The sequence below is a fragment of the Chiloscyllium plagiosum genome, unplaced genomic scaffold (genome assembly GCF_037043375.1).
Source record: "Chiloscyllium plagiosum isolate Xiang-an unplaced genomic scaffold, Cpla_swu_hap1 HiC_scaffold_35, whole genome shotgun sequence".
Classification (NCBI taxonomy): Eukaryota; Metazoa; Chordata; class Chondrichthyes; order Orectolobiformes; family Hemiscylliidae; genus Chiloscyllium; species Chiloscyllium plagiosum.
Genome location: NW_028270173.1, coordinates 49,507,010 through 49,795,367, shown reverse-complemented (window position 1 = coordinate 49,795,367; position 288,358 = coordinate 49,507,010). Strand labels below are relative to the sequence as shown.

Genomic DNA, 288,358 nt, shown 5'->3' with positions numbered 1-288,358 from the left:
CTGTCAGACTAATCCCCCTCCCCTCCTGACCCTGTCCCACCGTCCCAGACACTGTTAAACACTGTCAGACTAATTCCCCTCCCCTCCTGACCCTGTCCCACCCTCCCAGACACTGTTAATCCCTGTCAGACTAATTCCCCTCCCCTCCTGACACTGTCCCACCCTCCCAGTCACGGTTGAACCCTGTCAGACTAATTCCCCTCCCCTCCTGACCCTGTCCCACCCTCCCTGACACTGTTAAACCCTGTCAGACTAATCCCCCTCCCCTCCTGACCCTGTCCCACCCTCCCAGACACTGTTAAACACTGTTGGACTAATTCCCCTCCCCTCCTGACCCTGTCCCACCCTCCCAGACACTGTTAAACCCTGTCAGACTAATCCCCCTCCCCTCCTGACGCTGTCCCACCCTCCCAGTCACTGTTAAACCCTATCAGACTAACTCCCCTCCCCTCCCCACCCTGAAGTGATTGCCTCGTGTCTGTCCATTCCTGACCTTGTGGGTTTCCTGGCCCCCCGTACAGGACATTCCCGGAGCCTCATTGCAGAATAACAGGATTCTCCTGTTCCAGTGTGAACATGGACATCATTGGCCATCCTTCCATATCACAGCAGACACACAGAATTACAACTCATTGTTCACACTCAATTCCTTCAGGACTGAGGTCAATTTTTCTGGGAATGTGTTTCCACAGATTGAGCAGTGGATCCCAGATCCCCAGGTTTGGATCCTGCTTCTTCAAGTGAGACCTTCTCAAGTCGTGTTTCCATCCCGTCTCAGAAATGTGAGCAGTGTCACCGTCAGAGGGATCTTCACAGATGGTTCCTCCCTCACACTTTCTCATCCTCACTGTCTTCAGTCGGTCACTGATTTACCTGAAATGAAGCAACATCCCGAGGCAACTCAGAGGCAATTTTTATATTGAAGGAATTGATTTTGCATCTGACATTAACAAATTTCAAATGTTATGTAAATCTCTGTACATAAATATCAGTTTTACATATTCTAATTCTTAAATAAATATATAAATATTATAAATCTGAGTTATTGGTGAATACTAAAATCTATCACTACTTATCACCATTGTTTAACTACAATCACCAATATGTGTCATTTGTAATCATTAAAAGTTATTTATTGACTTATTAATTTTGATTTTTTATTAATATTTCACAAGAACGATTCTATTCATTTACACAGCAGCAGCTTGTGGCTCTTGGAACCAGCAGATGCTGAGCTTCAATTCAATGTGAACTGGGGGAGTTAAGACCATATCCATCTGCCTCTATTGTAAAATCCAAGTCCCAGATGATAACTCCATACCCATCAACACAATAAGGGAAAGTCCATTCCCAGAGAGTGGGAACACACAAGTGTGAGGGAATGGAGATTGTGTCAGAACCTGATGGAGATTCTGGACATCGCTTCCATTCCATCGATATTCCCTGAGGATGTGAGTGTGTGTGGTGGGTTTGATCAACATCAGACTTGTACTAAAGGACATAGCTGCGAGACTGGGTCTGCAGCAGGTAGTGAGGGAACCAACAAGAGGGAAAAACATACTTGATTCCATCTTTCCAATCTGCCAGCTGCAGGTACAAATGTCCATGACAGTCTCAGTGAGAGTGACCATCGCACTGTCCTTGTGGAGGCAAAGTCCCACTGTCACATTGGGAATAGCCTCCATCATATTGTGTGGCACTATCACTGTGTTAAATGGAACAGACTTGGATCAGATCTAGCAGCTCAAGCCTGGGTATCCACGAGGCACTGTGGGCTACCAACAGCAGCAGAATCATACTCCAGCACAATCTGTAACCTCATGGCCTGGCATAGCCCCCACTGAACCATTAGCACCAAGCCAGGGAATTAACCCTGGTTCAATGGGGAGTGCAGGAGGGCATGCCAGGAGCAGCACCAGGCATACCTGAAGATGAGGTGTCAACCTGGTGAAGCCACCAAACAGGATGACTTGCATGTCACATAACATAAGCTGCAAGTGATAGACAGAGCTAAGCGATCCCACAACCAACAGATCCGATCTCAGCTCTGCAGTCCTGCCACATCCAGCCAACTCACTGGAGGCTCCACAAATATTCCCACTCTCACTGATGAAACAGCCCATTACCTCAGTGTGAAAGATAGGCCTGAAGGTTTCACAGCAATCTTCAGTCAGAAGTGTCATCTCAGCCTCCTCCAGTGGTCCCCAGCATTACAGATACCAGTCTTCAGCCAATTCAATTCACTCCATGTGATATCAAGAAACAGTTGAAGACACTGGGTACTACAAAGGATTCAGGCCCTGACAACATTCAGGCAATAGTACTGAAGGCTTGTGCTCGAGAACTTGCCACTCCCCTATCCAAACTGTTCCAGTCCAGTTACAACACTGGCATCTACCCACCAATGTAGAAAATTGCCCAGGTATATCTTAGACACAAAAAGCAGGACAAACCCAATCTGCCCCATCAGTCTCCTCTCGATCATCAGTAAAGTGATGGAAGGTGTCATTAACAGTGCGATCAAGCAGCACCTGCTCAGCAATAGCCTGCTCAGTGACGCCCAGTTTGGGCTCTGCCAGGGCCACTCAGCTCCTGACCTCAATACAGCCTTGGTTCGAACATGGACAAAAGAGCTGAATTCCAGAGGGGAGGTGGGAGTGACAGCCCCTGACATCAAGGCTGCACTCAACCGAGTGTGGCATCATGGAACTCGAGCAGAACTGGAATCAATGGATATTGGGGGAAAACTCTCCAGTGGATAGAGTCACACCTGACACATAGGAAGGTGGTCTTGGTTGTTGGAGGTCAGTCATCTCAGCTCCAGGAAAGCTCTGCAGGAGTCCCTCAGCGTGGTGGCCTAGGCCCAACCGTCTTCAGCTGCTTCATCAATGACCTTCCCTCCATCATAAGGTCAGAAATAGGGATGCTTGCCAGTGATTGCACAATGTTCAGCACTATTTGCAACTCCTCAGACACTGAAGCAGTCCATGTTCAAATGCAACAAGATCTGGACAATATCCAGGCTTGGGCTGACAAGAGGCAAGTAACATTTGCGCCACACAAATGCCAAGTTATAACCATCACCAACAATAGACAATCTCACCACCACCCCTTGTCATTCAATGGTGTTACCATCACTGAATCCACCCACTGTCAACAGCCTGCGAGTTATCATTGATCAGAAACTCAACTGGTCTCACCACATAAATGCAGTGTCTACAAGAGCAGGTCAGAGGCTAGAGATACTGCAGCAAGTAACTTGTCTCCTTATTTCCCAAAGCCTGTCCACCAACTACAAGACACAGGTCAGGAGTGTGATGGAATACTCCCTGCTTGCCTGGATGAGTACAGCCATCTCAACACTGAAGAAGCTTGATACCATCCAGGACCTAGCAACCCAACTGATTGGCACTGTATCCACCAACATCCAGTCCCACCACCACTGACACTCAGTTACAGCAGTGTTTGCTATCTACAGAATTTCATCAAAGATCCTTAAACAGTGCCTTCCAAACCCACAACCACCTCCATCTGGAAGGTCAAGGTCAGCAGATATATGGGAACACCACCACCTTCATGTTCCCCTCCAAGCCACTCACCATCCTGACTCGGAAATATGTCACCATCCCTTCACTGTTGCTGGTCAAAATCCTGGATTTCCTTCCCTAATGGCATTGTGGCTCAACCCACAGGAGGTAGACTGCAGCAGTTCAAGAAGGCAGATCACCACCACCTTCTCAAGGGCAACTAGGGACGGGTAATAAATGCTGGCCAGTCAGAGACACCCACATCCCACAAAAACAGAATCAATACAAAAACTGGGGGAGGTGTGATACATGGTTATTGTCTCTGGAGGAGGAATCCCGTGACCAAAGTATCATTCCAGAATGAGAAGCCTCTTTCTCCTCCAGGGAGTTGTTCAATGTTCACACCTGGATGTGACAGGACAGCAGAGCTTCGATCTTATCTATCGGTTGTGGAATCACTAAGTTCTGACTCTACTCCCTCTGCTGTTTACTGCACGATCAGTCCTGATCTGTCACTTCACTGACCAACACCATCACTTACAAGTTCCCCTCCAAGCCACTCACCATCCTGACTTGGAAATATATTGCACTTGGTTCACTGTCACTGGGTCAAAATCCTGGAATTCCCTCCCACCACCACATGAGCTGCTGCTGTTCAGGAAGGAAGCTCACCCCCACCTTCTCAAGGACCGTTAGGGACGGGAAATAAATTCCAGCAGCCAGTGATTCCCATGTCTCTCCAGTAAATAAAAAAGACATCACTTTTCATCTCTCCTTGGTCCTGCTCCTGTGATCCCTCCCACATTCCTCATTGAACCGGGGTTGGTCCCCTGGCTTGGTGGTAATGAGAGACTGGGGGTTGGGGTGAGCCATGAGGTTACAGTTTGTATTGGATGGCAGTTCTGCTGGTGTTGATGACCCACAGTACCTCATGGACACACAGTCTTCATCTGCTCGATCTGTTCACATCCCACAGGAGGGGCTTGGGGGTGTGCCATGAGGTTTAATGGGGAAATGTGTTCTCACAAGATGGTTATTGGTAGGAGCAGGGTGCAGTGAACGTGCTGTAAACCGCCCCCCCCCCCCCACACTGGGTTGTCTGTACCTGACTCTCGACATCAATCCCCCCCTCTCCCCCCACACTGGGATCTCTGTACCTGATTCTCACCATCAATCCCCCCACCCCCCACACACTGGGCTCTCTGTACCTGACCCTCACCATCAACTCCCCCCCCCCCACCAACCCTCACACTGGGATCTCTGTACCTGATTCTCAACATCAATTCCCCCCCCCCCCCGGGTTCTCTGTACCTGACTCTCACCATCAATCCCCCCCCACCCGGGTTCTCTGTACCTGTACCAACCGGATTCACTGTAATTAAAAGTTTCAATCAATTCTGAAATAAATCCTTTTCACAATAGCCCACAGGCCAACCTGACTCTCTGTAATTAATCCACTCCATGTTCCCTCACATTAAACTCTCTGTCAGGTTTAGCTCATTGACCATTGACTGGGTGATGAATCTCTCTCATTGTAACTGTGTCCTCCTGTTCTGAATCTCTCGGTTTAGTTTAAAACCAATCTCAGATTTCTCATTTCCAGACTGTTTAATGTTTTATAAATCCCATCAGGTGCTTCCTTTCCTGGTAGAATAGCCCAATTCTCTTTGCCACATGACCCAGAACCTTGACCCTGGGGGTGAGCCTGGGTGTTTCTCTCTCTGCACTCCCCCCTTCCACACTCCCCCCTCCCAGGGTCTGAGTGTCTCCCCTGTGACTGTGTTCTGAATTAGACTCAGTACCAGGAAGAACACCAGGGTCCATGGGATTCCCAGCCAGCCCAGGGTTAGCAGTGACTGATACTGACCTGTGACCCATGACCCAGAGTGGCACCACGGCTCAGTGGTTAACACTTCTGCCTCACAGCACCAGGGACCTGAGGTTGATTCCAGCCTTGGGCGACAGTCTGTGTGGAGTTTCCCTGAGTCTGCATGGGGTTCCTCCGGGTGCTCCAGTTTCCTGCCGCAGTCGAACAGGTGCACCTTGGGTGGATTGGCCATGCTCAATTGCCCAGTGTCCAGGGTTTATTTTTTGGCTAACATGTGCAGGGATGTGTATGTTGGGTGGATTTGCTGGAGGGATTCTATAATTCATGAATGGCCTTTCATCTCCAAGTTCCCAGAGACAGAATGGAAAGCTGAATTCTGTACTCATCAGGAGAGACTCAGGAAAAACACAGGGAGGGAAAGGAAAGGATCAGCAGCATTCTGGTAATACATTGTCCCTATTCCAATCAGGGACTGGGAATTAAACACTGAGGGGAAACAGCTTCTATTTATAAACTGGAAAAACCGATAATACAACAATCTTTGGAGACTGCATCCTATTTGTTGAGAAATTTGATCCATTGTTTGATGTGAAGCTGCAGAAGCAGAAAAATGGAACAAGTGCTAAGTGATGACCCGGTCCCAGTGACGGGGAAGCTCCAGCACAGCCAGGCTGAGGTTCAGGCTCTGAGTCAGTAAGGCTGGGGCTGAGAAGAGGCCTCCCCCACCAGCTCAATGAGCATCTGGACAGCACTAGGACCCTGGGATCCCCCTCTCACAGTAAACAGATGGCTCAGTCCTTCCAACTGGGGGAGGTGACGGTACATTGGGATAGTCCCTGGGGCATAGAGTCATAGAGATGTACAGCACAGAAACAGACCCTGCAGTCCAACTTCTCCATGTATCTGACATTGTACCTATTACCCGTGTGTGTACATCTTTCTACAGTCCTGAGTGAGCTGTGTATGGGTGCACACTGAACACTCTATGTGTATCTGCCTATCTCCCTTCCCTTATCCCGGTTCCGTTACTTCACTATCAGCCTCTTCTCGGCCACTTTGTGTTATTGCCTGTCCTGAAGTCTGCATTGGAGGATGGTCACCGGGAGATCTGAAGCTGAATGTCCCTGCCCGCTGAAGTGTTCCCCACCTGGGAGGGAGCACACGCCTGCCTGGTGATGACTGAGCTGTTTCCCTGAGGGTAACTCAACCTGTCTGAGTGTGACCATCCTGGGAACTGGTGACAGGAATCTGTTCATCTCTTTATTGGGTATTTTACTGAGACTGGGACCAATCATTGACTCTCTGCTTCTGCAGCTTGAAGTTCAGGAAATGATCTGCAGCTCAGCATTGACATGGAGTGGCGGGGGAGAAGGTGGTTTGTTCTTATAGACTCTAACAGCAGTTGATCCCATTCCCTCACCCTGAATGTTTTATTCCCAATCCCTGATGGGAATAGGGAGAGTGGATTCCCAGAATGTTGCTGATCCTTCTCTCCATCTCCCTGTGTTTTTCCCGGGTCTCTCCCGGTAAGTACAGAATTCAGCTTTCCATTCTCTCTCTCTCTCTCTCTCTGTGTCTGGGGTGAATGTGAATCTCTTGGGGAGAGTTTGAAATGGGGGATGTTTGATCAGCCGCCTGTTATACAGCCAGCCTGATCTTTTACACATTGAAGGCAGCACAGTCTGGGAGACTCTGATGGGATTTGTGTCCAGGTCTCCTGACAGCAGGATGTAGACACCCTGAGATCAGAGAAGCTCCGAGCAAATGGGAAATGGTTCCAATGGAGAATTTTAATTTTCACATCGATTGGGAGAAGCCAGATAGCTTCATCATTCCTGGTCTCAAGTCTTGTAACACTGCGGGGGGGAGAAGGATACTCCATGTTTAACCCAGCCCAGGCTCAGCTGTGATGCCCTCATGGTTGAATAGGCCGGGTTATCTCAGACACCAACATCCTACTGGCCGTGTATAAAGGGCTGATTAAAAAGCTCAGTGAAGGACAGTGAGGATCCTGCTCTGGATTGTCCATCCCCCTGTTTGACAGAGAGACTGTTCACACAGTGACTGTCCCCCACGGTCTCACACTTCATCCTCCCAAAATATTCCTGTTTCTCTTCATTTCAATCGGATTCACTCACCCCATATCTTTCCTGGTTATGGATAAACCTGCCCTCGGATTATCCTGAATTCCTCACTCCAGATGGACCATGGGCAGGAGAGTTCCTTCAATATTTTTCTTCCATTTATGCCAGATTCCTGTTCCAGGTTAGTGATTTTCTGTTTAATATCCAATCACTGGATTGTGTTCCAGCCTCTCCCTGTGTCCACACTGACTCCATCGAGTATCTGAGTGACCCTGATTCTGTGTTTACTCCCTGTTCTGAGAGGCTGCAGCAGCTAATTCTGACCCAGTTGAATCTGATTCTGTTGATTATATCAGACAGGATTCTGACAGTGTTATAATTTGGTGGGCTATTGGAGATTGTCACTGTGTGGATGGGCCTCACTTTGACCAGCTAGAAGTGTGTGCAATTGTTTTCAGCCTGACCTTTACAGATATAACATGTGGAAAGTGATTTTGAGGACACTCTCTCACATTGTGATGTCCCTGATGTCTGTGAGGTGATTCTGGTTTTGTGGCCCAGGTACATTAATATGATGTTTATGTTGGTGTTGAGTAACTTCCTGCTTTCATTGTTTGTTTTACAGAGACTAATGTATACAGTGGAATGTATACAATTGTTTCTGGAATTAATGACTTTCCTGAGGTTACAAGCACTGCAACAGTCAATGGAGTTATAATAGCTTCTTATGACAGTAAAACCAATCAGAACATCCCCAGGCAGCAGTTCATGGCAGAATTCTTCAATGTGAATTTCTGGGATTATGTCACAGAGATAGTGAACAGACATGCAAACATGGCAAGGGAAACAATGAGTGCAATAATGAAGAGGACAAACCAGACATCTGGTAAGATGTGACTGATTGAATTTCCCTGTTGGTTTTTCCCTTTCATCATAATACTTCATTCATTCCCCAACACTGACAATTTGGCCCCAGGACTGGGAGAGACATGATAGGCCTCCCCTATTTCTGTGAGCCTTTTCCACTCCTAGTGCACCACCAGCATTCACCCCACCTCTTCATATCTTTTGAGGGAAAATAGGGAAACAGTGTGGTCAAAATGTTTTACATAGGTTTAATAAAGCATCTTAGATTTTATAGTCCATTCCTCTGTTTGCAAAACCCATTGAAATCTCAGCTTTCAGTGTGACCCACCTTCCAATCATTGCTTTCTCAGATGTTAGACTTTATCTGTGAGAGTCTGAATCACGAAGCAGATTCAGGTAACCTTTAATGTGATCGATAGCTTCAGTTACAGCATTGCAAAAAGGCACACAAAAAGCTTCAGAATGTCTGAACTTATACAGTTTAAGCTTAGAGTATGCACCCCCTCCAACTCCTCATCAAATATCAATGACTCAAATCTCTTCTCTGAATGTAAAGACTGTATGTGTCTGAATAGCATCATCACCTGTACATGCCCCAAAGATTTCTTTGAATAAAATAGATTTTTGAAATTAAAAAATAAATTAACCATGGGCAGCCAGCAGCCATTTTGTGCCGCTCAGTCCTGGGAGCCCTGACACCAGACAATGACACACAACTTGGTTCTTCCTGTTATGTGAGTATCTCTGTTTCTTCAAACCTGGCCCTATGCAGTAACACCTTACAGGCACCTCGAAAGTAGAAATGTCACTGCAGCATATCACAGGGTAGGAAAGGATTGCAGATGCTGGAAATCTGAAATTTAAACAGAAAATGCTGGAAATTCAAAGCTGGCCAGACTGCATCCGCCAAGAGAGAAAGAGAGTCGATCAAGGGTTGTGTAAAGATTTGTAGCTCGGGTGCCGGTTGCCGTGGTTATGGGTATGTTCACCGAGCTGAGAAGTTGATGTGCAGATGTTTTGTCCCCTGTCTAGGTGACATCTTCAGTGTTTCGGAGCCTCCTGTGAAGTGCTTCTGTACTGTGTCCTCTGGAATGTATTTGGTTCCATTCCTGCTGCTTCCGGTTGCTGGTTCTGGTTGTTCGTTGGAGTGGCCGGTATATTGGGTCTAGGTCACTGCGTTTCTTAATCGAGTCCGTGGATGAGTGCCAAGCTTCTAGAAATTCTCTGGCTGTCCTCTGTTTAGTTTGTCCTACGATCGTTGTGCGAGTTTCCCTTCTTGAGATTCTTACACGATTGATGCAACTGCAATACGCCAACTTCTGTGAACAGCCACAACTTATTTAAGCAAGTACAAGCTTTTTGGAGAATCACTTAACACTGTTCATGATGCTTGCAGAGCATGTCAAGTGAGGGTCACTGAATAAGGGAACAGTCCTCTCTTTATACACAGTCAGTCATGCTTGTGAGACACAACCCCCTGTCACTCTGCCATAGTCAAATGCCCAGGAACAGGCATTGTATATGCCACCAAAAACATTTAAAGTGATTGTTTTGAGAAATAATGTGTGATTAGATTATTCCTTATTTTTCTACTGCCATCTGCAATAGTTGAGCATTTGTAGAGTCTGATGAGATTGTCACACCTTGCCTGCAAGACAGACAAACAACACCCCCAACAACCTCCCAGAGTCATTTAGCATTTAATTTCTGACATGTGAGGAGAACAAATTAACCATTTAACATCTTAGTTGTGTCAACAAGTTGAATTGGTGGTCTTTGTCATCTCTACCAGGGACAGCTGGTTGTGGTGTTGAGTGGTTAGTTGGTGTTCATGGATACAGATTGCTAGTTGTCTGCCTATTTGTCCTATATAGTGTTTCATGCAGTCTTCGTATGGAATCTCACCCAGATAACTGTCGTGTTGTCTTCTCTGCTGTTGGTTAGTCATTTGGTTTTGGAGTGCCGTTCTCTTTCTGTGTGTCGCAAAAGAACTCCAACAAAAACTGAACCATCTTCTCAGTGGATCCAAACACTCCATACAATCATCACAGGGATTCCTAGACAACATCAAGAACATAAACAGAGGTAAGGATGAAGCAACGGTCTCATTCGATGGAACAACACTGTTCACTTCAATTGACAAAACTCTCGCCAGAGAGACAATAACCAACCTCCAGGACAAACAGAACAGGCGACACGACAGGGAACCTCCCAACAAGGACTGCAGAGTCACACTACTAGACCTGTGCTTGAGGACACACTTCCCATTCAACAACCAAATACATGAACAGATCAATGGGACACCTATGGGCTCACCCATCTCCAGGCTCAGAGCACAAGCAGTGATGCAGAAACTGGAACAAACAGCCCTCCCATAAATCCAACCCAAACTCTGAATCAGATACATGGATGACATTTTTGTAGTTATTAAGAGAACAGATATAGAGAACACATACTATATTATTGACTCTGGTCATAGGGATCAGATTTACGAGAGGGGAAGAAACCAACAGCCAACTCCCATTCCTGGATGTGACAGTAGAAAGACCACAGAGCGGTGAATGTACCACAACAGTGTACAGAAAAGCCACGCACATGGACCACGTCCTGAACTACAACAGCAACCACCCAAACACACACAAGAGAAGTTGCATGAGGACCCTGTTCAAAAGGGCTACAACACACTGCAGCTCTCCCGGCCTACGAAAGGAAGAAGAAGAACACCTCTACAGAGTCTTCACCAAGAAGGGATACTCTCGCAACTTCATCTGCAGATGCCTAACAGGCAAACAATACAACCAAGACATGCCACAACCCAACACACAAACCGTTCTACCCTTATATAAAAACGTCTCAGACTGACAGCCAGATTTCTCCACCCACTGGGATCCATGACTGTCCATAAACTGACAGGCACGCTCGGACATCACTCACCAGGACAAACGACCCCATGCCCATCATGTGCTAGACTTACGCAATTTACAGGATTCCATACGAAGACTGTATGAAACACTCTCTAGGACAAACAGGCAGACAACTAGCAATCCACATCCATGAACACCAACTAATCACTCAACCCCATGACCAGCTGTCCCTGATAGCCACACACAGCAACGACAAAGACCACAAATTCAACTGAGTCAACACAACGATCAGAGTCTAAAACCAAACAGAGGACAACCAGAGAATTTCTATGTCATGGCACTCATCCACAAACTCGATCACCAAGCACAGTGACCTAGACCTACAACGAACAACCTGAAGCAGCAGGAATGGAACCAAATAAATTCCAGAGGACACAGTACTGCAGCACTTCACAGGAGGCTCCGAAACACTGAAGATGTCACCTAGACAGGGGACAAAATGTCTGCACATCAACTTCCCAGCTCAGGGAACATACCCACTGTTAGAAACGAAAATCGCTTCTCAATAATCGCTCTAGACAAATTCAGGAAAACAAAGTTTTATTAACAAGTCAAGTCTGCAGAGTCGGGCACCCTTAAAGAAAAAGGCGCGCAGAGGCTTACAAAGTTCTCGTTTAAATACAGTATAAGCTCCTCCCCTCTATAGCTCCAAAGAGCCACGAGGTTCACATTTTAAAAGAAATCATTATTTTAAAGTCTGTAACAAATGTCTCCAGAGTCTCTAGAGTTGTTGTTTTTCTCACCCCGTAGTCTCATTAGTCAAAGACCTATTCTTCTTTGTCTGTCTAGGGTCTTATCAGCAGATGTTTTCTGCATTAATTTGTAACTGATGTCTTCTCGAGTCGTTTCGCTATCCTCAGTCTTATCAGCCAAGGTCTCATTCTTCCCTGTCTGTGTTCATCAATCAATTGCAGCTTGAATTGTTAGACACTATTCTACTTTTAAATATATAAAATGTTAAAATGTTCTAAAGGAAACACAAGCTTTGTCTTTTCTGTGGTTTCTAAAGGAAACACAAGCTTTGTCTTTTCTGTGGTTCAGGCACATCTTAAAGTTCAAACCAAAATCACTTCTCACAATTCCACCCTTTTCTTTCTTTAAGATGTGCCTGACCAAGATAAACCCCCCTTTTCAAGGGCCCGGGAAATCCTAGGTCTTTCGCAGTAACATCACTTTAAGTTCCCGCGTCCCATGTTGTGGAACCACCACTGCCTGGAGTCGGGAAATATTTTTCTGAATTAAAAACTGAATACAGGGAGTTAGGCAGGGTAATACGAGAAGAAGAATCATGCCTCCCCCAACCACCAGCAACGCCGTGCGCCACCAGCTACCACCTAGGAGACCATCCCACCATCCGATGCCACTAAGAGGACGCCAAGATTGTACTGGCACATGGGCCAATCTCCGAATTTCATCGGAAATTTTCAAAACCGCTTTACCATTATCGTCAATTTCTAGACAGCAGTTTGTCAGGTTAAATTTCCCGCACACACCCCCCACATACAGGAGTAAACTGATCAATATCCCCACCAATACAGTCCAAGTAGAGTTCATTATTACTGTCTTTTCAGTTTTACCGACAACGGCTTGTCCCCTTGCTCGCATGTCCAGGTGCTTTCTTCTTCAGGCGGAACAGGCCCCTTTATCCTTGATGCGTGGACCCACCCTTTTTCTTTCGTTCGAACAGCTGCCTCAGTTGTTAACAGAACCAGGAACGGTCCTTCCCACCGCGGCTGGAGCTTTTCGGCCTTCCAGGTCTTAACAAGTATCCAATCTCCGGGCTCTACCTTATGCAGGAGGAAGTCGAGCGGCGGAGTCTGAGCCAGGAGACCTTTCCTTCGGAGTTCTGCAAAAGAACGGGATAAGGCCAGTAAATAGGTTCGGATAAATACATCCCCCCCTTGTAGAGTGGGACATCCATCAACCTTACTCCAATACGGTAATCCGAAGAGCATTTCATAGGGGGAAACCCCGACATCTCGGCGAGGTGCCGTACGTATCCTCATTAGGGCAATGGGCAGGCACTTTGGCCAAGGTAACTTAGTTTCTAACATCAGCTTAGTCAATTGGGTCTTGAGCGTGCCATTCATTCTCTCAACTCGACCCGAACTCTGAGGATGCCAGGGTGTGTGGAATTTCCATTGGATGCCCAGGGCATTACAGATCAAATGGTGTAGCTTAGAAATAAAATGCGTCCCGCAATCGGAGTCAATAGATTCCATTATGCCATATCTCGGGATTATGTTCTCTAACAACAGTCGGGCCACGGTTGGTGCATCGTCTTTGGCAGTTGGGAAAGCCTCTACCCAGTGAGTGAAATGGTCTACTATTACTAGCAGATATTTCCATCTCTGTACTGGGGGTAATTCTGTAAAGTCAACTTGGATCCTCTGAAATGGCCTAATCACTAGGGGCTGACCACCAGCTGGCATAGAACGCATGGTTTTCTGATTAATACGCCGACAAGTGGGGCATCCGACTACCTCTTGTTGGGCTAATGTGTATATCCCCCTGCATACATAGTCTCTCAGGATTGTGTCACACATGGCTTGCACCCCCCAGTGGGTCTGATGGTGTAATCGGTGCAGAATACCCCGGGTGATCTGTTTGTTCAGTACTTGTCTCCCATCAGGAACCGTCCACTTCCCGTTAGTATCTAGCCGGGCACCCAATTGATCCATTTTATCAATCTCCCCCTGGGTGAAGACGGGTTGTTTAGCGAGGCCCTCCCTCAACGGTATTAACGTTAACAATTGGATGGATTTTTCGACCGCTGCCCGCTTGGCTTCCTCGTCTGCCAGCCGGTTTCCCACCGCTTCCGGTGTCGACCCCTTCTAGTGACCGGGTACATGGACTACTGCAAGTTCCGTAGGTAACGCCAGGGCTTCCAACGTTAGGCTGATCATTTGTTCGTGAGCTAATTCCTTTCCCCGGGAAGTTATCAATCCTCGCTCTTTCCAGATTTTCCCGAAAGTATGAACGACTCCGTATGCATACTTTGAGTCAGTATATATGGTCCCCACTTTCCCTTCCAACAGCTTCAGGGCCCTCTGGAGGGCGTACAACTCACAGGATTGGGCTGACCACTTCCCGGGCAGTCGTCCAGACTCAATCGTCCGTTTCGTTGCACCATCTGTAACAGCATAGCCACTGTATCGTACTCCACTGATGCACCGGGAGGACCCGTCGATATACAGTTCCTGTCCCTCACCCAGCGGGGCTTCTTGCAGGTCCTCTCGGCTTTTGGTCTGCAAGTCCACAAATTCCACACAATCATGCTCCTGTTCCCCGTCTGCAGGACGTCCGTACAGAAACTGGGCTGGGTTGCAACTGAGATCTTTTGCAAAATTGAGATCGTTCCCGGTCATCAAAATCGTCTCATACTTTAGGATGCGAGAGTCTGTTAACCAGCGGTGAGCCTTCTGAGCCAGTATGGCACTAACCGAATGTGGGGAGTATACTGTGATCCTTCCTCCAAAGGTAAGTTTTCGGGCCTCTTCTACTAACATTGCCGTAGCTGCCACTGCCTGTATACAGGTCGGCCATCCACGTGACACAGGGTCTAACATTTTTGACAAAAATGCAACCGGCTGTCGTTTCCCTGCCCGCAGCTGAGTGAGCACACCCTGGGCAATTCCGCCGGCGCTATTAACATATAACTGGAACGGTTCCTTCAGGGTGGGTAAAGCCAATACCGGAGCTCGAATCAGTTTATTTTTAATAATATTAAATCGCTGCTCCTCCTCATCTGACCAGTCCACCTTTTGTCCTTCTTGTCCCAGTTTGTCGTACAAAAATTTTACTAAAGTGGTGTAACTTTCAATCCATATCCGGCAATACCCTACTAGTCCCAGGAATTGCCTGACTTCCTTCTTCGTCCTGGGTATTGGCATACCCGTAATTCCTGATATTCGTTCTGGCGTGATACGACGGTGCCCCTTACTGACTTGATGGCCCAGATATCTTACTTCTCGCTCCACAAACTGGAGTTTTGTCCTGGAGACGCGTAGACCCTGTTTCCCCAGGAAGTTCAACAGGGCAACGGTGTCTGCTCGTACCTCCTCGTCTCTTGGTCCTGAGAGTAAGAGATCATCGACATATTGGAGCAATTGATTCTCCGCGTTACACTGAAATCCTTCTAAGATCTGCTCCAGTATTTGTCCAAACAAATTGGGTGACTCCGTGAATCCCTGCGGCAAGATCGTCCATCTTAACTGTCGCTTTCGTCCTGTGAAGGGATTCTCCCATTCAAAGGCAAAAAGGTTCCGACTTTCTTCGTCAAGGGGGCAACTCCAAAAAGCATCCTTCAGACCTATTACGCTGAACCATTCATGTTCGGGGGGAATTTTACTCATTAACGTGTAGGGATTAGGTACCACTGGGTATCTAGCCTGGACTACTTCATTCAACCCCCGCAGGTCTTGCACCAGCCTATATGTCCCGTTCGGCTTCCTCACAGGGAGTATTGGAGTATTGAAAGGGGACATGCATTCCTCCAGTAGTCCATCTGTGATTAATCTTTCTATCACAGGTTGTAACCCCTCCCGTCCTTCCATAGCAATCGGGTATTGTTTCCTTCTTACCGGGCCTCTTCCTGGTAACATGGTGATTTGGAGAGGTTTGATGTTTAGACCCCCTCTGTTCCCCTCTCGGTACCAAACTTCCGGGTCTATTTGTTGATCATCTTCTTCGGTGAGGGCGAACAACCTTACCACCATTTCCCCGTTACTTGGTACCGTTCCGATCCCTAGTTTGACCTGCAAGTCTCTTCCTAACAAATTAAATCCCGCCGATGGCAGTAGAAGGAGGTCTCGTTTAGTAGTTCTGTTTTCATACCCAATTTCCACGTCCTCTACCACTGGGACTTGTAATTTCTGTCCTCCAATTCCAGATACCCCCATAACTTTTCCTCCTGCTCGGGTGCCGGGGGGTATTTGGATTATACTTGATCTTTAGGCTCCCGAGTCCACCATAAATGTGATCTCCGATCCTTGGGGCCCTACTTTCAAGTTTACCAGGGGTTCCTGTCGATAGTCCTTTTGCCCCAAGGGTAGGAACCCCCGACCTCCCTAATCTTCCTCCATCAGGGCGTACGACCTCACCTCCCGCTTGTAGCTGGAGCACTCCCGTTTAAAATGTCCCTCTTCATTACAATAGTAACATCTGAGTGTCCTCTTCGTTTCCCTGTCGCGGTCTCGCGTTCCTCCACTCTTCCTTTGTTCCGGCCATGGTTCTCTTTTCCTCTGCTCTTGCCACGACTCTCCCCGTTCCTGTTTCTGCCACGGCTCTCCCTTTTCCTTTCTTCCAGCTGTCATTTGTTGCACCGTTTGCATCATTATCTTTGTCGCCTTCCTTTGCTTCTCATCGTCCCTTCTCACAAACACCTTTTGCGCCTCTCGTAGTAATTCACTTAAAGATTTACTATCCCAATCATCCATTTTCTCTAACTTCTTTCGTATGTCCTGCCAGGCCTTTGATACAAACTCTACCCGTATGAGTTGTTGCCCCACGTCCGTCTCAGGGTCCACCCCAGCAAACTGCTGCACATTCTTCCTAATCCTGTCTAGGAAGTCCGTAGGGGTTTCCTCCGGGTTTTGATGATTACCAAAGGCCTTGGTAAAATTGTGCCCCTTTGGGGCTGCGTGTCTTATTCCTTTTATCCAATATTCCCGCATGTCTCTCATGTTGCGCCGTCCTCCCTCCGTGTTCTTATCCCACTCGGGGTCGGTGAGGGGAAACTTCTGCTCCCCTCCTTCTCCCCCCTCTCTCTCCCAGACCAAGAGCGCAGCTTGTCGTATCATCTGACGCTCCTGGCTAGAGAACAATGTTTTCATGATGGAACACATCTCTTCCCACGTGTAAGTATTCGGACCCAGGAACTGATCCAATTGTTCAGCAAGTCCCATGGGGTCCTCTAGTAGACCCTTCATCTCCCTCCTGAAATTCCGTACTTCAGTACTCGTCAAGGGAACGTTCACATATCCCGTCCTTCCTTCCTTGTCCCCCATGGGCACTTCCCGGAGTGGATTCATTCTTGCAATCGAGACAGGGTTTTGTCTGTGACCCTTTTCAGCTTGAGATCTGGTCTGTACCCCTGAGGTAGTTTGTGATTCCTCCCCATCTTCTTCCCCTTCCCCTGAATCGTCGTCACCCGAAGGAACATTCTGTGGGGCAGACGGGGTCACGTAGGGCGACGGTAAGTGATCTAAAGGGTCCCATTCTTTCTGCCCTTTCGAGTCTTTATTAGTTACCTGCATTTGACAAGATATCGTAACCGGCAGCCAACAAAGGGCATAATCACTTTCTTCCAGATTAACATCAGGTTTTGAATTGACATATAAAATGAGGGCTTGCCGGACCCAGTCTTCGTCAGTACCGAATCTAGGCCACCACACTGAGTCGCCCTGAATAGGTTTCTGGGACCACTTTTGACAGTATTTTACCATCTTCCTTTTAGATTTTCCCTTTCTTCCAGCCTGATCCCAATTATTTAGCATTCTCCCTAACGGACTATCGTCAGGTACCCCGGGGTATGTGTCATTGTCCCTGTTTAAGCCTACCTTTCCCTTAATCACCTTAGATCCCTTATTTCCCATTTCCGAGGACTTCGTATTTTTCCCATGATAATCTATCACAATGTAGCCAATTCCCAGACCTTCAGTCCCGTGATCGCCCAGGTTCCTTTGCAGGCACCCCCGGTCTTTGGATTCCTGTGTCCTACGTCTCTGTGACACAAATCACAGGCACCCCGTAGGTACACGTTCCTCCTCAAACACGGTCTCTGCAAAATCCCTCACAGGCGAGCCCCGGCCTCCAGATTCCTGAGTCCCACGTCTCTGTAGAAAAAAAAATCCACAGGCACCCCGTAGGTACCCAGTCCTCCGGAAACACGGTCCCCGCAAGTTTTGTCTTACCTGGGTTCGGTGCACCGAAATTACTCGATCGTTAACCGTCCCCACTGCCTCGGGTACACCCCTCCTTTGTTTTCCTGAGCCTCCCGGATATCACTCGCTCAAGCCGCGCGGGGCGACAAGCAAGGAATCAGGGACTGCTGAACTCAGCAGGGTGCACCTTCTCCGATATCCTTCCTCAACTCCCCTTGCGGCCGGAGTGTTGATCCCGGATGACGAGCCCCCAAGTTGTTAGAAACGAAAATCGCTTCTCAATAATCGCTCTAGACAAATTCAGGAAAACAAAGTTTTATTAACAAGTCAAGTCTGCAGAGTCGGGCACCCTTAAAGAAAAGGCGCGCTGAGGCTTACAAAGTCTCCATTATTTATAGGACAAGTCCCTCCTCTCCTTGGCTCCAACAAGCCATGAGGTTCACATTCTTAAAAACATCATTATTTTTATCACAAAGTCTGCAACAAAAGGCTCCAGAGTCTCCAAAGTTTGTTGTTTTTCTCACCCTGTAGTCTTATCAGTCAAAAGCTTTAATCTTGAAACAGATGTCTCAAGTCGTACTCCCATCCTGGAGTCTTATCAGCGAAGGACTCATCCTTCTCTGCTGTGTGAATGGCTTCATTAATCAAGAGCCTGCTTGCTTTTACTATAGCTCACAAATTGTCAGCATTCTGCACAATTTAAACTACTCTACTTTTGAGTATATAAAATGGTTGTTAGAAAAGAAACAAAGGTTTTGTCTTTTATTATAGATCAGTCTGTGGTCCAGGCACATCTTAAAGTTTAAACCGAAATTACCTCTTACAGTAATGAATTACATCACACTTCAGCATTCCTAGAGATTAAGAAACTTGCTTTTTAAAAACAAACTTAATTTTAGTGGTTCTTTCCAATGAGTGACAGGCAGGTACTGAGCCTGAGTTATATTGTTCCTTGTAACATTTCCACATTCCACATGTGACACAGTGTGAGCCAGAGGTATGCATTTATGAAGTGTGTCATACTGATGAAGATCAGGAGTTGGTTTACGATTGAGTGAATGGGAATCTGGTGAGATGGGTGTGATCCTCCAGGAATGGGCAGCTTGTTGGGTCTCAATGTCTGTTCATACATAAGGTTGGGGGGAGGGAGACATTGCTCTTTCCCAATATTACAGAATGGGCAATGTGAATCCAACAGGCAGTGTGAGAGGACAGTGAGAAGCTCTGTAGGAAATATCTGAGAGATAAAGCAGTGGAGATGATCAAATCCATACCCCAGCACTGACCCCTGGATCACCCCATTCAGTCCACCCGCCAGCACTGACCCCTGGGTCACTCCACTCAGTCTATCCCCTAGATCACCCCACTCAGTCCGTCTCCCAGTGCTGACCCCTGGATCACCCCACTCAGTCCGACTCCAGCACTAACCTCCTGATATCATTCATTACTGGAGTATAATTTCCAATTCTATTTGATACTAGATTACCCTTCCCTCAGATCAGGCAAGTTGTCATTTATTTGCAAAAAATTTAATACTATTTTCTGTTTGATCACCGATGGGAATTCACACGTTTCAATGGATAACAATTGTTGAAATCACTGATGACGGCGATATTAAGAGATCGATGCGACTTGGATTTTATGGAAAGGATTACCTCAGCTTCGATCAAGATAGAATGAGATGGATCACAACCAATCACAATGCAGTGAAGACTAAAGAGAAATGGGATTCTGATTAATTCTGGAACAAATATTGGGAAACACATCTAGGGCAAGGGTTTGTTCGGGATTTAAAGAGATATTTGCAAGCTGGAAAGCAGTATTTTGGAAGGAAAGGTGTGTATTTCAGTTTTGTTCCATGTTCTGATCTAACCTCACTGATCTATGAAACTGCTCTCCCATTCCATTCAGTGTCTGTCTATTGTTTGTGTTTTCACCCTTTTCCCATCACAGTTCAGCCTGAAGTGTTCATCTCCAGGAGGGAGCCCAATGGTCAGGACAAGCCACTCACTCTCTCCTGCCTGGTCACTGGGTTTGATCCTGTAGACGTCGAGGTGACCTGGCTAAGGAATGGAGAGGTCATGTCTGAGACCCAATCCTCGGGGGTTCGACCGAACCACGATGGGACCCATCAGATCCAGAAAGAGATTGAGATCAATGCTGGGGATGAGGATCAATACTCCTGTCACATTGACCACAGCAGCCTGGCAGAGGCCCAGCTCTATCAGTGGGGTAAGGAACTGGAGTCTGTGTGTCTGTGTGTATCCATGCAATTTTTTTTACAATGCATAAACTTTTAAAATTTATGAAAATCCTTTGATAGCTCTTTCTCAGATTGACCTTAGATTTTCTTGGACTCACACTTCCTCGGATTGGGTAAAATGATAGTGGGTGGAATTCCCTCTTTTAGTGAGGAGGGGAGGTGATGACGTGGTGGTATTATCACGAGACTATTAATCCAGAGACCTGAGTAACATCCTGGTGACCTGAGTTTGTATTCTATTTGTTAGATGGTGGAAGTTGATTTGAATGAAAATCTGGAATTAAGAGTCTAATAATGACAATGAAACCATTGTTGTGTAAACCTGTTTGGTTCATGAATTCCCTTTTGGGTGGAAATCAGCCGTTCTCACCTCCATGTGACTCCAGTCATACAGCAGTGTGGGTAACTCTCAACTGCCCTCTGACCAATTAGGATTGATTTATAAATGCTAGACCAGCCAGTAACACTGCTGTTTATGATTTATAGAAATTACGTAAAGTTGAATGTTAGAGGGTTGATCAGTAAGTTCTCAGATGATATGAAATGAGTGTGGTGGGACATAGTGAGGAGGATAGCCTTCGATTACAGGAAGAGATAGATGTTCTGGTCAGGTGGGCTGATCAGTGCCAAATGGAATTCACTCTGGATAAGGCGAAGGTGATGCCCTGGGGCAGGACAACCACAGCAAGGGAATACATGATGGATCCTGGGAAGTATTTGCCGCGTGTATCCCCCTTAAAATTTTCACCTCTCACCTTGAATATGTGACCTCTCATTATTGAATCCTTCAGACTGGGAAAAAGCTTATTCCTATCCACCCTGTGTATACCCTTCATGATTTTGTAGACCTCAATCAGGTCCCCCCTCAATCTCCTTTTTTTCTAATGAAAATAAACCTAACCTACTCAACCTTTCTTCATAGCTAGCACCTTCCATACCTGGCAACATCCTTGGAAATTGTCTCTGCACCCTTTCCAAAGCGTCCATATCCTTTTGATAATGTGGCGACCAGAACTGTGCACAGTATTCTAAATGCGGCCGAACCAATGTCTTGTACAAATTTTACATGACCTGCCAGCTCTTATACTCAATACCCCGTCCAATGAAGGCAAGCATATTATATGCCTTCTTGACCACTCTATCCACCTGTCCAGCCACCTTCAGGGTACAATGGACCGATACATCCAGATCTCTCTGCCCAACAACTTCCATTCCCAAGGCTCTTCCATTTACGGTATAGTTCGCTCTAGAATTAGACTTCCCAAAATGCATCACCTCACATTTGCCTGGATTGAACTCTATCTGCCACTTCTCCGCCCAACTCTCCAGTCTATCCATATTCTCCTGTATTCTTTGACAGTCTCTGTGCTTTCTGCTACCTCACCAAACTTCATATCTTCTGCAAACTTACTGATCAGACCAACTCTGCCCTCTTCCAGATCATTTATGTATATCACAAACAACAGTGACCCCAACACTGACCCCTGTGGAACACCACTGGTCACCTTTCTCCATTTGGAGAAACTCCCTTCAACTACTACTCCCTGTCTCCTGTTGCTCAACCAGTTCTTTATCCACCTAGCTAGAACACCCTGCACACCATGTGACTTCACTTTCTCCATTAGTTTACTACGTGGGAACCCTATCAAATAACTTACTAAAGTTCATGTGTATGACATCTACAGCCCTTCCTTCATCTATCAACTTGGTCACTTCCTCAAAGAACTCTATTAAGTTGGTAAGGCACGATCTCCCCCACACAAAACCATGTGGCCTATCACTGATAAGCCCATTCTTTACTAAATATAAATGGATTTTATCCTTCAGTACCTTCTCCAGCAAGTTTCCCACCACTGACTTCAGGCTCACTGGTCTGTAGTTACCCGGAATATCCCTACTATCCTCCTTGTACAGGGGGACAACATGAGCAACCCTCCAGTCCTCTGGCAGCTCACCTGTGTTTAAGGACGGTACAAAGATATCTATCAGGGTCCCAGCTATTTCCTCTCTCGCCTCCCTCAGCAACCTGAGTTAGATCCCATCCAGTCCTGGAGATTTGTCCACCTTAATATCCTTCAGCCTACCCAGCATATCTTGCCTCTTTATGTCAACGTGATCCAGAGTAAACAAACTTCTCTCTCTAATCTCATGTCCCTCTCCTCAGTGAACACTGATGCAAAGTAATCATTGAGAATCTCACCCATTTTCTCAGGTTCGACACACAACCTTCCTTCCTTATCCTTTAGTGGACCAACCCTTTCTCTAGTTACCCTCTTGCTTCTTATATATGAATAAAAGGCTTTGGGATTCTCCTTATTTCATGACCCCTTTTAGCCCGCTTGATTCCTCATTTAAGATTGTTCCGACTCTCCCGATATTCCTCCAAGACCCGTTCTGTTCTAAGCTGCCTGGACCTTATGTACACTTCCCTTTTCCTCTTGGCTAGTTGCATGATTTCTCCGATTATCCACGGTTCATGAATCTTGCCTTTCCTATCCCTTGTTTTCAAAAGGACATGCTTATCCTGCACTATCTTTAACCTGTCTTTGAAAGCCTCCCACTTCTCAAATGTGGACTTCCCTTCAAATAGCTGTGTCCAATCCACATTTCCCAGCTCCTGCCTAATTTTGATGTAATTGGCCTTGGCTCAGTTTAGTACTCTTCCCTTAGGACCACTCTCATCTTTGTCCATGAGTATTCTAAAACTTACATAATTGTGGTCACTATTCCCAAAGAAAACCTCCCACTGCAACGTCTACCACCTGGCCTGGTTCATTCCCCAACACCAGATCCAATATAGCCGCTTCCCTTGTTGGAATATTGACATACTGCTCCAGAAAACTTTCCTGGATGCTCCTTACAAAATCTGCTCCATCCAGACCTCTGACACTAAGTGTATTCCAGTCAATGTTGGGGAAATTAAAATCTCCCATCATCACCACCTTGTTGCCTTTACATCTTTCCATAATCTGTTCACCTATTTGTTCTTCTACTTCTCTCTCACTGTTGGGAGGCCTGTAGTACAGCCCCAACAATGTAACTGAGCCCTTCTTATTTCTCCGCCCCACCCATAATGCCTCACTACCCAAGCCCTCTGTAGTGTCCTCCTTTAGCACAGCCGTGGTATCATCCCTGACCATCAATGCAACTCCTCCACCCACCTTTTACTTCCCTCCCTGTCCTGTCTGAAGCATCTATATCCTGGAACATTTAGTTGCCAATCATGCCCTTCCTTCAACCAAGTCTCTGTGATCTCAATAACGCCATACTCCCAGGCACCAATCCAAGCCCTAAGTCCATCTGCCTTACTCACACTGCATTAAAGTATCTGCACTTCAGGCCACCCAGTTCTTTTGCATTCATCTGCTGTCTGCCTACTCTTCCCCTTGGTAATGCTAACTTCATGATCCTTATAGTCTCCAGTGTCCACCTCGCTGTCTACTAGTCTTCTCTTCTGGTTCCCAGCCCCCTGTCGCATTAGTTTAAACCCTCCCCAACAGCAGTAGCAAAAACTCCCCCAAGGACATTAGTTCCAGTCTGGTTCAGATGTAGACCGACAATTTGTAATTGTCCCATCTTCCCCAGAACCGGTCCCAATGTCCCACAGATCTGAACCCCTCCCTCCTACACCATCCCTCAAGCCACATGTTCATCCTGCCTATTCTTTCATTTCTACCCTGGCTAACATGTGGCAGTGGTATTAATCCCGAGATCACTACCTTTGAGGTCCTCCACTTTAACTTCTCTCCGAGCTCCCTGAATTCTGCTTTCAGGACCTCATTTCAATTTTTTATTTATATTGTTGGTGCCTATATGGGAGTCTCGTTTTCAGCCACAGAACCGCTTATCTATTCGCCTTACAATAGAATCCCCTGTGACTATGGCCCTACAAGTCTTTTTCCCGCCCTTCTGAACAGCAGTGCCTGCCACGGTGCCATGATCCTGGCAACTGCTGCCCTCCCCTGGTGAGCCATCTCCCCCAGCAGTATCCAAAGCGGTATACCTGCCTTGGAGGGAGATGACCGCAGGGGACAGCTGCACTGCCTTCCTGCTCTTTTTCTGCCTTTTGGTCACCCATTCACTGTCTCCCTCAGCATTTCTAACCTGCGGTGTGACCATATCACTAAACGTGCTGTCCACGACCTCCTCAGCTTCTCGGCTGCCCCACAGTGAGTCCATCCGCAGCTCCAGAGCCATCAAACGGTCAAACAAGAGCTGCAGCTGGACACACTTCTTCCAAGTGTAAGAGTCAGGGACGTCAGCCACGTTCCTGAGCTCCCACATTCAAGCAAGAGGCACATGCCACGGGTCTGAGGTCCCCTGCCATTGTAAGCCTTAGCTTTATATCAACTAACTAAAACCAAACAATGCACTTAAATATATGAAAGAAACGAAAGTAAAAGAAAGCCTTACCTTACAGAGTCCTTTTCTTCTGGTTAGAGTGGTGGGGGGGCGGGAGGGAGATACTACACGTGTCGTATCTCGGGTTTAGCCGCTGCCCAAATTTATACTAAGTCCTTATCTTCCCGGCAACCACCTAGTCTCCACCAATACCTCTGCTCTGTCTCCCGCTACTCTCAGACAGGAAAAGGCCTCAGGCTTCGAAGGTAAGAACTTATACTGTTCTCTTACTTTCCCAGCAACCTCCTGGTCTCCAACATCACCTCCATGCTGTCTCCCACTGCTCCCGGACAGGAAGAAAAAGAGAAAAAAATGGGTCTGGGTAGATACTCTTCGGGGGGTCTGTGTGGACCTGTTGGGCTGTAGGGCCTGTTTCCACACTATCGGGAATCTAATGTAATCAAAAAGAAATTACAGGCACGATGTGTCATCAAGATGGCGGTGGAGTATAGCTCCACGTCTCCTCTGAATGCTTTTCCATTTTTTTGGTCTTTCTGTTTGTACTCACCTCTTTTCCTGAGCTTGGACAGCATCAGCAGCAGCAAAGTATCCCAGTGTGGACTCGACTGGGCCGAGTGTGGACCTTGTGATGTTGGTAAGTGAGCCTTGCTTACTTACTTTACCAGGGCCGAGCATGGGGAGCTGGCATCGGAATTGGCAGCTGCTACCCAGCAGGTGCTATGTTGGTAGGGTAGGCACAGCAGCAAAAGGTGGCACCTGAGGATCAGTAACTTCGTCATTGGTTGGACCCAGCTCTAGTGATGGAGATACAGTGGTGGGAGGGCCTCATAGTGACATTGGTGAGGTTGGCCAAATGGTGAGAGATGCGACTCTGATGTTGGTGGATCCGGTGCAGGTGGCAGCAAGGCGGTGGCAGAGGAGAATTGGCCCAGATATACAGGATGGTGCCTGAAGAGTGGCAGTTTCAGCGTTGGTTGGGTCCAGTGTAGAGAGTGGGTGAGGCAGTGGGAGAGGGATCGTGGTGCAGCATCATCGATGATCAGGACTCATGGACTCCCTTGAAGCTTTAACTCTCATTTTTTTGGTTTTTTAAAAATAGAATCCCAACAGTGTCGAAACAGGTGCTATGGCCCAACAAGTTTACACTGATCCTCCGAGGAATATCCCACCTGAACCCATTCCCCATTACTCTACATTTACCCCTGACTAATGCACCTCACCCACATTCCTGAACACAATAGGCAATTTAGCATGGCCACTTTACCTGACCTGCACATCTTTGAATTGGGGGAGGAAACCCATGCAGACAAGGGGAGTATGTGCAAACTCCACACAGACAGTCGCCCAAGGCTGGAATCGAACCTGGATGCCTGGCACTGGGAGGCAGCAGTGCTAACCACTGAGCCACTGTGCCGTCCCCTTGTTCTTAAAACTAATCAAAATGGTGTCAGATTGTGGTGACAGTGAAAAATCTTCTCACTGTATCTTACTGTTTTCTCACTGTAAAATACACATAACAATGAAATCATTCGTTCATTCACGTGGTCGGACTAGAGAGGGTGCAGAGGAGATTTACCAGGATATGCCTGGTCTGGAGAGTTTCCGTTATGAAGAGAGATGAGACAGACTGGGATTGTTTTACATACGGCAGAGGAGATCGAAGTGGGAGGGGATATGATTGTGATGTATAAAATCATGGGGAGCACAGATAAGGCAGAGAGGAAGAAACATTTCCCCTTTGAGTTGGAGAGATCAATGAACAGGGCCAATAGATTTTATATAAGTCTGAGAACATCCACATTAAATCTGAGAACGTTCCGAGGAGCGGTGAGGAAAAGTGGGTCGTGGGAATCTGGAACTCACTGTGTGTTTGGATGTTGAAGCAGAAACCCTCATTAGCATTTAAGGAGCATTTAGATGTGCCCTTGTGATTCCAAGGCTAACAAGGCTATGGCCAAGTGCTTGAAAATGGGATTAGAACAGTTTGTTGGTTGTTGTTAACATGATGTGCTGAAGGGTGTCTCTCTCTGTGCTGCAGACATCTCTGTCTCTGTGACCCCCACATCCCAGGAGCAGATTAATGAGGTTAATGTGACCAGTGCTTATCATTCACTCTACTGAATCTCCACTATACCCACCTCCAAGAACAGTCTGTCTGATGTGAGGTTTGATGTTCAGGACACAATGTCATTCTCTGGATAGAGTCTAACCGAAGATGCACTTTGTCACTTTATATTGTAACCCCCTTGAGTTAAAGGCCAACACTCTATTAACTTTGTGTTTTTTAATGGAACATGCATGAGATTTTTATGATGTTTCTACATGGCCTTGCTAAATGTACTATATTTAACATCTTATAATCTCACAACAGCAGGAAAGGGTTCAGATTTGTCTTCCTCAGATCTAAAGTGGATGATTGCACACTTCCCCACATTGGATAAAACTGAAGCAGATGGAATTCACTCATTTACTCTGTTACTGTCCCTTCAGTCCGTCTCTCAATCTAGCACCTTCTGTAAACATGGATATTATCCCCCTAGATTGGGACAACACATTCTTTACACCCCCTTCAATAAGATCTTTAGGGACTTTAGGAGAGTGAACCTGGGTGACGGTCAAACCAATGTTAACCCAACCCCATCAAGTCCCAACGGATAAGTTCTTTTCAATTGTCTCGAATCGACATGAATTGGGAACGGATCCAGGAACAGAGATAATCCTGATGTTATTCAAATGTATTTCAGAAGTCCTGAAAAACAGTGCAGGATATGCTCATCTTGGAATTGTGATTGGATTAGTCGCTGCAATGGCTGCAAGATTCGGAATGATCATCTGGAAAAAGCCCTGGAGAGGTAAGAATCAGAGAGAGGGGAATGTAGAACTGAGGGGACAGAGTGAGTGTGGGGGAATCTCCTGTACTGGGAGTACAGGGCACTGTGGGGAATGGAACTGAATAAACCCCCACACACACATACACACGTATACACACGTCCTGTCCCCTGTCTGACTTTCCTTCAGGTGATCGGCCCAGTCCAGGGCTAATATTGATCATTAAACCCTTCACACACTCTCACCTCCTCACTGACTGAGTATCAATGGAATGGTAGAGATCGCCAGCATCTCCATAAAAGGTGAGGATGGAAAGGAATGTGGGAACTAGGATTTCTTACAGAACCTCAATTCCCACACACTGTATTGTTATCCTTTGAGAATGGATTATTCCCCATTCTAATGGACATTTATTTTGTTTCTGCAGATTCCCCAAGTGAGACCTACACAACAGCTCCCAGTAAGTGACTGAGAGGACAGAGTGTTGGGAATGATGGAGCGGGATTTGCAAGTACAGAGTTACATTCCACTGAGTGTTACTCAGGCTGACACATGTGCCACCTTCCTCACTCTGAAGACCCTCAAACCCTCGTCTCTTATCCCACTTTTTTCTCATTTTCACACCTTCCCCACCCCCCATTCGTCTCCATCCAATTCTTTGCTCTTTCATCTGTTATCCCCATCCGTCACCATTCAGTTCCTGTTCCCTCAGGCCCCAGTGTCCCACTGCCTCACCCTTCACTTCCCCATCCCCCACACTGCACTCCCTAAACCCCACCATCTACTCTCTCCCTCCAATCCCTCTTCCTCCACTCCCTTTGTGCTGTGCTCTCTGAGTCTGGTTTGTTAATGCTGAGGGGAATTGAATCCTGGGTCCTGTGACTGAGCGACAATAACTCAAAATGGTCAAGTTTATATTTTGCTCCGTTTCTCACAGTCTGTTTTTATTTTCTCAGCTTCTGATATCTCTGTTCCAGCTCCTTCATGATTTGTTGAGTGACATTTTAACGGAGCTCCAGTGATGTTTAACATTTTCACTCTGCTCCTGACCCTGTCCCACACTCCCTGACACTGTTAAACCCTGTCAGACTAATTCCCCTCCCCTCCTGACCCTGTCCCACCCTTCCCAGACACTGTTAAACCCTGTCAGACTAATTCCCCTCCCCTCCTGACCCTGTCCCACCCTTCCCAGACACTGTTAATCCCTGTCAGACTAATTCCCCTCCCCTCCCCACCCTGAAGTGATTGCCTTGTGTCTGTCCATTCCTGACCTTGTGGGTTTCCTGGGCCCCACTACAGGTCATTCCCGGAGCCTCATTCCGGAATAATGGGATTCTCCTGTTCCAGTATGAACATGGACATCATTGTCTATCCTTCCTTATCACAGCAGACACACAGAATTACAGCTCATTGTTCACACCCAATTCTTTCAGGACTGAGATCAATTTTCCGGGAATGTATTTCTACAGGTTAAGCAGTGGATCCCAGGTCTGCAAGTTTGGATCCTGATCCCTCAAGCGAGACCTTCTCAAGTCGTGTTTCCATCCCGTCTCAGAAATGTGAGCAGTGTCACCGTCAGAGGGATCTTCACAGATGTTTCCTCCCTCACAGATTCTCATCTTCACTGTCTTCAGTGGGTCAGTGATTGACCAGAAATAAGGCAACATCCTGAGGGAACTTAGGGGCAGTTTTTATATTGTAGGAAATTGATTTTGCATCTGACGTTAACAAATTTCAAATGTTATGTAAATCTCTGTACATAAATGTCAGTTTTACAAATTCTAATTCTGAGATAAATATCTACAGAAATTTTATAAATCTGATTTATTGTTGAATACTAAAATCTGTCACAACTTATCACCATTTGTTTAACTACAATCTCCAATGTGTGTCATTTGTAATCACTAGAAGTTATTTGTGAACTTATTGATTTTGATGTTTTTATTAATGATTTCACAAGAACGATTCTATTCATTTACACAGCAGCAGCTTGTGGCTCTTGGAACCAGCAGGTGTTGAGCTTCAATTCAATGTGAACTGGGGGAGTGAAGACCATCCAAGTCCCCAACAAGCCTTCCCCAAACTAACCAGGAAGCTCAAAGTGAGGTTTGTTCAATGTGTGTTAAGAACTGGATGGTTGAAAATGTCTGTAAGTCTGTAGTTTTGGAACAAAATAAAATGTACCACACCCCAGAAGATATCGCATTTTCACTTAATGTCTGGCCCAGGCTGCTGGGGGGGGTGGGGGGGAAGAGTGAAAATCTACCTTTTCCTCCAAACAAACACCCATGCACACACCCTCTCACACTCAGACACATACTTGACCATACTTGAGGAAAGGGGCAGGCTCACCAGCTGAATGACCCACACAATCCTTGAGATATTAACAGGAGAGAATTGTAAAGTGACCCCTGACCTGTCCACTCTCCAGGAATGGGATTTTAGCTTCAAGTCTATCCTCCAATTGGACATGTTAATGATTATACTGAGGCAATAACTTTTGATAAAAAAAATCATTGCACCTGATCAATCCTGTCAGAATCTTTTAAACTATGTCAGCTATATTTTGGTACAATGTAATTCTCGTTTGAAAAATGATACAGTGCTTGAATAATGAGAATGTAAGAAACGTGAATAAAATGAAAATGGATTTTATTCCTGACACTCTGTTCCCTCAGTCACTTCCTGCAAGTCTGTGTCACACTTATTCCATCTGCAGGAACAAAATCCCCGTCAGTTTGAATGATGTTCTGGTTCCAGCTGACGGTCACCAAGGACAGTCCAATCCTGGAATGAAACCTGGATTCGAGGTGGAATATTTGTAGATGGGGTTACCATGCAGGTTAGTCACTGAAACATATTCACACGAGGCTGCTGATGTTCTTTTACAAAGGGAGTCTATGTTGACACAAGAAAGGAAAAGAAACAACCAAAGCTGTGTATTTTATATATAGTATATATCCGCAGTCAGAAAGGTCTTTGTGCAAATAAGAAAACAGATTCAATCTGTTCCACAGCACGGTTACAGATATTCACTAAAAGGTCAACTCTGTCAGTTTTTATTTTACCGACTCTCCCTTATCCTTGGAATGCTGAGACAGATTAATGACTCCTTCCCAAATCTGCTGGAATGAACCTTTCACAATTCGGATCGTTTCAATCTTTCCAGTTCCAACAACTGACTTTGATCCAAACTCTCCCGGTTGAGAAGTTCCAGAAACTGCAGCCCTCTGGCTCGGGTCTCTGGTTATCCTGAATTGAACTGAAAATATCAATTTCTCGCAAGGAGAAAACTGTTCTCACCCCTGAACTGAGACCTTTAACCTTCTGTTCTGAAGTCAAAACGAAACTATTGACCTTTCTCTCTTTTCCCGGTTTGGCATTAACTCAGCAGTGTCAACTCTTAACTCATTCACACCCAAGGGATTCTGTTTGGTTGCTAGATGAGAATAATAACAAGCTTTTGTAGAATTGATACACAGAGATCACTGTTTTAAATGACTTTCTGACCTCTTTAAAATGATCACCTTTACAAAGTGACCAATATCCATCTGCCTCTATTGTAAAATCCAAATGATAACTCCATACCTGTCAACACAATCAGGGAAAGTCCATTCCCAGAGAGTGGGAACACACAAGTGTGAGGGAATGGAGATTGTGTCAGAACCTGATGGAGATTCTGGACATCACTTCCATTCCATCGATATTCCCTGAGGATGTGAGTGTGTGTGGTGGGTTTGATACCAACATCAGACTTGTACTAAAGGACATAGCTGCTAGACTGGGTCTGCAGCAGGTGGTGAGGGAACCAACAAGAGGGAAATACATACTTGATTCCATCTTTCCAATCTGCCAGCTGCAGGTACAAATGTCCATGACAGTCTCAGTGAGAGTGACCATCGCACTGTCCTTGTGGAGGCAAAGTCCCACTGTCACATTGGGAATAACCTCCATCGTATTGTGTGGTACTATCACTGTGTTAAATGGAACAGACTTGGATCAGATCTAGCAGCTCAAGGCTGGGCATCCATGAGGCACTGTGGGCCACCAACAGCAGCAGAACCATACTCCAGCACAATCTGTAACCTCATGGCCTGGCATAGCCCCCACTGAACCATTAACACCAAGCCAGGGGATTAACCCTGGTTCAATGGGGAGTGTAGGACGGCATGCCAGGAGCAGCACCAGGCATACCTGAAGATGAGGTGCCAACCTGGTGAAGCCACCAAACAGGATGACTTGCATGTCACATAACATAAGCAGCAAGTGATAGACAGAGCTAAGCGATCCCACAACCTAAGCTCTGCAGTCCTGCCACATCCAGCCAACTCACTGGAGGCTCCACAAATATTCCCACTCTCACTGATGAAACAGCCCATGACATCAGTGTGAAAGATAGGCCTGAAGGTTTCATAGCAATCTTCAGTCAGAAGTGTCATCTCAGCCTCCTCCAGTGGTCCCCAGCATTACAGATACCAGTCTTCAGTCAATTCAATTCACTCCACGTGATATCAAGAAACAGTTGAAGACACTGGGTACTGCAAAGGCTTCAGGCCCTGATAACATTCAGGCAATAGTACTGAAGGCTTGTGCTCGAGAACTTGCCACTCCCCTATCCAAACTGTTCCAGTCCAGTTACAACACTGGCATCTACCCAACAATGTAGAAAAATCCCAGAATATATTTCCTGTGACACCTCAGTTGTTGGGTTTTCAACTGGTTTTCCAAACACAGTAGGTATTACTCCCAGCCGTGGTCCAGCTGCCTCCTTTCCAAGGATAAACTGTACTCCTATTGACCCTCCACCACTTTTCACCAGACTCTCCAACCTCACTTTGAATTTGAATGCAACATATTACCATCTCTTCTGTCAATACAGTAGTCTCCCCCGTACCCAGCGGGGATATGTTTCAGGACCTATCCGCGGAAGCTTGAAACAGCAGATAGGAGCGAGCCCATTCATTTACATGGGAAACTTACCTTCCCGGTAGCCTCCTGGTTCCGGAACATTCCCTTTCATGTGTTCGGGTGGCAGTAACCGAAACCACGGAAACCAGTTCCATGGATACTGGGGTTGCCTCTGTCCTCCTTTTGAATGACATATTCCCTCATTCCTCAGCATCAAAGATTAATGTTTCCTGTTTCCCTGCTCCTCCTCCTGCACAGGAATGTTCTTTAAAGAGATCTGGCCCTTTCTTCTCAACCAACCCCTGACCAGGCTGTACATTCCTACTGCAGCTTTTTAGCTTCCACTGTGATCGATCTCCTTTACTGCTTTAACAAACCTCACTGGCTTCTCCTGTTTTACCACATCCTTCTTCCCAGTGCTTTTCCTAAACCACCAACATTGCAACTCATGTCTCCTTCCTTATGACAGTGAAAATGCCTGAGTTTTTTTTATTTCTCTTCCCCCTTCTTGGGTTTCCTTTTTAACTTGTGGTAAATTGTCGTTATTATCTTCAACCCTTTCCTTTACCACCTGAGGATATCTCTTTGCCCAAATTCTGTCCCTCAAGATTAGATTAGATTAGATTACTTACAGTGTGGAAACAGGCCCTTCGGCCCAACAAGTCCACACCGCCCCGCCGAAGCGCAACCCACCCATACCCCTACATCTACCCCTTACCTAACATAACAGATTGAAATAATCATTGGCCAATTCTGCTGCTAACCTTGTATTTTTAACTCCGAGCCCTTCCATATGGGTTCATGGTGGTTTGTTCTTCCAGACTCCCCTTCCTCCTAGTCACTGATTGGAACAGGGACAGCTGGTTCACCCCACTCTCCAGGATGTAGAAACCCCGAGATCAGAGAAGCTCCAAGCAAATGGGAAACTATTGAAATGGACAATTTTAATTTTGTCAATTGGGAGAAGTCAAACAGCTTCATCATTCCTGGTCTAAAGTCTTGTAAACACTGCGGGGAGGAGAAGGATACTCCATGTTTAACCCAGCCCAGGCTCAGCTGTGATGAAGCCCTTGAAAAGGATGGTTTTCTCTTCAATTTCCACAGCCTAAGAAAACTAGACGGAGCAATTTGGAAGCTTGGCCGGTGTTTATTCATGCATATGCAAATGTGATTCCCTTTCCTGTTGGGAAAAATTGATCTCTTCAAGCTGTTACCAATCAGGGACAATATGCCACTTTTCACACGGACCTTACATTATTCAAATACATCAATGAATTTTAATCCATTCATACAATCCCAGTCAGGTTCCATCTCTGATGTTTGAATCTTAACACCAGGGTACTGCCCAGGAACTGGGATAGGCTGGGCTGGGGAAAGGTAAACAGATGGCTAACTCCTCTGTCTTTAATCCTGTTTTAATGGGACATCTAACCTCATGGACTGGAACATCCTATCTCTTTACTGCCCCTGGGGAAGGTCTTAGGCCGGCAATACTGGATTTCCCATGGGAAAGGAGTCATTTTCTCTGGGCCGAGCATCATTTCATGCATTACGATCCACTGCATTAACACCCACACTGGGCTCTCTGTACATTACACACTCCATTAACGCCCACACTGGCCTCCCTGTACCCCACTCCATTAACCCCCAAACTGGGCTCCCTGTACATGACCCACTCCATTAACACACACACTGGACTCCCTGTACATGACCCACTCCATTACCCTCACACTGGACTCTCTGTACATGACCCACTCCATTAACCCCCACACTGGACTCTCTGTACATGACCCACTCCATTAACCCCACACTGGGCTCCCTGGACAAAAAACATAGGACATTACATTACAGCGCAGTACAGGCCCTTTGGCCCTCGATTTTGCGCTGATCTGTCATACCAATCTGAAGCCCATCTAACCTACACTACTCCATGTACATCCATATGCTTGTCCAATGACAACTTCAATGTACTTAAAGTTGCGAATCTACTACCGTTGCAAGCAAAACATTCCATACCCTTACTACTCTCTGAGTAAAGAAACTACCTCTGACATCTGTCCTATATCTATCACCCCTCAATTTAAAGCTATGCCCCCTCATGCTCGCCATCCCCATACTTGGAAAAAGGCTCTACCTGTCTACCCTATCTACCCCTCTGATTATCTTATATGTCTCTATTAAGTCACCTCCGAACCTTCTTCTCTCCAATGAAAACAGCCTCAAGTCCCTCAGCCATTCCTCGAAAGACCTTCCCTCCATACCAGGCAACATCCTAGTAAATCTCCTCTGCACCCTTTCCAAAGCTTCCACATCCTTCTTATAATGCAGCGACCAGAACTGTACACAATACTCCAAGTATGGCCGCACCAGAGTATTGTACAGCTGTAGCATAACCTCATGGTTCTGGAACTCGATCCCTCTATTAATAAAAACTAAAACACTGTATGCCTTCTTCACAACCCTGTCAACCTAGGTGGCAACTTTCAAGGATCTGTGTACCTGGACATCGAGATCTCTCTGCTCATCTACACTACCAACAATCTTATCATTAGCCCAGTACTTTGCATTCTGGTTACTCCAAGCAAAGTGAATCACCTCACACTTGCCTGCATTAGGCTCTATTTGCCATCTCTCAGCCCAGCTTGCAGCTTATCAATGTCTCTCTGTAACCTACAACATCCTTCGTCACTATCCACAACTCCACCGACCTCGCTGTACATGACCCAATCCATTTACCCCCATACATGGCTCTCTGGAACATGACCCACTCCATTAACCCCCACACTGGGCTCTCTGTACATGACCCACTCCATTAACCCCCACACTGGGCTCTCTGTACATGACCCACTCCATTAACCCCCACACTGGGCTCTCTGTACATGACCCACTCCATTAACCTCCACACTGGGCTCTCTGTACATGATCAACTTCATTAACCCCCACACTGGGCTCTCTGTACATGATCCACTCCATTAACCCCCACACTGGGCTCTCTGTACATGACCCACTCCATTAACCTCCACACTGGGCTCTCTGTACATGATCAACTTCATTAACCCCCACACTGGGCTCTCTGTACATGACCCACCCCATTAATCGAGGAGAAAGTGAGGTCTGCAGATGCTGGAGATCAAAATTGAAACTTTATTGCTGGAACAGCACAGCAGGTCAGGCAGCATCCAGGGAACAGGAGATTCAACGTTTCGGGCACAGGCCCTTCTTCAGGAATGAGCAGAGAGTGTTCAGCAGGAGAAGATAAAAGGTAGGGAGGAGGGACTTGGAGGAGGGGCGTTGGAAATGTGATAGGTGGAAAGAGGTCAAGGTGAGGGTGATAGGTCGGAGTAGGATGGAGGCGGAGAGGTCAAGAAGAAGACTGCAGGTCAGGAAGGCGGTGCCGGGCTGGAGGGATTCGGCTGAGACAAGGTGGGGGGAGGGGGGATGAAGAAACTGGTGAAGTCCAAGTTCATCCCCTGTGGTTGGAGGGTTCCCAGTCGGAAGATAAGACGCTCCTCCTCCGACCGTCGCGTTGTTGTGGTTTGGCGGTGGATGAGTCCAATGACCTGCATATCCTCGGTGGAGTGGGAGGGGGAGTTGAAATGCTGTGCTACAGGGTGGTTGGGTTGGTTCGTCCGGGTGGCCCAGAGGTGCCCATTAATCCCCACACTGGGCTCCCTGTACATGATCCACTCCATTAACCCCACACTGGGCTCCCTGGACAAAGAACATAGAACATTACATTACAGCATAGTACAGGCCCTTCGGCCCTCGATGTTGCGCCGACCTGTCATACCAATCTGAAGCCCATCTAACCTACACTATTCCATGTACATCCATATGCTTGTCCAATGACAACTTAAATGTACTTAAAGTTGGCGAATCTACTACCGTTGCAGGCAATGCATTCCATACCCTTACTACTCTCTGAGTAAAGAAACTACCTCTAACATCTGTCCTATATCTATCACCCCTCAATTTAAAGCTATGCCCCCTCGTGCTCGCCGTCCCCATACTTGGAAAAAGGCTCTACCTGTCCACCCTATTAAACCTTCCGATTATCTTATATGTCTCTATTAGATTAGATTAGATTACTTACAGTGTGGAAACAGGCCCTTCGACACAACAAGTCCACACCGACCTGCCGAAGCGCAACCCACCCATTCCCCTACATTTACCCCTTTACCTAACACTACGGGCAATTTAGCATGGCCAATTCACCTGACCTGCACATCTATTTTTTGGACTGTGGGAGGAAACTGGAGCACCCGGAGGAAACCCACGCAAACACGGGGAGAATGTGCAAACTCCACCAGTCAGTCACCTGAGTCGGGAATTGAACCTGGGTCTCTGGCGCTGTGAGGCAGCAGTGCTAACCACTGTGCCACCGTACCGCCCACTGCCACCATGCCGCCCACCTCTCAACCTCCTTCTCTCTAACGAAAACAGCCTCAAGTCCCTCAGCCTTTCCTCATAAGACCTTCCCTCCATACCAGGCAACATCCTAGTAAATCTCCTCTGCACCCATTCCAAAGCTTCCACATCCTTCTTATAATGCAGCGACCAAAACTGTATACAATACTCCAAGTACAGCTACACTAGTGTTTTGTACAGCTGTAGCATAACCTCATGGTTCCAGAACTCGATCCCTCTATTAATAAAAACTAAAACACTGTATGCCTTCTGAACAACCTTGTCAACCTGAGTGGAAACTTTCAAGGATCTCTGTACCTGGACACAGAAATCTCTGCTCATCTACACTACCAAGAATCTCACCATTAGCCCAGTACTTTGCATTCTGGTTACTCCGACCAAAATGAATCACACTTGCCTGCATTAGGCTCCATTCACTATCTCTCAGCCCAGCTCTGCAGCTTATCTATGTCTCTCTGTAACCTACAACATCCTTCGTCACTATCCACAACTCCATCGATCTCGCTGTACATGACCCACTCCATTTACACCCATACATGTCTCTCTTGAACAGGATCCCCTCCATTACCCCTGACACTGGGATCTCTGAATATGACACCCTCCATTAACACCCACACTGGGCTCTCTGTACATGACCCACTCCATTAACCCCGACACTGGGCTCTCTGTATATGATCCACACCATTAACCCCGACACTGGGCTCTCTGTATATGATCCACACCATTAACCCCCCCCCCCCCCCCCTCCCCCGCCAACTGGGCTCTCTGTACATGACCCACTCTATTAACCCCCACACTGGGCTCTCTGTACATGACCCACTCCATTAACCCCACACTGGGCTCCCTGGACATAGAACTAGAACATTACATTACAGCGCAGGACAGGCCCTTCGGCCCTCGATGTTGCGCTGACCTGTCATTCCAATCTGAAGCCCATCTAACCTATACTATTCCATGTACATCCATATGCTTGTCCAATGACAACTTAAATGTACTTAAAGTTGGCGAATCTACTACCGTTGCAGGCAAAACATTCCATACCCTTACTACTCTCTGAGTAAAGAAACTACCTCTGACATCTGTCCTATATCTATCACCCCTCAATTTAAAGCTACTCCCCCCCCCACCCCGTGCTCGCTGTCCCCATACTTGGAAAAACGCTCTCCCTGTCCACCCCATCTAACCTTCTGATTATCTTATATGTCTCTATTAAGTCATCTCTCAACCTCCTTCTCTCTAACGAAAACAGCCTCAAGTCCCTCAGCCTTTCCTCATAAGACCATCCCTCCATAGCAGGCAACATCCGAGTAAATCTCCTCTGCACCCATTCCAAAGCTTCCACATCTATCTTATAATACGGTGACCAGAACTGTACACAATACTCCAAGTGCGGCCTCACCAGAGTTTTGTACAGCTGTAGCATAACCTCATGGTTCCGGAATCGATCCCTCTATTAATAAAAGCTAAAACACTGTATGCCTTCTTAACAACCCTGTCAATCTGGGTGGAAACTTTCAAGGATCTGTGTACCTGGACACCGAGATCTCTCTGCTCACCTACATTACCAAGAATCTTATCATTAGCCCAGTACTTTGCATTCTGGTTACTCCGACCAAAGTGAATCACCTCACACTTGCCCGCATTAGGCTCTATTCACTATCTCTCAGCCCAGCTCTGCAGCTTATCTATGTCTCTCTGTAACCTACAACATCCTTCGTCACTATCCACAACTCCATTGAGCTCGCAGTACATGACCCACTCCATTTACACCCATACATGTCTCTCTTGAACAGGATCCCCTCCATTACCCCTGACACTGGGATCTCTGAATATGACACCCTCCATTAACACCCACACTGGGCTCTCTGTACATGACCCACTCCATTAATGCCCACACTGGGCTCTCTGTACATGACCCACTCCATTAACCCCCCCCCTCCCCCGCCAACTGGGCTCTCTGTACATGACCCACTCCATTAACACCCACACTGGGCTCTCTGTACATGACCCACTCCATTAACACCCACACTGGGCTCTCTGTACATGATCCACACCATTAACCCCCCCCCTCCCCCGCCAACTGGGCTCTCTGTACATGACCCACTCCATTAATGCCCACACTGGGCTCTCTGTACATGACCCACTCTATTAACCCCCACACTGGGCTCTCTGTACATGATCCACACCATTAACCCCCACACTGGGCTCTCTGTACATGACCCATCCCATCAACCCCCCACACTGGGCTCTCTGTACATGACCCACTCCATTAACCCCCATACATGTCTCTCTTGAACATGATCCCCTCCATTACCCCTGACACTGGGATCTCTGAATATGACACCCTCCATTAACACCCACACTGGGCTCTCTGTACATGACCCACTCCATTAATGCCCACACTGGGCTCTCTGTACATGACCCACTCCATTAACCCCGACACTGGGCTCTCTGGAAATGATCCACACCATTAACCCTCCCCCTCCCCCGCCAACTGGGCTCTCTGTACATGACCCACTCTATTAACCCCCACACTGGGCTCTCTGACAATGACCCACTCCATTAACCCCCACACTGGGCTCTCTGTACATGACCCATCCCATCAACCCCCACACTGGGCTCTCTGTACATGACCCACTCCATTAACCCCCACACTGGGCTCTCTGTACATGACCCACTCCATTAACCCCCACACTGGGCTGTCTGTACATGACCCATCCCATCAACCCCCACACTGGGCTCTCTGTACATGACCCACTCCATTAACCCTCACACTGGGTTCCCTGTACATGACCCACTCCATTAACCCCCACACTGGGTTCCCTGTACATGACCAACACCATTAACCCCACACTGGGCTCGCTGTACATGACCCACTCCATTAACCCCCACACTGGGCTCTCTGTACATGACCCACTCCATTAACCCCCACACTGGGCTCTCTGTACATGACCCACTCCATTAACCCCCACACTGGGCTCTCTGTACATGACCCACTCCATTAACCCTCACACTGGGTTCCCTGTACATGACCCACTCCATTAACCCCCACACTGGGCTCTCTGTACATGACCCATCCCATCAACCCCCACACTGGGTTCCCTGTACATGACCCACTCCATTAACCCCCACACTGGGCTCTCTGTACATGACCCACTCCATTAACCCCCACACTGGGCTTCCTGTACATGACCCACTCCATTAACCCTCACACTGGGTGCCCTGTACATGACCCACTCCATTAACCCCCACACTGGGTTCCCTGTACATGACCCACACCATTAACCCCCACACTGGGCTCTCTGTACACGACTCACTCCATTAACCCCCACACTGGATTCCCTGTACATGACCCACTCCATTAACCCCCACACTGGGCTCTCTGTACATAACCCACTCCATTAACCCTCACACTGGGTTCCCTGTACATGACCCACTCCATTAACCCCCACACTGGGTTCCCTGTACATGACGCACACCATTAACCCCCACACTGGGCTCTCTGTACATGACCCACTCCATTTACCCCCACACTGGGCTCTCTGTACATGACCCACTCCATTAACCCCCACACTCGGTTCCCTGTACATGACCCACCCCATTAACCCCCACACTGGGCTCTCTGTACATGACCCACTCCATTAACCCTCACACTGGGTTCTCTGTACATGACCCACTCCATTAACCCTGACACTGGGCTCTCTGTAAATGATCCACACCATTAACCCCCCCCCCCTCCCCCGCCAACTGGGCTCTCTGTACATGACCCACTCCATTAACACCCACACTGGGCTCTCTGTACATGACCCACTCTATTAACCCCCACACTGGGCTCTCTGACAATGACCCACTCTATTAACCCCCACACTGGGCTCTCTGTACATGACCCATCCCATCAACCCCCACAGTGGGCTCTCTGTACATGACCCACTCCATTAACCCCCACACTGGGCTTCCTGTACATGACCCAATCCATTAACCCCCACACTGGGCTCTCTGTACATGACCCATCCCATCAACCCCCACACTGGGCTCTCTGTACATGACCCACTCCATTAACCCCCACACTGGGCTCTCTGTACATGACCCACTCCATTAACCCCCACACTGGGCTTCCTGTACATGACCCAATCCATTAACCCCCACACTGGGCTCTCTGTACATGACCCATCCCATCAACCCCCACACTGGGCTCTCTGTACATGACCCACTCCATTAACCCCCACACTGGGCTCTCTGTACATGACCCACTCCATTAACCCCCACACTGGGCTCTCTGTACATGACCCATCCCATCAACCCCCACACTGGGCTCTCTGTACATGACCCACTCCATTAACCCCCACACTGGGTTCCCTGTACATGACCCACACCATTAACCCCCACACTGGGCTCTCTGTACATGACTCACTCCATTAACCCCCACACTGGGTTCCCTGTACATGACCCACTCCATTAACCCCCACACTGGGCTCTCTGTACATAACCCACTCCATTAACCCTCACACCGGGTTCCCTGTACATGACCCACTCCATTAACCCCCACACTGGGTTCCCTGTACATGACCCACACCATTAACCCCCACACTGGGCTCTCTGTACATGACCCACTCCATTTACCCCCACACTGGGCTCTCTGTACATGACCCACTCCATTAACCTGCGAACATCTGCCCCCAGTCAGCTTTTGAAAGTTCCTGCCTCATACCATCAAACTTAGCCTTCCTCCAATTTAGAACTTCAACCTTTAGGTCAGGTCTATCTTTTTCCATCGCTATTTTAAAACTAATAGAATTATGGCTGCTGGCCCCAAAGTGCTCCCCCACTGATACCTCAGTCACTTTTACCTTAATTCCCAAGACTCAGTCAAGTTTTCCTCCTTCTCTAGTAGGTACATCCACATACTGAATCATAAAATTTTCTTGTACACAAATTCCTCTCCATCTAAACGCTTAACACGATGGCAATCCCAGTCCATGTTTGGAAAGTTGAAATCCCCTTCCATAACCACCCGATTATTCTTACAGATAACTGAAATCTCCTTCCAAACTTGTTTCTCATTTTTCCACTAACTATTAAGGCATCTACAATCCCAGAAAGGTGATCATCCCTTTCTTATTTCTCAGTTCCACCCAAATAACTCACCTTGATGTACTCCCAGAAATATCCTCCTTCAGTTATACTATCCCTTTTCAAAAATGCTGCTCCCCTTCCTCTCTTGCCCACCCCCCACCGACCCCACCGCTTGCAATCCTTCTCTGACATTTGTATCCTGGAACATTAAGCAACCAGGCCTGATCATCCCTGAGCCACATTTCTGTAATTGCTATGATATCCCAGTCCCATGTTCCCAGCCATGCCCTGAGTTCATTTGCCTTCTCTATTCGGCCTCTTGCATTGAAGTAAATGCAGTTTAATTTATCACTGCTATCTTGTTGCCTGCTATGTTCCTTCCTGCCCCAGCTGTTTGACTAACTCCCTTTCCCAACTGTACCAGTCTCGGCTTGATCACTTTTCTCAATATCTCCCTGGGTGCGCCCCATCCCTCCACCTTACTCATTTAAATCCTCCTGAGCAGCTCTAGCAAATCTCCCTGCCAGTATATTAGTCCCCTTCCAATTTAGATGCAATCTATCCTTCTTGGACAGGTCACTTCTACCTCAGAAGAGATTCCAATGATCCAAAAATGTGAATCCCTCTCCCATATACCAGCTCCTCAGCCACGTATTCATCTGCTCTATCCTCCTATTTCTACCCTCACTAGCTCGCAGCACCAGGAGTAATCAAGATATTACTACCCTCGAGGACCTCCTTTTTAAATCTCTGCCTAACTCTCTATATTCTCCATTCTGAATCTCATCCTTTTCCCTTCTTATGTCGTTGGTTCCAACATGTACAATGACCTCCTGCTTGTCCCTCTCCCCTTTTGAGAACATTCTTCACTCTGTCTGAGATATCCTTGATCCTGAGACCAGGGAGTTAACACACCATTCTGATTTTTCACGGCTGGTCACAGAAACGTCGTCTGTGCCTCTGAACAGAGAGTGTCGTGACACAATCAATTGATTGGAACCTGACTCACCCCTCATTACATGAGAGCCAGTCTTGATACCAGAAACTTGGCTGTTCCTGTTACATTCACCTGAGACTCCATCACCCCTTACATTTTCCAAAACAACATACTTGTTTGAAATGGGAATAGCCACAGGAGACTCCTGCACTTCGTGCCTAACTCTCCTACCTTTCCTGGAGGTAAACCATCTATCTGACCGTATCTGCAGCTTTTCTGCCTTTCAGTAACTGCCATCCATCACACCCCATTGCTCTAGCAAATTCCTCATTGCCTCCAACTGTAGCTCCAACCGATCCATGTGATTCAATAGGATTCGCAACCAAACACATTTCCTGCAAACATAATCATCAGTAACATGAAAACACTTCCTAACCTCCCACATCCGACAGGAAGAGCATATCACTCTACTAAAGGCCATCACTGCTCCTTCACAATCTACAGATCCAGAAAATATCACCGTCTTATTGCGCTGGAAAGCAATGCTCCAGGCCAACTGGGAATGTTTGGTTTATATTTCTAAACATTTAATCAAGAGACAGGTTTCAATTAAACAAATAATCAAAAAAGAATTTACTGTATTCAGTTCTGCAGACTTCCAGCAAGGTTATACATTAAAAATTATGAATGTACCTGTTCCTGTGCTGGTTCCTCCAAGGTCAGCTGTGAATTTCGCTGTTTGCTAACTTTCCAAGACACACTCTGATATCCACAGATACGTGAACTCTTTGTCTGCCTTTCCTCCTTTTAAAAGTGCTGTTGTTTTGACATTTCTTTTCTCCAAAGTTCCAAAACAATGCAACAGCATATACAACAGTAATTGCTGCTCCTGGAATTTGAGAAAATCACCCGAATACCTAAAATACCTCAAAAAAAAAGCAGCTCTTCCAGACACAATTTTTTTTCCTGTCCTCGATCTTGGATTGCCCAGAACAGACCAGATCCTTCTCAACTCTTCCTCTATATAAACCCATCCTGATGCCTTTTAAATACTGTCATTGTACCAGTCTCTACCACTTCCTCTGGCAGCTCATTCCATATTTGCACCACCCTCTGTGTGAAAAAGTTGCCTCTTAGATCGCTTTGAAATCTTTTCCCTCTCACTTTTAACGTATTCCCTTTCGTTTTGGACTGCCCTATCGTGGGAAAAAGAATTTGGCTATTCACCTTATCCATGCCCCTCATGATTTTATAAACTTCTATAAGGTCACCCCTCAGCCTCCAACGCTCGAGGGAAAATAGCCCCAGTCTATTCAGTCACTCACTACAGCTCCAAAACTTGTAAATCTTTTCTGAACCCTTTCACATTTCCTAAGCAGGAAGTCAAGAATTTAACATAGCATTCGAAAACTGGCTGAATCAATGTCCTGTATGAGTGCAACATGATATCCCAACTCCTGTACTCAATCCACTGACCCATAAAGGCAAGGAGACCAAACACCTTCTTCACTATCCTGTCAATCTGTAACTCCACCTTCAGGAACAATGACTCTACACCCCAAGGTCTGTTTGTTTGGCAACACTCCCCAGCACCCTACCATTAACTGTACAAGTGCAACTGTGATTTACCCAAAATGCAACAACTTTTATTTAAAGTAAACTCCTCAGCCCTGTTTTGGTGTCATCTGCAAATGAACCATTACTGACCATTCCTCCTATCTGCACATCCAAATCATTTATAAAACTGACAGAAGATGGACACAGGTAGTGAGTAACTTAAAGAGATTGATTCTCATCTCCATTCAGCCAGGCTCAGGGGAAGAGATTGCACAGCCCCACGTAGGGAGAGGGTCCTTGTAAATAACACACAGAGTCCGATCATGGGCCAGAGCCTGTGGGAGGCTGACAGAGTGGTCACAGACAGACATGGACTACATCCCCCAGAATGCAGCCTGTGATTGAAACAAATGACCAGAAGGACTGGGCCTGTCGTTCCAGGACAGTGGAAATGTGAGCGCTGGAATTCTGACCCGGATCGGAGAGCATATTGCTTATTTGCTCCAGGTTGAGGTGTGAGACAGCAGTTGGAGAAAGGGGCAGTGCTGCCTGAGTCTGGGACCCTCTGACAGCACAGGCCCTGGGGATTAGCATCGTGTGTAACCCCCTCTCCCTGGGCCTGGTACAGGATAATTTGACCGGATTGTTTCTCTGGTTAAATAATTTGTTAATTATCTATGTCTGTTTGATCACTGACAGGAATTCACACTTTTCAACAGATAACTACTGTTGAGGTCAGTGATGACGGCAGCATTAAGAAATCAATGAGATTTGGATTTGACGGAAAGGATTTTATCAGTTTAGAACCAGACACAATGAGATGGATCACATCCAATCCCATTGCAGTGATGACTAAAGAGAAATGGGATTCTGATGAATCCTGGAACAACTACTGGAAAAGAAATCTGGAAGAACTCACTGTTGAATATTTAAACAGATATCTGGAAGCAGGAAAGAATTATTTCAAAAGGAAAAGTATGTATTTCAGTTTTGCTCCATGTTCTGATCTAACCTCACTGATCTATGAAACCGCTCTCCCATTCCATTCAGTGTCTGTCTGTTGTTTGTGGTTTCACCCTTTCCCATCACAGTTCAGCCTGAAGTGTTCATCTCCAGGAGGGAGCCCAATGGTCAGGACAAGCCGCTCACTCTCTCCTGCCTGGTCACTGGGTTTGATCCTGTAGACATCGAGGTGACCTGGTTAAGGAATGGAGAGGTCATGTCTGAGACCCAATCCTCGGGGGTTCGACCGAACCACGATGGGACCCATCAGATCCAGAAAGAGATTGAGATCAATGTTGGGGATGAGGATCAATACTCCTGTCACATTGACCACAGCAGCCTGGCAGAGGCCCAGCTCTATCAGTGGGGTAAGTGACAGATGAAACCATTTAGAGGACACTTTTTCACTTCCTTGTTTGCAACTACCCACCTTGTTCTCTGCGTTGATATGTCATGTTGGTCTCACTGAGTTAAAGATTTCAATTCTAAGTTTGAAAGGGTCACCGAATCCCAAGCTTCCAGAGCCTTTAGGGGATTCCAGATTCCTAAAGACCTGTGAAGTACTCGTCGATTTTACTCCGGAATAATCTCACCAGAATTACAAGCCGATTCCCTTGTATTCCAGGCTTCAGCACAAGTCATGGGCCCAGATTGTCCAGCAGCCAGACACCCTGCGAGAGGAGGGTGTGGACACGTCAGAATTCCTGACTCACGGAATGGGATTGGTCCAGGAAGTTTCAACTTCCAATGGACAATTACCTCAATCCGGAACCATCTGGAAAGATCTCAGGTTCTGAGGTTAGGGATTAGAAGCTTCTTTAACTCCTAGTGTGATGATGCTGTCACTTTAAAAGGTTGTTGGTGTCCTAGTTTTTGTTTGGAAGAGAGGTTGTAAGGCAGAGGCACCAAACATGCTGCTGGTGATGACTGAGGTAAACCAGTTGTGAGGCCTTGGGGTTTTATTTTAAGTTGGAACAATAGAAGCAGTCTGAATGGGCGTGGCCAGCTCTCACAGATCCAGATTTCTTAGTTTGGTTTTTTTCAGTTGCATCAAAAGCCTTTGGGGTCTCAAAAGAGTTGGCAGCTTCAGTGAGTGTCACCTGGCTACTACTCTCTGCATTTATTTCTTGATATTGTTTCCTCTGGGACTGGAGAACTGCATGTAAGAATCTGTGTCTGAATTTACCTTTTTGCCAAGGTGTTTATGGGATGTAACAATTGGAACAGTTAATTAATAATAAGTACTGTATTCGGTTACATTTTTCAATTGTTAAGTTATTCAAAATTCCTTTTTTGTTTTTATTTTAATGACAGCGTTTAAATAAATTGTGTTTTGCTTAACATTGAGTTGTTTGAACACTTGCATTGTATCTGGAACACTGCACTTCCCATCCAGTTTTAAAATAAGAAGCAGTTCAGATCTAGGCTACCTTCTTCAGATATTTTGAGGGGGCCTGATCTGGTCCCTAACAGACTGAGAAAACCGACCATCTCCAAAAGTACTGCTGATCCCTCCATTCACACACAGACGAGGATATCTGGTCAGTGTGGGCAAGTTGGACTGAACACACACACTTGTTGTGTGACTCTTTTAATCTTTGACATCATCCCCTCAAACCTATGACCTGATATTCTGCAACCAACACTTGACCTCTCCCCAGCACCAACACCAGCTCACCGCCTCCAGACGTCTGTCAGACTCGCAGTGCATCACCCTGGACAGACAACTGGGACACAACACAGATCTCTACAACTGGATCCCTAACAAGGCCCCCTCACCAGCCCACTGTGGCACCCAAACCCCATTCCATTGGTACTCAACATCCCCAACACTCACCAGTGAGTTCCCAAACTGCCCCTTGCCCAACCATTGAGGAAGTGCCTTCTGGGTACCTAACTACACCCCTCCAACCATTCACTCACTCCTTCACCTCACCCAAGGCCGATCTACCCCACCAGCACTAGTAAGGACAGGACACAGAGATATTGGGGAGAATGGGAACTGAACTGTCTGGGGAGGTAACCCCCAGGACAGGTACAACACGATGTTTATACCCCTATCAATGGGATCCTTGGTGACTTCACTGGAGAGTGAAATCGGGAGAGGGTCAAACCCGCATTTCAACCAATCCCAACAGCTCGGAGGGTTATAATTGTTCCCAATAAACACAGGGTTAGAAATAAATCCAGGAACATAGAGAATCCTGATATATTTCCAATGTGTTTCAGAAAATCTGAAAAGCAATTGGCTGCATTCCCAACTTGGAAGTCTCATTGCATCAATGGTCATACTATTGGCTGTTATTGTCGGGATAGTCGGAATAATCATCTGGAAATGGTCACGGAGAGGTAAGAATCAGAGAGAGGGGAATGTGGAACTGAGGGGACTGGGTGAGTGTGGGGGGATCTCCAGTACTGGGAGTACAGGGCACTGTGGGGAATGGAACTGATTGAATTCCCACACACAGATACACTCGTATAAACACGTCTCGTTCCCTGTCTGATCTTCCTTTACGTGATCAGCCCAGACCAGGTCTAATATTGATCATTATACCCACTGCACCCAATCAGATCCTCACTGACTGAATATTAATGGAATGGAAGGGATTTTCTGCACCTCCATAAAGTGTAAGGATGGACGGGAGTGTGGGAATGAGGATTTCTGACACAATCCCTGTAAAACCTTCCTTCCTGCCTTGTTTGGGCACCATCACCTTGATAAACTTTGAAGATCTCTCTCCCTTAATGAGTTTGTGCAGTTTTGGATGACTTATTACTTTGGTTTGACCCTCGGCGTGTGACTCTGATACCGATCATGTTATTCCAGGCATTTGGTTTGTCTCCAGTACCACCGTATTTTTAATGTTTTGGAATGATCTCTCTGCCCCATTTAGTGGGATTCTGGGTCATCCCTTCTCTTGTTATCCAGCTGTTGACACTTTCCTCCCACCATCTGACATTTGTGATCACCTGCAGAGACTCCACTCACCCCATTTGGATGATCTTTTGATCTCTCTGCCCATTGATCTCCCTGCTGATAAATTCGGTGTCTGTGAGCTTCTCTCTCACTTCACCTGAGGAAGGGGCTACGCTCAGAAAGCTTGTGATTTCAAACAAACCTGATGGACTGTAACTTGGGGCCGTGTGTGATTTCTGACTGTGTTCACACGAGTCCAATACCAACACCCCCACATCAATCTCCATCCCCTCACACTTGTTGTGTTCTCACTCTCTGAGAATGGATTATTTCCCATCCTAATGGACATTTATTTTGTTTCTGCAGGTTCACCAAATGGGACCTACACAACAGCTCCCAGTAAGTGACTGAGGGGACAGAGTTTTGGGAATGATGGAGAAGGTAATGGGAGGTGTAGAGTAGATTCCCTACAGTGTGGAAACAGGTCCTTCAGCCCAACAAGTCCATACCGACCCTCCAAAGAGTAACCCACCCAGACCCATCCCGCAACCCTATAGTTACCCCTGACTAACACACCTAACACTATGGGCAATGTAACATGGCCAATTCACCTGACCTGCACACCTTTGGATTGTGGGTAGAAACCGGAGCACCCGGAGGAAACCCACACAGACACAGGGAGAATGTGCAAACTCCGCACAGTAACCCGAGGTGGGAATTGTACCCGGGTCCCTGGTGCTGTGAAGCAACAGTGCTAACCACTGAGCCACCGTGCTGCCCCTATGAGAGTGTAGAGTTATATTTGCCAGGGTGTTGCTCAGGGTGATGGGTCCGTCTCCTCACCATGCTGTTTCTCAGCCAACACTCTCTTATCGTCCTGTTTCTCTACTCCATGTCCCCAGTGTCTCTCCTTCGAATTGTCACCCTCCATTCTCTTCCCCCACTGCCCCTCCCTCCACTCACTCACCCTTAATTCCCACTGGGGGGGGCTCGGAGAGTCTGGTTAGTTAGTGCTGAGGGCGATTAAATCCTGGGTCCAGTGAGTGATAGAGAATATCTCACACTGTCTCATTTTATATTTGATATAACTTCTCACATTCTGTTTTTATTTTCTCAGCTTCTGATATCTCTGGTGCAGCTTCTTCATGATTCAGTAAGTGACATGTCAACTTTTCTCTGACTGAAATTTATTCAGATTTATATTCTCTAGATTTATTTGTAGCATTTTCACATCCCTCCTGACCCTGTCGCACCCTCCCAGACACTGTTAAACCCTGTCAGACTAATTCCCCTCCCCTCCTGACCCTGCCCCACTCTCCCAGTCACTGTTAAACCCTGTCAGACTAATTCCCCTCACCTCCCCGACCCTGTCCCATCCTCCCAGACACTGTTAAACCCTGTCAGACTAATTCCCCTCCCCTCCTGTCCCTGTCCCACCCTCCCAGACACTGTTAAACCCTGTCAGACTAATTCCCCTCCCCTCCTGACCCTGTCACACCCTCCCAGACACTGTTAAACCCTGTCAGACCAATTCCCCTCCCCTCCTGACCCTGTCCCCTTCTCCCAGACACTGTTAGACTCTGTCAGACTAATTCTCCTCCCCTCCTGACCCTGTCCCACTCTCCCAGTCACTGTTAAACCCTGTCAGACTAATTCCCCTCACCTCCCCGACCCTGTCCCATCCTCCCAGACACTGTTAAACCCTGTCAGACTAATTCCCCTCCCCTCCTGACCCTGTCCCACCCTCCCAGACACTGTTAAACCCTGTCAGACTAATTCCCCTCCCCTCCTGTCCCTGTCCCACCCTCCCAGACACTGTTAAACCCTGTCAGACTAATTCCCCTCCCCTCCTGACCCTGTCACACCCTCCCAGACACTGTTAAACCCTGTCAGACCAATTCCCCTCCCCTCCTGACCCTGTCCCCCTCTCCCAGACACTGTTAGACTCTGTCAGACTAATTCTCCTCCCCTCCTGACCCTGTCCCACTCTCCCAGTCACTGTTAAACCCTGTCAGACTAATTCCCCTCACCTCCCCGACCCTGTCCCATCCTCCCAGACACTGTTAAACCCTGTCAGACTAATTCCCCTCCCCTCCTGTCCCTGTCCCACCCTCCCAGACACTGTTAAACCCTGTCAGACTAATCCCCCTCCTCTCCTGACCCTGTCCCACCCTCCCAGGCACTGTTAAACCCTGTCAGACTAATATCCCTCCTCTCCTGACCCTGTCCCACCCTCCCAGTCACTGTTAAACCCTGTCAGACTAATTCCCCTCCCCTCCTGACCCTGTCCCACCCTCCCAGACACTGTTAAACCCTGTCAGACTAATTCCCCTCCCCTCCTGACCCTGTCCCACTCTCCCAGACACTGTTAAACTCTGTCAGACTAATTCCCCACACCTCCTGACCCTGTCCCATGCTCCCTGACACTGTCAAACCCTGTCAGACTAATTCCCCTCCCCTCCTGCACCTGACCCACCGACCGAGTCACTGGTAAACTCTGTCAGATTAATTCCCCTCCCCTCCCCACCCTGAAGTGATTGCCTTGTGTCTGTCCATTCCTGACCTTGTGTGTTTCCTGGGCCCCACTGCAGGACATTCCCGGAGCCTCAATGCTGAATAAAAGGATTCTCCTGTTCGAGTGTGAACATGGACATCATTGTCTATCCTTCCATATCACAGCAGACACACAGAATTACAGCTCATTGTTCACACTCAATTCCTTCAGGACTGAGATCAATTTTTCTGGGAATGTGTTTCCACAGATTGAGCAGTGGATCCCAGATCCTCAGGTTTGGATCCTGATTCTTCAAGTGGGACGTTTTCAAGTCGTGTTTCCATCCCGTCTCAGAAATGTGAGCAGTGTCACCGTCAGAGGGATCTTCACAGATGGTTCCTCCCTCACACTTTCTCATCCTCACTGTCTTCAGTGGGTCACTGATTTACCTGAAATGAAGCAACATCCCGAGGCAACTCAGAGGCAATTTTTATATTGAAGGAATTGATTTTGCATCTGACGTTAACAAATTTCAAATGTTATGTAAATCTCTGTACATAAATATCAGTTTTACATATTCTAGTTCTGAAATAAATATATAAATATTATAAATCTGAGTTATTGTTGAATACTAAAATCTATCACTACTTATCACCATTGTTTAACTACAATCACCAATATGTGTCATTTGTAATCATTAAATGTTATTTATTGACTTATTAATTTTGATGTTTTTATTAATATTTCACAAGAACGATTCTATTCATTTACACAGCAGCAGCTTGTGGCTCTTGGAACCAGCAGATACTGAGCTTCAATTCAATGTGAACTGGGGGAGTTAAGACCATATCCATCTGCCTCGATTGTAAAATCCAATTCCCAGATGATAACTCCATACCCGTCAACACAATCAGGGAAAGTCCATTCCCAGAGAGTGGGAACACACAAGTGTGAGGGAATGGAGATTGTGTCAGAACCTGATGTAGATTCTGGACATCGCTTCCATTCCATCGATATTCCCTGAGGATGTGAGTGTGTGTGGTGGGTTTGATCAACATCAGACTTGTACTAAAGGACATAGCTGCTAGACTGGGTCTGCAGCAGGTGGTGAGGGAACCAACAAGAGGGAAAAACATACTTGATTCCATCTTTCCAATCTGGCAGCTGCAGGTACAAATGTCCATGACAGTATCAGTGAGAGTGACCATCGCACTGTCCTTGTGGAGGCAAAGTCCCACTGTCACATTGGGAATAACCTCCATCGTATTGTTTAGATTAGATTACTTACAGTGTGGAAACAGGCCCTTCGGCCCAACAAGTCCACACCGACCCGCCGAAGCGTAACCCACCCAGACCCATTCCCCTATATTTACCCCTTCATCTAACACTACGGGCAATTTAGCATGGCCAATTTGCCTAACCTGCACATTTTTTGGATTGTGGGAGGAAACCGGAGCACCCGGAGGAAACCCACGCAGACACGGGGAGAACGTGCAAACTCCACACAGTCTGTCGCCTGAGGTGGGAATTGAACCCGGGTCTCTGACGCTGTGAGGCAAAAGTGCTAACCACTGTGCCACCATGCCGCCCACAAAGTATTGTGTGGTACTATCACTGTGTTAAATGGAACAGACTTGGATCAGATCTAGCAGCTCAAACCTGGGTATCCATGAGGCACTATGGGCCATCAACAGCAGCAGAACCATACTCCAGCACAATCTGTAAGCTCATGGCCTGGCATAACCCCCACTGAACCATTAGCACCAAGCCAGGGGATTAACCCTGGTTCAATGGGGAGTGTAGGAGGGCATGTCAGGAGCAGGACCAGGCATACCTGAAGATGAGGTGTCAACCTGGTGAAGCCACCAAACAGGACGAGTTGCAAGTCACATAACATAAGCAACAAGTGATAGACAGAGCTAAGCGATCCCACAACCTAAGCTCTGCAGTCCTGCCACATCCAGCCAACTCACTGGAGGCTCCCTAAATATTCCCATTCTCACTGATGAAACAGCCCATTACACCAGTGTGAAAGATAGGCCTGAAGGTTTCACAGCAATCTTCAGTCAGAAGTGTCATCTCAGCCTCCTCCAGTGGTCCCCAGCATTACAGATACCAGTCTTCAGCCAATTCAATATCCACGTGATATCAAGAAACAGTTGAAGACACTGGGTACTGCAAAGGCTTCAGGCCCTGACAACATTCAGGCAATAGTACTGAAGGCTTGTGCTCGAGAACTTGCCACTCCCCTATCCAAACTGTTCCAGTCCAGTTACAACACTGGCATCTACCCAACAATGTAGAAAATTGCCCAGGTATATCTTAGACACAAAAAGCAGGACAAACCCAATCTGCCCCATCAGTCTCCTCTCGATCATCAGTAAAGTGATGGAAGGTGTCATTAACAGTGCTATCAAGCAGCACCTGCTCAGCAATAACCTGCTCAGTGACGCCCAGTTTGGGCTCTGCCAGGGTCACTCAGCTCCTGACCTCAATACAGCCTTGGTTTGAACATGGACAAAAGAGCTGAATTCCAGAGGGGAGGTGGGAGTGACAGCCCTTGACATCAAGGCTACATTCGACTGAGTGTGGCATCATGGAACTCGAGCAGAACTGGAACCAATGGGCATTGGGGGAAAACTCTCCAGTGGATAGAGTCATACCTGACACATAGGAAGGTGGTCTTGGTTGTTGGAGGTCAGTCATCTCAGCTCCAGGAAAGCTCTGCAGGAGTCCCTCAGGGTAATGTCCTAGGCCCAACCGTCTTCAGCTGCTTCATCAATGACCTTCCCTCCATCATAAGGTCAGAAATAGGGATGCTTGCCAGTGATTGCACAATGTTCAGCACCATTTGCAACTCCTCAGACACTGAAGCAGTCCATGTTCAAATGCAACAAGGTCTGGACAATATCCAGGCTTGGGCTGACAAGTGGCAAGTAACATTTGCGCCACACAAATGCCAAGTTATAACCATCACCAACAAGAGACAATCCCACCACCACCCCTTGGCATTCAATGGTGTTACCATCACTGAATCCCCCCACTGTCAACAGCCTGTGAGTTATCATTGATCAGAAACTCAACTGGCCTCACCACATAAATGTAGTGGCTACAAGAGCAGGTCAGAGGCTAGGGATACTGCAGCAAGTAACCCATCTCCTGATTTCCCAAAGCCTGTCCACCAACTACAAGACACAGGTCAGGAGTGTGATGGAATACTCCCTGCTTGCCTGGATGAGTACAGCCATCTCAACACTGAAGAAGCTTGATACCATCCAGGACCTAGCAACCCAACTGATTGGCACTGTATCCACCAACATCCAGTCCCTCCACCACTGACACTCAGTTACAGCAGTGTTTGCTATCTAAGGAAATTCATCAAAGATCCTTAAACAGTGCCTTCCAAACCCACAACCACCTCCATCTGGAAGGTCAAGGTCAGCAGATATATGGGAACACCACCACCTTCATGTTCCCCTCCAAGCCACTCACCATCCTGACTCGGAAATATATCACCATCCCTTCACTGTTGCTGGCCAAAATCCTGGATTTCCCTCGCTCATGGCATTGTGGCTCAACCCACAGGAGGTAGACTGCAGCAGTTCAAGAAGGCAGATCACCACCACCTTCTCAAGGGCAACTAGGGACAGGTAATAAATGCTGGCCAGTCAGAGACACCCACATCCCACACAAACAGAATCAATACAAAAACTGGGGGAGGTGTGATACATGGTTATTGTCTCTGGAGGAGGAATCCCGTGACCAAAGTATCATTCCAGAATGAGAAGCCTCTTTCTCCTCCAGGGAGTTGTTCAATGTTCACACCTGGATGTGACAGGACAGCAGAGCTTCGATCTTATCTATCGGTTGTGGAAACACTAAGTTCTGACTCTACTCCCTCTGCTGTTTACTGCACGATCAGTCCTGATCTGTCACTTCACTGACCAACACCATCACTTACAAGTTCCCCTCCAAGCCACTCACCATCCTGACTTGGAAGTATATTGCACTTGGTTCACTGTCACTGGGTCAAAATCCTGGAATTCCCTCCCACCACCACATGAACTGCTGCTGTTCAGGAAGGTAGCTCACCCCCACCTTCTCAAGGACCGTTAGGGACGGGAAATAAATTCCAGCAGCCAGTGATTTCCACGTCTCTCCAGTGAATAAAAAAGACATAATTTTTCAGCTCTGCTTGGTCCTGCTCCTGTGATCCCTCCCACATTCCTCATTGAACCGGGGTTGGTCCCCTGGCTTGGTGGTACTGAGAGACTGGGGGTTGGGTTGAGCCATGAGGTTACAGTTTGTATTGGATGGCAGTTCTGCTGGTGTTGATGACCCACAGTACCTCATGGACACACAGTCTTCATCTGCTCGACCTGTTCACATCCCACAGGAGGGGAGGGGCTTGGGGGTGTGCCATGAGGTTTAATGGTGAAATGTGTTCCCATATGATGGTTATTGGTAGGAGCAGGGTGCAGTGAATGGGCTGTAACCACCCGGCCCCCACTGGGTTCTCTGTACCTGACCCTCACCATCAATCCCCCTCCCCTCTCACACTGGGTTCTCTGTACCTGACTCTCACCATCAATCCCCACCCCCCCTACCCTGCAGATATATGGGAACACCACCACCTTCATGTTCCCCTCCAAACCACTCACCAACCTGACTTGGAAATATATTGCCATTACTTCACTGTCGGTGGGGGGGAGCCTGGGTGTTTCTCTCTCTGCAGTTCCCCCTTCCACACTCCCCTCCCCCAGGGTCTGAGTGTCTCCCCTGTGACTGTGTCCTGAATTAGACTCAGTACCTGGAAGAACACTAGGGTCCATGGGATTCCCAGCCAGCCCAGGGTTAGCAGTGACTGATACTGACCTGTGACCCATGACCCAGGGGGACACCATGCCTCAGTGGTTAGCACTTCTGCCTCACAGCACGAGGGACCTGAGTTTGATTCCAGCCTTGGGTGACTGTCTGTGTGTAGTTTCCCTGAGTCTGCCTGGGGTTCCTCCGGGTGCTCCAGTTTCCTGCCACAGTCGAACAGGTGCACCTTGGGTGGATTGGCCATGCTCAATTGCCCACAATGTCCAGGGATGTGCATGTGTATTATCTATGGAACATGCAGGGTTACGGGATGGAATAGAGTGGTGGGTCTGGGTAGGAAAGTCTTGAGAGGGTCGGTGTTGACTCAATGGGCTGAATAGCCTGTTTCCACACTGTCGGGATTCTATAATTCATGAATGGCCTTTAATTTCCCAGTTCCCAGAGACAGAATGGAAAGCTGAATTCTGTACTCATCGGGAGAGACTCAGGAAAAACACAGGGAGGTAAAGGAAAGGATCACAACATTCTGGGAATACACTGTCCCTATTCCAATCAGGGACTGGGAATTAAACACTCTGAGGGGAAACAGCTTCTGTTTACAAACTGGAAAAACCAGTAATACAACAATCTTTGGAAACAGCACCCTATTTGTTGAGAAATTTGATCCATTGTTTGATGTGAAGCTGCAGAAACAGAAAAATGGAACAAGTGCTAAGTGATGACCCGGTCCCAGTGACGGGGAAGCTCCAGCACAGCCAGGCTGAGGTTCAGGCTCTGAGCCAGTAAGGCTGGGGCTGAGAAGAGGCCTCCCCCACCAGCTCTGGAGAATCAAGACAGCACTAGGACCCTGGGGTACCCCTCTCACAGTAAACATATGGCTCACTCCTTCCAACTGGGGGAGGTGACGGTACATCGGGATTGTCCCTGGAGCAGGAATCCAGCAACCCAAGTGGAGCCTCCTCCTCCTACATTGAGTTGTTGAATGATCATGACTGGATGTGGTAGGACAGCAGATCTGATCTGTTGGTTGTGGAATCACTGAGCTCTGTCTCTGCTGCTCCTGTTGTTTCTGCACACCTCGGCCTGTTCTGTAGCTTCACCGAGGAACACCATCATCTGCAAGTTCCCTCAAAGCCACTCACCATCCTGACCATCCATTCCTTCACTGTCACTGGCTCCAAATCTTGGAATTCCCTCCCTCCCTAATGACATTGTGGGTCTGCCTCCAGCACATGGAATGCTCCATGAGGATCACTGGGGAGATGGGTTCTCCCATGACTGCAGGGAACCAGCTGAATCTCCATGCTGGATTCTCTGTACCAGACTCTCACCATCAACTCCCATACTGGATCCTCTGGGACTAAACGTCCCACACCACTCTCTGTCATTAATCCACTCCATGAAGACTCCACACCACACTCTTCCTTTCTCTCTCTGCACACCCCTCCCTCCCCCAGGGTCTGAGTGTCTCCCCTGTGACTGTGTCCTGAATTAGACTCAGTACCAGGAAGAACACCAGGGTCCATGGGATTCCCAGCCAGCCGAGGGTTAGCAGTGACTGATACTGACCTGTGACCCATGAATGGCCTTAACTCTCCCAGGTCGCATTGAACTGACCCTCAACAACTGCTGATACGAGGACCCACAAGCTGCTGAGTGAAAATCTCGTGAAATTATTAGCAATGAATTCAATCAACAACGAACAATTATTTATTGATGACTGACTACAATTATCAGCATTTACAGTCAGTTTAATGATATAAATAGGAAAAGATTGTTTTCTCATTTGCATATTTGCTTTGTAAAAATTGTAAAAAAAAATTCCGTATTGGATCCAATTTACATGACACAAAGTGCAAAGTCAGTCACATTCTTTCAGTGCAGTCTGTGGCTCTCTGAGCTGCCTCACTACATTTATAATTGTCGGTTATATTTTACAATATACACATCACGTTAATCAGACAGCTCCCTCAAGGGGCTTTATAAGGTCATCAATCTCTTCCTGTAATGAGGTGGGAGGGCTGCAGACAAAGACCTTGCTTCATTCAGCATCTATGGGACTTGAAATCCCTTTACATGAAATGCCCCATTCTGGGTTTCACATATTATTGGTAAATGAGGTTTGGCTCTGAAAGGGTTAATGCTGAGGAGTACATTAAGCACTGCCCAATATGATGATGTCACATGGACTTGGATGAAGGGATCAGCTGTGGATGTTGAAGGGGTGAGACCCAGCATGGATATCTCCCTCATCGTCTGTAAAACAATGTCCCCCTCACTCCCCAACGCCAGTGTATCCTGGACCGAGCTGTTACCATGAAGTAAACTCAGTCCTGTTTAAAACAAGAGCCTGTGGTTTTCCTCAACTAACCACTTGACCAACCAGGTCCTGGAGATTCCAACCAGGAAAGAGGATGTTCACATTTAATCTCTCAGATGGAACTGGAGGAGCTGTGGGGAGGATCCATCTTACCCTACGTGTCTGAAAAGTCAATGGTTCATGGTGTCAATCCCTTCAAACAGCCGTGGAAGTGTTCTTGAAGAGCTCGAGGTTAATGAGGTCTGGGTACCACTCTGTGGTAGACTGGAATTTTACCTTCCTAACATCTCCATCATTGCACAATGAAGGACCAACGCCATCCAGATAATGAACCATCACTGGATATCTTGATCTAACACTGTATCTATATCTGTATGTGTATGTCCATCAGTATGTTGTGTCTGGATGCAAACAGATGTCTCTGCCTTTGTACTTATCCCCATCCGTGTATATCTTTCTACACTCCTGAGTGAGCTGTGTATGAGTGCACACTGACATATCTAACACTGACCGATATCTGTCCATCTCCCTTTCATTATCTGCCTTTTCTCTCTCACTCTGTGCAATCCACCTACTGACAGGATCCTGCTCTCTGTCTGTGAAATGTGGATCATGTATTCAGACCACATTTTGACCTGGAATCACTTTCCCCTGAGCTACCTCACACTGCCAATGGGGATCAGGCGGTTAACAAGATCCTGACACTAAAATCCATCTAAACGCTGAGCTGCCAGCTATCGATGCTCTGACCATGAATCACGGTGACAATGTTCAGCTCATGTGGTTCCAGTGTCTGAGGATCCAATCCTGAAGATGGTCTTATTGGGTAAGTTCAGAGTGAACAGTAAGATTATAATGTCTGTTTCAAAGTGACTCTGACACAAAGCAACACAGATGTCTGTAATTGGGAACAAGTTGTTGAAGATGAGAAAGGGTGAGGGAAACCAGCCCTGAAGATCCCTTCGACTGTGAGAGCCATCACCTTGCTGACACTGGATGGAGCCACTCCTGGGGAAAGTCTCACCTGAAGAATCAGGATTCTGACCTGGTGGATCTGGGATCCACAATTCAATTTGTGGAAGCACATTCCCAAGAAAAATCTATATCAATCATTTGATAAAAAACGGTTATAGAGTCATAGAGACATACAGCACAGAAACAGACAGTTCGGTCCAACACATCCAAGCTGACCAGTTATCTTGACATCATCCAGTCCCACTTGCCAGCACCTGGCCCATATCCCTCCAAACCCTTCCTGTTCATTTAACCTTCCTGATGCCTTTTAAATGCAATTGTGCCAGTCTCCACTACTTCCTCTGGCAGCTCATTCCATACACGTAACATACTCCATGTGAAAACGTTGCACTTGAGATCTCTTTTATATCTTTCCCCTCTCACCCTAAACCTATGCCCTCTAGTTCCAGACTCCTCCAGCCCATGTCTATTTATCCTATCCATGCCCCTTATAATTTTGTAAACCTCTATAAGGTCACCCCTCAGCCTCCGACGCTCCAGGGAAAACAGCCCCAGCCTGTTCAGCCTCTCCCTATAGCTCAAGTCCTCCAACCCTGGTACATCCTTATGCATCTTTTCTGAAGCCTTTCAAGTTTCACAACATCTTTCTGAAAGAATTGCATGCAATATTGCAAAAGTGCCCTAACCAATGTCCTGTACAGCTGCAACATGATCTCCCAACTCCTGTACTCAATATTCTGACCAATAAAGAAAAGCATACCAAACGCCTTCTTTACTATCCTATCTACCTGTAACTCTACTTTCAAGAAGCTATGAACCTGCACTCCAAGGTCTCTTTGTTCAGCAACACTCCCTGGGACCTTACCATTAAGTGTATACGTCCTGCTAAGTTTTGCTTTCCCAAAATGCAGCACCTCACATTTTCTGAATTAAACTCCTCAGCCCTCTTTTTGTCGACTGTATGGAAAGCTCCCCATTACCCTTTCCTTTCACAGCTTATGGGGCCATCTGCCCAATGATATGCCGGAAGAACATGACTTGGATTTTTGTGAACTCACTGTTCACCAGGTTTAGCACCAAGCACGCCTTCGGAAGTTGATTAAATAATTCTGAGAGATACTCCAAATGATCCTTCCACGTGTGTCTGAAAATGACAAGATCAACCAAGTACACCACACAATCGAACAATCCCAAAATAGCCTTCTTCGTTAGTCTTCAAAATATGGCATTTTCCGTGTCAAAAGACATCACTTTGAACTGGTAAAGGCTGCTCGCTGTCATATAAGCCACAATTGCCTTCACTCTTTCAGTTAAAGTCACCTGCCAGTATCCTCTGAGTAGTTCAAGCTGAGAAATGTAAGTTGCTTGTCCCACCTTCTCAATGTAATCTTTCAATGTTGGCATAGGGTACAAAGCAGGTTCCATCACTGCGTTGTATTTTTGATAGTCCACACAAAATTGTTGGGTACCATCTGGTTTTGGGACCATCACTGTGCGTGAGCTCCATTCACTGCAACTCATTCAATTATGTCATCGCTGAGCATGTTTTCAAACTCTTTTGGAACTTTTAGCAATTTCAAAATATTAAGTCTACAAGAATGTTTCTTCATTGGAAAAGCATTTCCCACATTTCCACCATGAGCAATTACTTGACTACTTCCCGGCTTATTCCCACATACAGCTATATCTTTATGTGATTGCAATCAGACTTTCAGTACAGTTTGATTTTCCTCTGGATGGGAACTCAGTAATTTAGTGCAAGTTTCTTCATTGTCCAATTTAATTTGAGGAAAATCAAATTCAGACTTATTTGGATTTGGGTCTTCCCTCTGAGTTGTAACAAGTATCCATTCTCATCTCACTTTTCTTCCTTCTCAAACACTTTCTGAGCAAATTCCCACCCTGTTTCCTTTCTACCTGACGTTCTTATCAAATAATTCCCCTCACTCAATTTCCTTTTGATTCTATAAAGCCAACTAACCCTTACCTTTTAATGTTCACCTCCCACTGACAGTAACACGATCCCCTTATCCCCATTAGCAAAACTACACATGTCTGAGCACCTGTTTGCTTCCTGAATCACCACGTGGTGTGCTGGGTTTACACACTGTCCAGCCAACTCACCCACTCTATTTAATTTCTCCCTAATATTTATTATGTTGTCCTAATACTTAGTCTCTTCAATGTTGACTCTTCAATATTTCCTTAATTAATTTAAATGGTCCCCCCACCTCATGTCCGAATACAAATTCAAATTTAGCTGATTTATTAGGTATATCCCAAATTGAAAAAAATGTACAAATACAATTTTGTTCTCCCAGTTGTGATGACACTGTGGCATTAAGTGATGGATTTTACCCTGGTTTTTATTTGAAGAGAGATTTTAAGGCAGAGGTACTGAGCAGTCCAGCTGAGCCGTGAGAGTAAACAGCTTGTGAGGCCTTGGGGTTTTTATAAGTTGGAATAATAGAAGCAGCCTGAATGATCCTGTGGGGTCAGGCTCCCACAGAACCAGGATTTTTTTATACCTTTCAACAGTTGCTGTTGGGTTTTGAAGACGTGGAATCTATTTGTCCCTCTCTCAGTTACAGCCAAAAGCTGGGGGTTCTCTTCCTGTTATTGCAGTTGGATGTGAGACAGTCTGTTTTCTGAATTTACAATTTGCCAAGAATATATTTATGGGATATTACTCTATTGGAACAGTTAATTACTAATAGTTATTGCTTCAATTATTCTGTTATGTTTTTAATAGAGTTGTTATTTTGTTGTATTTTGACTACAGTGGGTGAATAAAGTGTGTTCTGCTTTAAATCCGGTAGATGGACCAATCAAATTGCATCTGGAATGCAGCATCTCATGTTGAGCTTTAAAATAAGAAAACGTTAGTGTTCAGACTATCTTCTGAATATTTTGAGGGGATTTGGTCTGGTTCATAACACAATCCCCTGGATTTTCTTGACTGTCTGCCCTCAAGATAGTGTTGAAATGCGGGTGTTCCCCAACAGGAAACCCTGGATGGATCAGGACATACAGAACCTGCTAAAAACCAGGTGTGAGGCCTCACATCAGGAGACCCACTCAAATATAAGGAATCCAGGTGTGACCTTCACAGAGCCATGAAGACAGCCAAGGATCAAAACTGATCCAAACTCGAGACCCAGACAGACACCCGGCAACTATGGCAAAGGCTGAATGACATCACAGGCTTGAAAAAGAGACAGTGCAAGATAGCAGACGATGACACATCCCTCCCAGATCGTCTCAACACCTTCTATGCTTACTTTGAGCAGACCTCTGGTGGAGAGGTAACACCTATTCCAACAAGTCCTGATGAACCTCTCCCAACCGTCGCTGCATCAGAGGTCAGGTCAGTTTTCCTGCGTGTGAATCCAAGCAAAGTAATGGGACCAGAGTACCAGGCCGTGCACTCAGATCATGCGCAGATCAACTGGTAGAGGTCTTCTCGGACATCTACAACCTCTCTCGGCTCCCCACTGCTCTTGACCCACTCCAATTTGCCCATTGGACCAACAGATCCACGTCAGATGCCATGTCACTTGCCCTTCACTCGTCCCTAGAACATCTTGACTCCAAGAACAGCTACATAAGAATCCTACTCATTGACTACAGTTCAGCCTTCAACACTATTATCCCCTTGAGACTGATGACTAAACTTACTGATATTGGACTAATCCCCACTCTCTGCAACTGGATCCTTAGTTCCCTGTCCCACAGGCCACACTCAGTGAAGACTGGGGACAATATTTCATCCTCACTAACACTCAACACTGGAGGCCCCCAGGGGTGCGTACTCAGTCCCCTACTGTACTCACTGTATACCCATGACTGTGTCACCAAATACCAGACTAATGCCATTTACAAGTTCGCTGATGACACCACCACAGTCGATCGAATCTCAGATGGCAATGAACAGTCTACAGACGGGAGGTGGAAGACCTGGAAAAACGGTGCACTGAGAACAACCTAACTCTCAATGCCAGCAAAACCAAGGAACTCATTATTGACTTTCGGTGGGATGTTACTCCTGCCCCCCTGCACAGAGGTGGAACGAGTGGAGAGTGTCAAGCTCCTGGGAGTGGTCATCCACAACAAGCTTTCTTGGACTCTTCATGTGGACACACTGGTGGCAAAGGCCCAGCAATGTCTCTTCTTCCTCAGGCAGCTGAGGGAATTTGGCATGACGCTCTGCCAACGTTTATAGGTGTGCCATCGAGAGCATTCTGTCTGGATGTATCACAACCTGGTATGGCAACTGTACCATTCAAGATCGGAGACGGTTACAGAGAGTGGTGAACTTGGCCCAGACAATCACAAAGGCCAACCTCCCATCTATAGAATCCATCTACCAGGCCCGCTGTCAAGGAAAGGCCGCCAGCATTCTCAAAGCTCCATCCCACCCTGGCAATGTTTTTCTTTCACCTCTACCATCAGGGAGAAGGTACAGAAGTCTGAACACATTCACCAGCTGGTTTCAAAACCGTTTCTACCCGACTGCTGTTAGAATACTGAATGGACTCACAAACTCTTAACATTCGCCTGTACCTGTGTTTTTGTTTTAGCCGCTGTTTACCTATTATTTACTATTTCTGCTATTTAAGTCTGTGATCTGCCTGTATTGCTCGCAAGACAAAATTTTTCACTGTGCCTCGGTACATGTAACAATAAATTCAATTCAATTTAAAGTTTGAATGCTCCCCCATTTCTGGATGGTACACAATTGATTTAAATTATTTAGATGCCTGAGCTCTTCATAATTTCCTTGAATAACTTTGATGTAAAATTTGATCCTTGTTCCAATTGCATTTCTACAGGTTGTCTGTAATGAGGGAAAAATACTGAGTAATTCTTCTCCACTCCTTTCAGCCATGCTATCTCATTCTGGAATGGCCTCTGGAAATCTCAGAGACACATCCATTATCGTCAACAAATATTGATCCCCACTTTTTGTTTTAGGGTTGGGTCTGATGCAAATAATTAAAACTTTTGTAAATGATTCATCAAATGCTGGAATAGGTATTAAGGGTGTTGGTTTGATCAATAAATGAGTTTTCCAATTATCTGACATGCCTGACATGTCTGGCAAAATGCAACAACATTTTGAAGGGCTTTTGCCAGAACCATGGATTTTCCTGCTCCACGGATGCGGCCTGACCTGCTGTGCTTTTCCAGCACCACTGTAACCTTGCCTCTGATCTCCAGCATCTGCAGTCCTCACTTTCACCGAACATCTTTCTGCAGTCCAGGCCAATAAAAATAAACTTCTATTTTCCTTACTTCCAAATGACCTCCTACTGGTTACTCTCATGGTGCTACCCACAACACCTCCTTTATATCACACACCAGTAATACAACTTGATGAGCTTCTGCCCATTTTTCACCCACTTGAATATGTGATGGTCTCCATTTCCTCATCAACATTTCATTTTTAAGAGAGTGACATTGTGGGACAGGCGCAGATTCACCTTTTCGGTAAAACTGTATTATCTTTCCACCTTTCTGTTGTAATTTCGCTAACATCTCTGAGCTAGAAAACGTATGCTTTGTTCTTGCTTTTTCTCAACAAATTGAACAAATATAGTTTCTGATAATTGAATTTTAACTTGCTTATCTTTTCTCTTCGTTCTCTCCTTCTGTTCAACCTGTGGCTTTGTGACCTTGTTATCACACATTCAGGAATAATTCCAGAATGAACTGTTCTGGAACCGAGAATTTCTCTGTTACTCCATCCACCACTTTTCATCAGACCCTCTAACTTCACCTTACATGAAAGAACACTATGTTTCTCACCATGGACTCCATGTATTCTAGCAATACTTTTTCTGATTACACATCTCTGTATCTCTCCCTAGCAAAGATTGACTTGCTCCCATATCTCTAAAAATCTTAATTTCTTTTCCTACCCGTCTTGGTAAACATGAGGAAACTTTCCTCGCACAAGTGCTGCAAAGTTGAAGAGAGTACTTGTGGATTGGAAGGTAGAAAGCTAGAATTTGGTATTTGTAAAAGGCTAGGGGTGGATGGGGGAAAGCATTGCTTGGTCCCTTTAAAAATCTAGTGCTTTTTCTATGTTTAGAGATTTAAAATGGATGTCTGTGAACAGCAGCTTGAAGGTTTACAAATCCACAGAGAGCACCCAAATTGAAACATTATATTGAAAGGCTATACAGTTAGCAGGCTAAACACCAGTTATTTTTTCAAGACAACAGGCTTTTGAATTTAGCCAATTAATTTGAGCAGCGACTTCGATACCAAAAATCTATTAAATTTAAGGCTGATGATTTTAACAACAGAAGACCAATCCTATTGTGTGAAATATTGATATGTCATCAAGGAGATGAAGGTAGGGGGCAGTTGGATAAAGACCCCAGAGCTAACTGCCCTCCAGCAGAGCCAATGGCCCTCAGCTCTTAAGAGAGAATCACTGGCTCTCACAGCCTCATCTATGTCTTAGAGAAAGTGCCATTAAAATAAAAATGGTACCAGTGGTACAGCTAGTTAATATTCCTGACAGAAGAATTGTTGGAGAAGGCATAGAACATTCCAGAAGGCACGTAACATGGATGTAATTTTGAGAGACTAAATATTTTTATGTATAAGTGGGACTGTTCTTTATTGGAACAGCATACCATTAGAATCTTGCTGTAATTGGGAATAGTTAGAAGTTAATCGGGATTAATTCTGCTTGTTAATAGTTTAGTTAATTTGTTCACTGTTCGAGTGAGATAAATAGATGGTAACGAATTGATTTTAAAGTGAGTGTCAGGGATTTATTTTATTGAACCGCTTGAAGTTGCTGAGGTACACCACTCTGCACACCCCCTTTTACAGATTATGAGGTGAGGTGTTCCTCTTTGGGGATGAGGGGGGTGGGAGGGGGGTGGAGTCAACCTCCACTTTATAACACAAGGAAATTCTTCGCAGTTTTAACTCTCTGCTCTTCATCATGAGTTGCCAATACTTCACAAAGTGAATTCTTGAACTCCAACAAAGTAGTCTCTCCAAGACTGTGATATGTGTCTGATTTATTTTCATGGCCTTATCCACTTCTCAATGTTACTTTGTTTGATTTTTTTCAAACTTTGACCAAGTTCTTCCGTTAGATTTTGAAATTGTTTTCTTTCAGCTTCTGGTACAAGTTCATATGAACATGAGACGGCTGTTTTTAGAATCATGGATTCATAGACTCCCTACAGTATGGGGACAGGCCATTTGGCCCAACAAGTCCACCCGACCCACCGAAGGGTATCCCACAAAGACCCCACACCCTGTGTCCTGCCAATGGGAGAAAGGTCAGTTTTCCCTGTGTCTGTTTCACAGCGAGTAACTCAACCTGTCTGTGTCTGATCTCCCTGGGAACTGGTGACAGAAATCTGTTCACCTCTTTATTGGGTTTTTTACTGAGACTGGGACTGAGACTGGTTCGGCAACTTCAAGTTCAGCAAATGATCAAATTACTTTGTCGATCGGGAAATGGCATTATGGGTAGGAAGGAATGTTTATTTTGTTAATTTTTCAGTTTGTGAACAGCAGATATTTTCCAATCACTTTTTATTCCCAATCCCTGACTGGAATAGGGAGAGTGGATTCCCAGAATGTTGCTGATCCTTTTCTCCGTCTCCCTGTGTTTTTCCTGGGTCTCTCCCGGTAAGTACAGAATTCAGCTTTCCATTCTCTCTCTCTCTCTCTCTCTGTGTCTGGGGTGAATGTGAATCTCTTGGTGAGAGTTTGAAATGGGGGATATTTGATCAGCCGCCTGTTATACACATTGAAGGCAGCACAGTCTGGAAGACTCTGATGGGATTTGTGTCCAGGTTCGTAATCTAAAAGCTTCTTAACAGTGCAAGGTTTGTGAAAGTTTGCAGCTCAGGTTGAGATTTAGGGTGTAGGTTTGCTCACTGAGCTGTAGGTTTGATATCCTGACGTTTCATTACCTGGCTCGGTAACATCATCAGTGGCGACCTCCAAGTGAAGCGAAGCTGTTGTCTCCTGCTTTCTATTTATATGTTTGTCCTGGATAGGGTTCCTGGGATTTGTGGTGATGCAGTAAACTAGGTTGGAAGAGAGACAGGTGAATCTCTGTCTCACCTGGAAGGACAGTTTGTGGCCCTGGATTGAGGTGAGGGGTGTGTTGAGCAGGTTTTGCATTTCTTCTGGTTGCACAGGGAGGTATCTGAGGGTTCGGGGGGGTTTGGTGGGGAGAGTGGTGCAAAGCAAGGAGTGTCAGAGGGAATGGTCCTTGTGGAAAACAGAGAGGGTTGGGGAGGGGAAGATGTTCTTTGGGAAGGGGAAGATGTTCTTGGTGGTGGGGTCTAGTTGGAGTTGGCAGAAGTGTTTAAGGGTGATGTGCTGGATGTGGAGACTGGTGGGATGGTAGGTGAGGACAGGGGGGACCACCCCCTTTATCTGCAGCTCCCCCCATACCCACCCCAAGTCCTGAAGAAGGGTTGTCCCCAAAATGATGAGTTCTCCACCTCCTGATGCTACCTGGCTTGCTGTGTTCTTCCAGCCTCCTGCCTCTCTGGTTTGGATTCCCAGCACCTGCAGTTTTTTTGTCTGTCAATAATAAAATGTGAGCTGTGGTGTGGATGGCCCTCAGTTTGAAATGTGTAAAAACAGTGTATTTTTATTGTGATTTTTAATATTGTGGACTGAAATGGGAAAGCCCTGTTTTCCAGCAGGGATTTACAAGGATGGCTGCATGTTTTGGAAGTAAGGAATTCGATACCTTTTGTGAACCCTGTTTGTGTAGCTGTTGGTTTCAGCTGAAATATCTCCACCAAGGCTGGTATCCTGTCACCAAGTCACATGTTCATAAGATCGAGGAGCAGAATTAGGCCATTCGGCCCATCAAGTCTGCTCTGCCATTCCATCATGGCTGTTCTGCTCCTCACCCCCATTTTCCTGCCTTCTCTCCATATCCCTTCACCCCATTACCAATTAAACATCTGTCTCACTCCTCCTTAAATTTACTCACTGTCCCAGCATCCACCGCACTTTGGGGGAATGAATCCCACCGATTCACAACCCTTTGGGAGAAGTCGCTTTTCCCCAACTCTGTTTGAAATTTGCTCCCTCTCATCCTACAACCTCCCGTCCGAGGATGCCCCACAAGGGGAAGCATCCATTCCCCATCCATTTTATCCATGACTTTTATCATCCTGACAACCTCAATTTGATCTCCCCTCATTCTTCGAAACTCCAGACAGTATCGGCCTACACTGGTCAATCTCTCTTCATGTGACAAACCCCTCATCTCTGGGATCAATCTCATGAACCCTCTTGGGAACTGCCTCCAATGCCATTACATCTTTCCTCAAATAAGGGAACCAAAGCTGTGCACAATACTCCAGGTGCGGTCTCACTAATGCCTTGTATAGCTGCAACAATACGGCCTTCCCTTTATATTCTATTCCCTGAGCTGGGAAAGACAACATTCCATTCACTTGCTTTACTATCTGCTGGACCTGCATGCGAGTTTTCTGTACCTCATGAATGAGGACACCCACCTCCCTCTGTACCTCAGCATCACAAGTCTCTGCCCATGTAGATAAAAGGTCACCTTCCCATTGCTCGACCCCAATGCATGACCTCACACGTATCCAGGTTAAACTCCATCTGCCACATTTTGGCTGACTCCCCTACCCTATCTGTTGTAAGGTTCCTGTTTCCTCGTTGCAATTTACCGTCCTGCCTATTTTTGGCAACCTTCCCTATATCCAAGTCGTGAACGTAGATTGTCAGTAACTGGGGCCCAAGGACCAAACCCTGTGGCACTCCACTCGTAACCTTTTGCCATCCGGAAAAAAACCCTATTTATCCCGACTCTCTGTCTTCTGTCCATTAGCCAGTCATCTGCCCAAGATAATAAATTACCCATAATCCCATATTATCCTTTTGTGCGGCACCTCATCAAATACCTGCCAAAAGTCCAGATACATTACACCTAAAGGATCCCCATTATCTACTTTGCTTCTCACATCTTCAAAGCCATCTAGCAAATTAGTCAAACATGATTTGCCCTTCATAAACCCATACTGACTCTGATGGACTGCATTCTGACTTGCCACCTGTCCTGATATTGCTTCCTTAATAATTGATTCCATCAACAGATATTAAACTAACTGGTCTATAATTTTTGAATAAGATTAGTATTTTTCCAATCCATGGGAGCTTTTCCTGTGTCGAGGGAATTTTGGAATATTGTAATGAATGGATCCAATATCTCCACCATCACTTCCTTTAATTCCCTCGGCTCTTGGCCATCTGGACCGGGGGACTTGTCTGCCCTCAATCCTAATAGTTTGCTGAGTACCTTTTCCTGATCAATGCTGATTGTTTTACGTTCTCCCCTTTCTATTGCCACTGACTCGAACCAATAAGAATGGTCCTTCACTGTGAAAACTGGGGCAAAGCATTGCTTTGGCATCTCTGCCATTTCAGTTGTCCCCACAATTAACTCTCCAGTTTCACCTTCCAAGGGACCAACATTCACATCAGCGGCTCTCTTCCCTTTTGTATACTTATAGAAGCCTTTGCTCTCCTTTTTTGATATTTTGTGCCAATTTTCTTTCTTCATTTACCTTAGCTCCTGTTATTAATTTTTTGGTATCCCTTTGCTTATGTTTGATAGTTTCCCAAGCTTCCAGCCTGCCACTGGCTTTTGCAATATGGTAGACCTTCATTTTTGACTTTATATTGTCCTTGACCTCCTTTTTTAGCTATGGAAGGTTTTGACCTTCTACCCCCTGCCCTCCACCCCACACGCCCCCCCCCCTCCCCCCACCAACCCCCCAACGCCTTACCACCTTTCTTACTCACTGGGATATATTTTAGTTGTGAGGAATTTTACTAGCCCCTTAAACAACTGCCACTGCTCATCCACTCTCTTATCTTTTAGCCTTCCTGCCCAATCTACTCGAGCCAAATCTGTTCCCATGCCTCTCTCATTTCCTATGTTTAATTCCAGAACACTAGTGTGGGACTCCACTTTCACCCCCCAAACTGGAATCACCCTTTATTTACAGTTACATAGCACATGACAGTGACTCAGCTAGCACGGAGCCAGCTCCTCGAGTGGACAGAACCCCTGACCCTCCTGTTTATATCTGTCAGCTGGGGCTTCCTGATTGGATGAGGTTAACAGCCACAATCAGGGAACTCATATTCGATGAGATAAACCTGAGTGATATCATATAGATCAGTACACCAGTAAACTGGGGCTGAGGGGTGGTTTAAAGTGAAGCTGATTGGTTTGTGGCCTCATAGCCGGTTGTAATGACAGGGCTCCTCTGCCCGCCAACAGCAAGGTGATTGGTTGTCAGGGAACTGAACAGCTCAGGGTTGACAGCAAAATTGTATTGTATTTATTGTCATGTGTACCGAGGCACAGTGGAAAGCTTTGTCTTGTGAGCAATACAGGCAGATCACAGAGTTAAGTAGCATAGATAAGCAAATAATAATTAAAACAGCAGCAAAACAAAAACACAGGTACAGGCAAATGCTCCGCGTTTGTGAGTCCATTCAGTATTCTAGCAACAGTCGGGTCGAAATGGTTTCAAAACCAGCTGGTGAATGTATTCAGGCTTCTGTACCTTCTCCCTGATGGCAGAGGGTATACAAAAACATTGCCAGGGTGGGATGGATCTTTGAGAATGCTGGTGGCCTTTCCTTGACAGTGGGCCTGGTAGATGGATTCTAAAGATGGGAGGTTGACCTTTGTGATTGTCCGGGCTGAGTTCACCACTCACTGTAACCGTCTCCGATTTTGAATCGTACAGTTGCCATACCAGGTAGTGATACATCCAGATATAATGCTCTCGATGGCGCACCTATAAAAGTTGGCAGAGCATCATGCCAAATTCCCTCAGCTGCCTGAGGAAGAAGAGACGTTGTTGGGCCTTTGTCACCAGTGCATCCATGTGAAGAGTTCAAGAAAGCTTGTTGTGGATGACCACTCCCAGGAGCTTGACACTCTCCACTCGTTCCAGCTCTGTGCTGTTAATGTGTAGGGGGGCATGAGTAACATCCCACCGAAAGTCAATAATGAGTTCCTTGGTTTTGCCGGCATTGAGAGAGCTTGGTTATTCTCAGTGCACCATTTTTCCAGGTCTTTCATCTGTAGTCTCTATCGTCGCTATCTGAGATTCGACCGACTGTGGTGGTGTCATCAGCGAACTTGTAAATGACATTAGTCTGGTATTTGGTGACGCAGTCATGGGTATACAGTGAGTAGTGTAGGGGACTGAGTACGCACCCCTGGGGGGCTCCAGAATTAAGTGTTAGTGAGGATGAAATATTGTCCCCAATCTTCACTGATTATAGCCTGTGGGTCAGGAAACAGGTCAGGTTCAGAGAGTGGGGCTCAGTCTGAGATCACAAAGTTTAGTCATCAGTCTTGAGGGGATAATAGTGTTTTAATTTTTTTTTTAAATTACATCCTCAAGTGCATTTTAACAAACGGCCCAGATAAGGTATTGAAGGTGTAAACTCCCTGTGTGAGAATGTCTGTGCCACAATGGTCAGAATGATTCAAATCTAAAAACGGATTTACAGACTCTTACATGGATTCATGCAGTTTTTGAGCAAAGTACAATGTAATTCTGCAAGTACAAATTCACCCACAACTTATATGTGTATGTGTACATGTGGGTGTGCGTGTGTGTATGTTATGTGTGTGTAGGAGTGTCTGTGTGTGCCCGTCTGTGTGTGTGTGTGCCTGCCTGCCTGTCTGTGTGTGTGTGTGTGTGTGTGTTAGGTGTGTGTAGGAGTGTTCGTGTGTGTCCGTCTGTGTGTGTGTGTATGTTATGTGTGTGTAGGAGTGTCTGTGTGTGTCCGTCTGTGTGTGTATGTGTATGTAGGAATGTCTGTGTGTGTCCGTCTGTGTGTGTGTGTGTATGTGTATGTAGGAATGTCTGTGTGTGTCCGTCTGTGTGTGTGTGTGTGTGTATGTGTATGTAGGAATGTCTGTGTGTGTCCGTCTGTGTGTGCGTGTGTGTATGTGTGTGTATGTGTGTCCGTCTGTGTGTGAGACATAACAAACAATCCAGGTCTTTTTCAATATATGGTTTCAGTTATATCACACTGTAAACTTTTGCTGTAAATTCTGTGTCCTACAATCTTATTCTCCACAATCACCTGATGAAGTAGCAGCTCTCCGAAAATTAGTGCTTCCAAATAAACCGATTGGACTGGAACCTGGTGTTGTGTGATTTTTAACTTTGTCCACCCCAGTCCAACACCAGTGCCTCCCAATTAATGAAGCAAACCCCAGTTCGAATACCGAATGAAATGATGTGGCACAGCTCCTGTTTAAATGACAGGGATAAATGAAGCGAAATTGGACATTTTTAACATCCAATGGCAGAACTAGGAAATATCAACCAAATCATTGAGTAAACTTCCTCGTCTCTTGCTTTCTCCCAACAATCTCTCTCTCTTCCTTCCCGCTGTTCTCTCTCTCTCTCTTTCCCCTCCCCAGTGTCTCTCTCTCTCTTTCTTTCTGTTCCTCCTGAGTCTCTCCACCTCCTCCCAGCTCTTATCCCCTCCCTACCCTCAGCCTCTTTCCCATCCCCTCCCCAATCTTTAATCCAACCTTCCCCAGAGTCTCATTTCCCTCCCTGGTCTCAACCCCTACCCCCCGCTCCCCATCCCAGTTTCTTTCTGTCCTGTGTAATCTCTCTCTCTCCCCCTCCTTCACAGTCTTTATCCCCTCATCAGTCCCTTTGCTCCTCCCAATCCCTTTCCCTCCCCTGCAATATCTTTGCCTTCTACGCCTGTCTCTTGCCCTTCTTGATCTGTAACCCCACCCATTCTATTCCTCCAGGTCCCAGTCTCTTTTGTCCTCATCCCAATGCTCTCTCTTCACCTCTGACCTTCCTTATCTCATTTCCAAACCCTCCACATTCTCTCCTCACTCCTCAGTGTCCCTCCTCCATGCTGTACAGTCTCTCTTCCTTATTTCCCAGTTCCTTCCCAGTGTCTCTCTCTCCCCCATCCCCAGTATTTATTTTCCAATGCTAGTCTCCATCCCACCCCAATCTCTGTCCTTCCCCAGTTTCCGTCCCTCCCCTGTCTCCATCCCTCCCCAGTCTGGCTCTCCTTATCCCCCATGTCTCTCTTCCTCCCCCCCACCAGCCACATTCTGTCTTGTTTGCTAGTTCCTCTCCCTCCCAGTTTCCCTTCCAGTGCTTGTTCTGCAGTTTGATAACCAGCTCCTCGAACTGTTTATATTACAGAGACTAACTCACGAACTATAAAATATACAATTGTCTCAGGAGAACAAGATTTCCCTGAAGTCACTGTTGTTGCAATGGTCAACGGAATACAAACAGGTTACTTTGACAGTGATACCCGTCGCTGTGTCCCCAGGCAGCAGTTCCTGGCTGATTCACTCAGTGTGAAATTCTGGGACGATGCTACAGATCAGGCGATCACACACACCAGGCTGGCAAAGGGGAATCTGAAATCGATCATGAAAAGGACAAACCAGACTTCAGGTAAAATCTCACCGTCAATTGTCCACATTATCCCCCAGGTCACTCCACTTGGTCCATCTCCCAGCACTGACCCCTGGGTCTGTCCACTCAGTCCATCTCCCAGCACTGACCCCTAGGTCACTCCACTCAGTCCATCCCCCAGCACTGACCCCTGGGTCACTCCACTCAGTCCTTCCCCCAGCACTGATCCCTGGGTCACTCCACTCAGTCCATCCCCCAGCACTGACCCCTGGGTCACTCCACTCAGTCCTTCCCCCAGCACTGACCCCTGGGTCACTCCACTCAGTCCATCCCCCAGCACTGACCTTGGAATGTAAAGTGAAATGAGGACTGTCAACTAATTCTGCAACTTTACCTTGAGATTGGAACCCTTTTCCCTCTGATCAGACTGTGACCCTCATCCCCTATTTCCATCTGATATTTGATCCCCTTTCCCTCTGATCAGACAGTGTGTGATTATCTATTATTTATTGATGATTGATCCCTGTCTGGTCACTGACAGGAATTCACACTCTCCAATGGATACATTCTGTTGAGGTCAGTGAAGATGGCTCTGTGAAGAGATCGATGAGATTTGGATTTGATGGAAAGGACCACATTAGTTTAGAGCCAGACAGAATGAGATGGGTTGCCGCAAATCACTTTGCAGTGATCAATAAAGAGAAATGGAATGCGGATCAATCCTGGAACTACTATTGGGAATCATATCTGCAAAAAACATCTGTTGAACATTTAAACAGATATCTGGAAGTTGGAAAGGATTATTTCACAAGGAAAGGTATGTATTTCAGTTCTGTTCCATGTTCTGATCTAACCTCACTGATCTATGAAACCGCTCTTCCATTCCATTCAGTGTCTGTCTGTTGTTTGTGGTTTCACCCTTTCCCATCACAGTTCAGCCTGAAGTGTTCATCTCCAGGAGGGAGCCCAATGGTCAGGACAAGCCGCTCACTCTCTCCTGCCTGGTCACTGGGTTTGATCCTGCAGACATCGAGGTGACCTGGCTAAGGAATGGAAAGGTCATGTCTGAGACACGTTCCTCGGGGATACGACCGAACCAAGATGGGACCCATCAGATCCAGAAAGAGATTGAGATCAATGCTGGGGATGAGGATCAATACTCCTGTCACATTGAACACAGCAGCCTGGCAGAGGGCAAGCTCTATCAGTGGGGTAAGGGACTGGAGAGTGTGTCTGTGTCTGTGTGTCTGTGTCTGTGTGTCTGTGTCTGTGTGTCTGTGTCTGTGTGTCTGTGTCTGTGTGTCTGTGTCTGTGTGTCTGTGTCTGTGTGTGTGTGTGTGTGTATATACATGTGACAGATGAAACTATTTAGAGGACACTTTTTCACTTCCTTGTTTGCAACTACCCACCTTGTTCTCTGCGTTGATATGTCATGTTGGTCTCAATTGTGTTAAAGATTTCAATTCTAAGTTTGAAAGGGTCTCCGAATCCCAAACTTCCAGCACCTTTTGGGGATTCCAGATTCCCACAGCCCTGTTATTGGTGAAGTTCTCATCGATTTCACTCCAGAATAATCTCACCAGAATTACAAGAAGATTTGCTTGTATTCCAGGCTTCAGCACCAGACATGGGCCCAGATTGTCCAGCAGCCAGATAGTCAGAGACTGGACACACCTGGAGAGAGGAGGGTCTGGACCCCTCAGAATTCCTGACTCACTGAATGGGATTTGTCTGGGAAGTTTCAAACCGTATCCGGAACCCTCTGGAAAGATCTCAGGTTCTGAGGTTAGGGATTGGAAGCTTCTTTAACTCCTAGTGTGATGATGCTGCCACTTTAAAAGGTTGTTGGTGTCCTAGTTTTTGTTTTGAAGAGAGGTTGTAAGGCAGAGGCACCAAACTCGCTGCTGATGATGACTGAGGTAAACAAGTTGTGAGGCCTTGGAGTTTTTATTTAAGCTGGAACAATAGAAGCAGTCTGAATGGGCGTGGCCAGCTCTCACAGATCCAGATTTCTTAGTTTGGTTTTTTTCAGTTACGTCAGAAGCCTTTGGGGTCTCAAAAGAGGTGGCAGCTTCAGTGAATGTCACCTGGCTTCTACTGTCTGCATTTTTTTCTTGATATTGTTTCCTCCTGGATTGGAGAACTGCATGTAAGAATCTGTGTCTGAATTTACCTTTTTGCCAAGGTGTTTATAGGATGTTACAATATTGCAACAGTTAATTAATAATAGGTACTATGTTCAGTTACATTTTTCAATTGTTAAGTTATTCAAACTTCCTTTTTCTTTTGTTTGTATTTTAATTACAGCGTTTAAATAAATTGTGTTTTGCTTAACATTGAGTTGTTTGAACACTTGCATTGCATCTGGAACACTGCACTTCCCATCCAGTTTTAAAATAAGAAGCAGTTCAGATCTAGACTACCTTCTTCAGATATTTTGAGGGGGCCTGGTGTGGTCCCTAACACCATAGAGCTGGAAAACCGACCATCTCCAAACGTACTGCTGATCCCTCCATTCACACACTGACGAGGGTATCTAGTCAGCGTGGGCAAGTTGGACTGAACATACACACTTGTTGTGTGACTCTTTAACTCTTTGACTCCATCCCCTCAAAATACATGACCTGACATTCTGCAACCAACACTTGACCTCTCCCCAGCACCAACACCAGCTCACCGCCTCCAGACGTCTGTCAGACTCGCAGTGCATCACCCTGGACAGACAACTGGGACACAACACAGAACTTCACAACTGGATCCCTAACAAGGCCCCCTCACCAGCCCACTGTGGCACCCAAACCCCATTCCATTGGTACTCAACATCCCCAACACTCACCAGTGAGTTCCCAAACTGCCCCTTGCCCAACCACTGAGGAAGTGCCTTTCTGGGAGACCGAACTAGACCCCTCCAACCATTCACTCACTCCTTCACCTCACCCAAGGCCGATCTACCCCACCAGCACTAGTAAGGACAGGACACAGAGATATTGGGGAGAATGGGAACTGAACTGTCTGGGGAGGTAACCCCCAGGACAGGTACAACACGATGTTTATACCCCTATCAATGGGATCCTTGGTGACTTCACTGGAGAGTGAAATTGGGAGAGGGTCAAACCAGCATTTCAACCAATCCCAACAATTCCCAACAGCTCGGAGCAGTTATAATTGTTCCCAATCAACACAGGGTTAGAAATAAATCCAGGAACAGAGAGAATCCTGATATATTTCCAATGTGTTTCAGAAAATCTGAAAAGCAATTGGCTGCATTCCCAACTTGGAAGTCTCATTGCATCAATGGTCATTCTATTGGCTGTTATTGTCGGGATAGTCAGAACAATCATCTGGAAATGGTCACGGAGAGGTAAGAATCAGAGAAAGGAGAACGTAGAACTGAGGGGACAGAGTGAGTGGGGGGGGAGTCTCCAGTACTGGGAGTACAGGGCACTGTGGGGAATGGAACTGATTGAATTCCCACACACAGATACACACGTATAAACACGTCTCGTTCCCTGTCTGATCTTCCTTTATGTGATCAGCCCAGACCAGGTCTAATATTGATCATTAGACCCACTGCACCCAATCAGACCCTCACTGACTGAATATTAATGGAATGGAAGGGGTTTTCTGCATCTCCATAAAGTGTAAGGATGGACGGGAGTGTGGGAATGAGGATTTCTGACACAATCCCTGTAAAACCTTCCTTCCTGCCTTGTTTGGGCACCATCACCTTGATAAATTTTGAAGCTCTCTCTCCCTTAATGAGTTTGTGCAGTTTTGGATGACTTGTTACTTTGGTTTGACCCTCGGCGTGTGACTCTGATACCGATCATGTTATTCCAGGCATTTGGTTTGTCTCCAGTCCCACCGTATTTTTAATGTTTTGGAATGATCTCTCTGCCCCATTTAATGGGATTCTGGATCATCCCTTCTCTTGTTATCCAGCTGTTGACACTTTCCTCCCACCATCTGACATTTGTGATCACCTGCAGAGACTCCACTCACCCCATTTGGATGATCTTTTGATCTCTCTGCCCATTGATCTCCCTGCTGATAAATTCGGTGTCTGTGAGCTTCTCTCTCACTTCACCTGAGGAAGGGGCTACGCTCAGAAAGCTTGTGATTTCAAACAAACCTGTTGGACTGTAACTTGGGGCCGTGTGTGATTTCTGACTGTGTTCACACGAGTCCAATACCAACACCCCCACATCAATCTCCATCCCCTCACACTTGTTGTGTTCTCACTCTCTGAGAATGGATTATTCCCCATCCTAATGGACATTTATTTTGTTTCTGCAGGTTCACCAAATGGGACCTACACAACAGCTCCCAGTAAGTGGCTGAGGGGACAGAGTGTTGGGAATGATGGATAAGGTAATGGGAGGTGTAGAGTAGATTCCCTACAGTGTGGAAACAGGCCCTTCAGCCCAACAAGTCCATACCGACCCTCCAAAGAGTAACCCACCCAGACCCATTCCCCTACCCTATATTTACCCCTGACTAACACACCTAACACGATGGGCAATGTAACATGGCCAATTCACCTGACCTGCACATCTTTGGATTGTGGGCAGAAACTGGAGCACCCGGAGGAAACCCACACAGACACGGGGAGAGTGTGCAAACTCCGCACAGTCACCCGAGGTGGGAATTGTACCCGGGTCCCTGGTGCTGTGCGGCAACAGTGCTAACCACTGAGCCACCGTGCTGCCCCTATTAGAGTGTAGAGTTATATTTGCCAGGGTGTTGCTCAGGGTGATGGGTCCGTCTCCTCACAATGCTGTTTCTCAGCCAACACTCGCTTATCGTCCTGTTTCTCGACTCCATGTCCCCAGTGTCTCTCCTTCGAATTGTCACCCTCCATTCTCTTCCCCCACTGCCCCTCCCTCCACTCACTCACCCTTAATTCCCACTGGGGGGGGGGCTCGGAGAGTCTGGTTAGTTAGTGCTGAGGGCGATTAAATCCTGGGTCCAGTGAGTGGTAGAGAATATCTCACACTGTCTCATTTTATATTTGATATAACTTCTCACATTCTGTTTTTATTTTCTCAGCTTCTGATATCTCTGGTGCAGCTTCTTCATGATTCAGTAAGTGACATGTCAACTTTTCTCTGACTGAAATTTATTCAGATTAATATTCTCTAGATTTATTTGTAGCATTTTCACATCCCTCCTGACCCTGTCCCACCCTCCCAGACACTGTTAAACCCTGTCAGACTAATTCCCCTCCCCTCCTGACCCTGTCCCACCCTCCCAGTCACTGTTAAACCCTGTCAGACTAATTCCCCTCCCCTCCTGACCCTGTCCCACCCTCCCAGTCACTGTTAAACCCTGTCAGACTAATTCTCCTCCCCGCCTGACCCTGTCCCACCCTCCCAGACACTGTTAGACCCTGTCGGACTAATTCCCCTCCCCTCCTGACCCTGTCGCACCCTCCCAGACACTGTTAGACCCTGTCGGACTAATTCCCCTCCCCTCCTGACCCTGTCGCACCCTCCCAGACAATGTTAGACCCTGTCAGACTAATTCCCCTCCCCTCCTGACGCTGTCCCACCCTCCCAGACACTGTTAGACCCTGTCAGATTAATCCCCCTCCCCTCCTGACTCTGTCGCACCCTCCCAGACACTGTTAAACCCTGTCAGATTAATTCCCCTCCCCTCCTGACCCTGTCGCACCCTCCCAGACACTGTTAAACCCTGTCAGACTAATTCCCCTCCCCTCCTGACCCTGTCGCACCCTCCCAGACACTGTTAAACCCTGTCAGATTAATCCCCCTCCCCTCCTGACCCTGTCGCACCCTCCCAGACACTGTTAAACCCTGTCAGATTAATCCCCCTCCCCTCCTGACCCTGTCGCACCCTCCCAGACACTGTTAAACCCTGTCAGATTAATTCCCTTCCCCTCCTGACCCTGTCCCACCCTCCCAGACACTGTTAAACCCTGTCAGATTAATCCCCCTCCCCTCCTGACCCTGTCCCACCCTCCAAGACACTGTTAAACCATGTCAGACTAATTCCCCTCCCCTCCTGACTCTGTCCCACCCTCCCAAACACTGTTAAACCCTGTCAGTCTAGTTCCCCTCCCCTCCTGACACTGTTCCACCCTCCCAGACACTGTTAAACCCTGTCAGAATAATTCCTTCCCCTCCTGACCCTGTCCAACCCTCCCAGACACTGTTAAATGCTATCAGACTAATCCCACTCCCCTCCTGACCCTGTCCCACCCTCCCAGACACTGTTAATCCCTGTCAGACTAATCCCCCTCCCCTCCAAACCCTGTCCCACCCTCCCAGTCACTGTTAAACCCTGTCAGACTAATTCCACTCCCCTCCTGACCCTGTCACACCCTCCCAGACACTGTTAAACCTTGTCAGACTAATCCCCCACCCCTCCTGACCCTGTCCCACCCTCCCAGACACTGTTAAATGCTATCAGACTAATCCCACTCCCCTCCTGACCCTGTCCCACCCTCCCAGACACAGTTAATCCCTGTCAGACTAATTCCCCTCCCCTCCTGACCCTGTACTACCCTCCCAGACACTGTTAATCCCTGTCAGACTCATTCCCCTCCCGACCCTGTCCCACCCTCCCAGACACTGTTAAATGCTATCAGACTAATCCCACTCCCCTCCTGACCCTGTCCCACCCTCGCAGACACAGTTAATCCCTGTCAGACTAATTCCCCTCCCCTCCTGACCCTGTCCCACCCTCCCAGACACTGTTAAATGCTATCAGACTAATCCCACTCCCCTCCTGACCCTGTCCCACCCTCCCAGACACAGTTAAACCCTGTCAGACTAATTCCCCTCCCCTCCTGACCCTCTCCCACACTCCTAGTCACTGTTAAACCCTGTCAGACTAATTCCCCTCCCTTCCTGACCTGTCCCACCCTCCCAGACACTGTTAAATCCTGTCAGACTAATTCCCCTCCCCTCCTGACCTGTCCCACCCTCCAGAAACTGTTAAACCCTGTCAGACTAATTCCCCTCCCCTCCTGACCTGTCCCACCCTCCCAGACACTGTTAAACCCTGTCAGACTAATTCCCCTCCCCTCCTGACCCTGTTCCATCCTCCCAGACACTGTTAAACCCTGTCAGACTAACTCCCCTCCCCTCCTGACCCTGTCCCATCCTCCCAGACACTGTTAAACCCTGTCAGACTAACTCCCCTCCCCTCCTGACCCTGTCCCACCCTCCCAGACACTGTTAAACGCTATCAGACTAATCCCCCTCACCTCCTGACCCTGTCCCACCCTCCTATTCACTGTTAAACCCTTTCAGACTAATTCCCCTCCCCTCCTGACCTGTCCCACCCTCCCAGACACTGTTAAATCCTGTCAGACTAATTCCCCTCCCCTCCTGACCTGTCTCACCCTCCCAGACACTGTTAAACCATGTCAGACTAATTCCCCTCCCCTCCTGACCCTGTCCCATCCTCCCAGACACTGTTAAACCCTGTCAGACTAACTCCCCTCCCCTCCTGACCCTGTCCTACCCTCCCAGACACTGTTATACCCTGTCAGACTAATTCCCCTCCCCTCCTGACCCTGTCCCGCACTCTCAGTCGCTGTTAAACCCTGTCAGACTAATTCCCCTCCCCTCCTGACCCTGTCCCACCCTCCCAGACACTGTTAAACCCTGTCAGACTAATTCCCCTCCCCTCCTGACCCTGCCCCACCCTCCCAGACACTGTTAAACCCTGTCAGACTAATTCCCCTCCCCTCCTGACCCTGTCCCACACTTCCAGTCGCTGTTAAACCCTGTCAGACTAATTCCCCTCCCCTCCTGATCTGTCCCACCCTCCCAGTCACTGTTGAACCCTGTCAGACTAATTCCCCTCCCCTCCTGACCCTGTCCCACCCTCCCAGACACTGTTAAACCCTGTCAGACTAATCCCCCTCCCCTCCTGACCCTGTCCCACCCTCCCAGACACTGTTAATCTCTGTCAGACTAATTCCCCTCCCCTCCTGACACTGTCCCACCCTCCCAGTCACTGTTGAACCTGTCAGACTAATTCCCCTCCCCTCCTGACCCTGTTCCACCCTCCCTGACACTGTTAAACCCTGTCAGACTAATCCCCCTCCCCTCCTGACCCTGTCCCACCGTCCCAGACACTGTTAAACACTGTCAGACTAATTCCCCTCCCCTCCTGACCCTGTCCCACCCTCCCAGACACTGTTAATCCCTGTCAGACTAATTCCCCTCCCCTCCTGACACTGTCCCACCCTCCCAGTCACGGTTGAACCCTGTCAGACTAATTCCCCTCCCCTCCTGACCCTGTCCCACCCTCCCTGACACTGTTAAACCCTGTCAGACTAATCCCCCTCCCCTCCTGACCCTGTCCCACCCTCCCAGACACTGTTAAACACTGTTGGACTAATTCCCCTCCCCTCCTGACCCTGTCCCACCCTCCCAGACACTGTTAAACCCTGTCAGACTAATCCCCCTCCCCTCCTGACGCTGTCCCACCCTCCCAGTCACTGTTAAACCCTATCAGACTAACTCCCCTCCCCTCCCCACCCTGAAGTGATTGCCTCGTGTCTGTCCATTCCTGACCTTGTGGGTTTCCTGGCCCCCCGTACAGGACATTCCCGGAGCCTCATTGCAGAATAACAGGATTCTCCTGTTCCAGTGTGAACATGGACATCATTGGCCATCCTTCCATATCACAGCAGACACACAGAATTACAACTCATTGTTCACACTCAATTCCTTCAGGACTGAGGTCAATTTTTCTGGGAATGTGTTTCCACAGATTGAGCAGTGGATCCCAGATCCCCAGGTTTGGATCCTGCTTCTTCAAGTGAGACCTTCTCAAGTCGTGTTTCCATCCCGTCTCAGAAATGTGAGCAGTGTCACCGTCAGAGGGATCTTCACAGATGGTTCCTCCCTCACACTTTCTCATCCTCACTGTCTTCAGTCGGTCACTGATTTACCTGAAATGAAGCAACATCCCGAGGCAACTCAGAGGCAATTTTTATATTGAAGGAATTGATTTTGCATCTGACATTAACAAATTTCAAATGTTATGTAAATCTCTGTACATAAATATCAGTTTTACATATTCTAATTCTTAAATAAATATATAAATATTATAAATCTGAGTTATTGGTGAATACTAAAATCTATCACTACTTATCACCATTGTTTAACTACAATCACCAATATGTGTCATTTGTAATCATTAAAAGTTATTTATTGACTTATTAATTTTGATTTTTTATTAATATTTCACAAGAACGATTCTATTCATTTACACAGCAGCAGCTTGTGGCTCTTGGAACCAGCAGATGCTGAGCTTCAATTCAATGTGAACTGGGGGAGTTAAGACCATATCCATCTGCCTCTATTGTAAAATCCAAGTCCCAGATGATAACTCCATACCCATCAACACAATAAGGGAAAGTCCATTCCCAGAGAGTGGGAACACACAAGTGTGAGGGAATGGAGATTGTGTCAGAACCTGATGGAGATTCTGGACATCGCTTCCATTCCATCGATATTCCCTGAGGATGTGAGTGTGTGTGGTGGGTTTGATCAACATCAGACTTGTACTAAAGGACATAGCTGCGAGACTGGGTCTGCAGCAGGTAGTGAGGGAACCAACAAGAGGGAAAAACATACTTGATTCCATCTTTCCAATCTGCCAGCTGCAGGTACAAATGTCCATGACAGTCTCAGTGAGAGTGACCATCGCACTGTCCTTGTGGAGGCAAAGTCCCACTGTCACATTGGGAATAGCCTCCATCATATTGTGTGGCACTATCACTGTGTTAAATGGAACAGACTTGGATCAGATCTAGCAGCTCAAGCCTGGGTATCCACGAGGCACTGTGGGCTACCAACAGCAGCAGAATCATACTCCAGCACAATCTGTAACCTCATGGCCTGGCATAGCCCCCACTGAACCATTAGCACCAAGCCAGGGAATTAACCCTGGTTCAATGGGGAGTGCAGGAGGGCATGCCAGGAGCAGCACCAGGCATACCTGAAGATGAGGTGTCAACCTGGTGAAGCCACCAAACAGGATGACTTGCATGTCACATAACATAAGCTGCAAGTGATAGACAGAGCTAAGCGATCCCACAACCAACAGATCCGATCTCAGCTCTGCAGTCCTGCCACATCCAGCCAACTCACTGGAGGCTCCACAAATATTCCCACTCTCACTGATGAAACAGCCCATTACCTCAGTGTGAAAGATAGGCCTGAAGGTTTCACAGCAATCTTCAGTCAGAAGTGTCATCTCAGCCTCCTCCAGTGGTCCCCAGCATTACAGATACCAGTCTTCAGCCAATTCAATTCACTCCATGTGATATCAAGAAACAGTTGAAGACACTGGGTACTACAAAGGATTCAGGCCCTGACAACATTCAGGCAATAGTACTGAAGGCTTGTGCTCGAGAACTTGCCACTCCCCTATCCAAACTGTTCCAGTCCAGTTACAACACTGGCATCTACCCACCAATGTAGAAAATTGCCCAGGTATATCTTAGACACAAAAAGCAGGACAAACCCAATCTGCCCCATCAGTCTCCTCTCGATCATCAGTAAAGTGATGGAAGGTGTCATTAACAGTGCGATCAAGCAGCACCTGCTCAGCAATAGCCTGCTCAGTGACGCCCAGTTTGGGCTCTGCCAGGGCCACTCAGCTCCTGACCTCAATACAGCCTTGGTTCGAACATGGACAAAAGAGCTGAATTCCAGAGGGGAGGTGGGAGTGACAGCCCCTGACATCAAGGCTGCACTCAACCGAGTGTGGCATCATGGAACTCGAGCAGAACTGGAATCAATGGATATTGGGGGAAAACTCTCCAGTGGATAGAGTCACACCTGACACATAGGAAGGTGGTCTTGGTTGTTGGAGGTCAGTCATCTCAGCTCCAGGAAAGCTCTGCAGGAGTCCCTCAGCGTGGTGGCCTAGGCCCAACCGTCTTCAGCTGCTTCATCAATGACCTTCCCTCCATCATAAGGTCAGAAATAGGGATGCTTGCCAGTGATTGCACAATGTTCAGCACTATTTGCAACTCCTCAGACACTGAAGCAGTCCATGTTCAAATGCAACAAGATCTGGACAATATCCAGGCTTGGGCTGACAAGAGGCAAGTAACATTTGCGCCACACAAATGCCAAGTTATAACCATCACCAACAATAGACAATCTCACCACCACCCCTTGTCATTCAATGGTGTTACCATCACTGAATCCACCCACTGTCAACAGCCTGCGAGTTATCATTGATCAGAAACTCAACTGGTCTCACCACATAAATGCAGTGTCTACAAGAGCAGGTCAGAGGCTAGAGATACTGCAGCAAGTAACTTGTCTCCTTATTTCCCAAAGCCTGTCCACCAACTACAAGACACAGGTCAGGAGTGTGATGGAATACTCCCTGCTTGCCTGGATGAGTACAGCCATCTCAACACTGAAGAAGCTTGATACCATCCAGGACCTAGCAACCCAACTGATTGGCACTGTATCCACCAACATCCAGTCCCACCACCACTGACACTCAGTTACAGCAGTGTTTGCTATCTACAGAATTTCATCAAAGATCCTTAAACAGTGCCTTCCAAACCCACAACCACCTCCATCTGGAAGGTCAAGGTCAGCAGATATATGGGAACACCACCACCTTCATGTTCCCCTCCAAGCCACTCACCATCCTGACTCGGAAATATGTCACCATCCCTTCACTGTTGCTGGTCAAAATCCTGGATTTCCTTCCCTAATGGCATTGTGGCTCAACCCACAGGAGGTAGACTGCAGCAGTTCAAGAAGGCAGATCACCACCACCTTCTCAAGGGCAACTAGGGACGGGTAATAAATGCTGGCCAGTCAGAGACACCCACATCCCACAAAAACAGAATCAATACAAAAACTGGGGGAGGTGTGATACATGGTTATTGTCTCTGGAGGAGGAATCCCGTGACCAAAGTATCATTCCAGAATGAGAAGCCTCTTTCTCCTCCAGGGAGTTGTTCAATGTTCACACCTGGATGTGACAGGACAGCAGAGCTTCGATCTTATCTATCGGTTGTGGAATCACTAAGTTCTGACTCTACTCCCTCTGCTGTTTACTGCACGATCAGTCCTGATCTGTCACTTCACTGACCAACACCATCACTTACAAGTTCCCCTCCAAGCCACTCACCATCCTGACTTGGAAATATATTGCACTTGGTTCACTGTCACTGGGTCAAAATCCTGGAATTCCCTCCCACCACCACATGAGCTGCTGCTGTTCAGGAAGGAAGCTCACCCCCACCTTCTCAAGGACCGTTAGGGACGGGAAATAAATTCCAGCAGCCAGTGATTCCCATGTCTCTCCAGTAAATAAAAAAGACATCACTTTTCATCTCTCCTTGGTCCTGCTCCTGTGATCCCTCCCACATTCCTCATTGAACCGGGGTTGGTCCCCTGGCTTGGTGGTAATGAGAGACTGGGGGTTGGGGTGAGCCATGAGGTTACAGTTTGTATTGGATGGCAGTTCTGCTGGTGTTGATGACCCACAGTACCTCATGGACACACAGTCTTCATCTGCTCGATCTGTTCACATCCCACAGGAGGGGCTTGGGGGTGTGCCATGAGGTTTAATGGGGAAATGTGTTCTCACAAGATGGTTATTGGTAGGAGCAGGGTGCAGTGAACGTGCTGTAAACCGCCCCCCCCCCCCCACACTGGGTTGTCTGTACCTGACTCTCGACATCAATCCCCCCCTCTCCCCCCACACTGGGATCTCTGTACCTGATTCTCACCATCAATCCCCCCACCCCCCACACACTGGGCTCTCTGTACCTGACCCTCACCATCAACTCCCCCCCCCCCACCAACCCTCACACTGGGATCTCTGTACCTGATTCTCAACATCAATTCCCCCCCCCCCCCGGGTTCTCTGTACCTGACTCTCACCATCAATCCCCCCCCACCCGGGTTCTCTGTACCTGTACCAACCGGATTCACTGTAATTAAAAGTTTCAATCAATTCTGAAATAAATCCTTTTCACAATAGCCCACAGGCCAACCTGACTCTCTGTAATTAATCCACTCCATGTTCCCTCACATTAAACTCTCTGTCAGGTTTAGCTCATTGACCATTGACTGGGTGATGAATCTCTCTCATTGTAACTGTGTCCTCCTGTTCTGAATCTCTCGGTTTAGTTTAAAACCAATCTCAGATTTCTCATTTCCAGACTGTTTAATGTTTTATAAATCCCATCAGGTGCTTCCTTTCCTGGTAGAATAGCCCAATTCTCTTTGCCACATGACCCAGAACCTTGACCCTGGGGGTGAGCCTGGGTGTTTCTCTCTCTGCACTCCCCCCTTCCACACTCCCCCCTCCCAGGGTCTGAGTGTCTCCCCTGTGACTGTGTTCTGAATTAGACTCAGTACCAGGAAGAACACCAGGGTCCATGGGATTCCCAGCCAGCCCAGGGTTAGCAGTGACTGATACTGACCTGTGACCCATGACCCAGAGTGGCACCACGGCTCAGTGGTTAACACTTCTGCCTCACAGCACCAGGGACCTGAGGTTGATTCCAGCCTTGGGCGACAGTCTGTGTGGAGTTTCCCTGAGTCTGCATGGGGTTCCTCCGGGTGCTCCAGTTTCCTGCCGCAGTCGAACAGGTGCACCCTGGGTGGATTGGCCATGCTCAATTGCCCAGTGTCCAGGGTTTATTTTTTGGCTAACATGTGCAGGGATGTGTATGTTGGGTGGATTTGCTGGAGGGATTCTATAATTCATGAATGGCCTTTCATCTCCAAGTTCCCAGAGACAGAATGGAAAGCTGAATTCTGTACTCATCAGGAGAGACTCAGGAAAAACACAGGGAGGGAAAGGAAAGGATCAGCAGCATTCTGGTAATACATTGTCCCTATTCCAATCAGGGACTGGGAATTAAACACTGAGGGGAAACAGCTTCTATTTATAAACTGGAAAAACCGATAATACAACAATCTTTGGAGACTGCATCCTATTTGTTGAGAAATTTGATCCATTGTTTGATGTGAAGCTGCAGAAGCAGAAAAATGGAACAAGTGCTAAGTGATGACCCGGTCCCAGTGACGGGGAAGCTCCAGCACAGCCAGGCTGAGGTTCAGGCTCTGAGTCAGTAAGGCTGGGGCTGAGAAGAGGCCTCCCCCACCAGCTCAATGAGCATCTGGACAGCACTAGGACCCTGGGATCCCCCTCTCACAGTAAACAGATGGCTCAGTCCTTCCAACTGGGGGAGGTGACGGTACATTGGGATAGTCCCTGGGGCATAGAGTCATAGAGATGTACAGCACAGAAACAGACCCTGCAGTCCAACTTCTCCATGTATCTGACATTGTACCTATTACCCGTGTGTGTACATCTTTCTACAGTCCTGAGTGAGCTGTGTATGGGTGCACACTGAACACTCTATGTGTATCTGCCTATCTCCCTTCCCTTATCCCGGTTCCGTTACTTCACTATCAGCCTCTTCTCGGCCACTTTGTGTTATTGCCTGTCCTGAAGTCTGCATTGGAGGATGGTCACCGGGAGATCTGAAGCTGAATGTCCCTGCCCGCTGAAGTGTTCCCCACCTGGGAGGGAGCACACGCCTGCCTGGTGATGACTGAGCTGTTTCCCTGAGGGTAACTCAACCTGTCTGAGTGTGACCATCCTGGGAACTGGTGACAGGAATCTGTTCATCTCTTTATTGGGTATTTTACTGAGACTGGGACCAATCATTGACTCTCTGCTTCTGCAGCTTGAAGTTCAGGAAATGATCTGCAGCTCAGCATTGACATGGAGTGGCGGGGGAGAAGGTGGTTTGTTCTTATAGACTCTAACAGCAGTTGATCCCATTCCCTCACCCTGAATGTTTTATTCCCAATCCCTGATGGGAATAGGGAGAGTGGATTCCCAGAATGTTGCTGATCCTTCTCTCCATCTCCCTGTGTTTTTCCCGGGTCTCTCCCGGTAAGTACAGAATTCAGCTTTCCATTCTCTCTCTCTCTCTCTCTCTGTGTCTGGGGTGAATGTGAATCTCTTGGGGAGAGTTTGAAATGGGGGATGTTTGATCAGCCGCCTGTTATACAGCCAGCCTGATCTTTTACACATTGAAGGCAGCACAGTCTGGGAGACTCTGATGGGATTTGTGTCCAGGTCTCCTGACAGCAGGATGTAGACACCCTGAGATCAGAGAAGCTCCGAGCAAATGGGAAATGGTTCCAATGGAGAATTTTAATTTTCACATCGATTGGGAGAAGCCAGATAGCTTCATCATTCCTGGTCTCAAGTCTTGTAACACTGCGGGGGGGAGAAGGATACTCCATGTTTAACCCAGCCCAGGCTCAGCTGTGATGCCCTCATGGTTGAATAGGCCGGGTTATCTCAGACACCAACATCCTACTGGCCGTGTATAAAGGGCTGATTAAAAAGCTCAGTGAAGGACAGTGAGGATCCTGCTCTGGATTGTCCATCCCCCTGTTTGACAGAGAGACTGTTCACACAGTGACTGTCCCCCACGGTCTCACACTTCATCCTCCCAAAATATTCCTGTTTCTCTTCATTTCAATCGGATTCACTCACCCCATATCTTTCCTGGTTATGGATAAACCTGCCCTCGGATTATCCTGAATTCCTCACTCCAGATGGACCATGGGCAGGAGAGTTCCTTCAATATTTTTCTTCCATTTATGCCAGATTCCTGTTCCAGGTTAGTGATTTTCTGTTTAATATCCAATCACTGGATTGTGTTCCAGCCTCTCCCTGTGTCCACACTGACTCCATCGAGTATCTGAGTGACCCTGATTCTGTGTTTACTCCCTGTTCTGAGAGGCTGCAGCAGCTAATTCTGACCCAGTTGAATCTGATTCTGTTGATTATATCAGACAGGATTCTGACAGTGTTATAATTTGGTGGGCTATTGGAGATTGTCACTGTGTGGATGGGCCTCACTTTGACCAGCTAGAAGTGTGTGCAATTGTTTTCAGCCTGACCTTTACAGATATAACATGTGGAAAGTGATTTTGAGGACACTCTCTCACATTGTGATGTCCCTGATGTCTGTGAGGTGATTCTGGTTTTGTGGCCCAGGTACATTAATATGATGTTTATGTTGGTGTTGAGTAACTTCCTGCTTTCATTGTTTGTTTTACAGAGACTAATGTATACAGTGGAATGTATACAATTGTTTCTGGAATTAATGACTTTCCTGAGGTTACAAGCACTGCAACAGTCAATGGAGTTATAATAGCTTCTTATGACAGTAAAACCAATCAGAACATCCCCAGGCAGCAGTTCATGGCAGAATTCTTCAATGTGAATTTCTGGGATTATGTCACAGAGATAGTGAACAGACATGCAAACATGGCAAGGGAAACAATGAGTGCAATAATGAAGAGGACAAACCAGACATCTGGTAAGATGTGACTGATTGAATTTCCCTGTTGGTTTTTCCCTTTCATCATAATACTTCATTCATTCCCCAACACTGACAATTTGGCCCCAGGACTGGGAGAGACATGATAGGCCTCCCCTATTTCTGTGAGCCTTTTCCACTCCTAGTGCACCACCAGCATTCACCCCACCTCTTCATATCTTTTGAGGGAAAATAGGGAAACAGTGTGGTCAAAATGTTTTACATAGGTTTAATAAAGCATCTTAGATTTTATAGTCCATTCCTCTGTTTGCAAAACCCATTGAAATCTCAGCTTTCAGTGTGACCCACCTTCCAATCATTGCTTTCTCAGATGTTAGACTTTATCTGTGAGAGTCTGAATCACGAAGCAGATTCAGGTAACCTTTAATGTGATCGATAGCTTCAGTTACAGCATTGCAAAAAGGCACACAAAAAGCTTCAGAATGTCTGAACTTATACAGTTTAAGCTTAGAGTATGCACCCCCTCCAACTCCTCATCAAATATCAATGACTCAAATCTCTTCTCTGAATGTAAAGACTGTATGTGTCTGAATAGCATCATCACCTGTACATGCCCCAAAGATTTCTTTGAATAAAATAGATTTTTGAAATTAAAAAATAAATTAACCATGGGCAGCCAGCAGCCATTTTGTGCCGCTCAGTCCTGGGAGCCCTGACACCAGACAATGTCACACAACTTGGTTCTTCCTGTTATGTGAGTATCTCTGTTTCTTCAAACCTGGCCCTATGCAGTAACACCTTACAGGCACCTCGAAAGTAGAAATGTCACTGCAGCATATCACAGGGTAGGAAAGGATTGCAGATGCTGGAAATCTGAAATTTAAACAGAAAATGCTGGAAATTCAAAGCTGGCCAGACTGCATCCGCCAAGAGAGAAAGAGAGTCGATCAAGGGTTGTGTAAAGATTTGTAGCTCGGGTGCCGGTTGCCGTGGTTATGGGTATGTTCACCGAGCTGAGAAGTTGATGTGCAGATGTTTTGTCCCCTGTCTAGGTGACATCTTCAGTGTTTCGGAGCCTCCTGTGAAGTGCTTCTGTACTGTGTCCTCTGGAATGTATTTGGTTCCATTCCTGCTGCTTCCGGTTGCTGGTTCTGGTTGTTCGTTGGAGTGGCCGGTATATTGGGTCTAGGTCACTGCGTTTCTTAATCGAGTCCGTGGATGAGTGCCAAGCTTCTAGAAATTCTCTGGCTGTCCTCTGTTTAGTTTGTCCTACGATCGTTGTGCGAGTTTCCCTTCTTGAGATTCTTACACGATTGATGCAACTGCAATACGCCAACTTCTGTGAACAGCCACAACTTATTTAAGCAAGTACAAGCTTTTTGGAGAATCACTTAACACTGTTCATGATGCTTGCAGAGCATGTCAAGTGAGGGTCACTGAATAAGGGAACAGTCCTCTCTTTATACACAGTCAGTCATGCTTGTGAGACACAACCCCCTGTCACTCTGCCATAGTCAAATGCCCAGGAACAGGCATTGTATATGCCACCAAAAACATTTAAAGTGATTGTTTTGAGAAATAATGTGTGATTAGATTATTCCTTATTTTTCTACTGCCATCTGCAATAGTTGAGCATTTGTAGAGTCTGATGAGATTGTCACACCTTGCCTGCAAGACAGACAAACAACACCCCCAACAACCTCCCAGAGTCATTTAGCATTTAATTTCTGACATGTGAGGAGAACAAATTAACCATTTAACATCTTAGTTGTGTCAACAAGTTGAATTGGTGGTCTTTGTCATCTCTACCAGGGACAGCTGGTTGTGGTGTTGAGTGGTTAGTTGGTGTTCATGGATACAGATTGCTAGTTGTCTGCCTATTTGTCCTATATAGTGTTTCATGCAGTCTTCGTATGGAATCTCACCCAGATAACTGTCGTGTTGTCTTCTCTGCTGTTGGTTAGTCATTTGGTTTTGGAGTGCCGTTCTCTTTCTGTGTGTCGCAAAAGAACTCCAACAAAAACTGAACCATCTTCTCAGTGGATCCAAACACTCCATACAATCATCACAGGGATTCCTAGACAACATCAAGAACATAAACAGAGGTAAGGATGAAGCAACGGTCTCATTCGATGGAACAACACTGTTCACTTCAATTGACAAAACTCTCGCCAGAGAGACAATAACCAACCTCCAGGACAAACAGAACAGGCGACACGACAGGGAACCTCCCAACAAGGACTGCAGAGTCACACTACTAGACCTGTGCTTGAGGACACACTTCCCATTCAACAACCAAATACATGAACAGATCAATGGGACACCTATGGGCTCACCCATCTCCAGGCTCAGAGCACAAGCAGTGATGCAGAAACTGGAACAAACAGCCCTCCCATAAATCCAACCCAAACTCTGAATCAGATACATGGATGACATTTTTGTAGTTATTAAGAGAACAGATATAGAGAACACATACTATATTATTGACTCTGGTCATAGGGATCAGATTTACGAGAGGGGAAGAAACCAACAGCCAACTCCCATTCCTGGATGTGACAGTAGAAAGACCACAGAGCGGTGAATGTACCACAACAGTGTACAGAAAAGCCACGCACATGGACCACGTCCTGAACTACAACAGCAACCACCCAAACACACACAAGAGAAGTTGCATGAGGACCCTGTTCAAAAGGGCTACAACACACTGCAGCTCTCCCGGCCTACGAAAGGAAGAAGAAGAACACCTCTACAGAGTCTTCACCAAGAAGGGATACTCTCGCAACTTCATCTGCAGATGCCTAACAGGCAAACAATACAACCAAGACATGCCACAACCCAACACACAAACCGTTCTACCCTTATATAAAAACGTCTCAGACTGACAGCCAGATTTCTCCACCCACTGGGATCCATGACTGTCCATAAACTGACAGGCACGCTCGGACATCACTCACCAGGACAAACGACCCCATGCCCATCATGTGCTAGACTTACGCAATTTACAGGATTCCATACGAAGACTGTATGAAACACTCTCTAGGACAAACAGGCAGACAACTAGCAATCCACATCCATGAACACCAACTAATCACTCAACCCCATGACCAGCTGTCCCTGATAGCCACACACAGCAACGACAAAGACCACAAATTCAACTGAGTCAACACAACGATCAGAGTCTAAAACCAAACAGAGGACAACCAGAGAATTTCTATGTCATGGCACTCATCCACAAACTCGATCACCAAGCACAGTGACCTAGACCTACAACGAACAACCTGAAGCAGCAGGAATGGAACCAAATAAATTCCAGAGGACACAGTACTGCAGCACTTCACAGGAGGCTCCGAAACACTGAAGATGTCACCTAGACAGGGGACAAAATGTCTGCACATCAACTTCCCAGCTCAGGGAACATACCCACTGTTAGAAACGAAAATCGCTTCTCAATAATCGCTCTAGACAAATTCAGGAAAACAAAGTTTTATTAACAAGTCAAGTCTGCAGAGTCGGGCACCCTTAAAGAAAAAGGCGCGCAGAGGCTTACAAAGTTCTCGTTTAAATACAGTATAAGCTCCTCCCCTCTATAGCTCCAAAGAGCCACGAGGTTCACATTTTAAAAGAAATCATTATTTTAAAGTCTGTAACAAATGTCTCCAGAGTCTCTAGAGTTGTTGTTTTTCTCACCCCGTAGTCTCATTAGTCAAAGACCTATTCTTCTTTGTCTGTCTAGGGTCTTATCAGCAGATGTTTTCTGCATTAATTTGTAACTGATGTCTTCTCGAGTCGTTTCGCTATCCTCAGTCTTATCAGCCAAGGTCTCATTCTTCCCTGTCTGTGTTCATCAATCAATTGCAGCTTGAATTGTTAGACACTATTCTACTTTTAAATATATAAAATGTTAAAATGTTCTAAAGGAAACACAAGCTTTGTCTTTTCTGTGGTTTCTAAAGGAAACACAAGCTTTGTCTTTTCTGTGGTTCAGGCACATCTTAAAGTTCAAACCAAAATCACTTCTCACAATTCCACCCTTTTCTTTCTTTAAGATGTGCCTGACCAAGATAAACCCCCCTTTTCAAGGGCCCGGGAAATCCTAGGTCTTTCGCAGTAACATCACTTTAAGTTCCCGCGTCCCATGTTGTGGAACCACCACTGCCTGGAGTCGGGAAATATTTTTCTGAATTAAAAACTGAATACAGGGAGTTAGGCAGGGTAATACGAGAAGAAGAATCATGCCTCCCCCAACCACCAGCAACGCCGTGCGCCACCAGCTACCACCTAGGAGACCATCCCACCATCCGATGCCACTAAGAGGACGCCAAGATTGTACTGGCACATGGGCCAATCTCCGAATTTCATCGGAAATTTTCAAAACCGCTTTACCATTATCGTCAATTTCTAGACAGCAGTTTGTCAGGTTAAATTTCCCGCACACACCCCCCACATACAGGAGTAAACTGATCAATATCCCCACCAATACAGTCCAAGTAGAGTTCATTATTACTGTCTTTTCAGTTTTACCGACAACGGCTTGTCCCCTTGCTCGCATGTCCAGGTGCTTTCTTCTTCAGGCGGAACAGGCCCCTTTATCCTTGATGCGTGGACCCACCCTTTTTCTTTCGTTCGAACAGCTGCCTCAGTTGTTAACAGAACCAGGAACGGTCCTTCCCACCGCGGCTGGAGCTTTTCGGCCTTCCAGGTCTTAACAAGTATCCAATCTCCGGGCTCTACCTTATGCAGGAGGAAGTCGAGCGGCGGAGTCTGAGCCAGGAGACCTTTCCTTCGGAGTTCTGCAAAAGAACGGGATAAGGCCAGTAAATAGGTTCGGATAAATACATCCCCCCCTTGTAGAGTGGGACATCCATCAACCTTACTCCAATACGGTAATCCGAAGAGCATTTCATAGGGGGAAACCCCGACATCTCGGCGAGGTGCCGTACGTATCCTCATTAGGGCAATGGGCAGGCACTTTGGCCAAGGTAACTTAGTTTCTAACATCAGCTTAGTCAATTGGGTCTTGAGCGTGCCATTCATTCTCTCAACTCGACCCGAACTCTGAGGATGCCAGGGTGTGTGGAATTTCCATTGGATGCCCAGGGCATTACAGATCAAATGGTGTAGCTTAGAAATAAAATGCGTCCCGCAATCGGAGTCAATAGATTCCATTATGCCATATCTCGGGATTATGTTCTCTAACAACAGTCGGGCCACGGTTGGTGCATCGTCTTTGGCAGTTGGGAAAGCCTCTACCCAGTGAGTGAAATGGTCTACTATTACTAGCAGATATTTCCATCTCTGTACTGGGGGTAATTCTGTAAAGTCAACTTGGATCCTCTGAAATGGCCTAATCACTAGGGGCTGACCACCAGCTGGCATAGAACGCATGGTTTTCTGATTAATACGCCGACAAGTGGGGCATCCGACTACCTCTTGTTGGGCTAATGTGTATATCCCCCTGCATACATAGTCTCTCAGGATTGTGTCACACATGGCTTGCACCCCCCAGTGGGTCTGATGGTGTAATCGGTGCAGAATACCCCGGGTGATCTGTTTGTTCAGTACTTGTCTCCCATCAGGAACCGTCCACTTCCCGTTAGTATCTAGCCGGGCACCCAATTGATCCATTTTATCAATCTCCCCCTGGGTGAAGACGGGTTGTTTAGCGAGGCCCTCCCTCAACGGTATTAACGTTAACAATTGGATGGATTTTTCGACCGCTGCCCGCTTGGCTTCCTCGTCTGCCAGCCGGTTTCCCACCGCTTCCGGTGTCGACCCCTTCTAGTGACCGGGTACATGGACTACTGCAAGTTCCGTAGGTAACGCCAGGGCTTCCAACGTTAGGCTGATCATTTGTTCGTGAGCTAATTCCTTTCCCCGGGAAGTTATCAATCCTCGCTCTTTCCAGATTTTCCCGAAAGTATGAACGACTCCGTATGCATACTTTGAGTCAGTATATATGGTCCCCACTTTCCCTTCCAACAGCTTCAGGGCCCTCTGGAGGGCGTACAACTCACAGGATTGGGCTGACCACTTCCCGGGCAGTCGTCCAGACTCAATCGTCCGTTTCGTTGCACCATCTGTAACAGCATAGCCACTGTATCGTACTCCACTGATGCACCGGGAGGACCCGTCGATATACAGTTCCTGTCCCTCACCCAGCGGGGCTTCTTGCAGGTCCTCTCGGCTTTTGGTCTGCAAGTCCACAAATTCCACACAATCATGCTCCTGTTCCCCGTCTGCAGGACGTCCGTACAGAAACTGGGCTGGGTTGCAACTGAGATCTTTTGCAAAATTGAGATCGTTCCCGGTCATCAAAATCGTCTCATACTTTAGGATGCGAGAGTCTGTTAACCAGCGGTGAGCCTTCTGAGCCAGTATGGCACTAACCGAATGTGGGGAGTATACTGTGATCCTTCCTCCAAAGGTAAGTTTTCGGGCCTCTTCTACTAACATTGCCGTAGCTGCCACTGCCTGTATACAGGTCGGCCATCCACGTGACACAGGGTCTAACATTTTTGACAAAAATGCAACCGGCTGTCGTTTCCCTGCCCGCAGCTGAGTGAGCACACCCTGGGCAATTCCGCCGGCGCTATTAACATATAACTGGAACGGTTCCTTCAGGGTGGGTAAAGCCAATACCGGAGCTCGAATCAGTTTATTTTTAATAATATTAAATCGCTGCTCCTCCTCATCTGACCAGTCCACCTTTTGTCCTTCTTGTCCCAGTTTGTCGTACAAAAATTTTACTAAAGTGGTGTAACTTTCAATCCATATCCGGCAATACCCTACTAGTCCCAGGAATTGCCTGACTTCCTTCTTCGTCCTGGGTATTGGCATACCCGTAATTCCTGATATTCGTTCTGGCGTGATACGACGGTGCCCCTTACTGACTTGATGGCCCAGATATCTTACTTCTCGCTCCACAAACTGGAGTTTTGTCCTGGAGACGCGTAGACCCTGTTTCCCCAGGAAGTTCAACAGGGCAACGGTGTCTGCTCGTACCTCCTCGTCTCTTGGTCCTGAGAGTAAGAGATCATCGACATATTGGAGCAATTGATTCTCCGCGTTACACTGAAATCCTTCTAAGATCTGCTCCAGTATTTGTCCAAACAAATTGGGTGACTCCGTGAATCCCTGCGGCAAGATCGTCCATCTTAACTGTCGCTTTCGTCCTGTGAAGGGATTCTCCCATTCAAAGGCAAAAAGGTTCCGACTTTCTTCGTCAAGGGGGCAACTCCAAAAAGCATCCTTCAGACCTATTACGCTGAACCATTCATGTTCGGGGGGAATTTTACTCATTAACGTGTAGGGATTAGGTACCACTGGGTATCTAGCCTGGACTACTTCATTCAACCCCCGCAGGTCTTGCACCAGCCTATATGTCCCGTTCGGCTTCCTCACAGGGAGTATTGGAGTATTGAAAGGGGACATGCATTCCTCCAGTAGTCCATCTGTGATTAATCTTTCTATCACAGGTTGTAACCCCTCCCGTCCTTCCATAGCAATCGGGTATTGTTTCCTTCTTACCGGGCCTCTTCCTGGTAACATGGTGATTTGGAGAGGTTTGATGTTTAGACCCCCTCTGTTCCCCTCTCGGTACCAAACTTCCGGGTCTATTTGTTGATCATCTTCTTCGGTGAGGGCGAACAACCTTACCACCATTTCCCCGTTACTTGGTACCGTTCCGATCCCTAGTTTGACCTGCAAGTCTCTTCCTAACAAATTAAATCCCGCCGATGGCAGTAGAAGGAGGTCTCGTTTAGTAGTTCTGTTTTCATACCCAATTTCCACGTCCTCTACCACTGGGACTTGTAATTTCTGTCCTCCAATTCCAGATACCCCCATAACTTTTCCTCCTGCTCGGGTGCCGGGGGGTATTTGGATTATACTTGATCTTTAGGCTCCCGAGTCCACCATAAATGTGATCTCCGATCCTTGGGGCCCTACTTTCAAGTTTACCAGGGGTTCCTGTCGATAGTCCTTTTGCCCCAAGGGTAGGAACCCCCGACCTCCCTAATCTTCCTCCATCAGGGCGTACGACCTCACCTCCCGCTTGTAGCTGGAGCACTCCCGTTTAAAATGTCCCTCTTCATTACAATAGTAACATCTGAGTGTCCTCTTCGTTTCCCTGTCGCGGTCTCGCGTTCCTCCACTCTTCCTTTGTTCCGGCCATGGTTCTCTTTTCCTCTGCTCTTGCCACGACTCTCCCCGTTCCTGTTTCTGCCACGGCTCTCCCTTTTCCTTTCTTCCAGCTGTCATTTGTTGCACCGTTTGCATCATTATCTTTGTCGCCTTCCTTTGCTTCTCATCGTCCCTTCTCACAAACACCTTTTGCGCCTCTCGTAGTAATTCACTTAAAGATTTACTATCCCAATCATCCATTTTCTCTAACTTCTTTCGTATGTCCTGCCAGGCCTTTGATACAAACTCTACCCGTATGAGTTGTTGCCCCACGTCCGTCTCAGGGTCCACCCCAGCAAACTGCTGCACATTCTTCCTAATCCTGTCTAGGAAGTCCGTAGGGGTTTCCTCCGGGTTTTGATGATTACCAAAGGCCTTGGTAAAATTGTGCCCCTTTGGGGCTGCGTGTCTTATTCCTTTTATCCAATATTCCCGCATGTCTCTCATGTTGCGCCGTCCTCCCTCCGTGTTCTTATCCCACTCGGGGTCGGTGAGGGGAAACTTCTGCTCCCCTCCTTCTCCCCCCTCTCTCTCCCAGACCAAGAGCGCAGCTTGTCGTATCATCTGACGCTCCTGGCTAGAGAACAATGTTTTCATGATGGAACACATCTCTTCCCACGTGTAAGTATTCGGACCCAGGAACTGATCCAATTGTTCAGCAAGTCCCATGGGGTCCTCTAGTAGACCCTTCATCTCCCTCCTGAAATTCCGTACTTCAGTACTCGTCAAGGGAACGTTCACATATCCCGTCCTTCCTTCCTTGTCCCCCATGGGCACTTCCCGGAGTGGATTCATTCTTGCAATCGAGACAGGGTTTTGTCTGTGACCCTTTTCAGCTTGAGATCTGGTCTGTACCCCTGAGGTAGTTTGTGATTCCTCCCCATCTTCTTCCCCTTCCCCTGAATCGTCGTCACCCGAAGGAACATTCTGTGGGGCAGACGGGGTCACGTAGGGCGACGGTAAGTGATCTAAAGGGTCCCATTCTTTCTGCCCTTTCGAGTCTTTATTAGTTACCTGCATTTGACAAGATATCGTAACCGGCAGCCAACAAAGGGCATAATCACTTTCTTCCAGATTAACATCAGGTTTTGAATTGACATATAAAATGAGGGCTTGCCGGACCCAGTCTTCGTCAGTACCGAATCTAGGCCACCACACTGAGTCGCCCTGAATAGGTTTCTGGGACCACTTTTGACAGTATTTTACCATCTTCCTTTTAGATTTTCCCTTTCTTCCAGCCTGATCCCAATTATTTAGCATTCTCCCTAACGGACTATCGTCAGGTACCCCGGGGTATGTGTCATTGTCCCTGTTTAAGCCTACCTTTCCCTTAATCACCTTAGATCCCTTATTTCCCATTTCCGAGGACTTCGTATTTTTCCCATGATAATCTATCACAATGTAGCCAATTCCCAGACCTTCAGTCCCGTGATCGCCCAGGTTCCTTTGCAGGCACCCCCGGTCTTTGGATTCCTGTGTCCTACGTCTCTGTGACACAAATCACAGGCACCCCGTAGGTACACGTTCCTCCTCAAACACGGTCTCTGCAAAATCCCTCACAGGCGAGCCCCGGCCTCCAGATTCCTGAGTCCCACGTCTCTGTAGAAAAAAAAATCCACAGGCACCCCGTAGGTACCCAGTCCTCCGGAAACACGGTCCCCGCAAGTTTTTTCTTACCTGGGTTCGGTGCACCGAAATTACTCGATCGTTAACCGTCCCCACTGCCTCGGGTACACCCCTCCTTTGTTTTCCTGAGCCTCCCGGATATCACTCGCTCAAGCCGCGCGGGGCGACAAGCAAGGAATCAGGGACTGCTGAACTCAGCAGGGTGCACCTTCTCCGATATCCTTCCTCAACTCCCCTTGCGGCCGGAGTGTTGATCCCGGATGACGAGCCCCCAAGTTGTTAGAAACGAAAATCGCTTCTCAATAATCGCTCTAGACAAATTCAGGAAAACAAAGTTTTATTAACAAGTCAAGTCTGCAGAGTCGGGCACCCTTAAAGAAAAGGCGCGCTGAGGCTTACAAAGTCTCCATTATTTATAGGACAAGTCCCTCCTCTCCTTGGCTCCAACAAGCCATGAGGTTCACATTCTTAAAAACATCATTATTTTTATCACAAAGTCTGCAACAAAAGGCTCCAGAGTCTCCAAAGTTTGTTGTTTTTCTCACCCTGTAGTCTTATCAGTCAAAAGCTTTAATCTTGAAACAGATGTCTCAAGTCGTACTCCCATCCTGGAGTCTTATCAGCGAAGGACTCATCCTTCTCTGCTGTGTGAATGGCTTCATTAATCAAGAGCCTGCTTGCTTTTACTATAGCTCACAAATTGTCAGCATTCTGCACAATTTAAACTACTCTACTTTTGAGTATATAAAATGGTTGTTAGAAAAGAAACAAAGGTTTTGTCTTTTATTATAGATCAGTCTGTGGTCCAGGCACATCTTAAAGTTTAAACCGAAATTACCTCTTACAGTAATGAATTACATCACACTTCAGCATTCCTAGAGATTAAGAAACTTGCTTTTTAAAAACAAACTTAATTTTAGTGGTTCTTTCCAATGAGTGACAGGCAGGTACTGAGCCTGAGTTATATTGTTCCTTGTAACATTTCCACATTCCACATGTGACACAGTGTGAGCCAGAGGTATGCATTTATGAAGTGTGTCATACTGATGAAGATCAGGAGTTGGTTTACGATTGAGTGAATGGGAATCTGGTGAGATGGGTGTGATCCTCCAGGAATGGGCAGCTTGTTGGGTCTCAATGTCTGTTCATACATAAGGTTGGGGGGAGGGAGACATTGCTCTTTCCCAATATTACAGAATGGGCAATGTGAATCCAACAGGCAGTGTGAGAGGACAGTGAGAAGCTCTGTAGGAAATATCTGAGAGATAAAGCAGTGGAGATGATCAAATCCATACCCCAGCACTGACCCCTGGATCACCCCATTCAGTCCACCCGCCAGCACTGACCCCTGGGTCACTCCACTCAGTCTATCCCCTAGATCACCCCACTCAGTCCGTCTCCCAGTGCTGACCCCTGGATCACCCCACTCAGTCCGACTCCAGCACTAACCTCCTGATATCATTCATTACTGGAGTATAATTTCCAATTCTATTTGATACTAGATTACCCTTCCCTCAGATCAGGCAAGTTGTCATTTATTTGCAAAAAATTTAATACTATTTTCTGTTTGATCACCGATGGGAATTCACACGTTTCAATGGATAACAATTGTTGAAATCACTGATGACGGCGATATTAAGAGATCGATGCGACTTGGATTTTATGGAAAGGATTACCTCAGCTTCGATCAAGATAGAATGAGATGGATCACAACCAATCACAATGCAGTGAAGACTAAAGAGAAATGGGATTCTGATTAATTCTGGAACAAATATTGGGAAACACATCTAGGGCAAGGGTTTGTTCGGGATTTAAAGAGATATTTGCAAGCTGGAAAGCAGTATTTTGGAAGGAAAGGTGTGTATTTCAGTTTTGTTCCATGTTCTGATCTAACCTCACTGATCTATGAAACTGCTCTCCCATTCCATTCAGTGTCTGTCTATTGTTTGTGTTTTCACCCTTTTCCCATCACAGTTCAGCCTGAAGTGTTCATCTCCAGGAGGGAGCCCAATGGTCAGGACAAGCCACTCACTCTCTCCTGCCTGGTCACTGGGTTTGATCCTGTAGACGTCGAGGTGACCTGGCTAAGGAATGGAGAGGTCATGTCTGAGACCCAATCCTCGGGGGTTCGACCGAACCACGATGGGACCCATCAGATCCAGAAAGAGATTGAGATCAATGCTGGGGATGAGGATCAATACTCCTGTCACATTGACCACAGCAGCCTGGCAGAGGCCCAGCTCTATCAGTGGGGTAAGGAACTGGAGTCTGTGTGTCTGTGTGTATCCATGCAATTTTTTTTACAATGCATAAACTTTTAAAATTTATGAAAATCCTTTGATAGCTCTTTCTCAGATTGACCTTAGATTTTCTTGGACTCACACTTCCTCGGATTGGGTAAAATGATAGTGGGTGGAATTCCCTCTTTTAGTGAGGAGGGGAGGTGATGACGTGGTGGTATTATCACGAGACTATTAATCCAGAGACCTGAGTAACATCCTGGTGACCTGAGTTTGTATTCTATTTGTTAGATGGTGGAAGTTGATTTGAATGAAAATCTGGAATTAAGAGTCTAATAATGACAATGAAACCATTGTTGTGTAAACCTGTTTGGTTCATGAATTCCCTTTTGGGTGGAAATCAGCCGTTCTCACCTCCATGTGACTCCAGTCATACAGCAGTGTGGGTAACTCTCAACTGCCCTCTGACCAATTAGGATTGATTTATAAATGCTAGACCAGCCAGTAACACTGCTGTTTATGATTTATAGAAATTACGTAAAGTTGAATGTTAGAGGGTTGATCAGTAAGTTCTCAGATGATATGAAATGAGTGTGGTGGGACATAGTGAGGAGGATAGCCTTCGATTACAGGAAGAGATAGATGTTCTGGTCAGGTGGGCTGATCAGTGCCAAATGGAATTCACTCTGGATAAGGCGAAGGTGATGCCCTGGGGCAGGACAACCACAGCAAGGGAATACATGATGGATCCTGGGAAGTATTTGCCGCGTGTATCCCCCTTAAAATTTTCACCTCTCACCTTGAATATGTGACCTCTCATTATTGAATCCTTCAGACTGGGAAAAAGCTTATTCCTATCCACCCTGTGTATACCCTTCATGATTTTGTAGACCTCAATCAGGTCCCCCCTCAATCTCCTTTTTTTCTAATGAAAATAAACCTAACCTACTCAACCTTTCTTCATAGCTAGCACCTTCCATACCTGGCAACATCCTTGGAAATTGTCTCTGCACCCTTTCCAAAGCGTCCATATCCTTTTGATAATGTGGCGACCAGAACTGTGCACAGTATTCTAAATGCGGCCGAACCAATGTCTTGTACAAATTTTACATGACCTGCCAGCTCTTATACTCAATACCCCGTCCAATGAAGGCAAGCATATTATATGCCTTCTTGACCACTCTATCCACCTGTCCAGCCACCTTCAGGGTACAATGGACCGATACATCCAGATCTCTCTGCCCAACAACTTCCATTCCCAAGGCTCTTCCATTTACGGTATAGTTCGCTCTAGAATTAGACTTCCCAAAATGCATCACCTCACATTTGCCTGGATTGAACTCTATCTGCCACTTCTCCGCCCAACTCTCCAGTCTATCCATATTCTCCTGTATTCTTTGACAGTCTCTGTGCTTTCTGCTACCTCACCAAACTTCATATCTTCTGCAAACTTACTGATCAGACCAACTCTGCCCTCTTCCAGATCATTTATGTATATCACAAACAACAGTGACCCCAACACTGACCCCTGTGGAACACCACTGGTCACCTTTCTCCATTTGGAGAAACTCCCTTCAACTACTACTCCCTGTCTCCTGTTGCTCAACCAGTTCTTTATCCACCTAGCTAGAACACCCTGCACACCATGTGACTTCACTTTCTCCATTAGTTTACTACGTGGGAACCCTATCAAATAACTTACTAAAGTTCATGTGTATGACATCTACAGCCCTTCCTTCATCTATCAACTTGGTCACTTCCTCAAAGAACTCTATTAAGTTGGTAAGGCACGATCTCCCCCACACAAAACCATGTGGCCTATCACTGATAAGCCCATTCTTTACTAAATATAAATGGATTTTATCCTTCAGTACCTTCTCCAGCAAGTTTCCCACCACTGACTTCAGGCTCACTGGTCTGTAGTTACCCGGAATATCCCTACTATCCTCCTTGTACAGGGGGACAACATGAGCAACCCTCCAGTCCTCTGGCAGCTCACCTGTGTTTAAGGACGGTACAAAGATATCTATCAGGGTCCCAGCTATTTCCTCTCTCGCCTCCCTCAGCAACCTGAGTTAGATCCCATCCAGTCCTGGAGATTTGTCCACCTTAATATCCTTCAGCCTACCCAGCATATCTTGCCTCTTTATGTCAACGTGATCCAGAGTAAACAAACTTCTCTCTCTAATCTCATGTCCCTCTCCTCAGTGAACACTGATGCAAAGTAATCATTGAGAATCTCACCCATTTTCTCAGGTTCGACACACAACCTTCCTTCCTTATCCTTTAGTGGACCAACCCTTTCTCTAGTTACCCTCTTGCTTCTTATATATGAATAAAAGGCTTTGGGATTCTCCTTATTTCATGACCCCTTTTAGCCCGCTTGATTCCTCATTTAAGATTGTTCCGACTCTCCCGATATTCCTCCAAGACCCGTTCTGTTCTAAGCTGCCTGGACCTTATGTACACTTCCCTTTTCCTCTTGGCTAGTTGCATGATTTCTCCGATTATCCACGGTTCATGAATCTTGCCTTTCCTATCCCTTGTTTTCAAAAGGACATGCTTATCCTGCACTATCTTTAACCTGTCTTTGAAAGCCTCCCACTTCTCAAATGTGGACTTCCCTTCAAATAGCTGTGTCCAATCCACATTTCCCAGCTCCTGCCTAATTTTGATGTAATTGGCCTTGGCTCAGTTTAGTACTCTTCCCTTAGGACCACTCTCATCTTTGTCCATGAGTATTCTAAAACTTACATAATTGTGGTCACTATTCCCAAAGAAAACCTCCCACTGCAACGTCTACCACCTGGCCTGGTTCATTCCCCAACACCAGATCCAATATAGCCGCTTCCCTTGTTGGAATATTGACATACTGCTCCAGAAAACTTTCCTGGATGCTCCTTACAAAATCTGCTCCATCCAGACCTCTGACACTAAGTGTATTCCAGTCAATGTTGGGGAAATTAAAATCTCCCATCATCACCACCTTGTTGCCTTTACATCTTTCCATAATCTGTTCACCTATTTGTTCTTCTACTTCTCTCTCACTGTTGGGAGGCCTGTAGTACAGCCCCAACAATGTAACTGAGCCCTTCTTATTTCTCCGCCCCACCCATAATGCCTCACTACCCAAGCCCTCTGTAGTGTCCTCCTTTAGCACAGCCGTGGTATCATCCCTGACCATCAATGCAACTCCTCCACCCACCTTTTACTTCCCTCCCTGTCCTGTCTGAAGCATCTATATCCTGGAACATTTAGTTGCCAATCATGCCCTTCCTTCAACCAAGTCTCTGTGATCTCAATAACGCCATACTCCCAGGCACCAATCCAAGCCCTAAGTCCATCTGCCTTACTCACACTGCATTAAAGTATCTGCACTTCAGGCCACCCAGTTCTTTTGCATTCATCTGCTGTCTGCCTACTCTTCCCCTTGGTAATGCTAACTTCATGATCCTTATAGTCTCCAGTGTCCACCTCGCTGTCTACTAGTCTTCTCTTCTGGTTCCCAGCCCCCTGTCGCATTAGTTTAAACCCTCCCCAACAGCAGTAGCAAAAACTCCCCCAAGGACATTAGTTCCAGTCTGGTTCAGATGTAGACCGACAATTTGTAATTGTCCCATCTTCCCCAGAACCGGTCCCAATGTCCCACAGATCTGAACCCCTCCCTCCTACACCATCCCTCAAGCCACATGTTCATCCTGCCTATTCTTTCATTTCTACCCTGGCTAACATGTGGCAGTGGTATTAATCCCGAGATCACTACCTTTGAGGTCCTCCACTTTAACTTCTCTCCGAGCTCCCTGAATTCTGCTTTCAGGACCTCATTTCAATTTTTTATTTATATTGTTGGTGCCTATATGGGAGTCTCGTTTTCAGCCACAGAACCGCTTATCTATTCGCCTTACAATAGAATCCCCTGTGACTATGGCCCTACAAGTCTTTTTCCCGCCCTTCTGAACAGCAGTGCCTGCCACGGTGCCATGATCCTGGCAACTGCTGCCCTCCCCTGGTGAGCCATCTCCCCCAGCAGTATCCAAAGCGGTATACCTGCCTTGGAGGGAGATGACCGCAGGGGACAGCTGCACTGCCTTCCTGCTCTTTTTCTGCCTTTTGGTCACCCATTCACTGTCTCCCTCAGCATTTCTAACCTGCGGTGTGACCATATCACTAAACGTGCTGTCCACGACCTCCTCAGCTTCTCGGCTGCCCCACAGTGAGTCCATCCGCAGCTCCAGAGCCATCAAACGGTCAAACAAGAGCTGCAGCTGGACACACTTCTTCCAAGTGTAAGAGTCAGGGACGTCAGCCACGTTCCTGAGCTCCCACATTCAAGCAAGAGGCACATGCCACGGGTCTGAGGTCCCCTGCCATTGTAAGCCTTAGCTTTATATCAACTAACTAAAACCAAACAATGCACTTAAATATATGAAAGAAACGAAAGTAAAAGAAAGCCTTACCTTACAGAGTCCTTTTCTTCTGGTTAGAGTGGTGGGGGGGCGGGAGGGAGATACTACACGTGTCGTATCTCGGGTTTAGCCGCTGCCCAAATTTATACTAAGTCCTTATCTTCCCGGCAACCACCTAGTCTCCACCAATACCTCTGCTCTGTCTCCCGCTACTCTCAGACAGGAAAAGGCCTCAGGCTTCGAAGGTAAGAACTTATACTGTTCTCTTACTTTCCCAGCAACCTCCTGGTCTCCAACATCACCTCCATGCTGTCTCCCACTGCTCCCGGACAGGAAGAAAAAGAGAAAAAAATGGGTCTGGGTAGATACTCTTCGGGGGGTCTGTGTGGACCTGTTGGGCTGTAGGGCCTGTTTCCACACTATCGGGAATCTAATGTAATCAAAAAGAAATTACAGGCACGATGTGTCATCAAGATGGCGGTGGAGTATAGCTCCACGTCTCCTCTGAATGCTTTTCCATTTTTTTGGTCTTTCTGTTTGTACTCACCTCTTTTCCTGAGCTTGGACAGCATCAGCAGCAGCAAAGTATCCCAGTGTGGACTCGACTGGGCCGAGTGTGGACCTTGTGATGGTGGTAAGTGAGCCTTGCTTACTTACTTTACCAAGGGCAAGCATGGGGAGCTGGCATCGGAATTGGCAGCTGCTACCCAGCAGGTGCTATGTTGGTAGGGTAGGCACAGCAGCAAAAGGTGGCACCTGAGGATCAGTAACTTCGTCATTGGTTGGACCCAGCTCTAGTGATGGAGATACAGTGGTGGGAGGGCCTCATAGTGACATTGGTGAGGTTGGCCAAATGGTGAGAGATGCGACTCTGATGTTGGTGGATCCGGTGCAGGTGGCAGCAAGGCGGTGGCAGAGGAGAATTGGCCCAGATATACAGGATGGTGCCTGAAGAGTGGCAGTTTCAGCGTTGGTTGGGTCCAGTGTAGAGAGTGGGTGAGGCAGTGGGAGAGGGATCGTGGTGCAGCATCATCGATGATCAGGACTCATGGACTCCCTTGAAGCTTTAACTCTCATTTTTTTGGTTTTTTAAAAATAGAATCCCAACAGTGTCGAAACAGGTGCTATGGCCCAACAAGTTTACACTGATCCTCCGAGGAATATCCCACCTGAACCCATTCCCCATTACTCTACATTTACCCCTGACTAATGCACCTCACCCACATTCCTGAACACAATAGGCAATTTAGCATGGCCACTTTACCTGACCTGCACATCTTTGAATTGGGGGAGGAAACCCATGCAGACAAGGGGAGTATGTGCAAACTCCACACAGACAGTCGCCCAAGGCTGGAATCGAACCTGGATGCCTGGCACTGGGAGGCAGCAGTGCTAACCACTGAGCCACTGTGCCGTCCCCTTGTTCTTAAAACTAATCAAAATGGTGTCAGATTGTGGTGACAGTGAAAAATCTTCTCACTGTATCTTACTGTTTTCTCACTGTAAAATACACATAACAATGAAATCATTCGTTCATTCACGTGGTCGGACTAGAGAGGGTGCAGAGGAGATTTACCAGGATATGCCTGGTCTGGAGAGTTTCCGTTATGAAGAGAGATGAGACAGACTGGGATTGTTTTACATACGGCAGAGGAGATCGAAGTGGGAGGGGATATGATTGTGATGTATAAAATCATGGGGAGCACAGATAAGGCAGAGAGGAAGAAACATTTCCCCTTTGAGTTGGAGAGATCAATGAACAGGGCCAATAGATTTTATATAAGTCTGAGAACATCCACATTAAATCTGAGAACGTTCCGAGGAGCGGTGAGGAAAAGTGGGTCGTGGGAATCTGGAACTCACTGTGTGTTTGGATGTTGAAGCAGAAACCCTCATTAGCATTTAAGGAGCATTTAGATGTGCCCTTGTGATTCCAAGGCTAACAAGGCTATGGCCAAGTGCTTGAAAATGGGATTAGAACAGTTTGTTGGTTGTTGTTAACATGATGTGCTGAAGGGTGTCTCTCTCTGTGCTGCAGACATCTCTGTCTCTGTGACCCCCACATCCCAGGAGCAGATTAATGAGGTTAATGTGACCAGTGCTTATCATTCACTCTACTGAATCTCCACTATACCCACCTCCAAGAACAGTCTGTCTGATGTGAGGTTTGATGTTCAGGACACAATGTCATTCTCTGGATAGAGTCTAACCGAAGATGCACTTTGTCACTTTATATTGTAACCCCCTTGAGTTAAAGGCCAACACTCTATTAACTTTGTGTTTTTTAATGGAACATGCATGAGATTTTTATGATGTTTCTACATGGCCTTGCTAAATGTACTATATTTAACATCTTATAATCTCACAACAGCAGGAAAGGGTTCAGATTTGTCTTCCTCAGATCTAAAGTGGATGATTGCACACTTCCCCACATTGGATAAAACTGAAGCAGATGGAATTCACTCATTTACTCTGTTACTGTCCCTTCAGTCCGTCTCTCAATCTAGCACCTTCTGTAAACATGGATATTATCCCCCTAGATTGGGACAACACATTCTTTACACCCCCTTCAATAAGATCTTTAGGGACTTTAGGAGAGTGAACCTGGGTGACGGTCAAACCAATGTTAACCCAACCCCATCAAGTCCCAACGGATAAGTTCTTTTCAATTGTCTCGAATCGACATGAATTGGGAACGGATCCAGGAACAGAGATAATCCTGATGTTATTCAAATGTATTTCAGAAGTCCTGAAAAACAGTGCAGGATATGCTCATCTTGGAATTGTGATTGGATTAGTCGCTGCAATGGCTGCAAGATTCGGAATGATCATCTGGAAAAAGCCCTGGAGAGGTAAGAATCAGAGAGAGGGGAATGTAGAACTGAGGGGACAGAGTGAGTGTGGGGGAATCTCCTGTACTGGGAGTACAGGGCACTGTGGGGAATGGAACTGAATAAACCCCCACACACACATACACACGTATACACACGTCCTGTCCCCTGTCTGACTTTCCTTCAGGTGATCGGCCCAGTCCAGGGCTAATATTGATCATTAAACCCTTCACACACTCTCACCTCCTCACTGACTGAGTATCAATGGAATGGTAGAGATCGCCAGCATCTCCATAAAAGGTGAGGATGGAAAGGAATGTGGGAACTAGGATTTCTTACAGAACCTCAATTCCCACACACTGTATTGTTATCCTTTGAGAATGGATTATTCCCCATTCTAATGGACATTTATTTTGTTTCTGCAGATTCCCCAAGTGAGACCTACACAACAGCTCCCAGTAAGTGACTGAGAGGACAGAGTGTTGGGAATGATGGAGCGGGATTTGCAAGTACAGAGTTACATTCCACTGAGTGTTACTCAGGCTGACACATGTGCCACCTTCCTCACTCTGAAGACCCTCAAACCCTCGTCTCTTATCCCACTTTTTTCTCATTTTCACACCTTCCCCACCCCCCATTCGTCTCCATCCAATTCTTTGCTCTTTCATCTGTTATCCCCATCCGTCACCATTCAGTTCCTGTTCCCTCAGGCCCCAGTGTCCCACTGCCTCACCCTTCACTTCCCCATCCCCCACACTGCACTCCCTAAACCCCACCATCTACTCTCTCCCTCCAATCCCTCTTCCTCCACTCCCTTTGTGCTGTGCTCTCTGAGTCTGGTTTGTTAATGCTGAGGGGAATTGAATCCTGGGTCCTGTGACTGAGCGACAATAACTCAAAATGGTCAAGTTTATATTTTGCTCCGTTTCTCACAGTCTGTTTTTATTTTCTCAGCTTCTGATATCTCTGTTCCAGCTCCTTCATGATTTGTTGAGTGACATTTTAACGGAGCTCCAGTGATGTTTAACATTTTCACTCTGCTCCTGACCCTGTCCCACACTCCCTGACACTGTTAAACCCTGTCAGACTAATTCCCCTCCCCTCCTGACCCTGTCCCACCCTTCCCAGACACTGTTAAACCCTGTCAGACTAATTCCCCTCCCCTCCTGACCCTGTCCCACCCTTCCCAGACACTGTTAATCCCTGTCAGACTAATTCCCCTCCCCTCCCCACCCTGAAGTGATTGCCTTGTGTCTGTCCATTCCTGACCTTGTGGGTTTCCTGGGCCCCACTACAGGTCATTCCCGGAGCCTCATTCCGGAATAATGGGATTCTCCTGTTCCAGTATGAACATGGACATCATTGTCTATCCTTCCTTATCACAGCAGACACACAGAATTACAGCTCATTGTTCACACCCAATTCTTTCAGGACTGAGATCAATTTTCCGGGAATGTATTTCTACAGGTTAAGCAGTGGATCCCAGGTCTGCAAGTTTGGATCCTGATCCCTCAAGCGAGACCTTCTCAAGTCGTGTTTCCATCCCGTCTCAGAAATGTGAGCAGTGTCACCGTCAGAGGGATCTTCACAGATGTTTCCTCCCTCACAGATTCTCATCTTCACTGTCTTCAGTGGGTCAGTGATTGACCAGAAATAAGGCAACATCCTGAGGGAACTTAGGGGCAGTTTTTATATTGTAGGAAATTGATTTTGCATCTGACGTTAACAAATTTCAAATGTTATGTAAATCTCTGTACATAAATGTCAGTTTTACAAATTCTAATTCTGAGATAAATATCTACAGAAATTTTATAAATCTGATTTATTGTTGAATACTAAAATCTGTCACAACTTATCACCATTTGTTTAACTACAATCTCCAATGTGTGTCATTTGTAATCACTAGAAGTTATTTGTGAACTTATTGATTTTGATGTTTTTATTAATGATTTCACAAGAACGATTCTATTCATTTACACAGCAGCAGCTTGTGGCTCTTGGAACCAGCAGGTGTTGAGCTTCAATTCAATGTGAACTGGGGGAGTGAAGACCATCCAAGTCCCCAACAAGCCTTCCCCAAACTAACCAGGAAGCTCAAAGTGAGGTTTGTTCAATGTGTGTTAAGAACTGGATGGTTGAAAATGTCTGTAAGTCTGTAGTTTTGGAACAAAATAAAATGTACCACACCCCAGAAGATATCGCATTTTCACTTAATGTCTGGCCCAGGCTGCTGGGGGGGGTGGGGGGGAAGAGTGAAAATCTACCTTTTCCTCCAAACAAACACCCATGCACACACCCTCTCACACTCAGACACATACTTGACCATACTTGAGGAAAGGGGCAGGCTCACCAGCTGAATGACCCACACAATCCTTGAGATATTAACAGGAGAGAATTGTAAAGTGACCCCTGACCTGTCCACTCTCCAGGAATGGGATTTTAGCTTCAAGTCTATCCTCCAATTGGACATGTTAATGATTATACTGAGGCAATAACTTTTGATAAAAAAAATCATTGCACCTGATCAATCCTGTCAGAATCTTTTAAACTATGTCAGCTATATTTTGGTACAATGTAATTCTCGTTTGAAAAATGATACAGTGCTTGAATAATGAGAATGTAAGAAACGTGAATAAAATGAAAATGGATTTTATTCCTGACACTCTGTTCCCTCAGTCACTTCCTGCAAGTCTGTGTCACACTTATTCCATCTGCAGGAACAAAATCCCCGTCAGTTTGAATGATGTTCTGGTTCCAGCTGACGGTCACCAAGGACAGTCCAATCCTGGAATGAAACCTGGATTCGAGGTGGAATATTTGTAGATGGGGTTACCATGCAGGTTAGTCACTGAAACATATTCACACGAGGCTGCTGATGTTCTTTTACAAAGGGAGTCTATGTTGACACAAGAAAGGAAAAGAAACAACCAAAGCTGTGTATTTTATATATAGTATATATCCGCAGTCAGAAAGGTCTTTGTGCAAATAAGAAAACAGATTCAATCTGTTCCACAGCACGGTTACAGATATTCACTAAAAGGTCAACTCTGTCAGTTTTTATTTTACCGACTCTCCCTTATCCTTGGAATGCTGAGACAGATTAATGACTCCTTCCCAAATCTGCTGGAATGAACCTTTCACAATTCGGATCGTTTCAATCTTTCCAGTTCCAACAACTGACTTTGATCCAAACTCTCCCGGTTGAGAAGTTCCAGAAACTGCAGCCCTCTGGCTCGGGTCTCTGGTTATCCTGAATTGAACTGAAAATATCAATTTCTCGCAAGGAGAAAACTGTTCTCACCCCTGAACTGAGACCTTTAACCTTCTGTTCTGAAGTCAAAACGAAACTATTGACCTTTCTCTCTTTTCCCGGTTTGGCATTAACTCAGCAGTGTCAACTCTTAACTCATTCACACCCAAGGGATTCTGTTTGGTTGCTAGATGAGAATAATAACAAGCTTTTGTAGAATTGATACACAGAGATCACTGTTTTAAATGACTTTCTGACCTCTTTAAAATGATCACCTTTACAAAGTGACCAATATCCATCTGCCTCTATTGTAAAATCCAAATGATAACTCCATACCTGTCAACACAATCAGGGAAAGTCCATTCCCAGAGAGTGGGAACACACAAGTGTGAGGGAATGGAGATTGTGTCAGAACCTGATGGAGATTCTGGACATCACTTCCATTCCATCGATATTCCCTGAGGATGTGAGTGTGTGTGGTGGGTTTGATACCAACATCAGACTTGTACTAAAGGACATAGCTGCTAGACTGGGTCTGCAGCAGGTGGTGAGGGAACCAACAAGAGGGAAATACATACTTGATTCCATCTTTCCAATCTGCCAGCTGCAGGTACAAATGTCCATGACAGTCTCAGTGAGAGTGACCATCGCACTGTCCTTGTGGAGGCAAAGTCCCACTGTCACATTGGGAATAACCTCCATCGTATTGTGTGGTACTATCACTGTGTTAAATGGAACAGACTTGGATCAGATCTAGCAGCTCAAGGCTGGGCATCCATGAGGCACTGTGGGCCACCAACAGCAGCAGAACCATACTCCAGCACAATCTGTAACCTCATGGCCTGGCATAGCCCCCACTGAACCATTAACACCAAGCCAGGGGATTAACCCTGGTTCAATGGGGAGTGTAGGACGGCATGCCAGGAGCAGTACCAGACATACCTGAAGATGAGGTGCCAACCTGGTGAAGCCACCAAACAGGATGACTTGCATGTCACATAACATAAGCAGCAAGTGATAGACAGAGCTAAGCGATCCCACAACCTAAGCTCTGCAGTCCTGCCACATCCAGCCAACTCACTGGAGGCTCCACAAATATTCCCACTCTCACTGATGAAACAGCCCATGACATCAGTGTGAAAGATAGGCCTGAAGGTTTCATAGCAATCTTCAGTCAGAAGTGTCATCTCAGCCTCCTCCAGTGGTCCCCAGCATTACAGATACCAGTCTTCAGTCAATTCAATTCACTCCACGTGATATCAAGAAACAGTTGAAGACACTGGGTACTGCAAAGGCTTCAGGCCCTGATAACATTCAGGCAATAGTACTGAAGGCTTGTGCTCGAGAACTTGCCACTCCCCTATCCAAACTGTTCCAGTCCAGTTACAACACTGGCATCTACCCAACAATGTAGAAAAATCCCAGAATATATTTCCTGTGACACCTCAGTTGTTGGGTTTTCAACTGGTTTTCCAAACACAGTAGGTATTACTCCCAGCCGTGGTCCAGCTGCCTCCTTTCCAAGGATAAACTGTACTCCTATTGACCCTCCACCACTTTTCACCAGACTCTCCAACCTCACTTTGAATTTGAATGCAACATATTACCATCTCTTCTGTCAATACAGTAGTCTCCCCCGTACCCAGCGGGGATATGTTTCAGGACCTATCCGCGGAAGCTTGAAACAGCAGATAGGAGCGAGCCCATTCATTTACATGGGAAACTTACCTTCCCGGTAGCCTCCTGGTTCCGGAACATTCCCTTTCATGTGTTCGGGTGGCAGTAACCGAAACCACGGAAACCAGTTCCATGGATACTGGGGTTGCCTCTGTCCTCCTTTTGAATGACATATTCCCTCATTCCTCAGCATCAAAGATTAATGTTTCCTGTTTCCCTGCTCCTCCTCCTGCACAGGAATGTTCTTTAAAGAGATCTGGCCCTTTCTTCTCAACCAACCCCTGACCAGGCTGTACATTCCTACTGCAGCTTTTTAGCTTCCACTGTGATCGATCTCCTTTACTGCTTTAACAAACCTCACTGGCTTCTCCTGTTTTACCACATCCTTCTTCCCAGTGCTTTTCCTAAACCACCAACATTGCAACTCATGTCTCCTTCCTTATGACAGTGAAAATGCCTGAGTTTTTTTTATTTCTCTTCCCCCTTCTTGGGTTTCCTTTTTAACTTGTGGTAAATTGTCGTTATTATCTTCAACCCTTTCCTTTACCACCTGAGGATATCTCTTTGCCCAAATTCTGTCCCTCAAGATTAGATTAGATTAGATTACTTACAGTGTGGAAACAGGCCCTTCGGCCCAACAAGTCCACACCGCCCCGCCGAAGCGCAACCCACCCATACCCCTACATCTACCCCTTACCTAACATAACAGATTGAAATAATCATTGGCCAATTCTGCTGCTAACCTTGTATTTTTAACTCCGAGCCCTTCCATATGGGTTCATGGTGGTTTGTTCTTCCAGACTCCCCTTCCTCCTAGTCACTGATTGGAACAGGGACAGCTGGTTCACCCCACTCTCCAGGATGTAGAAACCCCGAGATCAGAGAAGCTCCAAGCAAATGGGAAACTATTGAAATGGACAATTTTAATTTTGTCAATTGGGAGAAGTCAAACAGCTTCATCATTCCTGGTCTAAAGTCTTGTAAACACTGCGGGGAGGAGAAGGATACTCCATGTTTAACCCAGCCCAGGCTCAGCTGTGATGAAGCCCTTGAAAAGGATGGTTTTCTCTTCAATTTCCACAGCCTAAGAAAACTAGACGGAGCAATTTGGAAGCTTGGCCGGTGTTTATTCATGCATATGCAAATGTGATTCCCTTTCCTGTTGGGAAAAATTGATCTCTTCAAGCTGTTACCAATCAGGGACAATATGCCACTTTTCACACGGACCTTACATTATTCAAATACATCAATGAATTTTAATCCATTCATACAATCCCAGTCAGGTTCCATCTCTGATGTTTGAATCTTAACACCAGGGTACTGCCCAGGAACTGGGATAGGCTGGGCTGGGGAAAGGTAAACAGATGGCTAACTCCTCTGTCTTTAATCCTGTTTTAATGGGACATCTAACCTCATGGACTGGAACATCCTATCTCTTTACTGCCCCTGGGGAAGGTCTTAGGCCGGCAATACTGGATTTCCCATGGGAAAGGAGTCATTTTCTCTGGGCCGAGCATCATTTCATGCATTACGATCCACTGCATTAACACCCACACTGGGCTCTCTGTACATTACACACTCCATTAACGCCCACACTGGCCTCCCTGTACCCCACTCCATTAACCCCCAAACTGGGCTCCCTGTACATGACCCACTCCATTAACACACACACTGGACTCCCTGTACATGACCCACTCCATTACCCTCACACTGGACTCTCTGTACATGACCCACTCCATTAACCCCCACACTGGACTCTCTGTACATGACCCACTCCATTAACCCCACACTGGGCTCCCTGGACAAAAAACATAGGACATTACATTACAGCGCAGTACAGGCCCTTTGGCCCTCGATTTTGCGCTGATCTGTCATACCAATCTGAAGCCCATCTAACCTACACTACTCCATGTACATCCATATGCTTGTCCAATGACAACTTCAATGTACTTAAAGTTGCGAATCTACTACCGTTGCAAGCAAAACATTCCATACCCTTACTACTCTCTGAGTAAAGAAACTACCTCTGACATCTGTCCTATATCTATCACCCCTCAATTTAAAGCTATGCCCCCTCATGCTCGCCATCCCCATACTTGGAAAAAGGCTCTACCTGTCTACCCTATCTACCCCTCTGATTATCTTATATGTCTCTATTAAGTCACCTCCGAACCTTCTTCTCTCCAATGAAAACAGCCTCAAGTCCCTCAGCCATTCCTCGAAAGACCTTCCCTCCATACCAGGCAACATCCTAGTAAATCTCCTCTGCACCCTTTCCAAAGCTTCCACATCCTTCTTATAATGCAGCGACCAGAACTGTACACAATACTCCAAGTATGGCCGCACCAGAGTATTGTACAGCTGTAGCATAACCTCATGGTTCTGGAACTCGATCCCTCTATTAATAAAAACTAAAACACTGTATGCCTTCTTCACAACCCTGTCAACCTAGGTGGCAACTTTCAAGGATCTGTGTACCTGGACATCGAGATCTCTCTGCTCATCTACACTACCAACAATCTTATCATTAGCCCAGTACTTTGCATTCTGGTTACTCCAAGCAAAGTGAATCACCTCACACTTGCCTGCATTAGGCTCTATTTGCCATCTCTCAGCCCAGCTTGCAGCTTATCAATGTCTCTCTGTAACCTACAACATCCTTCGTCACTATCCACAACTCCACCGACCTCGCTGTACATGACCCAATCCATTTACCCCCATACATGGCTCTCTGGAACATGACCCACTCCATTAACCCCCACACTGGGCTCTCTGTACATGACCCACTCCATTAACCCCCACACTGGGCTCTCTGTACATGACCCACTCCATTAACCCCCACACTGGGCTCTCTGTACATGACCCACTCCATTAACCTCCACACTGGGCTCTCTGTACATGATCAACTTCATTAACCCCCACACTGGGCTCTCTGTACATGATCCACTCCATTAACCCCCACACTGGGCTCTCTGTACATGACCCACTCCATTAACCTCCACACTGGGCTCTCTGTACATGATCAACTTCATTAACCCCCACACTGGGCTCTCTGTACATGACCCACCCCATTAATCGAGGAGAAAGTGAGGTCTGCAGATGCTGGAGATCAAAATTGAAACTTTATTGCTGGAACAGCACAGCAGGTCAGGCAGCATCCAGGGAACAGGAGATTCAACGTTTCGGGCACAGGCCCTTCTTCAGGAATGAGCAGAGAGTGTTCAGCAGGAGAAGATAAAAGGTAGGGAGGAGGGACTTGGAGGAGGGGCGTTGGAAATGTGATAGGTGGAAAGAGGTCAAGGTGAGGGTGATAGGTCGGAGTAGGATGGAGGCGGAGAGGTCAAGAAGAAGACTGCAGGTCAGGAAGGCGGTGCCGGGCTGGAGGGATTCGGCTGAGACAAGGTGGGGGGAGGGGGGATGAAGAAACTGGTGAAGTCCAAGTTCATCCCCTGTGGTTGGAGGGTTCCCAGTCGGAAGATAAGACGCTCCTCCTCCGACCGTCGCGTTGTTGTGGTTTGGCGGTGGATGAGTCCAATGACCTGCATATCCTCGGTGGAGTGGGAGGGGGAGTTGAAATGCTGTGCTACAGGGTGGTTGGGTTGGTTCGTCCGGGTGGCCCAGAGGTGCCCATTAATCCCCACACTGGGCTCCCTGTACATGATCCACTCCATTAACCCCACACTGGGCTCCCTGGACAAAGAACATAGAACATTACATTACAGCATAGTACAGGCCCTTCGGCCCTCGATGTTGCGCCGACCTGTCATACCAATCTGAAGCCCATCTAACCTACACTATTCCATGTACATCCATATGCTTGTCCAATGACAACTTAAATGTACTTAAAGTTGGCGAATCTACTACCGTTGCAGGCAATGCATTCCATACCCTTACTACTCTCTGAGTAAAGAAACTACCTCTAACATCTGTCCTATATCTATCACCCCTCAATTTAAAGCTATGCCCCCTCGTGCTCGCCGTCCCCATACTTGGAAAAAGGCTCTACCTGTCCACCCTATTAAACCTTCCGATTATCTTATATGTCTCTATTAGATTAGATTAGATTACTTACAGTGTGGAAACAGGCCCTTCGGCACAACAAGTCCACACCGACCTGCCGAAGCGCAACCCACCCATTCCCCTACATTTACCCCTTTACCTAACACTACGGGCAATTTAGCATGGCCAATTCACCTGACCTGCACATCTATTTTTTGGACTGTGGGAGGAAACTGGAGCACCCGGAGGAAACCCACGCAAACACGGGGAGAATGTGCAAACTCCACCAGTCAGTCACCTGAGTCGGGAATTGAACCTGGGTCTCTGGCGCTGTGAGGCAGCAGTGCTAACCACTGTGCCACCGTACCGCCCACTGCCACCATGCCGCCCACCTCTCAACCTCCTTCTCTCTAACGAAAACAGCCTCAAGTCCCTCAGCCTTTCCTCATAAGACCTTCCCTCCATACCAGGCAACATCCTAGTAAATCTCCTCTGCACCCATTCCAAAGCTTCCACATCCTTCTTATAATGCAGCGACCAAAACTGTATACAATACTCCAAGTACAGCTACACTAGTGTTTTGTACAGCTGTAGCATAACCTCATGGTTCCAGAACTCGATCCCTCTATTAATAAAAACTAAAACACTGTATGCCTTCTGAACAACCTTGTCAACCTGAGTGGAAACTTTCAAGGATCTCTGTACCTGGACACAGAAATCTCTGCTCATCTACACTACCAAGAATCTCACCATTAGCCCAGTACTTTGCATTCTGGTTACTCCGACCAAAATGAATCACACTTGCCTGCATTAGGCTCCATTCACTATCTCTCAGCCCAGCTCTGCAGCTTATCTATGTCTCTCTGTAACCTACAACATCCTTCGTCACTATCCACAACTCCATCGATCTCGCTGTACATGACCCACTCCATTTACACCCATACATGTCTCTCTTGAACAGGATCCCCTCCATTACCCCTGACACTGGGATCTCTGAATATGACACCCTCCATTAACACCCACACTGGGCTCTCTGTACATGACCCACTCCATTAACCCCGACACTGGGCTCTCTGTATATGATCCACACCATTAACCCCCCCCCCCCCCCCCCTCCCCCGCCAACTGGGCTCTCTGTACATGACCCACTCTATTAACCCCCACACTGGGCTCTCTGTACATGACCCACTCCATTAACCCCACACTGGGCTCCCTGGACATAGAACTAGAACATTACATTACAGCGCAGGACAGGCCCTTCGGCCCTCGATGTTGCGCTGACCTGTCATTCCAATCTGAAGCCCATCTAACCTATACTATTCCATGTACATCCATATGCTTGTCCAATGACAACTTAAATGTACTTAAAGTTGGCGAATCTACTACCGTTGCAGGCAAAACATTCCATACCCTTACTACTCTCTGAGTAAAGAAACTACCTCTGACATCTGTCCTATATCTATCACCCCTCAATTTAAAGCTACTCCCCCCCCCACCCCGTGCTCGCTGTCCCCATACTTGGAAAAACGCTCTCCCTGTCCACCCCATCTAACCTTCTGATTATCTTATATGTCTCTATTAAGTCATCTCTCAACCTCCTTCTCTCTAACGAAAACAGCCTCAAGTCCCTCAGCCTTTCCTCATAAGACCATCCCTCCATAGCAGGCAACATCCGAGTAAATCTCCTCTGCACCCATTCCAAAGCTTCCACATCTATCTTATAATACGGTGACCAGAACTGTACACAATACTCCAAGTGCGGCCTCACCAGAGTTTTGTACAGCTGTAGCATAACCTCATGGTTCCGGAATCGATCCCTCTATTAATAAAAGCTAAAACACTGTATGCCTTCTTAACAACCCTGTCAATCTGGGTGGAAACTTTCAAGGATCTGTGTACCTGGACACCGAGATCTCTCTGCTCACCTACATTACCAAGAATCTTATCATTAGCCCAGTACTTTGCATTCTGGTTACTCCGACCAAAGTGAATCACCTCACACTTGCCCGCATTAGGCTCTATTCACTATCTCTCAGCCCAGCTCTGCAGCTTATCTATGTCTCTCTGTAACCTACAACATCCTTCGTCACTATCCACAACTCCATTGAGCTCGCAGTACATGACCCACTCCATTTACACCCATACATGTCTCTCTTGAACAGGATCCCCTCCATTACCCCTGACACTGGGATCTCTGAATATGACACCCTCCATTAACACCCACACTGGGCTCTCTGTACATGACCCACTCCATTAATGCCCACACTGGGCTCTCTGTACATGACCCACTCCATTAACCCCCCCCCTCCCCCGCCAACTGGGCTCTCTGTACATGACCCACTCCATTAACACCCACACTGGGCTCTCTGTACATGACCCACTCCATTAACACCCACACTGGGCTCTCTGTACATGATCCACACCATTAACCCCCCCCCTCCCCCGCCAACTGGGCTCTCTGTACATGACCCACTCCATTAATGCCCACACTGGGCTCTCTGTACATGACCCACTCTATTAACCCCCACACTGGGCTCTCTGTACATGATCCACACCATTAACCCCCACACTGGGCTCTCTGTACATGACCCATCCCATCAACCCCCCACACTGGGCTCTCTGTACATGACCCACTCCATTAACCCCCATACATGTCTCTCTTGAACATGATCCCCTCCATTACCCCTGACACTGGGATCTCTGAATATGACACCCTCCATTAACACCCACACTGGGCTCTCTGTACATGACCCACTCCATTAATGCCCACACTGGGCTCTCTGTACATGACCCACTCCATTAACCCCGACACTGGGCTCTCTGGAAATGATCCACACCATTAACCCTCCCCCTCCCCCGCCAACTGGGCTCTCTGTACATGACCCACTCTATTAACCCCCACACTGGGCTCTCTGACAATGACCCACTCCATTAACCCCCACACTGGGCTCTCTGTACATGACCCATCCCATCAACCCCCACACTGGGCTCTCTGTACATGACCCACTCCATTAACCCCCACACTGGGCTCTCTGTACATGACCCACTCCATTAACCCCCACACTGGGCTGTCTGTACATGACCCATCCCATCAACCCCCACACTGGGCTCTCTGTACATGACCCACTCCATTAACCCTCACACTGGGTTCCCTGTACATGACCCACTCCATTAACCCCCACACTGGGTTCCCTGTACATGACCAACACCATTAACCCCACACTGGGCTCGCTGTACATGACCCACTCCATTAACCCCCACACTGGGCTCTCTGTACATGACCCACTCCATTAACCCCCACACTGGGCTCTCTGTACATGACCCACTCCATTAACCCCCACACTGGGCTCTCTGTACATGACCCACTCCATTAACCCTCACACTGGGTTCCCTGTACATGACCCACTCCATTAACCCCCACACTGGGCTCTCTGTACATGACCCATCCCATCAACCCCCACACTGGGTTCCCTGTACATGACCCACTCCATTAACCCCCACACTGGGCTCTCTGTACATGACCCACTCCATTAACCCCCACACTGGGCTTCCTGTACATGACCCACTCCATTAACCCTCACACTGGGTGCCCTGTACATGACCCACTCCATTAACCCCCACACTGGGTTCCCTGTACATGACCCACACCATTAACCCCCACACTGGGCTCTCTGTACACGACTCACTCCATTAACCCCCACACTGGATTCCCTGTACATGACCCACTCCATTAACCCCCACACTGGGCTCTCTGTACATAACCCACTCCATTAACCCTCACACTGGGTTCCCTGTACATGACCCACTCCATTAACCCCCACACTGGGTTCCCTGTACATGACGCACACCATTAACCCCCACACTGGGCTCTCTGTACATGACCCACTCCATTTACCCCCACACTGGGCTCTCTGTACATGACCCACTCCATTAACCCCCACACTCGGTTCCCTGTACATGACCCACCCCATTAACCCCCACACTGGGCTCTCTGTACATGACCCACTCCATTAACCCTCACACTGGGTTCTCTGTACATGACCCACTCCATTAACCCTGACACTGGGCTCTCTGTAAATGATCCACACCATTAACCCCCCCCCCCTCCCCCGCCAACTGGGCTCTCTGTACATGACCCACTCCATTAACACCCACACTGGGCTCTCTGTACATGACCCACTCTATTAACCCCCACACTGGGCTCTCTGACAATGACCCACTCTATTAACCCCCACACTGGGCTCTCTGTACATGACCCATCCCATCAACCCCCACAGTGGGCTCTCTGTACATGACCCACTCCATTAACCCCCACACTGGGCTTCCTGTACATGACCCAATCCATTAACCCCCACACTGGGCTCTCTGTACATGACCCATCCCATCAACCCCCACACTGGGCTCTCTGTACATGACCCACTCCATTAACCCCCACACTGGGCTCTCTGTACATGACCCACTCCATTAACCCCCACACTGGGCTTCCTGTACATGACCCAATCCATTAACCCCCACACTGGGCTCTCTGTACATGACCCATCCCATCAACCCCCACACTGGGCTCTCTGTACATGACCCACTCCATTAACCCCCACACTGGGCTCTCTGTACATGACCCACTCCATTAACCCCCACACTGGGCTCTCTGTACATGACCCATCCCATCAACCCCCACACTGGGCTCTCTGTACATGACCCACTCCATTAACCCCCACACTGGGTTCCCTGTACATGACCCACACCATTAACCCCCACACTGGGCTCTCTGTACATGACTCACTCCATTAACCCCCACACTGGGTTCCCTGTACATGACCCACTCCATTAACCCCCACACTGGGCTCTCTGTACATAACCCACTCCATTAACCCTCACACCGGGTTCCCTGTACATGACCCACTCCATTAACCCCCACACTGGGTTCCCTGTACATGACCCACACCATTAACCCCCACACTGGGCTCTCTGTACATGACCCACTCCATTTACCCCCACACTGGGCTCTCTGTACATGACCCACTCCATTAACCTGCGAACATCTGCCCCCAGTCAGCTTTTGAAAGTTCCTGCCTCATACCATCAAACTTAGCCTTCCTCCAATTTAGAACTTCAACCTTTAGGTCAGGTCTATCTTTTTCCATCGCTATTTTAAAACTAATAGAATTATGGCTGCTGGCCCCAAAGTGCTCCCCCACTGATACCTCAGTCACTTTTACCTTAATTCCCAAGACTCAGTCAAGTTTTCCTCCTTCTCTAGTAGGTACATCCACATACTGAATCATAAAATTTTCTTGTACACAAATTCCTCTCCATCTAAACGCTTAACACGATGGCAATCCCAGTCCATGTTTGGAAAGTTGAAATCCCCTTCCATAACCACCCGATTATTCTTACAGATAACTGAAATCTCCTTCCAAACTTGTTTCTCATTTTTCCACTAACTATTAAGGCATCTACAATCCCAGAAAGGTGATCATCCCTTTCTTATTTCTCAGTTCCACCCAAATAACTCACCTTGATGTACTCCCAGAAATATCCTCCTTCAGTTATACTATCCCTTTTCAAAAATGCTGCTCCCCTTCCTCTCTTGCCCACCCCCCACCGACCCCACCGCTTGCAATCCTTCTCTGACATTTGTATCCTGGAACATTAAGCAACCAGGCCTGATCATCCCTGAGCCACATTTCTGTAATTGCTATGATATCCCAGTCCCATGTTCCCAGCCATGCCCTGAGTTCATTTGCCTTCTCTATTCGGCCTCTTGCATTGAAGTAAATGCAGTTTAATTTATCACTGCTATCTTGTTGCCTGCTATGTTCCTTCCTGCCCCAGCTGTTTGACTAACTCCCTTTCCCAACTGTACCAGTCTCGGCTTGATCACTTTTCTCAATATCTCCCTGGGTGCGCCCCATCCCTCCACCTTACTCATTTAAATCCTCCTGAGCAGCTCTAGCAAATCTCCCTGCCAGTATATTAGTCCCCTTCCAATTTAGATGCAATCTATCCTTCTTGGACAGGTCACTTCTACCTCAGAAGAGATTCCAATGATCCAAAAATGTGAATCCCTCTCCCATATACCAGCTCCTCAGCCACGTATTCATCTGCTCTATCCTCCTATTTCTACCCTCACTAGCTCGCAGCACCAGGAGTAATCAAGATATTACTACCCTCGAGGACCTCCTTTTTAAATCTCTGCCTAACTCTCTATATTCTCCATTCTGAATCTCATCCTTTTCCCTTCTTATGTCGTTGGTTCCAACATGTACAATGACCTCCTGCTTGTCCCTCTCCCCTTTTGAGAACATTCTTCACTCTGTCTGAGATATCCTTGATCCTGAGACCAGGGAGTTAACACACCATTCTGATTTTTCACGGCTGGTCACAGAAACGTCGTCTGTGCCTCTGAACAGAGAGTGTCGTGACACAATCAATTGATTGGAACCTGACTCACCCCTCATTACATGAGAGCCAGTCTTGATACCAGAAACTTGGCTGTTCCTGTTACATTCACCTGAGACTCCATCACCCCTTACATTTTCCAAAACAACATACTTGTTTGAAATGGGAATAGCCACAGGAGACTCCTGCACTTCGTGCCTAACTCTCCTACCTTTCCTGGAGGTAAACCATCTATCTGACCGTATCTGCAGCTTTTCTGCCTTTCAGTAACTGCCATCCATCACACCCCATTGCTCTAGCAAATTCCTCATTGCCTCCAACTGTAGCTCCAACCGATCCATGTGATTCAATAGGATTCGCAACCAAACACATTTCCTGCAAACATAATCATCAGTAACATGAAAACACTTCCTAACCTCCCACATCCGACAGGAAGAGCATATCACTCTACTAAAGGCCATCACTGCTCCTTCACAATCTACAGATCCAGAAAATATCACCGTCTTATTGCGCTGGAAAGCAATGCTCCAGGCCAACTGGGAATGTTTGGTTTATATTTCTAAACATTTAATCAAGAGACAGGTTTCAATTAAACAAATAATCAAAAAAGAATTTACTGTATTCAGTTCTGCAGACTTCCAGCAAGGTTATACATTAAAAATTATGAATGTACCTGTTCCTGTGCTGGTTCCTCCAAGGTCAGCTGTGAATTTCGCTGTTTGCTAACTTTCCAAGACACACTCTGATATCCACAGATACGTGAACTCTTTGTCTGCCTTTCCTCCTTTTAAAAGTGCTGTTGTTTTGACATTTCTTTTCTCCAAAGTTCCAAAACAATGCAACAGCATATACAACAGTAATTGCTGCTCCTGGAATTTGAGAAAATCACCCGAATACCTAAAATACCTCAAAAAAAAAGCAGCTCTTCCAGACACAATTTTTTTTCCTGTCCTCGATCTTGGATTGCCCAGAACAGACCAGATCCTTCTCAACTCTTCCTCTATATAAACCCATCCTGATGCCTTTTAAATACTGTCATTGTACCAGTCTCTACCACTTCCTCTGGCAGCTCATTCCATATTTGCACCACCCTCTGTGTGAAAAAGTTGCCTCTTAGATCGCTTTGAAATCTTTTCCCTCTCACTTTTAACGTATTCCCTTTCGTTTTGGACTGCCCTATCGTGGGAAAAAGAATTTGGCTATTCACCTTATCCATGCCCCTCATGATTTTATAAACTTCTATAAGGTCACCCCTCAGCCTCCAACGCTCGAGGGAAAATAGCCCCAGTCTATTCAGTCACTCACTACAGCTCCAAAACTTGTAAATCTTTTCTGAACCCTTTCACATTTCCTAAGCAGGAAGTCAAGAATTTAACATAGCATTCGAAAACTGGCTGAATCAATGTCCTGTATGAGTGCAACATGATATCCCAACTCCTGTACTCAATCCACTGACCCATAAAGGCAAGGAGACCAAACACCTTCTTCACTATCCTGTCAATCTGTAACTCCACCTTCAGGAACAATGACTCTACACCCCAAGGTCTGTTTGTTTGGCAACACTCCCCAGCACCCTACCATTAACTGTACAAGTGCAACTGTGATTTACCCAAAATGCAACAACTTTTATTTAAAGTAAACTCCTCAGCCCTGTTTTGGTGTCATCTGCAAATGAACCATTACTGACCATTCCTCCTATCTGCACATCCAAATCATTTATAAAACTGACAGAAGATGGACACAGGTAGTGAGTAACTTAAAGAGATTGATTCTCATCTCCATTCAGCCAGGCTCAGGGGAAGAGATTGCACAGCCCCACGTAGGGAGAGGGTCCTTGTAAATAACACACAGAGTCCGATCATGGGCCAGAGCCTGTGGGAGGCTGACAGAGTGGTCACAGACAGACATGGACTACATCCCCCAGAATGCAGCCTGTGATTGAAACAAATGACCAGAAGGACTGGGCCTGTCGTTCCAGGACAGTGGAAATGTGAGCGCTGGAATTCTGACCCGGATCGGAGAGCATATTGCTTATTTGCTCCAGGTTGAGGTGTGAGACAGCAGTTGGAGAAAGGGGCAGTGCTGCCTGAGTCTGGGACCCTCTGACAGCACAGGCCCTGGGGATTAGCATCGTGTGTAACCCCCTCTCCCTGGGCCTGGTACAGGATAATTTGACCGGATTGTTTCTCTGGTTAAATAATTTGTTAATTATCTATGTCTGTTTGATCACTGACAGGAATTCACACTTTTCAACAGATAACTACTGTTGAGGTCAGTGATGACGGCAGCATTAAGAAATCAATGAGATTTGGATTTGACGGAAAGGATTTTATCAGTTTAGAACCAGACACAATGAGATGGATCACATCCAATCCCATTGCAGTGATGACTAAAGAGAAATGGGATTCTGATGAATCCTGGAACAACTACTGGAAAAGAAATCTGGAAGAACTCACTGTTGAATATTTAAACAGATATCTGGAAGCAGGAAAGAATTATTTCAAAAGGAAAAGTATGTATTTCAGTTTTGCTCCATGTTCTGATCTAACCTCACTGATCTATGAAACCGCTCTCCCATTCCATTCAGTGTCTGTCTGTTGTTTGTGGTTTCACCCTTTCCCATCACAGTTCAGCCTGAAGTGTTCATCTCCAGGAGGGAGCCCAATGGTCAGGACAAGCCGCTCACTCTCTCCTGCCTGGTCACTGGGTTTGATCCTGTAGACATCGAGGTGACCTGGTTAAGGAATGGAGAGGTCATGTCTGAGACCCAATCCTCGGGGGTTCGACCGAACCACGATGGGACCCATCAGATCCAGAAAGAGATTGAGATCAATGTTGGGGATGAGGATCAATACTCCTGTCACATTGACCACAGCAGCCTGGCAGAGGCCCAGCTCTATCAGTGGGGTAAGTGACAGATGAAACCATTTAGAGGACACTTTTTCACTTCCTTGTTTGCAACTACCCACCTTGTTCTCTGCGTTGATATGTCATGTTGGTCTCACTGAGTTAAAGATTTCAATTCTAAGTTTGAAAGGGTCACCGAATCCCAAGCTTCCAGAGCCTTTAGGGGATTCCAGATTCCTAAAGACCTGTGAAGTACTCGTCGATTTTACTCCGGAATAATCTCACCAGAATTACAAGCCGATTCCCTTGTATTCCAGGCTTCAGCACAAGTCATGGGCCCAGATTGTCCAGCAGCCAGACACCCTGCGAGAGGAGGGTGTGGACACGTCAGAATTCCTGACTCACGGAATGGGATTGGTCCAGGAAGTTTCAACTTCCAATGGACAATTACCTCAATCCGGAACCATCTGGAAAGATCTCAGGTTCTGAGGTTAGGGATTAGAAGCTTCTTTAACTCCTAGTGTGATGATGCTGTCACTTTAAAAGGTTGTTGGTGTCCTAGTTTTTGTTTGGAAGAGAGGTTGTAAGGCAGAGGCACCAAACATGCTGCTGGTGATGACTGAGGTAAACCAGTTGTGAGGCCTTGGGGTTTTATTTTAAGTTGGAACAATAGAAGCAGTCTGAATGGGCGTGGCCAGCTCTCACAGATCCAGATTTCTTAGTTTGGTTTTTTTCAGTTGCATCAAAAGCCTTTGGGGTCTCAAAAGAGTTGGCAGCTTCAGTGAGTGTCACCTGGCTACTACTCTCTGCATTTATTTCTTGATATTGTTTCCTCTGGGACTGGAGAACTGCATGTAAGAATCTGTGTCTGAATTTACCTTTTTGCCAAGGTGTTTATGGGATGTAACAATTGGAACAGTTAATTAATAATAAGTACTGTATTCGGTTACATTTTTCAATTGTTAAGTTATTCAAAATTCCTTTTTTGTTTTTATTTTAATGACAGCGTTTAAATAAATTGTGTTTTGCTTAACATTGAGTTGTTTGAACACTTGCATTGTATCTGGAACACTGCACTTCCCATCCAGTTTTAAAATAAGAAGCAGTTCAGATCTAGGCTACCTTCTTCAGATATTTTGAGGGGGCCTGATCTGGTCCCTAACAGACTGAGAAAACCGACCATCTCCAAAAGTACTGCTGATCCCTCCATTCACACACAGACGAGGATATCTGGTCAGTGTGGGCAAGTTGGACTGAACACACACACTTGTTGTGTGACTCTTTTAATCTTTGACATCATCCCCTCAAACCTATGACCTGATATTCTGCAACCAACACTTGACCTCTCCCCAGCACCAACACCAGCTCACCGCCTCCAGACGTCTGTCAGACTCGCAGTGCATCACCCTGGACAGACAACTGGGACACAACACAGATCTCTACAACTGGATCCCTAACAAGGCCCCCTCACCAGCCCACTGTGGCACCCAAACCCCATTCCATTGGTACTCAACATCCCCAACACTCACCAGTGAGTTCCCAAACTGCCCCTTGCCCAACCATTGAGGAAGTGCCTTCTGGGTACCTAACTACACCCCTCCAACCATTCACTCACTCCTTCACCTCACCCAAGGCCGATCTACCCCACCAGCACTAGTAAGGACAGGACACAGAGATATTGGGGAGAATGGGAACTGAACTGTCTGGGGAGGTAACCCCCAGGACAGGTACAACACGATGTTTATACCCCTATCAATGGGATCCTTGGTGACTTCACTGGAGAGTGAAATCGGGAGAGGGTCAAACCCGCATTTCAACCAATCCCAACAGCTCGGAGGGTTATAATTGTTCCCAATAAACACAGGGTTAGAAATAAATCCAGGAACATAGAGAATCCTGATATATTTCCAATGTGTTTCAGAAAATCTGAAAAGCAATTGGCTGCATTCCCAACTTGGAAGTCTCATTGCATCAATGGTCATACTATTGGCTGTTATTGTCGGGATAGTCGGAATAATCATCTGGAAATGGTCACGGAGAGGTAAGAATCAGAGAGAGGGGAATGTGGAACTGAGGGGACTGGGTGAGTGTGGGGGGATCTCCAGTACTGGGAGTACAGGGCACTGTGGGGAATGGAACTGATTGAATTCCCACACACAGATACACTCGTATAAACACGTCTCGTTCCCTGTCTGATCTTCCTTTACGTGATCAGCCCAGACCAGGTCTAATATTGATCATTATACCCACTGCACCCAATCAGATCCTCACTGACTGAATATTAATGGAATGGAAGGGATTTTCTGCACCTCCATAAAGTGTAAGGATGGACGGGAGTGTGGGAATGAGGATTTCTGACACAATCCCTGTAAAACCTTCCTTCCTGCCTTGTTTGGGCACCATCACCTTGATAAACTTTGAAGATCTCTCTCCCTTAATGAGTTTGTGCAGTTTTGGATGACTTATTACTTTGGTTTGACCCTCGGCGTGTGACTCTGATACCGATCATGTTATTCCAGGCATTTGGTTTGTCTCCAGTACCACCGTATTTTTAATGTTTTGGAATGATCTCTCTGCCCCATTTAGTGGGATTCTGGGTCATCCCTTCTCTTGTTATCCAGCTGTTGACACTTTCCTCCCACCATCTGACATTTGTGATCACCTGCAGAGACTCCACTCACCCCATTTGGATGATCTTTTGATCTCTCTGCCCATTGATCTCCCTGCTGATAAATTCGGTGTCTGTGAGCTTCTCTCTCACTTCACCTGAGGAAGGGGCTACGCTCAGAAAGCTTGTGATTTCAAACAAACCTGATGGACTGTAACTTGGGGCCGTGTGTGATTTCTGACTGTGTTCACACGAGTCCAATACCAACACCCCCACATCAATCTCCATCCCCTCACACTTGTTGTGTTCTCACTCTCTGAGAATGGATTATTTCCCATCCTAATGGACATTTATTTTGTTTCTGCAGGTTCACCAAATGGGACCTACACAACAGCTCCCAGTAAGTGACTGAGGGGACAGAGTTTTGGGAATGATGGAGAAGGTAATGGGAGGTGTAGAGTAGATTCCCTACAGTGTGGAAACAGGTCCTTCAGCCCAACAAGTCCATACCGACCCTCCAAAGAGTAACCCACCCAGACCCATCCCGCAACCCTATAGTTACCCCTGACTAACACACCTAACACTATGGGCAATGTAACATGGCCAATTCACCTGACCTGCACACCTTTGGATTGTGGGTAGAAACCGGAGCACCCGGAGGAAACCCACACAGACACAGGGAGAATGTGCAAACTCCGCACAGTAACCCGAGGTGGGAATTGTACCCGGGTCCCTGGTGCTGTGAAGCAACAGTGCTAACCACTGAGCCACCGTGCTGCCCCTATGAGAGTGTAGAGTTATATTTGCCAGGGTGTTGCTCAGGGTGATGGGTCCGTCTCCTCACCATGCTGTTTCTCAGCCAACACTCTCTTATCGTCCTGTTTCTCTACTCCATGTCCCCAGTGTCTCTCCTTCGAATTGTCACCCTCCATTCTCTTCCCCCACTGCCCCTCCCTCCACTCACTCACCCTTAATTCCCACTGGGGGGGGCTCGGAGAGTCTGGTTAGTTAGTGCTGAGGGCGATTAAATCCTGGGTCCAGTGAGTGATAGAGAATATCTCACACTGTCTCATTTTATATTTGATATAACTTCTCACATTCTGTTTTTATTTTCTCAGCTTCTGATATCTCTGGTGCAGCTTCTTCATGATTCAGTAAGTGACATGTCAACTTTTCTCTGACTGAAATTTATTCAGATTTATATTCTCTAGATTTATTTGTAGCATTTTCACATCCCTCCTGACCCTGTCGCACCCTCCCAGACACTGTTAAACCCTGTCAGACTAATTCCCCTCCCCTCCTGACCCTGCCCCACTCTCCCAGTCACTGTTAAACCCTGTCAGACTAATTCCCCTCACCTCCCCGACCCTGTCCCATCCTCCCAGACACTGTTAAACCCTGTCAGACTAATTCCCCTCCCCTCCTGTCCCTGTCCCACCCTCCCAGACACTGTTAAACCCTGTCAGACTAATTCCCCTCCCCTCCTGACCCTGTCACACCCTCCCAGACACTGTTAAACCCTGTCAGACCAATTCCCCTCCCCTCCTGACCCTGTCCCCTTCTCCCAGACACTGTTAGACTCTGTCAGACTAATTCTCCTCCCCTCCTGACCCTGTCCCACTCTCCCAGTCACTGTTAAACCCTGTCAGACTAATTCCCCTCACCTCCCCGACCCTGTCCCATCCTCCCAGACACTGTTAAACCCTGTCAGACTAATTCCCCTCCCCTCCTGACCCTGTCCCACCCTCCCAGACACTGTTAAACCCTGTCAGACTAATTCCCCTCCCCTCCTGTCCCTGTCCCACCCTCCCAGACACTGTTAAACCCTGTCAGACTAATTCCCCTCCCCTCCTGACCCTGTCACACCCTCCCAGACACTGTTAAACCCTGTCAGACCAATTCCCCTCCCCTCCTGACCCTGTCCCCCTCTCCCAGACACTGTTAGACTCTGTCAGACTAATTCTCCTCCCCTCCTGACCCTGTCCCACTCTCCCAGTCACTGTTAAACCCTGTCAGACTAATTCCCCTCACCTCCCCGACCCTGTCCCATCCTCCCAGACACTGTTAAACCCTGTCAGACTAATTCCCCTCCCCTCCTGTCCCTGTCCCACCCTCCCAGACACTGTTAAACCCTGTCAGACTAATCCCCCTCCTCTCCTGACCCTGTCCCACCCTCCCAGGCACTGTTAAACCCTGTCAGACTAATATCCCTCCTCTCCTGACCCTGTCCCACCCTCCCAGTCACTGTTAAACCCTGTCAGACTAATTCCCCTCCCCTCCTGACCCTGTCCCACCCTCCCAGACACTGTTAAACCCTGTCAGACTAATTCCCCTCCCCTCCTGACCCTGTCCCACTCTCCCAGACACTGTTAAACTCTGTCAGACTAATTCCCCACACCTCCTGACCCTGTCCCATGCTCCCTGACACTGTCAAACCCTGTCAGACTAATTCCCCTCCCCTCCTGCACCTGACCCACCGACCGAGTCACTGGTAAACTCTGTCAGATTAATTCCCCTCCCCTCCCCACCCTGAAGTGATTGCCTTGTGTCTGTCCATTCCTGACCTTGTGTGTTTCCTGGGCCCCACTGCAGGACATTCCCGGAGCCTCAATGCTGAATAAAAGGATTCTCCTGTTCGAGTGTGAACATGGACATCATTGTCTATCCTTCCATATCACAGCAGACACACAGAATTACAGCTCATTGTTCACACTCAATTCCTTCAGGACTGAGATCAATTTTTCTGGGAATGTGTTTCCACAGATTGAGCAGTGGATCCCAGATCCTCAGGTTTGGATCCTGATTCTTCAAGTGGGACGTTTTCAAGTCGTGTTTCCATCCCGTCTCAGAAATGTGAGCAGTGTCACCGTCAGAGGGATCTTCACAGATGGTTCCTCCCTCACACTTTCTCATCCTCACTGTCTTCAGTGGGTCACTGATTTACCTGAAATGAAGCAACATCCCGAGGCAACTCAGAGGCAATTTTTATATTGAAGGAATTGATTTTGCATCTGACGTTAACAAATTTCAAATGTTATGTAAATCTCTGTACATAAATATCAGTTTTACATATTCTAGTTCTGAAATAAATATATAAATATTATAAATCTGAGTTATTGTTGAATACTAAAATCTATCACTACTTATCACCATTGTTTAACTACAATCACCAATATGTGTCATTTGTAATCATTAAATGTTATTTATTGACTTATTAATTTTGATGTTTTTATTAATATTTCACAAGAACGATTCTATTCATTTACACAGCAGCAGCTTGTGGCTCTTGGAACCAGCAGATACTGAGCTTCAATTCAATGTGAACTGGGGGAGTTAAGACCATATCCATCTGCCTCGATTGTAAAATCCAATTCCCAGATGATAACTCCATACCCGTCAACACAATCAGGGAAAGTCCATTCCCAGAGAGTGGGAACACACAAGTGTGAGGGAATGGAGATTGTGTCAGAACCTGATGTAGATTCTGGACATCGCTTCCATTCCATCGATATTCCCTGAGGATGTGAGTGTGTGTGGTGGGTTTGATCAACATCAGACTTGTACTAAAGGACATAGCTGCTAGACTGGGTCTGCAGCAGGTGGTGAGGGAACCAACAAGAGGGAAAAACATACTTGATTCCATCTTTCCAATCTGGCAGCTGCAGGTACAAATGTCCATGACAGTATCAGTGAGAGTGACCATCGCACTGTCCTTGTGGAGGCAAAGTCCCACTGTCACATTGGGAATAACCTCCATCGTATTGTTTAGATTAGATTACTTACAGTGTGGAAACAGGCCCTTCGGCCCAACAAGTCCACACCGACCCGCCGAAGCGTAACCCACCCAGACCCATTCCCCTATATTTACCCCTTCATCTAACACTACGGGCAATTTAGCATGGCCAATTTGCCTAACCTGCACATTTTTTGGATTGTGGGAGGAAACCGGAGCACCCGGAGGAAACCCACGCAGACACGGGGAGAACGTGCAAACTCCACACAGTCTGTCGCCTGAGGTGGGAATTGAACCCGGGTCTCTGACGCTGTGAGGCAAAAGTGCTAACCACTGTGCCACCATGCCGCCCACAAAGTATTGTGTGGTACTATCACTGTGTTAAATGGAACAGACTTGGATCAGATCTAGCAGCTCAAACCTGGGTATCCATGAGGCACTATGGGCCATCAACAGCAGCAGAACCATACTCCAGCACAATCTGTAAGCTCATGGCCTGGCATAACCCCCACTGAACCATTAGCACCAAGCCAGGGGATTAACCCTGGTTCAATGGGGAGTGTAGGAGGGCATGTCAGGAGCAGGACCAGGCATACCTGAAGATGAGGTGTCAACCTGGTGAAGCCACCAAACAGGACGAGTTGCAAGTCACATAACATAAGCAACAAGTGATAGACAGAGCTAAGCGATCCCACAACCTAAGCTCTGCAGTCCTGCCACATCCAGCCAACTCACTGGAGGCTCCACAAATATTCCCACTCTCACTGATGAAACAGCCCATGACATCAGTGTGAAAGATAGGCCTGAAGGTTTCACAGCAATCTTCAGTCAGAAGTGTCATCTCAGCCTCCTCCAGTGGTCCCCAGCATTACAGATACCAGTCTTCAGCCAATTCAATATCCACGTGATATCAAGAAACAGTTGAAGACACTGGGTACTGCAAAGGCTTCAGGCCCTGACAACATTCAGGCAATAGTACTGAAGGCTTGTGCTCGAGAACTTGCCACTCCCCTATCCAAACTGTTCCAGTCCAGTTACAACACTGGCATCTACCCAACAATGTAGAAAATTGCCCGGGTATATCTTAGACACAAAAAGCAGGACAAACCCAATCTGCCCCATCAGTCTCCTCTCGATCATCAGTAAAGTGATGGAAGGTGTCATTAACAGTGCTATCAAGCAGCACCTGCTCAGCAATAACCTGCTCAGTGACGCCCAGTTTGGGCTCTGCCAGGGTCACTCAGCTCCTGACCTCAATACAGCCTTGGTTTGAACATGGACAAAAGAGCTGAATTCCAGAGGGGAGGTGGGAGTGACAGCCCTTGACATCAAGGCTACATTCGACTGAGTGTGGCATCATGGAACTCGAGCAGAACTGGAACCAATGGGCATTGGGGGAAAACTCTCCAGTGGATAGAGTCATACCTGACACATAGGAAGGTGGTCTTGGTTGTTGGAGGTCAGTCATCTCAGCTCCAGGAAAGCTCTGCAGGAGTCCCTCAGGGTAATGTCCTAGGCCCAACCGTCTTCAGCTGCTTCATCAATGACCTTCCCTCCATCATAAGGTCAGAAATAGGGATGCTTGCCAGTGATTGCACAATGTTCAGCACCATTTGCAACTCCTCAGACACTGAAGCAGTCCATGTTCAAATGCAACAAGGTCTGGACAATATCCAGGCTTGGGCTGACAAGTGGCAAGTAACATTTGCGCCACACAAATGCCAAGTTATAACCATCACCAACAAGAGACAATCCCACCACCACCCCTTGGCATTCAATGGTGTTACCATCACTGAATCCCCCCACTGTCAACAGCCTGTGAGTTATCATTGATCAGAAACTCAACTGGCCTCACCACATAAATGTAGTGGCTACAAGAGCAGGTCAGAGGCTAGGGATACTGCAGCAAGTAACCCATCTCCTGATTTCCCAAAGCCTGTCCACCAACTACAAGACACAGGTCAGGAGTGTGATGGAATACTCCCTGCTTGCCTGGATGAGTACAGCCATCTCAACACTGAAGAAGCTTGATACCATCCAGGACCTAGCAACCCAACTGATTGGCACTGTATCCACCAACATCCAGTCCCTCCACCACTGACACTCAGTTACAGCAGTGTTTGCTATCTAAGGAAATTCATCAAAGATCCTTAAACAGTGCCTTCCAAACCCACAACCACCTCCATCTGGAAGGTCAAGGTCAGCAGATATATGGGAACACCACCACCTTCATGTTCCCCTCCAAGCCACTCACCATCCTGACTCGGAAATATATCACCATCCCTTCACTGTTGCTGGCCAAAATCCTGGATTTCCCTCGCTCATGGCATTGTGGCTCAACCCACAGGAGGTAGACTGCAGCAGTTCAAGAAGGCAGATCACCACCACCTTCTCAAGGGCAACTAGGGACAGGTAATAAATGCTGGCCAGTCAGAGACACCCACATCCCACACAAACAGAATCAATACAAAAACTGGGGGAGGTGTGATACATGGTTATTGTCTCTGGAGGAGGAATCCCGTGACCAAAGTATCATTCCAGAATGAGAAGCCTCTTTCTCCTCCAGGGAGTTGTTCAATGTTCACACCTGGATGTGACAGGACAGCAGAGCTTCGATCTTATCTATCGGTTGTGGAAACACTAAGTTCTGACTCTACTCCCTCTGCTGTTTACTGCACGATCAGTCCTGATCTGTCACTTCACTGACCAACACCATCACTTACAAGTTCCCCTCCAAGCCACTCACCATCCTGACTTGGAAGTATATTGCACTTGGTTCACTGTCACTGGGTCAAAATCCTGGAATTCCCTCCCACCACCACATGAACTGCTGCTGTTCAGGAAGGTAGCTCACCCCCACCTTCTCAAGGACCGTTAGGGACGGGAAATAAATTCCAGCAGCCAGTGATTTCCACGTCTCTCCAGTGAATAAAAAAGACATAATTTTTCAGCTCTGCTTGGTCCTGCTCCTGTGATCCCTCCCACATTCCTCATTGAACCGGGGTTGGTCCCCTGGCTTGGTGGTACTGAGAGACTGGGGGTTGGGTTGAGCCATGAGGTTACAGTTTGTATTGGATGGCAGTTCTGCTGGTGTTGATGACCCACAGTACCTCATGGACACACAGTCTTCATCTGCTCGACCTGTTCACATCCCACAGGAGGGGAGGGGCTTGGGGGTGTGCCATGAGGTTTAATGGTGAAATGTGTTCCCATATGATGGTTATTGGTAGGAGCAGGGTGCAGTGAATGGGCTGTAACCACCCGGCCCCCACTGGGTTCTCTGTACCTGACTCTCACCATCAATCCCCCTCCCCTCTCACACTGGGTTCTCTGTACCTGACTCTCACCATCAATCCCCACCCCCCCTACCCTGCAGATATATGGGAACACCACCACCTTCATGTTCCCCTCCAAACCACTCACCAACCTGACTTGGAAATATATTGCCATTACTTCACTGTCGGTGGGGGGGAGCCTGGGTGTTTCTCTCTCTGCAGTTCCCCCTTCCACACTCCCCTCCCCCAGGGTCTGAGTGTCTCCCCTGTGACTGTGTCCTGAATTAGACTCAGTACCTGGAAGAACACTAGGGTCCATGGGATTCCCAGCCAGCCCAGGGTTAGCAGTGACTGATACTGACCTGTGACCCATGACCCAGGGGGACACCATGCCTCAGTGGTTAGCACTTCTGCCTCACAGCACGAGGGACCTGAGTTTGATTCCAGCCTTGGGTGACTGTCTGTGTGTAGTTTCCCTGAGTCTGCCTGGGGTTCCTCCGGGTGCTCCAGTTTCCTGCCACAGTCGAACAGGTGCACCTTGGGTGGATTGGCCATGCTCAATTGCCCACAATGTCCAGGGATGTGCATGTGTATTATCTATGGAACATGCAGGGTTACGGGATGGAATAGAGTGGTGGGTCTGGGTAGGAAAGTCTTGAGAGGGTCGGTGTTGACTCAATGGGCTGAATAGCCTGTTTCCACACTGTCGGGATTCTATAATTCATGAATGGCCTTTAATTTCCCAGTTCCCAGAGACAGAATGGAAAGCTGAATTCTGTACTCATCGGGAGAGACTCAGGAAAAACACAGGGAGGTAAAGGAAAGGATCACAACATTCTGGGAATACACTGTCCCTATTCCAATCAGGGACTGGGAATTAAACACTCTGAGGGGAAACAGCTTCTGTTTACAAACTGGAAAAACCAGTAATACAACAATCTTTGGAAACAGCACCCTATTTGTTGAGAAATTTGATCCATTGTTTGATGTGAAGCTGCAGAAACAGAAAAATGGAACAAGTGCTAAGTGATGACCCGGTCCCAGTGACGGGGAAGCTCCAGCACAGCCAGGCTGAGGTTCAGGCTCTGAGCCAGTAAGGCTGGGGCTGAGAAGAGGCCTCCCCCACCAGCTCTGGAGAATCAAGACAGCACTAGGACCCTGGGGTACCCCTCTCACAGTAAACATATGGCTCACTCCTTCCAACTGGGGGAGGTGACGGTACATCGGGATTGTCCCTGGAGCAGGAATCCAGCAACCCAAGTGGAGCCTCCTCCTCCTACATTGAGTTGTTGAATGATCATGACTGGATGTGGTAGGACAGCAGATCTGATCTGTTGGTTGTGGAATCACTGAGCTCTGTCTCTGCTGCTCCTGTTGTTTCTGCACACCTCGGCCTGTTCTGTAGCTTCACCGAGGAACACCATCATCTGCAAGTTCCCTCAAAGCCACTCACCATCCTGACCATCCATTCCTTCACTGTCACTGGCTCCAAATCTTGGAATTCCCTCCCTCCCTAATGACATTGTGGGTCTGCCTCCAGCACATGGAATGCTCCATGAGGATCACTGGGGAGATGGGTTCTCCCATGACTGCAGGGAACCAGCTGAATCTCCATGCTGGATTCTCTGTACCAGACTCTCACCATCAACTCCCATACTGGATCCTCTGGGACTAAACGTCCCACACCACTCTCTGTCATTAATCCACTCCATGAAGACTCCACACCACACTCTTCCTTTCTCTCTCTGCACACCCCTCCCTCCCCCAGGGTCTGAGTGTCTCCCCTGTGACTGTGTCCTGAATTAGACTCAGTACCAGGAAGAACACCAGGGTCCATGGGATTCCCAGCCAGCCGAGGGTTAGCAGTGACTGATACTGACCTGTGACCCATGAATGGCCTTAACTCTCCCAGGTCGCATTGAACTGACCCTCAACAACTGCTGATACGAGGACCCACAAGCTGCTGAGTGAAAATCTCGTGAAATTATTAGCAATGAATTCAATCAACAACGAACAATTATTTATTGATGACTGACTACAATTATCAGCATTTACAGTCAGTTTAATGATATAAATAGGAAAAGATTGTTTTCTCATTTGCATATTTGCTTTGTAAAAATTGTAAAAAAAAATTCCGTATTGGATCCAATTTACATGACACAAAGTGCAAAGTCAGTCACATTCTTTCAGTGCAGTCTGTGGCTCTCTGAGCTGCCTCACTACATTTATAATTGTCGGTTATATTTTACAATATACACATCACGTTAATCAGACAGCTCCCTCAAGGGGCTTTATAAGGTCATCAATCTCTTCCTGTAATGAGGTGGGAGGGCTGCAGACAAAGACCTTGCTTCATTCAGCATCTATGGGACTTGAAATCCCTTTACATGAAATGCCCCATTCTGGGTTTCACATATTATTGGTAAATGAGGTTTGGCTCTGAAAGGGTTAATGCTGAGGAGTACATTAAGCACTGCCCAATATGATGATGTCACATGGACTTGGATGAAGGGATCAGCTGTGGATGTTGAAGGGGTGAGACCCAGCATGGATATCTCCCTCATCGTCTGTAAAACAATGTCCCCCTCACTCCCCAACGCCAGTGTATCCTGGACCGAGCTGTTACCATGAAGTAAACTCAGTCCTGTTTAAAACAAGAGCCTGTGGTTTTCCTCAACTAACCACTTGACCAACCAGGTCCTGGAGATTCCAACCAGGAAAGAGGATGTTCACATTTAATCTCTCAGATGGAACTGGAGGAGCTGTGGGGAGGATCCATCTTACCCTACGTGTCTGAAAAGTCAATGGTTCATGGTGTCAATCCCTTCAAACAGCCGTGGAAGTGTTCTTGAAGAGCTCGAGGTTAATGAGGTCTGGGTACCACTCTGTGGTAGACTGGAATTTTACCTTCCTAACATCTCCATCATTGCACAATGAAGGACCAACGCCATCCAGATAATGAACCATCACTGGATATCTTGATCTAACACTGTATCTATATCTGTATGTGTATGTCCATCAGTATGTTGTGTCTGGATGCAAACAGATGTCTCTGCCTTTGTACTTATCCCCATCCGTGTATATCTTTCTACACTCCTGAGTGAGCTGTGTATGAGTGCACACTGACATATCTAACACTGACCGATATCTGTCCATCTCCCTTTCATTATCTGCCTTTTCTCTCTCACTCTGTGCAATCCACCTACTGACAGGATCCTGCTCTCTGTCTGTGAAATGTGGATCATGTATTCAGACCACATTTTGACCTGGAATCACTTTCCCCTGAGCTACCTCACACTGCCAATGGGGATCAGGCGGTTAACAAGATCCTGACACTAAAATCCATCTAAACGCTGAGCTGCCAGCTATCGATGCTCTGACCATGAATCACGGTGACAATGTTCAGCTCATGTGGTTCCAGTGTCTGAGGATCCAATCCTGAAGATGGTCTTATTGGGTAAGTTCAGAGTGAACAGTAAGATTATAATGTCTGTTTCAAAGTGACTCTGACACAAAGCAACACAGATGTCTGTAATTGGGAACAAGTTGTTGAAGATGAGAAAGGGTGAGGGAAACCAGCCCTGAAGATCCCTTCGACTGTGAGAGCCATCACCTTGCTGACACTGGATGGAGCCACTCCTGGGGAAAGTCTCACCTGAAGAATCAGGATTCTGACCTGGTGGATCTGGGATCCACAATTCAATTTGTGGAAGCACATTCCCAAGAAAAATCTATATCAATCATTTGATAAAAAACGGTTATAGAGTCATAGAGACATACAGCACAGAAACAGACAGTTCGGTCCAACACATCCAAGCTGACCAGTTATCTTGACATCATCCAGTCCCACTTGCCAGCACCTGGCCCATATCCCTCCAAACCCTTCCTGTTCATTTAACCTTCCTGATGCCTTTTAAATGCAATTGTGCCAGTCTCCACTACTTCCTCTGGCAGCTCATTCCATACACGTAACATACTCCATGTGAAAACGTTGCACTTGAGATCTCTTTTATATCTTTCCCCTCTCACCCTAAACCTATGCCCTCTAGTTCCAGACTCCTCCAGCCCATGTCTATTTATCCTATCCATGCCCCTTATAATTTTGTAAACCTCTATAAGGTCACCCCTCAGCCTCCGACGCTCCAGGGAAAACAGCCCCAGCCTGTTCAGCCTCTCCCTATAGCTCAAGTCCTCCAACCCTGGTACATCCTTATGCATCTTTTCTGAAGCCTTTCAAGTTTCACAACATCTTTCTGAAAGAATTGCATGCAATATTGCAAAAGTGCCCTAACCAATGTCCTGTACAGCTGCAACATGATCTCCCAACTCCTGTACTCAATATTCTGACCAATAAAGAAAAGCATACCAAACGCCTTCTTTACTATCCTATCTACCTGTAACTCTACTTTCAAGAAGCTATGAACCTGCACTCCAAGGTCTCTTTGTTCAGCAACACTCCCTGGGACCTTACCATTAAGTGTATACGTCCTGCTAAGTTTTGCTTTCCCAAAATGCAGCACCTCACATTTTCTGAATTAAACTCCTCAGCCCTCTTTTTGTCGACTGTATGGAAAGCTCCCCATTACCCTTTCCTTTCACAGCTTATGGGGCCATCTGCCCAATGATATGCCGGAAGAACATGACTTGGATTTTTGTGAACTCACTGTTCACCAGGTTTAGCACCAAGCACGCCTTCGGAAGTTGATTAAATAATTCTGAGAGATACTCCAAATGATCCTTCCACGTGTGTCTGAAAATGACAAGATCAACCAAGTACACCACACAATCGAACAATCCCAAAATAGCCTTCTTCGTTAGTCTTCAAAATATGGCATTTTCCGTGTCAAAAGACATCACTTTGAACTGGTAAAGGCTGCTCGCTGTCATATAAGCCACAATTGCCTTCACTCTTTCAGTTAAAGTCACCTGCCAGTATCCTCTGAGTAGTTCAAGCTGAGAAATGTAAGTTGCTTGTCCCACCTTCTCAATGTAATCTTTCAATGTTGGCATAGGGTACAAAGCAGGTTCCATCACTGCGTTGTATTTTTGATAGTCCACACAAAATTGTTGGGTACCATCTGGTTTTGGGACCATCACTGTGCGTGAGCTCCATTCACTGCAACTCATTCAATTATGTCATCGCTGAGCATGTTTTCAAACTCTTTTGGAACTTTTAGCAATTTCAAAATATTAAGTCTACAAGAATGTTTCTTCATTGGAAAAGCATTTCCCACATTTCCACCATGAGCAATTACTTGACTACTTCCCGGCTTATTCCCACATACAGCTATATCTTTATGTGATTGCAATCAGACTTTCAGTACAGTTTGATTTTCCTCTGGATGGGAACTCAGTAATTTAGTGCAAGTTTCTTCATTGTCCAATTTAATTTGAGGAAAATCAAATTCAGACTTATTTGGATTTGGGTCTTCCCTCTGAGTTGTAACAAGTATCCATTCTCATCTCACTTTTCTTCCTTCTCAAACACTTTCTGAGCAAATTCCCACCCTGTTTCCTTTCTACCTGACGTTCTTATCAAATAATTCCCCTCACTCAATTTCCTTTTGATTCTATAAAGCCAACTAACCCTTACCTTTTAATGTTCACCTCCCACTGACAGTAACACGATCCCCTTATCCCCATTAGCAAAACTACACATGTCTGAGCACCTGTTTGCTTCCTGAATCACCACGTGGTGTGCTGGGTTTACACACTGTCCAGCCAACTCACCCACTCTATTTAATTTCTCCCTAATATTTATTATGTTGTCCTAATACTTAGTCTCTTCAATGTTGACTCTTCAATATTTCCTTAATTAATTTAAATGGTCCCCCCACCTCATGTCCGAATACAAATTCAAATTTAGCTGATTTATTAGGTATATCCCAAATTGAAAAAAATGTACAAATACAATTTTGTTCTCCCAGTTGTGATGACACTGTGGCATTAAGTGATGGATTTTACCCTGGTTTTTATTTGAAGAGAGATTTTAAGGCAGAGGTACTGAGCAGTCCAGCTGAGCCGTGAGAGTAAACAGCTTGTGAGGCCTTGGGGTTTTTATAAGTTGGAATAATAGAAGCAGCCTGAATGATCCTGTGGGGTCAGGCTCCCACAGAACCAGGATTTTTTTATACCTTTCAACAGTTGCTGTTGGGTTTTGAAGACGTGGAATCTATTTGTCCCTCTCTCAGTTACAGCCAAAAGCTGGGGGTTCTCTTCCTGTTATTGCAGTTGGATGTGAGACAGTCTGTTTTCTGAATTTACAATTTGCCAAGAATATATTTATGGGATATTACTCTATTGGAACAGTTAATTACTAATAGTTATTGCTTCAATTATTCTGTTATGTTTTTAATAGAGTTGTTATTTTGTTGTATTTTGACTACAGTGGGTGAATAAAGTGTGTTCTGCTTTAAATCCGGTAGATGGACCAATCAAATTGCATCTGGAATGCAGCATCTCATGTTGAGCTTTAAAATAAGAAAACGTTAGTGTTCAGACTATCTTCTGAATATTTTGAGGGGATTTGGTCTGGTTCATAACACAATCCCCTGGATTTTCTTGACTGTCTGCCCTCAAGATAGTGTTGAAATGCGGGTGTTCCCCAACAGGAAACCCTGGATGGATCAGGACATACAGAACCTGCTAAAAACCAGGTGTGAGGCCTCACATCAGGAGACCCACTCAAATATAAGGAATCCAGGTGTGACCTTCACAGAGCCATGAAGACAGCCAAGGATCAAAACTGATCCAAACTCGAGACCCAGACAGACACCCGGCAACTATGGCAAAGGCTGAATGACATCACAGGCTTGAAAAAGAGACAGTGCAAGATAGCAGACGATGACACATCCCTCCCAGATCGTCTCAACACCTTCTATGCTTACTTTGAGCAGACCTCTGGTGGAGAGGTAACACCTATTCCAACAAGTCCTGATGAACCTCTCCCAACCGTCGCTGCATCAGAGGTCAGGTCAGTTTTCCTGCGTGTGAATCCAAGCAAAGTAATGGGACCAGAGTACCAGGCCGTGCACTCAGATCATGCGCAGATCAACTGGTAGAGGTCTTCTCGGACATCTACAACCTCTCTCGGCTCCCCACTGCTCTTGACCCACTCCAATTTGCCCATTGGACCAACAGATCCACGTCAGATGCCATGTCACTTGCCCTTCACTCGTCCCTAGAACATCTTGACTCCAAGAACAGCTACATAAGAATCCTACTCATTGACTACAGTTCAGCCTTCAACACTATTATCCCCTTGAGACTGATGACTAAACTTACTGATATTGGACTAATCCCCACTCTCTGCAACTGGATCCTTAGTTCCCTGTCCCACAGGCCACACTCAGTGAAGACTGGGGACAATATTTCATCCTCACTAACACTCAACACTGGAGGCCCCCAGGGGTGCGTACTCAGTCCCCTACTGTACTCACTGTATACCCATGACTGTGTCACCAAATACCAGACTAATGCCATTTACAAGTTCGCTGATGACACCACCACAGTCGATCGAATCTCAGATGGCAATGAACAGTCTACAGACGGGAGGTGGAAGACCTGGAAAAACGGTGCACTGAGAACAACCTAACTCTCAATGCCAGCAAAACCAAGGAACTCATTATTGACTTTCGGTGGGATGTTACTCCTGCCCCCCTGCACAGAGGTGGAACGAGTGGAGAGTGTCAAGCTCCTGGGAGTGGTCATCCACAACAAGCTTTCTTGGACTCTTCATGTGGACACACTGGTGGCAAAGGCCCAGCAATGTCTCTTCTTCCTCAGGCAGCTGAGGGAATTTGGCATGACGCTCTGCCAACGTTTATAGGTGTGCCATCGAGAGCATTCTGTCTGGATGTATCACAACCTGGTATGGCAACTGTACCATTCAAGATCGGAGACGGTTACAGAGAGTGGTGAACTTGGCCCAGACAATCACAAAGGCCAACCTCCCATCTATAGAATCCATCTACCAGGCCCGCTGTCAAGGAAAGGCCGCCAGCATTCTCAAAGCTCCATCCCACCCTGGCAATGTTTTTCTTTCACCTCTACCATCAGGGAGAAGGTACAGAAGTCTGAACACATTCACCAGCTGGTTTCAAAACCGTTTCTACCCGACTGCTGTTAGAATACTGAATGGACTCACAAACTCTTAACATTCGCCTGTACCTGTGTTTTTGTTTTAGCCGCTGTTTACCTATTATTTACTATTTCTGCTATTTAAGTCTGTGATCTGCCTGTATTGCTCGCAAGACAAAATTTTTCACTGTGCCTCGGTACATGTAACAATAAATTCAATTCAATTTAAAGTTTGAATGCTCCCCCATTTCTGGATGGTACACAATTGATTTAAATTATTTAGATGCCTGAGCTCTTCATAATTTCCTTGAATAACTTTGATGTAAAATTTGATCCTTGTTCCAATTGCATTTCTACAGGTTGTCTGTAATGAGGGAAAAATACTGAGTAATTCTTCTCCACTCCTTTCAGCCATGCTATCTCATTCTGGAATGGCCTCTGGAAATCTCAGAGACACATCCATTATCGTCAACAAATATTGATCCCCACTTTTTGTTTTAGGGTTGGGTCTGATGCAAATAATTAAAACTTTTGTAAAAGATTCATCAAATGCTGGAATAGGTATTAAGGGTGTTGGTTTGATCAATAAATGAGTTTTCCAATTATCTGACATGCCTGACATGTCTGGCAAAATGCAACAACATTTTGAAGGGCTTTTGCCAGAACCATGGATTTTCCTGCTCCACGGATGCGGCCTGACCTGCTGTGCTTTTCCAGCACCACTGTAACCTTGCCTCTGATCTCCAGCATCTGCAGTCCTCACTTTCACCGAACATCTTTCTGCAGTCCAGGCCAATAAAAATAAACTTCTATTTTCCTTACTTCCAAATGACCTCCTACTGGTTACTCTCATGGTGCTACCCACAACACCTCCTTTATATCACACACCAGTAATACAACTTGATGAGCTTCTGCCCATTTTTCACCCACTTGAATATGTGATGGTCTCCATTTCCTCATCAACATTTCATTTTTAAGAGAGTGACATTGTGGGACAGGCGCAGATTCACCTTTTCGGTAAAACTGTATTATCTTTCCACCTTTCTGTTGTAATTTCGCTAACATCTCTGAGCTAGAAAACGTATGCTTTGTTCTTGCTTTTTCTCAACAAATTGAACAAATATAGTTTCTGATAATTGAATTTTAACTTGCTTATCTTTTCTCTTCGTTCTCTCCTTCTGTTCAACCTGTGGCTTTGTGACCTTGTTATCACACATTCAGGAATAATTCCAGAATGAACTGTTCTGGAACCGAGAATTTCTCTGTTACTCCATCCACCACTTTTCATCAGACCCTCTAACTTCACCTTACATGAAAGAACACTATGTTTCTCACCATGGACTCCATGTATTCTAGCAATACTTTTTCTGATTACACATCTCTGTATCTCTCCCTAGCAAAGATTGACTTGCTCCCATATCTCTAAAAATCTTAATTTCTTTTCCTACCCGTCTTGGTAAACATGAGGAAACTTTCCTCGCACAAGTGCTGCAAAGTTGAAGAGAGTACTTGTGGATTGGAAGGTAGAAAGCTAGAATTTGGTATTTGTAAAAGGCTAGGGGTGGATGGGGGAAAGCATTGCTTGGTCCCTTTAAAAATCTAGTGCTTTTTCTATGTTTAGAGATTTAAAATGGATGTCTGTGAACAGCAGCTTGAAGGTTTACAAATCCACAGAGAGCACCCAAATTGAAACATTATATTGAAAGGCTATACAGTTAGCAGGCTAAACACCAGTTATTTTTTCAAGACAACAGGCTTTTGAATTTAGCCAATTAATTTGAGCAGCGACTTCGATACCAAAAATCTATTAAATTTAAGGCTGATGATTTTAACAACAGAAGACCAATCCTATTGTGTGAAATATTGATATGTCATCAAGGAGATGAAGGTAGGGGGCAGTTGGATAAAGACCCCAGAGCTAACTGCCCTCCAGCAGAGCCAATGGCCCTCAGCTCTTAAGAGAGAATCACTGGCTCTCACAGCCTCATCTATGTCTTAGAGAAAGTGCCATTAAAATAAAAATGGTACCAGTGGTACAGCTAGTTAATATTCCTGACAGAAGAATTGTTGGAGAAGGCATAGAACATTCCAGAAGGCACGTAACATGGATGTAATTTTGAGAGACTAAATATTTTTATGTATAAGTGGGACTGTTCTTTATTGGAACAGCATACCATTAGAATCTTGCTGTAATTGGGAATAGTTAGAAGTTAATCGGGATTAATTCTGCTTGTTAATAGTTTAGTTAATTTGTTCACTGTTCGAGTGAGATAAATAGATGGTAACGAATTGATTTTAAAGTGAGTGTCAGGGATTTATTTTATTGAACCGCTTGAAGTTGCTGAGGTACACCACTCTGCACACCCCCTTTTACAGATTATGAGGTGAGGTGTTCCTCTTTGGGGATGAGGGGGGTGGGAGGGGGGTGGAGTCAACCTCCACTTTATAACACAAGGAAATTCTTCGCAGTTTTAACTCTCTGCTCTTCATCATGAGTTGCCAATACTTCACAAAGTGAATTCTTGAACTCCAACAAAGTAGTCTCTCCAAGACTGTGATATGTGTCTGATTTATTTTCATGGCCTTATCCACTTCTCAATGTTACTTTGTTTGATTTTTTTCAAACTTTGACCAAGTTCTTCCGTTAGATTTTGAAATTGTTTTCTTTCAGCTTCTGGTACAAGTTCATATGAACATGAGACGGCTGTTTTTAGAATCATGGATTCATAGACTCCCTACAGTATGGGGACAGGCCATTTGGCCCAACAAGTCCACCCGACCCACCGAAGGGTATCCCACAAAGACCCCACACCCTGTGTCCTGCCAATGGGAGAAAGGTCAGTTTTCCCTGTGTCTGTTTCACAGCGAGTAACTCAACCTGTCTGTGTCTGATCTCCCTGGGAACTGGTGACAGAAATCTGTTCACCTCTTTATTGGGTTTTTTACTGAGACTGGGACTGAGACTGGTTCGGCAACTTCAAGTTCAGCAAATGATCAAATTACTTTGTCGATCGGGAAATGGCATTATGGGTAGGAAGGAATGTTTATTTTGTTAATTTTTCAGTTTGTGAACAGCAGATATTTTCCAATCACTTTTTATTCCCAATCCCTGACTGGAATAGGGAGAGTGGATTCCCAGAATGTTGCTGATCCTTTTCTCCGTCTCCCTGTGTTTTTCCTGGGTCTCTCCCGGTAAGTACAGAATTCAGCTTTCCATTCTCTCTCTCTCTCTCTCTCTGTGTCTGGGGTGAATGTGAATCTCTTGGTGAGAGTTTGAAATGGGGGATATTTGATCAGCCGCCTGTTATACACATTGAAGGCAGCACAGTCTGGAAGACTCTGATGGGATTTGTGTCCAGGTTCGTAATCTAAAAGCTTCTTAACAGTGCAAGGTTTGTGAAAGTTTGCAGCTCAGGTTGAGATTTAGGGTGTAGGTTTGCTCACTGAGCTGTAGGTTTGATATCCTGACGTTTCATTACCTGGCTCGGTAACATCATCAGTGGCGACCTCCAAGTGAAGCGAAGCTGTTGTCTCCTGCTTTCTATTTATATGTTTGTCCTGGATAGGGTTCCTGGGATTTGTGGTGATGCAGTAAACTAGGTTGGAAGAGAGACAGGTGAATCTCTGTCTCACCTGGAAGGACAGTTTGTGGCCCTGGATTGAGGTGAGGGGTGTGTTGAGCAGGTTTTGCATTTCTTCTGGTTGCACAGGGAGGTATCTGAGGGTTCGGGGGGGTTTGGTGGGGAGAGTGGTGCAAAGCAAGGAGTGTCAGAGGGAATGGTCCTTGTGGAAAACAGAGAGGGTTGGGGAGGGGAAGATGTTCTTTGGGAAGGGGAAGATGTTCTTGGTGGTGGGGTCTAGTTGGAGTTGGCAGAAGTGTTTAAGGGTGATGTGCTGGATGTGGAGACTGGTGGGATGGTAGGTGAGGACAGGGGGGACCACCCCCTTTATCTGCAGCTCCCCCCATACCCACCCCAAGTCCTGAAGAAGGGTTGTCCCCAAAATGATGAGTTCTCCACCTCCTGATGCTACCTGGCTTGCTGTGTTCTTCCAGCCTCCTGCCTCTCTGGTTTGGATTCCCAGCACCTGCAGTTTTTTTGTCTGTCAATAATAAAATGTGAGCTGTGGTGTGGATGGCCCTCAGTTTGAAATGTGTAAAAACAGTGTATTTTTATTGTGATTTTTAATATTGTGGACTGAAATGGGAAAGCCCTGTTTTCCAGCAGGGATTTACAAGGATGGCTGCATGTTTTGGAAGTAAGGAATTCGATACCTTTTGTGAACCCTGTTTGTGTAGCTGTTGGTTTCAGCTGAAATATCTCCACCAAGGCTGGTATCCTGTCACCAAGTCACATGTTCATAAGATCGAGGAGCAGAATTAGGCCATTCGGCCCATCAAGTCTGCTCTGCCATTCCATCATGGCTGTTCTGCTCCTCACCCCCATTTTCCTGCCTTCTCTCCATATCCCTTCACCCCATTACCAATTAAACATCTGTCTCACTCCTCCTTAAATTTACTCACTGTCCCAGCATCCACCGCACTTTGGGGGAATGAATCCCACCGATTCACAACCCTTTGGGAGAAGTCGCTTCTCCCCAACTCTGTTTGAAATTTGCTCCCTCTCATCCTACAACCTCCCGTCCGAGGATGCCCCACAAGGGGAAGCATCCATTCCCCATCCATTTTATCCATGACTTTTATCATCCTGACAACCTCAATTTGATCTCCCCTCATTCTTCGAAATTCCAGACAGTATCAGCCTACACTGGTCAATCTCTCTTCATGTGACAAACCCCTCATCTCTGGGATCAATCTCATGAACCCTCTTGGGAACTGCCTCCAATGCCATTACATCTTTCCTCAAATAAGGGAACCAAAGCTGTGCACAATACTCCAGGTGCGGTCTCTCCAATGCCTTGTATAGCTGCAACAATACGGCCTTCCCTTTATATTCTATTCCCTGAGTTAGGAAAGACAACATTCCATTCACTTGCTTTACTATCTGCTGGACCTGCATGCGAGCTTTCTGTACCTCATGAATGAGGACACCCACCTCCCTCTGTACCTCAGCATCACAAGTCTCTGCCCATGTAGATAAAAGGTCACCTTCCCATTGCTCGACCCCAATGCATGACCTCACACGTATCCGGGTTAAACTCCATCTGCCACATTTTGGCTGACTCCCCTACCCTATCTGTTGTAAGGTTCCTGTTTCCTCGTTGCAATTTACCGTCCTGCCTATTTTTGGCAACCTTCCCTATATCCAAGTCGTGAACGTAGATTGTCAGTAACTGGGGCCCAAGGACCAAACCCTGTGGCACTCCACTCGTAACCTTTTGCCATCCGGAAAAAAACCCTATTTATCCCGACTCTCTGTCTTCTGTCCATTAGCCAGTCATCTGCCCAAGATAATAAATTACCCATAATCCCATATTATCCTTTTGTGCGGCACCTCATCAAATACCTGCCAAAAGTCCAGATACATTACACCTAAAGGATCCCCATTATCTACTTTGCTTCTCACATCTTCAAAGCCATCTAGCAAATTAGTCAAACATGATTTGCCCTTCATAAACCCATACTGACTCTGATGGACTGCATTCTGACTTGCCACCTGTCCTGATATTGCTTCCTTAATAATTGATTCCATCAACAGATATTAAACTAACTGGTCTATAATTTTTGAATAAGATTAGTATTTTTCCAATCCATGGGAGCTTTTCCTGTGTCGAGGGAATTTTGGAATATTGTAATGAATGGATCCAATATCTCCACCATCACTTCCTTTAATTCCCTCGGCTCTTGGCCATCTGGACCGGGGGACTTGTCTGCCCTCAATCCTAATAGTTTGCTGAGTACCTTTTCCTGATCAATGCTGATTGTTTTACGTTCTCCCCTTTCTATTGCCACTGACTCGAACCAATAAGAATGGTCCTTCACTGTGAAAACTGGGGCAAAGCATTGCTTTGGCATCTCTGCCATTTCAGTTGTCCCCACAATTAACTCTCCAGTTTCACCTTCCAAGGGACCAACATTCACATCAGCGGCTCTCTTCCCTTTTGTATACTTATAGAAGCCTTTGCTCTCCTTTTTTGATATTTTGTGCCAATTTTCTTTCTTCATTTACCTTAGCTCCTGTTATTAATTTTTTGGTATCCCTTTGCTTATGTTTGATAGTTTCCCAAGCTTCCAGCCTGCCACTGGCTTTTGCAATATGGTAGACCTTCATTTTTGACTTTATATTGTCCTTGACCTCCTTTTTTAGCTATGGAAGGTTTTGACCTTCTACCCCCTGCCCTCCACCCCACACGCCCCCCCCCCTCCCCCCACCAACCCCCCAACGCCTTACCACCTTTCTTACTCACTGGGATATATTTTAGTTGTGAGGAATTTTACTAGCCCCTTAAACAACTGCCACTGCTCATCCACTCTCTTATCTTTTAGCCTTCCTGCCCAATCTACTCGAGCCAAATCTGTTCCCATGCCTCTCTCATTTCCTATGTTTAATTCCAGAACACTAGTGTGGGACTCCACTTTCACCCCCCAAACTGGAATCACCCTTTATTTACAGTTACATAGCACATGACAGTGACTCAGCTAGCACGGAGCCAGCTCCTCGAGTGGACAGAACCCCTGACCCTCCTGTTTATATCTGTCAGCTGGGGCTTCCTGATTGGATGAGGTTAACAGCCACAATCAGGGAACTCATATTCGATGAGATAAACCTGAGTGATATCATATAGATCAGTACACCAGTAAACTGGGGCTGAGGGGTGGTTTAAAGTGAAGCTGATTGGTTTGTGGCCTCATAGCCGGTTGTAATGACAGGGCTCCTCTGCCCGCCAACAGCAAGGTGATTGGTTGTCAGGGAACTGAACAGCTCAGGGTTGACAGCAAAATTGTATTGTATTTATTGTCATGTGTACCGAGGCACAGTGGAAAGCTTTGTCTTGTGAGCAATACAGGCAGATCACAGAGTTAAGTAGCATAGATAAGCAAATAATAATTAAAACAGCAGCAAAACAAAAACACAGGTACAGGCAAATGCTCCGCGTTTGTGAGTCCATTCAGTATTCTAGCAACAGTCGGGTCGAAATGGTTTCAAAACCAGCTGGTGAATGTATTCAGGCTTCTGTACCTTCTCCCTGATGGCAGAGGGTATACAAAAACATTGCCAGGGTGGGATGGATCTTTGAGAATGCTGGTGGCCTTTCCTTGACAGTGGGCCTGGTAGATGGATTCTAAAGATGGGAGGTTGACCTTTGTGATTGTCCGGGCTGAGTTCACCACTCACTGTAACCGTCTCCGATTTTGAATCGTACAGTTGCCATACCAGGTAGTGATACATCCAGATATAATGCTCTCGATGGCGCACCTATAAAAGTTGGCAGAGCATCATGCCAAATTCCCTCAGCTGCCTGAGGAAGAAGAGACGTTGTTGGGCCTTTGTCACCAGTGCATCCATGTGAAGAGTTCAAGAAAGCTTGTTGTGGATGACCACTCCCAGGAGCTTGACACTCTCCACTCGTTCCAGCTCTGTGCTGTTAATGTGTAGGGGGGCATGAGTAACATCCCACCGAAAGTCAATAATGAGTTCCTTGGTTTTGCCGGCATTGAGAGAGCTTGGTTATTCTCAGTGCACCATTTTTCCAGGTCTTTCATCTGTAGTCTCTATCGTCGCTATCTGAGATTCGACCGACTGTGGTGGTGTCATCAGCGAACTTGTAAATGACATTAGTCTGGTATTTGGTGACGCAGTCATGGGTATACAGTGAGTAGTGTAGGGGACTGAGTACGCACCCCTGGGGGGCTCCAGAATTAAGTGTTAGTGAGGATGAAATATTGTCCCCAATCTTCACTGATTATAGCCTGTGGGTCAGGAAACAGGTCAGGTTCAGAGAGTGGGGCTCAGTCTGAGATCACAAAGTTTAGTCATCAGTCTTGAGGGGATAATAGTGTTTTAATTTTTTTTTTAAATTACATCCTCAAGTGCATTTTAACAAACGGCCCAGATAAGGTATTGAAGGTGTAAACTCCCTGTGTGAGAATGTCTGTGCCACAATGGTCAGAATGATTCAAATCTAAAAACGGATTTACAGACTCTTACATGGGTTCATGCAGTTTTTGAGCAAAATACAATGTAATTCTGCAAGTACAAATTCACCCACAACTTATATGTGTATGTGTACATGTGGGTGTGCGTGTGTGTATGTTATGTGTGTGTAGGAGTGTCTGTGTGTGCCCGTCTGTGTGTGTGTGTGCCTGCCTGCCTGTCTGTGTGTGTGTGTGTGTGTGTGTTAGGTGTGTGTAGGAGTGTTCGTGTGTGTCCGTCTGTGTGTGTGTGTATGTTATGTGTGTGTAGGAGTGTCTGTGTGTGTCCGTCTGTGTGTGTATGTGTATGTAGGAATGTCTGTGTGTGTCCGTCTGTGTGTGTGTGTGTATGTGTATGTAGGAATGTCTGTGTGTGTCCGTCTGTGTGTGTGTGTGTGTGTATGTGTATGTAGGAATGTCTGTGTGTGTCCGTCTGTGTGTGCGTGTGTGTATGTGTGTGTATGTGTGTCCGTCTGTGTGTGAGACATAACAAACAATCCAGGTCTTTTTCAATATATGGTTTCAGTTATATCACACTGTAAACTTTTGCTGTCTATTCTGTGTCCTACAATCTTATTCTCCACAATCACCTGATGAAGTAGCAGCTCTCCGAAAATTAGTGCTTCCAAATAAACCGATTGGACTGGAACCTGGTGTTGTGTGATTTTTAACTTTGTCCACCCCAGTCCAACACCAGTGCCTCCCAATTAATGAAGCAAACCCCAGTTCGAATACCGAATGAAATGATGTGGCACAGCTCCTGTTTAAATGACAGGGATAAATGAAGCGAAATTGGACATTTTTAACATCCAATGGCAGAACTAGGAAATATCAACCAAATCATTGAGTAAACTTCCTCGTCTCTTGCTTTCTCCCAACAATCTCTCTCTCTTCCTTCCCGCTGTTCTCTCTCTCTCTCTTTCCCCTCCCCAGTGTCTCTCTCTCTCTCTTTCTTTCTGTTCCTCCTGAGTCTCTCCACCTCCTCCCAGCTCTTATCCCCTCCCTACCCTCAGCCTCTTTCCCATCCCCTCCCCAATCTTTAATCCAACCTTCCCCAGAGTCTCATTTCCCTCCCTGGTCTCAACCCCTACCCCCCGCTCCCCATCCCAGTTTCTTTCTGTCCTGTGTAATCTCTCTCTCTCCCCCTCCTTCACAGTCTTTATCCCCTCATCAGTCCCTTTGCTCCTCCCAATCCCTTTCCCTCCCCTGCAATATCTTTGCCTTCTACGCCTGTCTCTTGCCCTTCTTGATCTGTAACCCCACCCATTCTATTCCTCCAGGTCCCAGTCTCTTTTGTCCTCATCCCAATGCTCTCTCTTCACCTCTGACCTTCCTTATCTCATTTCCAAACCCTCCACATTCTCTCCTCACTCCTCAGTGTCCCTCCTCCATGCTGTACAGTCTCTCTTCCTTATTTCCCAGTTCCTTCCCAGTGTCTCTCTCTCCCCCATCCCCAGTATTTATTTTCCAATGCTAGTCTCCATCCCACCCCAATCTCTGTCCTTCCCCAGTTTCTGTCCCTCCCCAGTCTCCGTCCCTCCCCTGTCTCCATCCCTCCCCAGTCTGGCTCTCCTTATCCCCCATGTCTCTCTTCCTCCCCCCCACCAGCCACATTCTGTCTTGTTTGCTAGTTCCTCTCCCTCCCAGTTTCCCTTCCAGTGCTTGTTCTGCAGTTTGATAACCAGCTCCTCGAACTGTTTATATTACAGAGACTAACTCACGAACTATAAAATATACAATTGTCTCAGGAGAACAAGATTTCCCTGAAGTCACTGTTGTTGCAATGGTCAACGGAATACAAACAGGTTACTTTGACAGTGATACCCGTCGCTGTGTCCCCAGGCAGCAGTTCCTGGCTGATTCACTCAGTGTGAAATTCTGGGACGATGCTACAGATCAGGCGATCACACACACCAGGCTGGCAAAGGGGAATCTGAAATCGATCATGAAAAGGACAAACCAGACTTCAGGTAAAATCTCACCGTCAATTGTCCACATTATCCCCCAGGTCACTCCACTTGGTCCATCTCCCAGCACTGACCCCTGGGTCTGTCCACTCAGTCCATCTCCCAGCACTGACCCCTAGGTCACTCCACTCAGTCCATCCCCCAGCACTGACCCCTGGGTCACTCCACTCAGTCCTTCCCCCAGCACTGATCCCTGGGTCACTCCACTCAGTCCATCCCCCAGCACTGACCCCTGGGTCACTCCACTCAGTCCTTCCCCCAGCACTGACCCCTGGGTCACTCCACTCAGTCCATCCCCCAGCACTGACCTTGGAATGTAAAGTGAAATGAGGACTGTCAACTAATTCTGCAACTTTACCTTGAGATTGGAACCCTTTTCCCTCTGATCAGACTGTGACCCTCATCCCCTATTTCCATCTGATATTTGATCCCCTTTCCCTCTGATCAGACAGTGTGTGATTATCTATTATTTATTGATGATTGATCCCTGTCTGGTCACTGACAGGAATTCACACTCTCCAATGGATACATTCTGTTGAGGTCAGTGAAGATGGCTCTGTGAAGAGATCGATGAGATTTGGATTTGATGGAAAGGACCACATTAGTTTAGAGCCAGACAGAATGAGATGGGTTGCCGCAAATCACTTTGCAGTGATCAATAAAGAGAAATGGAATGCGGATCAATCCTGGAACTACTATTGGGAATCATATCTGCAAAAAACATCTGTTGAACATTTAAACAGATATCTGGAAGTTGGAAAGGATTATTTCACAAGGAAAGGTATGTATTTCAGTTCTGTTCCATGTTCTGATCTAACCTCACTGATCTATGAAACCGCTCTTCCATTCCATTCAGTGTCTGTCTGTTGTTTGTGGTTTCACCCTTTCCCATCACAGTTCAGCCTGAAGTGTTCATCTCCAGGAGGGAGCCCAATGGTCAGGACAAGCCGCTCACTCTCTCCTGCCTGGTCACTGGGTTTGATCCTGCAGACATCGAGGTGACCTGGCTAAGGAATGGAAAGGTCATGTCTGAGACACGTTCCTCGGGGATACGACCGAACCAAGATGGGACCCATCAGATCCAGAAAGAGATTGAGATCAATGCTGGGGATGAGGATCAATACTCCTGTCACATTGAACACAGCAGCCTGGCAGAGGGCAAGCTCTATCAGTGGGGTAAGGGACTGGAGAGTGTGTCTGTGTCTGTGTGTCTGTGTCTGTGTGTCTGTGTCTGTGTGTCTGTGTCTGTGTGTCTGTGTCTGTGTGTCTGTGTCTGTGTGTGTGTGTGTGTGTATATACATGTGACAGATGAAACTATTTAGAGGACACTTTTTCACTTCCTTGTTTGCAACTACCCACCTTGTTCTCTGCGTTGATATGTCATGTTGGTCTCAATTGTGTTAAAGATTTCAATTCTAAGTTTGAAAGGGTCTCCGAATCCCAAACTTCCAGCACCTTTTGGGGATTCCAGATTCCCACAGCCCTGTTATTGGTGAAGTTCTCATCGATTTCACTCCAGAATAATCTCACCAGAATTACAAGAAGATTTGCTTGTATTCCAGGCTTCAGCACCAGACATGGGCCCAGATTGTCCAGCAGCCAGATAGTCAGAGACTGGACACACCTGGAGAGAGGAGGGTCTGGACCCCTCAGAATTCCTGACTCACTGAATGGGATTTGTCTGGGAAGTTTCAAACCGTATCCGGAACCCTCTGGAAAGATCTCAGGTTCTGAGGTTAGGGATTGGAAGCTTCTTTAACTCCTAGTGTGATGATGCTGCCACTTTAAAAGGTTGTTGGTGTCCTAGTTTTTGTTTTGAAGAGAGGTTGTAAGGCAGAGGCACCAAACTCGCTGCTGATGATGACTGAGGTAAACAAGTTGTGAGGCCTTGGAGTTTTTATTTAAGCTGGAACAATAGAAGCAGTCTGAATGGGCGTGGCCAGCTCTCACAGATCCAGATTTCTTAGTTTGGTTTTTTTCAGTTACGTCAGAAGCCTTTGGGGTCTCAAAAGAGGTGGCAGCTTCAGTGAATGTCACCTGGCTTCTACTGTCTGCATTTTTTTCTTGATATTGTTTCCTCCTGGATTGGAGAACTGCATGTAAGAATCTGTGTCTGAATTTACCTTTTTGCCAAGGTGTTTATAGGATGTTACAATATTGCAACAGTTAATTAATAATAGGTACTATGTTCAGTTACATTTTTCAATTGTTAAGTTATTCAAACTTCCTTTTTCTTTTGTTTGTATTTTAATTACAGCGTTTAAATAAATTGTGTTTTGCTTAACATTGAGTTGTTTGAACACTTGCATTGCATCTGGAACACTGCACTTCCCATCCAGTTTTAAAATAAGAAGCAGTTCAGATCTAGACTACCTTCTTCAGATATTTTGAGGGGGCCTGGTGTGGTCCCTAACACCATAGAGCTGGAAAACCGACCATCTCCAAACGTACTGCTGATCCCTCCATTCACACACTGACGAGGGTATCTAGTCAGCGTGGGCAAGTTGGACTGAACATACACACTTGTTGTGTGACTCTTTAACTCTTTGACTCCATCCCCTCAAAATACATGACCTGACATTCTGCAACCAACACTTGACCTCTCCCCAGCACCAACACCAGCTCACCGCCTCCAGACGTCTGTCAGACTCGCAGTGCATCACCCTGGACAGACAACTGGGACACAACACAGAACTTCACAACTGGATCCCTAACAAGGCCCCCTCACCAGCCCACTGTGGCACCCAAACCCCATTCCATTGGTACTCAACATCCCCAACACTCACCAGTGAGTTCCCAAACTGCCCCTTGCCCAACCACTGAGGAAGTGCCTTTCTGGGAGACCGAACTAGACCCCTCCAACCATTCACTCACTCCTTCACCTCACCCAAGGCCGATCTACCCCACCAGCACTAGTAAGGACAGGACACAGAGATATTGGGGAGAATGGGAACTGAACTGTCTGGGGAGGTAACCCCCAGGACAGGTACAACACGATGTTTATACCCCTATCAATGGGATCCTTGGTGACTTCACTGGAGAGTGAAATTGGGAGAGGGTCAAACCAGCATTTCAACCAATCCCAACAATTCCCAACAGCTCGGAGCAGTTATAATTGTTCCCAATCAACACAGGGTTAGAAATAAATCCAGGAACAGAGAGAATCCTGATATATTTCCAATGTGTTTCAGAAAATCTGAAAAGCAATTGGCTGCATTCCCAACTTGGAAGTCTCATTGCATCAATGGTCATTCTATTGGCTGTTATTGTCGGGATAGTCAGAACAATCATCTGGAAATGGTCACGGAGAGGTAAGAATCAGAGAAAGGAGAACGTAGAACTGAGGGGACAGAGTGAGTGGGGGGGGAGTCTCCAGTACTGGGAGTACAGGGCACTGTGGGGAATGGAACTGATTGAATTCCCACACACAGATACACACGTATAAACACGTCTCGTTCCCTGTCTGATCTTCCTTTATGTGATCAGCCCAGACCAGGTCTAATATTGATCATTAGACCCACTGCACCCAATCAGACCCTCACTGACTGAATATTAATGGAATGGAAGGGGTTTTCTGCATCTCCATAAAGTGTAAGGATGGAGGGGAGTGTGGGAATGAGGATTTCTGACACAATCCCTGTAAAACCTTCCTTCCTGCCTTGTTTGGGCACCATCACCTTGATAAATTTTGAAGCTCTCTCTCCCTTAATGAGTTTGTGCAGTTTTGGATGACTTATTACTTTGGTTTGACCCTCGGCGTGTGACTCTGATACCGATCATGTTATTCCAGGCATTTGGTTTGTCTCCAGTCCCACCGTATTTTTAATGTTTTGGAATGATCTCTCTGCCCCATTTAATGGGATTCTGGATCATCCCTTCTCTTGTTATCCAGCTGTTGACACTTTCCTCCCACCATCTGACATTTGTGATCACCTGCAGAGACTCCACTCACCCCATTTGGATGATCTTTTGATCTCTCTGCCCATTGATCTCCCTGCTGATAAATTCGGTGTCTGTGAGCTTCTCTCTCACTTCACCTGAGGAAGGGGCTACGCTCAGAAAGCTTGTGATTTCAAACAAACCTGTTGGACTGTAACTTGGGGCCGTGTGTGATTTCTGACTGTGTTCACACGAGTCCAATACCAACACCCCCACATCAATCTCCATCCCCTCACACTTGTTGTGTTCTCACTCTCTGAGAATGGATTATTCCCCATCCTAATGGACATTTATTTTGTTTCTGCAGGTTCACCAAATGGGACCTACACAACAGCTCTCAGTAAGTGGCTGAGGGGACAGAGTGTTGGGAATGATGGATAAGGTAATGGGAGGTGTAGAGTAGATTCCCTACAGTGTGGAAACAGGCCCTTCAGCCCAACAAGTCCATACCGACCCTCCAAAGAGTAACCCACCCAGACCCATTCCCCTACCCTATATTTACCCCTGACTAACACACCTAACACGATGGGCAATGTAACATGGCCAATTCACCTGACCTGCACATCTTTGGATTGTGGGCAGAAACTGGAGCACCCGGAGGAAACCCACACAGACACGGGGAGAGTGTGCAAACTCCGCACAGTCACCCGAGGTGGGAATTGTACCCGGGTCCCTGGTGCTGTGCGGCAACAGTGCTAACCACTGAGCCACCGTGCTGCCCCTATTAGAGTGTAGAGTTATATTTGCCAGGGTGTTGCTCAGGGTGATGGGTCCGTCTCCTCACAATGCTGTTTCTCAGCCAACACTCGCTTATCGTCCTGTTTCTCGACTCCATGTCCCCAGTGTCTCTCCTTCGAATTGTCACCCTCCATTCTCTTCCCCCACTGCCCCTCCCTCCACTCACTCACCCTTAATTCCCACTGGGGGGGGGGCTCGGAGAGTCTGGTTAGTTAGTGCTGAGGGCGATTAAATCCTGGGTCCAGTGAGTGGTAGAGAATATCTCACACTGTCTCATTTTATATTTGATATAACTTCTCACATTCTGTTTTTATTTTCTCAGCTTCTGATATCTCTGGTGCAGCTTCTTCATGATTCAGTAAGTGACATGTCAACTTTTCTCTGACTGAAATTTATTCAGATTAATATTCTCTAGATTTATTTGTAGCATTTTCACATCCCTCCTGACCCTGTCCCACCCTCCCAGACACTGTTAAACCCTGTCAGACTAATTCCCCTCCCCTCCTGACCCTGTCCCACCCTCCCAGTCACTGTTAAACCCTGTCAGACTAATTCCCCTCCCCTCCTGACCCTGTCCCACCCTCCCAGTCACTGTTAAACCCTGTCAGACTAATTCTCCTCCCCGCCTGACCCTGTCCCACCCTCCCAGACACTGTTAGACCCTGTCGGACTAATTCCCCTCCCCTCCTGACCCTGTCGCACCCTCCCAGACACTGTTAGACCCTGTCGGACTAATTCCCCTCCCCTCCTGACCCTGTCGCACCCTCCCAGACACTGTTAGACCCTGTCAGACTAATTCCCCTCCCCTCCTGACGCTGTCCCACCCTCCCAGACACTGTTAGACCCTGTCAGATTAATCCCCCTCCCCTCCTGACTCTGTCGCACCCTCCCAGACACTGTTAAACCCTGTCAGATTAATTCCCCTCCCCTCCTGACCCTGTCGCACCCTCCCAGACACTGTTAAACCCTGTCAGACTAATTCCCCTCCCCTCCTGACCCTGTCGCACCCTCCCAGACACTGTTAAACCCTGTCAGATTAATCCCCCTCCCCTCCTGACCCTGTCGCACCCTCCCAGACACTGTTAAACCCTGTCAGATTAATCCCCCTCCCCTCCTGACCCTGTCGCACCCTCCCAGACACTGTTAAACCCTGTCAGATTAATTCCCTTCCCCTCCTGACCCTGTCCCACCCTCCCAGACACTGTTAAACCCTGTCAGATTAATCCCCCTCCCCTCCTGACCCTGTCCCACCCTCCAAGACACTGTTAAACCATGTCAGACTAATTCCCCTCCCCTCCTGACTCTGTCCCACCCTCCCAAACACTGTTAAACCCTGTCAGTCTAGTTCCCCTCCCCTCCTGACACTGTTCCACCCTCCCAGACACTGTTAAACCCTGTCAGAATAATTCCTTCCCCTCCTGACCCTGTCCAACCCTCCCAGACACTGTTAAATGCTATCAGACTAATCCCACTCCCCTCCTGACCCTGTCCCACCCTCCCAGACACTGTTAATCCCTGTCAGACTAATCCCCCTCCCCTCCAAACCCTGTCCCACCCTCCCAGTCACTGTTAAACCCTGTCAGACTAATTCCACTCCCCTCCTGACCCTGTCACACCCTCCCAGACACTGTTAAACCTTGTCAGACTAATCCCCCACCCCTCCTGACCCTGTCCCACCCTCCCAGACACTGTTAAATGCTATCAGACTAATCCCACTCCCCTCCTGACCCTGTCCCACCCTCCCAGACACAGTTAATCCCTGTCAGACTAATTCCCCTCCCCTCCTGACCCTGTACTACCCTCCCAGACACTGTTAATCCCTGTCAGACTCATTCCCCTCCCGACCCTGTCCCACCCTCCCAGACACTGTTAAATGCTATCAGACTAATCCCACTCCCCTCCTGACCCTGTCCCACCCTCGCAGACACAGTTAATCCCTGTCAGACTAATTCCCCTCCCCTCCTGACCCTGTCCCACCCTCCCAGACACTGTTAAATGCTATCAGACTAATCCCACTCCCCTCCTGACCCTGTCCCACCCTCCCAGACACAGTTAAACCCTGTCAGACTAATTCCCCTCCCCTCCTGACCCTCTCCCACACTCCTAGTCACTGTTAAACCCTGTCAGACTAATTCCCCTCCCTTCCTGACCTGTCCCACCCTCCCAGACACTGTTAAATCCTGTCAGACTAATTCCCCTCCCCTCCTGACCTGTCCCACCCTCCAGAAACTGTTAAACCCTGTCAGACTAATTCCCCTCCCCTCCTGACCTGTCCCACCCTCCCAGACACTGTTAAACCCTGTCAGACTAATTCCCCTCCCCTCCTGACCCTGTTCCATCCTCCCAGACACTGTTAAACCCTGTCAGACTAACTCCCCTCCCCTCCTGACCCTGTCCCATCCTCCCAGACACTGTTAAACCCTGTCAGACTAACTCCCCTCCCCTCCTGACCCTGTCCCACCCTCCCAGACACTGTTAAACGCTATCAGACTAATCCCCCTCACCTCCTGACCCTGTCCCACCCTCCTATTCACTGTTAAACCCTTTCAGACTAATTCCCCTCCCCTCCTGACCTGTCCCACCCTCCCAGACACTGTTAAATCCTGTCAGACTAATTCCCCTCCCCTCCTGACCTGTCTCACCCTCCCAGACACTGTTAAACCATGTCAGACTAATTCCCCTCCCCTCCTGACCCTGTCCCATCCTCCCAGACACTGTTAAACCCTGTCAGACTAACTCCCCTCCCCTCCTGACCCTGTCCTACCCTCCCAGACACTGTTATACCCTGTCAGACTAATTCCCCTCCCCTCCTGACCCTGTCCCGCACTCTCAGTCGCTGTTAAACCCTGTCAGACTAATTCCCCTCCCCTCCTGACCCTGTCCCACCCTCCCAGACACTGTTAAACCCTGTCAGACTAATTCCCCTCCCCTCCTGACCCTGCCCCACCCTCCCAGACACTGTTAAACCCTGTCAGACTAATTCCCCTCCCCTCCTGACCCTGTCCCACACTTCCAGTCGCTGTTAAACCCTGTCAGACTAATTCCCCTCCCCTCCTGATCTGTCCCACCCTCCCAGTCACTGTTGAACCCTGTCAGACTAATTCCCCTCCCCTCCTGACCCTGTCCCACCCTCCCAGACACTGTTAAACCCTGTCAGACTAATCCCCCTCCCCTCCTGACCCTGTCCCACCCTCCCAGACACTGTTAATCTCTGTCAGACTAATTCCCCTCCCCTCCTGACACTGTCCCACCCTCCCAGTCACTGTTGAACCTGTCAGACTAATTCCCCTCCCCTCCTGACCCTGTTCCACCCTCCCTGACACTGTTAAACCCTGTCAGACTAATCCCCCTCCCCTCCTGACCCTGTCCCACCGTCCCAGACACTGTTAAACACTGTCAGACTAATTCCCCTCCCCTCCTGACCCTGTCCCACCCTCCCAGACACTGTTAATCCCTGTCAGACTAATTCCCCTCCCCTCCTGACACTGTCCCACCCTCCCAGTCACGGTTGAACCCTGTCAGACTAATTCCCCTCCCCTCCTGACCCTGTCCCACCCTCCCTGACACTGTTAAACCCTGTCAGACTAATCCCCCTCCCCTCCTGACCCTGTCCCACCCTCCCAGACACTGTTAAACACTGTTGGACTAATTCCCCTCCCCTCCTGACCCTGTCCCACCCTCCCAGTCACTGTTAAACCCTATCAGACTAACTCCCCTCCCCTCCCCACCCTGAAGTGATTGCCTCGTGTCTGTCCATTCCTGACCTTGTGGGTTTCCTGGCCCCCCGTACAGGACATTCCCGGAGCCTCATTGCAGAATAACAGGATTCTCCTGTTCCAGTGTGAACATGGACATCATTGGCCATCCTTCCATATCACAGCAGACACACAGAATTACAACTCATTGTTCACACTCAATTCCTTCAGGACTGAGGTCAATTTTTCTGGGAATGTGTTTCCACAGATTGAGCAGTGGATCCCAGATCCCCAGGTTTGGATCCTGCTTCTTCAAGTGAGACCTTCTCAAGTCGTGTTTCCATCCCGTCTCAGAAATGTGAGCAGTGTCACCGTCAGAGGGATCTTCACAGATGGTTCCTCCCTCACACTTTCTCATCCTCACTGTCTTCAGTCGGTCACTGATTTACCTGAAATGAAGCAACATCCCGAGGCAACTCAGAGGCAATTTTTATATTGAAGGAATTGATTTTGCATCTGACATTAACAAATTTCAAATGTTATGTAAATCTCTGTACATAAATATCAGTTTTACATATTCTAATTCTTAAATAAATATATAAATATTATAAATCTGAGTTATTGGTGAATACTAAAATCTATCACTACTTATCACCATTGTTTAACTACAATCACCAATATGTGTCATTTGTAATCATTAAAAGTTATTTATTGACTTATTAATTTTGATTTTTTATTAATATTTCACAAGAACGATTCTATTCATTTACACAGCAGCAGCTTGTGGCTCTTGGAACCAGCAGATGCTGAGCTTCAATTCAATGTGAACTGGGGGAGTTAAGACCATATCCATCTGCCTCTATTGTAAAATCCAAGTCCCAGATGATAACTCCATACCCATCAACACAATAAGGGAAAGTCCATTCCCAGAGAGTGGGAACACACAAGTGTGAGGGAATGGAGATTGTGTCAGAACCTGATGGAGATTCTGGACATCGCTTCCATTCCATCGATATTCCCTGAGGATGTGAGTGTGTGTGGTGGGTTTGATCAACATCAGACTTGTACTAAAGGACATAGCTGCGAGACTGGGTCTGCAGCAGGTAGTGAGGGAACCAACAAGAGGGAAAAACATACTTGATTCCATCTTTCCAATCTGCCAGCTGCAGGTACAAATGTCCATGACAGTCTCAGTGAGAGTGACCATCGCACTGTCCTTGTGGAGGCAAAGTCCCACTGTCACATTGGGAATAGCCTCCATCATATTGTGTGGCACTATCACTGTGTTAAATGGAACAGACTTGGATCAGATCTAGCAGCTCAAGCCTGGGTATCCACGAGGCACTGTGGGCTACCAACAGCAGCAGAATCATACTCCAGCACAATCTGTAACCTCATGGCCTGGCATAGCCCCCACTGAACCATTAGCACCAAGCCAGGGAATTAACCCTGGTTCAATGGGGAGTGCAGGAGGGCATGCCAGGAGCAGCACCAGGCATACCTGAAGATGAGGTGTCAACCTGGTGAAGCCACCAAACAGGATGACTTGCATGTCACATAACATAAGCTGCAAGTGATAGACAGAGCTAAGCGATCCCACAACCAACAGACCTGATCTCAGCTCTGCAGTCCTGCCACATCCAGCCAACTCACTGGAGGCTCCACAAATATTCCCACTCTCACTGATGAAACAGCCCATTACATCAGTGTGAAAGATAGGCCTGAAGGTTTCACAGCAATCTTCAGTCAGAAGTGTCATCTCAGCCTCCTCCAGTGGTCCCCAGCATTACAGATACCAGTCTTCAGCCAATTCAATTCACTCCACGTGATATCAAGAAACAGTTGAAGACACTGGGTACTACAAAGGATTCAGGCCCTGACAACATTCAGGCAATAGTACTGAAGGCTTGTGCTCGAGAACTTGCCACTCCCCTATCCAAACTGTTCCAGTCCAGTTACAACACTGGCATCTACCCACCAATGTAGAAAATTGCCCAGGTATATCTTAGACACAAAAAGCAGGACAAACCCAATCTGCCCCATCAGTCTCCTCTCGATCATCAGTAAAGTGATGGAAGGTGTCATTAACAGTGCGATCAAGCAGCACCTGCTCAGCAATAGCCTGCTCAGTGACGCCCAGTTTGGGCTCTGCCAGGGCCACTCAGCTCCTGACCTCAATACAGCCTTGGTTCGAACATGGCCAAAAGAGCTGAATTCCAGAGGGGAGGTGGGAGTGACAGCCCCTGACATCAAGGCTGCACTCAACCGAGTGTGGCATCATGGAACTCGAGCAGAACTGGAATCAATGGGTATTGGGGGAAACTCTCCAGTGGATAGAGTCACACCTGACACATAGGAAGGTGGTCTTGGTTGTGGGAGGTCAGTCACCTCAGCTCCAGGAAAGCTCTGCAGGAGTCCCTCAGCGTGGTGGCCTAGGCCCAACCGTCTTCAGCTGCTTCATCAATGACCTTCCCTCCATCATAAGGTCAGAAATGGGGATGTTTGCCAGTGATTGCACAATGTTCAGCACTATTTGCAACTCCTCAGACACTGAAGCAGTCCATGTTCAAATGCAACAAGATCTGGACAATATCCAGGCTTGGGCTGACAAGAGGCAAGTAACATTTGCGCCACACAAATGCCAAGTTATAACCATCACCAACAATAGACAATCTCACCACCACCCCTTGTCATTCAATGGTGTTACCATCACTGAATCCACCCACTGTCAACAGCCTGCGAGTTATCATTGATCAGAAACTCAACTGGTCTCACCACATAAATGCAGTGTCTACAAGAGCAGGTCAGAGGCTAGAGATACTGCAGCAAGTAACTTGTCTCCTTATTTCCCAAAGCCTGTCCACCAACTACAAGACACAGGTCAGGAGTGTGATGGAATACTCCCTGCTTGCCTGGATGAGTACAGCCATCTCAACACTGAAGAAGCTTGATACCATCCAGGACCTAGCAACCCAACTGATTGGCACTGTATCCACCAACATCCAGTCCCACCACCACTGACACTCAGTTACAGCAGTGTTTGCTATCTACAGAATTTCATCAAAGATCCTTAAACAGTGCCTTCCAAACCCACAACCACCTCCATCTGGAAGGTCAAGGTCAGCAGATATATGGGAACACCACCACCTTCATGTTCCCCTCCAAGCCACTCACCATCCTGACTCGGAAATATGTCACCATCCCTTCACTGTTGCTGGTCAAAATCCTGGATTTCCTTCCCTAATGGCATTGTGGCTCAACCCACAGGAGGTAGACTGCAGCAGTTCAAGAAGGCAGATCACCACCACCTTCTCAAGGGCAACTAGGGACGGGTAATAAATGCTGGCCAGTCAGAGACACCCACATCCCACAAAAACAGAATCAATACAAAAACTGGGGGAGGTGTGATACATGGTTATTGTCTCTGGAGGAGGAATCCCGTGACCAAAGTATCATTCCAGAATGAGAAGCCTCTTTCTCCTCCAGGGAGTTGTTCAATGTTCACACCTGGATGTGACAGGACAGCAGAGCTTCGATCTTATCTATCGGTTGTGGAATCACTAAGTTCTGACTCTACTCCCTCTGCTGTTTACTGCACGATCAGTCCTGATCTGTCACTTCACTGACCAACACCATCACTTACAAGTTCCCCTCCAAGCCACTCACCATCCTGACTTGGAAATATATTGCACTTGGTTCACTGTCACTGGGTCAAAATCCTGGAATTCCCTCCCACCACCACATGAGCTGCTGCTGTTCAGGAAGGAAGCTCACCCCCACCTTCTCAAGGACCGTTAGGGACGGGAAATAAATTCCAGCAGCCAGTGATTCCCATGTCTCTCCAGTAAATAAAAAAGACATCACTTTTCATCTCTCCTTGGTCCTGCTCCTGTGATCCCTCCCACATTCCTCATTGAACCGGGGTTGGTCCCCTGGCTTGGTGGTAATGAGAGACTGGGGGTTGGGGTGAGCCATGAGGTTACAGTTTGTATTGGATGGCAGTTCTGCTGGTGTTGATGACCCACAGTACCTCATGGACACACAGTCTTCATCTGCTCGATCTGTTCACATCCCACAGGAGGGGCTTGGGGGTGTGCCATGAGGTTTAATGGGGAAATGTGTTCTCACAAGATGGTTATTGGTAGGAGCAGGGTGCAGTGAACGTGCTGTAAACCGCCCCCCCCCCCCACACTGGGTTGTCTGTACCTGACTCTCGACATCAATCCCCCCCTCTCCCCCCACACTGGGATCTCTGTACCTGATTCTCACCATCAATCCCCCCACCCCCCACACACTGGGCTCTCTGTACCTGACCCTCACCATCAACTCCCCCCCCCCCACCAACCCTCACACTGGGATCTCTGTACCTGATTCTCAACATCAATTCCCCCCCCCCCCCGGGTTCTCTGTACCTGACTCTCACCATCAATCCCCCCCCACCCGGGTTCTCTGTACCTGTACCAACCGGATTCACTGTAATTAAAAGTTTCAATCAATTCTGAAATAAATCCTTTTCACAATAGCCCACAGGCCAACCTGACTCTCTGTAATTAATCCACTCCATGTTCCCTCACATTAAACTCTCTGTCAGGTTTAGCTCATTGACCATTGACTGGGTGATGAATCTCTCTCATTGTAACTGTGTCCTCCTGTTCTGAATCTCTCGGTTTAGTTTAAAACCAATCTCAGATTTCTCATTTCCAGACTGTTTAATGTTTTATAAATCCCATCAGGTGCTTCCTTTCCTGGTAGAATAGCCCAATTCTCTTTGCCACATGACCCAGAACCTTGACCCTGGGGGTGAGCCTGGGTGTTTCTCTCTCTGCACTCCCCCCTTCCACACTCCCCCCTCCCAGGGTCTGAGTGTCTCCCCTGTGACTGTGTTCTGAATTAGACTCAGTACCAGGAAGAACACCAGGGTCCATGGGATTCCCAGCCAGCCCAGGGTTAGCAGTGACTGATACTGACCTGTGACCCATGACCCAGAGTGGCACCACGGCTCAGTGGTTAACACTTCTGCCTCACAGCACCAGGGACCTGAGGTTGATTCCAGCCTTGGGCGACAGTCTGTGTGGAGTTTCCCTGAGTCTGCATGGGGTTCCTCCGGGTGCTCCAGTTTCCTGCCGCAGTCGAACAGGTGCACCTTGGGTGGATTGGCCATGCTCAATTGCCCAGTGTCCAGGGTTTATTTTTTGGCTAACATGTGCAGGGATGTGTATGTTGGGTGGATTTGCTGGAGGGATTCTATAATTCATGAATGGCCTTTCATCTCCAAGTTCCCAGAGACAGAATGGAAAGCTGAATTCTGTACTCATCAGGAGAGACTCAGGAAAAACACAGGGAGGGAAAGGAAAGGATCAGCAGCATTCTGGTAATACATTGTCCCTATTCCAATCAGGGACTGGGAATTAAACACTGAGGGGAAACAGCTTCTATTTATAAACTGGAAAAACCAGTAATATAACAATCTTTGGAGACTGCACCCTATTTGTTGAGAAATTTGATCCATTGTTTGATGTGAAGCTGCAGAAGCAGAAAAATGGAACAAGTGCTAAGTGATGACCCGGTCCCAGTGACGGGGAAGCTCCAGCACAGCCAGGCTGAGGTTCAGGCTCTGAGTCAGTAAGGCTGGGGCTGAGAAGAGGCCTCCCCCACCAGCTCAATGAGCATCTGGACAGCACTAGGACCCTGGGATCCCCCTCTCACAGTAAACAGATGGCTCAGTCCTTCCAACTGGGGGAGGTGACGGTACATTGGGATAGTCCCTGGGGCATAGAGTCATAGAGATGTACAGCACAGAAACAGACCCTGCAGTCCAACTTCTCCATGTATCTGACATTGTACCTATTACCCGTGTGTGTACATCTTTCTACAGTCCTGAGTGAGCTGTGTATGGGTGCACACTGAACACTCTATGTGTATCTGCCTATCTCCCTTCCCTTATCCCGGTTCCGTAACTTCACTATCAGCCTCTTCTCGGCCACTTTGTGTTATTGCCTGTCCTGAAGTCTGCATTGGAGGATGGTCACCGGGAGATCTGAAGCTGAATGTCCCTGCCCGCTGAAGTGTTCCCCACCTGGGAGGGAGCACACGCCTGCCTGGTGATGACTGAGCTGTTTCCCTGAGGGTAACTCAACCTGTCTGAGTGTGACCATCCTGGGAACTGGTGACAGGAATCTGTTCATCTCTTTATTGGGTATTTTACTGAGACTGGGACCAATCATTGACTCTCTGCTTCTGCAGCTTGAAGTTCAGGAAATGATCTGCAGCTCAGCATTGACATGGAGTGGCGGGGGAGAAGGTGGTTTGTTCTTATAGACTCTAACAGCAGTTGATCCCATTCCCTCACCCTGAATGTTTTATTCCCAATCCCTGATGGGAATAGGGAGAGTGGATTCCCAGAATGTTGCTGATCCTTCTCTCCATCTCCCTGTGTTTTTCCCGGGTCTCTCCCGGTAAGTACAGAATTCAGCTTTCCATTCTCTCTCTCTCTCTCTCTCTCTGTGTCTGGGGTGAATGTGAATCTCTTGGGGAGAGTTTGAAATGGGGGATGTTTGATCAGCCGCCTGTTATACAGCCAGCCTGATCTTTTACACATTGAAGGCAGCACAGTCTGGGAGACTCTGATGGGATTTGTGTCCAGGTCTCCTGACAGCAGGATGTAGACACCCTGAGATCAGAGAAGCTCCGAGCAAATGGGAAATGGTTCCAATGGAGAATTTTAATTTTCACATCGATTGGGAGAAGCCAGACAGCTTCATCATTCCTGGTCTCAAGTCTTGTAACACTGCGGGGGGGAGAAGGATACTCCATGTTTAACCCAGCCCAGGCTCAGCTGTGATGCCCTCATGGTTGAATAGGCCGGGTTATCTCAGACACCAACATCCTACTGGCCGTGTATAAAGGGCTGATTAAAAAGCTCAGTGAAGGACAGTGAGGATCCTGCTCTGGATTGTCCATCCCCCTGTTTGACAGAGAGACTGTTCACACAGTGACTGTCCCCCACGGTCTCACACTTCATCCTCCCAAAATATTCCTGTTTCTCTTCATTTCAATCGGATTCACTCACCCCATATCTTTCCTGGTTATGGATAAACCTGCCCTCGGATTATCCTGAATTCCTCACTCCAGATGGACCATGGGCAGGAGAGTTCCTTCAATATTTTTCTTCCATTTATGCCAGATTCCTGTTCCAGGTTAGTGATTTTCTGTTTAATATCCAATCACTGGATTGTGTTCCAGCCTCTCCCTGTGTCCACACTGATTCCATCGAGTATCTGAGTGACCCTGATTCTGTGTTTACTCCCTGTTCTGAGAGGCTGCAGCAGCTAATTCTGACCCAGTTGAATCTGATTCTGTTGATTATATCAGACAGGATTCTGACAGTGTTATAATTTGGTGGGTTATTGGAGATTGTCACTGTGTGGATGGGCCTCACTTTGACCAGCTAGAAGTGTGTGCAATTGTTTTCAGCCTGACCTTTACAGATATAACATGTGGAAAGTGATTTTGAGGACACTCTCTCACATTGTGATGTCCCTGATGTCTGTGAGGTGATTCTGGTTTTGTGGCCCAGGTACATTAATATGATGTTTATGTTGGTGTTGAGTAACTTCCTGCTTTCATTGTTTGTTTTACAGAGACTAATGTATACAGTGGAATGTATACAATTGTTTCTGGAATTAATGACTTTCCTGAGGTTACAAGCACTGCAACAGTCAATGGAGTTATAATAGCTTCTTATGACAGTAAAACCAATCAGAACATCCCCAGGCAGCAGTTCATGGCAGAATTCTTCAATGTGAATTTCTGGGATTATGTCACAGAGATAGTGAACAGACATGCAAACATGGCAAGGGAAACAATGAGTGCAATAATGAAGAGGACAAACCAGACATCTGGTAAGATGTGACTGATTGAATTTCCCTGTTGGTTTTTCCCTTTCATCATAATACTTCATTCATTCCCCAACACTGACAATTTGGCCCCAGGACTGGGAGAGACATGATAGGCCTCCCCTATTTCTGTGAGCCTTTTCCACTCCTAGTGCACCACCAGCATTCACCCCACCTCTTCATATCTTTTGAGGGAAAATAGGGAAACAGTGTGGTCAAAATGTTTTACATAGGTTTAATAAAGCATCTTAGATTTTATAGTCCATTCCTCTGTTTGCAAAACCCATTGAAATCTCAGCTTTCAGTGTGACCCACCTTCCAATCATTGCTTTCTCAGATGTTAGACTTTATCTGTGAGAGTCTGAATCACGAAGCAGATTCAGGTAACCTTTAATGTGATCGATAGCTTCAGTTACAGCATTGCAAAAAGGCACACAAAAAGCTTCAGAATGTCTGAACTTATACAGTTTAAGCTTAGAGTATGCACCCCCTCCAACTCCTCATCAAATATCAATGACTCAAATCTCTTCTCTGAATGTAAAGACTGTATGTGTCTGAATAGCATCATCACCTGTACATGTCCCAAAGATTTCTTTGAATAAAATAGATTTTTGAAATTAAAAAATAAATTAACCATGGGCAGCCATCAGCCATTTTGTGCCGCTCAGTCATGGGAGCCCTGACACCAGACAATGACACACAACTTGGTTCTTCCTGTTATGTGAGTATCTCTGTTTCTTCAAACCTGGCCCTATGCAGTAACACCTTACAGGCACCTCGAAAGTAGAAATGTCACTGCAACATATCACAGGGTAGGAAAGGATTGCAGATGCTGGAAATCTGAAATTTAAACAGAAAATGCTGGAAATTCAAAGCTGGCCAGACTGCATCCACCAAGAGAGAAAGAGAGTCGATCAAGGGTTGTGTAAAGATTTGTAGCTCGGGTGCCGGTTGCCATAGTTATGGGTATGTTCACCGAGCTGAGAAGTTGATGTGCAGATGTTTTGTCCCCTGTCTAGGTGACATCTTCAGTGTTTCGGAGCCTCCTGTGAAGTGCTTCTGTACTGTGTCCTCTGGAATGTATTTGGTTCCATTCCTGCTGCTTCCGGTTGCTGGTTCTGGTTGTTCGTTGGAGTGGCCGGTATATTGGGTCTAGGTCACTGCGTTTCTTAATCGAGTCCGTGGATGAGTGCCAAGCTTCTAGAAATTCTCTGGCTGTCCTCTGTTTAGTTTGTCCTACGATCGTTGTGTGAGTTTCCTTTCTTGAGATTCTTACACGATTGATGCAACTGCAATACGCCAACTTCTGTGAACAGCCACAACTTATTTAAGCAAGTACAAGCTTTTTGGAGAATCACTTAACACTGTTCATGATGCTTGCAGAGCATGTCAAGTGAGGGTCACTGAATAAGGGAACAGTCCTCTCTTTATACACAGTCAGTCATGCTTGTGAGACACAACCCCCTGTCACTCTGCCATAGTCAAATGCCCAGGAACAGGCATTGTATATGCCACCAAAAACATTTAAAGTGATTGTTTTGAGAAATAATGTGTGATTAGATTATTCCTTATTTTTCTACTGCCATCTGCAATAGTTGAGCATTTGTAGAGTCTGATGAGATTGTCACACCTTGCCTGCAAGACAGACAAACAACACCCCCAACAACCTCCCAGAGTCATTTAGCATTTAATTTCTGACATGTGAGGAGAACAAATTAACCATTTAACATCTTAGTTGTGTCAACAAGTTGAATTGGTGGTCTTTGTCATCTCTACCAGGGACAGCTGGTTGTGGTGTTGAGTGGTTAGTTGGTGTTCATGGATACAGATTGCTAGTTGTCTGCCTATTTGTCCTATATAGTGTTTCATGCAGTCTTCGTATGGAATCTCACCCAGATAACTGTCGTGTTGTCTTCTCTGCTGTTGGTTAGTCATTTGGTTTTGGAGTGCCGTTCTCTTTCTGTGTGTCGCAAAAGAACTCCAACAAAAACTGAACCATCTTCTCAGTGGATCCAAACACTCCATACAATCATCACAGGGATTCCTAGACAACATCAAGAACATAAACAGAGGTAAGGATGAAGCAACGGTCTCATTCGATGGAACAATACTGTTCACTTCAATTGACAAAACTCTCGCCAGAGAGACAATAGCCAACCTCCAGGACAAACAGAACAGGCGACACGACAGGGAACCTCCCAACAAGGACTGCAGAGTCACACTACTAGACCTGTGCTTGAGGACACACTTCCCATTCAACAACCAAATACATGAACAGATCAATGGGACACCTATGGGCTCACTCATCTCCAGGCTCAGAGCACAAGCAGTGATGCAGAAACTGGAACAAACAGCCCTCCCATAAATCCAACCCAAACTCTGAATCAGATACATGGATGACATTTTTGTAGTTATTAAGAGAACAGATATAGAGAACACATACTATATTATTGACTCTGGTCATAGGGATCAGATTTACGAGAGGGGAAGAAACCAACAGCCAACTCCCATTCCTGGATGTGACGGTAGAAAGACCACAGAGCGGTGAATGTACCACAACAGTGTCCAGAAAAGCCACACACATGGACCACGTCCTGAACTACAACAGCAACCACCCAAACACACACAAGAGAAGTTGCATGAGGACCCTGTTCAAAAGGGCTACAACACACTGCAGCTCTCCCGGCCTACGAAAGGAAGAAGAAGAACACCTCTACAGAGTCTTCACCAAGAAGGGATACTCTCGCAACTTCATCTGCAGATGCCTAACAGGCAAACAATACAACCAAGACATGCCACAACCCAACACACAAACCGTTCTACCCTTATATAAAAACGTCTCAGACTGACAGCCAGATTTCTCCACCCACTGGGATCCATGACTGTCCATAAACTGACAGGCACGCTCGGACATCACTCACCAGGACAAACGACCCCACGCCCATCATGTGCTAGACTTACGTAATTTACAGGATTCCATACGAAGACTGTATGAAACACTATATAGGACAAACAGGCAGACAACTAGCAATCCACATCCATGAACACCAACTAATCACTCAACCCCATGACCAGCTGTCCCTGATAGCCACACACAGCAACGACAAAGACCACAAATTCAACTGAGTCAACAGAACGATCAGAGTCTAAAACCAAACAGAGGACAACCAGAGAATTTCTATGTCATGGCACCCATCCACAAATTCGATCACCAAGCACAGTGACCTAGACCTACAACGAACAACCTGAAGCAGCAGGAATGGAACCAAATAAATTCCAGAGGACACAGTACTGCAGCACTTCACAGGAGGCTCCGAAACACTGAAGATGTCACCGAGTCAGGGGACAAACGTCTGCACATCAACTTCCCAGCTCAGGGAACATACCACAACTACAGCAAAGAGAGTCAATGCTTCAGGTTCAAGATCTGCACATTCTGAAGCAGGGTCACTGGCCCTTGTTTCTGTCTGAACTGACACTGCCAGACATGCTGTGGATTGTGAACAAGTCTCATTTCTACTGGAACAAAATAGCATTTTTTGCCATCAATCCTTCCCAAACCCCTCCTTGTGAGCTCTCCTTCCCACACCAGAAACCCAGAGGCAGCTGCTTGAGTTCACACTTGGCACAACATTAAATATTAATTTCACACCATATTGATGTACGAAGAAAACACGAGCAACTTGCTCAGCAATCCAAACTGTCAAAGCAATAAACTAGTAACTTTTTAAACAACATATAACAAAAATACCAAAACATAAATTGCAAAGTGGAAAGCTAATTAGGAAAATCTGTTTTTTGTTTTTAAGAAGCAGAGCGAGAAAGAGACAGAGGAGGTCACAGTCTGGGTCATCGTGAAAGGGATGGGTTTGGACTGGCTTTGGGAGTTGGGTTGAACTCCCACCGAGAGCTTCCATTCTCCTCTGGTGGTGCAGACGATGAGCTGGTCTTGATGGAATTCATACAGATGAGGGGCTGAAAGGGAATTTCCTTCCAGCCTGGGTTTCCCTCCTCTCCGGGTCCAGTGTGTCCACAGGTTATTCCACAGGATGAGGTGGGGGACAAGAAAGAGAGTGAGTGAGTGTGTGTGTGTCATACTGTGTGGATCCAGTCAGGTCAAAAGAACAAAATAATTCTGAGTATGAAACTTGCACAACATAAGCACTGATACCAAAAGCCTTTATAAACTTTCTAAAAAGGAAGAGAATAGTGAAAGTAAATGTTGGTCCTTTCCAGGACAGAAACGGTGAGGTAATAATGGGGTATTCCGGGATAGCAGAAATGTCTCTGTTTTCACAGTGTAAGGTAGCACTGTCTTCCCAAAAACTGCAGTTACTACCCAAGGAACTTGGTGCAATTGCTGTAACTGGGGAGAAGGTATTACATAAACTGCTGGGATGAAAGGCAGATAATTCCCCGGGACCTGATGGCCTGCACCCAGAGGTATAAAAGGATTTGTCAACAGAGATAGCGGATGCATTAGTTGAGATATTCCAAAATTCCCTGGATTCTGGAAAGGTACCAGTGAATTGGAAAAAATGCTAATGTGATACTCTTATTCAAATAGGAGATAGGCATAAAGTGGGAAACTGTAGACCAGTAAATTTGACCTTTGTCATGGGGAACCTGCTGAAGCCAATCAGAAGGAAGGAGATAACTGAACATTTAGATAAATGAAGCTTAATTCACAAGTGTCCAGTGGATGTGGTATATCTAGACTTCCAGAAGGCATTTGACAAGATGCCACATAAAAGACTGATCCTGATGGTCAGATCCTCAGGGGTTAAAGGTAGAGTATTGGTTTGGATAAAGGATTGACTAACTGACAGAAAACAGAGGATCAGGAAAAATGGATCCTTCTCTGGGTGGTGAACTGTAACTAATCTCGTGCTGCATGGTTCAGTTCTCAGACTTCAATTAATTACAATCTGTATAAATGATCTGCAAGCAGGGACAGAGTGTATCGTAGTTAAACTTGTGGATGATACTAATATTAGTGGGATACCAGGCTATGATAAGGAGATAATAAGTTTCCAGATGGATATTAGTGAGGAGAATGGGCCAGACTCTGATAGGTGGACCAGGCGAAAGTGAGGACTGCAGATGCTGGAGATTAGAGTCGAGAGTGTGGTGCTGGAAAAGCACAGCAGGTCAGGTAGCATCCGAGGAGCAGGAGAATCAACACTTTGGCATTCCTGATGAAGGGCTTTTGCCCAAAACGTTGATTTTCCTGCGACTGTGACAGGTGGAAGTGAATGTGGATAAGTGTGGTTTGTCCATATTGGCCAGAAAGTAAGTAGGCAAATTATTATTTCACTGGGAAGTAGATTCACAGTGTGTCAGTGCAGAAGGATCTGGGTGTTTTTGGGCATGAATTTCAGAAAGTGGATATACAGGTGCAGCATCTCATAAGAAAGGCAAATGGAATACTGGCATTTTTTTGCAAAGAGGTGTTGTTACAATTATATAAGGCATTGGTGAGACCACATCTGGAGAATGATGTCCAGTTGTGGTCTCCTTACCTAAGGGAGGATGTGGTGGCATTGCAGGCAGTTCAGACGAGGTTCACCAGGCTGTTCCAGGGATGAAAGGGTTATTGTACGAGAAGCAATTGTATAGCTTGGGCCTGGACTCACTGGAGATCAGAGGAATGAAGGAGGATCTGATTGAGAAATATAAAATGCTCAAGGGGATTGATAAGGTCGATGTCTAGCAGACATTCCCCTTGTGGGACAGTCTTGAACAACAGATGACAGATGTACAGAGAGAGGAGGTTGGTTTTAAACTGAGATGAGAATTACCTACCTCTTTCAGGGGGTTGTGAATCTGTGGAACTCACTGACCCAGAGCGGGGCAGAACCAATCAACAAATTCAGGACAGAAATGGCTACGTTTCTGATGGAAAGCAGGATAACGGGGGATGGGAGCAGGCAGGAAGGTGGCGGTGAGACCTTTTTTATTTCAAAAATATATTTTATTCATAAAATACTTTGATGGTCTGTACAGTTGGACATGCCATACATATGTAAACATTCCATTTGTTTGCATACCGAAAACAGAGTAATCATTCCTATTTACTGGTCTGTACGATTACATTTTTAGCTGAGGTGTCAGCAGGGCCCAAATGACTGCACGGGCCCCCTGTTCTTCTTTAGGCAGGCAGATGTTACACGGTGGTCTTTCCCCACCGTGCCTTGGCGGCAGCTGCCCCAAGCTTCAGCGCGTCCCTCAGCACGTAGTCCTGGACCTTGGAATGTGCCAGTCTGCAACACTCAGTCGGGGTCTTCAGCTGGAAGATTAACAGGTTTCGGACCACCCAGAGAGCGTCCTTCACCGAGTTGATGATCCTCCAGGCACAGTTGATGTTCGTCTCGGTGTGCGTCCCGGGGAACAGGCCGAAGAGCATGGAGTCCCGCGTCAAGGCGCTGCTCGGGGCGAACCTCGACAAACACCACTGCATTCCTCTCCAGACTTCTTCTGCGTAGGAACATTCCAGAAGGAGGTGTGTGACAGTCTCGTCCCCCCCGCAACCGCTTCGAGGGCAGCGTGCGGTGCGGCTGAGAGTCCGGGCGTGCATAAAGGATCTCACAGGCAGAGCCCTTCTCACCACCAGCCAAGCCATGTCTTGGTGTTTGTTGGAAAGTTCTGGCGGTGAGGCATTCTGCCAAATGGCTTTGACAGTCTGCTCAGGGAACCGCTCGATAGGATCCGCCCTCTCCTTTTCCCGAAGGGTCTCAAGGACACTACGTGCTGACCACTTCCTAATGGACTTGTGGTCAAAGGTGTTTTTCTTGATAAATTTCTCCACGAAGGACAGGTGATACGTAACAGTCCAACTACTCGGAGCGTTCCGCGGCAGCGAGGCCAGGCCCATCCTTCGCAACACCGGGGACAGGTAGAACCTCAGTACGTAGTGACACTTGGTGTTTGCGTACCGGGGATCCACGCACAGCTTGATGCAGCCACACACAAAGATGGCCATCAGGGTGAGGGTGGCATTGGGTGTATTTTTTCCCCCGTTGCCCAGATCTTAGTACAGCAAGTGAGACCAGGATAAGATCAGCAATGATCATGTTAAATGGTGGAGTGGACTCAAAGGGCTGACTTGCCCACTCTCCCTCTGAACTTCCATGTTACTAGAATTAACTGGAAATGTGTTTGAAAGCAGCATATCAAGTGTAGCACTGGAATATATTACTTGTTGTCATGAAAACAGAAAAAAAATGAATTGCTAGGAATGAAGAAATATATAACAAAATGAAGAAATTGATGGAAGGATCATTAACATTAATCATGTTTAGTTCTTAGCCAATCAGCAAACAGTCAGATAATGAATGAATTGAGGACCGGAGAGACATTAAAGAGAACATTTGACTGTCACGATCCATTCATGATCTGGAGATATTTTTGAATCACATGGTGCAGATATATTGTGACCCCTTTGGGCAGCTGGGACTTGGAACAGGGAATTCTGGGAAACTGCCTCAAAAGAGGCCAACTCATTCTGTTTAATTTGTGAGGAATGGATTAAACAACGAGAACAAAACTAAAAACACTGCAATAATTAGAGGAAATTGTACAGAAGGTCGATACATAGAGTTGTACAGCTCAGAACCAGACCCTTTAGTCCAACTCGTTCACGCAGACCAGAAATCCTAAACTGATCTAAGTCCTATGCCAGCTTTTAGCCCATATCCTTGTAAATGCTTTTTTTGCATAAACACATCTCGATGTCGATTAAATGTTGATATTGTACCAGCCTCTATCACCCCCCCTGACATCTCATTCCAAAATTACACCACCCTCTGCATGAAAAAGTCACCACTTATGTCCCTTTTACATCTTTTCCCTCTCCCCTTAAACCTATGCTCTTTAGTTTCGGATTCACCTACCCTGGGAAAAAGAACTTGGCTATTCACCTTATCCATGCCCCTCATGATTTTATAAACTTCTAAAGATGACCCTAAGCCTCCAACACTTAAGGGAAAATAGCCCCAGCCTATTCAATTTCTCACTCTACTCCAAACTTTGTAAATCTCTTCTGAACTCTCTCCTATCACAGGAAGTCCAAAATTTAGCATAGCTCTCGAAAAGTGGCTGAATCAATGGACAGCTGCAACATGATATCCCAACTCCTGTACTCAATCCACTGACCCATAAAGGCAAGGAGACCAAACACCTTCTTCACTATCCTGTCAATCTGTAACTCCACCTTCAGGAACTATGACTCTATACCCCAAGGTCTGTTTGTTTGGCAACACTCCCCAGCACCCTACCATTAACTGTGTAAATGCTGCTATGATTTACCCAAAATGCAACACCTCACTTTTATCTAAATTAATCTCCATCTGCCACTCCTCAGCCCATCTGATCAAGGTCCCATTGTACTCTGAGATAACCTTCCTCACTGCCCACTACATTTCCTGTTTTGGTGTCATCTGCAAACGAACCATTATTAACCATTCCTCCTATCTGCACATCCAAATCATCTGTTAAAATGACAGAAAGCAGTGGACACAGGTAGTGAGTAACTTAAAGAGATTGATCCTCATCTCCATTCCGCCAGGCTCAGGGGAAGAGATTGCACAGCCCCACGTAGGGAGAGGGTCCTTGTAAATAACACACAGAGTCCGATCGTGGGCCAGAGCCTGTGGGAGGCTGACAGAGTGGTCACAGACAGACATGGACTACATCCCCCAGAATGCAGCCTGTGATCAAAATAAATGACCACATGGAACGGGGCTGTCGTTCCAGGACAGTGGGAATGTGAGCACTGGAATTCTGACCTGGATCAGAGAGCATATTGTTTATTTGCACCAGGTTGGGGTGTGAGACAGCAGTTGGAGAAAGGGGCAGCGTTGCCTGACTCTGGAACCTTCTGACAGCACAGGCCTTGGGGATTAGCCCCATGTGTAACCCCCTCCCCTTGGCCCTAATATAGGATCCCCATTCCCCTTAAATGAGATTGTTCCTCTGGTTATTAATTATTAATTATCTATGACTGATCACCGACAGGATTTCACATTTTTCAACGAATAGCTACTGTTGAGATCAGTGATGACGGCAGCATTAAGACATCGATGAGATTTGGATTTGATGGAAAGGACTTTATCAGTTTAGACCCAGACAGAATGAGATGGATCGCATCCAATCCCATTGCAGTGATAACTAAAGAGAAATGGGATTCTGATGATTCCTGGAACAACTACTGGAAAAGACACCTGGAAGAAGAAGATGTTGAACATTTAAAGAGATATTTGGAGGCTGGAAAGGAATATTTCACAAGGAAAGGTATATATTTCAGTTCTGTTCCATTTTCTGATCTAACCTCACTGATCTATGAAACCGTTCTCCCATTCCATTCAGTGTCTGTCTGTTGTTTGTGTTTTTACCCTTTCCCATCACAGTTCAGCCTGAAGTGTTCATCTCCAGGAGGGAGCCCAATCGTCAGGACAAGCCGCTCACTCTCTCCTGCCTGGTCACTGGGTTTTATCCTGTAGACATCGAGGTGACCTGGCTAAGGAATGGAGAGGTCATGTCTGAGACCCAATCCTCGGGGATACGACCAAACCACAATGGGACCCATCAGATCCAGAAAGAGATTGAGATCAATGCTGGGGATGAGGATCAATACTCCTGTCACATTGACCACAGCAGCCTGACAGAGGCCCAGCTCTATCAGTGGGGTAAGGGACTGGTGTGTGTGTGTGTCTGTGTGTGTGTGTCTGTATGTGCGTGCATCCTGTCTTTTCCACCACTCATTGAGATATCTCTGATCTGTCCCTCATTCCCTTTACCCATTCCTGCTCCATGTCTTTTGCTGCACTTCCCCAACAAAACCCTCCTGACCTCAGGTTGGAAATATTCAATTGATCCTCAGTGCTCACAGCATTTTGGTTTGAAAACTCCAGATTTCCATGAGTGAATTTCTGAGGTAGTGCTTCTTGATTTCCCTCCTAAATGGTTTCAGTCTAATTTGAAGGTGGTTCTCCCTTGTCCCAGGTTCCAGCACCAGATTATTCCTGTCGTGATTGTACCAAGGTCAGCCAGCTGCACCGTGTCAATAGGAGGCCTCTGATTGGGCCGTTAACCTGATCCAATCAGGGAGTCCTGACTGACATTAAAAAAAGGGTGAGTGTCAGAGGTATTGAGGGTCTGGCAGCTGAATCTGAATGAGGTACTACTAACGTCAAGGACGGGTGATGTGTAAATAATGAGTGGCTTGGTGAGTGAATGCTAGCTTCTGTAGGGTTATTTCAGGGGCAATGGGGGTAAAGCATGATCGTGAAGAAACTTGCTCACAACAGGCACCTTTCAGTCAGGGAAGCATTTGTTTGGGAAACTTGACTCATCAATCCTGCGATCAAGGACTGGGCCCAGTTTGTGAAAATAATGCGGCACATTGTCTGGGCAAACGATATTGTGGCAGACGAAAAGCAACAAGTAATTCTCCTGACAGCCTGTGGAGCTGCAGCTTATTCTGTTATTAGGATCCTAGCTTTTCCTGAGGCACGAGATACTAAACCCTTTCAAGAATTAATGGAGATAATTCAGGATTATTATGAGCAAAAGTTTCCTCTAATTCTGGGACACAATTGTTTTTATTTGGCAATTCAAGAACCAGGGGAATCCACATTGCGATTCCTGACTTGGTTAAGAAGACTGACAGAAGCACATGAATTTGGCTGAACCTTTAATGAGATGCATAGAGAATTATATGTGGAATTACTGATGTAACTATGATGTTATTAATGATGTCACTATGTTGCAATTAATTATGTAACTATGCAAAAACACCGACTGGCTGAGTCCCAACAGGACTTCAAGCAGGCTTTATCTTTGGAAAATGCAGCAAGTGGAGCTCATGAGTTGCAGGGCATTCCAATGGAAGTGGATCCCTCGACAATCCAACTTAACTTGGGGAACACCGCCTAAGTGCAGGCAATTGTATAGCCTCACTCAAGACATATCAATCAGAGGGACTTGAGGTTGGCTCACAGCAAAACCCCAAACCAAGCCCTGGCAAATGGTTAGAATTTTCTTCAAGATCGTGGCCATCAAGTCATTGTGGTTTCTGTTGGTACATGGAATTGAGACAGCAAAAGAGCCCGACTGGGCTTAAAGTGAGTGAGATAACTTATAGGCCAGTATCCTGGAGGGTAACCTGAAAAATCCGTCCATATCTGGTTTGGAACAGTTAAATTGCTTCTTAACATCAAAATCAGAACCAACCAATTTAAATGTCTGGTTAACTGGTCATTCTGTTCTGATGGAGGGCGATCCGAGTGCAGCTGGATCAGTGATCACAGAACCAATCTTTAACAAGATTCACTCTGAATTCCAACCCTTAACTTTGCACAAGATCTTGGCCAGACTGAGAACCTAAACTGAGGAAGCTTCAGAGAATAGGGGTACAACTTCAGTTCCGCTCTTTCACGGAAGGCAGCTGGTTCAGTGACCAGTGATTGTGCTAAAAGCTTCAAATCCAAGCTGAATGGGGCGAAATCAGTTGTGAGAGATTCACCCTGAATGGCTCAATATGTTTCAATTAGAAAATGGCTGCTTGAGTGAAATTCAATTTAATTACCTGTAGGTCATCCAGGAAGATCTCGGGGTTATCAGAGGAGCCAGGCCACCTGGCATGTTGACCAGGAATCAATCCCATGATGCTGTAAGGCCTGCCCAGTGCCATTGGCCTTACAGGCAAAAGTCAAGGCAGAAATTAAAAGGCTGGAAAGTGAAGGAATTATCAAACCAGTCCAGTTTGTGGAATAGGCAGCAGTGATTGGAATGGCTCTGAAGCCCAGTGGGTCGGTTTGCCTTTGTGGGGATTTTAAACAAAGTGTAAACTGCTTTTGACAGCAGAATAGATAACCAGCCCCTCAGGATTTGTGCACAACGTTGGTGCAGGATGGGAGTTCTCCTTCACAAAGCTGGACATGAGCCACACTTACTTGCAATTGTGATTAGACCAGGTTCCCAGACATATGCTCCAATTAATATCCATCAGGGATTGTACCAAGATACAAGACTGCCATTTGAGGTATTGTCAGCCTGTTTGATCTTTCAGTGGACAACAGAGAACATCTTGCATGGTATACCCCAGGTCGCCATTTACTTAGATGGTAAATTAGCCAATAACAGGAAAAACTAATAAGGAGCAGTCAGAGAACTGGATATAGTCCGAAGGTGGTTTTCCAAGGCAGGCATTTGCCTAAGAAGGGAAAAATGTGTATCCCAAATGATCTACTGGGATACAGATTCGAAAACTCTGGGTTACACCTGTTGGAAGATAAAGTGAGGGAGATCAAAGGTGCTCTGGTTCCTACGTCTGTCCAGGAACTTATGTCATACCTTGAGCTGGTAAATTATTTTGGAAAGTTTGTACATAACCTGGCCTCCGTCCTGGCAACGTAACATCAACTCGTGACAGAAAGGATCAGCCTGGGAAATGGTTGCAAACATAAGACCGAGCTTTCAATGAAGGAACGATACAACTGTCATTCTCGAAGGATTGGCACTGTATGATCCCAAGAAAGATCTAGTATTGACATGTGATGTCTTCCCGCACAGCATTGGAGTTGTATTAGCTCATGGTGACTCAGTGGAGAGGAACATCCAAGAGCATATACATCCAGGACTTTGGCCAAAGCAGCACGTAAATACACCTAGATACAGAAGGAAGGATTGATGGTCATATTTGGAGTCAGGACATTCCACCAATACCTTTATGAATTAAAATTTGTGATAATCATGGACTACTTGGTGTGCTTAAAGAGGACAAGGCAGAGCCACCCTGTAATTTTGGGCCAATCGCAAGCCAGAACACCACCTGGGAGGCTGAGTAGCGAATGTGGATGCATTGAACTGCCTACCATTAGCAAATACACCACTGGGTAGCACCCCCAATGGAAAAGTCTATAATGGTATTAAACTTTCTGGACAAGCTCCTAATCAGAGCTGACTATCAGGCTTTGGATACAGAAAGATCCAATCCCTTCAAAACGGAAATAACTTGTATTTATGAGGGAAACCAAAAGGCAGTTGATATCCTTTGAATTGAAAAATTTTTGGACCCAGAGATACCAGCTCACGGCAGAGGATGGAATATTGTTAGAACTTGTTAGAGAAAGTGTGATTATCCTGAGTAAAGGCCGCTGCCAAACTCTAGCTGAACTCCACCAGGGATCTCTAAAATGAAATGCGCGGGGAGACATCGCATGTCAACACTAGATCTTCCTTGGGATCACAGAGTGCCAATCCTTAGACACTGACAGTTGTTTCATTACTTCATTGAAATCTCGGGCTTATGTTTGCAAGCAAGTTAAAGTGGTCAGCTGTAGTGCATCTTTACAGCATTTCAGAGAACATCTCTGACACACACACACACACTAAACAAACAACCCCACCACCCTGTGGCGGAACACTTTAACTCCCCCTCTCACTCTACCAAGGTCATGCAAGTCTCTGGGCCTCCTCCACCACAAAACCCTAACCACCCGATGCCTGGAGGAAGAACGCCTCATCTTCAACCACAGAGGATCTTTGTGGATTTCACCAGTTTCCTCATTTTCCCTCCCCACACCTTAATCCCAGAAGCAACCTTCCAACTCAGCACCGCCCTCTTGAACTGTCCCACCTATCCATCTTCCTTCCCACCTATCTGCTCCACCCTCCTCTATCATCTTTGCCCCCACCTTCATCTACCTATTGCATTCCCAGCTTCCTCCCCCTCACCCAATCTCCCCTCCCATTTATCTTGGGCCACAAGCCTCATTCCTGATGAAGAGCTTACGCTCGAAACGTTTATTCTCCTGCACCTCAGATGCTGCCTGACTGGCTGTGCTTTTCCAGTGCCACATTCTTCGACCCTGACCAATGAAGGCAAGATGCCATACGCCTTCTTTACCACCCTCTCTACTTGGGTGGTCACTTTCAGGGAGCTATAGACTTGAACCTCAAGATTCTTCTGTCTATCAATGCTGTTCAGAGTCCTGCCATTAACTGTATCCTTTTCCTTAACGTGTGATGTCCCAAAGCACAGCACCTCACAATTACCTGGATTAAACTCCATCTACCATTTTCCCGCCCATATCTGCAACTGATTTATATAAATGATGAAAAACAATGGAGCCAGCACTGATCCTTGTGGCACACCACTGGTCACAGGCTTCCGGTCCAAAAAGCAACCCTCTTGGACCAACCTTTGTTTCCCACCTTGAAGCCAAGTTTTATATTCAGTTAGCTAGCTTCCTCTGGGTCCCAAGTGATCTAACCTGACTAACCAGTCTACATGCAAAACTTGGTCAAACACTTTGCTGAAGTCCACATGGACAACATCTACCCCTCTACCTTCACCAATCTTCTTTGTTACCTCTTCAAAAACTCAGTCAAGTTACAGAGACACAATTTCCCATGCACAAAGCCATGTTGACTATCCCTAATCAGTCCTTGCTTTCCAAATGCATGTAAGTCCTATTCCTCAGAATCTCCTCCAACTATGTACCCACCATTAACGTATGGCTTATTGGTTTATAGTTCCCTAGCTTTTCATAACAGCCTTTCTTAAATAGTGGCACCACATTAGCTACCTTCCCGTCTTCTGGCACCTCTCCCTTGGCTATTGATGATTCAAACAACTGAGCTAGGTATGCAGCAATCTCTTCCCTAGCTTCCCACAGAATTCTGGGTAACGCCTGATCAGGTCCTGGGGATTTATCTACCATTATACATTTTAATCTTCAGTACCTCCTCTTCTGTAATGTGCACTGTTTTCAAGACATCACTATTTATTTTCCCAAGTTCCCTTGCTTCCATGCCCTTCTCCACGATACGCACTGACACAAAATATGTGATTAGTATCTGACTCATCTCTTATGATTCCACACATAGACAGCCACATTAATCTTTAAGGTGCACTATTCTCTAACTATTTACTCTTTTGCCAAAACGTACTTTTAGAGTCTCTTTGGATTCTCCTTAACTGCATTTGCTAAAGCTGTCTCATGTCCCCTTTTTGTCCTCCTGATTTCCCTCTTAAGGATACTCCAACTGCCCTTATACATTTCTTGGGATTTACTCAATCCCTGCTGTCTATACCTGTCTATGCCTCTTTCTTTTTCTTGACCAGAACCTCAATTTCTCAAGTCTTCCAGCATTCCCTACATCTACCAGCCTTGTCCTTCTATTATCATGCCGTGGTCAAACCCCTCTGTTACGTAAAAAGAATAACAATTTATTTTCCTAACTCTAATAGTGAACATTAAACCAAAAAAATTCACATGTCCATATCCCTCCTCCCCGCCCCCCCGCTTCTCTTAATTTCTTCCGATCTGACCCCAACTCTACAAAAAAAAGCTATTCCAATAACACACTTATTAAACATTACATTAACTTAATCTCAAGACCACTTACTCTCTATCTTCTTCGGTGTCTTCAGTCTTCCCTCTGCTGATCTCCCTGGGGTTGTCTTCTTTCTTTGTTACTGCGAGGATGTTTCACATGCAAAGGTACCTTTGATAGAGACTGTTTCTAATTTCTTTGAGAGCAGGATGTCAGATGGGCAGTTGCTCCGCGGATTGATGGCAGTTGCTTTCTGATAAATTTTCAAAACTCCCATGTTTTATAGCTTCCATGACACACTAAATTCTTATAATTTGACTGGTTTCCAGGTGTCAAAACAATAAACTCAAACTCAATTGGGTTTTTAGTATCCTCGGCACAATTTAAACTGATCAGTTAAATTCGAGTTGTTGTCAAAACAGCAAGCAAACCTCAGGGTAGACAGGCAGGAGGCTGGAAGAACACAGCAGGCCAGGCAGCATCAGGAGGTGGAGAAACCAACATTTCAGGTGTAACCCTTCTTCAGGTCGGGGGCTGGGTGCAAGGGGAGCTGCAGGTAACTATTTAACAGCCAGTTGCTGCATGTATCTATTTTGGAACAGCTCATCTCCCAGTCTTTCCATCCAGGCAGCTGAGCCTGCACTTCACGTTTACTTCAAACTTCAGAAAACACTTTCTATTTTAAAGTGAACAGACAGGCTTTTGACTTTGTAACACTTCACACTAACAGGAACATACTGTCTCTGGACCCTCATTATCTTTAAAGGCCTCCCACTTCCCATTCATCCCTTTACCTGCAAATAGCCTCCCTCCAATCACCTTTTGCAAGTTCCTGTCTGATACTGTCCAAATTAGCCTTACTCCAATTTAGAACTTTAACTTTTTGATCAGTTCTATCCTTTTCCATCACTACTTTAAAACTAATAGAATTATGATCACTTGCACCACAATGCTCCCCCCCGGACACCTCATTCACTTGCCCTACAATTTTTCCCAACAGAAGTTCAAGTATTACTCCTTCTCCAGTTGGTACATCCACATATTGAAGAAGAATGTTTTCTTGGACATACTTAACAACTTTCTTCCAATCCAAGTCTTTCACACAATGACAGCCCTAGTCTATGTTTGGAAATTAAAGTCTACTGTTACCATCCGAATATTCTTACAGATATGAGATCTCCTTACACATTTGGTTTTCAATTTCCTGCTGCCTACTGGGGGCTATAATTCAATCTCAACCAGCTGATCATCTCCTCCTTATTTCTCAGTTCCACCCATATAACTTCACTGGTCAATCTCCCAATATATGCCTCCCTAAGTACAGCTGTAATGCTATCCTGAACCAAAATCTTGTCCTCCTCTCTTGCCCTCCCCCCCTTTCTATCCTTCCTGCAGCATCTATACCTTGGAACATTGAGATACCAGTCCAGTCCATCTCTGAGCTATGTCTCTGTAATAGCGGTGATAGCCTAGTCCCATGTTCCCAACCATGCCCTAAGTTCATCTGCCTTACCTGACAGACCTCTTACATTGAAGTAAATGCAGTTTATCATTCTGACCTTGGTCACTGCCAAGCTCTTGCCTGTTTTGACTATTTGAGCTGTTCCCCTTACCTGCTGTACCAGCCTCAGCCCTTTCTCTTTACTCACTGTTACTTTGATTTGAGCCATCCCCTTACTAGTTTAAAGCCTCTGCAGTAGCACGATAAAGCCTCCCAGGTAGCACAAGTAACAGACCACAATTTACAAACCAGAAATTTTGTAATGTTTTTAAAATGGGATGAGATTCTTCAGGTAAGGACAGCTTCATACCACCCAACATTGAATGGCCTGGCAGAAAAAGCAGTCCAAACTTTAAAGGCTGGCTTGAAAAACAGACTACCCTCTTGATAGCTACCAAGGTATCATGGTTCTTATTTGATTATGGGATTACCCCACATGCAACAGCAGAGTTGGGACCGGCAGAGTTGCTAATGGGTAGAAGACTCTCCACCAGGTTGAATCTGATCTTCCCAGACCTGTGGGAGTCGGGTGTAATGGCCTCAGGAACACCAATGCTGGACACAAGTCTCCATCAAACAAGAGAAACTGTTTGATGCAGGGAATTAAGGATCAGACCAGACTCCTGCAATATATTTTAAGAAGGCAGCCTGGAGCCTAACTTTATCTTATTTTAAAGGCAAATGTAAAGTGCTGTGTTCCAGATGCAATTCGATTGGTCACACTACACAGCTTTAGGCAAAACACACTTTATCGATCACTAGAGCTAAAATATAACTAAAGAAAGTGGAATTTAGAATACCACAAATCTCAGAAAAATTAACAAATCAATAGATACAGTACCGATTACTAATTAATGATTCAATGTAGTAACATCCCATAAACACACCCCTTGGCAAAGTTCAGAAAATAGATTTGTCTCACAGGTAACTGCAGCAAGCCAGAAGGAAAATCTTCAAGAGAAAGCTCAGAGAGAGGAGCAGCAAGGGGACATTTACTGTCATTCCAAGCCTGTTGAGACTCCAACAGTAACTGATGCTGAATCACAAAGCTAAAAAACTACAAACTAGAAATCTAGGTCCGAGAGCTGGCCACACCCATCTAGGCTGCTTCTATTGTTCCTGCTTTAAAAAACCCAAGGCCACATAAGCCAGTCACTTCACTGGCTTTCCAACCAGACAACTCGACACCTCTGCCTTACAACCTCTCTTTAAAAAGAAACAGGACAAAATAACCTCTCAAAGTCGCAGTATCATCACAGTAAGGGGAGGAGTTTTGGTGTAAGAATGATGGAAATGGCCCTATATGGGAAAGAGGCATGCTCCATGTGAGATCAGGACCAGTGATGTGGAAAGGTCAGGCAGGTGCGATGGTCCTGAACCAGCGCAAGGTCCATTTGAAAATTGTAAATTTGTAAACAATGCAGGAGCAAAACGTACACTGCCCCTTTGAGCAGTCAGAAAGGCTGCCAGAGCCCATGGGTTCCCTATCTCTGTCAAGCATTGTTGAGAGTTTAGAATCTGAGATGGACATGATGGAAGGAGCCAACTCAATGCCTTTGCCACTGGAAGAAGAAAATAAAATCCTGCCAAGGCACTCCTGGCACAAGAGGCGAGCTCCTATGCATTCGATGCTGGCATTATTATCTGCTAAACACGGAAGAAGCTGTCCCAGTGTTAAAACGCCCCAGGATGCTCTCCAAGGAAAATGGCTGGCCTATGTTCTCGGACTCAGAGGGGGAGGGAAGTTGTGATGTAACAAGGCTAGCCAGCAGGACCTCAGAGAATATGAGTTCCCTGATTGATCCAGCCCCAATCAAGGAGCTCTGGCTGACAAATAAAAAGGGAAGTGTCAGAGATGATGACACTCTGCTACCTGACTCTGAAAGAGTCAATCCTAAAGTCAAGGACTGTTCATATACAAATAAAAGGTGACTTGGTGAAGGATACCATCCTCTGTGTAGTTATGACATCGATCCCATCAATGAGATCTGGAGTGCAAAATTTATTGAACCAAGTCCATCAATTCCCAATGGGTGGGTTAAACTAAACTGTCCCCAACCAACACAGACCAAGGATGGATCCAGGAACAGAGATAATCCTGATATTATTCCAATGTGTTTCAGAAATCCCAGAAAACAGTGTGGTACGTTCCCATCTTCTACTTTTGATTGGATTAATCGCTGCAATGGCTACAATATTTGGAATAATCATCTGGAAAAGGCCCTGGAGAGGTAAGATTCAGAGAGTGGGGAATGTAGAACTGAGGGGACTGGGTGAGTGTGGGGGAGTCTCCAGTACTGGGAGTACAGGGCACTGTGGGGAATGGAACTGAATAAACCCCCCCACACACAGATACACACGTATAAACACATCTTGTTCCCTGTTTGATCGTCCTTTGTGTGATTGGACCCGACCAGACACTTCACACACACTTAAATCCTCACTGACTGAATATCAATGGGATGGGAGAGATCTCCAGAATCCCCATAAGGTGTAAGGATGGAGGGAGTGTGGGAATGAGGATTTCTGACACAATCTCCATTTCCTCACACTTGTTGTGTTCTCATTCTCTGAGAATGGATTATTCCCCATCCTAATGGACATTTATTTTGTTTCTGCAGGTTCACCGAGTGGGACCTACACAACAGCTCCCAGTAAGTGACTGAGGGGACAGAGTGTTGGGAATGATGGGAGAGGGATTGGAAGGTGTAGTGTTACATTCTCCTGAATGGGAGTTCTTCATGACTCTCTTATCCTTCATGACCCTCTCATCCCTCTCTTCCCCAACTCCATACCCCCACAACCTCTCCTTCCAATCCTCACCCTCTATTTTCTCATTCCCTACTCTCTCTCCCTCCACTCCTTCACCCTTAATTCCTTCTGCACTGTGCTATGTGAATGTGGTTAGGCAGTGCTGAGGGTGATTGAATCCTGGGTCCAATGAGTGAAAGAGAATATTTCAGAGTATGTAACTTTATATTTCATTCCATTTCAAACATTCTTTTTTATTTTCTCAGCTTTGAACGTATCTATTCCAGCTTCTTCATAATTTCGTCAATGATATGTCAATTTCTGTCTGTAGACTTATTTGGAAATTCTTCACTCTCCTCCTGACCCTGTCCCACCCTCCCAGTCACTGTTAAACCCTGTCAGACTCATTTCACTCCCATCCTGACCCTGTCCTACCCTCCCAGTCACTGTTAAACCCTGTCAGACTCATTTCACTCCCATCCTGACCCTGTCCTACCCTCCCAGTCACTGTTAAACCCTGTCAGACTCATTTCACTCCCATCCTGACCCTGTCCTACCCTCCCAGTCACTGTTAAACCCTGTCAGACTCATTTCACTCCCATCCTGACCCTGTCCTACCCTCCCAGTCACTGTTAAACCCTGTCAGAGTCATTTCACTCCCATCCTGGCCCTGTCTCACTCTCCCAGATACCATTACAACCTGCCAGTCCAAGTTCACTCCCCTCCTGACCCACCCTCCCAGACACTGTTAAACCCTGTCAGACTAATTTCACTCCTCTCCCCATCCTGAAGAGATTGCCTTGTGTCTGTCCATTTCTGACCTTGTGGGTTTCCTGAGCTCCACTACAGGTCATTCCCGGAGCTTCATTTAGGAATAATGGGATCCTCCTGTTCCAGTGTGAACATGGACATCACCGTCCATCCTTCCATATCACAGCAGACACACAGAATTACAGCTCATTGCTCACACCCAGTTGATTCAGGATTGAGATTGACTTTTCCTGAAAATGTGTTTCCACAGATTGAGCAGTGGATCCCAGATCCGCACGTTTGGATCCTGATTCTGCAAGTGAGACCTTCTCAAGTCGTGTTTCCATCCCGTCTCAGAAATGTGAGCAGTGTCACCGTCAGAGGGATCTTCATGGATGGTTCCTCCCTCACACTTTCTCATCTTCACTGTCTTCAGTGGGTCAGTGATTGACCTGAAATGTAGCAATGTCCTGAACTCCCTCTGAGCGAGTTTTTGTATTGTCGGACGTGAATCATTTCTGCACTTTATGCAACGAAATTTTAACTTTTATGTTAAAGTCTCTCTGAATTTTGTAACTGTCTTATTGTTATATTGATATCTCTCTCACTATTTAACTTCTACTCTTCCATTTTTATTCTCATCTATTTTATGCTGAACTGATCTATTTTGCACTTTACGTAAACAGCGTGATCAAATGTGAACTTTTATGTAAACTTCTTTTATTTTATTTGTTCACAATCATGTATTTATGGCAGCAAACATCTGTCATTATTTATCATCAACAATGAACTGCAGATACTGATCATTGCAGTTGCCAATCAATAAATTATTGTTGATCATTGATTTGTCTGAATTCATTAATGATTTCACAGGAAAGGGTTAATTCATTCACTCTGCAGATTGTGGATATTGGAATCAGCAGTGTTTGAGCTTCAGTTCAGTGTGAACTGGGAAGGGGTTATGACCATGCAACTCCCCAGGAAGCCTTCCCCAAACCAAGCAGGATGTACACAGTAAAAACCGACAGAACTGTACATGCTGTAAATCAGAGCTGAAAATGTGTTGCTGGAAAAGCGCAGCAGGTCAGGCAGCATCCAAGGAGCAGGAGAATCGATGTTTCGGGCATGAGCCCTTCCTCCATGATGTAAATCAGAAACAACAATGGAAATGGCTGGAAAAGCTCAGCAGGTCTGACAGCATCTGTGCAGAGAAATCAGTTACCATTTTGGGTCTGGTGACCCTTCCTCAGAACTGTTCTGATTTCTTTGATTTCTCTTCACAGATGCAGCCAGACCTGCTGAGCTTTTCCAGCAATCTCTGTTTTTGTTCAGGATGTACAAAGTGATGTTTATTTAATATGTGTGTTTCAGAGTTGGATGGTTGATAATGTCTGGGAGTGTTCATTCCCCGGGGGTCACGAGTGTCCTTTTGGAAGGATCTGAATGAGTGTGAAGAGAGGGCCAGGCAGCTGCTGGGAGTCAGGAATACTTCACTGACTGGTGACCCAGCAGCTATTGGAGGGAGGAAAGGGCAGGCTCACCAGCTGAATGTTTCACCCGGGGCTTAGCACACAAGCTTCTGGGCTGGGACAGATGGAGAGGAACCTTCATTGTCAATGTTTCCTTCTGACAGATGCTGCCTTTGGACACACTGCCTGGAGGGGGAGGGGGGGAGGGGGGAGTCAGTGACAGCAGCTGAGGCTCTGTCTCGCTCCCCTCTGTGAACCGGGTCTTGGTGCCACCTCCAGGTCCCCTGTCCACTCCTCAGCTGCTGTCACAACACACATAGAGACACACACACACAGACACATACTCAGCAACACAGACACACACTCATACACCGAGAGACTCATACAATGCTAACATCTGTCAGAAAAAAACATTGACAACAAATACTCCCACCTCAGTGAGTGATGTTTGTGTCATGCAGTGGTTTTTGAGTTTTATTGGTGAAACTCTAAGAAAAACATAAGTGGTCGTGTGATGATGACAAGTCAGTGTTTACAATATAAAATTTGCATTTCACAAATGATATCTCTTTTTATCTAAAATACGTTAAATGTGTCAACTACCATTTGCAGTTAAAACTTAATTACTAGATACAGTTCACAAAAAAAATTCATCAACAAAACTGTTCCTTGCAGTCTGTCCCACTTTCCCCTGAAACCTTCCCACCTGGTGTGGGCACAAGTTGGTGATCTTGGTTGTTTGAGCGAAAGTTGCTTCTTGTTCCTGCCCCAGTACCACTGGCCCTCCTCAGGAGTGAGCTTGTACATTGGTTCACAGTCTCATGACAAATTAGACAAGAACTTTCCTGTGTGGTTTATGTGACCAACACAACACTGCACACTTCTCACATCTGTTCATCCCCATGTCTTTGTTACAGCTCTCACTTGTCAGGATCAGGGTGAAATCCTCTCACTAACGAACATTTCCTGAGCACTCGACTTCAGTTTTCTTCACCTTTTTCTTTTTCAGCTTCCACTTCATCTGTCAGGACCCCTCCGCAGTCACATTACATTTTAATCAGAGTCTGTGCAATGGCTTCTTTCAGTGTCTTTCCACATCTGTATATGAGAAGCTAATCCACAATAATATCCACTGTCAGAAGATCCCTGATGTTCTCATGCTGTCTGCTTTGATGCTGTTCTGGAACAATCATTGAAACCCTTTGGATCTATGCAGCCTCTCAGATTTCCAGGAGTTTTTTCCCCATGGCTACGATGCTGCAAATGCATTCTGTAGGAGTTGACCCTTTCTTGATAACTCCCTTTTTTTCCCAGCTCGACTATCTTTCCTTTCAGGTTGGACACGAGGGCAGCTGGATCTCTCCTCAGCAAATGCTGCACTGGTCTCACACTCTCATCCTCTTTGAGATGATATGTGTTGCCAATCTAAGCTTTAGACTTGCTTCAGCTGGGATGAATGGATTGTTACTCAATGTCTACGATCTGGATCTGCTGGTCTTTATTGTTTCTCAGCTTCATTTGTCCTCTTGGGAAGAGTGATGTTTCATTAGATGTTCTCAAATTTACCTTTGACGGATTCATTTTCAGGTCATAAATAGAGCCACTTCACACGTGTCTGTGAAGATTATGATGTTGCATGAATCATTAGCGCCTGTCTGACAGTTCACATTCACCTGATGCCCTCCTTCTGCAGTCATCATTCTAACAATAACAAACCATTTGTTACCTTGAGACCCAGTGATGCTGACAGGTTATATGGTTTAGAATGACCCGTTTAGAATCACCATCTGACATGTCTCCAGCAATAATCAGTTTGGGCCTGCTTTTCCTCTTTTGAGCTGAAGACTCGTGTTTAAATTGAATCAGATTCTTGCGTATAGACCACAAATTCCCAACACTTGATGTCCTTCCTTTTCTTTGCTATGTTGTCCTCTACAACATTTACATCCTGTCCACTGGGCTTGATGTTTCTGCTGGCCCTTCAGCAAATATTTCTTCTTGTTTTTCCCATTATGCTGTTCTTGTTTACCGGGACAGAGTCTCAGCATAATGCAAAACCTTGTCTTTGTCCGCTAATCCTCTCCAGCTTTGATTGACAACCTCAGAGCTTCTGCACATGGCAATAGATTTCTCGAGCAAGTTTTTCCTCTCTCAGAAGCTGCGCTGTCATGGTGGGACCTCTCAAAAGACATTCTTATCTCCAACAAGACTAGCTTTCAGTTATCCAGACTCTGAGATTCCAGCCAGCCACCTCAATGCCATCACCGTACTGATCCATATTCTTTGTCTCCTTCAGAGATCTGATGTCCAGCACAGCTCCGTTCTGTATAATCAGTCATGGAGTGCTCAAAGAATAGCTTCAAGGCTTTCAAAATGTCTCCAGCCTGATATTTCTGTCCCCAGTGAGGTCTAGAATGTAGTCCAGCTTGTAGCTGTAGCTTGGACCTGATGGGATGCATCCCAGCGTATTCAAGGAAGTAACCAGAGATAGTGGATGCACAGAATCTTCTGGAAATTATTCGATTCTGGAAAAATCCCAGAAGATTAGAAAACTGCCACTTTTATTTAAAAAAAATGAAACAAAAATGATAGCTTTTGGCTGGTCAGTTTGATGCCTGTTATTGGGAAAATGAATCTAGAAATAAACAGCATGACCAAGCAGAATCAGCATGGCATTGTGAAGGGGAAATCCTGCCTGAAAAATAAATAGAAATCTTTGAGGAAGGAACAAGCAAGATAGATACAGCGGAAGCAGTGGGTGAAATGTCTGGATTTTTGATAATGGCCCACATGAGGCTACTCAATAAGATAAGAGCCCATGATGGTGGAGGTATTTTATTAGCATTGATAGAGGATTAGCAAAGGAATTAAAGAGAGAGAGTTCCAATAAAGGCAGCGTTTTCACAATAGCAGCCTGTAACTACTGCCACAGGGATCAGTGTTGGGGCCATAACTATTTACAAAAGATACTAATGACATGGAAGAGAAAAGTGAATGTAATACAGTCTGGTTTGAGGATGATACAAAAAGATGTGGGATGGCAAGTGATGAAGATGACATGAAGTGTCTGCAGAGGGATATAAAGAGGTTGACTGACATGGCCAACACTTAGCAGATGGAATGTAATGTGGGAAAATGTAGGTTTTGCACTTTCTCAGGACAAACTCAGGGACTGAATATCATTCAAATGGAGAAAGCCACAGGAAAGAGGGATTTCAGGGTCTTCACCCCAGAATCACAAAAAGCTGGTGTTCAGGTTCAGCCGGAAGGCAAATGGAATGTTGGCCTTGACTTCAAAAGGATGGAGTGTAAAAGTAAGGAGGTTTTGTAAAAACTGTAGATTGGGCGCTGGTCAGATCCAGTGGGAAGACGGTGAACAGGCTTTGGCCCTTTATCTAAGGAAGGATATCCTGGTAGTGAGGGCAGTCTGAAGAAGGTTCACTCGGCTGGTCCCAGATATGGAGGTTCAGTCTGACGGGGAGAGCTTGAGTAGATTAGCCTGCACTCATTGGAACATAGAAACATGAGAGGTGGCCTTTCCCCAGAGGAGGGGAGTCCAAAACTAGAGGATAGAGGTATAAGAGGGGAAAGATTTAAAGGGACCTGAGGGGCCAGTTTTTCACACAAGGGGTGGAGGGTATATGGAACCAGCTGCCAGAGGATGTGGTAGAGGTGAGTACAATTACAATATTCAAAAGACATTTGGACAGGTACATTGACAGGAAAGGTCGAGGGGAATACAGGACAAACACAGACAAATGGGATTAATCTAGGAAACCTGGTGGTGGGCATGGACGAGTTGGGCTGAAGGGTCTGTTTCCATGCTGTATGTTTCTACAACTCTCTCTGACTCTAAGCCCTTTTAAAAAATTTTATTTCAAAAATATACTTTATTCATAAAATATTTTGATAATCTGTACAATTGGTTGCCATACATACGTAAACATTTTCCCGAAGGGTCTCAAGGACACTACGTGCTGACCACTTCCTAATGGACTTGTGGTCAAACGTGTTTTTCTTCATAAACTTCTCCATGAAGGACAGGTGATACGGAACGGTCCAACTATTCGGAGCGTTCCGCGGCAGCGAGGCCAGGCCCATCCTTCGCAACACCGGGGACAGGTAGAACCTCAGTACGTAGTGACACTTGGTGTTTGCGTACCAGGGATACACACACAGCTTGATGCAGCCACACACAAAGGTGGCCATCAGGGTGAGGGTGGCATTGGGTGTGTTTTTTCCCCCGTTGCCCAGATCGTTGTACAGCGAGTCCCTTCAGACCCGGTCCATCTTTGACCTCCATATAAATTGGAAGATGGCCCGGGTGACTGCAGCGGCACAGGTTCTGGGAATAGGCCAGACCTGTGCCACGTATAACAGCAATGACAGTGCCTCACACCTGATGACCAGGTTTTTTTCCCGTGATGGAGAGCGACCGTAGCTTCCATCTGCCCAGTTTCTGCCTCACTTTGCTGATACGCTCCTCTCAAGACTTGGCACACACCCCAGCCCCCCGAACCAAATACCCAGCACCTTTAGGTGATCGGTCCTGACGGGGAAGGGGATCGAGGATTGGTCAGCCTATTTCCCGAAGAGCATGGCCTCGCTCTTACCGCGGTTTACCTTGGCCCCCGAGGCCCGATCGAACTGGTCACAGATGCACATGAGTCTGCGCACAGACAGCGGATCTGAGCAGAAAACGGCGATGTCATCCATGTACAGGGAGGCCTTACCTGCAGGCCCCCGCTGCCAGGAATCGTCACCCCTCTCAGGCTCGCATCCTTCCTGATGGACTCGGCAAATGGCTCTATGCAGCACACAAACAAGGCGGGAGAGAGAGGGCAGCCCTGCCTGACCCCAGATCTGACTGGGAAGCTATCTGATTCCCACCCATTGATTGAGACTGCACTGACTCGAGGCCTGCTCCAGAAGTAACTCTCAGACCATGGGCCCTTCAGGACCCCACTCTGGGGCTCAGGGACATCTGGTACTTGTCTTGCACCAGCCAGGTCACTGTGTGCAGGGATAAACAGTGTCTTCCATATCCAGACACACAGATCTTAACACATAACACTGGATACACGGGGAAATGTACAAGTTTAAACGGATGCAAAGAGGGATGCATCCACCCGGATAGAGATGAGAGTTCAGGGTCTCACATGACCAGCTTTTATAATTGGATAGGGATCATTGTCCTTTCTAATGAAGAGTGGGAGCGGGGCTGTCGGATGGAGAATGAGGATTTCCCTCCCAATTCAGCTGCAGCACACGGTCTGTGCTTTCACCTCCTGGAGCGATCCCTGTTCCTGATGTGGGCAGCGTCTCAAACCTGCAGCTCTTGGTGTCAAACCCCTGTGTGTCTGCCTTTCAGGCTCCCGGGAACTGTGGACAGGCTCACGGTTTCACATTTAATTGGGTGTTTTTTTCCTGATACGAACCAATCATTCCCCTCTCTGTTTGAGTTGGAGGAAATGATCACATTTCCATCGAACTTGGAGAATGGACTCACTACAGACGTTTTTCTTTGTCATTTCCAGTCCATTATCAGCAGCTTTTACCCCAATCCGTTTTTGATGGGAATAGGGAGAGTGGATTCCCAGAATGTTGCTGATCCTTCTCTCCATCTCCCTGTGTTTTTCCCGGGTCTCTCCCGGTAAGTACAGAATTCAGTTTCCATTCTCTCTCTCTCTGTGTGTCTGGGGTGAATGTGAGTCTCTTGGGGAGAGTTTGAAATGGGGGATGTTTGATCAGCCGCCTGTTATACAGCCAGCCTGATCTTTTACACATTGAAGGCAGCACAGTCTGGGAGACTCTGATGAGATTTGTGTCCAGGTCTCCTGACAGCAGGATGTAGAAACCCCGAGATCAGAGAAGCTCCGAGCAAATGGGAAATGGTTCCAATGGAGAATTTTAATTTTCACATCGATTGGGAGAAGCCAGACAGCTTCATCATTCCTGGTCTAAAGTCTTGTAAACTCTGCGGGGAGGAGAAGGATACTCCATGTTTAACCCAGCCCAGGCTCAGGGATCCATGATGGAGGTGACTCAGCAAGTCTGAGTCTATAGTGCTCCACCACATCTCCTCCACTTCCCGCTCCTCCGCACTTGAGCCCCGCCCCTCCAATCGCCACCAGGACAGAACCCCACGGGTCCTCACCTACTACCCCACCAAACTCCATGTACGTCGTATCATCCTTCAACATTTCCGCCACCTCCAAACGGACCCCACCACCAAGGATATATTTCCCTCCCCTCCCCTATCAGCGTTCCGAAAAGACCACTCCCTCCATGACTCCTTCGTCAGGTCCACACCCCCCACCAACTCAACCTCCACTCCCGGCACCTTCCCCTGCAACTGCAAGAAATGCAAAACTTGCACCCACACCTCCCCCCTTACTTCCCTCCAAGGCCCTAAGGGATCCTTCCATATCCGCCACAAATTCACCTGCACCTCCACGCACATCATTTATTGCATCTGCTGCACCCGATGTGGCCTCCTCTATATTGGGGAGTCAAGCCGCCTACTTGCGGAATGCTTCAGAGAACACCTCTGGGACACCCGGACCAACCAACCCAACCACCCCGTGGCTCAACACTTAAACTCCCCCTCCCACTCCACCAAGGACATGCAGGTCCTTGGACTCCTCCATTGCCAGACCATAGCAACACGACGGTTGGAGGAAGAGCGCCTCATCTTCCGCCTACGAACCCTCCAACCACCAGGGATGAACTCAGATTTCTCCAGTTTCCTCATTTCCCCTCCCCCCACCTTGTCTCAGTCAAGTCCCTCGAACTCAGCACCGCCTTCCTAACCTGCAATCTTCTTCCTGACCTCTCCGCCCCCACCCGATCACCCTCACCTTGACCTCCCTCCACCTATCACATTTCCAACGCCCCTCCCCCAAGTCCCTCCTCCCTACCTTTTATCTTAGCCTGTTGGACACACTTTCCTCATTCCTGAAGAAGGCCTCATGCCAGAAACATCGATTCTTCTGCTCCTTGGATGCTGCCTGACCTGCTGCGCTTTTCCAGCAGCACATTTTCAGCTCTGATCTCCAGCATCTGCAGTCCTCACTTTCTCCTCTATAGTGCTTCTCCCAAGACCGAGGCAAAGTGGGCCATCCTCCTCCACCACACTCACAAAATCAATTAAAAATAGTTTTTATTTAATGTGATTATGGCTTGGCTGGTGGTGAGAAGGGCACTGCCTGTGAGATCCTTTATGCACGCCCAGACTCTCAGCCGCACCGCACACTGCCCTCGAAGCGGCTGCGGGGGGGACGAGACTGTCACACACCTCCTTCTGGAATGTGCCTACGCAGAAGAAGTCTGGAGAGGAATGCAGTGGTGTTTGTCGAGGTTCGTCCCGAGCAGCGCCTTGATCGGGACTCCGTGCTCTACGGCCTGTTCCCCGGGACGCACACCGAGACGAACATCAACTGTGCCTGGAGGATCATCAACTCAGTGAAGGACACTCTCTGGGCAGTCCAGAACCTGTTGATCTTCCAGCTGAAGGAGTTGACCCCGACTGAGTGTTGCAGACTGGCACATTCCAAGGTCCAGGACTACGTGTTGAGGGACATGGGGAAAGACCACCGTGTGACATCTGCCTGCCTAAAGAAGAACAGGGGCCCGCGCAGTCATTTGGGCCCTGCTGACGCCTCAGCTAAATGTATGGACATATGAATGATAAACGTACAGACCTGTGTATAAAAATGATAAATTCTGATCTCTGTATGTAAATGTTTACGTATGTATGGCATGACCAACTGTACAGACCATCAAATTATTTTATGAATAAAGTGTATTTTTGAATTAAAAATATGTAATTAGTGGTTTAGTCCTAAATTTATACAGTTCAGTCTCCTGTAAAAATGACTAGGGGGGAATGGAGCCCCTCCCCAGCTGCAGCAGAGGCGTCCGCAGCTGCCCGGGGGACTTACCTATGGTGGTGAGCCTCGCGAAAATAATCTCCAAACTCGATGCGAAGATCGATGCTTTCATAGAAGAGTCCCGAAGGCAGTGGAATTCATTCTCGGCCGCGCTAGAAAAGCACGCCCGAGACATCGAAGAAATCGAGCGCCGAGTCGGAGGGGCGTAGCGAAAGGCCGCGACCTCCAAGGCCATTGCAGAATCGGCCCTGGATCGGGTCCGGACGCTCGAGCAGCGAGTCCGGACCTTAGAGAATCACATTGACAACCTCGAGAATCGAGGTCGTCGATAAAATATTTGCTTGCTGGGCCTTCCCGAACGGGCATAAGAAGGCCAGCTTATAAGGTTCCTTGAACAGTGGCTTCCACAGTTATTGAATCTGGAGGCTGGATCAGGCCAGGTAAGGGTAGAATGGGCCTACCAGGTTGCAATACATGGGCCCGGCTCGAACCAGCGCCCCCGCCCGGTCCTGTTCCGGCTGCAGAGCTGTAAGGTGAGGCAGATACTCTTGGAAGCCTCCAGAAATCTTGGGAAAGATCCACCAGCCATGACTCATAAAGGATCCAAGATTATGTTATTTCAGGACTTTTCCCCAGCTTTGGTCCGAAAGAGGAAGGCGTTTGATGAAGCAAAGAAGTGTTTAAGGGATTTAAACATTCAATACTCTTTGCGCTACCCAGCTATACTACGCTATAGCCATGAAGGGTCCATGTTTAACTTCGGATCACCGGAGAAGGCCAAGGAACTTTTGGACTCTCTTCGACAAATTATAAGAGTTAGTCGATGTTGTTTTGCCCTACCCCACCCCGGTTTATCCCCCACCTTTGTTTTCCTTTTATTATCTTACTGTTTATTATTATCTCACTGTTTATTATTATCTCCGGGGGGTGGGAAGAAGGGCTTATTTATTCATCCTTTACTTAGCGATTTCCTTTCCTCCTTTTTTTATATATGTATATTGTATATATAGGCTAGAGTTTCTAGTTAATGTAGATGGGGGGAATGGTGGCTACCTTATCTTATTTTATCTTTGTCCTTGGGAGCGGGGTTGTTTTCCCCTGTTATTTTGTATTAATATATTTAATTATTATTTGCTGAGACTGTAATTTTATAGTCATATATGTTCATATATGGTATTAACATTACCAAATATATTCAGGTGTTGGTGTGGGTGGGGGTGGGGAGGTGAATAGGGTACTCACTGTTAGTTCTAATTCAGCAGTATACTTGAATTTTCTTTATCCTATCGTGGGGTGCCTGGGTCAAGGGTGGGGCACTGGTTGGGAGAGGTTATGATGGGTGTTTTGGAAAGGAAGTGATGCCCCCTGGGAATAAGGGGGAAGATCTCCATTTAAGTATGTTTTATACTTTCTTTTACTATATAGAAATAGTTTTTTTTATTATATTGATCTGAATGTACTGAAGAGCTTTTAAATTGTGAATTTTATATGTTCTATGCTCGTGATGGTTTGGATAAATACAGGTTTTGTTGTGATCTGATGTTAACACATTCCGAGCAGGTATATCACTGCTCAATTTATGTTATATCCGTTGGAATTTTTTTTTCTCTTGAATAATGTAAGAATTTTAATGATACACTCTGGTTAGTTGTAAGTTAAATGAGTAGTTAGTTGAGTTTTGTCTTTTTTTTCTCTTGGTATTTCTTTTTTCTTGTCTGATAGATTTTGATTATCATTTATTTAAGATTTAACTGTATATCAATGTTTATACTTGGGTCTTTTTTTTAGTTTTCTTTTGTAAACTTGTGAAAAAAAAACCCAGCCCATGCTCAGCTGTGATGCCCTCATGGTTGAATAGGCCGGCTTATCTCAGACACCAACATCCTACTGACCGTGTATAAAGGGCTGATTAAAAAGTTTAGTGAAGGACAGTGAGGATCCTGCTCTGGATTGTCCATCCCCCTGTTTGACAGAGAGACTGTTCACACAGTGACTGTCCCCCACGGTCTCTCACACTTCATCCTCCCAAAATATTCCTGTTTCTCTTCATTTCAATCTGGATTCACTCACCCCATATCTTTCCTGGTTATGGATAAACCTGCCCTCGGATTATCCTGAATTCCTCACTCCAGATGGACCATGGGCAGGAGAGTCCCTTCAATATTTTTCTTCCATTTATGCCAGATTCCTGTTCCAGGTTAGTGATTTTCTGTTTAATATCCAGTCACTGGATTGTGTCCCAGCCTCTCCCTGTGTCCACACTGACTCCATCGAGTATCTGAGTGACCCTGATTCTGTGTTTACTCCCTGTTCTGAGAGGCTGCAGCAGCTAATTCTGACCCAGTTGAATCTGATTCTGTTGATTATAACAGACAGGATTCTGACAGTGTTATAATTTGGTGGGTTATTGGAGATTGTCACTGTGTGGATGGGCCTCACTTTGACCAGCTGGAAGTGTGTGTAATTGTTTTCAGCCTGACCTTTACAGATATAACATGTTGAAAGTGTTTTTATGGGCAGTCTCTCACATTAGCGATGTCCCTGATGTCTGTGATGTGATTCTAGTTTTGTAGCCCAGATATATTAATATGATGTTTATTTTCGTGTTGAGTAACTTCCTGCTTTCATTGTTTGCTTTATAGAGACTAATGTAATCACTGTGATTTACACAGTTGTTTCTGGAATTAAGAATTTTCCTGAGGTTACAAACACTGCAACAGTCAATGGAGTTATCATAGCTTCTCGTGACAGTAAAACCCAACAGTGCATCCCCAGGCAGCAGTTCATGGCAGAATCCTTCAATGTGAATTTCTGGGATTATCTCACACACCGGGCAAAAATACGTGCAAACATAGCAAAGGAAACAATGAGTGCAATAATGAAGAGGACAAACCAGACATCTGGTAAGATGAGGCTGATTGAATTTCTCTCTTGGTTGTCCCCTTTCATCCTTTCATCATAAAACCTCATTCATTCCCAAACACTGACATTTGGTCCCCAGGACTGGGAGAGACGTAATAGACCTCGATGCTTCCCTTATCTCTGTGAGCCTTTTCCACCCACAGTGCACCACCAACATTCACCCCACTTCTTCCTATCTTTTGAGCGCCCGAAATAGGGAATTGTAGACACAGTGCAGCCAAAATGTTTTCCACGGGTTTAACAAACCGTCTTAGATTTTGTGCTCCATTCATCTATTTGCAAACCCTATTGAAATCTCAGCTTTCAGTGCGACCCACCTTCCAACCATTGCTTTCTGAGATGTTCGACTTTATCTGTGAGAGTCTGAGTCACGGAGCAGATTCAGGTAATCTTTAATGTGATCGACAGCTTCAGTTACAGCATGTGATGTTGAGTTATCCCTCTGTAATTGGCTCTCTATACAGCATCTTACACAGTTCAAGTTTACCTCAATGTATTTCATCATATCACTGAACAACAAAGAGATGGACAGGTTATTGGCCCACCCCTGGTCCTTCATGATGTTTTCTCAGACTTTCTTATCTTTCTTCTTGAGGTTTTTCACAATAGATACTGTATTCCAGTGACATCTCCCTGCTGCACCATGTTAACTGCCATTTACTGGATGCTTGCTTCAGGAATCTTTCACATTTCTCAACACAGGAAATACACAAGAATATTGATTTTTAAATGGTCCCAACAAAGTTTGGTAGTTTCACCAAATGTTAGAATTCTTCAGCTAACAAACTGTGTCTTAAAGTGTTCATTCAATCCACATTCCAATCTCTGCTGATCTCAGTTTTCATTCCTGTAGTAATGGGGAGGGTGGGGGGAGGGGGGTGGTGTGGAGAGAGCGGGGATTGTGTTCACTGTCTGAAACTGGTTTGAATCTTTTCCTCCAGTACTTTTATTGTGTTTTCTATATATATGTAGATTCACAACTACTTCAGAATCGATATCTATGATTATCTGAAGAATCATAAATGAAACCTACTCTTAATATTGTAACAGATTGATTAAATAATTCAAGAGAAACAACTAATTAGCGTGAAATGTTCTTATCTAAGAAAGCAACTGCAGCTGCACATTCTCTCTCAGTCAGTAACCTTGTTATACAGAGTTACTATTGTCCTACATGTGAAGGCTACGTGAAGCAACCATTTTCCTAAGTGCTGTAACTACTGTCAGCCATGTCCTGCTGCATTTACCATGGGCAGCCAGCAGCCATTTTGTGCCGCTCAGTCATGGGAGCCCTGACACCAGACAATGTCACACAACTTGGTTCTTCCTGTTATGTGAGTATCTCTGTTTCTTCAAACCTGGCCCTATGCAGTAACATCTTACAGGCACCCCGAAAGTAGAAATGTCACTGCAACATATCACAGGGTAGGAAAGTATCGCAGATGCTGGAAATCTGAAATTTAAAATGCTGGAAATTCAAAGCTGGCCAGGCAGCATCCATCGAGAGATAAGCAGAGACAATCAAGAGTTGTGTAAAGATTTGTAGCTTGGGTGCCGGTTGCCATGGGAAGGGTATGGTCGCTGAGCTAGAAAGTTGATTTGCAGACATTTCATCCCCTGTCTAAGTGACATCTCCAGTGCTTCAGAGCCTCCTGTGAAGCGCTGCTGTACTGTGCTTTCTGGAATTTATTTGGCTCTGTTCCTTCTGATTCCAGTTGTTCATTGGAGTGGCCGGTATAAAGGGCCTAGGTAATGTGTTTGTTGATGGAGTCTGTAGATGACTGGCGTGCTTCGAGAAATTCTCTGGCTGTTCTCTGTTTAGCTTGTCCTATGATGGTTGTGTTGATTCAGTCGAATTTGTGGTCCTTGGCTTCTGTATATTTGGCTATCAGGGACAGCTGGTCAAAGTATTTAGTGGCTAGTTGGTGTTCATGGATGTGGATTGCTCGTTGTCTGCCTGTTCTATATAGTGTTTCATGCAGTCTTTGCATGGTATCTTGTAAATTACCTTAGTCTTGCACATGATGGGTAAAGGGGCTTTTGTTGAAGGTTAGATCCTAGGGAGTTAAAGGTAGAGCATTGGCTTGGATAAGGGATTGACTAACTGACACAAAACAGAGGATCAGGAAAAATAGATCCTTCTCTGGATTGTGACCTGTAGCTAGTCTTGTGCTGCACGGGTTAGTTGTCAGACTTCGAGTATTTACAATCTGTATAAATGAACTGCAAGCAGGGTCAGGGTGTATCATAGTTAAACTCATAGATGATACTGATATTGGTGGGAAACCAGGCTATGATGAGAAGATAATACATTTCCAGATGGATATTGGCTGGGAGAATGGGCCAGACTCTGACAGGTGGAGGTTAATGTGGATAAGTGTGGGGTTGTTCATTTTGGCCGGAAAATAAGAAGACAAATTGTCATTTCATTGGGAAGCAGGTTCACAGTGTGTCAGTGCAGAGGGATCTGGGTGTTTTTCGCCATGAATTGCAGAAAGTGGATATGCAGGTGCAGCATATAACAAGAAAGGCGAATGGAATACTGGCATTTATTGCAAAGAACATATGACAGAGGAGGAGGTGCTGGATGTCTTGAAATGGGTAAAGATGGATAAATCCCAGGACCTGATCAGGTGTACCCGAGAACTCTGTGGGAAGCTAGAGAAGTGATTGCTGGGCCTCTTGCTGAGATACTTGTATCATCGATAGTCACAGGTGAGGTGCCAGAAGACTGGAGGTTGGCTAATGTGCTGCCACTGTTTAAGAAGGGTGGTAAAACAAGCCAGGGAACTATAGACCGATGAGCCTGACCTCGGTGGTGGGCAAGTTGTTGGAGGGAATCCTGAGGGACAAAATGTGCATGTATTTGGAAAGGCAAGGACTGATTCGGTATAGTCAACATGGTTTTGTGCGTGGGAAATTATGTCTCACAAACTTGATTGAGTTTTTTGACGAAGTAACAAAGAGGATTGATGAGGGCAGAGCGGTAGATGTGATCTATATGGACTTCAGTAAGGCGTTCGACAAGGTTCCCCATGGGAGATTGATTAGCAAGGTTAGATCTCATGGAATACAGGGAGAACTAGCCGTTTGGATACAGAACTGGCTCAAAGATAAAAGGCAGAGGTTGGTGGTGGAGGGTTGTTTCTCAGACTGGAGGCCTGTGACCAGTGGAATGCCACAAGGATTCCACTGGTCAGAGGCCTCCAGTCTGCTGGGTCCTCTACTTTTTGTCATTTACATAAATGATTTGGATGCGAGCATAAGAGGTATATTGGGGAAGTTTGCAGATGATACCAAAATTGGAGGTGTAGTGGACAGCGAAGAGGGTTACCTCAGATTACAACAGGATCTTGACCAGATGGGCCATTGGGCTGACAAGTGGCAGATGGAGTTTAATTCAAATAAGTATGAGATGCTGCATTTTGGAAAAGCAAATCTTGGCAGAATGTATACACTTAATGGTAAGGTCCCAGGGAGTGTTGCTGAACAAAGAGACCTTGGAGTGCAGGCTCATAGCTCCTTGAAAGTGGAGTCGCACGTAGATAGGATTGTGAAGAAGAAGGCGTTTGGTATGCTCCCCTTTATTGGTCAGAGTATTGAGTACAGGAGTTGGGAGGTCATGTTGCGGCTGTACAGGACATTGGTTAGGCCACTGTTGGAATATTGCATGCAATTCTGGTCTCCTTCCTATCGGAAAGATGTTGTGAAACTTGAAAGGGTTCAGAAAAGATTTACAAGGACTCGATTGGGTTGGGATATCTGGTCGGCATGGACGGGTTGGACCAAAGGGTCTGTTTCCATGCTGTACATCTCTCTGACTCTATGACTGTAAGTGTTGTTACAATTATATAAGGCATTGGTGAGACCACATCTGGAGAATGATGTCCAGTTGTGGTCTCCTTACCTAAGGGAGGATGTGGTGACATTGCAGGCAGTTCAGAGGAGGTTCACCAGGCTGTTCCAGGGATGAAAGGGTTATTGTACGAGAAGCAATTGTATAGCTTGGGCCTGGACTCACTGGAGATCAGAGGAATGAAGGAGGATCTGATTGAGAAATATAAAATGCTCCAGGTGAATGGGAAGGTCGATGTCAAATAGATGTTCCTCTGTGGGACAGTCTCGAACAAGAGGTCATAGACATAGAGAGAGAGGAGATAGATTCAAAACTCATTTGAGAAGAAACTACCCCTTTCAGAGGGTTGTGAATCTGTGGAACTCACTGACCCAGAGCGGGGCAGAACCAATCAACAAATTCAAGAAAGAAATGGCTACGTTTCTGATGGAAAGCAGGATAATGGGGGATGGGAGCAGGCAGGAAGGTGGCGGTGAGATCAGGATAAGATCAGCCATGATCATGTTAAATGGTGGAGTGGACCCGAAGGGCTGACTTGCCCACTCTCCCTCTGAACTCCCATGTTACTAGGATTAACTGGGAATGTGTTTGAAAGCAGCATATCAAGTGTAGCACTGGAATCTATTACTTGTTGTCATTAAAATAGAAAAAAGAATTATAAAGCAAACAAAGCTAGGAATGAAGAAATATTTTAAAGATGCAGAAATTGATGGAATGATATTAATATTTTCATGTTAATTATGAGCCAATCAACAAACAGTTAGACAACTAATGAATTGAGAATATGAGGGACATGAAAGAGAACATTTGACTGTCACGGTCCATTCATGATCTGGAGATATTTTTGAATCACGTTGTGCAGATATATTGTGACCCCTTTGGGGCAGCTGGGACCTGAAACAGGGCATTCTGGGAAACCACCACTGCCCCAAAAGAGGCCAACTCATTATGTTTAATTTGTGATGAATAGATTAAACAATGAGAACAAAGTTTAAAAACACTGTAATAATTAGAGGAAATTGTACAGAAGGTAGATTCATAGAATCGTACAGCACAGAGACAGACCTTACAGTCAATTCTTTCATGCAGACCAGCTATCTTAAACTGATCTAAGTCCCATTTGTCAGCATTTCGAGTCATAGAGATGTACAGCACAGAAACAGACCTTTTGGTCCAAGTCACCCATGCCGACCAGATATCCTAAATTAATCTGGTCCCATTTGCCAGCACTTGGCCCATATCACTCTAAACCCTTCCTATTCATATACCCATCCAGATGTCTTTTAAATGCTGCAATTGTACTAACCTCCACCACTTCCTGTGGCACCTCATTCCATCCATGTACCACCCTCTGCATGAAAAGGTTGTCCCTTACGTCCCTTTCCCCTCTCTCCCTGAACTTATGCCCTCGAGTTCTGGACTCCCCCACCCCAGGATAAAGACCTTGTCTATTTATCCTATCCATGCCCTCATGACTTTATAAACCTCTATCAAGTCACCCCATAGTCTCCAATGCTCCAGCCTGTCCCAGCCTGTTCAGCCTTTCCCTTCAGCTCAAACCCGCAACCCTGACAAAATCCTTGAAAATCTTTTCTGGACCCTTCCAAGTTTCACAACATCTTTCCAATAGGAAGGAGGCCAGAATTGCATGCAATATTCGAAAAGCAGCCTTACCAATGTCCTATATAGTCACAACATAACTCCCAACTCCTGTACTCAATACTCTAACCAATAAAGGAAGGCATACAAAATGCCTTCTTCATTATCCTATCTACCTGCAAGTCTACTTTCAGGGATGCTGTGGTTCTGTTCGCCGAGCTGAAAGTTTTTGTTGCAAACGTTTCGTCCCCTGTCTAGGTGACATCCTCAGTGCTTGGGAGCCTCCTGTGAAGCGCTTCTGTGGTGTTTCCTCCGGCATTTATAGTGGCCCGTCCCTGCCACTTCCGGTTGTCAGTTTCAGCTGTCCGCTGTAGTGGCCGGTATATTGGGTCCAGGTCGATGTGTTTGTTGATGGAGTTTGTGGTTATGAAAGCAACCACCCCAATACACACAAACAAAGTTGCATCAAGACACTATTCAAAAGGGCCACAACACACTGCAGCACACCAGAACTGCAAAAAGAGAAAGAGGAACACCTGTACAAGGTATTCGCCAAAAACGGATATCCTCGCAATTTCATCAACAGATGCCTAAGGGAAAGACAACAGAACGAGGACATGCCGCAACCCAAAGGACTAGCCACACTACCATACATCAGGAGCATTTCAGAACTGACAGCCAGACTACTGCGACCACTAGGACTTATAACAGCACACAAACCAACAGCCACTCTCAGACAACAACTCACCAAAACGAAGGACCTGATACCCAGCATGAGCAAAACTAATGTAGTGTACAAAATCCAATGCAAGGACTGCACAAAACACTATATAGGACAAACAGGAAGACAGCTAACGATCCGCATCCACGAACATCAACTAGCCACGAAACGACACGACCAGCTATCCCTAGTAGCCACACACGCAGACGACAAGCAACATGAATTTGACTGGGACAACACTACCATTATAGGGCAAGCGAAACAAAGAACAGCCAGGGAATTCCTAGAAGCATGGCACTCATCCACAAACTCCATCAACAAACACATCGACCTGGACCCAATATACCGGCCACTACAGCGGACAGCTGAAACTGACAACCGGAAGTGGCAGGGACGGGCCACTATAAATGCCGGAGGAAACACCACAGAAGCGCTTCACAGGAGGCTCCCAAGCACTGAGGATGTCACCTAGCCAGGGGACGAAACGTTTGCAACAAAAACTTCCAGCTCGGCGAACAGAACCACAGCAACGAGCACCCAAACTACAAATCTTCTCACAAACTTTGAACTTTCAGGGAGCTATGAACCTGCACTCCAAGGTCTCTTTGTTCAACAGCACTCCCTCGGACCATATCATTCAGTGTATATGTCAGGCTCTGATTTGCTTTTCCAAAATGCAGCACCTCACATTTATCTAGACCAAACTCCGTCTGCCACTCCTCAGCCTGTGGGCCCATCTGATCAAGACCCCGTTGTAATCTGAGGTAACCTTCTTCAATGTCCACCACATCTCCAATTTTGGTGTCATCTGCAAACTTACTAACTATATCTCTGATGTTCACACCCAAATCATTTATATAAATGACAAAAAGCAGTAGAGCCATCACTGATCCTTGTGATATACCACTGGTCACAGGCCTCCACTCTGAAAAGCAACCTTCCACCCCCACCCTCTGTCTTCTACCTTTGAGCCAGTTCTATATTCAAATGGCTAGTTCCCCTGTATTCCATGAGATCTAACCTTGCTAACCAGTCTTCCATGTGGAACTTTGTCGAATGTCTTACTGAAGTCCGTATAGGACTACCACTCTGCCCTCATCAATCTTCTTTGTTACTTCCTCAAAAATCTCAAATCAAGTTTGTGAGACATGATTTCCCTCACACAAACCCATGCCGACTATCCCCAATCAGCCTTTGCCTTCCCAAATACGTGTAAATCCTGTCCCTCAGGATTCCCTCCAACAAAGTGCCACCACCAATGTCAGGGTCACCGGTCTGTAGTTCCCTGGGTTTTCCTTACCACCCTTCTTAAATAGTGGTACCATGTTAGCCAATCCCCAGTCTTCTTGTGACTATCGATGATACAAATATCTCAGCAAGGGGCCCAGCAATCACTTCCCTAGCTTCCCACAGAGTTCTAGGGTATACCTGATCAGGTCCTGGGGATTTATCCACTTTTATGTGTTTCATGACATCCAGCACTTCCTCCTCTGTCGTCTGGACATTTTTCAAGATGTCACCATCCATTTCCCTACATTCTATATCTTCTATGTCCTTCTCCAGAGTAAACCCTGATGCAAAATACTCATTTAGCATCTCCTCCATCTCCTCTCGCTCCATACAAAGGCTGCCTCTCCCTACTTACCCTTCTGTCCTTATTTGTAAAAACCCTTTGGATTCTCCTTAACCCTATTTGGCAAAACTATCTCTTGTCCCCTTTTTGCCCTCCTGATATCTGTCTTAAGTATACTCCTACTGCATTTATACTGTTCTAAGGATTCACTTGAACTATCCTGTCTATATTGTCATATGCTTCCTTCTTATTCTTAACCAAACCCTCAATTTCTCTTGTCATCCAGCATGCCTACACCTACCAGCCTTTCTTTTCCCCCTGACAGAAATATACTGCCTCTGGACTTCTATTGTCTCACTTTTGAAGGTTTCCCATTTTCCAACCATCCCTTTACCTGCGAACATCTGCCCCCAGTCAGCTTTTGAAAGTTCTTGCCTAATACCATCAAACTTAGCCTTCCTCCAATTTAGAACTTCAACCTTTAGGTCAGGTCTATCTTTTTCCATCACTATTTTAAAACTAATAGAATTATGGTTGCTGGCCCCAAAGTGCTCCTCCACTGACACCTCAGTCACTTTTACCTTATTTCCCAAGACTCAGTCAAGTTTTCCTCCTTCTCTAGTAGGTACATGCACATACTGAATCATAAAGTTTTCTTGTACACAAATTCCTCTCCATCTAAACGCTTAACACTATGGCAATCCCAGTCTATGTTTGGAAAGTTGAAATCCCCTTCCATAACCACCCGATTATTCTTACAGATAACTGAAATCTCCTTACAAACCTGTTTCTCATTTTTCCACTAACTATTAAGGCATCTACAATCCCAGAAAGGTGATCATCCCTTTCTTATTTCTCAGTTCCACCCAAATAACTCACCTTGATGTACTCCCAGGAATATCCTCCTTCAGTTATACTATCCCTTTTCAAAAATGCCGCTCCCCTTCCTCTCTTGCCCACCCCCCACCGACCCCACCGCTTGCAATCCTTCTCTGACATTTGTATCCTGGAACATTAAGCGACCAGGCCTGATCATCCCTGAGCCACATTTCTGTAATTGCTATGATATCCCAGTCCCATGTTCCCAGCCATGCCCTGAGTTCATTTGCCTTCTCTATTCGGCCTCTTGCATTGAAGTAAATGCAGTTTAATTTATCACTGCTATCTTGTTGTCTGCTATGTTCCTTCCTGCCCCAGCTGTTTGACTAACTCCCTTTCCCAACTGTACCAGTCTCGGCTTGATCACTTTTCTCAATATCTCCCTGGGTGTGCCCCCTCCCTCCACCTTACTCATTTAAATCCTCCTGAGCAGCTCTAGCAAATCTCCCTGCCAGTATATTAGCCCCCTTCCAATTTAGATGCAATCTATCCTTCTTGTACAGGTCACTTCTACCTCAGAAGAGATTCCAAAGATCCAAAAATGTGAAACCCTCTCCCATATACCAGCTCCTCAGCCACGTATTCATCTGCTCTATCCTCCTATTTCTACCCTCACTAGTTCGCAGCACCAGGAGTAATCAAGATATTACTACCCTCGAGGACCTCCTTTTTAAATCTCTGCCTAACTCTCTATATTCTCCATTCTGAATCTCATCCTTTTCCCTTCTTATGTCGTTGGTTCCAACATGTACAATGACCTCCTGCTTGTCCCTCTCCCCTTTTGAGAACATTCTTCACTCTGTCTGAGATATCCTTGATCCTGAGACCAGGGAGTTAACACACCATTCTGATTTTTCACGGCTGGTCACAGAAACGTCGTCTGTGCCTCTGAATAGAGAGTGTCGTGACACAATCGATTGCTTGGAACCCGACGTACCCGTCATTACATGAGAGCCAGTCTTGATACCAGAAACTTGGCTGTTCCTGTTACATTCACCTGAGACTCCATCACCCCTTACATTTTCCAAAACAGCATACTTGTTTGAAATGGGAATAGCCACAGGAGACTCCTGCACTTCGTGCCTAACTCTCCTACCTTTCCTGGAGGTAACCCATCTATCTGACCGTATCTGCGGCTTTTCTGCCTTCCTGTAACTGCCATCCATCACACCCCATTGCTCTAGCAAATTCCTCATTGCCTTCAACTGTAGCTCCAACCGATCCATGCGATTCAATAGGATTCGCAACCAAACACATTTCCTGCAAACATAATCATCAGTAACATGAAAACTCTCCCTAACCTCCCACATCCGACAGGAAGAGCATATCACTCTACTAAAGGCTATCACTGCTCCTTCACAATCTACGGATCCAGAAAATATCACCGTCTTATTGCGCTGGAAAGCAGTGCTCCAGGCTAACTGGGAATGTTTGGTTTATATTTCTAAACATTTAATCAAGAGACAGGATACAATTAAACAAATAATCAAAACAGAATTTACTCTATTCAGTTCTGCAGACTTCCAGAAAGGTTACATATTAAAAATTATGAATGTATCTGTTCCTGTGCTGGTTCCTCCAAGGTCAGCTGTGAATTTCGCTGTTTGCTACCTTTCCAAGACACACTTTGATATCCACAGATACGTGAACTCTTTGTCTGCCTTTCCTCCTTACCCAAAATGCAACACCTTTTATTTAAATTAAACTCCTCAGCCCTGTTTTGGTGTCATCTGCAAATGAACCATTACTGACCATTCCTCCTATCTGCACATCCAAATCATTTATAAAACTGACAGAAGATGGACACAGGGAGTGAGTAACTTAAAGAGATTGATTCTCATCTCCATTCAGCCAGGCTCAGGGGAAGAGATTGCACAGCTCCACGCAGGGAGAGGGTCCTTGTAAATAACACACAGAGTCTGAGCGTGGGCCAGAGCCTGTGGGAGGCTGACAGAGTGGTCACTGACAGACATGGACTACATCCCCCAGAATGCAGCCTGTGATTGAGACAAATGATCAGAAGGACTGGGCCTGTCGTTCCAGGACAGTGGGAATGTGAGTGCTGGAATTCTGACCTGGATCAGAGAGCATATTGCTTATTTGCTCCAGGTTGAGGTGTGAGACAGCAGTTGGAGAAAGGGGCAGTGCTGCCTGAGTCTGGGACCCTCTGACAGCACAGGCCTTGGGGATTAGCCCCATGTGTAACTCCCTCACCCCCTGGGCCTGGTACAGGATAATTTGACTGGATTGTTTCTCTGGTTAAATAATTTGTTAATTATCTATGTCTGTTTGATCACTGACAGGAATTCACACTTTTCAACAGATAACTACTGTTGAGGTCAGTGATGACGGCAGCATTAAGAAATCGATGAGATTTGGATTTGATGGAAAGGATTTTATCAGTTTAGAACCAGACACAATGAGATGGATCACATCCAATCCCATTGCAGTGATGACTAAAGAGAAATGGGATTCTGATGAATCCTGGAACAACTACTGGAAAAGAAATCTGGAAGAACTCGCTGTTGAATATTTAAACAGATATCTGGAAGCTGGAAAAGATTATTTCAAAAGGAAAAGTATGTATTTCTGTTTTGCTCCATGTTCTGATCTAGCCTCACTGATCTATGAAACCGCTCTCCCATTCCATTCAGTGTCTGTCTATTGTTTGTGATTTCACCCTTTCCCATCACAGTTCAGCCTGAAGTGTTCATCTCCAGGAGGGAGCCCAATGGTCAGGACAAGCCGCTCACTCTTTCCTGCCTAGTCACTGGGTTTGATCCTGTAGACATCGAGGTGACCTGGCTAAGGAATGGAGAGGTCATGTCTGAGACCCAATCCTCAGGGGTTCGACCGAACCATGACGGGACCCATCAGATCCAGAAAGAGATTGAGATCAATGTTGGGGATGAGGATCAATACTCCTGTCACATTGAACACAGCAGCCTGGCAGAGGCCCAGCTCTATCAGTGGGGTAAGTGACAGGTGAAATCATTTAGAGGACACTTTTTCACTTCCTTGTTTGCAACTACCCACCTTGTTCTCTGCGTTGATATGTCATGTTGGTCTCACTGAGTTAAAGATTTCAATTCTAAGTTTGAAAGGGTCACCGAATTCCAGAGCCTTTAGGGGATTCCAGATTCCCAAAGACCTGTGAAGTACTCGTCGATTTCACTCCGGAATAATCTCACTAGAATTACAAGCAGATTCCCTTGTATTCCAGGCTTCAGCACAAGACATGGGCCCAGATTGTCCAGCAGCCAGACACCCTGCGAGAGGAGGGTGTGGACCCGTCAGAATTCCTGACTCACGGAATGGGATTTGTCCGGGAAGTTTCAACTTCCAATGGACAATTACCTCAAACCGGAACCCTCTGGAAAGATCTCAGGTTCTGAGGTTAGGGATTAGAAGCTTCTTTAACTCCTAGTGTGATGATGCTGTCACTTTAAAAGGTTGTTGGTGTCCTAGTTTTTGTTTGGAAGAGAGGTTGTAAGGCAGAGGCACCAAACATGCTGCTGGTGATGACTGAGGTAAACCAGTTGTAAGGCCTTGGGGTTTTATTTTAAGCTGGAACAATAGAAGCAGTCTGAATGGGCGTGGCCAGCTCTTACAGATCCAGATTTCTCAGTTTGTTTTTTTTCAGTTACATCAGAAGCTTTTGGGGTCTCAAAAGAGTTGGCAGCTTCAGTGAGTGTCACCTGGCTACTACTCTCTGCATTTATTTCTTGATATTGTTTCCTCTGGGACTGGAGAACTGCATGTAAGAATCTGTGTCTGAATTTACCTTTTTGCCAAGGTGTTTATGGGATGTAACAATTGGAACAGTTAATTAATAATAAGTACTGTATTCGGTTACATTTTTCAATTGTTAAGTTATTCAAAATTCCTTTTTTGTTTTTATTTTAATGACAGCGTTTAAATAAATTGTGTTTTGCTTAACATTGAGTTGTTTGAACACTTGCATTGTATCTGGAACACTGCACTTCCCATCCAGTTTTAAAATAAGAAGCAGTTCAGATCTAGGCTACCTTCTTCAGATATTTTGAGGGGGCCTGATCTGGTCCCTAACAGACTGAGAAAACCGACCATCTCCAAAAGTACTGCTGATCCCTCCATTCACACACTGACGAGGATATCTGGTCAGTGTGGGCAAGTTGGACTGAATATACACACTTGTTGTGTGACTCTTTAACTCTTTGACACCATCCCCTCAAAATACATGACCTGATATTCTGCAACCAACACTTGACCTCTCCCCAGCACCAACACCAGCTCACCGCCTCCAGACGTCTGTCAGACTCACAGTGCATCACCCTGGACAGACAACTGGGACACAACACAGAACTCCACAACTGGATCCCTAACAAGGCCCCCTCACCAGCCCACTGTGGCAACCAAACCCCATTCCATTGGTACTCAACATCCCCAACACTCACCAGTGAGTTCCCAAACTGCCCCTTGCCCAACCACTGAGGAAGTGCCTTTCTGGGAGACCGAACTACACCCCTCCAACCATTCACTCACTCCTTCACCTCACCCAAGGCCGATCTACCCCACCAGCACTAGTAAGGACAGGACACAGAGATATTGGGGAGAATGGGAACTGAACTGTCTGGGGAGGTAACCCCCAGGACAGGCACAACACGATGTTTATACCCCTATCAATGGGATCCTTGGTGACTTCACTGGAGAGTGAAATCGGGAGAGGGTCAAACCCGCATTTCAACCAATCCTAACAGCCCGGAGCAGTTATAATTGTTCCCAATTAACACAGGGTTAGAAATAAATCCAGGAACAGAGAGAATCCTGATATATTTCCAATGTGTTTCAGAAAATCTGAAAAGCAATTGGCTGCATTCCCAACTTGGAAGTCTCATTGCATCAATGGTCATTCTATTGGCTGTTATTGTCGGGATAGTCGGAATAATCAACCTGAAATGGTCACGGAGAGGTAAGAATCAGAGAGAGGGGAATGTGGAACTGAGGGGACAGAGTGAGTGTGGGGGAGTCTCCAGTACTGGGAGTACAGGGCACTGTGGGGAATGGAACTGATTGAATTCCCACACACAGATACACACGTATAAACACGTCTCGTTCCCTGTCTGATCTTCCTTTATGTGATCAGCCCAGACCAGGTCTAATATTGATCATTAGACCCACTGCACCCAATCAGACCCTCACTGACTGAATATTAATGGAATGGAAGGGATTTTCTGCATCTCCATAAAGTGTAAGGATGGAGGGGAGTATGGGAATGAGGATTTCTGACACAATCCCTGTAAAACCTTCCTTCCTGCCTTGTTTGGGCACCATCTCCTTGATAAATTTTGAAGATCTCTCTCCCTTAATGAGTTTGTGCAGTTTTGGATGACTTATTACTTTGGTTTGACCCTCGGCGTGTGACTCTGATACCGATCATGTTATTCCAGGCATTTGGTTTGTCTCCAGTACCACCGTATTTTTAATGTTTTGGAATGATCTCTCTGCCCCATTTAATGGGATTCTGGGTCATCCCTTCTCTTGTTATCCAGCTGTTGACACTTTCCTCCCACCATCTGACATTTGTGATCACCTGCAGAGACTCCACTCACCCCATTTGGATGATCTTTTGATCTCCCTGCTGATAAGTTCGGTGTCTGTGAGCTTCTCTCTCACTTCACCTGAGGAAGGGGCTACGCTCAGAAAGCTTGTGATTTCAAACAAACCTGTTGGACTGTAACTTGGGGCCGTGTGTGATTTCTGACTGTGTTCACTCGAGTCCAATACCTACACCTCCACATCAGTCTCCATTCCCTCACACTTGTTGTGTTCTCACTCTCTGAGAATGGATTATTCCCCATCCTAATGGACATTTATTTTGTTTCTGCAGGTTCACCAAATGGGACCTACACAACAGCTCCCAGTAAGTGACTGAGGGGACAGAGTGTTGGGAATGATGGATAAGGTAATGGGAGGTGTAGAGTAGATTCCCTACAGTGTGGAAACAGGTCCTTCAGCCCACCAAGTCCACACAGACCCTCCAAAGAGTAACCCACCCAGACCCATTCCCCTACCCTATATTTACCCCTGACTAACACACCTAACACTATGGGCAATGTAACATGGCCAATTCACCTGACCTGCACACCTTTGGATTGTGGGCAGAAACCGGAGCACCCGGAGGAAACCCACACAGACACGGGGAGAATGTGCAAAATCCGCACAGTCACCCGAGGTGGGAATTGTACATGGGTCCCTGGTGCTGTGAGGCAACAGTGCTAACCACTGAGCCACCGTGCTGCCCCTATTAGAGTGTAGAGCTATATTTGCCAGGGTGTTGCTGAGGGTGATGGGTCCGTCTCCTCACAATGCTGTTTCTCAGCCAACACTCTCTTATCGTCCTGTTTCTCTACTCCATGTCCCCAGTGCTCTCCTTCGAATTGTCACCCTCCATTCTCTTCCCCCACTGCCCCTCCCTCCACTCACTCACCCTTAATTCCCAATGGGGGGTGGGCTCAGAGAGTCTGGTTAGTTAGTGCTGAGGGTGATTAAATCCTGGGTCCACTGAGTGATAGAGAATATCTCACACTGTCTCATTTTATATTTGATATAACTTCTCACATTCTGTTTTTATTTTCTCAGCTTCTGATATCTCTGGTGCAGCTTCTTCATGATTCAGTAAGTGACATGTCAACTTTTCTCTGACGGAAATTTATTCAGATTTATATTCTCTAGATTTATTTGTAGCATTTTCACATCCCTCCTAACCCTGTCCCACCCTCCCAGACACTGTTAAACCCTGTCAGACTAATTCCCCTCCCCTCCTGGCTCTGTCCCACCCTCCCAGTCACTGTTAAACCCTGTCAGACTAATTCCCCTCCCCTCCTGGCCCTGTCCCACCCTCCCAGTCACTGTTATATCCTGTCAGACTAATCCCCCTCCTCTCCTGACCCTGTCCGACCCTCCCAGTCACTGTTAAACCCTGTCAGACTAATTCCCCTCCTCTCCTGACCCTGTCCCACCCTCCCAGTCACTGTTAAACCCTGTCAGACTAATTCCCCTCCCCTCCTGACCCTGTCCCACCCTCCCAGACACTGTTCAACCCTGTCAGACCAATTCCCCTCCCCTCCTAACCCTGTTCCAAGCTCCCAGACACTGTCAAACCCTGTCAAACTGATTCCCCTCCCCTCCTGACCCTGTCCCACCCTCCCAGTCACTGTTAAACCCTGTCAGACTAATTCCCCTCACCTCCCCGACCCAGTCCCATCCTCCCAGACACTGTTAAACCCTGTCAGACTAATTCCCCTCCCCTCCTGACCCTGTCCCACTCTCCCAGACACTGTTAAACCCTGTCAGACTAATTCCCCTCCCCTCCTGACCCTGTCCCACCCTCCCAGACACTGTTAAACCCTGTCAGACCAATTCCCCTCCCCTCCCACCCAGTCACTGGTAAACCCTGTCCGATTAATTCCCCTCCCCTTCCCAACCTGAAGTGAGTGCCTTGTATCTGTCCATTCCTGACCTTGTGGGTTTCCTGGGCCCCACTGCAGGACATTACTGGAGCCTCATTGCGGAATAAAAGGACTCTCCTGTTCCAGTGTGAACATGGACACCATTGTCTATCCTTCCATATCACAGCAGACACACAGAATTACAGCTCATTGTTCACACTCAATTCCTTCAGGACTGAGGTCAATTTTTCTGGGAATGTGTTTCCACAGATTGGGCAGTGGTTCCCAGATCCCCAGGTTTGGATCCTGATTCTTCAAGTGAGACCTTCTCAAGCCGTGTTTCCATCCCGTCTCAGAAATGTGAGCAGTGTCACCGTCAGAGGGATCTTCACAGATGGTTCCTCCCTCACACTTTCTCATCCTCACTGTCTTCAGTGGGTCACTGATTGACCTGAAATGAAGCAACGTCCTGAGGGAACTCGGAGACAGTTTTTATATTGAAAGAAATTGATTTTGCATTTGACGTTTACATATTTCAAATGTTATGTAAATCTCTGTACATAAATATCAGTTTTACATATTCTAATTCTTAAATAAGTATATAAATATTATAAATCTGAGTTATTGTTGAATACTAATATCTATCACTACTTATCACCATTGTTTAACTACAATCACCAATATGTGTCATTTGTAATAATTAAAAGTTATTTATTGACTTATTAATTTTGATATTTTTATTAATATTTCACAAGAACAATTCTATTCATTTACACAGCAGCAGCTTGTGGCTCTTGGAACCAGCAGATGCTGAGCTTCAATTCAATGTGAACTGGGGGAGTTAAGACCATATCCATCTGCCTCTATTGTAAAATCCAATTCCCAGATGATTACTCCTTACCCGTCAACACAATCAGGGAAAGTCCATTCCCAGAGAGTGAGAACACACAAGTGTGAAGGAATGGAGATTGTGTCAGAACCTGATGGAGATTCTGGACATCGCTTCCATTCCATCGATATTCCCTGAGGATGTGAGTGTGTGTGGTGGGTTTGATCAACATCAGACTTGTACTAAAGGACATAGCTGCTAGACTGGGTCTGCAGCAGGTGGTGAGGGAACCAACAAGAGGGAAAAACATACTTGATTCCATCTTTCCAATCTGCCAGCTGCAGGTACAAATGTCCATGACAGTCTCAGTGAGAGTGACCATCGCACTGTCCTTGAGAAGGCAAAGTCCCACTGTCACATTGGGAATAACCTCCATCGTATTGTGTGGTACTATCACTGTGTTAAATGGAACAGACTTGGATCAGATCTAGCAGCTCAAGCCTGGGTATCCATGAGGCACTGTGGGCCACCAACAGCAGCAGAACCATGCTCCAGCACAATCTGTAACCTCATGGCCTGGCATAGCCCCCACTGAACCATTAACACCAAGCCAGGGGATTAACCCTGGTTCAATGGGGAGTGCAGGAGGGCATGTCAGGAGCAGTACCAGACATACCTGAAGATGAGGTGCCAACCTGGTGAAGCCACCAAACAGGACGACTTGCATGTCACATAACATAAGCAACAAGTGATAGACAGAGCTAAGTGATCCCACAACCAACGGATCCGATCTCAGCTCTGCAGTCCTGCCACATCCAGCCAACTCACTGGAGGCTCCACAAATATTCCCACTCTCACTGATGAAACAGCCCATTACCTCAGTGTGAAAGATAGGCCTGAAGGTTTCACAGCAATCTTCAGTCAGAAGTGTCATCTCAGCCTCCTCCAGTGGTCCCCAGCATTACAGATGCCAGTCTTCAGCCAATTCAATTCACTCCACGTGATATCAAGAAACAGTTGAAGACACTGGGTACTGCAAAGGCTTCAGGCCCTGACAACATTCAGGCAATAGTCCTGAAGGCTTGTGCTCGAGAACTTGCCACTCCCCTATCCAAACTGTTCCAGTCCAGTTACAACACTGGCATCGACCCAACAATGTAGAAAATTGCCCAGGTATATCTTAGACACAAAAAGCAGGACAAACCCAATCTGCCCCATCAGTCTCCTCTCGATCATCAGTAAAGTGATGGAAGGTGTCATTAACAGTGCTATCAAGCAGCACCTGCTCAGCAATAACCTGCTCAGTGACGCCCAGTTTGGGCTCTGCCAGGGTCACTCAGCTCCTGACCTCAATACAGCCTTGGTTCGAACATGGACAAAAGAGCTGAATTCCAGAGGGGAGGTGGGAGTGACAGCCCCTGACATCAAGGCTGCATTTGACCGAGTGTGGCATCATGGAACTCGAGCAGAACTGGAACCAATGGGTATTGGGGGAAATCTCTCCAGTGGATAGATTCACACCTGACACATAGGAAGGTGGTCTTGGTTGTTGGAGGTCAGTCATCTCAGCTCCAGGAAAGCTCTGCAGGTGTCCCTCAGCGTGATGTCCTAGACCCAACCATCTTCAGCTGCTTCATCAATGACCTTCCCTCCATCATAAGGTCAGAAATGGGGATGCTTGCCAGTGATTGCATAATGTTCAGCACGAATTGCAACTCCTCAGACACTGAAGCAGTCCATGTTCAAATGCAACAAGGTCTGGACAATATCCAGGCTTGGGCTGACAAGTGGCAAGTAACATTTGCGCCACACAAATGCCAAGTTATAACCATCACCAACAAGAGACAATCTCACCACCACCCCTTTGCATTCAATGGTGTTACCATCACTGAATCCCCCCACTGTCAACAGCCTGTGAGTTATCATTGATCAGAAACTCAACTGTCCTCACCACATAAATGTAGTGGCTACAAGAGCAGGTCAGAGGCTAGAAATACTGCAGTGAGTAACTCGTCTCCTGATTTCCCAAAGTCTGTCCACCAACTACAAGACACAGGTCAGGAGTGTGATGGAATACTCCCTGCTTGCCTGGATGAGTACAGCCATCTCAACACTGAAGAAGCTTGATACCATCCAGGACTTAGTAACCCAACTGATTGGCACTGTATCCACCAACATCCAGTCCCTCCACCACTGACGCTCAGTTACAGCAGTGTTTGCTATCTACAGAAATTCATCAAAGATCCTTAAACAGTGCCTTCCAAACCCACAACCACCTCCATCTGGAAAGTCAAGGTCAGCAGATAAATGGGAACACCACCACCTTCATGTTCCCCTCCAAGCCACTCACCATCCTGACTCGGAAATATATCACCATCCCTTCACTGTTGCTGGCCAAAATCCTGGATTTCCCTCCCTCATGGCATTGTGGCTCAACCCACTGGAGGTAGACTGCAGCAGTTCAAGAAGGCAGATCACCACCACCTTCTCAAGGGCAACTAGGGACGGGTAATAAATGCTGGCCAGCCAGAGACACCCACATCCCACAAAAACAGAATCAATACAAAAACTGGGGGAGGTGTGATACATGGTTATTGTCTCTGGAGGAGGAATCCCGTGACCAAAGTATCATTCCAGAATGAGAAGCCTCTTTCTCCTCCAGGGAGTTGTTCAATGTTCACACCTGGATGTGACAGGACAGCAGAGCTTCGATCTTATCTATCGGTTGTGGAAACACTAAGTTCTGACTCTACTCCCTCTGCTGTTTACTGCACAATCAGTCCTGATCTGTCACTTCACTGACCACACCATCACTTACAAGTTCCCCTCCAAGCCACTCACCATCCTGACTTGGATGTATATTGCACTTGGTTCACTGTCACTGGGTCAAAATCCTGGAATTCCCTCCCACCACCACATGAGTTGCTGCTGTTCAGGAAGATAGCTCTCCCCCACCTTCTCAAGGACTGTTAGGGACGGGAAATAAATTCCAGCAGCCAGTGATTCCCACGTCTCTCCAGTGGATAAAAAGACATCACTTTTCAGCTCTGCCTGGTCCTGCTCCTGTGATCCCTCCCACATTCCTCATTGAACCGGGGTTGGTCCCCTGGCTTGGTGGTAATGAGAGACTGGGGGGTTGGGGTGAGCCATGAGGTTACAGTTTGTATTGGATGGCAGTTCTGCTGGTGTTGATGACCCACAGTACCTCATGGACACACAGTCTTCATCTGCTCGATCTGTTCACATCCCACAGGAGGGGAGGGAGGGGGTGTGCCATGAGGTTTAATGGGGAAATGTGTTCCCATCTGATGGTTATTGGGAGGAGCAGGGTGCAGTGAAGGGGCTGTAACCACCCGGCCCCCACTGGGTTCTCTGTACCTGACCCTCACCATCAATCTCCCCCCACCCCCCCCCCCGACCCCACCCCCAACACTGGTTCCCTGTACCTGAGTCTCACCATCAATCCCCCTCCCCCCCCACACTGGGTTCTCCGTACCTGACTCTCACCATCAATCCCTCCCTCCCCCAACACTCGCTTCTCTGTACCTGACTCTCACCATCAATCCCCCCCTCCCCCTCCCACACTGGGTTCTCTGTACCTGACCCTCACCATCAATCCCCCCTCCCCCTCCCACACTGGGTTCTCTGTACCTGACTCTCACCATCAATCCCCCTCCCCTCTCACACTCGGTTCTCTGTACCTGACTCTCACCATCAATCCCCCCCTCCCCCTCCCACACTGGGTTCTCTGTACCTGACCCTCACCATCAATCCCCCCTCCCCCTCCCACACTGGGTTCTCTGTACCTGACTCTCACCATCAATCCCCCCTCCCCCTCCCACACTGGGTTCTCTGTACCTGACTCTCACCATCAATCCCCCTCCCCTCCCACACTGGGTTCTCTGTACCTGACTCTCACCATCAATCTCCCCGTGCCCCCCCACCACACGCTGGGTTCTCTGTAACTGACTCGCACCATCAATCCCTCCTCCCCCCACCCCCCACACTGGGTTCTCTGTAACTGACCCTCACCATCAATTCCCCCTCCCCCCCACACTGGGTTCTCTGTACCTGACCCTCACCATCAATCCCCCCTCCCCGCTCACACTGGATTCTCTGTACCTGACCCTCACCATCAATCCCCCTCCCCTCTCACACTCGGTTCTCTGTACCTGACTCTCACCATCAATCCCACCCCCCCACCCTGCAGATATATGGGAACACCACCACCTTCATGTTCCCCTCCAAGCCACTCACCATCCTGACTTGGAAATATATTGCCATTACTTCACTGTCGGTGGGGGGGAGCCTGGGTGTTTCTCTCTCTGCACTCCCCCCTTCCACACTCCCCTCCCCCAGGGTCTGAGTGTCTCCCCTGTGACTGTGTCCTGAATGAGACTCAGTACCAGGAAGAACACCAGGGTCCATGGGATTCCCAGCCAGCCCAGGGTTAGCAGTGACTGATACTGACCTGTGACCCATGACCCAGGGTGACACCATGCCTCTGTGGTTCGCACTTCTGCCTCACAGCACCAGGGACCTGAGTTTGATTCCAGCCTTGAGCGACTGTCTGTGTGGAGTTTCCCTGAGTCTGCATGGGGTTCCTCCGGGTGCTCCAGTTTCCTGCCGCAGTCGAACAGGTGCACCTTGGGTGGATTGGCCATGCTCAATTGCCCAGTGTCCAGGGATGTGCATGTGGATTAGCTGTGGAACATGCAGGGTTACGGGATGGAATAGAGTGGTGGGTCTGGGTGGGAAAATCTTGAGAGGGTCGGTGTTGACTCAATGGGCCGAATAGCCTGTTTCCACACTGTAGGGATTCTATGACTCATGAATGGCCTTTAATCTCCCAGTTCCCAGAGACAGAATGGAAAGCTGAATTCTGTACTCATCGGGAGAGACTCAGGGAAAACACAGGGAGGTAAAGGAAAGGATCACAACATTCTGGGAATACACTGCCCCTATTCCAATCAGGGACTGGGAATTAAACACTCTGAGGGGAAACAGCTTCTGTTTACAAACTGGAAAAACCAGTAACACAACAATCTTTGGAGACTGCACCCTATTTGTTGAGAAATTTGATCCATTGTTTGATGTGAAGCTGCAGAAGCAGAAAAATGGAACAAGTGCTAAGTGATCACCCGGTCCCAGTGACGGGGAAGCTCCAGCACAGCCAGGCTGAGGTTCAGGCTCTGAGCCAGTAAGGCTGGGGCTGAGAAGAGGCCTCCCCCACCAGCTCAAGGAGCATCAGGACAGCACGAGGACCCTGGGATCCCCCTCTCACAGTAAACATATGGCTCAGTCCTTCCAACTGGGGGAGGTGACGGTACATCGGGATTGTCCCTGGAGCAGGAATCCAGCAACCCAAGTGGAGCCTCCTCCTCCTACATTGAGTTGTTGAATGATCATGACTGGATGTGGTAGGACAGCAGATCTGATCTGTTGGTTGTGGAATCACTGAGCTCTGTCTCTGCTGCTCCTGTTGTTTCTGCAACCTCGTCCTGTTCTGTAGCTTCACCGAGGAACACCATCATCTGCAAGTTCCCTCAAAGCCACTCACCATCCTGACCATCCATTCCTTCACTGTCACTGGCTCCAAATCTTGGAATTCCGTCCCTCCCTAATGACATTGTGGGTCTGCCTCCAGCACATGGAATGCTCCATGAGGATCACTGGGGAGATGGGTTCTCCCATGACTGCAGGGAACCAGCTGAATCTCCATGTTGGATTCTCTGTACCAGACTCTCACCATCAACTCCCATACTGGATCCTCTGGAACTAAACGTCCCACACCACTCTCTGTCATTAATCCACTCCATGAAGCCCCCACACCACACTCTTCGTTTCTCTCTCTGCACTCCCCTCCCTCCCCCAGGGTCTGAGTGTCTCCCCTGTGACTGTGTCCTGAATTAGGCTCAGTACCAGGAAGAACACCAGGGACAATGGAATTCCCAGCCAGCCGAGGGTTAGCAGTGACTGATACTGACCTGTGACCCATGAATGGCCTTAACTCTCCCAGGTCGCATTGAACTGACCCTCAACAACTGCTGATACGAGGACCCACAAGCTGCTGAGTGAAAATCTCGTGAAATTATTAGCAATGAATTCAATCAACAACGAACAATTATTTATTGATGACTAACCACAATTATCAGCATTTACAGTCAGTTTAATGATATAAATAGGAAAAGATTGTTTTCTCATTTGCATATTTGCTTTGTAAAAATTGTAAAAAAATTGAATCCAATTTGCATGACACAAAGTGCAAAGTCAGTCACATCCTTTCAGTGCAGTCTGCGGCTCTCTGAGCTGCCTCACCACATTTATAATTGTCGGTTATATTTTACAATATACAGATCACGTTAATCAGACAGCTCCCTCAAGGGGTTTTATAAGGTCATCAATCTCTTCCTGTAGTGTGGTGGGAGGGCTGCAGACAAAGACCTTGCTTCATTCAGCATCTATGGGACTTGAAATCCCTTTCCATGAAATGCCCCATTCTGGGTCTCACATATTATTGGTGAATGAGGTTTGGCTCTGAAAGGGTTAATGCTGAGGAGTACATTAAGCACTGCCCAATATGATGATGTCACATGGACTTGGGTGAAGAGATCAGCTGTGGATGTTGAAGGGGTGAGACCCAGCATGGATATCTCCCTCATCGTCTGTAAAACAATGTCCCCCTCACTCCCCAACGCCAGTGTATCCTGGACCGAGATGTTACCATGAAGTAAACTCAGTCCTGTTTAAAACAAGAGCCTGTTCTCATTAGCTTCTCAACTAACCACTTGACCAACCAGGTCCTGGAGATTCCAACCAGGAAAGAGAATGGTCACATTTAATCTCTCAGATGGAACTGGAGGAGCTGTGGGGAGGATCCATCTTACCCTACGTGTCTGAAAAGTCAATGGTTCATGGTGTCAATCCCTTCAAACAGCCGTGGAAGTGTTCTTGAAGAGCTCGAGGTTAATGAGGTCTGGGTACCACTCTGTGGTAGACTGGGATTTTACCTTCCTAACATCTCCATCATTGCACAATGAAGGACCAACGCCATCCAGATAATGAACCATCACTGGGTATCTTTATCTAACACTGTATCTATATCTGTGTGTGTGTGTCCATCTGTATGTTGTGTGTGGGTGCAAACAGATGTCTCTGACTTTGTACTTATCCACATCCGTGTATATCTTTCTACACTCCTGAGTGAGCTGTGTATGAGTGCACACTGACATATCTAACACTGACCGATATCTGTCCATCTCCCTTTCATTATCTGCCTTTTCTCTCTCACTCTGTGCAATCCACCTACTGACAGGATCCTGCTCTCTGTCTGTGAAATGTGGATCATGTATTCAGACCACATTATGATCTGGAATCACTTTCCCCTGAGCTACCTGACATTGCCAATGGAGATCAGGTGGTTAAACAAGATCCTGACACTAAAGTCCATCTAAAAGCTGAGCTGCCAGCTATCGATGCTCTGACCATGAATCACGGTGACAATGTTCAGCTCATGTGGTTCCAGTGTCTGAGGATCCAATCCTGAAGATGGTCTTATTGGGTAAGTTCAGAGTGAACAGTAAGATTATAATGTCTGTTTCAAAGTGACTCTGACACAAAGCAACACAGATGTCTGTCATTGGGAACAAGTTGTTGAAGATGAGAAAGGGTGAGGGAAACCAGCCCTAAAGATCCCTTCGACTGAGAGAGCCATCACCTTGCTGACACTGGATGGAGCCACTCCTGGGGAAAGTCTCACCTGAAGAATCAGGATTCTGACCTGGTGGATCTGGGATCCACTGTTCAATTTGTGGAAGCACATTCCCAAGAAAAATCTATCTCAATCATTCGTTAAAACCTGGTTATAGAGTCATGGAGATGTACAGCACAGAAACAGACAGTTTGGTCCAACACATCCAAGCTGACCAGTTATCTTGACGTCATCCAGTCCCACTTGCCAGCACCCGGCCCATATCCCTCCAAACCCTTCCTGTTCATTTAACCTTCCTGATGCCTTTTAAATGCAATTGTACCAGCCTCCACTACTTCCTCTGGCAGCTCATTCCATACACGTAACATACTCCATGTGAAAACGTTGCACTTGAGATCTCTTTTATATCTTTCCCCTCTCACCCTAAACCTATGCCTCTAGTTCTGGATTCCTCCAGCCCATGTCTATTTATCCTATCCATGCCCCTCATAATTTTGTAAACCTCTATAAGGTCACCCCTCAGCCTCCAATGCTCCAGGGAAAACAGCCCCAGCCTGTTCAGCCTCTCCCTATAGCTCAAGTCCTCCAACCCTGGTAACATCCTTATACATCTTTTCTCAAGCCTTTCAAGTTTCACAACATCTTTCTGAAAGGAAGGAGACCATCATTGTATGCAATATTTCAAAAGTGGCCTAACCAATGTCCTGTACAGCTGCAACATGACCTCTCAACTCCTGTACTCAATATTCTGACCACTAAAGGAAAGCATACCAAAAGCCTTCTTTACTATCCTATCTACCTGTAACTCTACATTCAAGAAGCTATGAACCTGCACTCCAAGGTCTTTTTGTTCAGCAACACTCCCTGGGACCTTACCATTAAGTGTATAAGTCCTGCCAAGATTTGCTTTCCCAAAATGCAGCACCTCACATTTATCTGAATTAAACACCATCTGCTACTCCTCAGCCCTCTTTTTGTCCACTGTATGGAAAGTTCCCCATTACCCTTTCCTTTCACAGCTTATCGGGCCATCTGTCCAATGATATGCCGAAAGAACATGACTTGGATTTTTGTGAACTCACTATTCACCAGGTTTAGCACCAAGCACGCCTTCTGAAGTTGATTGAATAATTCTGAGAGATACTCCAAATGATCCTTCCACATGTGTCTGAAAATGACAAGATCATCCAAGTACACCACACAATCGAACAATCCCAAAATGGCCTTCTTAGTTAGTCTTCAAAATATGGTATTTTTCGTGTCAAAAGACATCACTTTGATCTGGTAAAGGCTGCTCGCTGTCATATAAGCCACAATTGACTTCACTCTTTCAGTTAAAGTCACCTGCCAGTATCCTCTGAGTAGTTCAAGCTGAGAAATGTAAGTTGCTTGTCCCACCTTCTCAATGTAATCTTTCAATCTTGGCATAGGGTACAAAGCAGGTTCCATCACTGCGTTGTATTTTCGATAGTCCACACAAAATTGTTGGGTACCATCTGGTTTTGGTACCATCACTATGCGTGAGCTCCATTCACTGCAATTCATTCAATTATGTCATCGCTCAGCATGTTTTCAAACTCTTTTGGAACTTTTAGCAATTTCAAAATATTAAGTCTACAAGAATGTTTCTTCATTGGAAAAGCATTTCCTATATTTCCACCATGAGCAATTACTTGACTACTTCCCGGCTTATTCCCACATATCTTTATGTGATTGCAATCAGACTTTCAGGTCAGTTTGATTTTCCTGTGGAAGGGAACTCAGTAATTTAGTGCAAGTTTCTTCATTGTCCAATTTAATTTGAGGAAAATCAAATTCAGACTCATTTGGATTTGGGTCTTCCCTCTGAGTTGTAACAAGTATCCATTCTCATCTCACTTTTCTTCCTTCTCAAACACCTTCTGAGCAAAATCCCACCCTGTTTCCTTTCTACCTGACGTTCTTATCCAATAATTCCCCTCACTCAATTTCCTTTTGATTCAATAAAGCCAACTAACCCTTGCCTTTTAATGTTCACCTCCCACTGTCAGTAACACTATCACCTTATCCCCATTAACAAAACTACAAATGTCTGAGCACCTGTTTGCTTCCTGAACCACCACATGGCGTGCTGGGTTTACACACTGTCCAGCCAACTCACCCACTCTATTTAATTTCTCCCTAATATTTATCAAGTAGTCCTAATACTTAGTCTCTTCAATATTGACTCTTCAATATTTCCTGAATTAATTTAAATGGTCCCCCCACCTCATGTCCGAATACAAATTCAAATTTAGCTGATTTATTAGGTACATCCCAAATTGAAAAAAATGTACAAATACAATTTTGTTCTCCCAGTTGTGATGACACTGTGGCATTAAGTGGTGGATTTTACCCTGGTTTTTATTTGAAGAGAGATTTTAAGGGAGAGGTACTGAGCAGTCCAGCTGAGCCGTGAGAGTAAACAGCTTGTGAGGCCTTGGGGATTTTATAAGTTGGAATAATAGAAGCAGCCTGAATGACCCTGTGGGGTCAAGCTCCCACAGAACCAGGATTTTTTTTATACCTTTCAACAGTTGCTGTTGGGTTTTGAAGACGTGGAATCTATTTATCCCTCTCTCAGTTACAGCCAAAAGCTGGGGGTTCTCTTCCTGTTATTGCAGTTGGATGTGAGACAGTCTGTTTTCTGAATTTACAATTTGCCAAGAATATATTTATGGGATATTACTCTATTGGAACAGTTAATTACTAATAGTTATTGCTTCAATTATTCTGTTATGTTTTTAATAGAGTTGTTATTTTGTTGTATTTTGACTACAGTGGGGGAATAAAGTGTGTTCTGCTTTAAATCCGGTAGATGGACCAATCAAATTGCATCTGGAATGCAGCATCTCATGTTGAGCTTTAAAATAAGAAAAAGTTAGTGTCCAGACTATCTTCTGAATATTTTGAGGGGATTTGGTCTGTTCATAACACAATCCCTTGGATGGTCTTGACTGTCTGCCCTCAAGATAGTGTTGAAATCCGGGTGTTCCCCAACAGGAAACCCTGGATGGATCAGGACATACAGAACCTGCTAAAAACCAGGTGTGAGGCCTTCACATCAGGAGACCCACTCAAATATAAGGAATCCAGGTGTGACCTTCACAGAGCCATGAAGACAGCCAAGGACCAAAACTGATCCAAACTCGAGACCCAGACAGACACCCGGCAACTATGGCAAAGGCTGAATGACATCACAGGCTTGAAAAAGAGACAGTGCAAGATAGCAGACGATGACACATCCCTCCCAGATCGTCTCAACACCTTCTATGCTTACTTTGAGCAGACCTCTGGTGGAGAGGTAACACCTATTCCAACAAGTCCTGATGAACCTCTCCCAACTGTCGCTGCATCAGAGGTCAGGTCAGTTTTCCTGCGTGTGAATCCAAGCAACGTGATGGGACCAGAGTACCAGGCCGTGCACTCAGATCATGCGCAGATCAACTGGTAGAGGTCTTCTCGGACATCTACAACCTCTCTCGGCTCCCCACTGCTCTTGAGCCACTCCAATTTGCCCATTGGACCAACAGATCCACGTCAGATGCCATGTCACTTGCCCTTCACTCGTCCCTAGAACATCTTGACTCCAAGAACAGCTACATAAGAATCCTACTCATTGACTACAGTTCAGCCTCAACACTATTATCCCCTCGAGACTGATGACTAAACTTACTGATATTGGACTAATCCCCACTCTCTGCAACTGGATCCTTAGTTCCCTGTCCCACAGGCCACACTCAGTGAAGACTGGGGACAATATTTCATCCTCACTAACACTCAACACTGGAGGCCCCCAGGGGTGCGTACTCAGTCCCCTACTGTACTCACTATATACCCATGACTGTGTCACCAAATACCAGACTAATGCCATTTACAAGTTCGCTGATGACACCACCACAGTCGATCGAATCTCAGATGGCAATGAACAGTCTACAGACGGGAGGTGGAAGACCTGGAAAAACGGTGCACTGAGAACAACCTAACTCTCAATGCCAGCAAAACCAAGGAACTCATTATTGACTTTCGGTGGGATGTTACTCCTGCCCCCCTGCACAGAGGTGGAACGAGTGGAGAGTGTCAAGCTCCTGGGAGTGGTCATCCACAACAAGCTTTCTTGGACTCTTCATGTGGACACACTGGTGACAAAGGCCCACCAATGTCTCTTCTTCCTCAGGCAGCTGAGGGAATTTGGCATGACGCTCTGCCAACGTTTATAGGTGTGCCATCGAGAGCATTCTGTCTGGATGTATCACAACCTGGTATGGCAACTGTACCATTCAAGATCGGAGACGGTTACAGAGAGTGGTGAACTTGGCCCAGACAATCACAAAGGCCAACCTCCCATCTATAGAATCTATCTACCAGGCCCGCTGTCAAGGAAAGGCCGCCAGCATTCTCAAAGCTCCATCCCACCCTGGCAATGTTTTTCTATAACCTCTACCATCAGGGAGAAGGTACAGAAGTCTGAACACATTCACCAGCTGGTTTCAAAACCGTTTCTACCCGACTGCTGTTAGAATACTGAATGGACTCACAAACTCTTAACATTCGCCTGTACCTGTGTTTTTGTTTTAGCCGCTGTTTACCTATTATTTACTATTTCTGCTATTTAAGTCTGTGATCTGCCTGTATTGCTCGCAAGACAAAATTTTTCACTGTGCCTCGGTACATGTAACAATAAATTCAATTCAATTTAAAGTTTGAATGCTCCCCCATTTCTGGATGGTACACAATTGATTTAAATTATTTAGATGCCTGAGCTCTTCATAATTTCCTTGAATAACTTTGATGTAAAATTTGATCCTTGTTCCAATTGCATTTCTACAGGTTGTCTGTAATGAGGGAAAAATACTGAGTAATTCTTCTACCCTCCTTTCAGCCATGCTATCTCATTCTGGAATGGCCTCTGGAAATCTCAGAGACACATCCATTATGGTCAACAAATATTGATCCCCACTTTTTGTTTTAGGGTTGGGTCTGATGCAAATAATTAAAACTTTTGTAAAAGATTCATCAAATGCTGGAATAGGTATTAAGGGTGTTGGTTTGATCAATAAATGAGTTTTCCAATTATCTGACATGCCTGACATGTCTGGCAAAATGCAACAACATTTTGAAGGGCTTTTGCCAGAACCATGGATTTTCCTGCTCCACGGATGCGGCCTGACCTGCTGTGCTTTTCCAGCACCACTGTAACCTTGTCTCTGATCTCCAGCATCTGCAGTCCTCACTTTCGCCGAACATCTTTCTGCAGTCCAGGCCAATAAAAATAAACTTCTATTTTCCTTACTTCCAAATGACCTCCTACTGGTAACTCTCATGGTGCTACCCACAACACGTCCTTTATATCACACACCAGTAATACAACTTGATGAGCTTCTGCCCATTTTTCACCCACTTGAATATGTGATGGTCTCCATTTCCTCATCAACATTTCATTTTTAAGAGAGTGACATTGTGGGATAGGCGCAGATTCACCTTTTCGGTAAAACTGTGTTATCTTTCCACCTTTCTGTTGTAATTTCGCTAACATCTCTGAGCTAGAAAACGTATGCTTTGTTCTTGCTTTTTCTCAACAAATTGAACAAATATAGTTTCTGATAATTGAATTTTAACTTGCTTATCTTTTCTCTTCGTTCTCTCCTTCTGTTCAACCTGTGGCTTTGTGACCTTGTTATCACACATTCAGGAATCATTCCAGAATGAACTGTTCTGGAACCGAGAATTTCTCTGTTACTCCATCCACCACTTTTCATCAGACCCTCTAACTTCACCTTACATGAAAGAACACTATGTTTCTCACCATGGACTCCATGTATTCTAGCAATACTTTTTCTGATTACACATCTCTGTATCTCTCCCTAGCAAAGATTGACTTGCTCCCATATCTCTAAAAATCTTAATTTCTTTTCCTACTCGTCTTGGTAAACATGAGGAAACTTTCCTCGCACAAGTGCTGCAAAGTTGGAGAGAGTACTTGTGGATTGGAAGGTAGAAAATTAGAATTTGGTATTTGTAAAAGGCTAGGGGTGGGTGGGGGAAAGCATTGCATGGTCCCTTTAAAAATCTAGTGCTTTTTCTATGTTTAGAGATTTAAAATGGATGTCTGTGAACAGCAGCTTGAAGGTTTGCAAATCCACAGAGAGCACCCAAATTGAAACATTATATTGAAAGGCTATACAGTTAGCAGGCTAAACACCAGTTATTTTTTCAAGACAACAGGCTTTTGAATTTAGCCAATTAATTTGAGCAGCGACTTCGATACCAAAAATCTATTAAATTTAAGGCTGATGATTTTAACAACAGAAGACCAATCCTATTGTGTGAAATATTGATATGTCATCAAGGAGATGAAGGTAGGGGGCAGTTGGATAAAGACCCCAGAGCTAACTGCCCTCCAGCAGAGCCAATGGCCCTCAGCTCTTAAGAGAGAATCACTGGCTCTCACAGCCTCATCTATGTCTTAGAGAAAGTGCCATTAAAATAAAAATGGTACCAGTGGTACAGCTAGTTAATATTCCTGACAGAAGAATTGTTGGAGAAGGCATAGAACATTCCAGAAGGCACGTAACATGGATGTAATTTTGAGAGACTAAATATTTTTATGTATAAGTGGGACTGTTCTTTGTTGGAACAGCATACCATTAGAATCTTGCTGTAATTGGGAACAGTTAGAAGTTAATCGGGATTAATTCTGCTTGTTAATAGTTTAGTTAATTTGTTCACTGTTCGAGTGAGATAAATAGATGGTAACGAATTGATTTTAAAGTGAGTGTCAGGGATTTATTTTATTGAACCACTTGAAGTTGCTGAGGTACACCACTCTGCACACCCGCTTTTACAGATTATGAGGTGAGGTGTTCCTCTTTGGGGATGAGGGGGGGGGGAGGGGGGTGGAGTCAACCTCCACTTTATAACACAAGGAAATTCTTCGCAGTTTTAACTCTCTGCTCTTCATCATGAGTTGCCAATATTTCACAAAGTGAATTCTTGAACTCCAACAAAGTAGTCTCTCCAAGACTGTGATATGTGTCTGATTTATTTTCATGGCCTTATCCACTTCTCAATGTTACTTTGTTTGATTTTTTTCAAACTTTGACAAAGTTCTTCCGTTAGATTTTGAAATTGTTTTCTTTCAGCTTCTGGTACAAGTTCATATGAACATGAGACGGCTGTTTTTAGAATCATGGATTCATAGACTCCCTACAGTATGGGGACAGGCCATTTGGCCCAACAAGTCCACCCGACCCACCGAAGGGTATCCCACAAAGACCCCACACCCTGTGTCCTGCCAATGGGAGAAAGGTCAGTTTTCCCTGTGTCTGTTTCACAGCGAGTAACTCAACCTGTCTGTGTCTGATCTCCCTGGGAACTGGTGACAGAAATCTGTTCACCTCTTTATTGGGTTTTTTTACTGAGACTGGGACTGAGACTGGTTCGGCAACTTCAAGTTCAGCAAATGATCAAATTACTTTGTCGATCAGGAAATGGCATTATGGGTAGGAAAGAATGTTTATTTTGTTAATTTTTCAGTTTGTGAACAGCAGATATTTTCCAATCACTGTTTATTCCCAATCCCTGACTGGAATAGGGAGAGTGGATTCCCAGAATGTTGCTGATCCTTTTCTCCATCTCCCTGTGTTTTTCCTGGGTCTCTCCCGGTAAGTACAGAATTCAGCTTTCCATTCTCTCTCTCTCTCTCTCTCTCTGTGTCTGGGGTGAATGTGAATCTCTTGGGGAGAGTTTGAAATGGGGGATATTTGATCAGCCGCCTGTTATACACATTGAAGGCAGCACAGTCTGGAAGACTCTGATGGGATTTGTGTCCAGGTTCGTAATCTAAAAGCTTCTTAACAGTGCAAGGTTTGTGAAAGTTTGCAGCTCAGGTTGAGGTTTAGGGTGTAGGTTTGCTCACTGAGCTGGAGGTTTGATATCCTGACGTTTCATTACCTGGCTCGGTAACATCATCAGTGGCGACCTCCAAGTGAAGCGAAGCTGTTGTCTCCTGCTTTCTATTTATATGTTTGTCCTGGATGGGGTTCCTGGGATTTGTGGTGATGCAGTAAACTAGGTTGGAAGAGAGACAGGTGAATCTCTGTCTCACCTGGAAGGACGGTTTGTGGCCCTGGATTGAGGTGAGGGGTGTGTTGAGCAGGTTTTGCATTTCTTCTGGTTGCACAGGGAGGTATCTGAGGGTTCGGGGGGGTTTGGTGGGGAGAGTGGTGCAAAGCAAGGAGTGTCGGAGGGAATGGTCCTTGTGGAAAACAGAGAGGGTTGGGGAGGGGAAGATGTTCTTTGGGAAGGGGAAGATGTTCTTGGTGGTGGGGTCTAGTTGGAGTTGGCAGAAGTGTTTAAGGGTGATGTGCTGGATGTGGAGACTGGTGGGATGGTAGGTGAGGACAGGGGGGACCACCCCCTTTATCTGCAGCTCCCCCCATACCCACCCCAAGTCCTGAAGAAGGGTTGTCTCCAAAATGATGAGTTCTCCACCTCCTGATGCTACCTGGCTTGCTGTGTTCTTCCAGCCTCCTGCCTCTCTAGTTTGGATTCCCAGCACCTGTAGTTTTTTTGTCTGTCAATAATAAAATGTGAGCTGTGGTGTGGATGGCCCTCAGTTTGAAATGTGTAAAAACAGTGTATTTTTATTGTGATTTTTAATATTGTGGACTGAAATGGGAAAGCCCTGTTTTCCAGCAGGGATTTACAAGGATGGCTGCATGTTTTGGAAGTAAGGAATTCGATACCTTTTGTGAACTCTGTTTGTGTAGCTGTTGGTTTCAGCTGAAATATCTCCACCAAGGCTGGGATCCTGTCACCAAGTCACATGTTCATAAGATCTAGGAGCAGAATTAGGCCATTCGGCCCATCAAGTCTGCTCTGCCATTCCATCATGGCTGTTCTGCTCCTCACCCCCATTTTCCTGCCTTCTCCCCATATCCCTTCACCCCACTACCAATTAAACATCTGTCTCACTCTTCCTTAAATTTACTCACTGTCCCAGCATACACCGCACTTTGGGGGAATGAATCCCACCGATTCACAACCCTTTGGGAGAAGGAGCTTCGCCCCAACTCAGTTTGAAATTTGCTCCCTCTCATCCTACAACCTCCCGTCCGAGGATGCCCCACAAGGGGAAGCATCCATTCCCCATCCATTTTATCCATGACTTTTATCATCCTGACAACCTCAATTTGATCTCCCCTCATTTTTCGAAACTCCAGACAGTATCGGCCTACATTGGTCAATCTCTCTTCATGTGACAAACCCCTTATCTCTGGGGTCAATCTCACGAACCCTCTTGGGAACTGCCTCCAATGCCATTACATCTTTCCTCAAATAAGGGGACCAAAACTGTGCACAATACTCCAGGTGCGGTCTCACCAATGCCTTGTATAGCTGCAACAATACGGCCTTCCCTTTATATTCTATTCCCTGAGTTAGGAAAGACAACATTCCATTCACTTGCTTTACTATCTGCTGGACCTGCATGCAGCTTTCTGTACCTCATGAATGAGGACACCCACCTCCCTCTGTACCTCAGCATCACAAGTCTCTGCCCATGTAGATAAAAGGTCACCTTCCCATTGCTCGACCCCAATGCATGACCTCACACGTATCCGGGTTAAACTCCATCTGCCACATTTTGGCTGACTCCCCTACCCTATCTGTTGTAAGGTTCCTGTTTCCTCATTGCAATTTACCATCCTGCCTATTTTTGGCAACCTTCCCTATATCCAAGTCGTGAACGTAGATTGTCAATAACTGGGGCCCAAGGACCAAACCCTGTGGCACTTCACTCGTAACCTTTTATCATCCGGAAAAAAACCCTATTTATCCCGACTCTCTGTCTTCTGTCCATTAGCCAGTCATCTGCCCAAGATAATAAATTACCCATAATCCCATATTATCCTTTTGTGCGGCACCTCATCAAATACCTGCCAAAAGTCCAGATACATTACACCTAAAGGATCCCCATTATCTACTTTGCTTCTCACATCTTCAAAGCCATCTAGCAAATTAGTCAAACATGATTTGCCCTTCATAAACCCATACTGACTCTGATGGACCGCATTCTGACTTGCCACCTGACCTGATATTGCTTCCTTGATAATTGATTCCATCAACAGATATTAAACTAACTGGTCTATAATTTTTGAATAAGATTAGTATTTTTCCAATCCATGGGAGCTTTTCCCGTGTCGAGGGAATTTTGGAATATTGTAATGAATGGATCCATTATCTCCACCATCACTTCCTTTAATTCCATCGGCTCTTGGCCATCTGGACCGGGGGACTTGTCTGCCCTCAATCCTAATAGTTTGCTGAGTACCTTTTCCTGATCAATGCTGATTGTTTTACGTTCTCCCCTTTCTATTGCCTCTGACTCGAACCAATAAGAATGGTCCTTCACTGTGAAAACTGGGGCAAAGCATTGCTTTGGCATCTCTGCCATTTCAGTTGTCCCCACGATGAACTCTCCAGTTTCACCTTCCAAGGGACCAACATTCACATCAGCGACTCTCTTCCCTTTTGTATACTTATAGAAACCTTTGCTCTCCTTTTTTGATATTTTGTGCCAATTTTCTTTCTTCACTTACCTTAGCTCCTGTTATTAATTTTTTGGTATCCCTTTGCTTATGTTTGATAGTTTCCCAAGCTTCCAACCTGCTACTGGCTTTTGCAATATGGTAGACCTTCATTTTTGACTTTATATTGTCCTTGACCTCCTTTTTTAGCTTTGGAAGGTTTTGACCTTCTACCCCCTGCCCTCCCCCCACCAACCCCCCAACGCCTTACCACCTTTCTTACTCACTGGGATATATTTTAGTTGTGAGGAATTTTACTAGCCCCTTAAACAACTGCCACTGCTCATCCACTCTCTTATCTTTTACCCTTCCTGCCCAATTTACTCGAGCCAAATCTATTCCCATGCCTCTCTCATTTCCTATGTTTAATTCCAGAACATTGGTGTGGGACTCCACTTTCTCCCCCCAAACTGGAGTCACCCTTTATTTACAGGTACATAGCACATGACAGTGACTCAGCTAGCACGGAGCCAGCTCCTCGAGTGGACAGAACCCCTGACCCTCCTGTTTCATTTTTTTTTTCCCTGCGGCGCCCACCTCCCCCTGAACAACTCCAGGGAAGAGGGGCAGGCAACACTCCTGTTTATTTTTTTTTTTTTCTTTTCTCTTTTTTATTTAACCCCCACATTACCACCTAAGTGCGGTAGTGCTTATTTTATCCCCAGCACCCATGGTGTGTGTGTGTGCAGGGGTGAGACACAGTGAAAGACACAAAGTGCATGAATCTTTATTCAATTTCCCCCACCAGGAAGATAGGAAAACACCCGGGTGGCCAGTGACAAACACTGCCCTTCCCTCCTGTTTATTTTTTTTTAATTTTAACCCCCACACTACCACCTAAGTGCGGTAGTGCTTATTTTATCCCCAGCACCCATGGTGTGTGTGTGCAGGTGTGAGACACAGTGAAAGACACAAAGTGCACGAATCTTTATTCAATTTCCACCACCAGGAAGATAGGAAAACACCCGGGTGGCCAGTGACAAACACTGCCCTTCCCTCCTGTTTATTTTTTTTTCTTTTTTTTTTCTTTTTTTTTCTTTTTTTTTAATAAGGGGAGGGCAGGGATTAAATTAAAATAAAGTTGGAGGGGGAAATAATGCACTCCAACACTCCTGTCTATATATTTTTTTTTACTGGCTCCCTTTCTTTATTTTTTTTTTCTTTTTCTTTTTTTTTTAACCCCCACACTACCACCTAAGTGCGGTAGTGCTTATTTTATCCCCAGCACCCATGGTGTGTGTGTGCAGGTGTGAGACACAGTGAAAGACACAAAGTGCACGAATCTTTATTCAATTTCCACCACCAGGAAGATAGGAAAACACCCGGGTGGCCAGTGACAAACACTGCCCTTCCCTCCTGTTTATTTTTTTTTTCTTTTTTTTTTCTTTTTTTTTAAGGAGAGTCCTTGCACAAACACCCAAGTGGCCTGTGACCAGCAGTGCCTTTCCCATCAAAGGGCAGTGCTGTGTGAATCCCTATTTATATTTTTTTTTTCTTTTTCTTTTTTTTTCTTCTTTTTTTTTCCTAAGTGCGGTAGTGCTTATTTTTTCCCCCAGCACCCATGGTGTGTGTGTGCAGGTGTGAGACACAGTGAAAGACACAAAGTGCACCAATCTTTTATTCAATTTCCACCACCAGGAAGATAGGAAAACACCCGGGTGGCCAGTGACAAACACTGCCCTTCCCTCCTGTTTATTTATTTATTTTTTTCTTTCGGCAGTTTTTCTTTTATTTTTTATTTTTTTTTTTCTTTTTTTTTTTCTTTTTTTTTGCAGTGCTGTGTGATCAAAAAGAGTGAAGGGGAGGGTAGGGATTAAATCAAAATAGAGTTGGAATGTCACCCCTTTTATTTATTTTTTTTTTTTTTTCTTAGTGACAAGCACTGCCCTTCACATCAAACCACTTCTCTTTTTTTTCTTTTTTTTTCTCTTTAATTTCTTAGCCAGTTTGTTTTTTTTTCTTTTTTTTCCTATTTTGTTTTTTATTTAACCCCCTCACTACCACCTAAGTGCAGTAGTGCTTATTTTATCCCCAGCACCCATGGTGTGTGTGTGCAGGTGTGAGACACAGTGAAAGACACAAAGTGCACCAATCTTTTATTCAATTTCCACCACCAGGAAGATAGGAAAACACCCGGGTGGCCAGTGACAAACACTGCCCTTCCCTCCTGTTTATATCTGTCAGCTGGGGCTTCCTGATTGGATGAGGTTAACAGCCACAATCAGGGAACTTATATTCGATGAGGTAAACCTGAATGATATCATACGGATCAGTACACCAGTAAACTGGGGCTGAGGGGTGGTTTAAAGTGAAGCTGATTGGTTTGTGGCCTCATGGCCAGTTGTAATGACAGGGCTCCTCTGCCCGCCAACAGCAAGGTGATTGGTTGTCAGGGAACTGAACAGCTCAGGGCTGACAGCAAAATTGTATTGAATTTATTGTCATGTGTACTGAGGAACAGTGGAAAGCTTTGTCTTGTGAGCAATACAGGCAGATCACAGAGTTAAGTAGCATAGATAAGCAAATAATAATTAAAACAGCAGCAAAACAAAAACACAGGTACAGGCAAATGCTACGAGTTTGTGAGTCCATTCAGTATTCTAGCAACAGTCGGGTCGAAATGGTTTCAAAACCAGCTGGTGAATGAATTCAGGCTTCTGTACCTTCTCCCTGATGGCAGAGGGTATACAAAAACATTGCCAGGGTGGGATGGATCTTTGAGAATGCTGGTGGCCTTTCCTTGACAGTGGGCCTGGTAGATGGATTCTACAGATGGGAGGTTGACCTTTGTGATTGTCCGGGCCAAGTTCACCACTCTCTGTAACCGTCTCCGATCTTGAATGGTACAGTTGCCATACCAGGTAGTGATACATCCAGACATAATGCTCTCGATGGCGCACCTATAAAAGTTGGCAGAGCGTCATGCCAAATTCCCTCAGCTGCCTGAGGAAGAAGAGACGTTGTTGGGCCTTTGTAACCAGTGCATCCATGTGAAGAGTCCAAGGAAGCTTGTTGTGGATGACCACTCCCAGGAGCTTGACACTCTCCACTCGTTCCACCTCTGTGCAGGGGGGCAGGAGTAACATCCCACCGAAAGTCAATAATGAGTTCCTTGGTTTTGCTGGCATTGAGAGCTTGGTTATTCTCAGTGCACCATTTTTCCAGGTTTTTCATCTGTAGTCTGTATCGTCGCTATCTGAGATTCGACCGACTGTGGTGGTGTCATCAGCGAACTTGTAAATGACATTAGTCTGGTATTTGGTGACGCAGTCATGGGTATACAGTGAGTAGTGTAGGGGACTGAGTACGCACCCCTGGGGGGCTCCAGAATTAAGTGTTAGTGAGGATGAAATATTGTCCCCAATCTTCACTGATTATAGCCTGTGGGTCAGGAAACAGGTCAGGTTCAGAGAGTGGGGCTCAGTCTGAGATCACAAAGTTTAGTCATCAGTCTTGAGGGGATAATAGTGTTTGAATTTTTTTTAAAAATTACATCCTCAAGTGCATTTTAACAAATGGCCCAGATAAGGTATTGAAGGTGTAAACTCCCTGTGTGAGAATGTCTGTGCCACAATGGTCAGAATGATTCAAATCTAAAAACGGATTTACAGACTTTTACATGGATTCATGCAGTTTTTGAGCAAAATACAATGTAATTCTGCAAGTACAAATTTACCCACAAACTTATATGTGTATGTGTACATGTGGGTGTGCGTGTGTGTATGTTATGTGTGTGTAGGAGTGTCTGTGTGTGCCCGTGTGTGTGTGTCTGCCTGTCTGTGTGTGTGTGTGTTAGGTGTGTGTAGGAGTGTTCGTGTGTGTCCGTCTGTGTGTGTGTGTGTGTGTATGTTATGTGTGTGTAGGAGTGTCTGTGTGTGTCCGTCTGTGTGTGTCCGTCTGTGTGTGTGTGTGTGTGTGTGTATGTGTATGTAGGAATGTCTGTGTGTGTCCGTCTGTGTGTGCGTGTGTGTATGTGTGTGTATGTGTGTGTAGGAGTATCTGTGTGTGTCCGTCTGTGTGTGAGACATAACAAACAATCCAGGTCTTTTTCAACATATGGTTTCAGTTATATCACACTGTAAACTTTTGCTGTCTATTCTGTGTCCTACAATCTTATTCTCCACAATCATCTGATGAAGAAGCAGCTCTCCGAAAATTAGTGCTTCCAAATAAACCGATTGGACTGGAACCTGGTGTTGTGTGATTTTTAACTTTGTCCACCCCAGTCCAACACCAGTGCCTCCCAATTAATGAAGCAATCCCCAGTTCGAATACCGAATGAAATGATGTGGCACAGCTCCTGTTTAAATGACAGGGATAAATGAAGCGAAATTGGACATTTTTAACATCCAATGGCAGAACTAGGAAATATCAACCAAATCATTGAGCAAACTTCCTCGTCTCTTGCTTTCTCCCAACAATCTCTCTCTCTTCCTTCCCGCTGTTCTCTCTCTCTCTCTTTCCCCTCCCCAGTGTCTCTCTCTCTCTCTTTCTTTCTGTTCCTCCTGAGTCTCTCCACCTCCTCCCAGCTCTTATCCCCTCCCTACCCTCAGCCTCTTTCCCATCCCCTCCCCAATCTTTTATCCAACCTTCCCCAGAGTCTCATTTCCCTCCCTGGTCTCAACCCCTACCCCCCGCTCCCCATCCCAGTTTCTTTCTGTCCTGTGTAATCTCTCTCTCTCCCCCTCCTTCACAGTCTTTATCCCCTCATCAGTCCCTTTGCTCCTCCCAATCCCTTTCCCTCCCCTGCAATATCTTTGCCTTCTACGCCTGTCTCTCGCCCTTCTCGATCTGTAACCCCACCCATTCTATTCCTCCAGGTCCCAGTCTCTTTTGTCCTCATCCCAATGCTCTCTCTTCACCTCTGACCTTCCTTATCTCATTTCCAAACCCTCCACATTCTCTCCTCACTCCTCAGTGTCCCTCCTCCATGCTGTACAGTCTCTCTTCCTTATTTCCCAGTTCCTTCCCAGTGTCTCTCTCTCCCCCATCCCCAGTATTTATTTTCCAATGCTAGTCTCCATCCCACCCCAATCACTGTCCCTCCCCTGTCTCTGTCCCTCCCCTGTCTCTGTCCCTCCCCAGTCTCTGTCCCTCCCCTGTCTCCATCCCTCCCCAGTCTGGCTCTCTTTATCCCCCAAGTCTCTCTTCCTCCCCCCCACCAGCCACATTCTGTCTTGTTTGCTAGTTCCTCTCCCTCCCAGTTTCCCTTCCAGTGCTTGTTCTGCAGTTTGATAACCAGCTTCTCGAACTGTTTATATTACAGAGACTAACTCACGAACTATAAAATATACAATTGTCTCAGGAGAACAAGATTTCCCTGAAGTCACTGTTGTTGCGATGGTCAACGGAATACAAACAGGTTACTTTGACAGTGATACCCGTCGCTGTGTCCCCAGGCAGCAGTTCCTGGCTGATTCACTCAGTGTGAAATTCTGGGACGATGCTACAGATCAGGCGATCACACACACCAGGCTGGCAAAGGGGAATCTGAAATCGATCATGAAAAGGACAAACCAGACTTCAGGTAAAATCTCACCGTCAATTGTCCACATTATCCCCTGGGTCATTCCACTCAGTCCATCTCCCAGCACTGACCGCTGGGTCTGTCCACTCAGTCCATCCCCCAGCACTGACCCCTGGGTCTGTCCACTCAGTCCATCCCCCAGCACTGACCCCTGGGTCACCCCACTCAGTCCATCCCCCAGCACTGACCCCTGGGTCACCCCACTCAGTCCATCCCCCAGCACTGACCCCTGGGTCACCCCACTCAGTCCATCCCCCAGCACTGACCCCTGGATCTGTCCACTCAGTCCATCCCCCAGTACTGACCCCTGGGTCACCCCACTCAGTCCATCTCCCAGCACTGACCCCTGGGTCACCCCACTCAGTCCATCCCCCAGCACTGACCCCTGGGTCACCACACTCAGTCCATCCCCCAGCACTGACCCCTGGGTCACCCCACTCAGTCCATCCCCCAGCACTGACCCCTGGGTCACCCCACTCAGTCCATCCCCCAGCACTGACCCCTGGGTCACTCCACTCAGTCCATCCCCCAGCACTGACCCCTGGGTCACCCCACTCAGTCCATCCCCAGCACTGACCTTGGAATGTAAAGTGAATTGAGGACTGTCAACTCATTCTGCAACTTTAACTTGAGATTGGAACCCTTTCCCCTCTGATCAGACTGTGACCCTCATCCCCTATTTCCATCTGATATTTGATCCCCTTTCCCTCTGATCACACAGTGTGTGATTATCTATTATTTATTGATGATTGATCCCTGTCTGGTCACTGACAGGAATTCACACTCTCCAATGGATACATTCTGTTGAGGTCAGTGAAGATGGCTCTGTGAAGAGATCGATGAGATTTGGATTTGATGGAAAGGACCACATTAGTTTAGAGCCAGACAGAATGAGATGGGTTGCCGCAAATCACTTTGCAGTGATCAATAAAGAGAAATGGAATTCAGATCAATCCTGGAACTACTATTGGGAATCATATCTGCAAAAAACATCTGTTGAACATTTAAACAGATATCTGGAAGTTGGAAAGGATTATTTCACAAGGAAAGGTATGTATTTCAGTTCTGTTCCATGTTCTGATCTAACCTCACTGATCTATGAAACCGCTCTCCAATTCCATTCAGTGTCTGTCTATTGTTTGTGATTTCACTCTTTCCCATCACAGTTCAGCCTGAAGTGTTCATCCCCAGGAGGGAGCCCAATGGCCAGGACAAGCCGCTCACTCTCTCCTGCCTGGTCACTGGGTTTTATCCTGTAGACATCGAGGTGACCTGGCTAAGGAATGGAGTGGTCATGTCTGAGACACATTCCTCGGGGATACGACCGAACCACGATGGGACCCATCAGATCCAGAAAGAGATTGAGATCAATGCTGGGGATGAGGATCAATACTCCTGTCACATTGAACACAGCAGTCTGGCAGAGGCCCAGCTCTATCAGTGGGGTAAGGGACTGGAGAGTGTGTCTGTGTCTGTGTGTCTGTGTCTGTGTTTCTGTGTCTGTGTCTGTGTGTGTGTATATACATGTGACAGATGAAACTATTTAGAGGACACTTTTTCACTTCCTTGTTTGCAACTACCCACCTTGTTCTCTGCGTTGATATGTCATGTTGGTCTCAATTGTGTTAAAGATTTCAATTCTAAGTTTGAAAGGGTCTCCGAATCCCAAACTTCCAGCACCTTTTGGGGATTCCAGATTCCCACAGCCCTGTTATTGGTGAAGTTCTCATCGATTTCACTCCGGAATAATCTCACCAGAATTACAAGAAGATTTGCTTGTATTCCAGGCTTCAGCACCAGACATGGGCCCAGATTGTCCAGCAGCCAGACAGTCAGAGACTGGACACACCTTGAGAGAGGAGGGTCTGGACCCCTCAGAATTCCTGACTGAATGGGATTTGTCTGGGAAGTTTCAAACCGTATCCGGAACCCTCTGGAAAGATCTCAGGTTCTGAGGTTAGGGATTGGAAGCTTCTTTAACTCCTAGTGTGATGATGCTGCCACTTTAAAAGGTTGTTGGTGTCCTAGTTTTTGTTTTGAAGAGAGGTTGTAAGGCAGAGGCACCAAACTCGCTGCTGATGATGACTGAGGTAAACAAGTTGTGAGGCCTTGGAGTTTTTATTTAAGCTGGAACAATAGAAGCAGTCTGAATGGGCGTGGCCAGCTCTCACAGATCCAGATTTCTTAGTTTGGTTTTTTTCAGTTACGTCAGAAGCCTTTGGGGTCTCAAAAGAGTTGGCAGCTTCAGTGAATGTCACCTGGCTTCTACTGTCTGCATTTTTTTCTTGATATTGTTTCCTCCTGGATTGGAGAACAGCATGTAGGAATCTGTGTCTGAATTTACCTTTTTGCCAAGGTGTTTATAGGATGTTACAATATTGCAACAGTTAATTAATAATAGGTACTATGTTCAGTTACATTTTTCAATTGTTAAGTTATTCAAACTTCCTTTTTCTTTTGTTTGTATTTTAATTACAGCGTTTAAATAAATTGTGTTTTGCTTAACATTGAGTTGTTTGAACACTTGCATTGCATCTGGAACACTGCACTTCCCATCCAGTTTTAAAATAAGAAGCAGTTCAGATCTAGACTACCTTCTTCAGATATTTTGAGGGGGCCTGGTGTGGTCCCTAACACCAGAGAGCTGGAAAACCGACCATCTCCAAACGTACTGCTGATCGCTCCATTCACACACTGACGAGGATATCTGGTCAGCGTGGGCAAGTTGGACTGAACATACACACTTGTTGTGTGACTCTTTAACTCTTTGACTCCATCCCCTCAAAATATATGACCTGACCTTCTGCAACCAACACTTGACCTCTCCCCAGCACCAACACCAGCTCACCGCCTCCAGACGTCTGTCAGACTCGCAGTGCATCACACTGGACAGACAAGTGGGACACAACACAGAACTCCACAACTGGATCCCTAACAAGGCCCCCTCACCAGCCCACTGTGGCAACCAAACCCCATTCCATTGGTACTCAACATCCCCAACACTCACCAGTGAGTTCCCAAACTGCCCCTTGCCCAATCACTGAGGAAGTGCCTTTCTGGGACACCGAACTACACCCCTCCAACCATTCACTCACTCCTTCACCTCACCCAAGGCCGATCTACCCCACCAGCACTAGTAAGGACAGGACACAGAGATATCGGGGAGAATGGGAACTGAACTGTCTGGGGAGGTAACCCCCAGGACAGGCACAACACGATGTTTATACCCCTATCAATGGGATCCTTGGTGACTTCACTGGAGAGTGAAATCGGGAGAGGGTCAAACCCGCATTTCAACCAATCCCAACAATTCCCAACAGCCCGGAGCAGTTATAATTGTTCCCAATCAACACAGGGTTAGAAATAAATCCAGGAACAGAGAGAATCCTGATATATTTCCAATGTGTTTCAGAAAATCTGAAAAGCAATTGGCTGCTTTCCCAACTTGGAAGTCGCATTGCATCAATGGTCATTCTATTGGCTGTTTTTGTCGGGATAGTCGGAATAATCATCTGGAAATGGTCACGGAGAGGTAAGAATCAGAGAGAGGGGAATGTGGAACTGAGGGGACAGAGTGAGTGTGGGGGGATCTCCAGTACTGGGAGTACAGGGCACTGTGGGGAATGGAACTGATTGAATTCCCACACACAGATACACACGTATAAACACGTCTCGTTCCCTGTCTGATCTTCCTTTATGTGATCAGCCCAGACCAGGTCTAATATTGATCATTAGACCCACTGCACCCAATCAGACCCTCACTGACTGAATATTAATGGAATGGAAGGGGTTTTCTGCATCTCCATAAAGTGTAAGGATGGAGGGGAGTGTGGGAATGAGGATTTCTGACACAATCCCTGTAAAACCTTCCTTCCTGCCTTGTTTGGGCACCATCACCTTGATAAATTTTGAAGCTCTCTCTCCCTTAATGAGTTTGTGCAGTTTTGGATGACTTGTTACTTTGGTTTGACCCTCGGCGTGTGACTCTGATACCGATCATGTTATTCCAGGCATTTGGTTTGTCTCCAGTCCCACCGTATTTTTAATGTTTTGGAATGATCTCTCTGCCCCATTTAATGGGATTCTGGATCATCCCTTCTCTTGTTATCCAGCTGTTGACACTTTCCTCCCACCATCTGACATTTGTGATCACCTGCAGAGACTCCACTCACCCCATTTGGATGATCTTTTGATCTCTCTGCCCATTGATCTCCCTGCTGATAAATTCGGTGTCTGTGAGCTTCTCTCTCACTTCACCTGAGGAAGGGGCTACGCTCAGAAAGCTTGTGATTTCAAACAAACCTGTTGGACTGTAACTTGGGGCCGTGTGTGATTTCTGACTGTGTTCACACGAGTCCAATACCAACACCCCCACATCAATCTCCATCCCCTCACACTTGTTGTGTTCTCACTCTCTGAGAATGGATTATTCCCCATCCTAATGGACATTTATTTTGTTTCTGCAGGTTCACCAAATGGGACCTACACAACAGCTCCCAGTAAGTGACTGAGGGGACAGAGTGTTGGGAATGATGGAGAAGGTAATGGGAGGTGTAGAGTAGATTCCCTACAGTGTGGAAACAGACCCTTCAGCCCAACAAGTCCACACAGACCCTCCAAAGAGTAACCTGCCCAGACCCATTCCCCTACCCTATATTTACCCCTGACTAACACACCTAACACTATGGGCAATGTAACATGGCCAATTCACCTGACCTGCACATCTTTGGATTGTGGGCAGAAACTGGAGCACCCGGAGGAAACCCACACAGACACGGGGAGAGTGTGCAAACTCCGCACAGTCACCCGAGGTGGGAATTGTACCCGGGTCCCTGGTGCTGTGCGGCAACAGTGCTAACCACTGAGCCACCGTGCTGCCCCTATTAGAGTGTAGAGTTATATTTGCCAGGGTGTTGCTCAGGGTGATGGGTCCGTCTCCTCACAATGCTGTTTCTCAGCCAACACTCGCTTATCGTCCTGTTTCTCGACTCCATGTCCCCAGTGTCTCTCCTTCGAATTGTCACCCTCCATTCTCTTCCCCCACTGCCCCTCCCTCCACTCACTCACCCTTAATTCCCACTGGGGGGGGGGCTCGGAGAGTCTGGTTAGTTAGTGCTGAGGGCGATTAAATCCTGGGTCCAGTGAGTGGTAGAGAATATCTCACACTGTCTCATTTTATATTTGATATAACTTCTCACATTCTGTTTTTATTTTCTCAGCTTCTGATATCTCTGGTGCAGCTTCTTCATGATTCAGTAAGTGACATGTCAACTTTTCTCTGACTGAAATTTATTCAGATTAATATTCTCTAGATTTATTTGTAGCATTTTCACATCCCTCCTGACCCTGTCCCACCCTCCCAGACACTGTTAAACCCTGTCAGACTAATTCCCCTCCCCTCCTGACCCTGTCCCACCCTCCCAGTCACTGTTAAACCCTGTCAGACTAATTCCCCTCCCCTCCTGACCCTGTCCCACCCTCCCAGTCACTGTTAAACCCTGTCAGACTAATTCTCCTCCCCGCCTGACCCTGTCCCACCCTCCCAGACACTGTTAGACCCTGTCGGACTAATTCCCCTCCCCTCCTGACCCTGTCGCACCCTCCCAGACACTGTTAGACCCTGTCGGACTAATTCCCCTCCCCTCCTGACCCTGTCGCACCCTCCCAGACACTGTTAGACCCTGTCAGACTAATTCCCCTCCCCTCCTGACGCTGTCCCACCCTCCCAGACACTGTTAGACCCTGTCAGATTAATCCCCCTCCCCTCCTGACTCTGTCGCACCCTCCCAGACACTGTTAAACCCTGTCAGATTAATTCCCCTCCCCTCCTGACCCTGTCGCACCCTCCCAGACACTGTTAAACCCTGTCAGACTAATTCCCCTCCCCTCCTGACCCTGTCGCACCCTCCCAGACACTGTTAAACCCTGTCAGATTAATCCCCCTCCCCTCCTGACCCTGTCGCACCCTCCCAGACACTGTTAAACCCTGTCAGATTAATCCCCCTCCCCTCCTGACCCTGTCGCACCCTCCCAGACACTGTTAAACCCTGTCAGATTAATTCCCTTCCCCTCCTGACCCTGTCCCACCCTCCCAGACACTGTTAAACCCTGTCAGATTAATCCCCCTCCCCTCCTGACCCTGTCCCACCCTCCAAGACACTGTTAAACCATGTCAGACTAATTCCCCTCCCCTCCTGACTCTGTCCCACCCTCCCAAACACTGTTAAACCCTGTCAGTCTAGTTCCCCTCCCCTCCTGACACTGTTCCACCCTCCCAGACACTGTTAAACCCTGTCAGAATAATTCCTTCCCCTCCTGACCCTGTCCAACCCTCCCAGACACTGTTAAATGCTATCAGACTAATCCCACTCCCCTCCTGACCCTGTCCCACCCTCCCAGACACTGTTAATCCCTGTCAGACTAATCCCCCTCCCCTCCAAACCCTGTCCCACCCTCCCAGTCACTGTTAAACCCTGTCAGACTAATTCCACTCCCCTCCTGACCCTGTCACACCCTCCCAGACACTGTTAAACCTTGTCAGACTAATCCCCCACCCCTCCTGACCCTGTCCCACCCTCCCAGACACTGTTAAATGCTATCAGACTAATCCCACTCCCCTCCTGACCCTGTCCCACCCTCCCAGACACAGTTAATCCCTGTCAGACTAATTCCCCTCCCCTCCTGACCCTGTACTACCCTCCCAGACACTGTTAATCCCTGTCAGACTCATTCCCCTCCCGACCCTGTCCCACCCTCCCAGACACTGTTAAATGCTATCAGACTAATCCCACTCCCCTCCTGACCCTGTCCCACCCTCGCAGACACAGTTAATCCCTGTCAGACTAATTCCCCTCCCCTCCTGACCCTGTCCCACCCTCCCAGACACTGTTAAATGCTATCAGACTAATCCCACTCCCCTCCTGACCCTGTCCCACCCTCCCAGACACAGTTAAACCCTGTCAGACTAATTCCCCTCCCCTCCTGACCCTCTCCCACACTCCTAGTCACTGTTAAACCCTGTCAGACTAATTCCCCTCCCTTCCTGACCTGTCCCACCCTCCCAGACACTGTTAAATCCTGTCAGACTAATTCCCCTCCCCTCCTGACCTGTCCCACCCTCCAGAAACTGTTAAACCCTGTCAGACTAATTCCCCTCCCCTCCTGACCTGTCCCACCCTCCCAGACACTGTTAAACCCTGTCAGACTAATTCCCCTCCCCTCCTGACCCTGTTCCATCCTCCCAGACACTGTTAAACCCTGTCAGACTAACTCCCCTCCCCTCCTGACCCTGTCCCATCCTCCCAGACACTGTTAAACCCTGTCAGACTAACTCCCCTCCCCTCCTGACCCTGTCCCACCCTCCCAGACACTGTTAAACGCTATCAGACTAATCCCCCTCACCTCCTGACCCTGTCCCACCCTCCTATTCACTGTTAAACCCTTTCAGACTAATTCCCCTCCCCTCCTGACCTGTCCCACCCTCCCAGACACTGTTAAATCCTGTCAGACTAATTCCCCTCCCCTCCTGACCTGTCTCACCCTCCCAGACACTGTTAAACCATGTCAGACTAATTCCCCTCCCCTCCTGACCCTGTCCCATCCTCCCAGACACTGTTAAACCCTGTCAGACTAACTCCCCTCCCCTCCTGACCCTGTCCTACCCTCCCAGACACTGTTATACCCTGTCAGACTAATTCCCCTCCCCTCCTGACCCTGTCCCGCACTCTCAGTCGCTGTTAAACCCTGTCAGACTAATTCCCCTCCCCTCCTGACCCTGTCCCACCCTCCCAGACACTGTTAAACCCTGTCAGACTAATTCCCCTCCCCTCCTGACCCTGCCCCACCCTCCCAGACACTGTTAAACCCTGTCAGACTAATTCCCCTCCCCTCCTGACCCTGTCCCACACTTCCAGTCGCTGTTAAACCCTGTCAGACTAATTCCCCTCCCCTCCTGATCTGTCCCACCCTCCCAGTCACTGTTGAACCCTGTCAGACTAATTCCCCTCCCCTCCTGACCCTGTCCCACCCTCCCAGACACTGTTAAACCCTGTCAGACTAATCCCCCTCCCCTCCTGACCCTGTCCCACCCTCCCAGACACTGTTAATCTCTGTCAGACTAATTCCCCTCCCCTCCTGACACTGTCCCACCCTCCCAGTCACTGTTGAACCTGTCAGACTAATTCCCCTCCCCTCCTGACCCTGTTCCACCCTCCCTGACACTGTTAAACCCTGTCAGACTAATCCCCCTCCCCTCCTGACCCTGTCCCACCGTCCCAGACACTGTTAAACACTGTCAGACTAATTCCCCTCCCCTCCTGACCCTGTCCCACCCTCCCAGACACTGTTAATCCCTGTCAGACTAATTCCCCTCCCCTCCTGACACTGTCCCACCCTCCCAGTCACGGTTGAACCCTGTCAGACTAATTCCCCTCCCCTCCTGACCCTGTCCCACCCTCCCTGACACTGTTAAACCCTGTCAGACTAATCCCCCTCCCCTCCTGACCCTGTCCCACCCTCCCAGACACTGTTAAACACTGTTGGACTAATTCCCCTCCCCTCCTGACCCTGTCCCACCCTCCCAGACACTGTTAAACCCTGTCAGACTAATCCCCCTCCCCTCCTGACGCTGTCCCACCCTCCCAGTCACTGTTAAACCCTATCAGACTAACTCCCCTCCCCTCCCCACCCTGAAGTGATTGCCTCGTGTCTGTCCATTCCTGACCTTGTGGGTTTCCTGGCCCCCCGTACAGGACATTCCCGGAGCCTCATTGCAGAATAACAGGATTCTCCTGTTCCAGTGTGAACATGGACATCATTGGCCATCCTTCCATATCACAGCAGACACACAGAATTACAACTCATTGTTCACACTCAATTCCTTCAGGACTGAGGTCAATTTTTCTGGGAATGTGTTTCCACAGATTGAGCAGTGGATCCCAGATCCCCAGGTTTGGATCCTGCTTCTTCAAGTGAGACCTTCTCAAGTCGTGTTTCCATCCCGTCTCAGAAATGTGAGCAGTGTCACCGTCAGAGGGATCTTCACAGATGGTTCCTCCCTCACACTTTCTCATCCTCACTGTCTTCAGTCGGTCACTGATTTACCTGAAATGAAGCAACATCCCGAGGCAACTCAGAGGCAATTTTTATATTGAAGGAATTGATTTTGCATCTGACATTAACAAATTTCAAATGTTATGTAAATCTCTGTACATAAATATCAGTTTTACATATTCTAATTCTTAAATAAATATATAAATATTATAAATCTGAGTTATTGGTGAATACTAAAATCTATCACTACTTATCACCATTGTTTAACTACAATCACCAATATGTGTCATTTGTAATCATTAAAAGTTATTTATTGACTTATTAATTTTGATTTTTTATTAATATTTCACAAGAACGATTCTATTCATTTACACAGCAGCAGCTTGTGGCTCTTGGAACCAGCAGATGCTGAGCTTCAATTCAATGTGAACTGGGGGAGTTAAGACCATATCCATCTGCCTCTATTGTAAAATCCAAGTCCCAGATGATAACTCCATACCCATCAACACAATAAGGGAAAGTCCATTCCCAGAGAGTGGGAACACACAAGTGTGAGGGAATGGAGATTGTGTCAGAACCTGATGGAGATTCTGGACATCGCTTCCATTCCATCGATATTCCCTGAGGATGTGAGTGTGTGTGGTGGGTTTGATCAACATCAGACTTGTACTAAAGGACATAGCTGCGAGACTGGGTCTGCAGCAGGTAGTGAGGGAACCAACAAGAGGGAAAAACATACTTGATTCCATCTTTCCAATCTGCCAGCTGCAGGTACAAATGTCCATGACAGTCTCAGTGAGAGTGACCATCGCACTGTCCTTGTGGAGGCAAAGTCCCACTGTCACATTGGGAATAGCCTCCATCATATTGTGTGGCACTATCACTGTGTTAAATGGAACAGACTTGGATCAGATCTAGCAGCTCAAGCCTGGGTATCCACGAGGCACTGTGGGCTACCAACAGCAGCAGAATCATACTCCAGCACAATCTGTAACCTCATGGCCTGGCATAGCCCCCACTGAACCATTAGCACCAAGCCAGGGAATTAACCCTGGTTCAATGGGGAGTGCAGGAGGGCATGCCAGGAGCAGCACCAGGCATACCTGAAGATGAGGTGTCAACCTGGTGAAGCCACCAAACAGGATGACTTGCATGTCACATAACATAAGCTGCAAGTGATAGACAGAGCTAAGCGATCCCACAACCAACAGATCCGATCTCAGCTCTGCAGTCCTGCCACATCCAGCCAACTCACTGGAGGCTCCACAAATATTCCCACTCTCACTGATGAAACAGCCCATTACATCAGTGTGAAAGATAGGCCTGAAGGTTTCACAGCAATCTTCAGTCAGAAGTGTCATCTCAGCCTCCTCCAGTGGTCCCCAGCATTACAGATACCAGTCTTCAGCCAATTCAATTCACTCCATGTGATATCAAGAAACAGTTGAAGACACTGGGTACTACAAAGGATTCAGGCCCTGACAACATTCAGGCAATAGTACTGAAGGCTTGTGCTCGAGAACTTGCCACTCCCCTATCCAAACTGTTCCAGTCCAGTTACAACACTGGCATCTACCCACCAATGTAGAAAATTGCCCAGGTATATCTTAGACACAAAAAGCAGGACAAACCCAATCTGCCCCATCAGTCTCCTCTCGATCATCAGTAAAGTGATGGAAGGTGTCATTAACAGTGCGATCAAGCAGCACCTGCTCAGCAATAACCTGCTCAGTGACGCCCAGTTTGGGCTCTGCCAGGGCCACTCAGCTCCTGACCTCAATACAGCCTTGGTTCGAACATGGACAAAAGAGCTGAATTCCAGAGGGGAGGTGGGAGTGACAGCCCCTGACATCAAGGCTGCACTCAACCGAGTGTGGCATCATGGAACTCGAGCAGAACTGGAATCAATGGGTATTGGGGGAAACTCTCCAGTGGATAGAGTCACACCTGACACATAGGAAGGTGGTCTTGGTTGTTGGAGGTCAGTCATCTCAGCTCCAGGAAAGCTCTGCAGGAGTCCCTCAGCGTGGTGGCCTAGGCCCAACCGTCTTCAGCTGCTTCATCAATGACCTTCCCTCCATCATAAGGTCAGAAATGGGGATGTTTGCCAGTGATTGCACAATGTTCAGCACTATTTGCAACTCCTCAGACACTGAAGCAGTCCATGTTCAAATGCAACAAGATCTGGACAATATCCAGGCTTGGGCTGACAAGAGGCAAGTAACATTTGCGCCACACAAATGCCAAGTTATAACCATCACCAACAATAGACAATCTCACCACCACCCCTTGTCATTCAATGGTGTTACCATCACTGAATCCACCCACTGTCAACAGCCTGCGAGTTATCATTGATCAGAAACTCAACTGGTCTCACCACATAAATGCAGTGTCTACAAGAGCAGGTCAGAGGCTAGAGATACTGCAGCAAGTAACTTGTCTCCTTATTTCCCAAAGCCTGTCCACCAACTACAAGACACAGGTCAGGAGTGTGATGGAATACTCCCTGCTTGCCTGGATGAGTACAGCCATCTCAACACTGAAGAAGCTTGATACCATCCAGGACCTAGCAACCCAACTGATTGGCACTGTATCCACCAACATCCAGTCCCACCACCACTGACACTCAGTTACAGCAGTGTTTGCTATCTACAGAATTTCATCAAAGATCCTTAAACAGTGCCTTCCAAACCCACAACCACCTCCATCTGGAAGGTCAAGGTCAGCAGATATATGGGAACACCACCACCTTCATGTTCCCCTCCAAGCCACTCACCATCCTGACTCGGAAATATGTCACCATCCCTTCACTGTTGCTGGTCAAAATCCTGGATTTCCTTCCCTAATGGCATTGTGGCTCAACCCACAGGAGGTAGACTGCAGCAGTTCAAGAAGGCAGATCACCACCACCTTCTCAAGGGCAACTAGGGACGGGTAATAAATGCTGGCCAGTCAGAGACACCCACATCCCACAAAAACAGAATCAATACAAAAACTGGGGGAGGTGTGATACATGGTTATTGTCTCTGGAGGAGGAATCCCGTGACCAAAGTATCATTCCAGAATGAGAAGCCTCTTTCTCCTCCAGGGAGTTGTTCAATGTTCACACCTGGATGTGACAGGACAGCAGAGCTTCGATCTTATCTATCGGTTGTGGAATCACTAAGTTCTGACTCTACTCCCTCTGCTGTTTACTGCACGATCAGTCCTGATCTGTCACTTCACTGACCAACACCATCACTTACAAGTTCCCCTCCAAGCCACTCACCATCCTGACTTGGAAATATATTGCACTTGGTTCACTGTCACTGGGTCAAAATCCTGGAATTCCCTCCCACCACCACATGAGCTGCTGCTGTTCAGGAAGGAAGCTCACCCCCACCTTCTCAAGGACCGTTAGGGACGGGAAATAAATTCCAGCAGCCAGTGATTCCCATGTCTCTCCAGTAAATAAAAAAGACATCACTTTTCATCTCTCCTTGGTCCTGCTCCTGTGATCCCTCCCACATTCCTCATTGAACCGGGGTTGGTCCCCTGGCTTGGTGGTAATGAGAGACTGGGGGTTGGGGTGAGCCATGAGGTTACAGTTTGTATTGGATGGCAGTTCTGCTGGTGTTGATGACCCACAGTACCTCATGGACACACAGTCTTCATCTGCTCGATCTGTTCACATCCCACAGGAGGGGCTTGGGGGTGTGCCATGAGGTTTAATGGGGAAATGTGTTCTCACAAGATGGTTATTGGTAGGAGCAGGGTGCAGTGAACGTGCTGTAAACCGCCCCCCCCCCCCACACTGGGTTGTCTGTACCTGACTCTCGACATCAATCCCCCCCTCTCCCCCCACACTGGGATCTCTGTACCTGATTCTCACCATCAATCCCCCCACCCCCCACACACTGGGCTCTCTGTACCTGACCCTCACCATCAACTCCCCCCCCCCCACCAACCCTCACACTGGGATCTCTGTACCTGATTCTCAACATCAATTCCCCCCCCCCCCCGGGTTCTCTGTACCTGACTCTCACCATCAATCCCCCCCCACCCGGGTTCTCTGTACCTGTACCAACCGGATTCACTGTAATTAAAAGTTTCAATCAATTCTGAAATAAATCCTTTTCACAATAGCCCACAGGCCAACCTGACTCTCTGTAATTAATCCACTCCATGTTCCCTCACATTAAACTCTCTGTCAGGTTTAGCTCATTGACCATTGACTGGGTGATGAATCTCTCTCATTGTAACTGTGTCCTCCTGTTCTGAATCTCTCGGTTTAGTTTAAAACCAATCTCAGATTTCTCATTTCCAGACTGTTTAATGTTTTATAAATCCCATCAGGTGCTTCCTTTCCTGGTAGAATAGCCCAATTCTCTTTGCCACATGACCCAGAACCTTGACCCTGGGGGTGAGCCTGGGTGTTTCTCTCTCTGCACTCCCCCCTTCCACACTCCCCCCTCCCAGGGTCTGAGTGTCTCCCCTGTGACTGTGTTCTGAATTAGACTCAGTACCAGGAAGAACACCAGGGTCCATGGGATTCCCAGCCAGCCCAGGGTTAGCAGTGACTGATACTGACCTGTGACCCATGACCCAGAGTGGCACCACGGCTCAGTGGTTAACACTTCTGCCTCACAGCACCAGGGACCTGAGGTTGATTCCAGCCTTGGGCGACAGTCTGTGTGGAGTTTCCCTGAGTCTGCATGGGGTTCCTCCGGGTGCTCCAGTTTCCTGCCGCAGTCGAACAGGTGCACCTTGGGTGGATTGGCCATGCTCAATTGCCCAGTGTCCAGGGTTTATTTTTTGGCTAACATGTGCAGGGATGTGTATGTTGGGTGGATTTGCTGGAGGGATTCTATAATTCATGAATGGCCTTTCATCTCCAAGTTCCCAGAGACAGAATGGAAAGCTGAATTCTGTACTCATCAGGAGAGACTCAGGAAAAACACAGGGAGGGAAAGGAAAGGATCAGCAGCATTCTGGTAATACATTGTCCCTATTCCAATCAGGGACTGGGAATTAAACACTGAGGGGAAACAGCTTCTATTTATAAACTGGAAAAACCGATAATACAACAATCTTTGGAGACTGCATCCTATTTGTTGAGAAATTTGATCCATTGTTTGATGTGAAGCTGCAGAAGCAGAAAAATGGAACAAGTGCTAAGTGATGACCCGGTCCCAGTGACGGGGAAGCTCCAGCACAGCCAGGCTGAGGTTCAGGCTCTGAGTCAGTAAGGCTGGGGCTGAGAAGAGGCCTCCCCCACCAGCTCAATGAGCATCTGGACAGCACTAGGACCCTGGGATCCCCCTCTCACAGTAAACAGATGGCTCAGTCCTTCCAACTGGGGGAGGTGACGGTACATTGGGATAGTCCCTGGGGCATAGAGTCATAGAGATGTACAGCACAGAAACAGACCCTGCAGTCCAACTTCTCCATGTATCTGACATTGTACCTATTACCCGTGTGTGTACATCTTTCTACAGTCCTGAGTGAGCTGTGTATGGGTGCACACTGAACACTCTATGTGTATCTGCCTATCTCCCTTCCCTTATCCCGGTTCCGTTACTTCACTATCAGCCTCTTCTCGGCCACTTTGTGTTATTGCCTGTCCTGAAGTCTGCATTGGAGGATGGTCACCGGGAGATCTGAAGCTGAATGTCCCTGCCCGCTGAAGTGTTCCCCACCTGGGAGGGAGCACACGCCTGCCTGGTGATGACTGAGCTGTTTCCCTGAGGGTAACCCAACCTGTCTGAGTGTGATCCTCCTGGGAACTGGTGACAGGAATCTGTTCATCTCTTTATTGGGTATTTTACTGAGACTGGGACCAATCATTGACTCTCTGCTTCTGCAGCTTGAAGTTCAGGAAATGATCTGCAGCTCAGCATTGACATGGAGTGGCGGGGGAGAAGGTGGTTTGTTCTTATAGACTCTAACAGCAGTTGATCCCATTCCCTCACCCTGAATGTTTTATTCCCAATCCCTGATGGGAATAGGGAGAGTGGATTCCCAGAATGTTGCTGATCCTTCTCTCCATCTCCCTGTGTTTTTCCCGGGTCTCTCCCGGTAAGTACAGAATTCAGCTTTCCATTCTCTCTCTCTCTCTCTCTCTGTGTCTGGGGTGAATGTGAATCTCTTGGGGAGAGTTTGAAATGGGGGATGTTTGATCAGCCGCCTGTTATACAGCCAGCCTGATCTTTTACACATTGAAGGCAGCACAGTCTGGGAGACTCTGATGGGATTTGTGTCCAGGTCTCCTGACAGCAGGATGTAGACACCCTGAGATCAGAGAAGCTCCGAGCAAATGGGAAATGGTTCCAATGGAGAATTTTAATTTTCACATCGATTGGGAGAAGCCAGACAGCTTCATCATTCCTGGTCTCAAGTCTTGTAACACTGCGGGGGGGAGAAGGATACTCCATGTTTAACCCAGCCCAGGCTCAGCTGTGATGCCCTCATGGTTGAATAGGCCGGGTTATCTCAGACACCAACATCCTATTGGCCGTGTATAAAGGGCTGATTAAAAAGCTCAGTGAAGGACAGTGAGGATCCTGCTCTGGATTGTCCATCCCCCTGTTTGACAGAGAGACTGTTCACACAGTGACTGTCCCCCACGGTCTCACACTTCATCCTCCCAAAATATTCCTGTTTCTCTTCATTTCAATCGGATTCACTCACCCCATATCTTTCCTGGTTATGGATAAACCTGCCCTCGGATTATCCTGAATTCCTCACTCCAGATGGACCATGGGCAGGAGAGTTCCTTCAATATTTTTCTTCCATTTATGCCAGATTCCTGTTCCAGGTTAGTGATTTTCTGTTTAATATCCAGTCACTGGATTGTGTCCCAGCCTCTCCCTGTGTCCACACTGACTCCATCAAGTATCTGAGTGACCCTGATTCTGTGTTTACTCCCTGTTCTGAGAGGCTGCAGCAGCTAATTCTGACCCAGTTGAATCTGATTCTGTTGATTATATCAGACAGGATTCTGACAGTGTTATAATTTGGTGGGTTATTGGAGATTGTCACTGTGTGGATGGGCCTCACTTTGACCAGCTAGAAGTGTGTGCAATTGTTTTCAGCCTGACCTTTACAGATATAACATGTGGAAAGTGATTTTGAGGACACTCTCTCACATTGTGATGTCCCTGATGTCTGTGAGGTGATTCTGGTTTTGTGGCCCAGGTACATTAATATGATGTTTATGTTGGTGTTGAGTAACTTCCTGCTTTCATTGTTTGTTTTACAGAGACTAATGTATACAGTGGAATGTATACAATTGTTTCTGGAATTAATGACTTTCCTGAGGTTACAAGCACTGCAACAGTCAATGGAGTTATAATAGCTTCTTATGACAGTAAAACCAATCAGAACATCCCCAGGCAGCAGTTCATGGCAGAATTCTTCAATGTGAATTTCTGGGATTATGTCACAGAGATAGTGAACAGACATGCAAACATGGCAAGGGAAACAATGAGTGCAATAATGAAGAGGACAAACCAGACATCTGGTAAGATGTGACTGATTGAATTTCCCTGTTGGTTTTTCCCTTTCATCATAATACTTCATTCATTCCCCAACACTGACAATTTGGCCCCAGGACTGGGAGAGACATGATAGGCCTCCCCTATTTCTGTGAGCCTTTTCCACTCCTAGTGCACCACCAGCATTCACCCCACCTCTTCATATCTTTTGAGGGAAAATAGGGAAACAGTGTGGTCAAAATGTTTTACATAGGTTTAATAAAGCATCTTAGATTTTATAGTCCATTCCTCTGTTTGCAAAACCCATTGAAATCTCAGCTTTCAGTGTGACCCACCTTCCAATCATTGCTTTCTCAGATGTTAGACTTTATCTGTGAGAGTCTGAATCACGAAGCAGATTCAGGTAACCTTTAATGTGATCGATAGCTTCAGTTACAGCATTGCAAAAAGGCACACAAAAAGCTTCAGAATGTCTGAACTTATACAGTTTAAGCTTAGAGTATGCACCCCCTCCAACTCCTCATCAAATATCAATGCATCAAATCTCTTCTCTGAATGTAAAGACTGTATGTGTCTGAATAGCATCATCACCTGTACATGCCCCAAAGATTTCTTTGAATAAAATAGATTTTTGAAATTAAAAAATAAATTAACCATGGGCAGCCAGCAGCCATTTTGTGCCGCTCAGTCCTGGGAGCCCTGACACCAGACAATGTCACACAACTTGGTTCTTCCTGTTATGTGAGTATCTCTGTTTCTTCAAACCTGGCCCTATGCAGTAACACCTTACAGGCACCTCGAAAGTAGAAATGTCACTGCAGCATATCACAGGGTAGGAAAGGATTGCAGATGCTGGAAATCTGAAATTTAAACAGAAAATGCTGGAAATTCAAAGCTGGCCAGACTGCATCCGCCAAGAGAGAAAGAGAGTCGATCAAGGGTTGTGTAAAGATTTGTAGCTCGGGTGCCGGTTGCCGTGGTTATGGGTATGTTCACCGAGCTGAGAAGTTGATGTGCAGATGTTTTGTCCCCTGTCTAGGTGACATCTTCAGTGTTTCGGAGCCTCCTGTGAAGTGCTTCTGTACTGTGTCCTCTGGAATGTATTTGGTTCCATTCCTGCTGCTTCCGGTTGCTGGTTCTGGTTGTTCGTTGGAGTGGCCGGTATATTGGGTCTAGGTCACTGCGTTTCTTAATCGAGTCCGTGGATGAGTGCCAAGCTTCTAGAAATTCTCTGGCTGTCCTCTGTTTAGTTTGTCCTACGATCGTTGTGCGAGTTTCCCTTCTTGAGATTCTTACACGATTGATGCAACTGCAATACGCCAACTTCTGTGAACAGCCACAACTTATTTAAGCAAGTACAAGCTTTTTGGAGAATCACTTAACACTGTTCATGATGCTTGCAGAGCATGTCAAGTGAGGGTCACTGAATAAGGGAACAGTCCTCTCTTTATACACAGTCAGTCATGCTTGTGAGACACAACCCCCTGTCACTCTGCCATAGTCAAATGCCCAGGAACAGGCATTGTATATGCCACCAAAAACATTTAAAGTGATTGTTTTGAGAAATAATGTGTGATTAGATTATTCCTTATTTTTCTACTGCCATCTGCAATAGTTGAGCATTTGTAGAGTCTGATGAGATTGTCACACCTTGCCTGCAAGACAGACAAACAACACCCCCAACAACCTCCCAGAGTCATTTAGCATTTAATTTCTGACATGTGAGGAGAACAAATTAACCATTTAACATCTTAGTTGTGTCAACAAGTTGAATTGGTGGTCTTTGTCATCTCTACCAGGGACAGCTGGTTGTGGTGTTGAGTGGTTAGTTGGTGTTCATGGATACAGATTGCTAGTTGTCTGCCTATTTGTCCTATATAGTGTTTCATGCAGTCTTCGTATGGAATCTCACCCAGATAACTGTCGTGTTGTCTTCTCTGCTGTTGGTTAGTCATTTGGTTTTGGAGTGCCGTTCTCTTTCTGTGTGTCGCAAAAGAACTCCAACAAAAACTGAACCATCTTCTCAGTGGATCCAAACACTCCATACAATCATCACAGGGATTCCTAGACAACATCAAGAACATAAACAGAGGTAAGGATGAAGCAACGGTCTCATTCGATGGAACAACACTGTTCACTTCAATTGACAAAACTCTCGCCAGAGAGACAATAACCAACCTCCAGGACAAACAGAACAGGCGACACGACAGGGAACCTCCCAACAAGGACTGCAGAGTCACACTACTAGACCTGTGCTTGAGGACACACTTCCCATTCAACAACCAAATACATGAACAGATCAATGGGACACCTATGGGCTCACCCATCTCCAGGCTCAGAGCACAAGCAGTGATGCAGAAACTGGAACAAACAGCCCTCCCATAAATCCAACCCAAACTCTGAATCAGATACATGGATGACATTTTTGTAGTTATTAAGAGAACAGATATAGAGAACACATACTATATTATTGACTCTGGTCATAGGGATCAGATTTACGAGAGGGGAAGAAACCAACAGCCAACTCCCATTCCTGGATGTGACGGTAGAAAGACCACAGAGCGGTGAATGTACCACAACAGTGTCCAGAAAAGCCACGCACATGGACCACGTCCTGAACTACAACAGCAACCACCCAAACACACACAAGAGAAGTTGCATGAGGACCCTGTTCAAAAGGGCTACAACACACTGCAGCTCTCCCGGCCTACGAAAGGAAGAAGAAGAACACCTCTACAGAGTCTTCACCAAGAAGGGATACTCTCGCAACTTCATCTGCAGATGCCTAACAGGCAAACAATACAACCAAGACATGCCACAACCCAACACACAAACCGTTCTACCCTTATATAAAAACGTCTCAGACTGACAGCCAGATTTCTCCACCCACTGGGATCCATGACTGTCCATAAACTGACAGGCACGCTCGGACATCACTCACCAGGACAAACGACCCCATGCCCATCATGTGCTAGACTTACGCAATTTACAGGATTCCATACGAAGACTGTATGAAACACTCTCTAGGACAAACAGGCAGACAACTAGCAATCCACATCCATGAACACCAACTAATCACTCAACCCCATGACCAGCTGTCCCTGATAGCCACACACAGCAACGACAAAGACCACAAATTCAACTGAGTCAACACAACGATCAGAGTCTAAAACCAAACAGAGGACAACCAGAGAATTTCTATGTCATGGCACTCATCCACAAACTCGATCACCAAGCACAGTGACCTAGACCTACAACGAACAACCTGAAGCAGCAGGAATGGAACCAAATAAATTCCAGAGGACACAGTACTGCAGCACTTCACAGGAGGCTCCGAAACACTGAAGATGTCACCTAGACAGGGGACAAAATGTCTGCACATCAACTTCCCAGCTCAGGGAACATACCCACTGTTAGAAACGAAAATCGCTTCTCAATAATCGCTCTAGACAAATTCAGGAAAACAAAGTTTTATTAACAAGTCAAGTCTGCAGAGTCGGGCACCCTTAAAGAAAAAGGCGCGCAGAGGCTTACAAAGTTCTCGTTTAAATACAGTATAAGCTCCTCCCCTCTATAGCTCCAAAGAGCCACGAGGTTCACATTTTAAAAGAAATCATTATTTTAAAGTCTGTAACAAATGTCTCCAGAGTCTCTAGAGTTGTTGTTTTTCTCACCCCGTAGTCTCATTAGTCAAAGACCTATTCTTCTTTGTCTGTCTAGGGTCTTATCAGCAGATGTTTTCTGCATTAATTTGTAACTGATGTCTTCTCGAGTCGTTTCGCTATCCTCAGTCTTATCAGCCAAGGTCTCATTCTTCCCTGTCTGTGTTCATCAATCAATTGCAGCTTGAATTGTTAGACACTATTCTACTTTTAAATATATAAAATGTTAAAATGTTCTAAAGGAAACACAAGCTTTGTCTTTTCTGTGGTTTCTAAAGGAAACACAAGCTTTGTCTTTTCTGTGGTTCAGGCACATCTTAAAGTTCAAACCAAAATCACTTCTCACAATTCCACCCTTTTCTTTCTTTAAGATGTGCCTGACCAAGATAAACCCCCCTTTTCAAGGGCCCGGGAAATCCTAGGTCTTTCGCAGTACCATCACTTTAAGTTCCCGCGTCCCATGTTGTGGAACCACCACTGCCTGGAGTCGGGAAATATTTTTCTGAATTAAAAACTGAATACAGGGAGTTAGGCAGGGTAATACGAGAAGAAGAATCATGCCTCCCCCAACCACCAGCAACGCCGTGCGCCACCAGCTACCACCTAGGAGACCATCCCACCATCCGATGCCACTAAGAGGACGCCAAGATTGTACTGGCACATGGGCCAATCTCCGAATTTCATCGGAAATTTTCAAAACCGCTTTACCATTATCGTCAATTTCTAGACAGCAGTTTGTCAGGTTAAATTTCCCGCACACACCCCCCACATACAGGAGTAAACTGATCAATATCCCCACCAATACAGTCCAAGTAGAGTTCATTATTACTGTCTTTTCAGTTTTACCGACAACGGCTTGTCCCCTTGCTCGCATGTCCAGGTGCTTTCTTCTTCAGGCGGAACAGGCCCCTTTATCCTTGATGCGTGGACCCACCCTTTTTCTTTCGTTCGAACAGCTGCCTCAGTTGTTAACAGAACCAGGAACGGTCCTTCCCACCGCGGCTGGAGCTTTTCGGCCTTCCAGGTCTTAACAAGTATCCAATCTCCGGGCTCTACCTTATGCAGGAGGAAGTCGAGCGGCGGAGTCTGAGCCAGGAGACCTTTCCTTCGGAGTTCTGCAAAAGAACGGGATAAGGCCAGTAAATAGGTTCGGATAAATACATCCCCCCCTTGTAGAGTGGGACATCCATCAACCTTACTCCAATACGGTAATCCGAAGAGCATTTCATAGGGGGAAACCCCGACATCTCGGCGAGGTGCCGTACGTATCCTCATTAGGGCAATGGGCAGGCACTTTGGCCAAGGTAACTTAGTTTCTAACATCAGCTTAGTCAATTGGGTCTTGAGCGTGCCATTCATTCTCTCAACTCGACCCGAACTCTGAGGATGCCAGGGTGTGTGGAATTTCCATTGGATGCCCAGGGCATTACAGATCAAATGGTGTAGCTTAGAAATAAAATGCGTCCCGCAATCGGAGTCAATAGATTCCATTATGCCATATCTCGGGATTATGTTCTCTAACAACAGTCGGGCCACGGTTGGTGCATCGTCTTTGGCAGTTGGGAAAGCCTCTACCCAGTGAGTGAAATGGTCTACTATTACTAGCAGATATTTCCATCTCTGTACTGGGGGTAATTCTGTAAAGTCGACTTGGATCCTCTGAAATGGCCTAATCGCTAGGGGCTGACCACCAGCTGGCATAGAACGCGTGGCTTTCTGATTAATACGCCGGCAAGTGGGGCATCCGACTACCTCTTGTTGGGCTAATGTGTATATCCCCCTGCATACATAGTCTCTCAGGATTGTGTCACACATGGCTTACACCCCCCAGTGGGTCTGATGGTGTAATCGGTGCAGAATACCCCGGGTGATCTGTTTGTTCAGTACTTGTCTCCCATCAGGAACCGTCCACTTCCCGTTAGTATCTAGCCGGGCACCCAATTGATCCATTTTATCAATCTCCCCCTGGGTGAAGACGGGTTGTTTAGCGAGGCCCTCCCTCAACGGTATTAACGTTAACAATTGGATGGATTTTTCGACCGCTGCCCGCTTGGCTTCCTCGTCTGCCAGCCGGTTTCCCACCGCTTCCGGTGTCGACCCCTTCTGGTGACCGGGTACATGGACTACTGCAAGTTCCGTAGGTAACGCCAGGGCTTCCAACGTTAGGCTGATCATTTGTTCGTGAGCTAATTCCTTTCCCCGGGAAGTTATCAATCCTCGCTCTTTCCAGATTTTCCCGAAAGTATGAACGACTCCGTATGCATACTTTGAGTCAGTATATATGGTCCCCACTTTCCCTTCCAACAGCTTCAGGGCCCTCTGGAGGGCGTACAACTCACAGGATTGGGCTGACCACTTCCCGGGCAGTCGTCCAGACTCAATCGTCCGTTTCGTTGCACCATCTGTAACAGCATAGCCACTGTATCGTACTCCACTGATGCACCGGGAGGACCCGTCGATATACAGTTCCTGTCCCTCACCCAGCGGGGCTTCTTGCAGGTCCTCTCGGCTTTTGGTCTGCAAGTCCACAAATTCCACACAATCATGCTCCTGTTCCCCGTCTGCAGGACGTCCGTACAGAAACTGGGCTGGGTTGCAACTGAGATCTTTTGCAAAATTGAGATCGTTCCCGGTCATCAAAATCGTCTCATACTTTAGGATGCGAGAGTCTGTTAACCAGCGGTGAGCCTTCTGAGCCAGTATGGCACTAACCGAATGTGGGGAGTATACTGTGATCCTTCCTCCAAAGGTAAGTTTTCGAGCCTCTTCTACTAACATTGCCGTAGCTGCCACTGCCTGTATACAGGTCGGCCATCCACGTGACACAGGGTCTAACATTTTTGACAAAAATGCAACCGGCTGTCGTTTCCCTGCCCGCAGCTGAGTGAGCACACCCTGGGCAATTCCGCCGGCGCTATTAACATATAACTGGAACGGTTCCTTCAGGGTGGGTAAAGCCAATACCGGAGCTCGAATCAGTTTATTTTTAATAATATTAAATCGCTGCTCCTCCTCATCTGACCAGTCCACCTTTTGTCCTTCTTGTCCCAGGTTGTCGTACAAAAATTTTACTAAAGTGGTGTAACTTTCAATCCATATCCGGCAATACCCTACTAGTCCCAGGAATTGTCTGACTTCCTTCTTCGTCCTGGGTATTGGCATAGCCGTAATTCCTGATATTCGTTCTGGCGTGATACGACGGTGCCCCTTACTGACTTGATGGCCCAGATATCTTACTTCTCGCTCCACAAACTGGAGTTTTGTCCTGGAGACGCGTAGACCCTGTTTCCCCAGGAAGTTCAACAGGGCAACGGTGTCTGCTCGTACCTCCTCTTCTCTTGGTCCTGAGAGTAAGAGATCATCGACATATTGGAGCAATTGATTCTCCGCGTTACACTGAAATTCTTCTAAGATCTGCTCCAGTATTTGTCCAAACAAATTGGGTGACTCCGTGAATCCCTGCGGCAAGACCGTCCATCTTAACTGTCGCTTTCGTCCTGTGAAGGGATTCTCCCATTCAAAGGCAAAAAGGTTCCGACTTTCTTCGTCAAGGGGGCAACTCCAGAAAGCATCCTTCAGATCTATTACGCTGAACCATTCATGTTCGGGGGGAATTTTACTCATTAACGTGTAGGGATTAGGTACCACCGGGTATCTAGCCTGGACTACTTCATTCAACCCCCGCAGGTCTTGCACCAGCCTATATGTCCCGTCCGGCTTCCTCACAGGGAGTATTGGAGTATTGAAAGGGGACATGCATTCCTCCAGTAGTCCATCTGTGATTAATCTTTCTATCACAGGTTGTAACCCCTCCCGTCCTTCCATAGCAATCGGGTATTGTTTCCTTCTTACCGGGCCTCTTCCTGGTAACATGGTGATTTGGAGAGGTTTGATGTTTAGACCCCCTCTGTTCCCCTCTCGGTACCAAACTTCCGGGTCTATTTGTTGATCATCATCTTCGGTGAGGGCGAACAACCTTACCACCATTTCCCCGTTACTTGGTACCGTTCCGATCCCTAGTTTGACCTGCAAGTCTCTTCCTAACAAATTAAATCCCGCCGATGGCAGTAGAAGGAGGTCTCGTTTAGTAGTTCTGTTTTCATATCCAATTTCCACGTCCTCTACCACTGGGACTTGTAATTTCTGTCCTCCAATTCCAGATACCCCCATAACTTTTCCTCCTGCTCGGGTGCCGGGGGGTATTTGGATTATACTTGATCTTTCGGCTCCCGAGTCCACCATAAATGTGATCTCCGATCCTTGGGGCCCTACTTTCAAGTTTACCAGGGGTTCCTGTCGATAGTCCTTTTGCCCCAAGGGTAGGAACCCCTGACCTCCCTAATCTTCCTCCATCAGGGCGTACGACCTCACCTCCCGCTTGTAGCGGGAGCACTCTCGTTTAAAATGTCCCTCTTCATTACAATAGTAACATCTGAGTGTCCTCTTCGTTTCCCTGTCGCGGTCTCGCGTTCCTCCACTCTTCCTTTGTTCCGGCCATGGTTCTCTTTTCCTCTGCTCTTGCCACGATTCTCCCCTTTCCTGTTTCTGCCACGGCTCTCCCTTTTCCTTTCTTCCAGCTGTCATTTGTTGCACCGTTTGCATCATTATCTTTGTCGCCTTCCTTTGCTTCTCATCGTCCCTTCTCACAAACACCTTTTGCGCCTCTCGTAGTAATTCACTTAAAGATTTACTATCCCAATCATCCATTTTCTCTAACTTCTTTCGTATGTCCGGCCAGGCCTTTGATACAAACTCTACCCGTATGAGTTGTTGCCCCACGTCCGTCTCAGGGTCCACCCCAGCAAACTGCTGCACATTCTTCCTAATCCTGTCTAGGAAGTCCGTAGGGGTTTCCTCCGGGTTTTGATGACTACCAAAGGCCTTGGTAAAATTGTGCCCCTTTGGGGCTGCGTGTCTTATTCCTTTTATCCAATATTCCCGCATGTCTCTCATGTTGCGCCGTCCTCCCTCCGTGTTCTTATCCCACTCGGGGTCGGTGAGGGGAAACTTCTGCTCCCCTCCTCCTCCCCCCTCTCTCTCCCAGACCAAGAGCGCAGCTTGTCGTATCATCTGACGCTCCTGGCTAGAGAACAATGTTTTCATGATGGAACACATCTCTTCCCACGTGTAAGTATTCGGACCCAGGAACTGATCCAATTGTTCAGCAAGTCCCATGGGGTCCTCTAGTAGACCCTTCATCTCCCTCCTGAAATTCCGTACTTCAGTACTCGTCAAGGGGACGTTCACATATCCCGTCCTTCCTTCCTCGCCCCCCATGGGCACTTCCCGGAGTGGATTCATTCTTGCAATCGAGACAGGGTTTTGTCTGTGACCCTTTTCAGCTTGAGATCTGGTCTGTACCCCTGAGGTAGTTTGTGATTCCTCCCCATCTTCTTCCCCTTCCCCTGAATCGTCGTCACCCGAAGGAACATTCTGTGGGGCAGACGGGGTCACGTAGGGCGGCGGTAAGTGATCTAAAGGGTCCCATTCTTTCTGCCCTTTCGAGTCTTTATTAGTTACCTGCATTTGACAAGATATTGTAACCGGCAGCCAACAAAGGGCATAATCACTTTCTTCCAGATTAACATCAGGTTTTGAATTGACATATAAAATGAGGGCTTGCTGGACCCAGTCTTCGTCAGTACCGAATCTAGGCCACCACACTGAGTCGCCCTGAATAGGTTTCTGGGACCACTTTTGACAGTATTTTACCATCTTCCTTTTAGATTTTCCCTTTCTTCCAGCCTGATCCCAATTATTTAGCATTCTCCCTAACGGACTATCGTCAGGTACCCCGGGGTATGTGTCATTGTCCCTGTTTAAGCCTACCTTTCCCTTAATCACCTTAGATCCCTTATTTCCCATTTCCGAGGACTTCGTATTTTTCCCGTGATAATCTATCACAATGTAGCCAATTCCCGGACCTTCAGTCCCGTGATCGCCCAGGTTCCTTTGCAGGCACCCCCGGTCTTTGGATTCCTGTGTCCTACGTCTCTGTGACACAAATCACAGGCACCCCGTAGGTACACGTTCCTCCTCAAACACGGTCTCTGCAAAATCCCTCACAGGCGAGCCCCGGCCTCCAGATTCCTGAGTCCCACGTCTCTGTAGAAAAAAAAAATCCACAGGCACCCCGTAGGTACCCAGTCCTCCGGAAACACGGTCCCCGCAAGTTTTGTCTTACCTGGGTTCGGTGCACCGAAATTACTCGATCGTTAACCGTCCCCACTGCCTCAGGTACACCCCTCCTTTGTTTTCCTGAGCCTCCCGGATATCACTCGCTCAAGCCGCGCGGGGCGACAAGCAAGGAATCAGGGACTGCTGAACTCAGCAGGGTGCACCTTCTCCGATATCCTTCCTCAACTCCCCTTGCGGCCGGAGTGTTGATCCCGGACGAGCCCCCAAGTTGTTAGAAACGAAAATCGCTTCTCAATAATCGCTCTAGACAAATTCAGGAAAACAAAGTTTTATTAACAAGTCAAGTCTGCAGAGTCGGGCACCCTTAAAGAAAAAGGCGCGCAGAGGCTTACAAAGTTCTCATTTAAATACAGTATAAGCTCCTCCCCTCTATAGCTCCAAAGAGCCACGAGGTTCACATTTTAAAAGAAATCATTATTTTAAAGTCTGTAACAAATGTCTCCAGAGTCTCTAGAGTTGTTGTTTTTCTCACCCCGTAGTCTCATTAGTCAAAGACCTATTCTTCTTTGTCTGTCTAGGGTCTTATCAGCAGATGTTTTCTGCATTAATTTGTAACTGATGTCTTCTCGAGTCGTTTCGCTATCCTCAGTCTTATCAGCCAAGGTCTCATTCTTCCCTGTCTGTGTTCATCAATCAATTGCAGCTTGAATTGTTAGACACTATTCTACTTTTAAATATATAAAATGTTAAAATGTTCTAAAGGAAACACAAGCTTTGTCTTTTCTGTGGTTTCTAAAGGAAACACAAGCTTTGTCTTTTCTGTGGTTCAGGCACATCTTAAAGTTCAAACCAAAATCACTTCTCACACCCACAACTACAGCAAAGAGAGTCAATGCTTCAGGTTCAAGATCTGCACATTCTGAAGCAGGGTCACTGGCCCTTGTTTCTGTCTGAACTGACACTGCCAGACATGCTGTGGATTGTGAACAAGTCTCATTTCTACTGGAACAAAATAGCATTTTTTGCCATCAATCCTTCCCAAACCCCTCCTTGTGAGCTCTCCTTCCCACACCAGAAACCCAGAGGCAGCTGCTTGAGATCACACTTGGCACAACATTAAATATTAATTTCACACCATATTGATGTACGAAGAAAACACGAGCAACTTGCTCAGCAATCCAAACTGTCAAAGCAATGAACTAGTAACTTTTTAAACAACATATAACAAAAATACCAAAACATTAATTGCAAAGTGGAAAGCTAATTAGGAAAATCTGTTTTTTGTTTTTAAGAAGCAGAGCGAGAAAGAGACAGAGGAGGTCACAGTCTGGGTCATCGTGAAAGGGATGGGTTTGGGCTGGCTTTGGGAGTTGGGTTGAACTCCCACCGAGAGCTTCCATTCTCCTCTGGTGGTGCAGACAATGAGCTGGTCTTGATGGAATTCATACAGATGAGGGGCTGAAAGGGAATTTCCTTCCAGCCTGGGTTTCCCTCCTCTCCGGGTCCAGTGTGTCCACAGGTTATTCCACAGGATGAGGTGGGGGACAAGAAAGAGAGTGAGTGAGTGTGTGTGTGTCATACTGTGTGGATCCAGTCAGGTCAAAAGAACAAAATAATTCTGAGTATGAAACTTGCACAACGTCAGCGCTGATACCAAAAGCCTTTATAAACTTTCTAAAAAGGAAGAGAATAGTGAAAGTAAATGTTGGTCCTTTCCAGGACAGAAACGATGAGGTAATAATGGGGTATTCCGGGATAGCAGAAATGTCTCTGTTTTCACAGTGTAAGGTAGCACTGTCTTCCCAAAAACTGCAGTTACTACCCAAGGAACTTGGTGCAATTGCTGTAACTGGGGAGAAGGTATTACATAAACTGATGGGATGAAAGGCAGATAATTCCCCGGGACCTGATGGCCTGCACCCAGAGGTATAAAAGGATTTGTCAACAGAGATAGCGGATGCATTAGTTGAGATATTCCAAAATTCCCTGGATTCTGGAAAGGTACCAGTGAATTGGAAAAAATGCTAATGTGATACTCTTATTCAAATAGGAGATAGGCATAAAGTGGGAAACTGTAGACCAGTAAATTTGACCTTTGTCGTGGGGAACCTGCTGAAGCCAATCAGAAGGAAGGAGATAACTGAACATTTAGATAAATGAAGCTTAATTCACAAGTGTCCAGTGGATGTGGTATATCTAGACTTCCAGAAGGCATTTGACAAGATGCCACATAAAAGACTGATCCTGATGGTCAGATCCTCAGGGGTTAAAGGTAGAGTATTGGTTTGGATAAAGGATTGACTAACTGACAGAAAACAGAGGATCAGGAAAAATGGATCCTTCTCTGGGTGGTGAACTGTAACTAATCTTGTGCTGCATGGTTCAGTTCTCAGACCTCAATTAATTACAATCTGTATAAATGATCTGCAAGCAGGGACAGAGTGTATCGTAGTTAAACTTGTGGATGATACTAATATTAGTGGGATACCAGGCTATGATAAGGAGATAATAAGTTTCCAGATGGATATTAGTGAGGAGAATGGGCCAGACTCTGATAGGTGGACCAGGCGAAAGTGAGGACTGCAGATGCTGGAGATTAGAGTCGAGAGTGTGGTGCTGGAAAAGCACAGCAGGTCAGGTAGCATCCGAGGAGCAGGAGAATCAACACTTTGGCATTCCTGATGAAGGGCTTTTGCCCAAAACGTTGATTTTCCTGCGACTGTGACAGGTGGAAGTGAATGTGGATAAGTGTGGTTTGTCCATATTGGCCAGAAAGTAAGTAGGCAAATTATTATTTCACTGGGAAGTAGATTCACAGTGTGTCAGTGCAGAAGGATCTGGGTGTTTTTGGGCATAAATTTCAGAAAGTGGATATACAGGTGCAGCACCTCATAAGAAAGGCAAATGGAATACTGGCATTTTTTTGCAAAGAGGTGTTGTTACACTTATATAAGGCATTGGTGAGTCCACATCTGGAGAATGATGTCCAGTTGTGGTCTCCTTACCTAAGGGAGGATGTGGTGGCATTGCAGGCAGTTCAGAGGAGGTTCACCAGGCTGTTCCAGGGATGAAAGGGTTATTGTACGAGAAGCAATTGTATAGCTTGGGCCTGGACTCACTGGAGATCAGAGGAATGAAGGAGGATCTGATTGAGGAATATAAAATGCTCAAGGGGATTGATAAGGTCGATGTCTAGCAGACATTCCCCTTGTGGGACAGTCTCGAACAATAGATGATAGATGTACAGAGAGAGGAGGTCGGTTCAAAACTGAGATGAGAATTACCTCCCTCTTTCAGGGGGTTGTGAATCTGTGGAACTCACTGACCCAGAGCGGGGCAGAACCAATCAACAAATTCAGGACAGAAATGGCTACGTTTCTGATGGAAAGCAGGATAACGGGGGATGGGAGCAGGCAGGAAGGTGGCGGTGAGACTTTTTTTATTTCAAAAATATATTTTATTCATAAAATACTTTGAGGATCTGTACAACTAGACATGCCACAAATATAAACATTCCATTTGTTTGCATACCGAAAACAGAGTAATCATTCCTATTTACTGGTCTGTACGATTACATTTTTAGCTGAGGCGTCAGAAGGCCCCAAATGACTGCGCGGGCCCCCTGTTCTTCTTTAGGCAGGCAGATGTTACACGGTGGTCTTTCCCCACCGTGCCTTGGCGGCAGCTGCCCCAAGCTTCAGCGCGTCCCTCAGCACGTAGTCCTGGACCTTGGAATGTGCCAGTCTGCAACACTCAGTAGGGATCTTCAGCTGGAAGATTAACAGGTTTCGGACCACCCAGAGAGCGTCCTTCACCGAGTTGATGATCCTCCAGGCACAGTTGATGTTCGTCTCGGTGTGCGTCCCGGGGAACAGGCCGTAGAGCATGGAGTCCCGCGTCAAGGCGCTGCTCGGGACGAATCTCGACAAACACCACTGCATTCCTCTCCAGACTTCTTCTGCGTAGGAACATTCCAGAAGGAGGTGTGTGACAGTCTCGTCCCCCCCGCAACCGCTTCGAGGGCAGCGTGCGGTGCGGCTGAGAGTCCGGGCGTGCATAAAGGATCTCACAGGCAGAGCCCTTCTCACCACCAGCCAAGCCATGTCTTGGTGTTTGTTGGAAAGTTCTGGCGGTGAGGCATTCTGCCAAATGGCTTTGACAGTCTGCTCAGGGAACCGCTCGATAGGATCCGCCCTCTCCTTTTCCCGAAGGGTCTCAAGGACACTACGTGCTGACCACTTCCTAATGGACTTGTGGTCAAAGGTGTTTTTCTTGATAAATTTCTCTACGAAGGACAGGTGATACGTAACAGTCCAACTACTCGGAGCGTTCCGCGGCAGCGAGGCCAGGCCCATCCTTCGCAACACCGGGGACAGGTAGAACCTCAGTACGTAGTGACACTTGGTGTTTGCGTACCGGGGATCCACGCACAGCTTGATGCAGCCACACACAAAGATGGCCATCAGGGTGAGGGTGGCATTGGGTGTATTTTTTCCCCCGTTGCCCAGATCTTAGTACAGCAAGTGAGACCAGGATAAGATCAGCAATGATCATGTTAAATGGTGGAGTGGACTCAAAGGGCTGACTTGCCCACTCTCCCTCTGAACTTCCATGTTACTAGAATTAACTGGAAATGTGTTTGAAAGCAGCATATCAAGTGTAGCACTGGAATATATTACTTGTTGTCATGAAAACAGAAAAAAAATGAATTGCTAGGAATGAAGAAATATATAACAAAATGAAGAAATTGATGGAAGGATCATTAACATTAATCATGTTTAGTTCTTAGCCAATCAGCAAACAGTCAGATAATGAATGAATTGAGGACCGGAGAGACATTAAAGAGAACATTTGACTGTCACGATCCATTCATGATCTGGAGATATTTTTGAATCACATGGTGCAGATATATTGTGACCCCTTTGGGCAGCTGGGACTTGGAACAGGGAATTCTGGGAAACTGCCTCAAAAGAGGCCAACTCATTCTGTTTAATTTGTGAGGAATGGATTAAACAACGAGAACAAAACTAAAAACACTGCAATAATTAGAGGAAATTGTACAGAAGGTCGATACATAGAGTTGTACAGCTCAGAACCAGACCCTTTAGTCCAACTCGTTCACGCAGACCAGAAATCCTAAACTGATCTAAGTCCTATGCCAGCTTTTAGCCCATATCCTTGTAAATGCTTTTTTTGCATAAACACATCTCGATGTCGATTAAATGTTGATATTGTACCAGCCTCTATCACCCCCCCTGACATCTCATTCCAAAATTACACCACCCTCTGCATGAAAAAGTCACCACTTATGTCCCTTTTACATCTTTTCCCTCTCCCCTTAAACCTATGCTCTTTAGTTTCGGATTCACCTACCCTGGGAAAAAGAACTTGGCTATTCACCTTATCCATGCCCCTCATGATTTTATAAACTTCTAAAGATGACCCTAAGCCTCCAACACTTAAGGGAAAATAGCCCCAGCCTATTCAATTTCTCACTCTACTCCAAACTTTGTAAATCTCTTCTGAACTCTTTCCTATCACAGGAAGTCCAAAATTTAGCATAGCTCTCGAAAAGTGGCTGAATCAATGGACAGCTGCAACATGATATCCCAACTCCTGTACTCAATCCACTGACCCATAAAGGCAAGGAGACCAAACACCTTCTTCACTATCCTGTCAATCTGTAACTCCACCTTCAGGAACTATGACTCTATACCCCAAGGTCTGTTTGTTTGGCAACACTCCCCAGCACCCTACCATTAACTGTGTAAATGCTGCTATGATTTACCCAAAATGCAACACCTCACTTTTATCTAAATTAATCTCCATCTGCCACTCCTCAGCCCATCTGATCAAGGTCCCATTGTACTCTGAGATAACCTTCCTCACTGCCCACTACATTTCCTGTTTTGGTGTCATCTGCAAACGAACCATTATTAACCATTCCTCCTATCTGCACATCCAAATCATCTGTTAAAATGACAGAAAGCAGTGGACACAGGTAGTGAGTAACTTAAAGAGATTGATCCTCATCTCCATTCAGCCAGGCTCAGGGGAAGAGATTGCACAGCCCCACGTAGGGAGAGGGTCCTTGTAAATAACACACAGAGTCCGATCGTGGGCCAGAGCCTGTGGGAGGCTGACAGAGTGGTCACAGACAGACATGGACTACATCCCCCAGAATGCAGCCTGTGATCAAAATAAATGACCACATGGAACGGGGCTGTCGTTCCAGGACAGTGGGAATGTGAGCACTGGAATTCTGACCTGGATCAGAGAGCATATTGTTTATTTGCACCAGGTTGGGGTGTGAGACAGCAGTTGGAGAAAGGGGCAGCGTTGCCTGACTCTGGAACCTTCTGACAGCACAGGCCTTGGGGATTAGCCCCATGTGTAACCCCCTCCCCTTGGCCCTAATATAGGATCCCCATTCCCCTTAAATGAGATTGTTCCTCTGGTTATTAATGATTAATTATCTATGACTGATCACCGACAGGATTTCACATTTTTCAACGAATAGCTACTGTTGAGATCAGTGATGACGGCAGCATTAAGACATCGATGAGATTTGGATTTGATGGAAAGGACTTTATCAGTTTAGACCCAGACAGAATGAGATGGATCGCATCCAATCCCATTGCAGTGATAACTAAAGAGAAATGGGATTCTGATGATTCCTGGAACAACTACTGGAAAAGACACCTGGAAGAAGAAGATGTTGAACATTTAAAGAGATATTTGGAGGCTGGAAAGGAATATTTCACAAGGAAAGGTATATATTTCAGTTCTGTTCCATTTTCTGATCTAACCTCACTGATCTATGAAACCGCTCTCCCATTCCATTCAGTGTCTGTCTATTGTTTGTGTTTTTACCCTTTCCCATCACAGTTCAGCCTGAAGTGTTCATCTCCAGGAGGGAGCCCAATGGTCAGGACAAGCCGCTCACTCTCTCCTGCCTGGTCACTGGGTTTTATCCTGTAGACATCGAGGTGACCTGGCTAAGGAATGGAGAGGTCATGTCTGAGACCCAATCCTCGGGGATACGACCAAACCACAATGGGACCCATCAGATCCAGAAAGAGATTGAGATCAATGCTGGGGATGAGGATCAATACTCCTGTCACATTGACCACAGCAGCCTGACAGAGGCCCAGCTCTATCAGTGGGGTAAGGGACTGGTGTGTGTGTGTGTCTGTGTGTGTGTGTCTGTATGTGCGTGCATCCTGTCTTTTCCACCACTCATTGAGATATCTCTGATCTGTCCCTCATTCCCTTTACCCATTCCTGCTCCATGTCTTTTGCTGCACTTCCCCAACAAAACCCTCCTGACCTCAGGTTGGAAATATTCAATTGATCCTCAGTGCTCACAGCATTTTGGTTTGAAAACTCCAGATTTCCATTAGTGAATTTCTGAGGTAGTGCTTCTTGATTTCCCTCCTAAATGGTTTCAGTCTAATTTGAAGGTGGTTCTCCCTTGTCCCAGGTTCCAGCACCAGATTATTCCTGTCGTGATTGTACCAAGGTCAGCCAGCTGCACCGTGTCAATAGGAGGCCTCTGATTGGGCCGTTAACCTGATCCAATCAGGGAGTCATGACTGACATTAAAAAAAGGGTGAGTGTCAGAGGTATTGAGGGTCTGGCAGCTGAATCTGAATGAGGTACTACTAACGTCAAGGACGGGTGATGTGTAAATAATGAGTGGCTTGGTGAGTGAATGCTAGCTTCTGTAGGGTTATTTCAGGGGCAATGGGGGTAAAGCATGATCGTGAAGAAACTTGCTCACAACAGGCACCTTTCAGTCAGGGAAGCATTTGTTTGGGAAACTTGACTCATCAATCCTGCGATCAAGGACTGGGCCCAGTTTGTGAAAATAATGCGGCACATTGTCTGGGCAAACGATATTGTGGCAGACGAAAAGCAACAAGTAATTCTCCTGACAGCCTGTGGAGCTGCAGCTTATTCTGTTATTAGGATCCTAGCTTTTCCTGAGGCATGAGATACTAAAATGGATATTAATGGAGATAATTCAGGATTATTATGAGCAAAAGTTTCCTCTAATTCTGGGACACAATTGTTTTTATTTGGCAATTCAAGAACCAGGGGAATCCACATTGGGATTCCTGACTTGGTTAAGAAGACTGACAGAAGCACATGAATTTGGCTGAACCTTTAATGAGATGCATAGAGAATTATATGTGGAATTACTGATGTAACTATGATGTTATTAATGATGTCACTATGTTGCAATTAATTATGTAACTATGCAAAAACACCTACTGGCTGAGTCCCAACAGGACTTCAAGCAGGCTTTATCTTTGGAAAATGCAGCAAGTGGAGCTCATGAGTTGCAGGGCATTCCAATGGAAGTGGATCCCTCGACAATCCAACTTAACTTGGGAACACCGCCTAAGTGCAGGCAATTGTATAGCCTCACACAAGACACATCAATCAGAGGGACTTGAGGTTGGCTCACAGCAAAACCCCAAACCAAGCCCTGGCAAATGGTTAGAATTTTCTTCAAGATCCTGGCCATCAAGCCATTGTGGTTTCTGTTGGTACATGGAATTGAGACAGCAAAAGAGCCCGACTGGGCTTAAACTGAGTGAGATAACTTATAAGCCAGTATCCTGGAGGGTGATCTGAAAAATCCGTCCATATCTGGTTTGGAACAGTTAAATTGCTTCTTAACATGAAACTCAGAACCAACCAATTTAAATGTCTGGTTAACTGGTCATTCTGTTCTGATGGAGGGCGATCCGAGTGCAGCTGGATCAGTGATCACAGAACCAATCTTTAACAAGATTCACTCTGAATTCCAACCCTTAACTTTGCACAAGATCTTGGCCAGACTGAGAACCTAAACTGAGGAAGCTTCAGAGAATAGGGGTACAACTTCAGTTCCGCTCTTTCACGGAAGGCAGCTGGTTCAGTGACCAGTGATTGTGCTAAAAGCTTCAAATCCAAGCTTAATGGGGAGAAATCAGTTGTGAGAGATTCACCCTGAATGGCTCAATATGTTTCAATTAGAAAATGGCTGCTTGAGTGAAATTCAATTTAATTACCTGTCGGTCATCCAGGAAGATCTAGGGGTTATCAGAGGAGCCAGGCCACCTGGCATGTTGACCAGGAATCAATCCCATGATGCTGTAAGGCCTGCCCAGTGCCATTGGCCTGACAGGCAAAAGTCAAGGCAGAAATTAAAAGGCTGGAAAGTGAAGGAATTATCAAACCAGTCCAGTTTGTGGAATAGGCAGCAGTGATTGGAATGGTTCTGAAGCCCACTGGGTCGGTTTGCCTTGGTGGGGATTTTAAACAAAGTGTAAACTGCTTTTGACAGCAGAATAGATAACCAGTCCCTCAGGATTTGTGCACAATGTTGGTGCAGGATGGGAGTTCTCCTTCACAAAGCTGGACATGAGCCACGCTTTCTTGCAATTGTGATTAGACCAGGTTCCCAGACATATGCTCCAATTAATATCCATCAGGGATTGTACCAAGATACAAGACTGCCATTTGAGGTATTGTCAGCCTGTTTGATCTTTCAGTGGACAATAGAGAACATCTTGCATGGTCTACCCCAGGTCGCCATTTACTGAGATGGTAAATTAGCCAATAACAGGAAAAACTAATAAGGAGCAGTCAGAGAACTGGATATAGTCCGAAGGTGGTTTTCCAAGGCAGGCATTTGCCTAAGAAGGGAAAAATGTGTATCCCAAATGATCTACTGGGATACAGATTCGAAAACTCTGGGTTACACCTGTTGGAAGATAAAGTGAGGGAGATCAAAGGTGCTCTGGTTCCTACGTCTGTCCAGGAACTTACGTCATATCTTGGGCTGGTAAATTATTTTGGAAAGTTTGTACATAACCTGTCCTCCATCCTGGCAATGTAACATCAACTCGTGACAGAAAGGATCAGCCTGGGAAATGGTTGCAAACATAAGACCGAGCTTTCAATGAAGGAACGATACAACTGTCATCCTCGAAGGATTGGCACTCTATGATCCCAAGAAAGATCTAGTATTGACATGTGATGTTTTCCTGCACAGCATTGGAGTTTAATTAGCTCATGATGGCTCAGTGGAGAGGAACATCCAAGAGCATATACATCCAGGACTTTGGCCAAAGCAGCACGTAAATACACCCAGATACAGAAGGAAAGATTGATGGTCATATTTGGAGTCAGGACATTCCACCAATACCTTTATGAATTAAAATTTGTGATAATCATGGACTACTTGGTGTGCTTAAAGAAGACAAGGCAGGGCCACCCTGTAATTTTGGGCCAATCGCAAGCCAGAACACCGCCTGGGAGGCTGAGTAGCGAATGTGGATGCATTGAACTGCCTACCATTAGCAAATACACCACTGGGTAGCACCCCCAATGGAAAAGTCTATAATGGTATTAAACTTTCTGGACAAGCTCCTAATCAGAGCTGACTATCAGGCTTTGGACACAGAAAGATCCAATCCCTTCAAAACAGAAATAACTTGTATTTATGAGGGAAACCAAAAGGCAGTTGATATCCTTTGAATTGAAAGATTTTTGGACCCAGAGATACCAGCTCACGGCAGAGGATGGAATATTGTTAGAACTTGTTAGAGAAAGTGTGATTATCCTGAGTAAAGGCCGCTGCCAAACTCCAGCTGAACTCCACCAGGGATCTCTAAAATGAAATGCACGGGGAGACATCGCATGTCAACACTAGATCTTCCTTGGGATCACAGAGTGCCAATCCTTAGACAATGACAGTTGTTTCATTACTTCATTGAAATCTCGGGCTTATGTTTGCAAGGAAGTTAAAGTGTTCAGCCATAGTGCGTGTTTAGGGCATTTCAGAGAACATCTCTGACACACACACACATGCAGACACAGACACAGACATGCACACACACTAAACAACCCCACCACCCTGTGGCTGAACACTTTAACTCCTCCTCTCACTCTGCCAAGGTCATGCAAGTCTCTGGGCCTCCTCCACCACAAAACCCTAACCACCCGATGCCTGGAGGAAGAACGCCTCATCTTCAACCACAGAGGATCTTTGTGGATTTCACCAGTTTCCTCATTTTCCCTCCCCACATCTTAATCCCAGAAGCAACCTTCCAACTCAGCACCGCCCTCTTGAACTGTCCCACCTGTCCATCTTCCTTCCCACCTATCCACTCCACCCTCCTCTTCGACCTATCATCTTTGCCCCCACCTTCATCTACCTATTGCATTCCCAGCTTCCTCCCCCTCACCCAATCTCCCCTCCCATTTATCTTGGGCCACAAGCCTCATTCCTGATGAAGAGCTTACTCTCGAAACGTTGATTCTCCTGCACCTCAGATGCTGCCTGACTGACTGTACTTTTTCCGTGCCACACTCTTCGACCCTGACCAATGAAGGCAAGATGCCATACGCCTTCTTTACCACCCTCTCTACTTGGGTGATCACTTTCAGGGAGCTATAGACTTGAACCTCAAGATCCTTCTGTCTATCAATGCTGTTCAGAGTCCTGCCATTAACTGTATCCTGTTCCGTAACGTGTGATCTCCCAAAGCACAGCACCTCACAATTACCTGGATTAAACTCCACCTACCATTTTCCCGCCCATATCTGCAACTGATTTATATAAATGATGAAAAGCAATGGAGCCAGCACCGATCCTTGTGGCACACCACTGGTCACAGGCTTCCAGTCCAAAAAGCAACCCTCTTAGACCAACCTTTGTTTCCCACCTTGAAGCCAAGTTTTATATTCAGTTAGCTAGCTTCCTCTGGGTCCCATGTGATCTAACCTGACTAACCAGTCTACATGCAGAACTTGGTCAAACACTTTGCTGAAGTCCACATGGACAACATCTACCCCTCTACCTTCACCAATCTTCTTTGTTACCTCTTCAAAAAACTCAGTCAAGTTACAGAGACACAATTTCCCATGCACAAAGCCACGTTGACTATCCCTAATCAGTCCTTGCTTTCCAAATGCATGTAAGTCCTATTCCTCAGAATCTCCTCCAACTATGTACCCACCATTAACGTATGGCTCATTGGTCTATAGTTCCCTAGCTTTTTATAACAGCCTTTCTTAAATAGTGACACCACATTAGCCACCCTCCCGTCTTCTGGCACCTCTCCCTTGGCTATTGATGATCCAAACAACTGAGCAATCTCTTCCCTAGCTTCCCACAGAATTCTGGGTAACACCTGATCAGGTCCTGGGGATTTATCTACCATTATACATTTTAATCTTCAGTACCTCCTCTTCTATAATGTGCACTGTTTTCAAGACATCACTATTTATTTTCCCAAGTTCCCTTGCTTCCATGCCCTTCTCCATGATACGCACTGACACAAAATATGTGATTAGTATCTGACTCATCTCTTATGGTTCCACACATTGACAGCCACATTGATCTTTAAGGTGCCCTATTCTCTAACTATTTACTCTTTTGCCAAAATGTACTTTTAGAGTCTCTTTGGATTCTCCTTAACTGCATTTGCTAAAGCTGTCTCATGTCCCCTTTTTGTCCTCCTGATTTCCCTCTTAAGGATACTCCAACTGCCCTTATACATTTCTTGGGATTTACTCAATCCCTGCTGTCTATACCTGTCTATGCCTCTTTCTTTTTCTTGACCAGAACCTCAATTTCTCAAGTCTTCCAGCATTCCCTACATCTACCAGCCTTGTCCTTCTATTATCATGCCGTGGTCAAACCCCTCTGTTACGTAAAAAGAATAACAATTTATTTTCCTAACTCTAATAGTGAACATTAAACCAAAAAAATTCACATATCCAAACCCCCCTCCCCGCCCCCCCCGCTTCTCTTAATTTCTTCCGATCTGACCCCAACTCTACAAAAAAAAGCTATTCCAATAACACACTTATTAAACATTACATTAACTTAATCTCAAGACCACTTACTCTCTGTCTTCTTCGGTGTCTTCAGTCTTCCCTCTGCTGATCTCCCTGGGGTTGTCTTCTTTCTTTGTTACTGCGAGGATGTTTCACATGCAAAGGTACCTTTGATAGACACTGTTTCTAATTTCTTTGAGAGCAGGATGTCAGATGGGCAGTTGCTCCGCGGTTTAATGGCAGTTGCTTTCTGATAAACTTTCAAACTCCCATGTTTTATAGCTTCCATGACACAGTAAATTCTTATAATTTGATTGGTTTCCAGGTGTCAAAACAATAAACTCAGACTCAATTGGGTTTTTAGTATCCTCGGCACAATTTAAACTGATCAGTTAAATTCGAGTTGTTGTCAAAACAGCAAGCAAAACTCAGGGTAGACAGGCAGGAGGCTGGAAGAACACAGCAGGCCAGGCAGCATCAGGAGGTGGAGAAACCAACATTTCAGGTGTAACCCTTCTTCAGGTCGGGGGCTGGGTGTAAGGGGAGCTGCAGGTAACTATTTAACAGCCAGTTGCTGCATGTATCTATTTTGGAACAGCTCGTCTCCCAGTCTTTCCATTCAGGCAGCTGAGCCTGCTCTTGAAGTTTACTTCAAACTTCAGAAAACACTTTCTATTTTAAAGTGAACAGACAGGCTTTTGACTTTGTAACACTTCACACTAACAGGAACATACTGTCTCTGGACCCTCATTATCTTATTCTGAAAGGCCTCCCACTTCCCATTCATCCCTTTACCTGCAAATAGCCTCCCTCCAATCACCTTTTGCAAGTTCCTGTCTGATACTGTCCAAATTAGCCTTACTCCAATTTAGAACTTTAACTTTTTGATCAGTTCTATCCTTTTCCATCACTACTTTAAAACTAATAGAGTTATGATCACTTGCACCACAATGCTCCCCCTGGACACCTCATTCACTTGCCCTACAATTTTTCCCAACAGAAGTTCAAGTATTACTCCTTCTCCAGTTGGTACATCCGCATATTGAAGAAGACTGTTTTCTTGGACATACTTAACAACTTCCTTCCAATCCAAGCCTTTAACACAATGACAGCCCTAGTCTATGTTTGGAAATTAAAGTCTACTGTTACCATCCAAATATTCTTACAGATATGAGATCTCCTTACACATTTGGTTTTCAATTTCCTGCTGCCTACTGGGGGCTATAATACAATCTCAACCAGGTGATCATCTCCTCCTTATTTCTCAGTTCCACCCATATAACTTCACTGGTCAATCTCCCAATATATGCCTCCCTAAGTACAGCTGTAATGTTATCCTGAACCAAAATCTTGTCCTCCTCTCTTGCCCTCCCCCCCTTTCTAACCTTCCTGCAGCATCTATACCTTGGAACATTGAGATACCAGTCCAGTCCATCTCTGAGCTATGTCTCTGTAATAGCGGTGATACCCTAGTCCCATGTTCCCAACCATGCCCTAAGTTCATCTGCCTGACCTGACAGACCTCTTACATTGAAGTAAATGCAGTTTATCATTCTGACCTTGGTCACTGCCAAGCTCTTGCCTGTTTTGACTATTTGAGCTGTTCCCCTTACCTGCTGTACCAGCCTCAGCCCTTTCTCTTTACTCACTGTTACTTTGGTTTGAGCCATCCCCTTCCTAGTTTAAAGCCTCTGCAGTCGCACGATAAAGCCTCCCAGGTAGCACAAGTAACAGACCACAATTTACAAACCAGAAATTTTGTCATGTTTTTAAAATAGGATGAGATTCTTCAGGTAAGGACAGCTTCATACCACCCAACATTGAATGGCCTGGCAGAAAAAGCAGTCCAAACTTTAAAGGCTGGCTTGAAAAACAGCCTACCCTCTTGATAGTTACCAAGGTATCATGGTTCTTATTTGATTATGGGATCACCCCACATGCAACAGCAGAGTTGGGACCAGCAGAGTTGCTAATGGGTAGAAGACTCTCCACCAGGATGAATCTGATCTTCCCAGACCTGTGGGAGTCGGGTGTAATGGCCTCAGGAACACCAATGCCGGACACAAGTCTCCATCAAACAAGAGAAACTGTTTGATGCAGGGAATTAAGGATCAGACCAGACCCCTGCAAAATATTTTAAGAAGGCAGCCTGGAGCCTAACTTTATCTTATTTTAAAGGCAAATGTAAAGTGCTGTGTTCCAGATGCAATTCAATTGGTCACACTACACAGCTTTAGGCAAAACACACTTTATCGATCACTTGAGCTAAAATATAGCTAAAGAAAGTGGAATTTAGAATACCATAAATCTCAGAAAAATTACCAAATCAATAGATACAGTACCGATTACTAATTAATGATTCAATGTAGTAACATCCCATAAACACACCCCTTGGCAAAGTTCAGAAAATAGATTTGTCTCACAGGTAACTGCAGCAAGCCAGAAGGAAAAGCTTCAAGAGAAAGCTCAGAGAGAGGAGCAGCAAGGGGACATTTATTGTCATTCCAAGCCTGTTGAGACTCCAAAAGTAACTGATGCTGAATCGCAAAGCTAAAAAACTACAAATTAGAAATCTAGGTCCGAGAGCTGGCCACACCCATCCAGGCTGCTTCTATTGTTCCGGCTTTAAAAAACCCAAGGCCTCATAAGCCAGTCACTTCACTGGCTTTCCAACCAGACAACTCGATACCTCTGCCTTACAACCTCTCTTTAAAAAGAAACAGGACAAATTAACCTCTCAAAGTCGCAGTATCATCACAGTAAGGGGAGGAGTTTTGGTGTAAGAATGATGGAAATGGCCCTATATGGGAAAGAGGCATGCTCCATGTGAGATCAGGACCAGTGATGTGGAAAGGTCAGGCAGGTGCGATGGTCCTGAACCAGCGCAAGGTCCATTTGAAAGTTGTAAATTTGTAAACAATGCAGGAGCAAAACGTACATTGCCCCTTTGAGCAGTCAGAAAGGCTGCCAGGCCCCATGGGTTCCCTATCTCTGTCAAGCATTGTTGAGAGTTTAGAATCTGAGATGGACATGACGGAAGGAGCCAACTCAATGCCTTTGCCACTGGAAGAAGAAAATAAAATCCTGCCAAGGCACTCCTGGCACAAGAGGCGAGCTCCTATGCATTCGATGCTGGCGTTATTATCTGCTAAACACGGAAGAAGCTGTCCCAGTGTTAAAACGCCCCAGGATGCTCTCCAAGGAAAATGGCTGGCCTATGTTCTCGGACTCAGAGGGGGAGGGAAGTTGTGATGTAACGAGGCTAGCTAGCAGGACCTCAGAGAACATGAGTTCCCTGATTGATCCAGCCCCAATCAAGGAGCCCTGGCTGACAAATGAAAAGGGAAGTGTCAGAGATGATGACACTCTGCTACCTGACTCTGAAAGAGTCAATCCTAAAGTCAAGGACTGTTCATATACAAATAAAAGGTGACTTGGTGAAGGATACCATCCTCTGTGCAGTTATGACATCGATCCCATCAATGAGATCTGGAGTGCAAAATTTATTGAACCAAGTCCATCAATTCCCAATGGGTGGGTTAAACTAAACTGTCCCCAACCAACACAGACCAAGGATGGATCCAGGAACAGAGATAATCCTGATATTATTCCAATGTGTTTCAGAAATCCCAGAAAACAGTGTGGTACGTTCCCATCTTCTACTTTTGATTGGATTAATCGCTGCGATGGCTACAATATTTGGAATAATCATCTGGAAAAGGCCCTGGAGAGGTAAGATTCAGAGAGAGGGGAATGTGGAACTGAGGGAACTGGGTGAGTGTGGGGGATTCTCCAGTACTGGGAATACAGGGCACTGTGGGGAATGGAACTGATTGAATTCCCACACACAGATACACACGTATAAACACATCTTGTTCCCTGTTTGATCGTCCTTTGTGTGATTGGACCCGACCAGACACTTCACACACACTTACATCCTCACTGACTGAATGTCAATGGGATGGGAGAGATCTCCAGAATCTCCATAAGGTGTAAGGATGGAGGGAGTGTGGGAATGAGGATTTCTGACACAATCTCCATTCCCTCACCCTTGTTGTATTCTCATTCTCTGAGAATGGATTATTCCCCATCCTAATGGACATTTATTTTGTTTCTGCAGGTTCACTGAGTGGGACCTACACAACAGCTCCCAGTAAGTGACTGAGGGGACAGAGTGTTGGGAATGATGGGAGAGGGATTGAAAGGTGTAGAGTTACATTCTCCTGGATGGGACAGTTCTTCATGACTCTCTTATCCTTCATGACCCTCTCATCCCTTTCTTCCCCAACTCCATACCCCCACAACCTCTCCTTCCAATCCTCACCCCCTATTTCCTCATTCCCTACTCCCTCTCCCCCCACTCCTTCATCCTTAATTCCTTCTGCACTGTGCTGTGTGATTGTGGTTAGTCAGTGCTGAGGGTGATTGAATCCTGGGTCCAATGAGTGAAAGAGAATATTTCAGAGTGTGTAACTTTATATTTCATTCCATTTCAAACATTCTTTTTTATTTTCTCAGCTTTGGACGTATC

At 46.5% G+C, this 288,358-nt stretch overlaps 8 protein-coding genes and 1 long non-coding RNA gene across 13 annotated transcripts in view; all 9 read left to right on the top strand.

Moving 5' to 3' along the window:
- LOC148140829 (patr class I histocompatibility antigen, A-2 alpha chain-like) overlaps positions 1-28,036 on the top strand; it is a 43,066-nt gene extending 15,030 nt beyond the window's left edge. Inside the window, 5 exon segments of the mRNA XM_087979620.1 lie at positions 8,065-8,323; positions 19,673-19,950; positions 20,068-20,346; positions 27,484-27,591; positions 27,996-28,036. Of these exon segments, the coding sequence (XP_087835746.1) occupies positions 8,065-8,323; positions 19,673-19,950; positions 20,068-20,346; positions 27,484-27,591; positions 27,996-28,036 (965 nt within the window).
- A 17,219-nt stretch (positions 28,037-45,255) lies between these two features.
- LOC148140828 (class I histocompatibility antigen, F10 alpha chain-like) lies at positions 45,256-49,539 on the top strand. The gene is made up of 5 exons (XM_087978926.1): positions 45,256-45,446; positions 45,563-45,841; positions 47,703-47,822; positions 48,757-48,789; positions 49,508-49,539. Exons 1-5 carry the CDS (start codon positions 45,287-45,289, stop codon positions 49,537-49,539), a joined length of 624 nt encoding a protein of 207 aa, XP_087835052.1. The 5' UTR covers positions 45,256-45,286.
- Positions 49,540-66,495: 16,956 nt separating this feature from the next.
- LOC148140827 (class I histocompatibility antigen, F10 alpha chain-like) lies at positions 66,496-82,790 on the top strand. Its single transcript, XM_087978925.1, has 6 exons — positions 66,496-66,668; positions 73,259-73,519; positions 74,022-74,297; positions 74,414-74,692; positions 77,777-77,813; positions 82,715-82,790. The coding sequence occupies exons 1-6, from the start codon at positions 66,617-66,619 to the stop codon at positions 82,788-82,790; spliced, it is 981 nt and encodes a 326-aa protein (XP_087835051.1). The 5' UTR covers positions 66,496-66,616.
- A 26,231-nt stretch (positions 82,791-109,021) lies between these two features.
- On the top strand, positions 109,022-111,765 carry LOC148140826 (uncharacterized). The gene is made up of 3 exons (XR_015752964.1): positions 109,022-109,130; positions 109,535-109,567; positions 110,577-111,765. It is a non-coding gene; the product is annotated as an uncharacterized LOC148140826 (long non-coding RNA).
- Positions 111,766-126,755: 14,990 nt separating this feature from the next.
- On the top strand, positions 126,756-131,039 carry LOC148140825 (class I histocompatibility antigen, F10 alpha chain-like). The gene is made up of 5 exons (XM_087978924.1): positions 126,756-126,946; positions 127,063-127,341; positions 129,203-129,322; positions 130,257-130,289; positions 131,008-131,039. Exons 1-5 carry the CDS (start codon positions 126,787-126,789, stop codon positions 131,037-131,039), a joined length of 624 nt encoding a protein of 207 aa, XP_087835050.1. The 5' UTR covers positions 126,756-126,786.
- A 16,956-nt stretch (positions 131,040-147,995) lies between these two features.
- LOC148140824 (class I histocompatibility antigen, F10 alpha chain-like) lies at positions 147,996-164,234 on the top strand. Its single transcript, XM_087979600.1, has 6 exons — positions 147,996-148,168; positions 154,778-155,038; positions 155,541-155,816; positions 155,933-156,211; positions 159,282-159,311; positions 164,155-164,234. Exons 1-6 carry the CDS (start codon positions 148,117-148,119, stop codon positions 164,232-164,234), a joined length of 978 nt encoding a protein of 325 aa, XP_087835726.1. The 5' UTR covers positions 147,996-148,116.
- A 5,459-nt stretch (positions 164,235-169,693) lies between these two features.
- LOC148140823 (class I histocompatibility antigen, F10 alpha chain-like) lies at positions 169,694-192,490 on the top strand. Of its 5 annotated transcripts, XM_087979596.1 has the most exons (7): positions 169,694-169,862; positions 171,048-171,308; positions 180,318-180,593; positions 180,710-180,988; positions 190,269-190,376; positions 190,767-190,799; positions 191,918-192,490. In XM_087979596.1, the coding sequence occupies exons 1-7, from the start codon at positions 169,811-169,813 to the stop codon at positions 191,920-191,922; spliced, it is 1,014 nt and encodes a 337-aa protein (XP_087835722.1). In that variant the 5' UTR covers positions 169,694-169,810; the 3' UTR covers positions 191,923-192,490. The 5 variants fall into 5 exon arrangements, 4 of the variants coding, with proteins under 4 accessions (XP_087835722.1, XP_087835724.1, XP_087835721.1 ...); XR_015753087.1 differs by lacking the exons at positions 190,767-190,799; positions 191,918-192,490 and adding an exon at positions 181,305-181,433; XM_087979598.1 differs by lacking the exon at positions 190,767-190,799.
- Positions 192,491-198,646: 6,156 nt separating this feature from the next.
- Positions 198,647-249,183, top strand: LOC148140822 (major histocompatibility complex class I-related protein 1-like). The gene is made up of 10 exons (XM_087979594.1): positions 198,647-198,768; positions 203,650-203,910; positions 214,861-215,136; positions 215,253-215,531; positions 217,389-217,508; positions 244,401-244,661; positions 245,436-245,711; positions 245,828-246,106; positions 248,074-248,193; positions 249,128-249,183. The coding sequence occupies exons 1-10, from the start codon at positions 198,717-198,719 to the stop codon at positions 249,166-249,168; spliced, it is 1,965 nt and encodes a 654-aa protein (XP_087835720.1). The 5' UTR covers positions 198,647-198,716; the 3' UTR covers positions 249,169-249,183.
- A 10,405-nt stretch (positions 249,184-259,588) lies between these two features.
- LOC148140821 (class I histocompatibility antigen, F10 alpha chain-like) lies at positions 259,589-287,988 on the top strand. Its single transcript, XM_087979593.1, has 6 exons — positions 259,589-259,769; positions 260,953-261,213; positions 277,484-277,759; positions 277,876-278,154; positions 287,452-287,559; positions 287,948-287,988. Exons 1-6 carry the CDS (start codon positions 259,718-259,720, stop codon positions 287,986-287,988), a joined length of 1,017 nt encoding a protein of 338 aa, XP_087835719.1. The 5' UTR covers positions 259,589-259,717.
- Positions 287,989-288,358: the final 370 nt, after the last annotated feature.

What these genes read in the sequence shown, in the direction of transcription:
- LOC148140825 (XM_087978924.1), top strand. Translation starts at nt 126,787, where the DNA reads ATGAGATGGATCACATCCAATCCCATTGCAGTGATGACTAAAGAGAAA. An exon ending in GAATTATTTCAAAAGGAAAA is followed by an intron (nt 126,947 to 127,062) that starts GTATGTATTTCA and finishes TTCCCATCACAG; the next exon opens with TTCAGCCTGAAGTGTTCATC. An exon ending in GACCTACACAACAGCTCCCA is followed by an intron (nt 130,290 to 131,007) that starts GTAAGTGACTGA and finishes TTATTTTCTCAG; the next exon opens with CTTCTGATATCTCTGGTGCA.
- LOC148140828 (XM_087978926.1), top strand. Translation starts at nt 45,287, where the DNA reads ATGAGATGGATCACATCCAATCCCATTGCAGTGATGACTAAAGAGAAA. An exon ending in GGCCCAGCTCTATCAGTGGG is followed by an intron (nt 45,842 to 47,702) that starts GTAAGTGACAGA and finishes AATGTGTTTCAG; the next exon opens with AAAATCTGAAAAGCAATTGG. An exon ending in GACCTACACAACAGCTCCCA is followed by an intron (nt 48,790 to 49,507) that starts GTAAGTGACTGA and finishes TTATTTTCTCAG; the next exon opens with CTTCTGATATCTCTGGTGCA.
- LOC148140823 (XM_087979595.1), top strand. Translation starts at nt 169,811, where the DNA reads ATGTTGCTGATCCTTCTCTCCATCTCCCTGTGTTTTTCCCGGGTCTCT. An exon ending in GGCCCAGCTCTATCAGTGGG is followed by an intron (nt 180,989 to 190,268) that starts GTAAGGGACTGG and finishes AATGTGTTTCAG; the next exon opens with AAATCCCAGAAAACAGTGTG. An exon ending in CTGGAAAAGGCCCTGGAGAG is followed by an intron (nt 190,377 to 190,766) that starts GTAAGATTCAGA and finishes TTGTTTCTGCAG; the next exon opens with GTTCACCGAGTGGGACCTAC.
- LOC148140822 (XM_087979594.1), top strand. Translation starts at nt 198,717, where the DNA reads ATGTTGCTGATCCTTCTCTCCATCTCCCTGTGTTTTTCCCGGGTCTCT. An exon ending in GGATTATTTCACAAGGAAAG is followed by an intron (nt 245,712 to 245,827) that starts GTATGTATTTCA and finishes TTCCCATCACAG; the next exon opens with TTCAGCCTGAAGTGTTCATC. An exon ending in GGCCCAGCTCTATCAGTGGG is followed by an intron (nt 246,107 to 248,073) that starts GTAAGGGACTGG and finishes AATGTGTTTCAG; the next exon opens with AAAATCTGAAAAGCAATTGG.
- LOC148140824 (XM_087979600.1), top strand. Translation starts at nt 148,117, where the DNA reads ATGTTGCTGATCCTTTTCTCCGTCTCCCTGTGTTTTTCCTGGGTCTCT. An exon ending in TTTTTCCTGGGTCTCTCCCG is followed by an intron (nt 148,169 to 154,777) that starts GTAAGTACAGAA and finishes TTTATATTACAG; the next exon opens with AGACTAACTCACGAACTATA. An exon ending in TGGGACCTACACAACAGCTC is followed by an intron (nt 159,312 to 164,154) that starts TCAGTAAGTGGC and finishes ATTAATATTTCA; the next exon opens with CAAGAACGATTCTATTCATT.
- LOC148140827 (XM_087978925.1), top strand. Translation starts at nt 66,617, where the DNA reads ATGTTGCTGATCCTTTTCTCCGTCTCCCTGTGTTTTTCCTGGGTCTCT. An exon ending in AAGGACAAACCAGACTTCAG is followed by an intron (nt 73,520 to 74,021) that starts GTAAAATCTCAC and finishes GGTCACTGACAG; the next exon opens with GAATTCACACTCTCCAATGG. An exon ending in TACACAACAGCTCCCAGTAA is followed by an intron (nt 77,814 to 82,714) that starts GTGGCTGAGGGG and finishes ATATTTCACAAG; the next exon opens with AACGATTCTATTCATTTACA.
- LOC148140821 (XM_087979593.1), top strand. Translation starts at nt 259,718, where the DNA reads ATGTTGCTGATCCTTCTCTCCATCTCCCTGTGTTTTTCCCGGGTCTCT. An exon ending in GAGGACAAACCAGACATCTG is followed by an intron (nt 261,214 to 277,483) that starts GTAAGATGTGAC and finishes GATCACCGACAG; the next exon opens with GATTTCACATTTTTCAACGA. An exon ending in GGAATATTTCACAAGGAAAG is followed by an intron (nt 277,760 to 277,875) that starts GTATATATTTCA and finishes TTCCCATCACAG; the next exon opens with TTCAGCCTGAAGTGTTCATC.